The 288358-nt window shown below is 38.0% G+C and overlaps 11 protein-coding genes across 16 annotated transcripts; 6 read left to right on the top strand and 5 right to left on the bottom strand.

Moving 5' to 3' along the window:
- Nucleotides 1-985: 985 nt before the first annotated feature.
- Nucleotides 986-6763, top strand: nsun5 (NOP2/Sun RNA methyltransferase 5). Its single transcript, XM_053317570.1, has 4 exons — nucleotides 986-2131; nucleotides 5179-5389; nucleotides 5752-5916; nucleotides 6371-6763. Exons 1-4 carry the CDS (start codon nucleotides 1207-1209, stop codon nucleotides 6588-6590), a joined length of 1521 nt encoding a protein of 506 aa, XP_053173545.1. The 5' UTR covers nucleotides 986-1206; the 3' UTR covers nucleotides 6591-6763.
- Nucleotides 6764-7607: 844 nt separating this feature from the next.
- On the top strand, nucleotides 7608-12704 carry LOC128357548 (uncharacterized oxidoreductase YccK-like). The gene is made up of 7 exons (XM_053317914.1): nucleotides 7608-7719; nucleotides 8424-8524; nucleotides 10079-10165; nucleotides 10649-10796; nucleotides 11495-11574; nucleotides 11687-11780; nucleotides 12295-12704. Exons 1-7 carry the CDS (start codon nucleotides 7608-7610, stop codon nucleotides 12702-12704), a joined length of 1032 nt encoding a protein of 343 aa, XP_053173889.1.
- Nucleotides 12705-17552: 4848 nt separating this feature from the next.
- On the bottom strand, nucleotides 17553-32687 carry LOC128357333 (transketolase-like). Its single transcript, XM_053317661.1, has 14 exons — nucleotides 32433-32687; nucleotides 30364-30481; nucleotides 29610-29723; nucleotides 28567-28664; nucleotides 25569-25760; nucleotides 24709-24827; nucleotides 23584-23780; nucleotides 23280-23444; nucleotides 22006-22162; nucleotides 20971-21101; nucleotides 20774-20857; nucleotides 20558-20651; nucleotides 20278-20400; nucleotides 17553-18034 (listed from the first exon to the last, which is right to left on the bottom strand). The coding sequence occupies exons 1-14, from the start codon at nucleotides 32537-32539 to the stop codon at nucleotides 17847-17849; spliced, it is 1887 nt and encodes a 628-aa protein (XP_053173636.1). The 5' UTR covers nucleotides 32540-32687; the 3' UTR covers nucleotides 17553-17846.
- Nucleotides 32688-36116: 3429 nt separating this feature from the next.
- On the bottom strand, nucleotides 36117-44527 carry dcp1a (decapping mRNA 1A). Its single transcript, XM_053317511.1, has 9 exons — nucleotides 44396-44527; nucleotides 44012-44052; nucleotides 42744-42871; nucleotides 40102-40168; nucleotides 39738-39876; nucleotides 39252-39338; nucleotides 38412-39023; nucleotides 38079-38294; nucleotides 36117-37985 (listed from the first exon to the last, which is right to left on the bottom strand). The coding sequence occupies exons 1-9, from the start codon at nucleotides 44525-44527 to the stop codon at nucleotides 37905-37907; spliced, it is 1503 nt and encodes a 500-aa protein (XP_053173486.1). The 3' UTR covers nucleotides 36117-37904.
- A 3263-nt stretch (nucleotides 44528-47790) lies between these two features.
- Nucleotides 47791-127078, top strand: cacna1db (calcium channel, voltage-dependent, L type, alpha 1D subunit, b). Of its 5 annotated transcripts, none has more exons than XM_053318319.1 (48): nucleotides 47791-48016; nucleotides 49843-50314; nucleotides 50940-51045; nucleotides 79739-79878; nucleotides 81158-81300; nucleotides 83139-83291; nucleotides 84914-85110; nucleotides 86952-87055; nucleotides 87209-87378; nucleotides 94623-94710; nucleotides 94914-94940; nucleotides 95480-95640; nucleotides 95848-96073; nucleotides 96796-97003; nucleotides 97538-97658; nucleotides 97795-97909; nucleotides 98063-98123; nucleotides 98712-98772; nucleotides 99654-99792; nucleotides 100023-100152; nucleotides 101141-101200; nucleotides 104320-104426; nucleotides 105320-105407; nucleotides 105561-105668; nucleotides 105838-105890; nucleotides 106001-106147; nucleotides 106430-106631; nucleotides 106900-107058; nucleotides 107511-107621; nucleotides 108051-108128; nucleotides 111680-111808; nucleotides 112453-112518; nucleotides 112686-112777; nucleotides 112877-113036; nucleotides 113157-113284; nucleotides 113409-113505; nucleotides 113643-113745; nucleotides 114980-115081; nucleotides 118790-118926; nucleotides 120127-120243; nucleotides 121219-121673; nucleotides 123270-123296; nucleotides 123540-123680; nucleotides 123831-123988; nucleotides 124286-124398; nucleotides 124554-124688; nucleotides 125206-125391; nucleotides 126042-127078. In XM_053318319.1, the coding sequence occupies exons 1-48, from the start codon at nucleotides 47989-47991 to the stop codon at nucleotides 126345-126347; spliced, it is 6615 nt and encodes a 2204-aa protein (XP_053174294.1). In that variant the 5' UTR covers nucleotides 47791-47988; the 3' UTR covers nucleotides 126348-127078. The 5 variants fall into 5 exon arrangements, with proteins under 5 accessions (XP_053174294.1, XP_053174293.1, XP_053174295.1 ...); XM_053318318.1 differs by lacking the exon at nucleotides 101141-101200 and adding an exon at nucleotides 100993-101052; XM_053318320.1 differs by lacking the exons at nucleotides 94914-94940; nucleotides 101141-101200 and adding an exon at nucleotides 100993-101052.
- Nucleotides 127079-129842: 2764 nt separating this feature from the next.
- chdh (choline dehydrogenase) lies at nucleotides 129843-145213 on the bottom strand. 2 transcript variants are annotated; one of them, XM_053317379.1, is made up of 11 exons: nucleotides 145161-145202; nucleotides 143788-143888; nucleotides 143437-143691; nucleotides 143070-143300; nucleotides 141285-141451; nucleotides 138853-139004; nucleotides 138614-138743; nucleotides 138234-138368; nucleotides 136937-137079; nucleotides 134701-134803; nucleotides 129843-134365 (listed from the first exon to the last, which is right to left on the bottom strand). In XM_053317379.1, the coding sequence occupies exons 2-11, from the start codon at nucleotides 143877-143879 to the stop codon at nucleotides 133947-133949; spliced, it is 1827 nt and encodes a 608-aa protein (XP_053173354.1). In that variant the 5' UTR covers nucleotides 143880-143888; nucleotides 145161-145202; the 3' UTR covers nucleotides 129843-133946. The 2 variants fall into 2 exon arrangements, with proteins under 2 accessions (XP_053173354.1, XP_053173353.1); XM_053317378.1 differs by having other exon boundaries at nucleotides 143437-143888; nucleotides 145161-145213.
- A 744-nt stretch (nucleotides 145214-145957) lies between these two features.
- On the top strand, nucleotides 145958-151423 carry LOC128357541 (uncharacterized). Its single transcript, XM_053317905.1, has 12 exons — nucleotides 145958-145987; nucleotides 146074-146153; nucleotides 146249-146273; nucleotides 146908-147015; nucleotides 147885-147985; nucleotides 148210-148342; nucleotides 148626-148658; nucleotides 148809-148844; nucleotides 148925-148954; nucleotides 150130-150216; nucleotides 150622-150914; nucleotides 151003-151423. The coding sequence occupies exons 1-12, from the start codon at nucleotides 145969-145971 to the stop codon at nucleotides 151420-151422; spliced, it is 1365 nt and encodes a 454-aa protein (XP_053173880.1). The 5' UTR covers nucleotides 145958-145968; the 3' UTR covers nucleotide 151423.
- Nucleotides 151424-153129: 1706 nt separating this feature from the next.
- On the top strand, nucleotides 153130-157833 carry actr8 (actin related protein 8). The gene is made up of 13 exons (XM_053317532.1): nucleotides 153130-153396; nucleotides 154170-154340; nucleotides 154456-154566; nucleotides 154902-155006; nucleotides 155109-155282; nucleotides 155364-155457; nucleotides 155569-155701; nucleotides 155861-156014; nucleotides 156181-156276; nucleotides 156413-156553; nucleotides 156656-156962; nucleotides 157189-157352; nucleotides 157655-157833. The coding sequence occupies exons 1-13, from the start codon at nucleotides 153262-153264 to the stop codon at nucleotides 157796-157798; spliced, it is 1929 nt and encodes a 642-aa protein (XP_053173507.1). The 5' UTR covers nucleotides 153130-153261; the 3' UTR covers nucleotides 157799-157833.
- Nucleotides 157834-158513: 680 nt separating this feature from the next.
- Nucleotides 158514-161509, bottom strand: selenok (selenoprotein K). Its single transcript, XM_053317687.1, has 5 exons — nucleotides 161440-161509; nucleotides 160709-160799; nucleotides 160211-160285; nucleotides 159079-159174; nucleotides 158514-158866 (listed from the first exon to the last, which is right to left on the bottom strand). Exons 1-4 carry the CDS (start codon nucleotides 161456-161458, stop codon nucleotides 159084-159086), a joined length of 276 nt encoding a protein of 91 aa, XP_053173662.1. The 5' UTR covers nucleotides 161459-161509; the 3' UTR covers nucleotides 158514-158866; nucleotides 159079-159083.
- Nucleotides 161510-163457: 1948 nt separating this feature from the next.
- On the bottom strand, nucleotides 163458-165027 carry LOC128357545 (uncharacterized). Its single transcript, XM_053317909.1, has 2 exons — nucleotides 164968-165027; nucleotides 163458-164672 (listed from the first exon to the last, which is right to left on the bottom strand). The coding sequence occupies exon 2, from the start codon at nucleotides 164456-164458 to the stop codon at nucleotides 163772-163774; it is 687 nt and encodes a 228-aa protein (XP_053173884.1). The 5' UTR covers nucleotides 164459-164672; nucleotides 164968-165027; the 3' UTR covers nucleotides 163458-163771.
- Nucleotides 165028-195029: 30002 nt separating this feature from the next.
- On the top strand, nucleotides 195030-235365 carry LOC128357562 (NACHT, LRR and PYD domains-containing protein 3-like). The gene is made up of 8 exons (XM_053317926.1): nucleotides 195030-195594; nucleotides 199001-200777; nucleotides 201825-202001; nucleotides 202743-202919; nucleotides 232620-232796; nucleotides 233536-233712; nucleotides 234467-234513; nucleotides 234839-235365. Exons 1-8 carry the CDS (start codon nucleotides 195030-195032, stop codon nucleotides 235363-235365), a joined length of 3624 nt encoding a protein of 1207 aa, XP_053173901.1.
- Nucleotides 235366-288358: the final 52993 nt, after the last annotated feature.

The raw sequence follows: 288358 nt of genomic DNA, 5'->3' as shown, positions 1-288358 counted from the left end.
TTGCGTTTTCAAACAGATCTATGATAGAATATAACTAATATTTGAATCTAATGGGAACTGAGTGTAAAAAGTGGCAGGATGGCCAACCTAGCTGTTAAAAGTTATATATCCCAACATGCTTAAGATGCACTCGATTGTCCCTGCACCCAGGTTAGTAAGTGCTGCTAGAATGACTGAAATGTGTCAATGCGCTTTGTCATTGATTCTACAATGTCTGAACTCTACTGGAGGATGAACACAATTCCAAAAGATGTTTCCTCATCTGGTGTTTTGATGATGGTGGTGGAGAGCGCTGTCTGACACATCAGTCCAAAATCTTACCGTTGGGTTGAGATCTGATGCTATAGAATATGATTCACATCATTTTCATACTCATCAAACCATTCAGTGACCCCTCAAGCCCTATGGATGGGGGCATTGTCATCCTGGAAGAGACCAAACCATGCCGGCAAAATGCCTCCCACAGCATTAACAATCACTGGGTCCCCTCACTGTAGGGGTCAAGCATTCAGGCCTGTACTGTCCCCATAGTGTACACCACACACAAATCAGTATGCACAGGGCCTGCTCAGTATTTTTTATATATACCACAGAGCGTGACTGGATTGATCGATGAACGATGATCGTTAATAAGTGTAGTGCAGATACACCATGTAGTGTATCTGTGTGGAAGCGCCTGCTTTGATTACATTTCTGCACTCATTTATTCAGGTTTTGCTTTAATTGTAAGTTGATCAGTACTAATTTAATAATTTTTAAGTAATATTTAAAAATTATAAGATGTTTTGTGGAATATTTTACATCCACTAATGTAAATGTTCAATCTGCAAATGAAAAGTGAAATACCAATGAATTGGATGCACTATTATTATTATTATTATTATTATGTTAATTATCATCTTTCAGTCGTCGTCAGTGATTGGCTGGACAAACCTCCTACGTCACACGAAAACTGCGTCAGCTTGTACTTCCGGTGTCACGACCCTCTCCTCCGACTCCGCCATGTGTGTGTTAGAAAAGTGATGTTTCTGCTTGTTAAGAAGCCAAAAGAGTAACATTAACCCGCTTCTTGTTCCCCTGCTCAGCGCTTAAAATAGAGGAAGAAGTTTCCACAGCAGGACGGAGGATATGTCAGGCTCGTTGACATAAGTAGAGTAGAATAATAAAGCATACTAGGAGGCGGTGTGGTGAAAATAAAGTGTCGCCATGGCTCTGTACATGAAGGCAGCTGAGATCCTGGAGAAAGCGGAGAAGAAGCAGGGCGCTCTGAAGACTCTGGTGTACGACAGTAAGTTTGGGAACATAAAGCAGCTGTTTGCTTTAGTTTGTGAGACGCAGAAGTTTTCCGCCGTGCTGCAGGAGATCATCGAGTCCACCAAGCTGCTCAAAAACACCAAGCTGAAGATGCCCCTGGCCAAGGTGCTGGCCTACGACCTGCTGATGGGTCAGGGTCTGAAGTGCGGCGGCTCCTGGAAGGCAGTCATGATGAAGCACCGCTCCAGGATGCAGGCTGCACTTGCTCGCATGAAAGTGAAGCAGAAGGTCAGCAGGAACGATGGTCTGCTCCAGGCCGACGTCCTGCAGTCCCCTGGGGACCAGCTGCCCAGGTATGTGCGTGTCAACACCGTGAAGACCACCGTGGAGGATGCTGTGGACTACCTGAAGAGGGATGGCTTCTCCTACCTGGGACAGGCCTGCAGAATGGATGACTTGACCCTGCAGAGGAAACACTTTGTGATGGACCTACACCTGCCCGAGGTGCTGGTCTTCTCTCCTAAAACAGACTTCCATGACCACTTCCTGTACAAAGCCGGTCACATCATTCTGCAGGACAAAGCCAGCTGCCTCCCCGCCTATCTCCTCAACCCCCCACCCGGCTGCCATGTCATCGACGCCTGTGCTGCCCCCGGCAACAAAACCAGCCACCTTGCAGCCAAAATGAAGAACAAAGGCAAGCTGTTTGCCTTTGATTTGGATGCCAAGCGACTGAGCACCATGTCAACCCTCCTGCTCAGAGCAGGAGTCACCTGTCAGCAGCTGGCCAACCAGGACTTCCTGAAGGTGGATCCTGACAGCCCGCAGTATAAAGATGTTGAGTACATCTTGCTGGATCCCTCCTGCAGTGGATCAGGTAAAGAAACCAGTGTCCCTGTAAACATGAGTTTAAACTTATCCAGATTGTCTTTACAGGTGGATCAGACAATCTATGAAACATGTGACTTTATTTTCATAGTCACATGTTCCATATGTTTTCCAGGACAGTAAAAATCTGTAAACATACAAACTTCACCTCCATGTCTCAGTCTAAGTCGTATTGTGTATAACATGTAGTTGTTTTTAGAGGGAGATTTGGAGAGATCTCATGGTTTCTGCACAGCTGATCTGAGGCATCAGAGGAGCAGAGTAATAATGCCAAACATGATTACATCTTATTGCTGCAATAAATGGTTTCCATCACAGTGTAAAATTAAGGCTTTCAAAAGGCTGAGAGAGAATCAACATATAGAAAGCAGGAGGCACCAAAATGTGATCAAAAAACCTAGAATTGTCTAGGTTCTGATTTACAGAGACAAACTGAAGTAGCTTACATATGTAGATTGGTTTAAGCAACAGGTTTTGTACTCTGTGATCTTCCTTCTTTAGCAGGAAGCTAAATGTCACCTGAAATGATCAGATGTTGTGAATATATCAGTTTTGCTTTAATGCCACTATTTCTATTGGCCAAACCACTGATGTGCATGTCCTGACTGAATTAATACTGATGGAGTTATATTATCAGTTCTGTGCAGCTCATTTTAACACTGTAGTATTTGACTTCTCCATCATTTCACCAATACTGGGAGACTTTGGACAGGAAATACCTAATAGTAGTCATGTCAAGTCAAGTCAAGTTTATTTATAAAGCACATTTAAAAACAACCTCAGTTGAACCAAAGTGCTGTACAGATATTAAAATACAATATAATCACACACAATATAATAATAAATAAAAACAATAAATGAATAGTAAGAGCTCAGTTTTAAAAAACTAAAATTAGAATAAAACAAATAAAAACAAATAAAAAGTAAAATAAATAAAATAAAATAAAATAAATAAAAAGTAGGAAGCCAAGGATTCTCGCCTAGCTGGGATTGAACGCCAAGGAAAACAGATATGTTTTTAGTAGTGTTTTAAAATGCTCTACAGACTGTGCAGCTCTAACGTGGAAGGGTAGGCTGTTCCACAGCTTGGGGGCCGCCACTGAGAAGGCTCTGTCCCCCCGAGTAGAGAGTCTGGACCGAGGTACAGCCAAGAGCAGCTGGTTTGTTGACCTCAGTGCTCTAGATGTACTGTGAGGCTGTATAAGCTCTGATAAATAAGATGGTGCCAGACCATTAAAACACTTAAAAACAATTAATAAAACCTTGAACTGGATCCTAAAGTGAACAGGCAGCCAGTGCAAGGATGCAAGGACAGGACTGATGTGGTCGCGCCGTTTCTTTCCAGTCAGCAGGCGGGCGGCTGCATTCTGGACTACCTGTAAACGGCGCAGAGCTGACTGGTCGAGACCAACAAACAAAGAATTGCTGTAGTCTAACCGTGAGGTAACAAAGGTGTGAATGACTTTCTCCAGATCATTTCTGGGGAGATAAGCCTTTGCTTTTGCTAATAATCTTAGCTGGAAGAAGCTTGTTTTTACGATTGAGCTTATCTGTTTATCAAACTTGAAGTCACTGTCCAAAATAACACCAAGGTTCTTTGCAGATGGGTGACAGTGAGGCTTCAGGGTGCCAATGGCGCTGTCATAGCCATCTAGGAGATTTTGTTTCCCGAATAAAATAATCTCCGTTTTATTTTTATTCATGGAGAGAAAGTTCACTTCCATCCAAGATTGAATGTCCTTGAGGCAGTCTAATAAGACCTGGACAGAGGCTTGGTCATTTGCTTTTAAGGGCAGATAGATTTGCACGTCATCTGCAAAGCAATGAAATGAGACATCGTGTTTTCTAAATATGGATCCCAATGGCAACATATATATCGAAAAGAGGAGGGGGCCCAAAATAGAACCCTGAGGCACCCCACAGCTCAGGGGGGAAGTAGCCGAAGTATACTGGCCCATCTGGACAGAGAAGCTTCTGTCAGAGAGATATGACTGAAACCACTTAAGAACATTACCCTTAATGCCCACACAGGTGTTTAAGCGAGACAGGAGGATGTTGTGATCCACTGTGTCAAAGGCAGCTGTCAGATCCAGAAGGACCAGAACAGCAGAGTTCCCAGAGTCAACAGATAAAAAGAGGTCATTTAAAATCCTTAAAAGTGCCGTTTCAGTGCTATGGCGTGACTTAAAACCAGACTGGAACTTCTCAGAAATGCCATTTAGGTCAATAAAAGACTGCAGCTGTTTGCTAACCACCTTCTCCAACACCTTAGAAAGAAAGGGAAGCTTGGAGATAGGCCTAAAGTTAGATAAGACTGTGGGGTCAAGATTGTGTTTTTTGATGAGGGGCTGGACCACAGCATGTTTAAAGGCAGCTGGGACACATCCAGACATCAAACATGAATTTATCAGATCCATAACACAGGGCCCAATAATATGGAAAACATCCTTAAAAAGACGGGGTGGGATGCTGTCAAGAGGACAGTGAGAAGGTCTGAGGTGCTGGACAATATCAGTTAAAGCTGAAAGAGACACTTGCTCAAATGTGTCAAAAACAGCAGGGCAAACAGGAGAGACGGCAGGATCCAATGCAGACAGCGAAAGAGAGGACCTAATATCGGAGATCTTGCCAATAAAAAACCTTAGAAAATCTTCACATAATTTAAGTGAAGGAACAACACCATTGTGGTCACAAGGGTTTAAAAGAGTATTTAAAGTATTGAACAGGAACTGAGGTTTATGACTATTAGCTGACACAAGATTGGAGAAAAACTGACTCTTGGCAGCTTTAACAGCTTTCTGGTACTGCAATAGGCTGTTATTTAAGTCATATCGTCTAACTAGAAATAATGAAGCAGGTGCATTTCTGAACATCCAGTATATTCTCTCTATCTATTTGTACTGTGTAATCCTGTTTACATGCATAAACAAGTAAACAGCATTCCTTAAAAGTCAGGTCATAACCAGCAACTATGCACTTAAATTAACACGAAAATCAGGATTGAGATGTAATGTCTGTAATGTGTGTGGGTTTCAGGTATGGTGTGTCTGCGGGACAACACCTCCTCTGCAGACCAGCAGGCCAATCAGGCTCGTTTGGTCTCCTTAGCTGCCTTCCAGCTGCGTTGCCTGAATCACGCCCTCAAGTTCCCCAGCCTGAAGCGCCTGGTCTACTCCACCTGCTCCATCCACAGCCAGGAGAACGAGGATGTTGTCAGTGCTTGTCTTCAGCAGAACCCGGGCTTCAGGTAGCAATGGTCGTCTCTCACTAGATGAAGATAAAACTGCTCATATTTTTATACCTGCAAATGTTGGAGGTATAAAAGCTCTCTTTGCATCCTTCTCTCGATGACTCGGTCTGTTTTTAAGAGAGAATTTCAGTCTCTTTTTTAATGTAAGAGTTGTGGATTTTCATGCATGTAGTAATGTTAGAATGAAATTTCCACTCTTCCATTAAAATAATTGAGTTTTAACTACTACTGCTACTCTGATTTGAAGTAGTGGTGTCAGCTATCAGTTCCCAATGTGTATATATTTCTGTTAGACATCAAAAATGATTCTTTGTGGCTTTATTACTTTAATGTTTTTGTGGGGGGGTTTTCTCCTTCAGACTGGTTTCTCTGCTGCCTCAGTGGCCTGAGCGAGGTCTGGAGCCGCTCACTCAGTGTCTGCGTGCCAGCACCGCCAAGACCCGCACACATGGCTTCTTTGTGGCTCTGCTGGAGAAACACACTGACACTGGGAACCTGAAGCAGGAACCGGCCATCCAGATAAGGTAAATACAGGGGGTGTCACTTAAAGTTAATCTTAATAATGAAATTCCTGTTTGGTCAGGACACATATTTTCAAAGAATATAGAAACACTTATTTAATTCACATTTAGATATTTCACATCTCTATATATATTTAATTCATATAATGAATTCATTCACACTCAGTTTGATTCATTTAGCTATTATTAGGGTGTTTGTTTTTGTTGAATGGTTTCTAATTCTATTGTATATTGTGCTTCTGTCATTATCTGCCTTAATAAGTAGAGGCACTACAATCAGTATATAAGGTATAACTTCAGCAAACTGTGTAGAAAGAAATGATGCAGCACAGCAATGATAGTTTGTGTGTATTTCATTGATTTCCATCATAACACAGCTTGCAATAAAGGAAAAATAATCGTTTGAATTTTGAAATTGGATGAGCAGGTTGACTCTTTCTGTTTGTTTCTGTCATAGTGAGTCACAGGTGACACCACGCAGTCCACTCGCCTGTGAGAAGAGACCTGCAGCTTCTTCAGAAGAGTCTGAAGCTTCAGAGACGGAGGACAAACCCACGCCTGATGCAGGACAGACTGACAGTACACCAGAGAAGAAGAGGAAGAGGACGAGAAAGAGGAAGAAGAAGAAGAAGGCGGCAGCAGCAACAACAACAACAACAACAACAACAACAGAGTGATAAATGATGTAAAATGAGACTGCTGCAGCATGTTGTCTGGAGGGATTGCTCTACTACAGGTGGCTTTTTACAGCAGACATTTTGACTGATGGTCATAGGTGTTATTAATCATGTAAACGATGGCTCTGTTCTATGTCTGTGTGAAATAACCTTATGGAGATATGTGGGGAATGTAACTGAAAAGTAAAGATTGTTTTATATGAGGTTTCTGTGTCTTGTTATATTCTATGAAGTGATTCCACTGCTCCTGGTTTTCCTTTATTTACATTTATTTTAGACGTAGTAACAGCTTTCAGGGTGCACGTAACCAACAGCCAACCTTTTTTTTTTTTTTTTAATTGAAAAGGATTAATCTGCAAACTTCACAGTCACAGACACCATAACAATAAACACCTCATACAATACAAGACACATTAGATAAGAAATATACTTTAAATTATGTAAATAATAAACATTTTTATAATAGGTCTGCACTCTTCCAAAGTTGCTCATCAAATATTTTAATTTCTTCATAAACTCAGAGGAAAGACTTTGCATGTGTTTTCTTTAGTCTCAGCACTGAGATTTTTTAATCAAGGCCGTTTTAGACTCAGAAAAAGTTTATTTAATTTTCCTCTGCCAAGATGCTGAGTCTCAGGTTGTGAGAGGAGCCACCAGCCAACCAACTGAAGAAGCAGCAACTCATTTCCGGTCAAACAGGCTCAGCTATTGGTTGAAACCCTCGTGGCTCCTGTGACGCACTTACGCAAAAGCTTTTGTAACTTGTTTTCGTAATGCTGCTACAGGGTTTATAATCTTTTGGCGGCGTCTCACCGAGCAACACTTATAGGAAAAGCAAAGTAAGTAACTTTAATTGATGTAGGCGTTTTTAATGTTTATGACAGCTGTCTAAAACAATGCGACAAGGAAAAATAATGTGAACACTAGCTTGTCCTTTAACTATGTACATATATTTACAGCCTAAGTAACTGTTACTCTTGATAGCTCTGCAGCAGCTTCCCCGGCCCTCACAGCAGGATGTCCACGGTGCCCAAGGTGAAACTGTCCGGAGGTCTGGAGATCTGCCGGGTCCTGAACGGGATGTGGCAGGTGTCCGGGGCGCACGGTCCGGTGGATAAAGCCGCAGCAGGTAAACCTCAACCGGCCACGAAAACTATTTAATTTTCCTAGAATGGCGAAGTCATTGGTTGGTCAGGTTTAGGTATGAGGAGTGAATGGTTAGGACTTCGCCATCCTAGGAAAGAATAGGATCATGGAAATGTAAAAACAATTAGGCGTTGTTATTTTTGTGTTTATTACAGATATCTTCATATCACTTGTTTTTAAATCAATTTAGTTGTTGGTAGATATAAGTGTTTATTAATATATTGTCAGCAACTATAACTTCTCCAGCCCATGTGTGGAGGCTAGTGTATAAACATAATGAATGACAATTTATTAAAACACAGATGTAATGATACAGAACATGCCTTTTTAAAGAGGCGAAGGAAGGAAGGAGTCCTGTTCCATGAGTCAATCAATAGCTTTTCTTTGTATATAAAGGAGACCAACCTAATACCATTAATATACTGTATGTACAAGATCTCCTTTAAACTCACTTTGCAAGGGCTGTGCAGTAAAGCTGTGTCCAAATGAAAATGTTTGAACAATAAGTAGGCTATTTAGAGTTATATTAAATCTGACACTACACGTGATGTGCAGGTTAGTAATGTAACATTGTGTCTGTGCAAAAAGATTTCAACAGATCATTTTTGATATGCACCGTTTATACTTACTCTTTCCAGCTATGTGTTACTTAGCTGAACTGTGCTGTTTCTGCTCCTCTCTCTCCAGTCGATGCAATGCAGACCTATGTAGATGCCGGTCTGACCACATTTGACATGGCAGACATTTATGGGCCTGCTGAGGAAATATTTGGACAGTTCAACAGCCAGGTACACACACGCACACACACACATTGTAAAGTATTGGCAGCAACTGTGATTAAATAAGCACTTAATTTGATCACAAACGCACACAGTCTGACCTGCTGTTTGAGTTTTTTATCTTTTGTGTGTGAGGAAATTAAAACTAATCTAGCTATATACATCCAGTATTAAACTTATTACAATTATAGTATTACACCCTTTTATAAAATACATTTCTGTGATGTTAAGAATCTTAATAAAATATAATAGATGAACAGAAAAATGCACATGCAATGTTATTAAGACAGATATTTCTCTTTGTCTACTCAGTTTACTAGCTAGTGTTGTCAAGTAACATTCTTGATAAAAAAAAATGCAACATTATTCTCAGTAATCAATATTATTACAGGACACTCGAAATGCTTTAGCAGATTGTAAAGTTTAATCAAGAAGAATTAAATGAGAGAACCCAGTAATGCTGTTATATAGCCACATCCTGCCTGATGTTGCTGACTGATTTGGACCACTAAAACACAAGAGGGAGCTGATGTACTTCAGTAGAAAGAAGTTGGTGCTCAAAGGGGGTGTGTGCGCGCGCGTGTGTGTGTGTGTGTGATTACAAAAAAGAGACAAAGGGAGAAACAGAGATAGTGAAAAAAAGAAAGAGGCTACTGAATGAGTTTCTTATTCTGTTTCCTGACAAATACAATACATCTGTATTATGTGACATAAATACAAAAATAAAATTCTCCCAACTTATTAAATTAAACTTAACATTTTTTTATTTGGTTTGTAGTTGCCTGTGACAGGACTCCCAGGATTACTTTGGGGAATAATGTTGATGTGAAAAGAGCCAATAAGCTGCATATACCTGTTCTAAATTCAATTATTTAGACATTTTCTTTAATAATACCTTTGTACCTCAAAGTAAAGTAAGCTGACCATATTTAGAACATGCAATCTTACTTAATACAGTTTTATTGAGGTAACTGTGATATAGTTGTATATAGTTGTCATTCACACTGTATATTACTGTGAGCAAAGTCCTGCCTGGATATTGATTTTCTATCCAGTTGTTAGTGTCCGTTTTCTCCACAGAGCTGCAGATACTCAACACACACATTAAGAAATGCTCACACAGTACACTATCACGCATACACACACATACACACACACACGGGGGTCCTAGTGGGGCTCAGATCAGAGTCTTTGTGGCTGATGTGTTGTGACAGTCTAATGGTATCGACTGTGGTCTCGGCCGTTCACCTGGAATAATGTGCTGAGAATCAGAGAGCTCTTCTCTCACCAAACCATCTTTTCACTTTTCCCTCTATTTATTTCATTACATGTGCTTTCTTGACTCTTTGTCACCGTTACAGTAAAATAATCAACACCTCTTAACTCCTGCATCCTTGTAAATAATTAGCATCATAGTATTTTTAGCTGCAGTACAAAACAAATTGTGGTGCAATATTTTTTTTTAATTATTTGCAAGATATTGAATGTGGTAATAATGGATAGTACTGTAAGTGCTTAATTCAAGTGCTTTGTAGTGTTTACGACTGTTTGTCTGATCTGTAGCTGAAATCCAAGTCATCTCAGAGAGCCATGCCAGCTTTGCAGGGTCTGACTAAATATGTGCCAAGACCAGGACCAATGGACCGCAAGGTGAGCAGCTGACAAACGGGAGTGACACTCACACTCAGTCTGCCATGTTTTTAACAGTGAGGATGGTGTTATCCACTAGAGAGCAGTGCATCTCTTTATAAAGAAACACTGGTCTACAATGAAATGCTACATTTCATCTCTGGAGATTTGAGCTCTTTGTTTGAGATCTTAAACCTTCACACTACACTACAGTATGAATATTCTGAAGTATCAATATGTTGTAATTGCTCACAGTTCATAATATTTGTGTTTAATCCAGTAGTAAATTACATTGATCATTTATTAGTGCAAACAGACTCAAGCAACTTCTTTTTTTTTATTAAATAATTTGGTTTGTCAGAATCACAGTTCAACACACTGTCAGGCAGGTTGTTTTTGAGCTGATGTGTGCAGTTAGAGACCTTTTCTTTTTTGTTTTTAAAGATTCACAGTTAGTTTTATTGTTGAAAGATGAGACAGGGTCTGAGGTGTGTGTCTGTGCAGGTAGTGGAGAAGGCACTGCAGTACTCCATGGCCCGTATGCAGGTGGACAGTCTGGACTGTGTTCAGTTCCACTGGTGGGACTACAGAGACAAGAGATACCTGGACGCACTGGGACACCTGTCTGACCTGCAGCAGGAGGGTCTCATACGTACGTACATTGTGATACACATGTATAGATAAACATCATAAGACTGATGAATAAACAGCTCAGCTCACTGACACAGATACATTAGCAGTGTGTTGACTTATTACAGACATATCAGTAGTATCAGGCTATTCAGATATATGAAAAAAGAAATTGAAATACAAGAAGTTCATTAATCAGTAAGTTAAATCATCACTGTTTATTTTCTGCTTAAGTTTTTGGTTCATCTATAACATTTTAAATTATAATCAGAGATTCTTGCCTAAATGGCTGTGTGAAAAACTTTAGTTGCGTGCTCCCTTGTAGCCTACTGGTCAAAACACATAACACAACCACAATGTCAGTAGTTTGATTCTGGTAGAATCTTTATTACATGTCATTCCCTTATTCTCAACCATTATTTCCTGTCATCTCTCTCAATTCTCTCTGTTCAATAAAGGCATGAAATGTATTTGAAAAGTATATTGACCAGTATATCATTATTGGATTATTTTTCATCCTGATTATCATACTCTAGAAGAATTCAGTCCACATATATAATGACGCATGTTTATAGTTGTATGTGATCATTTTCTGAATGGTGTACAGTTTGTCTGAAGTGTCAAAGTAGGACATGATGCTCTCCTGTGATCCAGTACCTTTATTTTCATTCTGAGAAGACATCAGGGCACCAACTGATGAGTCTTGTTTTCTGTTTTCAGGGGAACTCTCCCTCACTAACTTTGATACGCAGAGACTGGAGGAGATCACCAACAAAGGCATCCGCATCTCCAGCAACCAGGTAACACTTCCCTCTACATTCCTGCTCACACTGCTCCATCACACTCATGATTTCTCTCTTCATCTCTCTTTGTGTGTGTGTTAACAACATATTTAATGTGTCCATCTGGCAGGTTCAGTACTCTCTGATTGATCAGCGTCCGGTAGCAAAGATGGAGCAGTTCTGTCTGGATAACAACATTCAGCTGCTCACTTACGGCACTCTGGGTGAGACACAACACTTCACATGAATTACAGTCATTACTTATACATGAATGTTACTCCACTTACACAAAGGAAAGCTTCATTTTTTTATGAAGTAAGTAGTACATTTACCATCGTGATGTAAAGATGTAAAATGGTGGGCTTCTAAGATGGAGTCAGCCGACATGACGACACATCCTCTCCTCTCTCATCTGCCCTCCCCCTCTCATCTTTTCGCCATCATCTCCTTTTATATCAACCTTCTCCTCCCTCCATCTCATCGTCCTGCTAACCTCAACGGTCTCCCTCTCTGCCCTCTTTTTTCTCCTCACCACTTCTCTCCCTTTACTTGTTTTCTCTTTACCTTCACTTACATCACTTTTTTTCGTCCTCTCTGTCCTCCATTTTAACTGTTCTCTTTCTCCATCCTTTTATCCCTGCCGCCTCCGCCTCCTCCTCCTCCTCCATCCCATATTTCCCCTCTTGCCCTCTTTCCATCTGCCCCGTCTCATTTAACTCTCTCCTCCATCTCTCGCAGCTGGAGGTCTGCTCACAGAGCGTTATCTGGGGAAGGCTGAGCCTAACACCAGGGCGGAGCTTTACACCGCCTCCCTCTCTAAGTACAAGAACATTATCGACACTTGGGGTGGCTGGAGACTTTTCCAGTACCTCCTTGTCACCTTGGACACAATTGCCAAGAGACACGATTGCTCGGTGGCCAGTGTGGCAACGCGTTTCGTGCTGGACCGCCCTGCAGTGGGCGGGGTCATCGTGGGCTGTCGGCTAGGTGTCGCAGGGGCGGGTCAGCACATCAGCGACAGTCTACGTAGCTGCAGCCCTGACCTGAAGCTCACAGCGGAAGATCTCGCCGCCATCGAAGCAGTGACACACCGCTCTAGGGAACTCATAGCAGTCATTGGGGACTGCGGGGATGAGTACAGGAGATAAAGGGGGGGATGGGGGGATGCACTCACTGACTGACTGGATATGACAGGTGGAGGGAGGAGCAAAGTATCTCACGCAGCACAGCCCAATAGTGGAAAATGATATATAAATGGAGCTTCTGATGAAGATCATTCTCCAATCTCAGTTTCTGCACTAAAAGACTGCAGCTGCACTTCTGACATAGATTATAAAGAGCATTCAGCCTAAAATGATGTATTCTCTTTGCTTTTATAAATGTTTTTAAGGTTATATGCCTGATATAAGGTGTAGTTATATTTTCTACCTGAATATCTGATGCAGCTGAACAGGTTGATTAAATCTCTACAGCGCCTGCTTACAATGCTTGAAGTGCTTTTTCTTATGAGTGAGAGAAGTTTTTCATTCATGCTTGAATACATTTTTACAGAGAGGCTGGAACACACTTTAATCAGCATTTACATTTAAGTAACCAGCATGCCTTTAAGTCAAAATTCCTCAGTCGTCTTCAGTTGTTATAGCTGTCATTTGAAGTTGAAAGAAGAATTTATATATCGTATCAGAACTTTTTTTGAACTTGAATTTAATGTTTAAGTGGAATCCCTTTATACTTTAAAATGAAAATGAGAAAACCGCTTTAAACAAGCAACAGAAGAAAAATAAAACCTTTTAAAATCATTTTTGCTGCTTCCCTAGCTTTCATTTATTATAGGATTATTTCACCTAAATGACAAAGAAAATGTATCTAGCTATGCCGAGTGTTCAGGGAGGTCTTTGTATCATCCTAGACAATGAGACATTATTCCTGCATGTTACTGATGATGTTGATGCTGAGATGTATATCATAGTGTATTTAGTGTGAATGTACTGCATATAAATATTTTTGTGATTTGGGTGAACTGACCCTTTAAAAGTATATCATGAAACAATGCTCATCTATATTCCTTTGTGTCTGAGGAAATGGCCATGAGGTGGACTTGTTTGCATGTACATTATGTACAGTATTGAGGGGGAAGGGGCTCAATGAAGTGGAAGTAAGTGTAGAACCCTGTAGCACTGTCTGGCCCTACACATGACGAGAAAGCGACAAAATGCACGCACGCACACACACACACATACACACACAAATGTTAAGCTCCCATCACTCTATAAAATTTGCCATTATAATGAAGCATGTGCTGGCTTGTGTAACTGTTGAGGGATTATGACAGCCTGGATACTGTGTTTTAACCTATACATGGCTGAGTGCATAATTATCATGTGATCGTTATGTACAGGCTGTGTGTAATTTGCATGTGCAGTATGTCTGATGAAGTAGCAGCAATGTAGTTTGACAGGAGGTGTGTGAGCCACTCCACATGTGCTCATATGCACTATAATGTTTGTGTCTATGTATTAGCAGAGAAGAATCCATATAACAGATTGACAGATAAGCAGACAGATGCTTAGACGGTGGACGGATAGAAACGCCCAGCCTGCCTATGCTCCCAGCACCTTAGAGCGTGTGAACGGTGGACATACACACAGGCGTGCACACAATCTGTCAGTCTGTTTTACTTTTCTCCCTCACACACACAGCTGACACACTCTGTCCACCTCAAAGAGTAGACAGACTGCTGCTGTGCTATAGGAGTGGGGTCAAAGGTCATTCCGGATATCACATCCAATCTTCTGTGGCTCTTCTCACCAGCTGGAGTTCAGTTAGTGCAGTGCACAAAGGACTGTGAGGTACAGTAAGAACAAAGAGGACCTCATTGTGATTCTGCACAAACTTGTTTTACACATTTAGAAACAAGTAACAACAACTGCTTACCTTTGACTGCAGTGTGTGTTCAGTGAAAGGGGAGTTACTGTTCACATTTAAAAAGTCACACAATCTTTATGAGTGTCTTTTGAAATTAATCATCAGCAATAAAAGCTGATTGTGATGTCAATCCTATTGCCTACAAGAGTATCATCAGTTAAATACTAAAACTATATATATATATATATTTACAGAACCAAACATTTTCAAGTTTCCTTATTTATTTCACATCTAGCATGTGTTTTAGTTTTCTTTTTTTATTGGTCATGTTTGGCAACAGAAAAATGCATCAGTTAGGATGCCTTTCAATTAAACATGAATATAGTGCCAGATCATTGCTTACTGCTCAACCCTCCATGAGGAACTCGTTATTTTGCTAAGGTGCAAAATCCAGTAAGACTAAATCTGAGTTAAAGTTACAGTTGAAGTGCCATATGGTAAATATCAGACACATTAGTTTCATGACGTCACCTCTCCACACACTCGTACACATGCTGCAGTCTGACTAAATCTTTGAATAAGCCTTTCAATTATTGACACACATAAAATATGCACAGCACATGGTGGCTGTGCGCTTGTATGATCCTACATATTTCAACCAGTGATCAGGGCACTTTAACCTAAACCTAACCAACCAATGTACAGAACTGTACATGCTTGCATAAAAGGACATACAGTTGAATGACCTGCAAGTCGTTTTCTGCTGACTGTCCCTAAAGATTGGATAAGGAAAGGTTTTAAAAAGTCTTCAGGATAGTAGCTCCTGAATGGAAATCTTTAGGAGATAAATTATACTGAATCAAGTCATTTTCCTTTATAAGTTATTTATCCTGCAGGAAAAAATACATTTTGATTGATGCTGATTCTGTTTTCATTGTTAATTGTTGAACAAGCTGCCAATGAAATGAATTTGTATATTTGTATCAAAACCTGGTTTCTTATGTGTTCCTTTGACTCAATAATGAGGGAGTCAGAGCACTGTACCTCAGTAGTTACTGTTTGCGTAGTTGGTAGGTAAGGACTGAAGTGGAGTTGTGGGATATTTTGGTTGGAAGATATGTTATTATGTTTTATTAATAATAGTATAATCATTATATTTTGGAGTTGACCAGAAAGTGTTGGAGGATCTGTATCTGACTTGTTGACCATGGAGAAGTGTTACCATCACACTATTGCCTAAATGCTGTCAACCCCCATTATTTAATTGACTTATAAGTTGGTAATAATGTATTCTGATGGTGTCTATGATTTAGTCCACGCTGGATGTTCAGGCAGGGCATGACAAAGAGAGGGGCTATTTAAAATGACGATCCCTCTTACAAAATGTGGAACTCATCAAAAATGAAAAGGCACCTTTGCTTAATCCAATACTCTTAGGGGTTTCCCAGCTACAACCTTAAGTGGGCTGGTATACCTAATGTTACAAATTAAGCTATAGCTACATAGCAGATTGTACTGAGTAATTTTGATGAATATATGCCTTTTCTCTACTTATGCCATTGTTAAATACGGTTTTAGTACTTACCATCATCCTGTTGGGTTAACTTATGGCCACATTGACCACTGTTAGGCAACAATTATATATTCAAGCTTTTAAGTGTGCAAAATGATTTAAAATGATTTGCAAATAACCTTAAATAGAGGCCTTGTTCACACACAGCAGAAGCACAGGTGTTACTAAAAACAATGGTGTCTCTGTTGTATTTAATAGGCCATGACAGGGTGACAGTGAGCCAGCATGCACAATTGCCAGTTGACTGAAACTGAAGCAGCTAGGTGGCATGCAGCCATTAGCAACTTCATTATTTACACCTGTGCTTTTCTTGAATAAATGGCCTATTCTTAAATAAATAAATTCAAGGCATCTTTGGAAATGTTTTCCACAGCTCAAACAGACAGACATGTGCTGCATACTAACAAAAATGAAGTTTGATGTTTCTGTCATATGTGTGACGCACTTCTTTGTCATGTTAACTGGCATGTAGCCATGCCAGTTGACGTGACAAAGACTTGTGTTGAATCCGTAAGCTGAATCAAGCTAATATTAGCATGTTACCATCCTAAGCATGTAACCTTTTGCATGTTATTACGCTAACATGCTAATTTGTCACATCAGTTAGTTTGAAATACTGCAATTAGCGGCAACAAGTTAGCAGTAATGCAGTTAGCATAATAGCTTGCTAACAGTGGACCTGTGAGCAAACTAACATGAAATTAATGTTAACTTTATAACAAATAGTGTTAGCATAGTGATGAAATGTTGGTCTTTAATATTTAATTTTAAGGTATCCACATGAACTTGAATTTTGAAACTAGTAGAAATTTAGACCTCTTTGTGCGTGCTGGATGAAATATGAAAATAATGATTAAACACAAAATTAGTGAAGATTATTACAAGAGATAATTGTCGTGGACTTCCAAAATTAACTTTGTTGTCATTGCTAGAGCTATAGCTTGACTAAAAATAGGAGTTTTTTTCAAAAGTTGCTACATATGGGCTACAGAAGTGATTGTACTTTACGAGATGTCCTGACAAAGGCAGCTAGGTGGATAATAATCTTTCTTTGTTAAATTTTTATGCACTCATACATACTATAACAGACAATAACATATTCAAATTCCTTTGTTTCCCAAAACAAATTCCTTGCTTTCCAGGATGTGAGAAAAAGAGATTTTTATGTAAAAATGTACTTTGACTCTTCATGCAACCACAACCCCCAAGAAAGACCTCAGACACGTGTTGTGAAGAAACCATCCCTTTATTGGTGTGAAGCTGTCCCATCCAAGTCAGGGTCAAAAGGATTAAAAACAGTCAGTGCTCAAAAACAGACCAAACCAGAGTTTCTCCACACCCTGCTCTAGTGGGGTGGGATTTACAAAGTCGTGGGTGTAGATGTCACAACGCTGCGCCAAAGAAGTGAGAGGGGTTCCACAGAAATTATAAAAAAGAATTCACTTTACTCCAAACCACGTTCACTGCTTATACTGAAACACTACAGCAGTACCAGAACTTTCTTTGAGAGGTAGGAAAGGGTTTAGGGGGTGGAAGTGTGTGAAGGAGGGGTGGGGGATGGGGGTGGGGTGGGGTTACTGAACTCACAAACTGAAGGGGTAAAACTCTCGGGTGAGTGGGTGGGGGGGGGGGGGGATCAAAACCACATGGATGACAGTTAAAAGAGGGGAACAAAGTTATCTTTTAATTTTTTTTTTATTAATACTAATAGATTGTTTTATGAGGAGGAGGGTGTGCATGGGCCAGAAGTACCTCCCCTCCTGTGTTGGTTTATTTGTTTGTTGTCTCCATGGAGATCAACCACGGAGTCCTTTACCATGTCGTTATGGCTGCTGTCACTGCTGCAACATCCTTACTTGGCGTTGGCGGAGCTGCTGAGCACCTTGCGGACTGCCTGAGAGATGGCGTCACGGTCGATGCCAAAGATTCGGAGCAGCTCTTGGGGCTTGCCGCTGCGGGGCACCTGGGAAACGGCCAGGCGGTGGACGGTGAAACCGGTCTCGTTCACTACTGCTGAGCACACCGCCTCACCTAGACCACCTGTGGAATCACAGACACAGAGCAGTCAAAAAAAAATAGTTGAGAGAAATGTTCTTCTGAAATTCAGATTTAGATGTTTTAGTTAATCTGAGATCTTCCACCTTCCTTCTTTTGATCTCCACCCCTCTGTCATTTTAAATCCCTTACACCTCCATGGGCAATTGAGCTCTGCCGTGATGTGATGTGGACTGACAGGACCGCTGCAGCCCTTCCTCAACTTTCTCACTCATCTCCTCTCTCACTTTCACCACCCACGCTTTTTTTTAACATCTCACTACAAACTGTCATTCAAACATTTCTTATTGACTGAACATGAATGTTTAGGAATGAGAAGAATTAGGAAGTCATTAATTTGTCCATATTACTGATATTTTCCCACCCTTTGGTTGATGTATTAACTGGTATGTTGATGTGTGAATGTAAGAGAGAAAAAGGCATGTTAATGCTTGACAGAAATGTATAAAGAAATACATTTGCACATTTGAAACTGTTAATCTTTATGCTTCTGTTTCTCAGTTTTGTGTGTGTGTGTTGCTGAAGGACACAGCGATCCCACAATCCAACACACTATGAGAATGAAGCAGCTACTCACTGCTAATAAACATTGTAACTATGGAGAGTAAAGAGAGAAAAAACATATTTTGTAACTGTCTTTTTTTGTAAGGTTACACTAACATCTTGAGTCACTTACTGTATACTTTGATGTTTTACCATATTCAGAGCTGCAATAAAATGTAGGATGGGCACAGCACACAGTATATTAACAGCAGTGTAGACATTAGTGCACAGCAGTTTATACTTTATACAGAGTTCAAGTTGCATACACACATATCAGGATTAGTTTCTATTAGCTTCTGTTAATAAAAGTTATTTCTGATAGAGACCTTCTGTAGTCCAGTAAAAACTTGAACACTATCATTTTAACAAAAAAAGAAAAAAAAGAAAAGAAAATCGTAAATCATTAGAAACTAATTTTTGTGTTGCACTATACTCTCCATTTACAAATCTGTTCATCACATCCTTCATGCCATCCCAAAAATATTGTGTTGTTGGAACACTTTCCTTTATTTAGTTTGAATGTCAACGCACACATGCACATATATATATGTGTGTGTGTGTGTGTGTGTGTGTGTGTGTGTGTGTGTGTCTGTGAAGCTAAAGGTGCTAAGGCACTGACCAAACAACAGTGCTGCCCTCTTTTTTTGATTATGGTAAACAGACACAATCTAAAGATGGAGAAAGGAATAATATAAACACACCAATACAACGGGAATGAGGGAGAGAGGAAGCAAATTTCGGGCGCTTGTTTTTTTTGTCATGCTGGTACTGTATGTAGGTCAGTGAGAGCCCAAAGGCCAGAGCTGAAATTAAGACACCCTGACAGGCTCTCCCAGCTCCTCCTCCTCTACCCTCTCTCTTCCCTTCCCCATCCACACTCTCTTTATCATTTCACCTTTTCTATATCTTCCATCTCCTCACACCAACAACCTTCACCCTAATTCTCTGCCACAGACAGTATCCTCATACTTCATTCCCTTCCATCCTCATGCTCTTCTTCTCTCTGTGCCCTTGCTCTGACTCCAGCCTCCTCGGAGCATCTCTATCTGCAAACAGACCTTTGTCCTTAGCTGCTCTGGGCCTTTTTATTCATGAGCTGCTACATAAGCAGCACAAACATGCGAACAGCTGTGTAATAATCTCTGCTAGTTAAAGCTCTTGCTAATACCATGGACTCCCCACAGATGTGACTGTCCTGATTTTGACTGGACATGATTTTAACATTGTGTAGATTTAAGAGGAAGAATAGCATTTAATACTCCTCAATGTGTCCAAATATTACAGAGAAATATAATGTATCTTTTTTGGGAACTGAGATGAACCTTGTAAATGCATGCATTTCTGGCTTTTTAAGATATTAGTAAATCTATCAATATTACCAAATATACAAATGTAAAATCATCATTTTAGGGACATACCACAGGAAATAAATTGGTTTTAGGATGATCTTTCAAAAACAAATCGGGTTTTAAGTATTAATTTTTAAGCGTATTACTGTATTAGAGAGTCTGTAGGGTGGATTAGAGACAAAAGATAAGGACACGTGACAAATGGTACTGCTCAACTGAAAAGATGTATGTTAAAATGCACCTTCTTTGTCCAGATTTCTGACATTAAAAGAAAATATTTTTGTTGTGGTTGTGGAAGATATTTTGTAATTTTTGCAGCATCGTCCGCCTCCTCACCTTCATAGTAGTGGTCCTCCACTGTGATGATGCGTCCTCTGGTTGCTTTGGCATTGTCGATGATGGTCTTAGAGTCCAGAGGTTTGATGGTGAACGGGTCGATCACACGGATGTTGATTCTCTCTGATGGAGGAGAGAGGAAGGTGGATGCTCAGTGAACAATCAAAACCGCTTCATATGAAAGACTGCACTTTGTCGTAGCCATAAAGCAGAGTGTATTGTTCAGTCTCTTCTGCCGACATGACTTGGTTTCTTGCTGTCTGTCTCTGTTTCTCTGTACCTTTCTTTAGCTGTTCAGCTGCAGCCAGAGCCTCGTGGAGAGTCACTCCTGCTCCAATCACAGTCACGTGGTCATCATTGGTTTTGTACACAACCTGAGAGGTAAGGGAAGATACGTTTCTATGTGGACTCCATAAAGAAAATATTCACCTTGTCTATTCAGTCTATTCAGATAAATAAATTGTGATAATGATTATGATAATAGAGGAAAACAAACCTTAGCCTGTCCGACATGGAAGTCCTCATTACAGTTGTAGATGATGTTGTTCTCTGGGCGGCTTGTTCGGATGAAACACACACCCTGGAAGAGGCCAGAAATAATCTACATGTATCTGTATTTATAATTAGAGGAATAGGAGGAAATTGGATATCTCTCTCTCCAGTTCAGTTCTTATAACAGGTGATTATAGGTACCTTTGTGTTGGCAGCAAGCTCCACAGCCTTTTCAGTGGAGACACCGTCACTCGGGTAGAAGACGGTTGCCATGGGAATGGCTCTAAACATGGCCAGATCCTCCAGACCCATCTGAGAGGGCCCGTCCTCTCCTGAATACACACACACAGCAGCATCAAGAGACAAAAGTTAGACACAGTAACACTCACATGTTTGCTGTAGGCTGTAAAATGTATTCTAGTAGACTGGCATGCATTCAGACTGGAAACGTGGGCATGCAATGTACCTGAGGAGGTGGAGGAGAAGGTGAAAGGGAAGGAGGAGGAGGAGGAGGTGAAAGAATCAGGCCGCTCTGACATCACCTCCGTGACACAGAGAGAGGGAGAGAAAGGGAGGGAGGAGTGCTGATACCAGGAGAGGGAGATGGACAACACAATAACAGAGAAGGTGAAAAGATGGGGGAAAAAAGTTTAGGATACAGGGAAAGTAAAATCAAGAAACACTGAGGAAAGGTTCGACCCACTGCAGTGATATTAACAAAGCAAAAACGTGACAAGGCAATGTACAACATAATTTTGGGTTATTTGACCAGTTTACTCATTTTAAAAATATTATATGAGTTTGACTTGTTTTTTTTGTTTTTTTTAATCCATCAGTGGGCTAACTAAATCCAAAAGCAGACCTGTGCCAAACTGAAGTTAAGAAAAGTGAAAGGAACGTTGGGTGACAGTAAATGTCATAATGAATGTAGCAACTTCAGTCTAGTAGTCAAAGGTCACTGAGGCTGTGATTGGTTTAAAATGGAAGAATAGTACATTGACAGTGGTGTGTGATTTGTTATAACAGCGGTTAGTAGTTAATAGTCACTTGCGTACAAGGTCACTACACTAACCCTAACCCTATCACAGTCACTGTATATGCTAACAAAAATGTTCACCACCCTAATCTGTACCAATGAAATCATGTTTATCTTCCCTCTCTAATCTGAATGTCACTGAAAGGTCAAAGGTCAAATCATTCTGGCTATAATGGGTGGAAGGAGAGATGGATGCTGACCGATGGAGACACCGCAGTGGGAGCCACAGAGGTTGATGTTGCTCTCAGAGATGGCCGCCATGCGCAGCTGGTCGTAGGCCCGGGAGAAGAACGTTGCGAAGGTGCTGGCAAACACCACATTACGGTCCCGTACGGCACAACCTATCGCCACGCTCACCTGTAGAAAGAGGAGAGAGAGAGTCTGAGCTCCATACTGCAGATTTGGACCAAATCAATTTGGACATACAGACTACCATGAAATTTGGTTCCCAGACAATGACTTTGATGATCTCTTAACTTTGATCTAACATTAGCAACAGGTAAAAATCCAAATTTGTCCAATACTTTTATGATAAAATACCTACAAAATTAATATCTGCCTGAGATGTACTTTGTGTTCAATGGTAATTAGCAAATATTTGCATGCTAACATGCTAAACTATTATGTTAACATGGTTAAAATATATGCTATACATCAACAAACTAACATTATCACTGTGAGCATATTAACATACTGACATCCTCACAGAGCCACTATAATAACTTTAGCCTTGGTTTTACCTGCAGCACTCAATACATTCAACATTTACGGAAATTATTTAGTGATTCAGGGGGTTAAAACAACCTAATTCTTAAAAATATGTTGAGAATGCAAGTATCAAAATGAATACCATTCATAATTTGAAACACTAAACTATCCTCATAGTACCACATGCACCTGGGTTTAATCTGTAATTAATGTAATGACTGCACAGTAAGCCCTTGTTGTTGAGGTCACTGTTATTAAAAGGCTCAGAAAAGCCCACAGAGTATAAGGACATAATTACACTTTACTTCATGTTCATTCATGATGCTGCAGTTTTTTAATTAATCCCTATAATGATATTATATTATATTGATATTACCAAAACTAGAACATGAGCACTGGAGGGTAGTTAGGTTACACTACTCAGGGTATTATGTGACAACAGAAACACTTTTGACTGCAGTAACACCAAGAAACAACAGAGGATTACAGATTGGTGGATAAACGTGTATACAAATTCTTAAAATTGATGCCAAAATGTTCTTTATTGTATGGGAGTTTTAATAGCTTCTGTTATGTATTGATTGATGACAGCATCTGTTATTACACTAGACTTGACTGTCAGGATTTTTGAAGATGTGTATGTAAAGAGATCAATGTTTTTTGAGCACACCTGATGTTTTTATATGACCTTTCATCTTCATATATTATTTGCTGGTCCAAAAACCTTTTTAGCTCTCTAACTGGAGAACTAACATCTCTTTCGTACCATGTTCTGCTCAGCAATGTAGCACTCCACATAGCGGTTGGGGTGTTCGTTCTTGAAGAGCTCAGAGAAGGTGGAGTTCTTGGTATCTCCATCCAGAGCCACCACGTGATCGTTGTAACGGCCCAGCTTGGCCAGAGCCATACCGTACGCCTTCCTTGTAGCAATCTGGTTACGGAGAGACAAAAAGACAAAAGCTATTATTCTTTTCTGTCCAAAAAAGTTGAGCTATCCCAAATATTTAATAGAATTTAAAACCCATGTGGTTGAGTTTTAAAGATTATTCAAGACATCTCAGCTTGTCTACCTTGTCTCCAGGTTTGTAGCTGGGTGCGCTCGGCATGCGGATGTTGCGCAGACTGACAGGTGACGCATCCTCGTTGGGCGGAGCAGGGTAGAGGCGCTTGTTGCAACTGACGATACGACTCTGGAGCTCCTTGATCACACCCTCGGCCATGTCTTTGGGCAGGGGTTTACCATGCCAGCCCATCTTATCCTCAGCCGCTGAAACACACACATTGTATGTTATGACACGGGACTAAAATTACAGATAGTGAATCTGATGGGGCCATCAAAGTTTACATGTATGCACTTGTAGTATTAATCAAGTTTAGATGAACATTTTGACCCAGAATATATAAAAGTACATATACTCTATAAACCAACCCCCTCCTGATGTTCATAGTACTTACATACATTATGCATGTGCACATTATGCATGTGCACATGCATAATGTGCAATATGCTGTCACATACAACAATCTTCCACTTCAGTGAGTCACTTCATAGGTCAAAGGTTAGAGTCAAGAGGCTGTAGGCTTATACCAACACTCACCATTTCTGAAACAATCGTATGTAAACAAAGACATACTCCTCTACCTAGCTGTTATAACAACTGTCTCTTTACCTTTCTTTGCGTCTCTCCCTCTTTCTCCCCCTCACACACGCTCACACACACTCCCCCTCACTGTTATCACAACATGAGCACAATGGGATGTTGCTGGAAGTGTATCCTACACATTCTGAGGGATTACGGAGCTGCAGCAGCTAAAGCACTAAAGCGCTGTCAGGATTACAGCAAGTAAGGGCCCCTCTGAGTGACGGTGGGTCCCTGGGGCCGTTAAAAAAATTTCTGACAGAACTATTATTCCCAGTCAGTTGCCACCGTTTTACAAAGCCATCACTTACAAACAGGGTTTTGGAGCAGGTTAACAATAAATGCTTAACATCATGGTTATAACACTGCTCTGAGAGTTTTAGTACAACATTTTGGTACAGAATTTAAGATTGTGGGGCACATTTTAGCAGTTAGCATCCTCTATACACTATTTGGGGATTCCTGAAGAACAAAATAACTCTTCTAAAACTTTATATATTACAGGATAGCACTAATATTTAAACCTCACACACTGTATGTGACTGATTATTGTACCTGGGATGCCCTTGCCCTTAATGGTCTTGGCAATGATGGCGAGTGGCTGGTGACGGGGCTGACTCAGCACCTTGCACAGCTCCTCCACACTGTGTCCATCCACAATGATGGCATGCCAGCTGTGAAAACAGAGAAAATCCAACTTTAAAGGTAGTCCTACAGGAGCGCTGCTAGGAGCTATGGGCCTCCTGAATGAATAACCTCTCTCCCCCCTTTTTATGAAATAATCCCACTGGAATTTTAGCAGGTCATCACCATTGACCCTACATGTGATGGCACTGAAATCCTTTGTACTGTTATAATAAGCATCTCAGCTCATAAACTTCAAGTGTTGGGTGAAAGGTGACATAAAAAAATATTATTATTGTATTTTTGTACTGTTGACAACACTTTTTGGTTTTCAGAAACATGTCATCTCAACTTTTATTTAGACACTGTCCTGAGGCTTTAGTGAGGTTTTCAATGTGTGTGCACAAAGTTGCATTTAAACAGTCACATGGTGAGAAAATCAAACAACACAAAGGTTGCAATGGGATGATTATTCTTAATATCTAATCTAAAAATAATAATTTTTTGATAAACTGACTAATATTTAAGTCTATATAATGTCAGACAATGCAGAGCCCATCAAATTTCTCATCTGGTTTGATATTCACAAAAATAAAATACAGACAGCAGATCCTCACATATGCCTAACCCTAACCCTAAACCACCAAATGTTTCCCAATATGATTTATTTATCATTATTTCTCGAGTTTAATTCACTTTTTTAACACTTTAGATTTTCTTTCACTCCTACTGCCAACTCTCTGAAAAACCTCCTGTGCTCTCTCCTGTACCCTCTGACTTCCCCTGCTCACCCAAAGGCCTCGCAGCGTCTCTGGTACTTCTCTACGTGGTGCTGGAGGGGCGCCGGGTCGCTCTGACCCAGGCGGTTGATGTCCAAGATGGCCACCAGGTTGTCCAGCTGGTAGTAGGAGGCGAAGGCCATAGCCTCCCACACCGAGCCCTCGGACATCTCTCCATCACCCAGCAGGCAGAACACCCGATAGCTTCAAACAGAGAGGGAGATTTCACGTTTTCAATTAATTCAGAATTTAGACAGATGAATAGATTCTTAAAAAGAGATGAATAAACAGTGGAGAGAGGTAATTTTTCATATCAGCTCTGTTTTCCCCTCAGCACATCCTCCCATCTTTCTATAGGGTTCAGTGTGACAGCTGACCCTCACACCTACACTCACACACACGCACACATTTCACCCTCCCCACTGCGCTCTGATCATCCTCACTAGTTGCTCCCGTGGCGTAACGACTCCTGACAGCTTTCCAGTCAAATAGACACATTCTCATTAAAGCTGGAAGATAGGCCGAGACATGCCGCATTATACCACGCATGCCAACCCCGAGCGCAAAGAAAAAACACACACAGCACCAAAAGAAAATAGAGAAAGAAGAGAAGGAAGAGAAAAAAGGGAATGAATTCCACAGAGGGAGAGATGAGAGAGAGGGAGAGGAAGATGGAGGGAGAGAGAGAGAGAGAGAGAGAGAGAGAGAGAGAGAGAGAGAGAGAGAGAGAGAGAGAGAGAGAGAAAAGAGGTAAAGATTTGAGACTGAAGGGAAAAAGTGGGAGAGGAGGACAGTGACAATAGTTACACTGATCTCTAAACCCGAAAGGTGTCCTCTCCCGTTCATAATGATGATATCTGATGCACTGAGCAAAATCTGAAACAAATGCCTTTTCTTGGTCTGAAAGGTACTTTAGTCAGATTTGTACTAGCAAGTGTAAAATAAGATGTTATAAGAGCGGCAGTTGCATTTTTTAAAAAGGTGGATAACTCATTTTATAGATTTCTGTAAAATAAACTATGAAGCGATCTTTTTTATTCTTCTTCTTCAGGGTGTGATCAACTATAAGATATATTGCCAAAGCTGATACCGATAAACAACAAGATCAAGACTAACAAGACTAACTAACAAGATTAGACTGTGTATGTGTGCATTCCTTTCTCTTTCATCCTGTCTTTGCAAAATGAGAAAAACAGATCAAGACGAGACGATACCGCTCCTTTAATACATCCCTAATCCGTCCAACTGGCACACACATACACACACACCTTCATCTCTTTGTGTCACCCACACCATTACACCCTGCCAACTCAAAACCAACGAGGAAGAAACTTGCAATCAATACCCTGGTTGAATTATCTTTCAGGTTTGCTACAGAGCGTGAACAAGCACGAGGAGAAACTGTGTGTGTGTTTCATTCAGTAATTTCATATCCTTTATATTTACTACTGCAGAATATTGAACCGGACCCACTCGAGCATGAAGTAATGAACAGTGTGAGGTATTCAGCCTCATCTCAGTGCTGCTGATAAACATATTTGACAGGTTCATGCGTGTATCTTTTTTTTTTTTTTTTAAATAAACAACAACCTGGTTTGGATGTTTGTTTCCTGCTACAGTCTGACCAGAAATAAAAATGTAACATACTCAAAGATTAAAGTTTTTTTATTTAGCATTTCTTCATTATCCTACTGAACAGCACTTCATCAAGGTCATGCATTTTCATGCTTGCTGCACTCCAGAAGAAACTGTAGAGTGGAGCGTGTCTGTTAATGTGTGCGTCTAGGATGCTGTGATATAGTTGCCATTTAACCCCACATTGTGTTATGAAACCAGCGATGCAGCCTTCTAAGTGAGTGTTTAGCCATTGTGCTGCATCAAATTAGCTTGACAAGCTGCTCTGAGCATCGCAAGGAAAACCTACATGCCCTTGTGCACGCACAGTATAGCGATCACATGCATGGCACACTACAGTATAATCACTCGTGTGTACGGAGATGCAACAGACACCAGGGATTTTGGCATCTTTTGGAAAGGAGATGAAGGGATAGAGCGAGGAGGAAGGAGAGATGAGGGAGGAATTGTGCTCTCGCATGTGTGATTATTAGAGCAGAAACAATCGACTGCACACAGAATGCAGAGAGACAGACAGAGAGAGAAAGAGAGAGGGAGAGAGACAGATAGACAGAGACACAGAGAGAGAGCGATATCAAGGGCAGCCAACTCAGACTGCAAGTATGGCATTCCCTGAGCGCCTGTTTCACTACATCTGCTGTGTGCAAAAAACAAAACTGCATCGGACATGGTCTCCCTATTTTTTGTTAACAGCAAAAATATGTCAAACTATGTTGCTCAAATTGCTTCGGTATCATATCTGTAAAAGAAATGTGGGTGATGTGTCCTATTACAGGCCACGCAACTCTCTCGTGCTCTCTATTGTCGCACTGAAAGCCACATGGCTCTTTCTAGATCACGCTAGAACAAAGGAGACACATGTGGACTGATCTGTTAGAGCGATGCAACTCCACTAACATTCAGCTGAGGTGTGCATCAGTCTATTGTGATGTAAATATGTTGGAGCTGCTCTGTTTTTTTGTTTTTTTTTAAATGGCATTGATGCAATATTAATCTCTACATTTGAATTCCACCTTTGACAAAATAACCCCCGTTACTGATTTTTTTCTCTCTTTCTGGAGTTATTTCTGATCACAGATTCCTGGTCGTTCATTCATCCTGATCTAAAAGGTAAAACTGATCGGAGGTCATCGCTCCTGCTCTCAGGGTGGCTACCTAAATGTCAACTTAGACAACACCTGTCAGGGAGGGTTTGATCCAAAGCTCCAGGCTGAAATGTCACATGTCAGCACAACTCGCTGTAGCGTACAGTCTGCCATGCATAATTTCATACTCTCTATAGATGCCAGCTGAGCCATGGTGCTACTACATGTATGTTTTCTGCATGTTGTAATGCTCTTTGTCCCCTCAAAGGATAGTTTGTGTGGATAGTTACCTGGCCTTGTCAAAATACTTTCCAGTGTAGGCCATTCCACAAGCAGCTCCCAGCCCCTGACCCAGAGATCCAGTGGCCACATCCACAAACTGCTGCTTCTGTTAGCACACATACACAAACACACACAACATACCTTTTGTTGAGAAGACTGCACGATAGATCAAGTATTATTATTTAAGCATAACCATACAGCGGATTCATTCTTTTTAATTTCATAATGTCCAAGTAAATACAGTCAAACTGTTTGGACTGTAACAGTACAGTCTGTGTCCAACACTGTGTCAGCGTCTGGCTTATTGTGAACATGGGGTCATTAATGTCTGGAGCAGAGGAGAAAGGAGCTAAGGACGGACCATCTCTGTCACACAAGAACATCTTTGTCACTACGTCTTTGCCTCTGTACAGTGTGTCTGTTATCTGTGTGCGTGCTATTTCTACATGTACATAATGTGTAGTGTGTGAACATGTTCTTAAGTAATCATTTGCTACCTTTTTGGGGTGGTAAGAGAAAATAATCTCTCATTACAGGAACTAACATATTTAGGCACATACATTTACAGTGCAGTGTGAGTTATATTCAAACCGTTTCTAGCAGAGATGATCAGACTATCCTAAACAGCTTTAAGGTTTTGAAGGGCAACACATTTGAAGGTTTCAGTATGGCTACATCCAGTGACGTACACAGTGATGTCATATTAATATTTTAAGATTCTTAGATGCTGTCACCAAGCTGTAAGCAAGAGTCTGACAGACAGTCACATGCAGGAAGAGGCGATGGGCAAAGTCAGCCTTAACCAGAAGCTTCAAATGTTTGCAATATGATGTTTGAGTTGGTGGGAAATATCAAGAGAAAGCTCAGGGATCTGTTCTCAACATGTATCAGAAAAGATATTTAAGTTGTGACTCTGAGCACTGCTTTACTCTTGATTTGCTTTTCACAGAATAGTACTTTTTTGATGCTTTCTTAATGCATATAGGTTGGTATATTTGGATGCATGAGTTATCAGACTCACAACTTACTGCAAGTCTGAATGCAACCTTACCGGCACAGGATGTCCCTCCAGGATGGAGTCAACCTTGCGGAGGTTGAGGAGCTCATTCTCCTTCAGGTAGCCCGTCTCCGCCCACACAGCATACAGCACTGGGGCTGCGTGACCCTGAGGAGACAAAAGTGAAAGACATTTGAAAAAACCGGCATTTCCTGCACAAACGGAACGAAGAGCTCCCTTGTTAAATGAGATGTGTGAGAAAGAAAAGGAACGTTCTTATTCTCAGGTGTATACGCCTCAAATCAGGCATGAAATTTGGCAGAGTGAAGTGTGGAATTTGCCACTGGCACCTTTAAGACATCAAATTATGAAGAAGCTAATCATGGGTGAAAAATAGCCTGCAAAAGTCAATTAAGCTGAACAAGTACAGTGTAGGTGGAGAGGCACAACAGGGAATTTTCTGTTTAACCAGAAAGGTTAACAAAGGCACACACATACACATACACACACACACACACAGGAAAAACACACCTACATATTCAGGAATTCCACGATCAATCAGAGCACTGTTAATAACTTAACAGTCTGCTTAAAGGCATTTGGCAACTTAAATTAATATTTCATCCAAGTTTGAAACTTATTTCAGAGCTCATTTCTCAGATAATCCAGTAGCATATAGTCTATCAACTACAGGACTTAAATCTGAATTTTTTGTCAAACTAATAAATACGGAGCAGCTTTCTATAGATAATTACTTGCACAAATGCACCTACTGCAAACATGGATGACATTTAGATGTGCGTGCTACCTTGGAGAGGATGAAGCGATCATTGTTGGAGTTACGGGGGTCTTCGGGTCGATACTTCATGGAATGAAAGAACAGCACAGACATGATTTCTGCCACGCTGCAACATGATGACGGATGACTGCAAGGAAATGATGGTGAGAGAGAAATTAGTCATGCAACATTTAAATAAATAAATACAATCTTCCTCCTTTCTCCTCTATTTCAAATGTATAATCGTGTCCAGAGCAAACTGTACACACAGATCCAAAACCAGAAAAAAAACGAGACAATAGTGGCAATCAGAATTGTTTGACAGTCTGATCTGCAGTGTAGTAGTAGTGGGTTAATTCATGCCGCACCATCTGTAGTCAGAGAGTTAGGCAGACGGTGCTCTAGTCTGATTGGCTTTGTCAGGGTCAAACACACAGTAAGTACATTTATAGTTTCTCTCAAAACACACACGCACACACACACCAAAATGTGAAAATGCATTTGGAAGATGTTTCTCCCTTTCATTCATTCATGCACACATATAGTTGTATACAAAGACATCATTCAGTGTGCGGGTTATAATGAAAATCTATCTCTTGCATGTTATTCTTCTGTTTATTTTCCAACCACATGCCAGTAATACCTCACTCATGCCTCCTGCATGAAGGCCGATTCCCTTAATATCCTGAAATGGGAAATGTGATCAAATAATGATAAAAAAAATGAGCAAAAGTAAAAACAGCAAATGATGATGAATAATTACAAACTTCTGAGGGATGAAGGATGTCATATAAAAGGGTGAAAAGGTGACCTATGTCATATTTATGGATGCTACCGTTGAAATGCCAGCTGTGATAAAATAATGACCTTTAATAAAATGAAGTGAACAGTCACAGTCTCAGTTTATTCTGTCCATGTTGCAGTAAACACCAGCTGTCCACATCTAAAATACCTGGTCATAAATGCTCCTGCTGACTCATTTTATTGATAAAAAAAAGATAAAACAGAGTATTTCAGAGTTATCTTGAAACTGTAAAATGGTAAAATTATACTCTCCTCCTCTCTGCCATCCCTCATACTTCACGGGAAGAGATGAGCCTCGGATATAAATTTTAAGTAAGAATGTTCTACAAAGTTTAGATCTATTCAAGGTTTTTATGTTTGAAAGCTCAAACTAAAATTTCTTTTGTTATTTTTTTGACTGAATAGGAATCAGCTTCTCTTTGACCGGGCTCATTCATACAGCTCCTCTCTAGGAGCATGTCTTAAATGTCTAAAGAACAAAAGTCTATCTACAGATCTCAGAAACCGCCGTTACAATCTATTTCCATCGTAATGTGACATTTTCTATCTCTTCAAATACGTTACAGAACGTTTGTCATTATGGATTTTATTCCGAAATGTCTCACCGGATGTATTTTTCTATGTAAATCTATTTGTTTGACACTGCAGTGACAAGCTGCACATGCGTCCGCCGGTTCCATTCCGGTGCGTCCTCACAACACGTCGCCCCGTGAACCGCACCACTGCATGGGTCTGCATGCACCGATCCGGTCTGTGCTCCTCCTCCGTTACATAACCGATCACATAACGTTAAATGTTAGAGAGGGAGCAGAGCACTGGCGCACCTGCAGCAGTCTGTGACCCAGCCTCCAAATCGTAGAAATATATTTAGTGTTTTATTATTTGAGGACGCGGTCGGGCAAAGCAAACACGTTTGGTGATTAAATGCAGAAAGTCGTAAAAAGCTCATAAAGTGAAATCAAGATGTCAAAATGACAAGACACTGAACTCTGACCCTTTAATCTAACGACTGGAGAAGTGCGTAAATTGCGCACAAAGTATTTTGGCACTGAACTGTTTTTTTAAAAGTCATTCATTTTACGCACATCACACAGGACGCAAATATTTGTATATTCTGCATCCATCTGCTATCTTACCATAGTCTTAAAAATTTTATGTTTATTTATTTTTTTTAATAATGCGTCCTTCAAAAAGACAAGCGTATACATCATACAGTAATCATACCAGGACAGTAACTGTTTTTTGGGTGTCATACTCTGCAGCTCGGTTTAATCTCTCTCTCCTCCGCCTCTTACCCGCTGCCCGCTGCAGTTGTCGCCTTGATGGAGTTGATCCGGAGCCGGGTGGCGATGTTCCTGAGCGCCTGCACGGTCTGCTGGTCCGGTTTATGGTAGTCCTCCATCTGGCCGATGCACCGAAGTAGAGCACACACACGCACACACACGCCTGTTAAAAGGAGTTAAGAGTTAAAAGTCCCCGGTCTGCTGCCCAGAGAATGCAGGCGATGAGTGCGCAGCGGTCGATCGCAGGGGTTAAAAAGAGACAGTGCCGTTGAACCTGATAGAGGGAGACGGCGGGAGGGGGCGTGTTTGCAAGCAAAGCCTATGAATATGGCTAATCTAGGGCTAAAAGGAGCCTACAGTTACTCCAAACTGTCACGCATGAGCACAGCCAATAGTAGGAAGGTTTTGGGCCAAGGCCACACGCACGCTCACACGCAGTTTTGTCGGGGAGGCACAGGTTCAATCTCAATAGTGCAGCAACGCGTCCTATTGTATCTGATGACATGTTTCAAACAAACAGTGAGGCTCCTGTATAAAGCAAATGTGACGACTTAAGGCTAAATGAATAATAAACTGTCAGATTTGTATAAAAATGACACAACCAAACTATGTGGTTGCACATATGAAACAGCAGCAAACTACACTTCATTATTTCTGCCTATATTTGTAGCCCATCTTCACACTGAATGAAAGAGATTATATTCATATTTCCATCCCCACATGCAACTATGCAGGCTGTAAATGCATGCACACACACACACACACATGCATGTATATACAGTAACCTATAAATAGGTCTCTAGATGCTTTCACTTTAATGGATTTTTCTTGTAGCTGCAGCATGTGGCAGTATGGATGGGAAATGGCAAGGTGGAACCTCATCTACAGTGAATACACTCGGCGTTTGAGCAAAATGTATAAAAAGAGGCGGTTGGGCATTTAGGCAAACAACACGCCTCAACACACAATATGCATCTCTCTCAATGAAGTACAGCAGGACTAAAATGACTTTCAGTGGGCTTCTTAAGGACAAAACCTCACCAGAGGAGGGTCTGTGGTCTATGTGTTTGTATTCCGGAGAGATAGACCTGAAAAAGTGCAAAGCATAAATTAACATATCTATTTCAACAGTGAAGTGGACGTGTCTTGTGAAGCTGCCGCATTTAGTTGAGTATGGAGTTTATTCCCTATCTTAATTCAAGAGCATATTAAATGGATTTGAGAGCAGTATTTATTGATTTCATGCTCAGATTTTGTGATATTTTCTCTCAAAACTCTGCTCTCGCACTCAAATTTGCTCTGCGCATGCTCGCACTGTGTCCTCGCACTCGGTTACACACTCGAGTTCTTCCTCTCGCGCTCAGGGAATTTGTGCTCGGCTCGCGGATCTCTGCTCTGCTCTCGGATTTTTTGTGGATCAAAGCTGTCAACCAATAGAAGGCCAGCTAGTATTGACCAATCAGACTGTCCCTGTTTGTTTAAGGGTGCGTTCGCTGTTCTTCGAGGAGCGTCGCATACGGGCGGGCACACTTTCAACCGGGTTTATCCACTCCTGACCTCCGGTGCTGTAATAAATGTGGTTTCTTTCATTTTTTTGACCACTGTTGGTCAGTGTTTTGGTTTATGGTTTTGGTTCACTGTCAGTGCTCAGCTGTTTTAAGAGAGAAAGCTCTAAAAATCCACTCTACAAAACTTAAAAATTATGTTTGAGGAGAATTTAGCAGCTAAAGAGCTGAATATTTCCCTCAGGAGTTGTTAGAGAGCAAAAACAAAGAGAAAAGAGAGTGAATATTGGACGTACAGTCACCGGTGTCATGACTCCAAATGAATGATAATGTTGATCATTTACTGCTGATGTGAAAATAAACAACTGTTTTATATGACACAGATGATTGTTTTGTGTTTGAACAGGTTAGAAAGGTCCAAGAACAGCGAACGCACCCGTAAAAAACAGGGACAGTCTGATTGGTCAATACTAGCTGGCCCTCCACAAAAAGAGATCTGTGAGCACAAGTTCCCTGAGGAAGAACTTGAGTGTGAGCGCAGAAAATCTGCGCGAGCAGCGTTGTAACCGAGTGCGAAGACACAGTGCGAGCATGCGCAGAGCAAATTTGAGTGCGAGAGCAGAGTTTTGAGAGAAAATATCACAAAATCTGAGCATGAAATCAATAAATACTGCTCTCAAATCCATTTAATATGCTCTTGAATTAAGATAGGGAATAAACTCCATAGTTGAGCAGAGAGGAAGGGTAAAGTGAGGGTAAAGTGAGGTGGAAAGGAAGGATCACAAATGACAGTAATCTACCTTAAGGGCATTTCCTTCTGAGGCCAACATGATTAGCTGCAGGCTGCTACACCTGCAGCATGCACGTACATGCCAGTCAGGTGCTGACTGACAGTAGAATGATATATTGCAGTATCACACAGTTATATAATTCATGTGAGACTTTTCTCTTGTGATCAAAAGAAATCTAAAGAAAGAGACAATTTTTACAGGCTGAGATTAAATTCCACATTTGGCCATTAGGGGACTCGTAGAGGTTGATTCAAAAACAAAATATTTTCCAAGTGAATCAGTTAGTATTTTGTGATTTAAAAATATAACTAATCCACATCAAGCTCCTTGAGGAGATAGGCTCCCCAGGCCTGAAACCAACTGAATTTAATGTTGTCAGTGTTAGAAGCAGATTGTAGTTAAACAGACCAACTGTGAGGACTTACTGACATCTGGTGGCCACACAAACAAACTGCACCCTCCTGTACTAGTATGTATTAGAAAGGCGGTCACTTATTCAAGGAAACTATTTGTCAAATGGTGAAAATACTCAATATGATTTGGATTTTGTCCCAGTTAATTCATGCAGGATCTGGAGTAGGAAGGAGTACATTTTGGGACACAATAAAAATACAGAAACATGGTTGCTCCTCCCAGCAGCACATAAAAAAACCACACATCTCTATTTTCAAATTTTTAATATCACAAAATAGTCCTAATAAACCAAATTCCACATAATGACAACAATCTTAGAAAATGAATTTTACTTTACCCAAATAGTTGATCCAAAAAAAAAAAAAAAAAAAAAAAAAAAAAAAAAAGAGTATACCTCTGGCCAATAAGATAAATTATACCACAGCGAAAAATAACCTAAAAATCTTAAATACGTGACTGGGATTAAAAACAATCTCTGTATTTCAATAATTCTTCCTGTGTGCATTTATTCAGCCAACACATGCCAGAAGTTTTGGTAAAATGATTTAGGACCGGGCAATGAAGTGTACAAATGACTTGATTTACTGCGGATACTTCCCGTGTCTCATATATAAATTCTACCAATTAAAAAAAACAAACATAAAAAAACAAAATTAACAACTGGTTCTGAAGGCGAGTGTATCTTAGCTCAACTTAAATATGCAAGACTGGCACATAGATATTGCGAGTAAACATCAAATACATTCAAATAGCAGGATTAGACACAGGTGTGCTGTCAGAGTGGAGACTTGTGCTGAAATTCATATCAGTCACCATTGTTCGCAATGTTAAACATTTCAGATTACATGATTTTTTTAACATGTTCTATAAGTGACATAAAAAATTTGAAAACAACCTTAATCTCTGAAATGTTTGCAAAACCTTGATATAAAAAAAACCCAATTAACATCCATGACTAAGGTTTCCATCTGCACTGACTTGCTTTATTGATTCTTTAGAGAACTACCGACATCTGAGCGCTAACTAATGTTGCCTGATCATCCACGAGTCGACTTCTGACATCATATATCACTTTACCATCTGTTACAAAAACTTTACAACCTAAAATTAAATCCTTTTAAGTGATTTTTCAGCTGTTTTCGTGGTTTTACATGTGCTGTGTTGCTGCTGACAAGGTAAATGACACTTATTAGTAACCTTCTGTGTGGTTAGAAAATGCACAAAAGTCAGTTTTTTTCTTGTGTTCTAAATCTTTTTCTTTCAAGTAAAAGCATCACTATCCACTCAGCATTGCATGTGATGAGACAGATGTGCTGCCTCCTGCGGTTCTGTGCTGCAGTAGCCTTTTACTGCAAAAAAAAAGCCAAATTATTAAAATGATTTTTATCTGTAAGTCTTTGACTGAAGACTGAACTGCAGCTTGGCAAAATAAACTGAGAAACAGAAATGGGGGTAATTTGTATTTTTCATCCTTTAGTTTGAATTACTGATATAAATGGAAATAACTGGTTTGAAATGAACTGAAAATATCAAACATAGATCTGTTCCTGTTGGGGTTCCAATCAATTTAATATCAATGGATAAACATATTGTTTTTGCTTACTTTACCAAAGTTATATATCAGCTGCAGAAGCCACAGGTTCGGATAAACTAAGCTCCATTATATTATATTAAAATCCCATACCTAAATCCTGGTATCCATCCCTAAAGGCTTTGCAGCTGTAGTGTATCGTATGTTCTGTGAGCTCAGCTGGTGGAGGGGTGAAAGACAGATGATGAAAAAGGAGAAAGGAAAGGCAGCAAAGGAACTTCGTCAGCAGTACCTCTATGGACACATGGCAGTCTGCAAAAGTAACATTTTTCAAAAAGCAACTGAGAAGAGTTGATCCTTAGTTTTGAGCTCTTAGCTGCAAGTGCTTCTTCCAAACAACTTTCGTCTTCCTTGGACAGGAGTTAAAAAACTTCCTCCTTGTTGACAGACACTGACAAACACAAAATGCCACAAAAGCTGCAACCTTAACAAAAACTGTGTTCAGCGTGTCTGTGTCTTTACCAAAAATATACAAGCGTCAGCATCACTTGGAGGGAGAGGGTTCAATAGGTGGTTAGGAGAACTGTGTCCTTTCTAATGCCACACAGTGGGACAGTTTGTGAGCAAAGACCCGTTAAACACCTCTGAGGTCCGCAGCACAGAGGTCTTTGTCTTAATGAGGAGCTGGAGTGTGAAGTTTGTTATCTCTTGCACTGCGAGAACCACAAAGATGAGAGATGAGTAAGAGAAGGAGAGTGTGATCGAAAAATCATCTGTGATATGAAGTCACTGAAGCTCCACTGTGGTCCTGTCCTCCACAGAATTACACCAGCGACAGATAATCTTTACCAGTGCCAAACTGTCAGTTTTTACAGTATTTATAAAGTAAAAAAAAAACAACAACTCAAGGCCGCACTGGCACATTTTATCTCCTTCTGCTCTCCCTTAGTAGTTCTGGTTTGATATGTAGACAAAAAGTTTTAACGTCATTAGATTGGACAGCATCAGAGTTTGAGTGAGGAGTCAAAAAACAAGTTCTGAGACAGGATCAGAGGGTTAAATGGAGCGATGCATGCTATAATATCCCTCAGAACTGACTCGTTTTGAAGAGTTGTGGTGTACAGTGCGTCAAAAACCTGTTTGATGCACTTCTTTTATCTCATTGGCTGTTGGTCTCTTCACAGGTTTTAAAAAGGGGTTGGTTGTAGCTCTTAACGTTACACCGGTGACGTCCAAAGTAGAACTATAGCTTCATGTTGCTGAAGTCCTTTGACAGACTCTGCAGGTAAGCATCATGAATGGTACCGAGGAAGTCTGGGTCGTTCTGAACAGGGAGGAAGTAAAAAAGAGAATGAACAAACTGCACAAAACTCTTGACTTTTTCCACATTATTATATCTTTTATGGCCTTGGTGTACCTTGATGAGGTGTATCAGAGTCTCCTGTAGCTGCGCTTTGCTGCAGGGGGCTTGTGGAGGCTCCACTGCTCCTACAGAGGGGGAGGAGAGCTCAGAGGGGGCAGGAGGGACCACTGATGCTGCTGCTTTACTGACTGATTGCTGGAATGCGCTGGGGGACAGAAGCACAGAAGTGTCTGACCCTGGAACAGCGAGACCTGGACTCATGGGAACAGCCTAAGAATAGAAAAGGAAAGAGAGAGACAACAAACAACATGCTGCATTATCATTTAACCTGCTGTGATATAAAAATGAATGTGAGAGACTTCTTTAAAAAAAAAAAAAAACACTCACAGAGATTGGTTTGATCAGACCTGGAGCCTGAGAGAAAACATCCATCTCCTTGCCGTGCTGGAGATGAGGTTTTCCCATTGGCTCCTGGAAGCTGTGGGGTGGGACCAGTGTGCTCGGCAGGAAGTTGGGTGCAAGGATGGGTTTGTGGATGTCCGAGTTCACAGACTGCACTGGCGGTTTGAGGGTGCTGAGTATCTCCTGTCCCATATAGGCGGTTGGAGCTGCTGATGGTGTTGGAGGACCAGGGGGGGCTGCACGAGTCTCTGAGGCAGCTTGAGGCATCATGAGAGGGGAGACTGAGCACAGAGGTTGGGGGTCTGGCCTGGGGCCCACTGACTGGAAAATAGGGCTTGGGTGAAGTCCGTAAGGAGCTGGGAGCAGGCCGTGGGCTTGGTGCCGCTGATTTGACTCCGGGTCCTGGGCTACGAGATGGGGAGCGAGGAGAGGGTTTTGGTGGGCTGGAGTGGGATATGACTGGTTCTGCATAAAGACAGTGGGGGGCTCACTGGGAGCAGTGGTGTTTTGTGCTGGCATGGAGGGTAGAGAGGCGTCCTTAGGGATGGATGAACCGAAGAGCTCCTCAACTGTGATCTGCTTCACTGTATGAGTGCTCTAATGTAAAAAAGAAAAAAAATCAGTGCAAACACGAACAGAAAATAAATAAATAGCAGTGTTAATTATCAGGCGCTGTTATTCCAGTTGCTTACATTGGAATAATGCTGGGTTTTGGAAAGCAATATGAAAACTTAAAACTATTGGTGTTACTGTTGTAAATGATTATTCATTAATGATTAAAAAAAAACTATTATTAATTGCAATGAATAAATACCATGTGTGTACCTTTTGAGGCTGCAGTGTGCTATGGGGATGATCTGTAGCTGCTTTGACATTTGGCTCTGTAGACACATCTGAATCACCTGTCTGAGCCTGTGTCACACACACATATAGAAATCAAAAATCATTTTCAAACTTTCAGACAGAGCCAGAGGATAAATATATAGACTTCCAGCAGGGGTTAAAGAACCAGAATAAGTAAACATACTTCAACCTAAATGCTTAAAATGATGCCCCCCCCCCCCACTGAAATAATCCCAAATTAAGTACCGCTATAACCTAGCATGTCTGAGTCATGAGTCTGTATCTCTTGAGTGGAACCTGTGAAAAGGATTTCAGTCAGTGTTAAAGAGGCATCGAGGGAATAGAAAAAAACAAACACACCCAGAATTTATTCTCCAGACTCTGTGTTCACCTGTACTTTGATAAACTCAACACATTTACTCATCTACAGATATAAAGAACATGTTCATTTTTAATCTGCGTCCTCACTCTCTGGTATTCCTCCTTGGCTTTGCTGAGCAGTTCCAGGATGTCCATGGGTCGTGGTTCTGCAGCACCGTTGGTCCTCCTCGGTTCTGCTCTCTCTGGTGATTCTCTCTGGGCATGGTCTGCTTCTAGTTTCACAATCCTGGGGGAGAGGTGAGGCGTGATATAAATATACACACAGGGAGCTGTGGGGCGACTCCCACTCATTTGACTTGCATGCATTTTATAACTTTTATTTTTTATCTAACTGTCCCATTAAATATGTGCTGAAATAATCTCTTTGATGGAAAACAGCCCTTTGTGAAGCTAACAGTTAGGCTTTTTTCACCATCTCTTCCATACACAGTTAATATGTCCGGCTACTTACTTGACCATCAGTTGAGCAATGCGTTGACAGTCCCTCTTGTCATAGAACCAAATACTGTAGATACCCACTGCAACAAAAACACAAACACTGTACATTACAACTTGTTTACTTTAGCCATGTTATAGTCCAAACATCAGGCAGAACAGTCGACATGGTTCAGTTTAGACTTCATTGGGTGTCTGCATATATGGTGATGATCAAGGTTGTCAGCATGTACAGTCATACGTTTTGGGTGTTTTGCATTGACCCTATGTGGACCTGGAGAGGGGATGAAATCTAAGTTACACAGATGTGGAAAGTATAAAAAGGGCTTCAGTTCAGGCTTTTCACAGCATGTGTAGATAGCTGTATTGAATACAATAGAAGTGCATTTTTCAGTTACTGAAATGTGCCCTGCCTTTTCTTATTGTGTCATTCACGTGCATGAGTCCACAGAGTTCCTTTAAGTGTTATATTAGACAAAACACTTCACACATAAAACACTACAAAACAAAACCGTAAATAGTGACTAGTTGAGGTTTTATAATTGGATAGGAATCATTGCCTTAGAGTGCAGAGCTTTGTAAAACTTTATCATCTCAATACAATTCCACACAAAGTCAATATATTGAGTTTGTGACTTCAGCATTTGTCACTATTATTAGTTTCAATGCATCATATAAAGTGGGCCTGCACAGTTACTGACTTAAATAAACAAGAGGCAAAAAGTATAGTATAAAAAACAATGAATCCCTGCAACTACAATGCAAAGAACCTGTGCTCATTTGAATCACAGTGTATCCGCTCTGAGAGAAAGTGGACAGAAAGTTTTAGATCAGTCCACAAAGATTTTTAAAAGTTAATTGTAAAATGTCATCAGCTACATTAAACACACACACACACACACACACACACACACACACACACACACACACACACATTATGTGAGTTACACTGCCTGTGTTTCATTTGTGTGTACGTGATGAAATACTGGCCTATTCAAGGTCCCTCAAGAGGCTGGGGTAACCTAGCAACCCAAGTGTTTGTCTCCCTGCTGCATCTACTGGGACTGAGGGGAATACGGATGGGTGTAAACAGGTGTGTGTGTATCCAAGTACACAGGTCTCTCTCCAACTTTGAGCACACTCATCACCCTCAGGCAGTGCCTTCACCGGTGCTTAAAGAGTGGCAAGACAGAAATAAACACGGCACGTTAATTATCAACATCTCTGAAGAATTCATCATCCCTGTGTTACACTCCTTGCTCTTCAGTCATCTAACTTGTATCTCGCTCATGTTCACAGTGGACTCTTCGAACCATCTCAAAGTTAATTCTCTCACTCAAGAACAGAAACCTGGACTCTACAAAACAACAACCACACCTTCGCAGAGAGAAAAATCATAAAAAACTGACGACTATTCACATCTGAGAAGAAGAAAAGTTGGACTGAAGAAAACCTGAGAGAGAGCTACACAAGCAGTAAAAACCAACAGATGGGATAACAACCAGGAGAGAACCATCAGAGAGTATTTACTCCAATCACTTTTCCTGTGGGGACAGCTGGCAGTGTTAAGAAGCACCTCATCACAACCGAGTCTGAGGAATGAAAAATGACAGGAATAGCTTTTGAACTGATGTGACGCTACCGGAGAAGCTGCTTTGGCTTGAATACCAACAAGAAATAACATCATGTCTTCCATACCGGCCAGGCTGATAGGCAAACCAAGTCCAAAAGGGGAGCAGTCTACTTTGACGCTGACTCTTGCCATGTTATTTTTTCTGATAAGCAAACAAATGGGAAAGCAATCAAATTCTTTATTCATTGCTGTGATGAAATTGCTGTTCAGACTTCTGATAGATTACCTCGGTGGCAGCGCAGTCAGTTACTTTCTGAAGATCTGAGGAACTTCATCACTTCTTTTATTTCACCTTACTTCCTGTTGAACTCTTTTCCTAACGAGGAGCTTGAGTGTAGCACTGACACATCTCTGGATAAAGCCATTATCAAAAGCACAACTTCTATATTTAAAAGAAGTCAGATTCATAATAAAAAAGGTCTTTTTTACTTGCGGCTCCAATGCAGAATGGTATCCGAACCAAGCTGAAACTGTTACTGTCTAATAGGCCTGTGTGAGGTCATGAGTGGAAAAGTCGAATCACAAGAAGTTTTCTTGCTTAATGTGACTCCAAGACGCCAAGATGACTTCAAGCAAAAGGGAAAAGAAATGTTTCAGAGAACACTGGGGAAGTGCTGGTCCGGCATTTTCAGAGGTACCACTATGTTCTGTTATATTGTGTGTGTGTGTGTGTGTGTGTGTGTGTGTGTATGTGTGTGTATGTGTGTGTGTGTGTTTAGTGAACGTCACTAATATCAAGATGTGCATAGTGAGTGTATTTTTCTGTGACAGAGCAGTGTTTCATGGGAGTGGAGCAGAAACTTGAAAGAATCATCTGTTGCCAAAAAACAATTAACATTATTCTGGACCCATGGCCACTGATGTTTTGCTACCTTTCACTTCTAAAGAAACAGTGAAATACTTAAAATATTGGATCATTACACATTAAATAATAATCTAGGGGTATTTCTGATTTCAGTCCACACTGATACAGAAATGTGTGTCCATCTGTTGTCCATCTGCTGTTCATTTTACACAATACTCACAGTTGCCGTTCCTGTAGAGCAGGAAAGGATCCTGCAGCTGGAACTCCAAGTCTTTGTTGATCGGCTCCACCAGGTTCTCTGTGCTCAGTCGGTTCATAATGGTGAAGCCATGGTGAGGGGAGGCAGACCTTAGACCAACAAAGATTACAAACACTGAAATTCTATTCATTCTGTAGATGCTTTAAAATCTTACTGTCACTTAACTGAATGACTTTTTCCTCCCGCCTTGCATTACTTTAAAGTGTAATTAACTCCATTAATATAGTGAAAAATAAAGTATTTATATCACTTTGCCAGAATGACCATATATTTTTTTGTAACTGAGGAAACACTATTTTGGTGGTGGACTTTTGGAGCCCTCTGTAAACAGTGATGAACAACTTTGTCAATTAATCAATGGATTAACTCTTCCACTGACTGATTCTTAAAATTGAAAAGAAAGGCCATGTTGACAAAGGACCAAAATGGGAGAACATATGACACCCTTTATAAAGTCTTAACATTAATTGTCTGTTAGTTTTTACACTGACTTTAAATTAACACTTGATGGTCAGTCATTTATCTGAGAGGAACTGAAGTGTTAATATCTGTAAACGTAAATATTATGCTGACCTCTTTAGCCTGACTTTTGGTTAATGTTATATGGAATGATTATGGCTATATATATATATATATATATATATATATGCACACACACACACACACACACACACACACACACACATACACACATATATAATAAACAACAACATAAATATTAGAACATATGTTCTAATTGTATTCATTTATCTATATTTATGTTCTACTATCACTTTACTTTGCATTAGTGCATTACCTTCCAGTTGTTTCACATGTAATATTTATACGGTCCCATTATAACTAATTAATTGTCTGTAAAGCACTTTGAATTGCAATAATTTGAATGAAAGGTGATTCATTGTTTATTTTAATTTGAAAAAGAGCCAAAGAAACCCCAAAATAATAATAAAAAAGAGAAAAACAAACAAATCCTGATAGACGAGATGCTAAGTATGTATTACAATTTAATATTCAGTATGACAAAATATTGACGTAAAATGGCTTGTTTTAGAATGATTCCTTGCAAAGTCCAACTTATGGCCTATCACACGGTGTCTACTGAAGAACTCCTTTGTGTTTTGTTTGTTTGTTTACTTGTGGCCTACACACATGCGCAAAGAAACGTAAACAAGTGAACAACCTTCACGGTCATCGTGTTAAATGATTAAAAAAACACTTTAAATGGTTACCTTGTGTAAACAAACAGGGTACCTTCAATTTCGGTCTTCTCCTACAATGAAAAGTGATTTAATTGGTCAACATCCACATAAACAAACAACAACAACACTCCCTGACGCAAAACGTGCTTAACATTAGCAGACAGAGCTAGCTGACTGATGCTAGCTCACATAAAATAACACTAACTTCATGTCGAAACTAAAACATTAAACAGAGAAGAGGGCGCTAGTATCTAAATAATATGTCCGTGGATATATCTGGAATAATTACAGTTTGATAAATACTGAAGTGTTTCTGTTATGTTGTTTTTATCGAGGAGCTAACATTAGCATGCTAACATGACACCTTTTCCAATTGGTCACAAGAAATAGTTTGGCCACGCCGGATAAACATACCCATTCATTGGCTTTGGAGTTGAAGTTATAGAGAGCCACCTGGCCGGTAACATCGAGCAGCTTGTTAATGTACGGGTCTTGTCTCTTTAGAGCTGCTAAACTCATCATATGTCCTGCGTTTGCGGTCTCCATCTTGGATGTGATTGTTGCTCCCGCACGGACAGATTTCTGTGGACACTTATAACTTCCGGCTTTCCAAAAGTTTTCAACAAATTTATTTATTATTTATTTATTTATTTATTTGTTCCCCTGACTGTTTTATAAAAAAAAACGTTTATTTATGGAGTTTATTCCCTATCTTAATTCAAGAGCATATTAAATGGATTTGAGAGCAGTATTTATTGATTTCATGCTCAGATTTTGTGATATTTTCTCTCAAAACTCTGCTCTCGCACTCAAATTTGCTCTGCGCATGCTCGCACTGTGTCCTCGCACTCGGTTACACACTCGAGTTCTTCCTCTCGCGCTCAGGGAATTTGTGCTCGGCTCGCGGATCTCTGCTCTGCTCTCGGATTTTTTGTGGATCAAAGCTGTCAACCAATAGAAGGCCAGCTAGTATTGACCAATCAGACTGTCCCTGTTTGTTTAAGGGTGCGTTCGCTGTTCTTCGAGGAGCGTCGCATACGGGCGGGCACACTTTCAACCGGGTTTATCCACTCCTGACCTCCGGTGCTGTAATAAATGTGGTTTCTTTCATTTTTTTGACCACTGTTGGTCAGTGTTTTGGTTTATGGTTTTGGTTCACTGTCAGTGCTCAGCTGTTTTAAGAGAGAAAGCTCTAAAAATCCACTCTACAAAACTTAAAAATTATGTTTGAGGAGAATTTAGCAGCTAAAGAGCTGAATATTTCCCTCAGGAGTTGTTAGAGAGCAAAAACAAAGAGAAAAGAGAGTGAATATTGGACGTACAGTCACCGGTGTCATGACTCCAAATGAATGATAATGTTGATCATTTACTGCTGATGTGAAAATAAACAACTGTTTTATATGACACAGATGATTGTTTTGTGTTTGAACAGGTTAGAAAGGTCCAAGAACAGCGAACGCACCCGTAAAAAACAGGGACAGTCTGATTGGTCAATACTAGCTGGCCCTCCACAAAAAGAGATCTGTGAGCACAAGTTCCCTGAGGAAGAACTTGAGTGTGAGCGCAGAAAATCTGCGCGAGCAGCGTTGTAACCGAGTGCGAAGACACAGTGCGAGCATGCGCAGAGCAAATTTGAGTGCGAGAGCAGAGTTTTGAGAGAAAATATCACAAAATCTGAGCATGAAATCAATAAATACTGCTCTCAAATCCATTTAATATGCTCTTGAATTAAGATAGGGAATAAACTCCATATTTATTCCGCTGAGATTAATCTCAAACGTCATTTAGGTCAATCCCAATTTGTTAGAGTGCTCTGGCTGCTTAAAAACGAAATGTTTGTAGGAATGGCCAGCCTCACGAGCTTAGCATTAGACAAAAATCAATCAGGCTGTAAATAAATAAGTAAATGATTAACGAAATTCCTCATCTGATGACAATATATATTTTGTCTGAAGGCCCAAACCTAGAAACAATTAACAAACATGGTCATTTGGTCAAATAATTGTCTTAAATTTAAAATAGGCTAAAATAAATTAACCAATAACTAGAAGCGACAAAAGAGAAAATGTGGTAATGTAGAAACTGGAGCTGGTTGTATAGACTAAATATTAGATTTATTTGACTATCACAACATTTTTCTAATAATTGGATGTATCTGTCTGCTGAGAGAAATAGCTACTGACAAGACGTATTCCGTGAATACCACTGGGTTGCGCTGCAGCATTTCTTTTTGAGTCTAATAGTGGTCTTTAATCTGAGAGCCTGTCTGCACTACAGACCACAAATGAAGAACTGTTTTATGGGGTTCAACCGTCCACTCATTGTGAGTCTGTTGTGTGTAGTTATAAAGTGAATTCACATGAAGTCCTGACATTTTTTTTTAGTTTTAAACAGTAACCAAAACGACATAGGCCTACTGATACATAATAAATACATAAATAGCCCAATAAATAGGCATTAAAAATGAGAGTGCAATTCCAACTCTGAAGTTTTTTTTTATTGGGTTAGTTTGGTCAGGAAATCTTTTAGTCAATAAATACAAAACACAAAGTTTCTAGTCTGTTATTATTTGCTCCATGTTGAGCTGCAGCTGTCTAACTCACCTGCTCTGTTGCGGGAACATTGGAGCAGGATTATAATGGAAGGATTACGCACTGCCGGTTATCCTCCATACAGGCACCGGTAATCCAATCACTGGTAACTTTCCAGCACAGCTTCGGCGACTCATTTCCTCTCGAATCGCGGTGGAGTGAGGGCAGAAAACGGCGCAATGAGGCCCCAGAAGAGAGCCAGGTGACAGAATGCCGTTCATAATAAGGGGAAGACCCCTGAGGGGTAAGTACCTGGAATACATTCAGGGGTTTAACTGGAGGAATAGGATGAGAGCTATCCAGAAATTATAGTGGCAAGGGAAAGTCAGTCACAGAAGCTCCCACAATGTGTTTAATAGTTTTCCATGAATGTGTATGGTTTCCTGTGAATACATAAACTGACACTGAACTGAAACATTAACAGAAATACTGAAAAGGCAGTTTCATGTTGTGGGCCTATTATCTGTTTTAATGCTACTTTTAAATATTGTTTTATTAACTAACTTACATAGGACTTACTTTAAGACTTTCATAGACAGGTTTTAGGCTTGATATGTCCGCCTCTCCTTGGGTGTATGACACTGTGCCACACGCTGCTTTATGCATTTTACTCATTATACAAACAATGTGTGTACAATGCATGCAGCTACACTGTTGACTTCACTGCCGTTTCTTTGCTATAAATGTTGTATTTAGTGCAGTCATTCTTAAAGTGGGGTCCCCCTGGGGTGATTGCAGTGGATCCGGGGGGTCCCCAGCAAAGAGGGAATCATTTTTACTATAACACAATGTATGACTATTATGATCATACTTTCCGTTATAAAACCATCGAAAAACAACAGGTGGGAGACCAAATATGGGTCCGCAGTCTAATGTGCGTCACTTTAGGAGTCATTGGCGTGAAAAAGTTTAATAACCACTGACTTAGAAGGCACATATACCTACAATTTGTTATTTTAGTGTCTATAATTAGCTTTATCTGTCTGAAAATATTCGACAATGGTGCCAGACTTCTTCTTTTTTTTTTTTTTTTTTTTTATAGCTGAGATGTTTAATAACTTATTTTGAAGTTTAAGCAACAGGTGTATGGGTTTTTGTTGTTTTGTTTGTGACCACTATGTGATTTCATATCCAGTGCAGTGATTGCTCCAACTTGTGGCTGCATCCAGGCACAATAATTGACAGCAGTGGATTGACTGCTGCTGTCAGCGCGTCCACTCGGATCCGCCGTGAATCTGCAGCCAGGCACCCGGATGTGGCGAAAATGTTTGGCGCTCATCTCAGGGTTTGCGCTCGGAAAACATTTTATGATTCAGGTTAACGTCTCGGCTCAGGCTCGCACGTCGACAGCTTTGGATATGTTTTTTCCAACGATGAGTTGGATTTAAAACGGATCTTTTCAATGTGGATTCAAGGATGCAAGAAGCAGATGAACAGTCAGAAGGTAAAAAAAAAAAAAAAAAAAAAAAAAACCCGAGCGTGGAGCGCAGGAGGAGAGTTGGAGAGGAGAGGGAGTGAGAGAGAGTGTGAGGGAGAGATGGGTATCTGATTATTCTGTGTTATCATATTTTGAGGGGTGTAACCCTGCTTCTCTTATTCCAATTTATTTGAGTCATTTGAGAATTAATCTAGTAGATTGTATGGCTACTTCTCCGAAAAATGGTTGGCTCTACATTTGGTGTGACATTAAATTGGTCGCTTTAGAAGCCCGAGACAAGACGCGTTGGATCTGTGGACCATTTGAATGAACTGAGCGAGGCGTGGTTAACTTTTCAACTAGCTAAATAAATTGGTTTAAACTGGTTCAAACACTGTACTGTTTAGAAAAGCCACTCCGGGTCAAAGTCGGCAGAGTCAACAGTTGTTATCCAGCAGCGTGTGACAGATGTGCGGAGTCTAGCAGCAGAAGTGTTAGGATAATTCCTGTTAGAATTAGAGATTTCACACAGGCTGTGATCATCATTAAATAATAGGCTGCATTTGTCATTTTGCACATGTGGACGAATAATGTCCCCTTTAGTAGGATTAAGAATGACCTTTCTCACACATGTCTCACCGTGTGTGATCAGACTGATCCCAGGTCAACTCAAATGGATCTGCATGCTCAGAAATGTTCAGCATTGATCCCACTGATAATGTTTTGCACATCTCACGTTACTCATTAGACTAATTATCTTTCAAATACGTGTTTCACATAAATAACTTTCATAAGACAAATCCTTAATAAAACATATATCCAGTGAATACATCGGGGATGAAAGATCTGACAATGAATTTGGTGCCTGCTATTCTGTACTGAAGTTTTTTTTTTTTTTAAATCTCTGCTTTCCTTCTTACATGGGCTGAAAAGTTATGATGCTTTAAAGACACACACTTTGATCCTACAGGCACACACCGTCCCCCAGAGGATCTTTGTTTTTGTCTTGGTCATCTCAATGTGAGAGCTGTTTATGTTGGCTGACATGAATTGTTAGTTAACTGTGACAGTTTAGGCTCTGCTGTGTGCTGCACAGACAGTTGCAGTGAGCCAAAGAGAGACTGTGTCAAGGGCACTGTCTTTTTAACTCGTGGTTTGCATTGATTTTAATGACTCTCTCTCTCATTCATGCAGCCTGTCTGCTCTTTCTGCTCCCCTACACGCCGCTTCAAACTGGTCTTCCTCCTGTTGGTTGTTTTGTTCATTTCTGCATCTTTCACATTCTTTTCAACTTCTTTTGGCATATAAGCATTTCTGTCTGATCATGTTAACCTATATGTTACTAGTCATGCAGAGTGATTTCTGGATTTTAAATTCCAATTTTTCAATTCTTGGGATGTGCAAGTGTCCAAAGTTCCTCAGTGTAGTTTTGAAAGAAGATAACTGTATAATATATGATACACAGTACAGTTCATAACATCAAATCTCAGATAAATTACAAACCTAGCAATTTGCATAACAAAGGCCAAAACATACCTTGTTTAAAAGAGTTTGTGTTGATAATGTGCTGTCCACCAATTTTCTTTAGATGATATTCTCCCATGAAGCTGTCATACAGTTGTATGTTAAATTATAAACTTATTTTAATTCAACTGAAATGTAAAGTTTCTCCTACAGTTCAACTGATGGTCTGTGTTGATCTATGTTTATGATCGAATGTTTTCAGGAGCTTTTGGTCCCTGGACATTATGTAGATGCTAGTATACAGTCTCAAAAAGTGTTGACCATATTATAAACATACATGTCCCATATTGTAAAGATGCTTTTTTCTGTTCCCTGTTCTCTCCATCCAGGGGCACAGTATGCCAGCAACAAACAAACCACTCCCTCTGTTGACGCCTCAGCGCTCTGGTCAGAAAGCCACACCCGTCTGCACCAGCTCCATCCACCTGATCCCCTGCAGGCACCGGCCAGCACCGGCAAGCCCGTCGGCTCAGCCTGTGGCCTCCACGGAGCCAACAGTGGCATTCAGGGTCCTGGTGGCACTGGTACCAGTGTCAGCCCAGTCCTGGCTTGGCATGCCGCCATTAGCGCAGCTCGCCAAGCACAGGGTGACGACATTGCTAAACCTGACATGAGTTCACGGCCCTCGGTTTGCACCACTGGAACAGCTCCTGTGGGCTCACTGGCACAGAGGAAGAGGCAGCAGTACGCCAAAAGCAAAAAGCAGGGTGGATCCATCAACAGCAGGCCGCCCAGAGCTCTGTTCTGCCTCACCCTCAACAACCCGATCCGCAGGGCCTGCATCAGTCTGGTGGAGTGGAAGTATCCTTCAAACCAGAGAGAGAAGAACTGGTTGAGTGTTTTGGTGTCTGAGTGGATTATGTTTCTATGTATGGACAAAATGTTTGATAGATGCAGGGGCGTCCAAACTATTCCACAAAGGGCCATGTGGCTGCAGGTTTTCATTCCAACCAAGCAGGAGCACACCAGACTTGATTCATTTAATCAGCTGATCTCAGTCTTCAGACAGCTGATTGGTCAAATGGTGTGCTCTTGATTGGTTGGAACTAAAACCTGCAGCTACATGGCCCCTTGTGGAATAGTTTGGACATGCCTGGATTAGAGTATGGATGTGTGTGAGAGTCAATGAATGAACTTTAACAATCAGTGATTTAATCATAACTTTACTGTTTGAATGGAAGTAGCCTGTAGGCTGTAAGTGTTGGAACACATAGCTGAATTTTGATAATTATCCAATAAATACGTTTTCTCTCTAACTGTTTTTATCATAGTGAGAGAAAACTTGGAGTTCACACAATTCAAATTAGCACTTATATCATCAAAGCCCTGCTATGTCTAAGAATGAAACTCCACAAACCCTCTTATCTCTTTTTTAAATGTCTTTCTTTAGGACAATTACTTTCCTTAACTGTTTCTCTTCTTCCAGACCATTTGATATCTTTATACTGCTGTCTATTTTTGCCAACTGTGTGGCCTTAGCCATCTACATCCCCTTCCCCGGAGATGACTCCAATTCTACCAACCAAGAACTGGTGAGTGGGGTTGAAAAATAAAGAGGGAGGGATCACCAATGTAAATGCTTAATTGGTGTCTACCATGTCTCACTGTCTTGTACCCCTGCTGTTTTAAAATGCTTAGATCAGTATGTTGTCAGGATATTGAAGGTTTGGTTCATAAGGGTCATAAATGACATACTGGTCAAAATGCTTTTTTTTTTTTTACTGGAAATTGTCTTGAGTGGTAACAGATTGTCAGAAGGACACATCGTGGTAATTTTGGGGAATGGACCTAAGTGTACGTCATGTCTTTTGATAATTTGATTCACTATAAGAATATAAAAAGCTACTATCTGGTGGTTTGAATTAAAAAGATAGGAATATGAAGACCAGCATTGGTGTTGCATGTTCTTGATGCTACAGCAAGTACCTTCATTAATATGAATATGTTTCAGAATTAGTTTAAGTCAGGAAACTGTCACTTTCTACTTTAAACCCTCAATATATTGGCTTGACCGGTCTGACACTGTCGGCTCATAACACCGCATTTTCTCACTTAACTCTGGTTAAGCCATGCAGCTAGTTTTGCTGTTACTGCAACAGCAGCTTGTGTTTTATAAAAGGATGGATAATCCACAGAGCTCACCATCAGCAGGTTTTACTGGAACTATTTTCCACCAAGACGACAAAGAATTAGTGAAAATTACAATTCACTATTTTAGTGTGATTCTGGGGAACTGATCCTTAAAAAATACCTTGTATCCTTTACTTTAAATGGACTTGGCATTGTGGTGGCTTTTATGTTTTTTTCCTGGCTTTGTGTATTTCTCTGTGCTGTGTGTGATTCTGCGGATGTCGCTTGCTGGACGTGCAGAAAAGGTTAAAGCACTTTTTTTCACACATGCTTGGTACTTCTAGCTGCTCGTACTACTATTTGTCATCAGGCAGATTTTACACAAAGGCTAGATAAAACACCTTTGCATGAGTGTGATTGGCTGAAAGTATTAACTGCGTCAGAGGGCTTTCCCGGCAATATTTGGATGGATGTGTCGGGTTTCATTGTTTTGTTGACACACACAAACACTGGTTCGTGTACACACACATACACACACACACACACACACCTACACACACCTAGAAGGTCATCCCTCTGTGTGGCACAGCGGCGCTCCATGTCGTGAGAGCAGTGCTGAGGTTAGGAGACAAAAAAGCAGTGAGATGAATACCAGTTTGCTTTGGAGGAGGCTCCATAAGTACAGTGTAATTTGGCAGCATCAAATGATTAACACAATAATAACTAAGCATAAAATACAATACAGTGATTGAATCCAAGGCAGATCTGATTATGTAATAAAATTGAATGATCTCCTTAAAATTCACAGTAATGGAAACAGAATTTTCAGTATTGGTATTTTTTATTCACACTATTATTAATTAAATAGTGACAATGAGAAAACTATTATGAGTGCTGCTGAGCTACTCCTAGATTATTTTTGCACATTTTAGGGTACATGTTTTACAGAAAAACAATAACCTTATTTGCAGTATTTGGCATGGTGCTATAGGAAAAGCACAGATGTTACTAATAACATAACCTTTATTCAAGTGTTCCAGTAAGCCATAACAGTAAGCCAGCAAGCACAATACCAGAACCCTGAAACTGAAGCCGTTAAATGATATTCAGCCATTATTAATTTCATTGTCTACACGTGTACATATCAAAATGTGAGCTGTGGGAAAATAAGGGTTATTTGGTTAAGGTTTTAGGTGAAGTCAGAATAAATTCCATGAGAAATTGAGAATGGCTTGTATTAAGAAGACAAATGATGATGCTTCACAGTAAGAGCTTTCCAGTATTTGAAAAAAGCCAAGCAGAATACGATAAAGTGAAGACAACATTAGTTTGGACTGATGCTGATACTTTAGTTAACAGCCTTTTATTTACAGCCCTGTGCCAGAGCTGATGTTAGAGAGAGATCTGATTGAATCCAGTAGACTGGATGACAAATAATGTTCTGGTTTATTGGAGTTTCTTAAAGCCCTGCAGGTGCTTTCACTTATCTTGACGGATTGGACCCACTCTCAGGGCTTTATAGATGTGTACAGATTATGCTTGATTGACATAAACATACTCCCCTGTTAGTTTTGTCGCAGCTGTTATAATGTTTATTAGTTCATGACAGTTGGTGACCTCGCTTATTTGACCATTCATTAAACCACCTCCTCCTCTGGAATGAATGAAGGGCCTTCAATCTTTGGGTTTCCTCACATGCGGAAGTGGGGTTCATGGGGCTCCAGCAGTGATACTAGCATTTTATGTTGCTATCAGTTAGCAGTAGAGTTGTCTTACCAAAATACAAAACACAAGCATTATGGTGATTTCCAGCTGTACTCAGAAGTCTGAATTTCCGAGTTCCCAGTTGGAAATTTCCCCTGAAGTCAGAACTCAGAAAGCTGGACCTACCCCACCAGCCCTGACCCCAAAATCAAACATGGTAGCCCAGGGCATCAATAGTGTGAAAGTTGTAGTAATATCCTGTTTGTTAGTAGTTTTGTCTTATTTGTGTCTCATTAAATCAGTTGCAGCAGCACAGCACTGTCCAACTTCTATCTGTGGACATGGTGCTACATGTGTTTGTATGTGCAGAATACACCAAAATGCATTTTTATCAACTGATATTGCTATCAATGGCTAACCTAGCTAGAACTGGTTTTCTGACTTCTAAACTAGAAAAATACAAACTTCGTTGTGACGTTGTTCCGAGCTCCGACTTCCAATTTACGAGGTAAATGGAACGCAGCATAATACCTACAGCAGTAACCTATTTATTTCCAAGCAGGGATTATCTTTAACTAGGACGATTATATTGTGTTGCATTTTGCCACTGTGTGGAAGCTTGTCCTGCATGCTAGTTATGCTATTAAAGTTTAGGGTTATGTTAGCAGGTCTGCCTTGCTTTTTAACAGTCCTTAGACTTTTCCTTATAATACGTATCATGATTATACTAAGTAGCTCTACACAGCAAAACAAAAGCAATGCTGCTTTTGTATTTCCGCTTCTAATGGATCATCAACTGCATGATGAGGCTGACTTTGAGCCTGACACGTGCAGCCTTGGCTTCAGTCTATTAGCATTATATTATGTATGTAGCAGTCAAGTTTATATTTAAAGGTGTTATACAGTATGTAAGAATTGAACACCTGTCAAATTCATACCCCATACTCCTAACCAACTGGGGGCAGGGCAGAATATCACCACAAAGATAGGGTGTCCTTGCATGTTATGCTACATTAGCGCAAAATTAATAGTGCATTGTCAGTTCTCTGTTAGCTAGCAAACTATAAGTAACTAGGATTAAGTATGATAGCAACATCAATTAGGTGCTAATGTTGAATTAATGTTATTATTCATAATATCATTTTTGTAAATTTTTGAGTGTTTTAAACTACATTTCTTACATAGAGCCCCTTTAAGACCCGCATCACATGATTCTCATGTTAGTCAGCTCAGCCCGATATGGTGTTTTCAGCCAGTTCATGGAGATAATATCAGCTTGATGTATTTAATGCTTCATCAGCTAGTTACAGTAGATAAAATGTTCCGGCGCCAGTTGATGTATTAGATGGCAAAATGGACTGTTGCAGGCTAGAAATAAGAAGCCTACATTTTTCTACCTTTGTCTTAACTCAAGGCAAGAATTTCAAGTTGTGAATCCGCCTATTATTGTAAATTGTATGTGGTGTGTCTTGATGGAAAGGTTGACAAGCAACAGTAACTGAGGTACAAGGGGGACACGTACCATTGTCAGCCACAAATTATGGTCAAGGTTAAAGAGCACTCATAAACAGGTCCATCAAGCTCAGTTGTAGTAATGGTGAAAATTTAACCACCCACTCCCAACCAGCACCTTTTCCCAAACTGTCAGTGTGATGTTTAATCCATGTGGAATAGCAGACAGCCGGGCTTGTCACAGTGGCTTTTCTCACTCTGTCTCACCCGCTCTGATGTGATAATCCTCTGGCATCTGGTTCTCCAAACAAGAGGGACTCGGAGGACTTTTTCATGCAGTGCAAACATTAGCTTTTTTCTCTCAGGCTGACGTCTTGGCTTCATCTAGAATTACGTTTGTATACATAGGTGTGTGTGGAGCGAGTGATTTAGAGACGGACACAGAAACATAGTATGTTCCCTCAACAGATGGGGATTGTTCACGCTGTCCAAGTCCACGCTCTTCACTCGTGGCACAATGTTTCGTATGTGAGTGTGTGTGTGACAGAGAAAGTGAATGTTTGTGCAGCTTTCTGCATCTTTGTTACATCAGAAAGGAAGTAAATGTCACACATCACACTGCGGTATACGATCATGTCAAAGTGTGCAATCTGTGGTCTTACTGAGAATTGATTGGCTCCCAGTTATGATGTCATAAATGATGTTTGCATGTCTCAGATTTAAGGTGAGCACAGAGAAAATTTCCCTCTTCAGCAGATGAATGTGAAACCAACCTTCTAGTGTCAAACTGCACATAAATAATTGTGCACTGTGAAGCTCAAACATCCAACTGAACAAACAACAAACAAAGACTTTACATTTGGGCATGAGGCTTAACTTGGTAATACAATTATTTTTATTGGTAATATAATAATAATATTACATTTATTTGACTTCAAAATGTTATGGTAGACAGTGCTTAAATTCTACTTTCTTAAAAGCCTAGCCTTTTAACACACACGTTAAAGATTACTGGCTGAAAATAGACTGAAAAGCAAACAGTAATTTTGACAAATCCATTTAAATAACATTGATAATATATATTTTGTATGAGAGCCATAATAATACATATTCCAAAGCAGACACTGTGACACAATAAAAACTTTTTTTTTGGTATCCATTCATGTTCTGGGGAATGCAGGTTGTCTCTCTCACCTCAGTAGTATTTCTACAACTAGCTACTGCACTACTACATCCTTTTTTAGAAAGCATGTAGGTGTTGTTTCAGCTCCTTCTGGAACAAAGAATGGGATATCGACAGCTGGGGCACGCAGCTAGTGCAGCTAAAAGAAATCTCCACATGTGCACCTCAAATAATTATAATATCTTTGCACTTCAGAAAATCTCCACATTAATAATTAGATGAATTAGTTGCAGATTCTCGTGTTGGATGCTGAGCTCATTCGATTTCATGCTGCAGCCTTTAAATCACCACACTGTGTGTTTATGCATGTTTGAGCCTCTTAACCACAAATTGAGTTTTTATTCTTTACTCACCTCCCAACTGCATTACCCATAAAAAGAAAAAGTAACTTTGACAAAAGGCATAAAAATAACAAAATGTTTATTGTGTTTCAATATTATTATGATGCTGATGTGGGTTGATTTGCAAAAAAACCCCAAGAATCATCATCTCATTCATATAATAATACAAAAACACACACTGTGAGTTACTGTTGATCAGTTTTTTTAGAGGTGCTTGTGAACTGTGAACTCGTAAGTCATTCCAATGAAGAAATGCCACTGTTCGTTGTTAGTTTGTGTATTTGATTTGATTGCATTTGTGAGCAAGAGGACGTGTGCCAGAATAAGGGGCCAAGTGTGCAAGAGGAGAGAGAAAGTGTGCGTGCGTGCGTGTGTGTGTGTGTGTGTGTGTGAGTGAGAGAGAGCAGGTTGAGGGATTAAGCTGGGCAGTGGATTAGTTGTCCATAAATGAGTGGAGGTTGCAGAGAGAGAAAAAAGAGAGAGATAGATGGATGGATAGATGGGAGGATTGGTGGATGGGTGGGGAGATGTAGGGCGGGAGCTTACAAGTGGGAGGTTCTGCTTACAGAAAAGAGATTTTAATAAACACTGACATGTGACCGACTCGATTTCTTCCCGTTTATCTGTCTATTTATAAAATATTATAATTGGTTTTCCCATGAATCTACATTTTTTTTCCTGCTGCCAGCAGACACTGATAAACTGCACTTTACTGGGAACAAAGCTCAGAGGATGATTCTTTATAAAAAAATAAATAAATGGGGAGAAACCACAACAGTTGCTCATCTTGCTGCAAAAAACAAACATAAATAGAAAAATAATTCACATTTGTTAAAGTAGAAAGTTACACAATGGCCTATAATCTTGCTTTATTCTCTGTTGTAACTCTGGTTCCAGTATCTCAGCTGAGCCAGTATTAACATGAGGTGGAGAGACTGCTCATACTCACAAGCACAGACTGCAACTGAAATGAAAGTTCATACTAGAATCTGATATGTTTTGTTACTCTACACGTGTTTGTGACATTGCTCATGTTGATATTGCTCACTGATATGAAAAGTCCTTCCAAAATACAGCCAGCAAGCAGCAATCTGACACTAATCATGAAGACCTGGAGAATGACTGTATACATCTTTTCTTGTTTGTTGCTCACACTGTTGTGTCCCGCTCTCTCTTCATATCTTCATTACTGTCCCATCGCTAAAATTGTCGTCCTGTCTTCTTAACTGCTTCACTCTCCTCCCACACTTCCCATTCTTTTTTTTTCTTCTGTCTGCTGTTTCTTTATTTTGAACCACCTCCCTTTCTCTCTCCATCTCCCTTCCACCTCCTTTTGTTGAGTGAAGAATGATTAATATCCTATTAAGCCGGTTATTGTTTTAGCAGACTTATGGCCCCTTTGACCGCTAGCTGACTAACATACACATGTGATCATCTGGTAATCCCATAAGAGTCCTATATGAATGTGCTGTGTGAGTATATGAAGTAATAGGCAGTGTGTATGTGGGCATATGTGCGTGTGTGTGTGTGTGTGTGTGTCTGGGAATGGCTTAGAAGCATAATGAATGTAAGTGGATACACTCAGTCAGAGAGAAACTACCATCAACATAAAACATTTAAATGTGATTGTGGGTATAGTTAGGTTTTTGGTTTTAAGAATTATAGTTGTAATATTTATTTACTACTAGTACTACTAATGTGCAACTTTTGCCAAAAAATGTGCAGGGCATCTTATAAAACTTGAAAGATATGTGGTCAAAACAATGTGGTATGTAAGCTTGACTTCAACCCTTATCATCCTGCTCTGTGATCCCACAATAGCAGCAAACATCATTTTTGATAGAAATAACATAGTAATATCAACAAATGTCTCACCACTACTCCGTTAAAATAATTTCATATGTTTGACTCTTTTTTTTTTTCTTTTTCAAATTTTTCTGCTCTGTCTGAAAACTTAAAGTTGCTCTCTGTGTAGGTGTATTGGCTGGTTGCTAGGAGGGGAACTCCATTTAAACAAACAAATGTTTCAGATTGATATTGAATTATGCATTTTAACTGATTACAATGCAAGATATTGTATAAACTTATAATCACGCAGTTTCCTTTTATTTCTTTTTAGGTAGCTTTAATGCTGTGAAAACCATTTTATTCCACACTGTCTGACTGCATCAGCTATTTACACATCTTTACTGAACCAATATGGTGTTGAAAACCAAGACTGGCAGTACCATACTATGTAAATTAGAATCATTTATGCATTTCCCAGCATTCAGCCTGATATATTATGTGTCTTTGGAAACTTTAAACTTAAAGTCTGGCTGAATATGAGTTTGTAATGTCTGACCCATCTGCAGGCCACTGCTTGTTATGTCACAGCATTAACAGCTGCATCACTTGCAAGTGCAACTTATAAATTAGACTGAAGATTAGTAAATCAACTGAATCATATATAAAGGTCAATAAGTGTGCAGGATGTTTGTTAGTGTTTTAGGGACAGTCTATGCAGATAATGTATTTGATGTCTCATCATATAAACACAAAACATTTTTGATGCAACTGAAAAACTAACATACCATGACATACCTGCTGTGGGCTATCTCCCTCATCCCTCTGGCATTTAAGCTAGGATTGTGAAAACATGTCAAAATAGTGAAAGGGATGTATTGTTCCAGATTCTGTGTATAAATCAAAGTATGCTTGGAGCCTTTTGTCCAAAGTGACTTCTGGTTTGAATTATATCAGTGTTTAGGATTTAATGTGTCTATGCATTCTGCTGTCCAATTAAAGTGGGTGGAAATAGAATATATGAAATGATGATTCAACAGTAAAATCAAATGTATATTAATTAAATTGAATCAAATAGTTTCTCCACTGTTTTACTAGAGCACAATTCTATAATAAAAGCTATTTCAGATGCACACTGCGATAGATTTTTCTTTGAATCACAGCCAGTAATATGAACATTTTTCTGTCATAGACATACCAGTCAAAAGTTTGGATGTACTTTCTCATTCAAGGGAATGAGGAAGTGTGTCCAAACTGTACATATGGAATATATTTAATCATTGTGTTTCTCTGTCTCAGAGGCTGCTATAGAAACCTGCATAAAGTGAATAGTGCTAGTGCTTGTGAGGATATTTCAAACTGATGTGGATAATGACCAACAATGACAAAAGTGGACAGAAACATATCATGAACTGACTGTTAGTTGTATTTAGCACACAGTGTTTCTCTCCAGTTAACCTGACTGGTTGTGTGTGCGTTATGCTCTCATTAGTGGAGGCCATTTCACTGTATGTGGGTGAGTCTTCACATGAACAGCATGAGTCAGAGATCAAAGGGTAAATAATCTTTTGGCTAATGCAGGGTTGGATATGGAGTTAAAACCATGGTAACAAGCCACATAATTTTCTGATTGAAACCATAGGCAGACTCTGCAGCAGGGATGGTTCACTCTGCCAGAGCTCAGTCATGACACACAAGTCAAAGCACACAGCAGAAAACATCCTGATTTCACCTGATTTCCCTTCACTTCCAATGTGAAATGAAACTGATTTTCACGCACCTGCCTCCAAAAATTATTTCTCCATGGTATGGTTTCTCCAGTTTTAGCCTCAATTTTATGATTTTGAGTATATCACAGTACCCTGTGTGTTTAAGGTCTCAGTGAATCTGCAGACGAGTCATAGATGAAATGTTTGTCAGAGTTAGACAAAGGTCCTGTTTGGGGTTTTGTATTGATGAGAATAACTTTTAGAGCTGCAATGATTAGTCGATAAATCAATCAACCGATGCACAGAAAACTATATATAACTATTCTGACAATCCAGTAATCCATTTGAAACATAAACATCTTGTGGACTGTTGGTTGGGATAAAACAACATCAGAGGATGTCACATCTGGCTTTAGGAAATTGTGATGGACATTTTTCACCTTTTACTGACATTTTTATTGACTGTATGACTGATCAATTAATCAAGGAATGAATTCCCAGATCTACTTATAATGAAAATAATTGTTAGCTCTAATAATTTTACCATATAGGTTAAGAAACCTTTGATCACTGTAATTCTCCAATGTAGTGCATTATTTATGAAGGAAAGTATTTTAAACCCGTTCTTAGTCACAGTATTTACAACACAATTACTGAGTTTCATAATTGCAATTCACTCCATTAACAAAGAAATTAGGGCTCCTGTCTTTGGTTAAAGGTTGTGTTTATGTTACACATTTCTCCTCACTGAGATTCAGAAAGATGGTTTGGGAAGATGTTTGAATGTTGAGACATGAATGTTACAAATTGGGCCAGTTAATCTAAAGTAGTAGTGACTTCATTCAGGTGTGTTCATACATGCGTTGTATGTTGTACAGTGTGCATGTGTTTGACTTCCATCAACTCATTGCCCAAAGGGTGGTATATCTATGCAAATCAGGCTGTGTGTGTGTGTGTGTGTTTTCAGGTACGTATTTGTGCTTGTGCATTGTTTGTATGTGCACACCTATAACTTACACACATATTGATGCAATAGTCTATATGTCTATGTGCATGTGTTGCAATCATGTCTGAGGTGTGATTTTTGTTTGCAACTATTTTTAAGTGTGTGTGTGTGTGTGTTTGTGGTGTGTGTACGTGTGTGTGCATGTGTGTGTGTTTGTGTGATACTCAGAACAGAATGTCAGGTTGCGTCATTTTTCTCTCAGTCAGGGATTAAAGGTTTAGAGAGGAGGGGGAAATGAGAGTCACACTAAGCAGTACCCTGCATCAGCAAGCACATGAATGTGTGGGCGTGTCCTTTTCTTTGTGTGTGTGTGTGTGTGTGTGTGTGTGTGTGTGTGTGTGTGTTTTGTAATGAAAGACATACAGAATGAAGATGACTTTTTTTCTCATTTATTGATAAAGACTGGTCACAAATTCAGTATTATTGCTTTTCAGTGGACTTGCATTATGATGATTACAGATCAGATATCTATATCAGTATACAAGTCTGAGCACGATTACTGATATGTTTTTGTTTTATGTGTATCTAAATTCAATACATGATGGTAGAAGACAAGTCATTTATTATTTTATCTTAATTCATATCTTGATTATGTATTTAGCACTTACTATGATACTGATTTCAGCCATGCTATATACTGTTCTGGGTATCAGCTGTCATTTTAAAGCATCTGAAATGAGAGAGAGGGAGTGAGAGAGGTCAGTTGATTGTATTGGCAATCAGACTGGGGCAGCGTGGGAATGGTTGTTGACCTAGCAAGTTGTCCGCCTCTAGGGCAGTGTGGTGTGTTTGATATGTAGTCAAACACACACTATGCACATCCTCACACACATTTTACATTTCCAACAGTTTGTCATTTTGCAATAATTTGTGTCTTCAGCTATGGTCTTCAGTCTGTTTGTATCCATTTTTATGTGTGTGCATGTATCTGCTGTGCGTGTGAGGTGGGTGTAAGAAAGGATGTAGGAGTCTTTATGTGAGTGTACAGTATGGGAGGTGAAGCCCTCTCATTAGCAGCCAGGCGCAGAAAAACATCTCTCTCTCTCTCTCTCTCTCTCTCTCTCTCTGTCTCTCTGTCTCTCTCTCTCTCTCTCTCTCTCTCTCTCTCTCTCTCTCTCTCTCTCTCTCTCTCTCTCTCTGTATGTGTGAGCTGAGAAGGACTGGCATCAGTACATGTTTGGATACTGAGATGGATTTTATTAGAAGATTGTTCTAGGTAACGGTGAAGAGAGCCATGGCTCACAATTCATACACAACTGACCACATCACTGGCTATTAATAAGTATAAAGGTACATCCCCAGCACATGCTTTAATTCATCGGTTTTCATGAATTATTGAAAATTATTTTATTCTTGCCAAATGTCACTACTTAAAGGACGAGTGTGTAGGATTTTGTGGCATCTAGCGCTGAGGTTGCAGATTGCAACCGAATGAATACCTCTCCACCACTCTCCCCAACTTACGGTGGCCACAAAAAATACTAAAGGTTGTCTCTAGAGCCAACTTTGTCCCCTCTGGGCTACTATAGAAACATAGCAGTGCAACATTGTGGCCTCCATGGAAGATGAGCTGCTCCTGATGTAGGTATAAAGTATTCATTCTAAGGTAATGAAAACCAACTATTCCTATTGTAGAATAATTATAAACTAATTAAAACCTATTTCTGAATATTTCATTCCAGTTCTGCCCGTTCCACTAGATGGCACTAAATTCTACACACTGCACCTTTAAATGGCCAAGAAACATAATGCAAATGCAAAGCTGGCATAGAGACTTTCTATTTAAACTTCTTCATCCCATAAAATTTCCTGGAATCACAACAAAAAAAACTAAAACTCAAATTAAAACATGAAAATGAACTAGAATGCAGTTGCAGGAGGAATTTTTTTTGTTAAAGATATCCTGTTTTTATGCTGCACCTGCACATAATTATGCATTCAGAGAAGCCAGATCATAATGTCATTGTGTTTCACCCAGTTTAATTTCAGGGTGCCGCAGCGGGTTGACAGACCTGGTTGATGTGCAGCAGTTCCCATTTGCTTATTTTATCTGCAGACAGTTTCACAGTTGAATTTGTGGTCTAAAGCTACAAAGCCAGTGATAGAAGAGTTCATAGCTTTCACAGAGCAGAGTCAGAGTGAGGGAACATAATGGTTCATACGCCTTTTAATCAAGTCCTCACATCGTTTTTCATCCAGATGTCCACCAAATGGCACTTTGTGTTCTTGTACCCATAAAGTGAAAAGAGTGGAGCAACAGACTGTGTTTTTCTACTCTGTGATCAGATAACAAGCAATCACACTGCCCACACACTGGCCTTCAACAGAAATAGAACCAATCCCATAATTAGTTTATATGGTTAAAAAAGGTAAAAATAATAATAATAATAAAAAAAAAGGTCAAACAGATGATATGCACAGATCATAAAAAGCAGACTTAATATGCAGACAGACACCATGACACTACAATGCGCCCTCATCGCTGTTATTTGATTACATGTTAGGGAACTGCAGCATTAAAGGACTGATGGGGGTATGGAAGTAGAGGGGGTGGGATATTGTGAAGAAGACCATAGTTAATGTTCTTAAAGCTTCATTTAACCTGTTGGTTTACACTCTGTTAAAGCTCATCCACTGTCCACGTGTCAGGTCTATGTGTGTGTGAGTGTCTAATGAAATATCAACAGCAGTTTCATGCTTCAGGTTAAGTGTGTGTGTGTGTGTGTGTGTGTGTGTGTGTGTGTGTGTGTGTGTGTGTGTGTGTGTATATATATATTCATCCTTGGTGGATAGCCATGCGTATAAAAGGTGTTTTTTTTTTTACAAGGCTACCACACCATGAGCAGGAAAGACATCCATGTGTGAAGTTTGTGTAAACATTGTGTTTCATTAACAAAGGACCAGCACTGTATCCAAGGTTATAATACTTTCACGTGTGTACATGTGTGTGTGTGAGTTGTAATCCTGAAACGAAAAAAATGAATTGAGTATCTACTTTGATGATTTAAGTATTATCATATGTAAGTACCATAAGCACTGTACCATATTTACTTCTTAATTGGGTTGAGAAAGGCATTGCAATTAGTGTGTGTGTCCTGTACGTGGAGGCATCGAGTGGAAGGCATCAAGTTAAGCTATTTCTATTTTATCCATCAACAGTTTTTAACATTTTTGTTCCAGAAAAATTTGATAACAATATGTATTTATGTTGTTATAAAATTAAATGTATTTACATGATTTAATCCATGTATCCATATCGCACAACCCTATTTATAAGCTGTGTCTCTCAGCAGCTACAGCAAAAAGATGTAGTGAGTCTTTAATGTCTGTGTTCGCCTTTTTTAAATTAAAGATATCTGACCTGAAAGTATTTTTATGAGCCCCCATATCTGTGTGTCTGTGTGTGTGTGTGTGTGTGTGTGTGTGTGTGTGTTTCAGCGTGTGTGCACACTCCCTATTAAAATTGCCTCAGGACATCTGTGATCATACAGCTTTATTAGAGTGCAGTCCCATCGTTGTGAGTCATTTCCTTCCTTGTCTGAGCTGTCACTCCTCTTCATCATTATCATGTGTTAAATATAGACTCTGTGTAACTGCAGCAAACATGCTTGCAAATATACTGTCTGTTAAAATCCAAACAGTATAAACTGTTACAGAATATTACGTTAAACATTAGTTTCAATGTGTGACATCAACAAAAATGGATGCTTCTCTGATGTTACTGACGGGAAAGTCCAGCTGGAAGGCAAAGTGATATATTTTCTCTCAATTTTTGACATAAAACATTTCTTTTAAATGTTAACATTCCATCTGATATCAATATTGCAATATTGTGGCCAATTATATTGAATATAGAACATCTTGTCTTCATTCTTTATACAGGTACACACATTCACATGAACTCCTCAGTCATATCGACAGCGCATGTCTTACTGTTATGCAAGTGTTTGTGGAGCCCAGGGGCTTTACAGGTTTTTAGGCCGTTGGGTGACAGATGTCAGGAGGCCTGTAGGACTGACTGCTTAGCACCCAAAGGCCCAGGGACCACAGACGCTGCAGGGAATGTGGGGCACAAACACAAACACTCTGTTTCTTACTCTCTCTCTGTCACACAAACACATACACACTCTGTATTTTTAAAGCTTTTTCCAAAACTACATTGAGTTCAGACATTAGCCACAGAGTAGAGCACAGTTACTGAATGCAGCATTAAGCCTTGTAAACCCGACCACACAACTAAAACACAGTGTTTCTCTGAATTTGACCCAAATGCTGTCTGTTTATTTTTAAGCTTAACAAACTGAATTTCAATGAAAAGACGAGAGGCAAAATAATATCAAATAGTTCAATTTCACACATGTTTAAGCATAAATTAAGCAAAGGTTAGTACATAGATAGATAGATAGGTAGATAGGTAGATAGGTAGATAAGTAGATATACTTTATTGATCCCAAGCTGGGAAATTACAGTGCAGCAACAGCATTACACACAGTAACAATAACAACATATAGTATATGAATATAACCTTTTTTTATGTTACTATTTCTATACAAGAAAATAAGAATATCCAAATGAGTAACTAAACTAACTAAAAATGAGTAACTAAAATATGGACGATCCACTTTATCAGTGTTTTATCATTTCTTGATTCATTTCAGTCATTTATCGTCCTTGAAGTGAGTCATTGTGATTCAGGTGCTCCTTGTTGCAAATGAAAGATAAATAGTTTTCAAACGAAGCTGTTCAAAATGAATATTGAACGTGGCAGTAGATTGAATGACCAGGAAATGTGATGAGGAGATTATCTGTTATAGCTAAGCAGGTTTATGGCCTGTGGGATAAATGACAACTTAAATCTCTTTGTAACGTTCAACAGTTTTCTCCTTAACAGCAGGGAGCCTCGCAGTGAAAGTGACGGACCAGCCCTTTAAACCTGCAGCTTGTCTGTTTGGCTGAAAGCTTCCACTGGACACTGTTGCTGTTACACAACTTAGACACATTTTACTATTGTATCAAATGTTGGAAATTCAAATTCATGGAGTTGATCTCTGAGTAAATTGGAGTGAGATAGTTTGCTATACAGTATCTTACTGACATGTAGCGGCTTAGTGGTAATCTGAACTGGATTTGTATGAGTTTGTAACAGTGAAACCATGAGATGTGGCTGCAACCGTCACTTCCTGTTTGTTGTTATCCCACTGCTCACCTGCTCTCCAAACTGTCTGTTTTGACTGCCTGATCTTGTGGGAGACTCGGGTCATGTGCAAGGAGTATATGGGCAGAGAGTGCGCTGGTAGGCAGGTAGGCAGACAGGCCATCCATTCATTTCACATGGGCTGAACTTTTCACAAACCAGTGACAGCCACAGATAATGGATTTTCTTTTCTTTTTCTTTTTATTTATTCTTTTTTCTTTTTATTGTCAGAGCATTTGATTAATTGATTGCTGTTGGGATGTAAAGAGAATTCCAACAATGAAAATGCTTCTACAATAAATCAACTACCCTTGCTTTAAATGTGTTTTTGTGTGCTTTTTTGTAAGCACGTGGATACGGATGTTCCCAGCTTTAAGTGTCCATGCATACGCTGTTTTACTATATACATATTTTAACTAGCTGGGTGTTCATATTCATTGTGCTGCTCCCTCACCTCATTTTACATATACAGCACAGCCTGCTGCCGTGACAACTGTGGCCATGGAGACTTGTGGAGTACACGAGGAGAAGGCTCTCAACAAGAGACAGAAAGGATGAGAGAGAAGAGAAAAGAGGCAGACTCAGAGGAAGAAGAGAGGAACAGGAAATTGAGAATAGAGCTGAGAGTAGGAGAACATGGTCAAGAGAGGGCAGAGTATGGACAAAAGAGGGGAGAGGGGAGAGGGGAGTGAGGAGGACAAGGAGGTGATAATGAGGTCAGGAGAAAAGGGAATGAAGGAAGGAGGGAAGAGAGGAGAGGTTAAGATTGTAGGTGACAAAGATGAGAAGAAAAGGGGTTACGTAGGTGAAATTAGAGCAGGAGGAAGGAGAGAAGAGTATGAGAGAGGAATAAAGGGATGAATAAATTACTTTCTTGTCTTTGTTTCTGTCCTCTGTTTTGAATTAGACCTGCTGTTTATCTGTTATTAACATGTTTAAAACTCAATCCCCTGCCAATTGAATTAATGCTGGACTGACTTGAGTGTTATGTGTATTTGTATCCTCACTTTGTTACGCAGGCAGACTGATGACACACGCATAACTTTTAGCATTTTAGAGCAAGGCAGATCTTTGCTGTGGCTGCAGTCGTTGATCTTAATACCAACTCTGGATTAGTGAGTAGCTTTTGGTGGTCAGCCAGTATCAACGCTGGCTGTTTGGACTGTGTCGTGGCCATGCTCTCTGTTTTGACATCGGGATTAAAAATAGACACAAGCTAGATTCCATTGGGTTTAAATTGAAAACAAATGAAGAGAACAGGGAGGCACAGAGGCCGAAACTCAGCTGCTGAAACATCGATAAATGCTTTCTGGAAGGCTGCTACCACAGAGTTAGAAGAGATAGAAATAATCAGTGATGAGAAAATGCTCAACACAATTTATTTGGGCCTCAGGAAGAAGTTCATTATAACATCGTAGCGTTTGTTGAAGTGAAGCTCTTAAGGTGATTAAAGCCACTTTAAAATATTGATTTGATTTGTTCAAATACAAATAGTTTTCTGATTGTGGTCTTTATTTTGTTATTCACATTCAAATTTCACAATTCAAAAAAACCCAATATATATAATATTTTAAGTCATCGTTAATTTATCTGAATCTGCACATCCTGTGGTACCATAGCAACATGTCTGATACTTAATGCCAGATAAAAAGTTGCATTAAACTAAGAAGGGGGACATGCTTTGTGGGATTTTCTTTTATTTATATACTGTTATAATGTGTATATATCAGTGCCAAAACTTGAGGTGTGTGTATGTAAAAATAATCCCTTAAGAACACTCTGTTTCCAAGATTACGTTCACCTCCTCATTGAACTGACTGAAGTTTATATTTTGGGTAAAGAACATCTTTGCATTGCCTTTGGAGCCACCGGAAAGAAAAGGCTGCTCAGTTTCTTTTTAAACTAACTTTGGCCAGTTATATATTTGGGATTTTTTTGTGGGTTTCACTTTAAGCTTTCTTTAACAACATCTACTGTACAGGTTTAACACTTGACACTTGCTTGCCTAGATTTAGCTGGTCAGTTTGCTGGAATTCACTCAGCTGTAGGAGTTTGTGTTCTTCAGGCTTATTTGTTCCTTTTTGGTTTTAGCAGGTTTTTAGCAAAGTGAAAAGTTTGACTCCATGAGATGTAAATACATTTCTTTATCGAAGTATATTCACTGTACAACATATACGGTACAGTGCACCGTTTCTATAATGCACTCATGCACATTAAATCACTCTGAGGAAAGACTTCTCAGTTTAATAATTAGTAAGTAGCCCTTACATGGATTTCATCTCTATCTAACATGATATCATGGGACTGACCTCTATTTCTGGAGATGAGAGAGGGAAAGGGTCGGAAAAACATTTACAGGCGAAGAGGAAGAGAAAGAAAGAGAGAGAGAGAGGGAGAGAGAGAGAGAGAGAGAGAGAGATAGAGAGGCTGACAGAGAAATAGGGAAGCCAAAAGAGAGACAAGAGGGAAGCGGACATGCTGTAGAGAAAAGGCGGGAAGCTGACAATAGAGATAATATCTTTATGATTCTCTACTCCTGTCCCATGTTCCTACTGTATGCTCCAGGACAAAGTGGGAAGACTATCAATGATCCCACTTTGTCCTGGAGCACAGACAAAGTGAGATCATTGATAGTCTTCCTTTTCTTATTTCTTCCCTACTTGCAAGTATTTAATAGATGCTATTGACTATTATCAGAAAGCAACAGATGATTGATAAATGATAAATGATTTTGTGCCATTTCATTTTTCTGTCCTTCTTTGTTTCCGTGCTTTCTGTCCTAAAAGTCACAAGCTTTCAGATTAAACTAGGCTTTAAACTGATAAAAAAAATATCAGGATGTTTTCCCTCCCCATTTCATGTGACCTCGCATCACTTCATGTGATCCTCGATCATGAGGATTTTGTCTTTTCTGTCTTGCAACATTTTACCAAATTGTTTGGAAATGATTTAAAGTCTTCAAACTTTTGTAAAATGCTCAGTGAATAGAGTGGAGAGGTAAAAATAATTCATGGCCCATTGAAACATCTAATATAACCACTTCAGTTTTTCTCATGAATGTAACATGGAGAGAGACGGACAGTCGAGCAATGGAGACCTAATTCCTCTGTTAACAGGGTGTACTGTGCATGCGTGTGTGTGATGATGATAATCCTACCTTACTTTTTGAAATTGAGCATTTCCAGAGGAGCTTAAAATGTAAAATACAGTTAGATGGGTGGAATCAAGTGATAAAAAGGATCAACCATCACTTACTCGCACGAAAGCTTTGCAGAAGACAGATGCTGCGGCTTTAAAGAAAACACTTCATTAGTCTTCTTGTAAAAATAAGAAGAGCTCTACTGGTGATGGTGATATTGGTGGTCGTGTTCCTGAAGCAATGAGCAGCACATCCTCAGCCTTTCTGGCCTTTATTAATCTTATTAGGACCAATGGGACACAAGCTAATAGGAGGTGATTAGCCCGCTTCTGGTTGCCTGGCTGATTCACCTACATGTACACGCACATGCACTTGTCCACACACACACACACACACACACACACACGCGCACACACACACACACACAATCACTATAGCACTCTAACACAATCACAATGACACACACATATATTTCTGACTAATTGAATTCATATAGTGTAATGCAGACTTGAGGTCCCGTACTCATATATCCATCAGTCAGATATCATTAATATCAACATGTAGGCATTGACGTTAAATATTAAACTTCAGACTCCAACTCATTGCTTGACCCTCAGAGCTGTTTCTTTCTTCATGTGTTGTGAGTTATTACTCCAGCTGATTATGACATAGTGAGCTATTTACCTCCAATATTTGCCGACTGAAAAACAACACACTTTTTTCTCAGCATTGCTCTTAAGCCTTACTGACAAAGGAAATTATTTTACCGTTAGCAGTCCTTTCAAATGGAACTAATATTTCCTGGCTATGAGTGTCCTTTTCTGTTCACAAAGAGGAACTTTTACAAACTGACTCTTTTTCAGAACTAATTTTTCAGCTTGTTTTTTTTGGTATTACCCAACACAATTTAGTTGCTAGTCTAAAAGTATGTATAAATACAAATAAAGTTCAGTTTTAAAGAAGTTCCAATGACTTCCTGTTTACATCATGTGACTCAGACTGACATCATCACAGCTCTTGGTCATTTAGAGAGCGTTATGGGAAGTTTCAGTACCTGTTGGGTGGGGCGGGGGATGACCCAACACACATACACACCACATACGCACTGGCCTGAACCACATGGCATCGAGTGTTATGTCAGCTTGAATTATCTTTACTGTGGGTACTGACATCGAGTGAACCTACGTCTGCTCTCTCTCTGTGTGTGTGTGTGTGTGTGTGTGTGTGTGTGGTGTGTGTGGTGTGTGTGTGGTGTGTGGTGTGTGTGTGTGTGTGTGTGATGCACCCAGCTGATCTATTTTGCAGGTCAGGAATGATGGTGATGCTGGGCCAGCCCTCCTATCTGATCAATTAAAGAGCTCACACACACACACACACACACACACACACACACACACACACACACACACACACACACACACACACACACACACACACACACACACACACACACACACACACACACACACCCCACACACACATATATATAGAGAGAGAACAAAAGACGTACACAGTCACCTGAAAAATAGAAAGCAAATCTCTTATATACTGAAAATAAAATGTACAACAGCCATCTGCAGAATGTGGCTGTGTTATTGTATAACTATTATACAATGAACACCTTTTGTCCCTGTCACCTTCTGTCACTCACTCTCACACTCTCTCTGTCTAGATCGCTTTATCCTGCTGGATTATTTGCAGCCTCAGGTCACTGGGTTTCAGGATTTGAGTCGCTTACTATGCAATTTACAGTGGTTCACATACCTAAACTTGGCTCTGGCTGGATTATTTTCTTTGCAAAATAAAAATAAAAATTAATCTTGTTTGATTATTGTTACTTTTTCTTCGAACGAGGCAGAAAGTTAGTAAGTTAAGATTCAATTTGAAAAATAAATAGAAAAACCAAGCAAACACAAATTCCTGTTTTGGTACCTCGGCTACACTCATATACATATGCTCTTATTATTCAATTCATTTAGGTTTGTTCAGCCATTTTAATAAAAGAAACAAACTTCTTATAATTTAATGAAAATTAGATCTTGTAGAATGTGTGCAGAGATTTATTGTCACTTGTCACAAAATGAACAAAAGTTGAAATTAAAGGGGTTTAATCTTGTGTATCCATTTTAATGATGAACATTATATATACATTATTTACTTTCATACCGATGTTCATTTTTCACTGCTGCTGCTCGACTGCAAAATACAGTCAACAGAGGGCAGGGAGAAGAACTCTATAGTGAAAACCTCTGTATGCATCTGTCCTGCAATTTACAATGTAATGTTTTTCATGTTTTTGTAATCATCTGTGTGTGTATCTGTAACTAATTCTAAAATTACTGCTAAAATCAAGTCAAAGAGCCCTTTTAAAATAAGTGAAAACCAGACAAAATATTTCCAAATAGAGTATATTTATAATTCCAGTCCATTGTCAATGTCTAAAACTTAAATTAATCTTACAAACTCACACTTCTCAAGAATTTCAGAATTCATATAAAATACAGAAACCATCAAAAAAGTCCTATTTGAACAGTCTTTTGTCTTGTGTGTTAATCAACAACAGATTCGTGTCAAAGCAGTTCTTCAACATAAACAAAGACTGAGGGGATGGAAGCATGGAGGAGTAGTGAAGGTGGCAGGGAGGTTTTTCTTTTCCTTCAGGCTCATAGTGAAGCAGCTGAAAACAAAGTGAGGAAGATAAAAGTATGCACAATCCTACTTCTACACATTCAGTAGTGATTAATGGATGAAATGATGATATAATCTAACATCCGTGAAGAAAAGCTTTTTCACAACTCAGTCAAAGTGACGCCACTTTTTATTGAAGTAGATTTCCTGCTGATTTATTAAGACCAAAATGGATTCTGGTGAAATTATGATAAGATCTGGTACTTTATGTCCATTTGCAATGTGTGATCAGAAACAAATTGATATAAATGTGAAATATTGATTGAAGTAGATGTATTAATCTTATTACCAGTATGTGGTTATGACAAGACCAAAAGTGATTCTGGTGAAATTATGATAAGATCCGGTACTTTATGTCCATTTGCAATGTGTGGTCAGAAACATCTGATATAAATGTGAAACACTGGGAATCATGCTGCATAATTCATTTGGACTGTTCAGAACTAGTTTTGTGTCTTAGCAACACTCATCAACTGCTCGCTATCAACACAGGAACAACATGGTTGAGAGACAGATACATATGAACACTTTGGTGTTGTTCTGTAAGAGGCTGTAGAAACTGAAGCTGTTTTTGTTGCTTAAAAATATCATCATAATTTTTAAGATGACCTATGAGGCTATTGAGAAGAACTGTTCCTATGGTGACAAGTCAAAATGTCTGTTGCAAAAAAGACTAGGACTTAAATTTCAAGTCTGCGATGTCCTAACATACAAGAGTTTTTGAGATTATAATTTATCCTAATTTAGATAAAATCAAATTGGGGAAGTAGAAAAAAATTAACTTGTTAATGCAACTGCAAAGATTCACACAACATAATGTGGCACTTACAGAGTACAGCCAACTCACTACGGCTGCTACCAGTTTGTCTAACTGAACTGATGAACTCGCAAATTCATTTTTTTGCATTTCTCAGTCTGTTGACGGAAATGACAATCACAAACGACTGCAGTACAATGCAATCTGATTCACTAACCCTGCAGTAAATACAGTAAATACTACCTTTGTGAAGCCATTTGATAAGGCTGAAAAAGGTAAATACATAAATAAATCCCTAAAGATTTCTCTATATTTAAAGCTACTTTCTGCAGGTATATCCAGGTAGAGCCATACTCTATTACAGCCTCTCCGTCTGCTCTTAACCCAAACCATTACATTGATTGCATTTCTTTCTTTCCCTCTATCCCCTTTGGACTCCCATATCCTACTTTCCTTTCACTCTTTCCCTGCTGTGGTCACCATTATAATCTTTTATCTCAACCACTGTTTGATTGTACTTTTCCAAGCCAAGGTCTTGAAAAACTGGGTATGTTGAGTTTATAGTGTATCTCTGTGTCCTGTGCAAATTTAGCCAGTCTACATTTTTTCCCCTGGCAAGATGCAGCAACTGATAATAGAGTAACATATTTGCGACAATGATGTAATAATGTAAAACAATTATTTTTTGTATAGATACTGTAAAAAATGAATGATGATGGCAAAGTTTGTATAGCTAGAAATTCAGATATAAGTAAGCAACGTGTTTAAACCATGAATGCAATGTGTTGCTCGGTGGCACATTACATTCCTCTGGCCGAGACTGCTGACTTCCTGTTTAGCCCTCCAGCTAACTTGAAATAAAATGATTCAACTGTGTTCAAGTTCAAGTTCAAGATATCTTTATTGTCCCCGAGGGGCAATTTGTGGTGCAGCCAGCAGCAAAACAATATGACAATAGCAATTACAGTTACAATCCACAAAGGTACAATAGAGAATAACAATAAATAGTAAAAACAAAAAAGTTAAAGTGACCACAGTGCGTGCAATCCACCTTAAAATGGCTCTTCTAGATTTTTAAATTGTGACCCAAACGGATCAAATTCCATCATTTCATGGTGATTGTGATGCTTCAAAAAAATGTATCCATTTACAGTTGTCTTTTTCATAATGTAAATCTATGGGGAAAAGTATTTTTGGGCTCAATAGCAGCACATGATGTTGTAATTACACAGTTTGGCTGCTATTTCAAATTGGTTCTTCCTGTATCCAGTTCTCTTTATACATCCTTGGTTCAAACACAGCTCCTGCATGCCATATTTCTCACTCTAAATAAAAAACAACAAACTGTTTAGTTTGATGGTCTGGGAGAACTTTGTCAGTGTTACCAGGTTAGGTTTCATGTCTTTCAGCTGGAAAAGGGTTGAAAAAGTAAAGTAAGAGTAATAGCAGCCCAGCAAGTTGTGCATTTCTTCAGCAAAATGGTGATGGTAGTTCTTCAATGATAGCATGGTAACAGAACAACAGAGTAGCTTTCATATAGCACACGTCTAAATACTCTTGATTTGTTTTTTTAGCCCAAACGGTGCAGACAGTAATGGACTCCTCCTGACTGAAAAAATGTTTCCATACTGTAGTTTCTCTGTATCCACAAACATCATCAAGGACATTTTGTTCATTCTCTGTACAGACACTGTGCGCTCTCTTGGCTTCAGCTCAAGCAACCAAAATTTCTTGTCTGGCTCCCAAAATAGGGGATTTGAGGGCTTACAGGACAAACTTTTCCTCCTTAAATCAATTAAGCTGCTTCGCTTTCACTCTGCTTTGAATGCCTGGGCTTGTGTTATGCTGCAGTTAGTGGAAAGTAAATACATGTTAAAGCCACGGAAGATAACATTTCGGGGAAAGCAGGACAAATACACTTAGTCATCTTCGCTGTGCTACAAATTGTAGCCAGTGGCAGTTAATTGCTGCATGGACATAGAGTTAAATACATTACATCTGTAGATAAGTTCCCTGAAGGGACATCACTGAGGTCTTTACTTTGAGATTACTACTCACTGACATGTTGTTAGCTGTTGAAGCCAGTTAATCAAATTTTAGGAAATATGGATAGAACCTGGGTGGAGCTGCGGTTTGATGAGCATTCTGTGTAAACTGTGAGAGAAGTGAAGATCTTGTCAATCAAGGTCCCCCTAAGTTTACGTTTGTCTTCAAAGCACGAAGAAGGATGGAAATGACCTTTTGAAACTCTCAGCCTTTGTCATCAAGCAGTTGACAGGTCATTTAAGTATCCCTGCTTCAGTGTTTACATGAATTGGTACGATGGTGCAACAGTGAAAACTCCGATTCACCTAACCCGATGTGTTGTACCAGAGGCAGTTGTCTGGGTATCCCAATTTCAAGATTCATTCTCCACCCACACATGAAACAAGCCTGATTTCCATAGCAACGTTATCCCTATCGCATCCGTACTACATGCACAGAGGAAGATTACCATGATGCACTAGTGTACCATTTTTCAGGTCTCTTACACAGGAGACAAGAAGTGTCAGACCCAATAACTTGAACAATTTCATTTATCCTTTTGGTGAACAGTGTACACGTAGCAAAACAAAAGCATACTCAACAGCTTTCTAGCTCTTCAGTAAACCTGCATGAGTGCTACATTTCCCAGCCTCCTCCCCAGTTCTATTAGAACATCCAGAGAGGAGGGCTAAAAAGGGTTCGGGCGCCACTTGTTGTGTCTCTCTCCACCTCCTGGTCAGCACTCAACCCCACTCTAATGCTATCACACAGAAGCAGCTTCAGGCCTGCGCCACGTGTTACTCTCACACTCCACTTACTATCTAGGAACCCCCTGGGGATGTGAAAAAAAGGATTTGATATTTATTATGTAACATGATGCATGATGTATCATGGCTTCTCATGGGGTACATAATAGGTCAGAGGTCAAAGACTGTTACTTTTCTATCTATACTTATTAACTCTGGAAGGGAGGGGAAGTTACCCAAACACATAATACATCCTCATATTCTTTAGTTTCATAAGATATGGACTTCAATGCAAAATTTACATTTGAAATGCTGAATTAGACAAATAACATCAGTCTGTATCAGATAACCCTAAGCATCAATGAAATATCACGTGATCTTTTTCTCTGTTCTTCTCCATCCAAAGTGACACATTTTAAACCATAGTTGAAACTTCAGTATTTCAGGCTCAGCTTCACCCTAAGTAATTAGCCCTAAGATTTTCTCTGGCAAAGACACCTTTATTCAAAAGTAGAGAGACAGGAAATTATGGGAGAGAGAGAGGGGGGTTGACATGCAGAAAGGTCCTGGCTGGGACTTGAACCGGGGTCCGCTGCGTACATGGCATGTGCTCTTAACCACTCGACCACCTGCGCGCCCAATTAATACTCCTTCTGTAGCTGCTTCACAGTGAAAGCCATAATCCAAAAAGATTTAAAGGTGAAGCAGCTGCAGGAAGTGTTTAGTTTTCATTATCAGTGTTGCAGGCATAGACCTGTCCTCTGAAAATGCTGTCTGTGGCTCTTGTTCTTGCATTGTTTTGTGATTTATTTAGGTTTTCTTTTTCTGTTTGGTTTAGGTGGTTGAAAAACTGTTTGTCAGGCAAGAAAAAAGAATGAGAAACAAAAGACTCGGACAAGAAGACTTAGGAAAGGCTCTTGTGATTGTTAATGTGTCTAAAATATGATAAAGATTCTATATAGTCCTTCATTCAGGCAAGAAATGCTGTTGGATCTAACTATTTAACAATCACTTAATGAAATGATAAAACATAGACAAGTAAATGATATACTGGAAAATACACTGAGAGTGTATTGTAAATTAATTGGATTTTCTCGTTGATTTTAGATCCCCAACTTTTGTCAGGTGTTCATAAAATGACTTACTCTTCTATGGGCATTGCTTCTAAAGTGTGTGTGTGTGTGTGTGTGTGTGTATACTGAATGTTTATTAGTTGGGTGTAAGATCATGTGACCGCTCCATTTGTTGTCTCTATTGTCCTGCAGTGATCTCTATTCTTCCTGCTGATTATCAGCCCTAGTCTAGGGTCACACACAGTCAGATACACACACACACACACACACACACACACACACACACAATCAGCTGTTCACTAAGCAGAAGAGCGGACATTTCAGGCCTACGTAAACAACAGGAGGATAGAGAAAGAATGTAAAATCAGATGGGGGCAGGTGTGTGCTTTGAAGGCTCTTATCAGTGAGAAACAGCTCTGAGTCATGGCGTTTGTTGACCATAGCAAGTCATCCCCCAGCTTCTGTAATGGCACAGCACTCAGTTTACACCAGTTAACAATTATGAGCTGGACAAAGACACCGTCATTGTAGAAGAACCAATATTTACATGGCAGCTGAGTTTGATCATCTGAAGCATCTGGGCAATTCTGCAGGACCGTAGTAGTGATTTTTATTTTTTTTTATCTTAAACTCATCAACTACAACTGAAGAATATTTCACATCACTGCTAAGTATTTTGCAAACCATGCTGTGATGTTTCAGATTCTTGAGTGTATTTTTTTCTCCTTTCAAGAAAAGTCTGTGTGATGTCAAAGTCAAAAAGTAGCCTCCTGCTTGAGTTGTGTAATCCAATATCACAGTAAATGTCATTTCTGCGTTCATTTTTGTCAAAGTTTTATTGCTGTTTTGACGTAACACAGAGCGTTAATGGAACTTTGATAGAAAACATGTATGCAGACGTTGATGTGCGTTGTGTTTCTAAAGTCTAAATTAAACTGTGTGCAATGATTAATACTCAGCAGTAAAGTGAAATGCACACATGCAGTTAATAAACACTTAGAAAACCCACAGGTGGTACGGCTGTGGTGTTATTACAATGTCTTCTCTCCAAGCACACGTGTTCATTGTGGCTGAGTCGCCTTTGCCAGGATCATCTATAATCCCTACGTAAAACTGCCTGTCTGGTTGGCTTGATGCCTCTCTGAAGTGCAGTTTGAGTGTGTGTGTGTGTACTACTGCAGGTCTCTCCGCCCGCATGTGTGGGTGTTACTGTAGTCGTCAATGTCTTTCATCGCTTATGAATGTGTCTGTTTCTTTTGTGCACGCTGTCCAACTAACTGTGCTTTGTATGTGTTTGTGTCTTTTAAATCAACAGGAGTAGTGCTTAGCTTAATGGGCCTCAAAACCTGCCGACTCACTAACCTTCTGCATTGAGGGGAGACACACAGAAAGAAAGAGATAGAGAGAATTTATGTGTGGGAGAGACAGAAAGCGGGAGGGAGATAGAAGTGAGATGTGTAGGAGAGTGAAAGGTGTTTCTGTATAACAGAGAAAGAGAGAGTGGAAGTGAGAAAGTGTAATAATGTGTAAGTACAATAAATAGATATTGTGTGGAAATGTAAATTCAGGGACCTATTTCCAATACCAGATACACTGTTACCATGGAAACGTGCTGATGATGCAGCAGGACATGCAGTACGACTTAAGAGTGCAAGTGCAACATCAATCAAAAGTTTGGACACATCTTACTGTTCACTTGAATGAGGAAGTGTATCCAAACCTTTGCCCGGTGCTGTACTTCTGTAACTCGTTGTATTTTGTGTTGTTGGAGTTTGAGATGGAAATGTAAAATCCGTCACTTCCTCCACTGTGCTTATAAGGATCACCTGAATGCATCATAATGTGTCCAAGACAGAAGGGCTGTCATTTCATACAGATCTTCTCCACCCACATCCCTGCATAAAAGGCCAGTGTTATACAGATCACAATGCTGCTGCTGCTGCTGCTGCATGGAAACCTTGAGCTCTCAAATGTTTTAGCTTTGCTTTCAAAATGGCAGTCAAGATTGTCTGAAGTTCTTGTATGGGGTTTAAATTGTTTTTTTTCTGCAGTGCCCCAGTATGACCGTTGAACATAAAAAAACCTGTGCACACTTTTAAACCAAGAAAAAACATTTAAAGAAAAAGTATACAAAAAACTAGAAGACATGTCAATGTACTGTTAACTGTGGCTCTCAATACTGAAGTTCTTATTTCTTTAATGTTTGCATATACTGTAGGTCTTGTTGTTGGATCTCAGGTCTCAGAAACCTGGACCGACCTAACAGCATATTCAAGATCTGACCATCCAGAAAATTGGACATGACACAAATATACAACACATGCAGTCAGACTTTTATTGCACCGACGTTATGGGATTCAGGTCTGTCCTTGCACACAGATTTCAGATCTGATGAATGTATCATTTATCTCTGATGCCTTTGCTCCCTCTAATGTCTGTGTCATCATTTAAAGTGGGTTAATTAATTCAGTCCTGCATGGCTGCAGCTATTGATGCTTTTCTTGCTACAGCACTAAGCTTTATTACACACATGAATGGTGTAACAACATATGCACTGATTAACTAAATCTACCTAAATCTACCAAATCATATAAAGTAACTGGGTTTCCGCAGCAGGAATTAGAACACAATTCAATAAAAGACAATTTTTTTTTCTGATAAAATGTCACTGAACTGTACAGTATGGTCAATCAATCAGTTGTTGTGATGTGATTTTAAAACAATATCTGTAGAATACACCTTTTTTGTTGTTTTTTTGTTAGAAAAACAAATCTGTGTTTAGATCTTGACATCATTTTTCTCTCAGCTGAAGAGAGCTGGGAATCTGTGAAAGACATGGTGAAATATTGCTCAACACTATTCATTTCCACGTGCCATTCTTTATATTTTCATCATGTCCTCTGGAGGTGAGGAGTAAATCAAATCTTAGCTTCAAGGGGCAAATTTTGTGAAGTTCAAAATTGTGCTAGATTTTATGTTAAATTAAGGCTTTTGCTCTGGCAAAGTTAAGTGTGGATACCGGATCTATCTGTAAGTCAGCAGGAGTCATGAGGCTGTTGATCAAAGTCAAGTCAAACATACTTTTCTGCTGGTTTTGACCAAAAAGGAGTCAGTTGCCATGCCAACTGTTGTGGTAACCAGGGAAAATGTTATCTTATTTGTTGGGCCTCATACATGTCTGCATCATTGCTTCTGTATAATATGCACTATATATTATATCTATCATATCCATTCACATTATTTGGACCATAATGATTTGTTTTGTAGGAATCACTGCTGAACTAAGATGAATATAATCATATGTTCTCCCTTCCTTCTGTCCTTTCTTCTTTCCTTTCATTCCCTGTGTGCAGGAAACAGTAGAATATGCCTTCCTGATCATTTTCACTATAGAGACATTTCTGAAGATTATTGCCTACGGACTGGTCATGCACCAAAACTCCTACGTCAGAAACGGCTGGAACATGCTGGACTTTGTCATCGTCATAGTGGGGTGAGTTTACAGGTAGAGCATGTATGTGTAAATGCACAAAGTCAAAGACACAAATACACACACAAACGCACAGTGAAGTTATTTCTCACACAGATAATCTTAAACCACACACACTATTGCTCATACAGTCCCTTGTGTACAGTGATTGTCACACACATATACACATATATGCCTTACCCAACCACTATTCAGAACCCAATAATGCTCCAAAAACACACAGAAAATATATTGTAATGCTGGATTTCTACTCTAAAGGCGCTCATCAATCATTAGCCATAACAAATTAATTAAAATACTTTATGTGTTATTTTTTCTGTTCATTCCAATGGGCTGAGAATCTGAACATGAAAAACCACCTGTAGTAAAAATGATAAAGTGATGCTTTAAGACACATTGCATATATATTTTGTATTATTTTAACAAACATTCAGAGCCCCCGACAATTCCAATGGATGCATTTTTAGGAAAAAAATCCTGAGCAAAAGCGATCAATAATTCATGACATTTTGACATGTATAAGTAATCATAGAATCTCATGTTTACTATAAACACAAATGATGTGCTTTAACAATAAAAAAAGGGGGATTGGCTTTATTGCAGTCCACTTTAGATGATGTGTAACACTATAATTGGCTTAGAGACATCCAATCAAATAAGTTAGTGCATTTGGGTAGAGTCAGATGATCGTAATCATAGGACATCCCATTAAAAGTTATGTCCATTGGAATGATTGGGGGATCTGAATGGGTTAACTCATCATTTATCTGTCCATGGATGATAAGTGATAAGTGAAATGGATGATACAAGTGCATGATTGCAGTCAAAGACAAACATACTACATACACTGTTGTGAGATGACTGATTAAAAAATGGCTTCATATGTATGGAGCCACATAATTAAATGAACACACACACACACACACACACACACACACACAGAGGTGCATGTACACACAACCATGGCATTGTTCATAGTGATGGTTTATCAGTGGGCCACCTGGACTTTGAGACTTGTGAGAAAACTAAAGGTAAACACAGACATAAAGAACACACACATAAAGAATACATAAGCACAAACCTGTACACACAGGTGCATGTACACAGAAACAAGTGGAAAGAGAGTGTATGTCTTTGTTCCTTGTTTTCTGTCTATTTAGCTTTAATCTTTTTGCTGTTTTGATATCTCTGTCATTGTTCTTTCACCTTCTCTCTCTCAAACCTCTGCATTGCTCTCCCATTACTCTTCCTCTCTCATCCATTATCGCTCTCTCCTCTCCAGGCTGTTCAGTGTGGTTCTGGAGATGATAACCAAAGACGCTGACTCTGGCAGCCAGTCTGGAGGCAAACCTGGGGGGTTTGACGTCAAGGCCCTCCGAGCCTTTCGCGTGTTACGACCCCTTCGCCTTGTTTCTGGAGTTCCCAGTGAGTTTGCACAGAGATTTTGTAAAAGTCTTTAGTAGTTTATAAGCTTCTCGAGTCAAGTTCCAAGTCACATGTCCTCTTTTGACTTATGACTTGTGTCCTTGTCCCAAGTCCACACATCTGAATTAACATATTATCACTTGTAATTTAGTACAAATCAAAGTTGCACTAAGACACCATTAATGTAATGTTGACATCTAATTCCTAATTGAAGAAAAGTGTAATAACCAATAACAGAATTTCATCTGAAAAATGGGTTATTCTTCTCCGATGCTATCCTGCTTTGTGGTTTAAGCTGAGAATTCATACTGTTTTTCAACAAAGTCTGTCTACGAACATGATTTTCAATGTCACAACTATGGAGGCAATTGTGGTCCAGTATGCACTTGTGTGATGTGGGCCTTGAAGCGTTTAGTGCACATACACTTAAAAACATAAACCACAACTGGAGTGTTTGATGAGAAAAAACAGTTACAGAATAAACTTATTCATCATTGCTGCCAGTCGAAAACTGTACAGCCTGGTTAGTCTGCATTGTAGTAGTATATAATATGTAAATGTAGTATAGAATAGCCAGCTACACAACCAATCAGTATCCAAAACAGAGCCATCATTACTGTCATTCATTACACTACTGCCTACTGTATACTGGTTGTATTTAAGTTATTTCTGCCTTCTTAATAAAAAGTGATAATTAATATTAAATAATCAGTCTGCACTGTTTTTTATATAGATATTATATCATCTATATTTATAAATGTTAATCTCAGTATTTAAAAACAAGATTCCCATCCTGCAAAGAAAACATCTGCGTAGTCCTCACAGTTCTGCCTAATTCATTTATCACGCAGTTGCCTTCATGTGTCTGCATCCTTTTGAGTTTCCATAGCAACACATCATACACCGGTCTAAGGGAGAAAAGGATGTCTGTGGAAAGATAAAGTTGAGCTGAAATTACATTTTTAGTTCTGTTCTGGTTTAACATTTGTCTTGTTGGATGACATACTGCATACAGTTTAATTAAGCTTTGATATTTTGTCTTGCTTGCCACAGGAGTGTGTTAGCTTTCATGTTTATTCAATGGTATCACAGGGATTTTAGATGAAGACTGATTGGATAATACAGGTCGGATAGGTTGGATAAAGTGCATCTTTTTATGAATGTGTATTTGTAGTTTGCTTTTCTGTGTGTCCCATTGACTGTCTGTGTGTATACATTTCTACTATGCAGTACACACACATGGAGGCCCAGGTGCCAGCTAAATAACCATCTGTTCACCTCCTGCTGAATTTCTACTTTAGTTAGAGCTGGTCAATTAAAAAAATTAACCCATCAAAAAGAAAAATGATCTGCAACAATTTTGATAATATCAATTAATGTTAAGCAACTTTTCAAGCAAAGATACAAAACAAACATTGCATACAGTAGTTCCAGTTTCTCAGTTGTGAAGATTTACTGCATTTCTTTGTCTTGTGTGATCACGTCTGTAGTAACAAAAATTAGCAACTTAGTGACATCACTCTGAGCTTTAGGAAGCTGTGATGGGCATTTTGCACTTCCTGGCATTTTATAGACTGTATATAGATGTGATCAATCAATAAACTTGTATTCTTCTCTTGTTTTAATGTACACAACATACTGCATATATATAGTAGGATTATTTTGTAAAGTTGCATTCAGCACTTGGCATAAATATCTTGTTATTTAGATATAAACACATAAACACAATTGTGTTTGCTTCTTTTCTCATATGAGTTTGGGAAACCACAGGTACATGTGTACTTCACTGTGTGTAGGTAGGAGTTATGTCTGACTTTGGCTTCTGTGTGTGTCTGCAGGTTTACAGGTGGTTTTAAACTCAATTATTAAAGCCATGGTTCCCCTGCTTCACATTGCTCTGCTGGTCCTCTTTGTCATCATCATCTACGCCATCATCGGCCTGGAGCTCTTCATTGGCAAAATGCATTCAACATGCTACGTGATACAAACAGGTAAGGGGAAGTGTGAAGAGTTTTATTCTGTTTTTGATTTTCTTTTGGTTTAATTTGATCAGTTTTATTATCTGCATGATTCTGCCATCTTCTTTCGACCACTGCAGTTATCTGGTGAACTGTCTAAGGACATGGGAATTTGATGGGTTTTTTTAAACAGTGATTTTTACCCTTGAAACCCTTTTTAAATTAACTCCTAAGCCAACATACAGTATGAACAGGCATATCATACGTCTGAGTTTAGGATAAATACAGCCTCTAATCCCTGAGAGTGAATGAACATGGATACCATGTATGTGAATGGTGGCAAGCTGCTGAAAACAGGACAGAACAACAGCTGGTGGATTAAATCCAGTGATTAAATGACTAATATCTGGCTATTATGTAAACACGCCTGACCTTTACTCTAGCATTGCATCCAATGTGGCAGAATCATTCAAGAAACAAGGATAAACTAATGGACAGTTGTCAGCCATAAATGTCAAGTGTGCTTATGTATACACAGTCATATTCTAAAATGGCTGACTGACAGGAGCGGCTTAAGTCACAAGGATGATGGGCTGCACAGGCATACGACAGCAGTTTTCATCTGAGTGTCATTCTCCCTTCCTCTCTCTCTCTCGTGCACACCTTTCACCTAATCTCTTCCTCGTTCCCTCTTTCTTTCTTGCTTTGAGCTGTTTACTTGTGGACGTCAGGAGAAGCATTGTAGACTTAAATTGAGAGGTCATGACAGAGTGACATACAAGCTCCCTTTAATCCCCTCTCACTTGTGTCTGCTGCAGAAAGCCACTTAGCCTACGTTTTTGTGCGTGTGTCTGCTGCTGGTGGAGGTGTTTAGAGTGCATATGTGGATTTGTGCTTACATTGCAAATATTTTAAGAAGGAGTTTGAAGGTGGGAGCTAAAGTTTAACATGTTGTGGGTTAATTTACTATTCATATACATGTGTAGAGATGTATTTATATGTCCATGTACCAATCATTTTCTGGTATATTATTTATGAAGTGATATTGATGACCTCCATACTGTATGTTCTGTGATATAGATTACATTACTGTGTTTATCTTCATATAGAGTTATTATACTAATGAGCTTAAGTTCAGAAGCATTAGACAAGGCGTGGGTTAACCAGTGAAAGGAGATGATAAAATAGTCTCATTAATTCCAGTGTAGTCATGAACATGTATTGTAATATTAAGAAAGATATTCAATAAAAATGTGACTTTAGATGAGATTGAAGAAAGGAGAAAGGTGTCATCTGAAATGGAAGGCTATCACAAACAGTGAAGCACCAGCACAGCAGAAGCACAGTCAGCCTCAGACAGCCACAAGACCTGAGCTGTCGTGTCTCTGAAGGCAGTGGGGAGCTCAGATGTTCACTCACAGTAAATAGACAACCATTACCAAGATGCATAGACATGTAGGAGACATTTCTATGAATATCTGTCCAAAGAAGAACTCTCATCTCTGTCCCCTACACATTCAAATTGTGTCATATGACATTATTTACATCAAACATGGTGGACTTTTTAAACGAGTGTCTTAAAACAACAATTATTGTTTCCTTTTATATGAACCAGTAGAAGAGTAGATTCATCCATCTATCTGTGTTCCTCTCAGGTGCCATTGCAGAAGAAGAGCCCACACCATGTGCGGTAACAGGGCATGGTCGTCATTGCACGATAAACAGTACGGTTTGCAGAGAAGGCTGGCAAGGCCCCAACAACGGCATCACCAACTTTGACAATTTTTTGTTCGCCATGCTCACTGTGTTCCAGTGCATCACCATGGAGGGCTGGACCGACGTTCTCTACTGGGTAATCTGCCACTCTGCACCAAAATGACTCTGATCAAGGGGACACCAAATGGTTTAACTTACTGCCAGGATTTTTGAAATGATGCTAAGTCACCAAAATATCACCTTAAAAATGTTTGATAGTGGTAGTATTCCAATTTATTTAAATCAAGACATTACCATTGCATTATTTCATTCACATTACACGCACATTCACATTTAATCACTGTAACTGACATGATGACAATAATGATGTCTACATAAAATAAATTACAATTATTATTAAAATGATTCTACTGAAAGTCTGAGGGCTGCAAGAAAAAGAACAAGAACCCATTGAAATGATTAAATCACACCTTCACATACTTCCACTCCAACATATTGAAGATATATCATTTGATTTTATTACAAAGGAGTCTGTGTTTTGAACTGTAGCTCCAGTCTGAACCATCACCCTGTGTTGAGTTGATAACTAGTATTTAAAACTAGAAAAAAAACTTTAAAAAAACCAACCCAGCAACTCATTAGCCAAAATCACCAACAGCTTTTAATTAGCCAAAACACTTAGTTTCAAGTTCAATACAGAATTAGTTTTCATCACAATCCACCCACATCCTTTTATTGATGGAGACCCTCATCTATGAAATAATGAACCTCTCTTGGTCCCTCTCTCTCCTTCTCTTTCTTCATCTCTGTGTTTCACTCCCTCACGCACCCTTTACCTCTCTTATGCATGTATGTGTTACCATGGCAACTCCAAGCCAATACTGCTGTAAAAGTGGTGAAGGAAGGAGACTTGGTAAACCTAAGAGATGGATAGATAGATGGACAGATAGACGGATAGATAGATTCAATCTGACCTTTGACTTTTCTTGCAGAAATCAGCATGAATGAAGTGTAGGAGGAGGCAGTTGGCACTTCGTCTTGTTTCTTTCAGAGCAAACATGAGTTTTTAGTAGAAATGCATATATGTATTGTACACAGTGTGAAGAAAAGTTGTGTTAAATGTACAGAGATTATTTGGACCATGTGAAAACTCAGTTGTGTGGAAATAAATAGACCAACTCTAAAACTATCAGCTGCTAGTTTGTGTTTTCCATACAGTTCTATTACAACTTGAGTTCCGTAATGAGCTCATTTGCCACAAACACATGACTAATAGATATCTCATCTCCAAATACCTCTTCTTGCTCATTAGGAAGCCAGTTGCCTCTCTCACAGTGCCCTCTAGTGGTCACAGTTCCTGTCAAAAGTTGTAGTTGCAGCTCAGAGTTGAAGATCTCTTTACCTCTGAAGGACATTGTGGACTTTGAACTGCCTCCAATTCATTACATTTTATTTAAAGTCCACAAACACACTAAACCCACACAGTTACACATTTCCTGTTTTCAACATGTATGTGTGGTAAATGATCACATATACACATTAACCAGAAATTATGATAGAAAAGCTTTCAGTTCATGGGTAATACTATGTGTTAAATGTGTGTATAAAGGTGCAGGTGATGATATATGGTTCTCATTAGCAGAAGCTGTGAGAAGTGGCAGACACACACCTTCGTCCCCACCCATCAGCCATCCATTAATACTATACTAATAGTTTAGTTTGCACAGAGGTTCCTTTTCTATTAGTAACCCTAACCCTAACCCAACAGGAAACACATCAAGCCGAGGTTTACATAAAGTAATTAAAAGAGTTCTACACAATTAAGTAGATCTGTATAAATGACCTGTGTAGCTTTTGGCACTTTTTTCTTTTTTTGTACTTTTTTCATCAGCTATGAGTGTCCTCAGGTTTAAAATAATAATAAATGAGCAACCCTAACCATATCTAATATGTCATTCTGTTTGTGTCTCCATGTAGATGAACGATGCAATGGGCTTTGAATTGCCATGGATCTACTTTGTCAGTCTGGTCATCTTTGGATCCTTCTTTGTTCTTAACTTGGTTTTGGGTGTGTTGAGTGGGTAGGTGTTCAGTAGACTTGCGTTTGTCTTACATGTTGTCCCTTTATGAAAAGAAAAATTCAATTCAATTCAAAATGTGATGATGTTAGAGATGAAAGTAACCTGTTATGGTCCTGTACAGTATAGTCTGACATTATGCTCTACCCTGTCCAGAGAGTTTTCCAAAGAGCGAGAGAAGGCCAAGGCTCGAGGTGATTTCCAAAAGCTACGTGAGAAGCAGCAGTTAGAGGAAGATCTAAAGGGCTATCTGGACTGGATCACCCAGGCCGAGGACATCGACCCCGAGAACGAGGAAGAGGGAGACGAGGAGGGCAAGCGCAATCGTGAGTTACCTGTATTAAATTCATGTTGTCCCTTTTTCTCTGTCTGAAGCAGGGAAATGTAGAACGCAGACAGATTTTTGAGTAACTTAGCTTTAACTTCCTCTGCCTTGAAAATAATGCAGCCAACCTTTATGCTCCATCAGTAATGAAAGGAGGGAGGTGAGGAGGTCAAACCATTACTCACCTTACTATTATTGCTCCATTCAGTGTTCAAGTTCACTGATGGTTTGCCTTTAATGTATCACAAAGGAAATATTTTATGTATGTGAAACCAATGCCCTTTGCTCCAGATGGAACATTAATGTTTATATATTCGACTCCTTACTCCAGATAGACCGAGTAAACAACCTCTTTCAACCATGAAAATAGAACCGCTAAATGAATATTACAGTTAGAAATGACAAGCTGACACACAACGACAATCACATTTCTTATTTTGTACAAGAAGAAAGTCTCATATGCTGCTGATTGTAGACTACTGTCAATTTAGATATATGTAATGTCAGATAAAGTATATTTAGGAAGATTTACTGTCATCCAGGACACAGTTATCCAAGGAGGGTTGAATCAAAAGCAACTGGACTTGGTTGAAGATACATGAAGGCATTTTACATCTCTTCCAAGGGGCTTCTTGTTTAGATACATGTTATATTTCTATACAGTGTACAGTTTGGTACAACAGAAAATTAGAAAACAGGTATATTCATTTTCTGAAGAATGTGAATTCTGAGAAAATGATTGAGTAAGGCACATAATAATATATATTACATTTTCTGATATAATATTTTTAGTCTTTTGCTATTTTATATTGTCCTTGCATTGCATCACTTGTTCTGTATGCAAAACTACTACTACTGTACTGCACTATGTACACAGTGTAATTCTAAATATTGTGTCCCTTGACATGCATACAAATAACACCAATGTATTCCACATGTAGATACTCGTTATTATTATCATTGAGAAAACTTTGATTGACATTGAACATTAGTGTAGAAATAAACTCTTTGCAGGTTAGACCAACTGTGATCCAGTTTCTGATATCATCACCAACCAACAACTTACTTTGGTATGTGTGCTATTCAGACTTTAGTTCAGTGAAATGTTTACAATGCTATGAAGTACCGTAAGCATGTGAAAATGGCTACTGCTACCGTGGGAGCAACATCAGAAGCTGCAGTAAGAAGTGGGCGACAGTCATTTGTGGTCTTTTCTATGGTGTGGCCTTGTGTGTGCTTTTCACCATGACAACACACCAGTAAGTGTGTGTGTGTGTGTGTGTGTGTGTGTGTGTGTGTGTGTGTGTGTGTGTGTGAGAGAGATAGAGAGAGAGTTTGCTTGGTCATTACTTGTATCCCAACAGGCAGGAACACAGGCTGCAGTTTGAAGTGACAACATACTTTTGTGCTATGTAATGTGCAGTAGGCTCCTACTGTGCCCACACACAGATCTGAACCAAAGTCATGTCACCAACCAATGAGAAAAACAAAAACTTGACATCACTTCTATAACCATTATGCATGGAATGAATTTCCTGTCAACACCATAATATTTACTAGGCAATAGACAGGTGTGAATTTAACATGAGTTTGTGTGTGTGAGTGGAAAGAGGATTACGTTAGGACATAAACAGTAGTAAAAATTCTCATTTCTGATATCAAACTGCTCAAATGAATAGCCTGCTTTGCAACTGTAATCATCCCACTGTCTATTATCATGTGAGGCAACACAATGTTCTTCACTTCTGTAGTTTTATTAGCCATCCAGTTAATGTTATTAGTCTCTTCGTCTTCATAGAAACTTTTATCATCCAGTGACCTACAGGTGCTCACATCAACATATAACTCTATACAATCTATCCAGGCTTGCTGAACAATAACAATAGTATAACCTCAATAAATCATTGTTGAGCTTTTGTCAAAATTTATGTTTAAATCTACTCTTCTTCTATCATTTGGATGGTTGTAAAAATGTAATTGTTTTTGATAATATGATAGAGACAAAATAATAGAGAAAAGTTGAGAAATTGCATCTGTGTTGAGAGGCAATTTGGTTATATGCATCATGTGATTGAAGATACTCACAGAGCTGCCAGGTCTGTGTATTTCTCTCTCTGCAGTACCTCAGTGCTTCAGTCAAGTTCTTAAAAACAGGAAACATTTGAGAACAGAACACACAGCCCTGCAGTGACAGACTTTAATTTAGATTTTGTTTAGATATTGGAACATTTCACAGTTGTCAGGCATGTCAATGGGCCTTGTGCAAGAGCGTTTTTCTCCTTAATCTCTTTTACTTTTTTGTGTTTTAAGTCAGATTCACTAGACTCTTACTGCAAAACTTGTCATGAATTATTCATTTCAGCCTGATGAATGCCACCTGTCCATGAGGAGGTGTGCATTTGTGAGATTTGATGTCTCTAAACTTGCCAATTGTATTTGAGGACCTCAAACAATGTTAGGAGGAAATATGACAAATGTATGAAGTTTTGTAAATCTTGAGTAACTTAAGTGTGCCACTAAAAAGCAAATCTGTACATGAGGCCCATTGTCTCTGCAGGAAAAGCACACATATGGATAAAAATACTACTGTCCACTATAAAATATTATATAAAATATTTCTGTGCAATTTGTTGACACTATAAGTTTAGCAGGACCCTTAAACAACCTGATTCCACTTGTCTGGTGGACCCATGATGAGTAGAGAAGAATTATTGTTGCTATTATAATATTTACTTCTAGGCAGTATAGATACATTTAGCTACTGCACCAACGTGCCTAACATGTTATCAGGTTATACAAAATCAGCTTACACTACCTCAGTATCATATGATTGATCAACAGTTATTTTAACCTAAACCTATTTATTGTTACGTGAATTCATATTGAATAATAGAAAAGTTTCCATGAAACTGTTTAGAGGGCTCAAGAATGCCCCTTTTTGATTAATATTTCAATAAATGCATGCTTACATACTTAAATAAATGCATGTTCAAGTTCAAGATAGTGAACAACAGAAAGTGCAACACAATTAAAATATCCACTTTTGGTAACATTCATAATTCATAATAATAATGTTACTGTGTTATTGAGTATATCAAGTTCCTCATCACTGAATGTAAATCCACATGTCGATGCTTTGGCCTACAGTGTGTTGCTGGCAGCCTTTAGTCTCTTCTTAATACTGCTACAGTGCCTTAAAGCCACTCACAGTGCACTCAGTGCAGATGCATCTGTCAGTTTCCTCTGTCTTCCACAGATGTCCCATTTTCTTTTTTAAGACTTGTTACTAAATTGCTCTCCTTAATTCCTGTAATGTCATTTTACAAAAATCTTGTGCGCAGTATTAGGAATCACTTCATTTTGTTCTGTTTTGCAGCAGAAATATGTTAATAACCTTTCTCTTTTCTTTTATCTGCAAATCTAGAGATAGCACAGCACATTTCATGTCCACTGTCTCATTTATGTTCATTTTGAAAGACCTGAAACATTGAATGAATTAGAAATCTATTATCTGACACTGTAGGATATGTCATGTTATTGAATAGTCAGAAAATACACAGTGGTTTTGTTGACGGTCTCCCTTCCTGTTTAATGAGATGAATTAAGTAAGTGTTTGCTGCTTCGCTTTGCTCGCACAGCCGTCTCCAGTCAAACGTTTGTTGTTGTCGGCTTTGTTTAATCTTTTCAAATGTGTTAAATACTGACAGATGGGAACCCATGAGGAGTTTGGAGTGACAACATTATTTTGTGTGTATTTTATTTATCATTCAGATCATTTTTGTATATTAATTTTTTTCAAAATACCTATTTCACAAAACTAGCCCATGTCCATTGCTTTAACAGTGCCTTCACGAGGGAAGAACAAACATGTTATATTTAATGAATAGCTAATGATCAACAGTGCCACGTTTCTGTAGCTCACACCTCTGCAAGAAACAGTGTCCTGGAAACACTAACAGGGATTTAAAACTAAAAACAGTAACTGTATAAAATGTATAAAATATGCACTGGATTTGTCAAAGTCACACTGCCTCATATGAGATTATGATCATTACTTACACTTAACATTGGGACAAGAACTCCTCACTGGTTTTAACGGGAGGAACTATTACAGCAACCAAAAACTGTTGCAACGGGCATGTATGGGCACTGTTTTAAGACAGACATGACTTTAACATAGAAATTACTGAACCCAAAATATCACAGGGATGAGACTTTTCATTTAGTGTCCATCACAGTCTCAACAAAGACGTTCCTTGTCATATCTGCAGCGTCCTAACTTTCTTGCATCTATGTTTCCTTCCTCCTCTCGTCTTTCTCTCCTCTCTCTTTAGCATATGCCCCCAACAGGCTCTTATTAGACAGCTGACTGAGACTAGTGCATATGTACCTCTTAGTGTTTATGTCCTCTAGTAACTGTCCTGTGCTTTTACCTCTGCTGCCATTGATGTAGACACCTAAGACAACACACTAACTTTCTCTCCTTGAATCCTGCAGTGTCTGTGTGCCTTGTAAAAAAATCTGTCTGTAGATGCTGCTAACATTTGTTTTTCCCCCTCTTTCTCCTATTTGGTTTCATCCTATTTTCTGCTCTTGTTGCCAACCGTTCTTTTGTCTGTCTTCTATCTTTAGTTTTTATTAACAAGTCTTGTTTATTACTAATCTTTTTCAGTCTAATATTGGATTATACTGTAAAGTTACTCTGTCCAGAAAATATAGATTTTAAATAATGAGATATGGACCAGCTGATATTCTTTTTTTTGGGGGGGTTTACATACAAAAACAATGCAAAGTGAAGTTTGGCCCGTACTCACCATATCACATCCAACTATTTTACCTCAGTTAGAAAATATGTTGTGCAACATGTGAACTATATATGATTGGATTTTAAGGACGGTGTGTCAATCATCCTCTTTTTCTGAATGATTAACTGATTTTAAATGTACAGATTATTGTCAATACTTAGTTCCTATATTGTTCCTATAATGTGCTGTATTGTAAGGCTTTCTTTAACTTTTGTCTTTAGTGTCAATCTCCTTCATGCTAGGAGTAAATATAACAGATCCATTTGAATGTTCTATGATAAGATAGTCTGTGCTTTGGTTCTGTAGTCACTTTGTAATGTAAAGAGGATATTTCTGTACATTTGTTTTTGTAGCTTTTCTGGACATGGTAGCGGTGTCTGCACTGTAGATTGTAATGCAGCTGTCTCTTGCTGTACCTTCCTCTCTCTCTTGTTGTGCTGTGTTCTGACTCACTGCTTCCTCTGCTGTCTGGCTGTATGAACTGCATGTTGGTAACATCAAGGGGTCACGCTAGCTGACCTCACTCAGAAGAAGAAAGGAAAGTTTGGCTGGTTCACTCAGTCCACAGAGACACAGGGTAAATGTGTTTGTGTGTGCGTGAGTGTCCGGGACTGTGTGTTCTCGTGCGCATGTTCATAAGGACAGTTCATCTTTGTCCTGGAGGGTGCCTCCGCTTGCTTGCATGTGCTTTGCTTTTGTTTGTGCTTTTGTGTTTGCACGCCCCTTTTGTTCGGAATCATTAATCATTATCTGATCCTTACCATCATCATCGTGACCATTTCATCCAACACACACACACACACACACACACACCAAAGTTGTGAGTGAAATGAAACAACAGTTTGTACCATAGAAGAGATGAAAGATGGAAGGGGGGGAATCATCCAACCACATGTCTCCATAGAGGGGCAGCAAACAGTAGCCAAGTTTATTGGAAATGTGATATTTTTTTCATAGTGACCACACAGAAGCACATGTAGCTCCTTCAAAGTGTTTGAATATTCAACTTACAAAACTCATGTTTTGTTTAAATATAAAAACATCAAAAGTCACGAAAATTCTTACAATGGAAATATTAATTTATGGTTCATATAAGTTTGAATGTACAATATTGTTTCTATACATCAGTGGTAGGACGAGTACCAAAAGTTCTAACTTTAAGTGAATAATACATAGGCTACAGAGGACTGTTGTATGAGTTTTACTCCAATTAAAAAAAAAAATTGTATTTAGTTCATATTTATTTGAATACCTGTTGAAATATTACATAAAATATTCTATTCTGACAATTTGTAATGAATAAAAACTGTTTTTTTTCTGTTAATCTTACAACTATATTTTGGGTTGAAGTAAACAGACTTGTTCATACACCACCAGACACCTCATCCAGTCATCATCATTTTGAATTCCTCTCATTTGTCACATATAAAGACAAGATTTTATGCATGTACAGTATACATTTTCAATAAACTGTATGTTGTAACCTTGTGACAAGGTAAACAATACAGCATACAGACTTGGACCAAATAGTTTCAGCAAATATTTCAACTGGACAATGCTATGCTAACTGAAAAAGATTAAACCATCACCTGAAACTTGTTATAAATAAACTATTTTGTCTCACTGTCAGTATCTGTATTCATTAATCAAATCATTTCAAAAAATGATGAATACCAATTTGACTCAGATCTTACAGCATATAGTCACTGTGACTTGATCTATTTAGAAACCTTCAAATTCTCATTTTGTGGGCTTCACAAAGCAGGCCAGTAGGTTTAACATGATGCAACTGATGATAGCACCAGTAAGGAACACCAGCTGAGTTTCATATTAATTTAATGTCAAAATTTGAGAAGAAGTCACCCCAGCATTTTCTATTTGACACCTGTTTTTTTTACACCATCAGTTTTATGGTTTGGCTTGGTCTGTACATCATGTAAAACACGCATTAAAGATTTCAGCTGACACAACTATAAGCATAGAAGGAAAATAACTCAGTGCCTCCAGTCAACAGCTAAGATCTTAAAATATAAAGTTTTTGAAGGCTTACAAGTCTGAATTAGTTCATTATGCAGTTCTATTTTCAAGCTCCAAGTTTATTTTATTGATATAGTACATTAAAAAGCCTAATGACATGTATGTGCATAATAGTTTTAGTCCAATGTATGATTGTCAGTAGTTTAAATAACTGTTTCTGGCAGTCTGTTCAATATGTTTTTCTGTCTGTGTTTCAAAAAATATCATTGGACTTCAAAAACATGTTTCATCAATCTGGAACCAAGCCAAACCAAACATGCACAGATGTCAAAAGGAAAATGTATTACAATGATAATTTAGAAAAAATTATATCCCAAACTTTTCTGTTAACGTGACATAATGTTGTCTCATGTTACCTTTTTTTTTGCTGTGCGTGTGTGTGTTTGTGTTTGTGATATGACAGCGAGCATGCCCACAAGTGAGACAGAGTCGGCGAACACAGAGCGTCACAATGAAGAGGAGGGCAAATCACCCTGCTGTGGACCGCTGTGGTGAGTGTCACATATTACCGTAGACACTAACGGTCATCTTATGTTAGTTACAGTTAATTAGAAGAGATTCATTGAATTGGTCAAGGACACTTTGACCAGACAGCTGATAGACACAATGACTGTTGTTTCAAACATGTGACTCAAACACAGACCACATGCTTTTGCCTTTTATTAAAAGTTACTTCATCTTTTATTTCCCTCAGTCAAAAAATTACTAAGTCAAAGTGCAGGTTAGTACCTTTTGCATGACACTGCATGGTAGGTGCATTCATCAATCACTAAGTGGATTCAACTCATCTTGTGTGGCTGATTTCTGCCTCACATTTGAACCACTCAGATCCTTAATGTTTTCACCTGTGTTTCTGTCCCTTTGCTGTTGGTTCATTGTCTAATCTGATTTATCGTGACTAACCAACTATTATCCTCATTTCACCACAGTGTCATCTTTGTGTTTTGTCTGATTTGCTCACTCTAAACTCATCCACAGTCTTTTTACAATCCATTTCTGTCTGTAATGTGGTGCTTTCATTTGATTTCACCAGCTGTGTAATTTGAAAATCTGAGAAAGAAAACATTTAAATAAAATTCAAACAGTATAACTGAAGTGCAAAGACGAATGAATCTATTATAAAATATGTTAAATTTGAATAAAACATTCCACTATCTGTGAAAGAAATGTTATTATTTGTTATTTAGGAACTAACCTCTCCTGAATATGGATGTATGTATGCTGACAGTTAATCCTAAAGTGAAAATATTTGTTTGTCAGTCGTCAGTGGCGACGGTGGAACCGTTTCTGTCGCAGGAAGTGTCGTGCTGCTGTGAAATCTGTGTCGTTTTACTGGCTGGTCATCGTCTTGGTGTTCCTCAATACTCTCACCATTGCCTCTGAGCACTATGACCAACCAAACTGGCTGACCCAAGTACAGGGTATCTATTTTTCTTTACTCTGTTCTCTTTGGTTGTGAAACATGTATTCAGCTCTACACATAACTGTATCCTGTGCATTTTAATGTGTTATTTCTCCTCTCCTCTCCTCTCCTCTCCTCTCCTCTCCTCTCCTCTCCTCTCCTCTCCTCTCCTCTCCTCTCCTCTCCTTTCCTCTCCTTTCCTCTCCTCTCCTCTCCTCTCCTCCAGACGCAGCCAACAAAGTTCTTCTGGCGATGTTCACCTTAGAGATGCTGGTGAAGATGTACAGTTTGGGGCTGCAGGCCTACTTTGTGTCCCTGTTTAACCGCTTTGACTGTTTCGTGGTGTGTGGAGGCATCGTAGAGACCATCCTGGTGGAGCTGGCAATTATGTCCCCACTGGGCATCTCTGTTTTCCGTTGTGTACGCCTCCTTAGGATCTTCAAGGTCACACGGTGAGCAACAGAGAGTCATAGTTTTTGGGTAGAGTAAAGATGACTTTTCATGTCATTGTTTGGCATTCCTGTAATTCTGCTAGTGATCACTTTCATAGAAGCTCAAAGGTCACTCTGTATTGAAGGTTTAGGAGGTTGGTTGTAGAGTAGACCTGTCACTCTATTTTTAAAGATTGGGAACCCACCGCTGGCAGTGACATGTCTTTTTGAGGGTGTTTGACATTGGTGACATTTAAGTACTGTCTGACTAGTACAATAAAGCATTGGCAAAACATTGAAAAAGGGTATTTCTCTGGTATCACTGGGGATAATCCTCTAAGGAGAACTAACCTAAGCTAAACTAATGTAAGCTTTTTTGATTATATAACAGTCATTTTTGTAACAAGATTGTGCTTTGGCTTTGCAGGGACCAGTTAATTTCTTACATTGGCAGCTTACATAATGCAGTGTTTGGTTGCCATTGTGATCTGCTGTTGTCTCATGAAATGAACACAAAGAATTTTCAGAAAGTAAGCAACTAATTATTAGGTGAGACAGACATGTAGGTCCAGTCTCACACTAAAACCACGGAGGTTGTTAGAAATGTATGTCAGAGCTGATCTGAATAACTTGTCTTACTCTTTTTTTTATCATTTCCATTTTTGTGTCTCATTACCTTCACAGATGTGTGTAGTTCTTTGTCTGTCTGTCTCTTAACTTGTTTTATATTGTTTCCTCTCCAGTCATTGGGCATCACTTAGTAACCTGGTGGCATCTCTGCTCAACTCCATGAAGTCCATCGCCTCCCTGTTGCTGTTACTGTTCCTCTTCATCATCATCTTCTCCCTGCTTGGCATGCAGCTCTTTGGGGGCAAGTTCAACTTTGATGAGACTGTGACCAAAAGGAGCACATTTGACAACTTCCCCCAGGCTCTGCTCACTGTGTTCCAGGTGAGAGTTTGGTTTTATTCAGTTTATTCAGATTTTATATTACAGTGTCTGCAACAACAGGACAGAGAATGCCTGAGCCTCAGTATATGCTGTATTCATTTTTTTATTTTAAAAATAATAAAAAATGACTGAATTTTCAAATCATCTGATATAATTGTAAACACTGTATCATAAACGTGTTTTACCACAAACCAAGTCAAATTGTCTTGAAGAGACATTAATAGCAATGACAGCAACATGTTTACAGGCTGGGACTGTTTGAAGCCTGACATCTTGTCATCTGACAAGGAAATCATTGATCTTGCACACTGGTGATGATTTAAAAAAATCCTCTGCACGTGATTTTACATTTCTATAGAACAGAAAAAGCAATTAATGCACCTTGAAGCATGTAAAAATTAGTAGCATCAGCTGGCCATTCTTTCAAAATCTGAAGGATGTATTCATGAAAAGATTCAATGAAGTTGGAGATATTTTCATCTGATTACTCACTGAAGAAGTGATTAAAATAGCCTGGTATGCTGTGTTTACTAGATCTTGACAGGAGAAGACTGGAATACAGTGATGTATGATGGTATCATGGCGTACGGCGGCCCAGCCTCCTCTGGAATGGTGGTCTGTATTTACTTCATAATCCTCTTCATCTGTGGAAACTGTATCCTTCTGGCCATAGACACACACACACATATAAACACTAACATTGAGTCAGTTCCAAACTGTCAAAGCCCAAGTTTTTCATGATTAGATTTCATTGTGTCAGTCAGTGTTTTGTCCTTAAGTCACATGACTAGACATCCTGCTGAATGTCTTCTTGGCCATCGCTGTTGACAACCTGGCAGATGCAGAGAGTCTAAACACAGCACAGAAGGAGGAAGAAGAGGCCAAGAAGAGGAAGAATAGTACCAAGTAAAGCTATGGACACCTCAATAATTCACATTTTGTTTACATTTTTCTTTTCTGAGACATTCATCACATTGGTCACAAGCTTTTTCCATTGGCACTGAAAACTTGCCTTCTGCCTCGCTGGTTACTCCCTTTTGTTTTATCTGTGCCAAACAGGGAAACAAGCACAGACAAGAAGAGGGTTGAAATAATAGATGCCAGGGATGGAGAGACCAAGGTAAAAGACTCTTCATAAATCACGCTCATTGTATTATTAATATTGCATAACATTGCAAGTGTGCAGGTGTGATTTGCCAAAAGTGGGCTGTAACAAATTGTGACCACCTATCTCAAAGCACAGTATCAAAGATTAATCTCAGTAATTGTGCATTTTTTGGGGAGCGTGTTTGTGTTCCCTCAGCACTATGTTCCCTCAGCCTCATGTTCCCACAGCCCTATGTTCCTTCAGCACTATGTTCCCACACCCTTATGTTCCCTCAGCGCTATGTTCCCACAGCCCTATGTTACCACAGCCTTACGTTCCCTCAGCGCTATGTTCCCTCAGTGTTATGTTCCCTCAGCTTAATAAAATAAAGAATTTCACCATTAGGGAATGGCCATACCTGTGCTGTCGGAATGCAGGCCTGAGGAGACATAGGATCTATTTTGGTGGAAAATTCTTGACAGAACATAAGGCTGGGGAAACATAGGGCTGTGAGAACACAGAGCCTAATTTTGATGGAAGGAAAATATTTCTTACAAATGGAGGAACATAGGGATGACCCCATTTTGGGATTTCTAAACCTGAATACTGTGTGTACTGTAGGTCCCAGCTGAGGGTCTACTGGAGGAAGACAAAGACTTGTATCCTTCCATCAACTCTACGGGTAAAACTTTTTTACATTTTTCAGTTGTAATAATTATCAGCTCTATAATTACAACCCCAATCCCCAAAAAGTTGGGACACTCTGTAAAATGTGAATAAAAACACAATGCAATGATTTGCAAATCTCATAAACCCATATTTTATTCACAATAGAACGTAAACAACATAATTAATGATGAAAGTGAAAAATAGCACATTTTGAATTTGATGGCAGCAACACGTCTCAAAAAAGTTGAAAGGCTGGAAAAGTAAGTGGTACTAAAAAGAAACAGCTGGAGGAACATTTTGCAATGAATTAGGTTAATTGGCAGCAGGTCAGTAACATGATTGGGTATAAAAAGAGCATCATAGAGAGGCAGAGTCTCTCAGACGTAAAGATGGGCAGAGGTTCATCAATCTGCAAAGAAAATTTGCCTACAAATCGTGGAACAATTTCAGAATGAAAAATACAACAAAGAAGACCCAGGACTGTTGAGCAGGTAGAATCCTATATCAGACAAGATTCCTCTCTCAAAACTCCAGCAACTGGTCTGCTCAGTTTCCAGACACCTACAGACTGTTGTTACAAGAACAAGGAATGCTACACAGTGGTAAACATGGCCCTGTCCCAACTTCTATGAGACATGTTGCTGCCATCAAATTTTAAAATGAGCTGTTATTTTGCATGAAATAGTAACATGTCTTGCTTTCAACATTTGATGTTGTCTACATTCTATTGTGAATAAAATATGGGTTTATGAGATTTGCAAATAATTGCATTCTGTTTTTATTTACATTTTACACAGCATCCAAACTTTTTTGGAATTGGGGTTGTACATATAGAACAAGCACATTGTTTTCATGTTCAAAAGGATTAACATATTTTTTTACTCTGTTCCTTAGGGTGTAACAATGATAACGACGACCTCCCAGAAGTTCCTCCGGGGCCTCGACCTCAGAGACTTTCTGAACTCACCATGAAAGAAAAAAGGCCACCCATCCCGGAGGGCAGCGCCTTCTTCATCTTCAGTAGCACTAATCCGTGAGTCTCATACATGTTGTTTGGTGATATTGATAGCAGGGACAAATCACATACCAGTCAATCTATTCAATTTAACAAAAAAATTGAGAAAAAAGCAGAAAAGCACAGGAAAAAAAACGTTCAGCTCTGTCATAAAACCAGACTTGTTGTTACACTTTTTCTTCCTGATGCTCTTTTTCTTTCTCTTTCTGTCTCCATGTCTCCCTCTTTTTTTATTTCTATCTCTGTAGGATTCGTGTATTCTGCCATAAGCTGATCAACCATCAGATCTTCACAAACCTAATCCTGGTCTTCATCATGCTCAGCTCTGTCTCTTTGGCTGCTGAGGACCCCATACGCAACTTCTCTGCTCGTAACATTGTACGTAAACAAGCATGGGGGCTGTAGTCTTAAAATCAGGGAGTCTGCAGGTTTTGTAATAATTAAAAAAATATTAAATTCAGTTACCTATAAAAGACCCTGAAGGTATAAATAAGTCTTGCATTTAATTTACAACCTGTCTCCTTGCCTGCGCTGTTCAGTTCTTTTATGCAGCGTTTCCGTGACCACCGTCAGACAGAAGCAAGCACAGTCACTGCTTTTATCTACTGTATCTACTGTATGAAGCTCATTGTCTTATAATGGGTAAATGTCTGTTGTAGCAAAAACTCAAAGAGAAGTACATTAATGTATCTCTTTTTTATTGGTTAATCCATCCATCCATTTTATGCTGCTTATTCAGGTACATGTTTTGTTACTTAGTTACTTGTTAGTTATTTATATGATTTGGAATTATTGTTATATACTGATGGGAAGTACTTTAAAAAGATATAAAAAAAGGTAAAAGATAAGATGAGAACACCATCTATTCATTTTCCATCATACTTCCATAATTTGACCTGTATGATCATGAAGCAGATATTAAATTGCTTAAATGTGGCATTGAAGAGGTTTTGATTTGATTAGAGCAGACCTGCCACTGTCTTTACTCATTTGATTTGGGCTACAAAAGTCAATCTCTGGTGTCTCAATTTGTGGATGTGACACTCCTTAATCTTTTAACATTAAAGTATGACCTATTGCAGCTTTAATTTACTATTAGTTACTATTTCATCTGTGTTGACCCTGACTGTATACAGCTTGAAGTATTTGATAGATCATTCACTGTGCTGTTATCCTGGAATGACTTGATGACTTGAACTTGTGCATTGCCTCTTGCAGATACTTGGTTATTTTGACTATGCTTTCACGGCAATCTTTACTGTTGAGATCCTGTTGAAGGTAAATGTCCTTTGTGTGCTGTGTCGTGCTGTGCTGGGTAGAGCTTCAGTAACCCTGCGTGCTTATGTCACTCTGATTGCCTCCTCAGATCCTAGGCTATGCAGACTATGTCTTCACTAGTATGTTTACATTTGAGATCCTTATTAAGGTAAACAATAAAAACTGTTGTCTGTGAAGATTCTCAGTCATCCAGGTCATGGTTATCCATGGAGGGTTGAATTGAGATCAATTGGACTTGGCTGTAGAGACCTCTCATCCAAAGGGCTTCTTCAGTTCAAACTGACTGGCAGGGAGCCTCAGATGGATGAGAGGTGAAACATCTTTAAATATCTACCACCAAATCCAGTTGCCCTCAATTCAAGCCTTCTTGGATAACAAAAACTGTTGAGCTGCCTCAGCAACAACCCACCACTTCCAAGCTTGCTGCACATGCCCTCCCTCCCCTCATTTTTGTATTTATACTTTTTGTTAAAATGGCCACCTGCTTGTCTTGTTGTCATAGCGCCAATCCGTCAACATGGAGATCATATGTTTTCGTCAGCTATTTTTTTGTCTGTCAGTCACTTTTCCATCATGGCCCACTCCCCGCCTTCATGCTCGACCAGTTTATGGACCAGTGGCTCTCCAGAGTACAACTTCTTGTTTGGCTGTTCCCGAATATTAATTATTTTTTTCAACTTTCTGAAGATTAAGCAATTAATGTTTGATTGGCACGATGACTGGTGGCCTTTTGAAATCTTTCACCAGCTTTTTTTTTTTTTTTTTTAATTTTGAATCTTTGTCAACATCCTTGACAATAAATGCCCACAACAACTAACTTTTTTGGATTTTTAATATGAAGGATGTTTGTTAAATTTGAAACACTGTGGACTGTGGAGAGATGAACTTGAACTTGAACTAACATCAAGCCTAGTATTTCACTGCCCGGCTGTGTATTGCACACACAGATATCCCCCTCTCTTTATTTTGGTCATTCGAATGTACTTGAAGAAATCCAAAAAAATCAGGAAATACTATTTTTACTGTTCAAATTCAGTTATCTGCCTTACCCTTTGCTCGCTGCATGCCTGCATCAGGTAAATCCCTTGTTTTTCAGTTTAAGCCTAAAATTTGATCAAGAGAGGATTATAAACCCTGTTTCATGGAAAGAGTTTATGGTAGGGTCCCTGGCTTAATCTGCACTGGAAATGAATGTAGTGGCTTTGGAATAATGTGACCCATGTCTTGTGAACATTTTGCATTTTTTATTATCTGTTTGTGTGTATGTGTGTATCTGTGTGCAGTACTGCATATGTATGTCTATGATCACATTATTTGTATGTTCTTTTAAGTTCCTATTGTAAGAATGAACCTTTTTTTAGAATTTAAAAAATTTAAAGATTCACTGTCAACACTATCGTTGATTACACAATATTACAATCTGTTAACAAGTTTGTTTCTGAGATACTGCATTTCAACCGTGTCAAAAAATCAACATTACTTGTGACCCGTTGGAGTGAATTCTCCGGTTACCTTATATGGTAACCATAGCCTTCAGACAAGAGCAGACATCATCAGATGGTACCCAACCTTCACTTGAGTGTTTCGACCCTTAACCACAACACTCTCCAGGTGGTGGGTCAGCAGTGGTGGCCAAATCACTGCCCATCTGCTCCTCTCCTATCTTACGAGCTGTTTGTTTCTTGCTCCTTTTGTCCAGGCCCAGAGCTGACATCAACCCCCATGTTGACTGGGCTAGGAAATCTCTGTAACTGACGATGGCAAACAGCCATGCCTGTCATATTTTGTCTTTGCACTCCTGAACTAAGGACTAGTACTTCATGGCCTTTCTCTCGTAGATCACCTCACATCCCTTCTTCCATGGCACTGTCATGGTCTTTGGCCAACACTAATACATTGTGCAGATGCAATGCCTTCGGGAACTGCAGCCTCCTTCCCACGTTGACCCTCATCTCCCAGGACATGGCGGTTTGCAGTAGATTGGGCTTCGGTCATTTGGTTGAGAAAGGCCTGGCTTCCTACTTGATGAAAGTGATGGCCATATTCAAATCCGTTCCAGGTGGCCTCTTCTTGCATGTTTACCGTTCTAGTGCGCCAGTAAAAGACAGGAGCACCTTATCATGGTGCCACCTATACCATTCTTGAGATAGATATGTTTTACACCTGGACAGTTGTCAGTGTCCCCTTTTGACCACAGAGCTTTTACTGTGGCTCCTTTCTCAGCCCCATGTGTGCAGATTAGCTGGCAAGAGGAAGGACATACAGAAGAGCTCTTGAGCAGGTCCCATTTCGTCCATACACCCTGGCGACCCTTGTTCCTTTGCCTTTGATTTCCGCTTGCCTTTGATCTCCTCTTCACAGGCCTGGACCATATTTCTCTAGTTCCTTGCACTTGCATTTCCCCACTGCTTGAAGTGTGCTGAGCCAAGCCTTGCTGCCCAGTGCAGAGGTTGCCGATAATGTCTAACAGCTTCAGAGAACTCATTGCCTGCTCTATGGCTGCGATGGCTGCACACTTGTGACAGATCTGGTTGTTAACTCATGAATGATGAGCCAAAGAAGCCTGAGCAAAAAGCTATGCTGATACAGCCAGGTCTTAAATCGGGGAGTCTAGATTCACTATTCATCGGTCATAGTATTGGTGACATTGGCTTCATCTGTCATTAATGCATTTTTTAGTAGGTTGTCCTCAACGGATAGTTTGACCTCACCCTGAACTTAGAAGCTGAACTTGCTGGTAACTCGGCCCTTCTTGATCACCATACTTTCTGGTCGCAAAGGACATCCTTGAACAAGTACCTACTTTGTCCAGGGTTTCAACTACCCATCTTGCTTGGACACAGCTGTCATATGATGTTGGTCATGAACCCTCATAATGCTGCCTTGATGATGCCCAACTCTGCTCTGCTGATAGTATAATATACCCATAATAAACAGGATGTGGGAGATGGCTGTATTTCAAAAACCAACAGGGAAGCCGCAAATCAAATTATGTTGTGCATTGTTGTTGCGAACACTCATGAAATGCAATCTACTCTGAAATGCATGACCCTAAGTGGAAAATGCAAAATTTAACAAAAATCTTTGGGTTACACACAAAATATTATTTTGAAAATTGATACTGTTAATAGTATTATGTATCATTCTATTAGACAGTAATGTAAATCCCATTTCAGCTTGACTTGAAGCTGTTCTTCTGTACTGTAAGTGCTTATGTTTATGATGGCATCTTCTTCAGTCCTGACTGTTTTTCTCTTGTCTGTCCAGATGACAGCGTTTGGAGCATTCCTTCATAAAGGAGCTTTCTGCAGAAACTACTTCAACCTATTAGACCTGCTGGTTGTCGGTGTGTCTCTGGTCTCCTTCGGCATTCAGTATGTATCATTCATTCAATGTTTTTTGATGTATCTGCTGAGCAATTGTGTTATATTTGTGGTGGAGGGGCTGGATGGATGCTTAAGTTGGTCATTCTGTTGGTTGGACCATCTGACCTACACATTGAAAACCACATAACTTGACATGTATTGTTCAGGTTTACATCAATTTGGCATGGATATTCACTGGGTTTGATTTTAATTAATTTGATCACCTCCTGATATGTGCAGAGTGCAGTGAAATCTACTGGCCACATCCATCCTCCCTAGCAGATAAGCTTGAGCTTCCCTCTAGCACCACAATCATCAAGTTTGCACTCAAAGATATCTCATAATCCTTTTTTGTGGCAGGTGGTACCATATTGATGCTCTGAGAGATGAACTGTGCAGCATTTTTATTTTATGTGATGCAGTCAGTATTGCAGGCTCCAGGGACCACTGGATTAGATTTGTAGGCATGTTTCATCCACTATCTTAGATTTTCCCCAGTGCTCATAAAGTTTTAATCTTTTGCTCTGATGAACTGTTATCTCCAGCGTTGAGGACCATCTCTGAGCTGAATTTTAGTATATGAAACAAGTGTCGATACAGAGCGCCTCCAGTATGTCATTAAAGGCTTGAAGAAAACAAAGGTCAAGATAAACAGCTAAATAAAAAGAATTGTCACACTACAAAAAAGCTTCAAAATTGGAAATAGTCCTTCAAACACCATTATTTAGTTTGCCTTAAACCATAATTTGTAATGAATGACAAGAAGTGAGCTGCCATTAGATGAACATTAGGTATCCTTAGTCGTTGAACATCACAAAGATGTTTAATGGTAATGCCTTTGTCACATACATTGCAGTTAAAAATTGACTGACTGAATCTGCTTATATTTCTATCTTCCATAGATCTTCTGCTATCTCAGTGGTGAAGATTCTCCGTGTTCTGAGAGTCCTCCGTCCGCTCAGAGCCATTAACAGAGCCAAGGGACTAAAGGTCAGAATACAGTACAACATAGAGCAGTGTATATCTACTGTATGCATATGTGGTTCTCCATGTGAATGTGTCCTGAAGAATACGTATGCATGCATGCTTCTGATACAGAACATTTGTACTCCTACTAACTGTGTATAACTGTGTCCTTTGCAGCATGTGGTCCAGTGCGTGTTTGTGGCCATCAGGACCATCGGCAACATCATGATTGTCACCACACTGCTGCAGTTCATGTTTGCTTGTATCGGAGTGCAGCTCTTTAAGGTACATTGAAGAGATAGTGAGACGGCAAGAACGTGTGTGTAGTGTGGTCACAAAATCTAGTCAGCTCGCCTTTCCTTCGGCTCTGGTGTAAAATAATTAGTGGTTGCACAGACGTAGAGGGACTCAAACTAAATGCACCTCTGACTTTTTCTGTTGTTTTCTTACACAGGGGAAATTTTATCGATGCACAGATGAGGCAAAGTCTAGCCCAGATGAGTGCAAGTAAGTTCTTTTCTGTCTTTACAGTTTCTAGCTACGGACCTTCATGAGTATCTCTGTATGTATGTATGTTTATGCACATATGTGGTTAAAATTTCACCTGTAAATCACAGAGGTACCTACATTCTCTACAACAATGGGGACACTGCATTGCCCATGGTGAAGGAGAGGATCTGGTACAACAGTGACTTCAACTTTGACAATGTCCTCATGGCCATGATGGCTCTCTTTACTGTCTCCACCTTTGAAGGATGGCCCACGTGAGTACTGCTTTGAGTTTGGAAGGAGTCTAGATTTACTTAAAGTTTTTTATTCATCTTTTCGTCATCTAAATGAAAAAGGCTTTGTCGTCACCGTCTTCAGTAAGCAAAAGTAAAGTGATATCACCTATGTTGTCCATATTTCAACCATTATGTGTGTATGACTTTGTGCATGCATTTGGATTCATAAGTTCAGCATGTACCACATTTTTGAGACAGAGTTGATATTAATAATTGCCTGTTCAGTATCTTGACTTTATCTTTGTTTTGTTTTGCTTACAGTCTGTTGTACAAAGCCATTGACTCCAACAGAGAGAACATGGGTCCCATCTACAACTACCGCGTTGAAATCTCCATCTTTTTCATTATCTACATCATCATCATCGCTTTCTTCATGATGAACATCTTTGTTGGTTTTGTTATTGTCACCTTCCAGGAGCAGGGTGAGAAAGAGTACAAGAACTGTGAGCTGGACAAGAACCAGGTAGGAGCAGCCTGTTGTGTTTGTGTATAACAATAACAATAACAATAGTAATAGCTAAATAACTGCAGCATGTCGTCAATTAAATGTTTCTGCTTTAAAAATGAATAAAGACTGACCTGATACGAATGGATTTGTGCTAGAACAGGATAAAGATACAGGATGCTTGCATCTTTTACATAAGACAACATTTTGCACTTGTTAATCTGTTTGTGTCTCTGTCTGTTTCTCTAACTGCTGTGACCATGACGTGACCTCACCACCACTGCAGCGCCAGTGTGTGGAGTATGCTCTTAAAGCTCGCCCACTGCGGCGCTACATCCCCAAAAACCCGTACCAGTACAAGTTTTGGTATGTGGTCAACTCCACTGGCTTTGAGTATGTCATGTTTGTCCTAATCATCCTCAACACCTTGTGTCTGGCCATACAGGTAAGTGCTCTTCATTCAGTCTAAAATTGATGTAAACTAGCTGGTGAATTTATTTTCATGAATTTAATGGATCAGTGGATCATGAGTCCTCTAAAACTCAGCTTTACCCATTTAGCTTTTAAAAAGGTTGCAACCCAGCTGGCATAAATCTTTAGAAGAAAGTTCATGATACTCATTACTATATTATGACCCATACAACACATGGCGATTAGATATTTAAAAATATAATAAAACCTTTATTATTTTATCATATCATTATATGCTTGATGAGGATTTCATAACCACTATTTTTTAAGATAATGTTTGTCCTTATTGTAGTCAATAGTACAGTATAATTGCATAATTTCAACACCTATTATAGTGTGTCCTACTGAATACACTTAAAATACATGTATCAATACTAAATGTTTGTTTTATATCTCTACTTAGTCCATCTGCCTGTCTCTTTCCAGCACCATGGTCAGTCTCATCTGTTTAATTATGCCATGGACATCCTAAACATGGTCTTCACAGGAGTTTTCACTGTGGAGATGATCCTCAAGCTCATCGCTTTCAAACCCAGAGTAAGTCTCTTTGTTTGTAGAAAATAGCAGATATTGCAGTACTTGCTATATTTAAGCCAAAGATATGAAAATATATAAGCACATCTACCACTATGGTTCCTTAAATCCACTTGCTCAGATTTTTACTTTTAGACCCCGCCTTATATTTTATCCCAGCAGTGGTTCTTGTCTGATAGAATTCCCCTTTTCCTTTTAACCCAGCCCTCATACACTCTTGCTGTCCCTCTTACCTCCCCCTGGCTCCCCTTGTTGCCTCTCACTTTGGGGCTCTTTACCCCACTGACTGTGACACCTGTTCCATTTTCTCCTCATCCTCACCCTCCTTTACTCCTGTCACCATAACCTCTCTACCTCTTATACTTTCCTGCATCCCCCTCCACTCCCACCTTCCTCCCTTCTCCTGCTGGCTGTACATGCTGCCACATTCAGGACTATGTCGGAGACGCCTGGAACGTCTTCGATGCTCTTGTGGTGATTGGCAGTGTAATCGACATCATACTCAGCCAGGTAGAAAGACGTCAGTATGTACAACTCTGTCATTCCCTCTTCCGGCTCTTCCACTGCTGCTGCCACTCTCCTTTTTTCCCCTTCCTTCACACCTCTCCTCCTTCCCTTCTTTCCTGTCTTAATTTTATATTATCTCCTAAGGTTGGCTTGATCCAATTTCTGCTCATGAAGCATTTGAATCTGGTGTGGACTTAATGGTTGATGGGCACCATAGACCAAATGCATTGAGTCACGACTTAATACTGATTGTTTAGTCTTAAGACTATGGTGGCCATTTCTTTCAGTCTGCTGCTGCTGCTGTATCAGTGAGAGTAAAAATTACTTTCAAAATTCAACATTAAAGACAGACAATGAACTAATTATATACCAGTTTTATTTTCTAAAAACTAGTTTATTAGTAAAAAGTTATACTCTCACAAGCTCAGCGGCAGGAAGGATTTGACTTTCAGCCTTACTCTGGTATATCAAATCACAACCTTTTAAATGTTCTCTTCTATCTATCTTTCATAATTCTTCTCTTTTTTTTACCTCCTCTTTTTCTTCCTTTCTTGCTCTGTTGTCTCTCTCTTTCTTCTTTTCTGTGTGTCTTTGTCGCTTGTGCTTGCAGAACTATTTTGCTGATGCATGGAACACGTTTGATGCCTTAATTGTTGTGGGTAGCGTGGTTGACATTGCCATCACTGAGATCAATGTAAGTAGTCATTTATCACACATACACACCTGTCTTCCTGTGAAGCTCTTAGCAGGGGGACCTTGCTTTAGCATCAGAGTTGTGTTCAAGATCACAGTATTTTTTTCAATACTTGAATAAATGCTCCCAACTCCAGCAACTGGCATAAAACCGAAAAAAAAGAAAAATAGAAAATAGTTTAAAGAGACGTTCTCATATTATTTATTTAGTGGTGGGATAATGAAATTTCGAGATTTAATCAGCATTCCTTGCAATTCTATCCACATTCTATTCATCCCTCAAAATGCATTATCCTCCCAGGATTTAAAACCAAAAATCAATTGATAAAAAGTACATTGTTTTTGAATGCAGCTCAAAACAATCTTGTAGAAATGTGTCAAATTCCTCTGCTTATAAACTCTTTGAATCTACTGTACTGCTACTGCAAGGCTGCCCTGTGTGCTGGTCTGCAGGTGCTGTTAACACTGACTTCATTTTAGCTGCAGGGTGGTCTTTGTGAACATGTGTGTTTGTCCTGTCTGCTTGTTTTGAATGGATGTTTGAATGAAAGCACACACTGTAAACCTCCACTGATCAAACTCTAGGAGAAATATTACACACAGAGAGCCTGGATGTTATGAGTTAGAGGAAATAAGTAAATATAACAGTGAGATGTCATCATTTCATGTATAGTAGCTGCTGTATTGAACCAGTGTTTTTATCATTTGCATTTTATGATGATGGCATCATGTGGGTTTCTTCTTTTTCTTTAGATTCTTGTTACATATTTACTTCATTACTCTCTTCATTTTTTTTAATGCACAACAAAAACAACTTTACACTGTCTTGAAACTAACTAGATAAACCATATTATAATCATTTAAGTCAGTAATAAATTAAGTCAGTAATTGTGAAACAAAAGCATGACATGATTAATGTCTCCATCAGCAATCTCAAAAAAGAATGGGTTGCCTTGCAAACTTTCTTAAGGGAGAAAAAAAGTATTTAATCTAGGGGGTTAGTGTTAGCAAGGACACCAGTTAATTTCAAATCTGGTTTGAAAAATCATATAATTAAAAAACAGTGGAGTATTTCAAATATTTAATTACATCCAGTATGAATCAAAAATGCAAAATATATATGGGGTCATTTGATGAAGATGATAACAATGATAGAACAAAACATTATCAGCATTTTCTTTGAAGGAAGTGTATCAGTGCTTTGTCCTTGTTGTGAATGTGAACAGATGAACACTTTATCTGCTGAAGTTCGTTTTCCACCAGCGTTGTTTGCATGCATCTCATACCTGCTGTTACAGTACTGCTGAGAATATTAGGTAAAGCTTTTGCATGCACCTTGTCTGTAGTATAAATTGTAATACTGTAGGTTTCTTTTTTTAACCCTCCTGTTGTCCTCGAGTCAAGGAAGAAAGGGAGGAAGAACGAAGGAAAGGAGGGAGGAAGGAAGGGAGGGAGGAAGAAGGAAAGAAAGGAGGGAGGAAGGAAAGGAAGGATGGCGGAAAGAAGGATGGAAAGGAAGGAGGAAGGAAGGGAGAGAGGGAGGAAGAAGGAAAGAAAGAAGGGAGGAAGGAAGGAAAGGAAAGGAGGGAGAGAGGGAGGAAGAAGGAAAGAAAAGAGGGAGGAAGGAAGGAAGGAAAAGAGGGAGGAAGGAAAGGAAAGAAGGAAGGGAGGGAGGACAGAGGAAAGAAGGAAGGGAGAAAGGAAGGAAGGGAAGAAGGAAGGAACAGTCAAAACAGACGGGGTCAATTTGACCCGGGAGGACGACACGAAGGTTAAAGTGATGGTTCTTCTGAGCTATTTAAAAAATGTGTGGTGAAATGAAAGGTAATAATGATATGTGATGACGTTTGCAACAGCACTGACTCGTGAATGGTTTGGTGCTGTGCAGCCGGTTTATGTAACTCGGATTAACCTTAGGCTTTTGGTTTCAAGTCGGCAGCCATTCCTGTCGTCAAGGTGATAGTGGAACCAGGGGTAAGAAGAAGCCCCTCCTCCTCCGTCTGTGCCTGCCTTACTCGTTTTGTGATCATTTCAAAGTCAAAGCATCGAGATTGTCTTGTTGTCGCTCTCTGTCGCTCACTTACTGATGAAAACATTGCGATGCTTTCTGTCAGAACTTCTGGTCTCACTTATTCAGTAAAGTGTGAGGGTTTGTGATTAAACTCTCAGTGTTTGTCAAAGTCTTGTTATGAATCCGCCTGGTCTGTTGCATTTTGGTCCCCAGTTTCATGGTTGAGCTGGCATTGTGTTTTGTTGGGGTCTTGTCCTGTTTTAGTGCATGGCATGAGACAGAGGAACGGATAACACACTTGTATGGCCTTTTGTCTCATTTCTTCATTTCAGCATAGCTTGACCAAATGTTTGCAATCAGATGACCGACGTTGCACTGCTTTGAATTTACATTTCCTGTCAAAGGTCTTGTGTGATTGTCCTGTAACAAGTCAGTCAAAGATCCATCTCGGTGTTTGACTCAATTGTAAAAAGTCATTCACAGTTTGTCTTTTGGTTTGTTTGTCTTTGGACTGCAGATTGTGTCTGTTGCCTGTTTTTTATCAGTCAGAGTTAAACATAGTCTATGTGTAAGTCCCCCAAGGTCTGTTCATGGCATGGTGTTTAGATGCTGTTACTCTGCATGCACGTTGATTGTTGTTGTTGCAAAGACTCGGAAAGATTTCTTCATAACGATTCTCATCTTCTTTTATGTCGTTTGTAAGAACACATGACTCAAAAACATGATGGTTGAAAGAATGCATGTATGAATGACTGCATGAATGAATGAATGAGTGAGTGGTTACCCTCTTTGTTTGGATATTACATCATTAGTTTCTTCATTGCGTAATCACACTCTGTCATCTACACAGAACACGGAGGACAGTGCTCGCATCTCCATCACCTTCTTCCGCCTGTTCAGAGTGATGCGATTGGTCAAACTCCTGAGCAGGGGGGAGGGCATCAGAACTCTACTGTGGACCTTCATCAAGTCCTTTCAGGTGAGACTGTGTGATAAACAGCTGATATACTTCTTTCTTGAATCTGCAGTATTATAAAACAGCCAGATAAGAAACACTTGGAGCGTTTGGTTTAAAGTGGAACGTCTAACTTCTATGAATAGCTGGATGGTACTTGGCTGTATAGTATTTAATAATAATGATAATAATAATGATGTGTAATATTTAAAATATGTGTCTTTGGTGCTGTGTTGGTGAGAGGATGAAATGCACACAGTCCTGTTTGAAAGTCACAAGTCTACAGCTGTTTCTAATACTGAGGCAACATTTTATAACTGGAAGCTGACAGTGATAATCATTCATATGACAAGCTTCTCTCCCTGAAAAGTGCACATGTGTATTTGATAGACCAACATAATGCATTGTTGGTTGACAGTGCACTGTGGCAAAAACTAATCCATATTCATTTTCTATGTCAGAGTCAGCAGTCAAGCTCTACTAGTAAACTAAAGTTACACTATTTTGAATTGCCGAAGTTTGTGTTGTCATTTTGCAACTTCTGGTTGGTTGGTTGGTTGGTTGGTAACCAGTGGATCTGGTGATGTTGACAATATGTGTCACTAAAATTAGAGACTGCAGATTGCAAGGTTTTATAAAAGTGTCTTATTCTCCTTTTTTCCACCCAGGCTCTTCCCTATGTTGCACTTCTTATAGCCATGCTGTTCTTCATCTATGCTGTAATTGGAATGCAGGTAAAGTGTAAACATGTTTTAATAATCTAATGTGACCAGTGTATAACTGAGACCTGAAAGACACCCTGCAAGATATATGCCTCCAGTGACTGATATCATCGTGTAGTTTTTTAGGCAGTATCTGAGAACAGGTTGGTTCTTTGTATGACACTTTGATCCATCTTTAGGTGTTTGGAAAAATAGCCATGGTGGATGGAACACAAATCAACCGCAACAACAACTTCCAAACCTTTCCTCAAGCTGTCCTAATGCTCTTCAGGTCTGTGTGTTTGAGTAACTAAAAGTCATTCATGACAGTGCCAAAAACACTCTCATTCTGCTGCTGTATTAATGTTTCTTGGTTGTTGTTAAATGTTAGGTGTGCCACAGGTGAGGCCTGGCAGGACATCATGCTGGCCTGTTTGCCAGGAAAGCTGTGTGATTCAGAGTCAGACTACAACCCCGGAGAGGAAAGAACCTGCGGGAGTGGCTTTGCCATCATCTACTTCATCAGCTTCTACATGCTCTGTGCTTTTCTGGTAACCTTTATACATGCCACTGAATTCAGCAGCAGTAATGTTTGGACACAGACTGCAGCATGTATATTATTGTATACAATGAAAAAGGCTAAAAAAAAGTGCTGCATGTCCTGGTTTCAGATCATCAACCTGTTTGTAGCTGTTATCATGGATAACTTTGACTACCTGACCCGTGATTGGTCCATTCTTGGGCCACATCACCTGGATGAGTTTAAAAGGATCTGGTCTGAATATGACCCTGAAGCCAAGTGAGTACTCAGGATTCATTTTAGAAACAGTGGCTGTTTTTCTTTCATTATCAGTGTAACTGTGGAAGTAGTAGTGCTCAGTGGTATAATGTCTTTTAATTTGAATGTGTGTTGTTGATGTCAGGGGCAGGATTAAGCACCTTGATGTGGTGACTCTGCTGAGGAGGATCCAGCCTCCACTGGGCTTCGGCAAGCTTTGCCCTCACAGAGTGGCCTGCAAAGTAGGTTTCCACAATGCAACGAGACATACTCATACCTACAAAGAGAGAAATGCAGAGAAATGCATGGATTGAAGTTGAGTTGTGGTAAATTTTGAAGATAACAAAAATACATCTTTTTTTTCTGCATGTCATTGCAGCGTCTAGTGGCGATGAACATGCCCCTGAACAGTGATGGGACCGTCATGTTTAATGCCACTTTGTTTGCTCTGGTCCGCACTGCTCTGAAGATTAAGACAGAAGGTGAGTCTTCACCTTCTATCCATTATATTTATATGGACTGCTGCTGTTTGGTCTATGCATGCCCACTCCATACAGTACAGAAATGGATTAGCAGTATAAAGTAGTAGTTTAAAGTACTTTGGCCACATGGTAAGAAGAGGGAGCACAAGTAAATACAGTAGGAAGGCCAGACTGTTCTGTCATGTGTACTGCAGCTTCCTGGTATTAAAGCTACTTGAGATATCAGCCCAGATATCTGGACCATTCTCAAATTTCATCTGTGCCAAAGAAGAAATTGTAAGAGGGAGAAATGCCACAAATGATCTTAAATTACTCGTACATTCAACTTAAGTCTAAGATCTAATCTGTTTGTATGAGTTAGATATTTTTGTATGTTATTCATCTTTAATCAGTTATTATCCCTATATTCATGAACAGAGCTGATTTAATACTAAGGCTACTAAGCTCTACTATTTGCCTAAGGACACAAAAAGTAGACACTAAATCAATATTCAGTATATAAATTGTGCCTTTTACAAATAATTAAATAAAAGTTTATGGAAACAAACAGAACAAATAATACCAAACATACCAAGACATCAATTACTTACAACCAGAAACCTGCTAGCAAACATACTGCTGAATTATGTGCTCTGGAAAGAACTCATATATTTAAATGTATCTCACATCAAGCTACATTGACTTTAATATAATAGTTTATTTCTAAGCTGTGTCAGTGTCTTGAAGTCTTTGTAGTCAGGAAGCCAATAAACTCATTCAGCATTTTGCCACAAGGGGGAACTATAGATGTACAATAAGTCTGTTTCTCTTCATCATTCACTGCTCTGCCAAATCAAATCAAAGCCAGAACATAACTTTTATTCATAACATGACTCAAAGTAATCAGTTCAATCCTTCTCAGACTGTCACAACAACTTGATGTATTTATATCATTTCATTTTAAACACAATATCATGTTGACTGCTAAATCGTATTTTATTCACTTACCATCAACAGTTCTATGGATTCATTACTTTCTCTCTTTTGTCATGTATTCTACTTAATGCAGTCACTATTTGTGTTTCTGTTGATTTTGGTTAGGCATATATCACAGAGTATTGATAACTGTGTATGTGTGATAGAATAAATACTTTTAGCTATTGCACCCTTTAATTTAACAACATACTCAGCAGCTATTTGGCAATTTTCTCCAAAAAACACCTTTACACTTTTAACATTTTATGCTGTTTCAAAGGTAACCTGGAGCAAGCCAATGAGGAGCTTAGAGCTGTGATCAAGAAGATCTGGAAGAGGACAAGTATGAAGCTGCTGGACCAAGTGGTCCCCCCTGCAGGCGGTCAGTGGTCATTACAAAAACGAGCACACATGATCATTTGCTTCTCGCGTTTATTCACAGTTGAAACAAGAACGTCACTGTGTGTCTCTCTCTCCCTGCACACCATTCTCTCACCTGATTTGAATACACACCGTCTCTCATTTTGTTTTTTCCAAGAACTAACATGTGACCCACAGTTTCCTGTAGATAACCTTCATGATGCCTTTTTCCAGATAACATACAAATGAGTTAAAATCCAGGTCAAAGTAACTAAAGTGCTGCAACACAAACACTTCCATGTTCCACCTGACACAAAGTGCCACATGCATTATTTGTACTGACAGAAAAGAAAGTCACACTACAAACAACTGTGCGTGTGTACTTATAATATGTGTATTAATAAAAGGAGGAAGGATGTCAAACAATGGATGTATTATTTGCAAAGCAACTTTTATTACTCCCTTAATTTGAATTGAAAAGACAGTTGTTTACATTTGCACACGTTTGCTTTGCTGATTATTTTCATTCTTTAAATACATTTTTTGTGATAATAAAAACATTGTTGTTGCAGAGAGGAGTGAGAGAGTTCAAGTGATACTCAAATTTGACATCCCAATTTTGTCTTTTGAGTATCAAACACACCCTAAGCTTTAAAGAGGGCCTTTAATTGTTCATTATGTTCTTCCTTCCAGAGAATGAGGTACATGTCATCTTAAATTCATGTCAGAAAATGGGCCACCATAAGAATACATTGAATCCAACCTGACTACAGATGCTCACTGTGGAGGAGATAATTACACATTTTTCATAGCTACATTTCAAATCTACAGGGACGGAATTTAGTTTTTTCACAAAATCTTTATTTTTGCAAGAGTCTGTAAGGTTGCTTAGAGTTAACAAGCCTTCAGCATCCTGTTTTTGCACCAACTAAAACTAAAACCCACTTACTAACCACAGCCATCAAACCAAGATGGAAGACCAGACTCTTTCACATCAGCTCACAGAAAGTCCCCTTATCGCTGTCTATCAGTGTCTGTTTGCTGCTGTTTCTGTCACAATTATCTGTTTATCATTAATCTTGCCGCCGGTTGGACATCTCTCCTCCTCTGGCTCACACTCGATGCGTCATATTGACTAAATCTTATTCAGATAAGAGAACTCTGAAAAACAGTGTAAAAGGTTACATGAAATGCTGATGTTTTTGTATGTTTTGCTTCTGATACAGGCCAAGTGCATGTACTTGTGCAGTTTTCTGTCTGTCCTGATTAGTGGTAAGAAAATACAGCGATATAAATAACAAGAGCTAATTTTTCCACACAGATGGTAAACTTTGGTGTAAGTGGATTTTCCAACTACTTTTGTACACATTTGGATATGCACATACCTAAATAACAATTCCAGGATGAACTTTGCATTTTCTAAATGAACAGCTGTATTTACATGGATCCATTACCATTTGCCAAGATAAACAAGTTTCAAAATGAATGACAGGTCATGAAGGAGATATACAAATAATTGTGCTTCAGCCAAGCGTGTGGGTGCTGTCCATACCATTTAAAACCAATTCAGAGTGTGGTTTACCCTCTGTTCATTAATAAAACACTTTCTAGATATCGTTATCACATGTCAACATCCACTTCCTTCCCTTCCTTTTATATCAACAACTGGTAGGTTGTTGACTCATTTGGGGTTGCTGCTTTTCTCACCTTACACAATATGAAAGTCTCATTTATAGAAGAAGTAGTTGTAAGTAGTAGTGTATGATTGATATTGTTCCATAATAGCCCACTGTAAACTGGCTTAATGCTCTAAACTGACTTATTGTGAATGTTCCCTCAGTGTGGAGTTTCCTCTATATGTGTCCATGTAGTCTTTGTCCAATCTTGCTCACTACACTTCAGCGCTGCTATGTGTTAGAAAGTATTGTGTTAAATCATATTCAATTGCATGTCTTTGTGTGTTAGTCTGTGTCATTAGTCTGCTAACCGCCTGCCCTTCTCTCTCTCTCTTTCCTTTTCTGCCAAGCCTCTCTCTTCCACAGCTTACTCAGCTATCCATAGAGTTTTCAGTCAGTCGCTGGCCTTCTTCTTTTCTCTTTCTGCCGCCCTGAGCTCTCTGGGGCAGTTCTGTTTTAGTATGGTGGCATGAAAGTACTGTACCTCTCTTTCAAAAACTCTACCAGGCTCTGCCCAGAAAGATACCCTGCGTAAAATATACACTTATCTGATACAGATTAACCATGGCAAGTTGATGACTACATTTTTTTTTTAATCAACTGAGCCCTTAGATGTTAACTCATACATTTTCTTGTGAAGAAAAACCTACATAATTAAAACCTACAAATAGTTAGTTTTGAACATACAGTATGCTTTATCCAGTATGATATGGACACAAACTTTGTAAGACACCTGTCCAGTCAAACATTCTTTTCTTGTAATGTCGCTAATAATTAATCATGTGATGTAGTGTAAGTTGTTATTTAGACAAATAGTATCATTTCAGACCTTGAATATGGCTTTGGTCATATTCAAGGACAGAAAAGTAAATTCACAGGCTTTCTTTCTGAACAGAACCATGTGTAGTTTCTCTTTGGCTGTGTCAGATGTTGTAGGGAAATGTGGCTCATGACCCTTTTTGAATGATGCTTACATCTTAAAGCACTTTTTACATTCACCACCTTTAGTGGATTCATCGCAAGCTAAAATGAGTCCAGTAAAGTTGCCGATTAAAGTAAAAACCCACATTTTCTTACACTCTGTGAAGCCTCTTTTTCTTCTTTAGTTCTCTCCCCAATCTGCTTTAGCAGTTCACTTATCTGAGTGAGTTAGACCGATGCTTGAGAAGCCTCCCTGCATGGCAAACAGTATGTGTAGTAACAGCTTCCTTTCCGGCTACATGTAGTTTCTGTGTTCTCTGCCAACAGAGGATGTGTACAGTAGCTCTAACCCTCGCTGCTTCTCTGAACTCTGCTGCCTCCCTGCATGTGCCTCTCGCCACAGATCATGATGTTTTCTGGTAGCACAGTTATAAAGCACCTCAGCTGAAGTAATTGAAAAATAATTATATGTGTCTGCTCTTTCTGCTTCTGCTTTCTGTCAATGCAGTCGTGCATTTCTTAAGTTGAAAGTCAGGGTTAGGTGTGTGCATGCGTGTGTTATCTTTGTGGATGGGAGACAGGCTTCATTACCACATACATGTATTTTCAGAGATGAAGCAAGATAGGAGCTGCAGGTCAGGATGTTATCTACTCTCAGGTTAAATTGTGATGTGCATAGTTGCTTGTTTGTGTGTAAATGTCATTTGCTGTCATAGCAACTGAACTAAATAAAAAAGGGGCCAAAACTACATTTCAGCAAAAGCTTTGTTTGACTAATTAAAGTTCAAATTCAAAGGCAATTTTCTGTTTTTCCCCCAAGTCAATAGAGATATATTCATAAGAAATTCAGTTTACTTTATGATGCAGTGATGCATATAGTGGTCTGTTGTGATGATCTTAAAATAAATAGCTTTTCCTAGACATTCTAAAGGCTGGATATCAATGTGGGATGTGCGATGTGCTGATGTGGGAAGGTTTTGTTCTGTCCTTTTTAGATGGAGAGATAGTATTGGCTATTGTTTTTTTAATAGTGTGTATGGGTATATGCAGGATTTCTGTGTTGAGGCATTTTGGTGTTTAGGTACTTTGGTGTTGATTTGGGAGGCTTTGGTGTGTCTGGTCTGTTCACTCAGATGACGAGGTAACAGTGGGGAAGTTCTATGCCACCTTCCTGATACAGGACTACTTCAGGAAGTTCAAGAGGCGCAAAGAGCAAGGTCTTGTGGGCAGGCGCTCGTGGGAGAGGCTGAACACCACCATGGCTCTGCAGGTGAGTTAAGTGCATTATATAATGCTTGTGTCCATGGTATTTCAGTGTCATAGATTTTTACTCCACTAGTGTATTGAACAAATCAGTGACTGGACGTTACTTATTTCATCAATATACAGAAATTTCGAAAATAGCTGAAACTTTGTTCTGATATCAACTCCATCTCTAAAAAACGAAAATTAAGTTTGAAATATTGTTTTATTCATGAAATTGCATATATATTACCACATCAGGAACAAAGTCAGCCTATTTTCACCATGATATAGTGAATAGAACATAGTGAATATTTGATTTTGTCATTTACATCCACTAGTATCAAGCCATGCAGATAGTTTCAGTTTTATTTCTCAAGATTTTGAGACACTCACTGTCTCTTAAGATGTGTGCATCATGGTACAATGAAGGTGAATCCCTTGTGGTGCGCACACAATTGTAAAACCACATTCAAAAGGCAACAGCTCTTACAGATATATCACTGTTATTCTGGATAATCTATGGTGGGTCAGCTGTGTTACTTATTTTGAGTAGTGGGCAGGTGTTTACTACTGACTGAGAGCACACTAACTGCATCAGGAGATGAATTAGGTAATACACAAGGTAAAGGAGTGCATTCCAAGAATTTGTTTTTACAACTACTTTCCACAGTCTGCTAAAATAGGATGGTTTAGTGCAGGGACTGTAGGGAGTTTTTATGTGAATGTGTATTATGTTTTTACAAATTGCAACTTATATTTTGCAAATGTTTGTGACGGAAATTAACACTGTAGTGATTAGTAAAGTAATAACTAAATGAATTCAGAGAACACACAGTCAGCAGATTTCAATAAATTACTTTCTACCAAAGAAGAAGAGTAACCTGGGCAAATAAAACCCACATTTTCTGCAAGTGAGAAATACTTTTTCTAATTTATGTGAAATGATTCTATAAATATTTCTGCTTGTCTATAAATATCTCAGTGGGTTTATACCAAAATTAATCTCAGACTCTTTTTCACCATTTGAACTTTCTTGACCTCTCAGGTCTTTTAGTCCAGTCTAAAAACAAAGACTCAGGTGTTGGTTTCATTTTATGCTCCACTGAGTGCAAAACCTCCACAGGATATAAACTTTGCATTTATCTCTGTAATCACAGCCGTGTCAGTGGATGTATAACAGAGACATGTTGGCATAGCTTTGGTATTTTTGCTGCTCTGTTTGCAGGCTGGCCTGCGCACGCTGCATGACATTGGACCAGAGATCCGTCGAGCCATATCATGTGACCTGCAGGACGAGGGGCTAGTGGATGCTCATGGAGAGGAAGAAGAGGAAATCTACAGGGTAAACATCCTTTTAAATCACCTTCAGACGTGTTTTAAGACCTATATACTTTAAATACTCCACTGTGAATAATAATGTGTCTGGTATTGTTTTTAAAATCGTTGTTTTTTTTGGCATTGGGGGGCGGGGTTAGTGACAACAGAGAAAGGGTGGTGACATGCACAAAGGTCTGCCGCCGGATTTCAGCGTCTGGTATGCGTAATGTGGCATGTGTCTTGACCAGTAGCCTACCAGGACATGCCCTCCTCCTTCTTCTTTGAGAAATACAGAATAAATGAATATGCAGAACTTTGTTGAACTGCTGGACACAGGATATCTTCTACTTCACTGTAAAATCCATTCTCAGTGCTTATGCCCTGGAGGCTTCCAAGCTTCCAAATCACACCTGTGTAAGTTGCATACTGGACTCTGATTGGCTCCCAAATAGTTTTGATGTCCCAAATCCTGCTTGTTAGTAGATGCCTTAAACTCAGATTTAAGGTGAGCACAGACAAACTGTCCAACTTCAACAGATGAACATGAAATCAGCCTTCTACCACCAAACTTTGCACATACAACATTCTGCACAGTGAAGCTCAAACACTGAGGTGAAAAAACAATGAAGCATATTGTATGATGTTATGGTTCCTTATTTCCTGGTACAGATTTCTTTTAAAAATCCAGTTTAGTATAATCAATAGAGTTAAATATCAGTTTAAAATCTGTTTAGAGGAACACAAGTGCTGATGACACAGTTTTTGAGGTCATTTCATAGGAAAATTGGATTATGTAAGATGAAAAAGGGTTGTGAACTACTCCTTTAAATGAATCAACGCATATTAATTATTAGAGAATAGTTAAAAATGCTGTGTATTGGTTAAAATGGTCAGGTTTTTAGTTTTGACCAGAATCTTTGTGAGTTACTTTCACCAACTTGCTGTGTTTATTGTGAGGTTTTGGTCCCAGTCCTCATTGTTTTCTGGTGTCTCTTTGCAGCGTAACGGCAGTCTCTTTGGGAACCATGTTAACCATGTCAGTGTGGATCAGCAAGGCTCCTCGCACCCGACTACCGTCACTCAGAGGCCGCTACAGATCCTGCCCTTTTCCTGCAGTGCCTCGATTGAACCCACCCAAACCGTCGGGAGAGTCAGCGACAATGACAGGGGAGGGGAGACAGAAATGAACTCTTCACCCATCCAGTATAATCATCATTATCACACCCCTCACCCGTATAATATCCCTCACTGTAATTCCACTTGCCACCAATCGCCAGTACCCTCCAATGCCAACCTCAACAACGCCAACGTGCCCTCACTTCTCTCCATGACCAAAGGGAGGCAGCAGAAGTGTTTGTTAAGGCGAGACCGCCCGTCCTCCGCCAAAATTGGATCACCAGTGTCCGCTAACAGGAAAGGCATGCATGACAAGCCTTGGAAGTCACTCTCCACACGGTCAGTTGATTGAGACATGTTGTCCTGTTATGACAGTTAGCTATTAAACTTGTAACCAGCATTGGACTGGTGTTGGGGGGGGGGGGCATCTTGTTTGCAGAAGAGCCAAGTCTTTATACTGCAGGACTGGGTGATGATTCAGTATAATTGTTTATTTATTGACGTTTCATGGATTGTATTGTATTAGCTGCAATTAACAAATATTTATCCATCACAGAGTTCTGGAACACAATGTAATGCAAAAATGCAGAACCCAAACATATTGAATTTTCTCTCATAGAAGAGAGAAACCATTGATTTCTGGTCATTTTTGCTTAAAAAAAATATTTAAGCAGTTAATCAATTATCAAAATGCCAATCACCAATTAATTTTTTTGTTGGTCAATGGATGAGGGGGGTTTGGGATGGGAGGTGGGTTAATCTTAGGCACACCTAATTTTGCATCCTCCTGAGCCTCTCAGTGCTGGCCTGCTACAGTAACTGTCAACCAATTGATTGGCAGACTGTTGTCTGGCAGATTCAATGGAGAGAGAGCTGTGGGAAAAAAATGCACATTTATTTGAAAACCATCTTGAAACTACTTCTGTTCTGCATGATCAGATCAGATGTACCATGTCCTGCTGTGTTCATCCTGTTGAAGTACAGATCTTTGTTTTCTCAAATGAGCTAATCTCTGCTCACAAAGTGGATTGCAAAAGAGCACAGTCATGGGTTTCGTTTCCTCTGCCAAAGATCATGTCCATAAATGAGATTGCAGACAATCAGGCTTTTGTAATTCTGTAAAATATGTCCACATCTTCCTACAGTGAGAGTTACTGTACAGGACATGCAGCATCATCACTTTAACAGTCATTTCATTATACATACTGGATGAACCCAAATGTTAGCAAAGTTTCAGCTCATCCATAATTTTCAGATTCTAAGAAAGTTTTGCTTTGTCTTCATATAAGTAAACATGGCTTAACAGAAAAACACCTATTAATAAATGGCTTTATTATTATGCTTTGGCACATTAAACCTGGAAACTAACAATATAAATTATGTGGTTTTCAAATCCCTTGGCAGCTGCCTTTACACAAAATGTCATAGCGACAGTATTTTAAAGGGTCACTAAAAGACATATCCAAACATAAACCTATTTTCTTACCTGCCTAGAGGATTGTCTGCCTGTGTAGTTTCTGTTTTAATGTGCTGAGATTTTACATATCAGCCTTTAAAATTTCAGTTGCTGCCCCATTACAATGCATGTTAATGGTAATTAAGTACATGTTTCTAACAGCACAGAGAAAAAAAAAACCTTAATTAACTGACTTTCCTTTCCAGAAACCATGTCTCCGTTACTCTGGATCATTTTAAAACCTTGCTAGTTTAATTGGAACAACTTTAGACCCAGCAGCATTTATAATGAAACCTGTTAATAATCATGTGCTATTCAGTAATACTGCCTTCCCCACCTTGCAAAAAACAGTGTTGAATATGTGCACTCTTGTCTTTTTCCATTGCATGCAACCTCTCTCCTCGTCTTCCCTTCCTGCCCTCCTGTTCTAAAACATCCTGACTGTCTGATTGACCCCCTCCTCTCCTCTCCTGGAGCAGGACACGCTACTATGAGGCCTACATTAGGTATGTGCATGATGTTATGACAATATAGTGTCTTATTTGCAAATGAAAAATAGACAAATAGTGTCAGTTTCGTTACATGTGATGACAGTGTACAAGGGAAATGCAAATCTGTGATATTATGATTTTACACTAAAATCTGTTTATATTACTGCACTGAAGTTCAATAAAAAACACGTTCAACAAACAGCAACTTCATCAAATGACAGTTTCATATATCATCCTATCTTTGATATTTGGATGCAGGTCAGAAAGTGGCGGTGGACTCTACCCCACCATTCGTCGAGAGGAGCCAAGGGGCGAGGACAGCGAGGAGGAGCGAGGCTCAGCAGAGTACTACAGCGGGGAGGAGTTTCATGAAGATGACATCATGTTCACGAGGGACAGGTACTGTGGTCGCAACATGTGAATCAGTTATTTAACCTCAAATCTATGTGTTTATTATATACGAGTGAGTTACATGTTGAGAAAGTAATTCCTCGGTTCAGTCCACTTTAATAAAAATGTTCTTGATTTTTCATACTTTTATTTTGACAGGTTGTCCAACAAGGAGCAACATAATGCAGAGGGAGATTTTGACCTTGAGGTTTCCAAGAGCAGCCAACAGCTTGATGGTTGCTATGACGATGACCAACAGCCGATCTACCAAGATGGCAGGCGGTCACCAAGGAGGTGGTTTTTACCCTCACCTCAAGGTAATAAAATTGTGTCAGTGTTATTCAGATTCTGTTTGTTGTAATAGTAAAGTACTTTATCAACATTTTACTGAATAAATAATTTGTGTTATTACTGTATATTATGTATGTATAACAAGGTATACTGTGAATACCTTGTTTCATCCCAATCCAGCTAAAGCCTCAGAATCATATCTAGCAAACAGCATTTATGATCAATGTTAATCATAGATAACCTTTGATAAAGTATTACACTATATATTACAGTCCAGTATATATTATTCAGTTAGTAATAATACTTCTTGTGTATCCTCTCAGCCTCCAACAGACCAACATTCAGTTTTGAGTGTCTTCGCAGAAGAAGTAGTCAGGATGAAGCTCCTCCCTCTCCATCCTGCACAGCTCTTCCACTACACCTGGTGCAGCAACAGGTACACACACACACACACACACACACACACACACACATGCACAAACTTTGAACATATTGTAAAGATTACAGCCATGGCACCAGTTTTGTCTCTCCTCCCTTGTCTGCCTTTATTGATTCCTTTTTAACATCGTGACCTTTTAACGCCAACCTCAGGTAATGGCTGTGGCCGGTCTGGATGCCAGCAGAATTCACCGCCTGTCTCCTACACGGTCGCTGCGATCCTGGGCCACACCTCCAGCCTCTCCCATCCCTCATGACTGCTCACCCTGCTACACACCACTCATACAGGTTGGACTCCCAGTGAACTTAACCAAGTCTGAAGGATGTTCACAGCAACGTTGGTTAAATTTGAACAAACATTCTGTGTACTGCTATACTACTACTACTACTAGTTTTAAATGATCTCAGCAGGCTTAAAAAGTCATTGTTACAGATGAAAGATTCTTTTTAAATGAGCCTAAACTTTAGCGACCAGATATTTTTTAATGAATTTTTAAAAATTTACTGTGACCTTAATGCAGTGATCTGCAAAAATGTGTTAATATTTATTAATGGCATGACACATTTAGAAAGATAGAATTAAAAAAAGAATGAAGACAGAAGAAATATGAAAAATACAACTGGTTGTCATTTTTCTTAATTATGTTCTTTCTAAGAAAAAGTAAGTGAAAATTAAAGGATTTGATTATTGATGCTCCAATCAATCTTTTTATAATAATAGATGATTTCTTATCATTAAAATCAACAAATACGTCTCAGTTAGTTCTAACGTGCAGTTTGAAAATGTATGTGTGTGTGCACTTAGGTGGACTGGCGCAGCCCTGGCAGCGTCAGCAGCATCCCTGGAGCAGTGAAGAGGAGTTTGTGGTATACAGACAGCCAAGATGGAGACCCCAGCCGCAGCCACTCTCCATCACGTCTGCAGTTACCTGCAGAGAGCTGCACACACTTCCTACAGAAGAGAGGCAGCGCCAACAGTCTGGTGGAGGCTGTAAGTAGGACACAGTGGCTCTGTTGAGTTCTTAATCACATGGACCCTCAAAGTGAAGGACTGTAGACACACAAGTGAGAAACATTTCACTGATGTGTGTGGAGATTGAACAGTGTTAATTCAGACATAAAATCACAAATCACAGTTCTTTTGTACTGTAATATCAATTTTCTTCACGTCAAAGACCCCTAAACGGACACTTGATCAGCACTATGGCTCCACATTTACTGGATATGTTAATATGCAACAGTTTGTAAACAAGTTTGCCACATGGGCCTTAAAAGTTTTAATATGTTGCCCAAAACATTATATTATATAGAATTATTATATTAAAATAATGTTATTGCAGATTTTAATTGAAGGTCAAGCTAGTCTTAGCATAAATTGTCAGAAGCTGAAGCTGAAATTAGCAAATGTTGGTATTTTTAGTTGGTGATTGACAAAACAATTACTGGACTAGCAACATTACAACCCATCAGTTTTCTTTAAATGAATCAACAAACCTACCAACTGTTACAACTCAACATAAATTATACATGTACACACAGATCTGACAGTAATTGACAGTGAATTCAGATATGAATGAATTGATCTTTTTCTTTTTCTACAGAGGTTTTTAGATGTGGTTATTATTTTTTTGTTGTTCTCAGGTGTTGATCTCTGAGGGCCTGGGAAAGTACGCCAAGGACCCAAAGTTTGTGTCAGCAACCAAACATGAGATTGCAGATGCCTGCGAGATGACCATTGACGAGATGGAGAGCGCTGCCAGTAATCTGCTGAACGGGAGTATGGGTAACAGCAACACTGGGGCCACAGAGACCGTCACCTCAGACCCACTTGTCACAGCGCATACTAGAGACCGCAGTATCCGTGACTACAGTGACGAGGAGCCGTATGTGGCTGTGAAATCTGAGGAGGACCTAACAGACGAAATGATATGCATCACGTCGCTATAGCAGCGGCTCACACTGGATTATTTAGTTTTTTTCAATTGAATTTCTACTACTGTTCCACATCGTGGGGATGTCTGTGCTCCAGTGTATCCTGCAATAGACAGAAAATGTAAAACATGGAGGGATAAGAGAACAAAGTGCCTTGTTTTCTCTTTCTGTGGAGTGGAGAATGGAAATGTAGGAGACATGGATGATAGATTCATGGAAGGATTGAGCTACGCTTAGCAAATATTGAAAACAGAGGAGGTCAATCTACCTGCCAGCCCGCCTGTCATTCTGTGGGACACTCATTAGAATTGTTTTATTTTCTTTATTATTAATGATGATTTAATACCTGGGTAACCTGGTAGGTTTGCAAAGCCAGCCCGAAGCCTGTGAATTGAGTTTTTTCAACAACATCCTCTGAGAATCAGAGTCCAGCAGCTGAGAGCCGGGCAGTTTGGTAAAACACATGGAGTTGAGTATAGTGATGAGATAAATAAGGTGTGTAGTCTGTAAGTATTTGATTTTTCATATATTTATTTATTTTTGTTTGTTTTGGCTTCATACATCTCTAGCAATGCAGCATCCAGAATTTGAAATTCTTTAATTGATGTGATTGGTTGATGTTATAATGTGCGGTGCCTTCATTGTTCTGCAGCAATGTTTTAAAACTGTGTTACACTGCATAAAAAATAGTCCCACACTGTTACCTTGATTTAGATATTAACATCCCTAATGGACTGCAAAGCCCAGGAAATGTTTCACCTCTTAAATGCTCGCACTCACCACTTCAAATGTATTCATGAAAGGGATTTCAATGGAAGAAGTCTGAGATGCATTACTTGTAGCAGCCTGTTCAACCAATTTGAATATCTGACGTCAAGACAAACTAATGAGTTTTGGACAGGTTTGTGTTGATGTCTTAGTGAAGATGAAAACTGTCTGTAATCCTAACCCTAACCCTAACCCTTCCATCCAATTTGAAGCAATTACATTTTGAGCCTTGCCAGAAGAATTCATCAAAATGTTTGGACTGGCTTTGCAAAGCTACCGTTGTCCTGCCAACATGTGCTTGGCCTGCTCTCATGTGTTTGATCTTCCGCTCATTATTCAGATGACATTTTGTCCTCCGTGACTCAAAGTGACACAAAACTTGATAAAAATGTATATATAATATTATCTGTTGGTTTATTTCAGGTAATCTCAGTGCAGAGTGATGATCGGGGCCCATCCAAAGCCATCACAGCTGATATGTTTTAATCTGGGAGCTGCTCTGGCTTCACAGTTCAGGGTTTCAGGGTTCAATGTTACTCGTTTCAGTGCATGTGACTTGAAAAAAAAAATTCACATATCAATGAAAACAGTCTTTGTTCTCAGGCATATCCTTCTGTTTCAGGAACATACTGATATGACACAAAGGGAAACATACTGTAGGTCCTCCCTCCTTTACAATGGCAGCAGTGACGTCCCCCCTCTGTTTAATTTTACTGATTTGATTACTTTAAATACGTTGAAAATAAAGGATGAAATGGAGGATTATTGTCACAGATGATTCGTAACTTGTATTGAGGCCTCTTAAAACTGTGACGTGAGACCATTTCATTGTTATACGCCCTTTCAGAATATGCAATGATTCACCGCACTCACACCTGCTTCTTGACTATTTCAATGTGAAGTTATGAACGTAAATCTTCACACTGAGCTGTATTCCAGTGTGCATGCCACTTTAACTAGTAACAAGTTTCAGTCACGCAGTTATAGAATAGAATTTCTCAATTGCTAAATATTTCCAGAGAATCTTGTGTCATAAATGCACAAAGTCATAACCACAGTATAATCTGTTTGACATGCGAGTGATACAGGATTACTGTTAGCCCGCTTCAGTTCCCAAGAATCTCATTTTACATTTAATGGGTTTCATCAGCTTCAGTAAGCAGCAAAGAATTAACCCTCTGAAATCCAAGCATTGATTTTATTGATGTAGATTTTTCTTCTCCTTTCTAAACTGCTTTAGCTAGCCTCTGATCAAGAAATTATGTTTTTTTTTTTTTTGTTTTTTATCATTTTTAGATTTTTGGAGGATTTTGTGAAAATGTTGCAAAATTGCAACAGTGGGTCTTAGTTCCTACAAATATCACCACAACAAAAACCATAAGTTATTAATCATAGATGATTCAGTAATATCAAAATATGCATCTTAAAAATGATTTTTATCGAAATGAACCTGTTTGATACAGCACAATAAACAGCACATTAATTTGACTAGTTAGAAGTGTAATTATAATGTAGAACATGTATTCAGGGATCTGCAGGGTTCTACAGTCATGCTTAAAATGCAGCCAAGCATTGACCGCTCCATGGTTGATGATGTGCCAAAAAAAAGGGACAAGTGAAAATACCTAGTTGTTTTGGCCTGCACGAATTGTTGACAAGCTTCACTGCTCAAGCTATCTCTTGATAATCCAAGCTATGACATAGCACGTTTACCAATGTACACTATTGAGACACTTCAAAGTTGAAGAGTATGCCTGACATTCCTGTTCTTGCCCAAACATAGCCCTAGGAATATATTGTTTGATTCCAATGAACTTCCCCTTAAAAGGAATCATCATTACATCCAAAGAGTTATGTTCCACTGGCACGAACTGCAAACATCTGAATGCATCCAAATATGGTCTAATCTAAAAGAGTATCCTTGTTCTGTTCATCTCAAGCAGTGAGAAGTACTGGAAACTGTTTCAAGGTATGACAACAGTTACAGGGCTATAGCTTCTGTCAGCTACCCAATATATGTATAATCGGGACTCTGCAATTTGTGGAGTAAGTGTTGTGTTTTTGCAACATTAAAACAAATCCCTCCAAATCATATATATTTTGTTATTTCAGTTTTCTATCACTAAACATCTTAACCAAAATACTAATGGTGGGAGACAGCCACGTTTGAGCTTGGACTGTGGTATGTCTTAAAGTATTAATATTTTCTCACCAAAAATTTCACAACTGGGCCTCTAGTATACTATATATATTATATGCTATAGTATAGTATAGTATAGTATAGTATAGTATAGGGAGGGGAATTTCACTCCTGCATCTGATTGCTTTACAGATGAATTAGTGTGTCAAGATAGTTTGAGCTATGAGATCCTGAACACCAACGTCTGACAGATATTTTGGGTTTTCTTATTTATAAATTCAAATATATTGCTGGGTGTACATACAGTAGTACTTGGGATGACATTATTGATGTTAGCTGTTGCCTTTTATTTGTAGGGTTTCTTTTTGTTCAAACATCAGTTTTAGTGCACAAGATGTCCAAAACAGCTGCTGCCTGTGAAAAGAGAACACATCCTGCTTGTGGGTAAAAACACTGAACAGAAGCAATATGTGCTCTGCACATCTGCTCTACCACTGCCAACTGTAATAATGTTTTCAGGTCAACTTTTAACAAAACACTGGGTTGTGACAGGGCATTTTTTTAATTCTTCAATCTGTGTGCTGTTGTCTGTACAATGTATGTACAAAATGTATGACCTGTGCATTCAAAGGGCTCCTTCAAATATATAACCAAAACATTCACACACATAATATACAAATATTATTCCTGATATTTACTTATTCGTTTGACATTTATAAATTAAAGGTTAAAGATATGTGATCTGAGCATGACTGATGCAGATAACCCCTCCACAGATCTACAGTTGAATTTCACCCACGCCACAGCAGGGTATGAGCTGGCACCTGATGCACTCATTTCTCTTCCTAAATATACACACACAGATTTTAGTGGGCAACACAACTGATCAAATATAACTTATGCATTTTTCTAACTGCATGTGAATTGTAACTTGTAACAGATTCTGTTGTTATTACCTCTGTAACTATCCAGGTGTGTTGATTAACATGTCAGGGGAACTGTGTAATGAAGGCTGCCAAAATGGAAAAATAAGATACTTAAAGTGGTAATAATGTGAAACATGCTCACATACCTTAAGTTTGTTTCTGTAGTTATTCTTGGTTTATGGCAATCAGTGGTTGGTTGACCGATGAGCTTAGCAGCAAAATGAAGAGTACCGCAAAAGCCATATTACATACACACACTACGCACCAACAGTCTAAAGACCTCCAAAGAATGCAGCGTCTCACACAGTTGTGATTTAATCTCTGGTTGTTGTTGGGATCAATCCGTGATCCTTTCTCAGAACATCTGGGAAATGATCAAGAGTCGGCCATGTTTTTTCCTCAGCGTCTACAAAAGCTTTAGTCTGATGTGATGTTGTTACAGAACACATTAACACAGAAACAGGGATTGCAGTGAAATGAGAAACATACAGATTATTACTGCTGCTCAATAAATAAAGTCCAGATCAAAAACACTTTTAAATGAAAAACAAATGAGTGTCATCACTGATTAGTTTTACACACATCACAGTCCACTCTATATATTGATTAAACCAAACCTTGTGGATCACATCATGCCATAAAAAAGCATCTGCCGTTTATTCACAGGACAATGATCCAAATATGTTAGAATCTAGAGTTTATCAAAAACAAATGTAGTGACAAGAAATAATAACATGAAGCTTTGTTGTATGTGCAACTGACAGCTTTATTTTTTTGTATTGTTCCACTGCTTTACAAATGTTTATGAAATGAAAACAATGTATAAAATCTGTATAGTATTTGTAAAAAATAAGTGATGAACTTGAACATTTCTGCTTTCTACCTACTGGTTGTATGAACATTTAAAAAATATATATAGCTGTATTTACTTTGTAGCACAAGTACTAGTACCTTTTAGATTTTGTACCAACGGAAAGCAAAAACCCTGTTTTGTACATTTCAATTCTCTTAAATATCTGCCTGAAATTACAATGAAACTGCTGAAGAATTTTGTAAGAATCACTGAATAAAGTAACGAGGACAAGGTCAGGATGGCTTCTAGTGTTTGTTTACAATCATCATCAGAAAAACTAAAACATGCAAACATAAAAGCTGTAAGAATTTTCAGAATGATTTTCCCTTTATGATCCATATAATACTCCTTCATTAGGACATAATGATTTCAACATTCAAGTAACATTGTACAACACTGCATATAATGTAAACAATTATTGTCACAGTAACGAGGCTGAGCTAAGATACTTCATAGTGTAGTGCAAAGCTTTATATTAGTATCATTATTGTAATTCACTGTATGTAATTCATTTCATTTCAATCAATACTTCATGTGTTCATGTATGAAGCTGATTCTAACATCTACCTAACATTAATGTGTATCAATCCAGGCTGGATCAAACTAAAACACACTTCAGTCACATATACTGTATATGCAGTAATTCACATTGAGATCTTTTAGGCACCAATGTATCAATGTATGAATCTACACTGATCAGTTATACATAATCATCTTCAAATACTTCATTGTAAACATCCACAATACATATAAAACATATTTATACATTTACACAAATGACTGATTTGTGTGTATTTGATCTTCTGAGCTATACTTTGCTTTTTACTGCTATTAAAACTAGGTCTGAACCAAGAGTAAACTAAAAGCTGTGAGTTTTAATACCTGAGCCCTCAACATCAAAGATAAAGACATATGGCAGATCAGCCAAACCAATTTACATGACAAAACTGGCAGAGAGGATCCGTTCTGCAAAATCATAAATTCTTCTAAACATGCAATGATGCCATTTGACATTTAAGAAGAGTGTTCCTTTAACTGTTTGTACCTCTTAAGGTGTGTCCACTGTTAAAATCAAGAACAAATGTGTATGGTAGGGTAACATATCAAAGTTGGAATATGATTGCATTATGAAATCATATTTAAAGGGCAATGCAAAACATTTTTAAGGGGAAGATTTTTTTTAAACTTTGTCGAGGTTGAATCAGAGTTTTTAGAGCTCTTCCTTGAAGCCCTGTTTACTTCTGTTCTGTTACATGGTCTGTTTGTTTAGTTTTATTGTCAACAATGTGTGATTGCTTACGACCGTTGCCAGGAAACAAGGATGCCCGGTTGGCTGCATGATGCGTGCAGGAAAATCGAGGGAAAGGTGGATGCCATTTAAGTGTGGCTGGGGGGGAAAAAAGGATGGCAAGTATGAACTTGAAAGTTTTAGGGTTAGGGTTATTGCCATTAATGCCCTTGAGTTATCCTGACATGAGTATATGAATTATCCTCCTGTGGGATTGAGGATTGTATTCTGACTGCAATGAGGACTATTTCTCTGTCTGTACCCAGGCTTCAATCGGGCTCATGCAAGATCATTTTTATATTTTCATACTAAAACTTGCTTCATTATTTTCGGCAAGGATTGCTCATACGACTGTTGCACGAAAAACTCACAAACTGCCTGAACTTGTTGCAAATTGATCGTTTCAGCCTGTTCAGGACGTGTTATCATCATCATCATAATCTACAGCCCACAAACGGCCATGTAAGGCTCTATGTTCTGCTCCGTTTCATTCACAAGTGTTAAAACACTGCACAGCTTCAAATCCTCCTATCAGTAGACAAAACAAATAGTGCAGGCTGCGGGCACCACACATCAATTTATCTGGAAGCCCTACAAGGGATTATCTCAAAGGTTATCAAAGAAATATCTGTTTTAACTGGAAGGAAGGAGACTGAATGCATTGTTTGGGTTGGGTTGATGTTATGTCAGGGCGCAATTTACATTTTTATAAGACTTTAATTCACCATGGTCATGTGCAGCTGTAAAGGGTTGTAACGTCAGAGCGTACCCAAACAAGTCACAGCTGATGAATTCTTCATATTTAAAAAGGTCATGTTAGGCAAATAAGATCAAATTTTCAGAGGAACAATTTTCCATTACATCCACAGTGACTGTGCAAACAATCACGAAGCACCAGCACACAGCTGACTGTAGAATGTCTAAGTTTAGAACAATGAGGCAAGAGAAAGTTTGTAGTTGGAGACTCACTAGAGTTACAAGTAAAATCAAGCAACATAGATGTGTTTATCTTTAGTATTGGCTGTGTTGGTCCCACAGTTTAAAGTTCAATCTAACTTTGTACACCTGAGTAAACATCTGGTTTTAGTTATGAAATGCTCAATAATGACACAGGGAAAGAAACAGTTATCAGGATGTCTGCACGTTTCATCACATTAGATTTAATATCACTAAAGATGTGTAATTTAGAATGGAAAATAAAACCAATCATTATTGAATAATATAAGGAAGGGACAGAATGACTGCTGTCTGATTAAAACAGTCACTGCACCAAAAGATGTAAACAGGAAAAACTCACTGTATTCAAGACCAATTTAGAAGACACATAGAACTTCATTATTATTATTACTACTAACCACATCTAACTTTGATATGTTACCATGTGTACAATAAGACAAGAGGCTAATATTATTAAGTTACTCATACAATAAGAGAATATGTTTACTGTTGCTTAATATCTGATTGTGGACCACTAGTAATGCTCCCCCAGGATGCGTTATGTCATTTGTTTAGTTATCATGGAGACATGGATGCAAATACTTGCAAACAGAGAGAGAGGGATATGGTCTAATTTAATCTCTCTTCATAACTCATCCCCTTACTTGCATGCTGAACAGGTCAGGCTGTTCTCCTCCTTTTTTCATCTCTGCGTGTCAAGTGTTGGTGGTTGGTACACTGGAACTCCTAGATCAACAAGAGCAGGGCGGCATCTGATGATGTCAGCAGCCTTTTCTGCCATCATGATGGTTGGAGCATTCAGGTTGCCGCTAACTATGCTGGGCATGATGGAGGCGTCGACCACACGGAGCCCCTCTACACCCAGAACTCGTGTGTTCGAGTCCACAACTGCCATTGGGTCAGACGGTGCTCCCATCTTGCAGGTGCAGGAAGGATGGTAGGCGCTGTCGGCCTTTCGGCGAACAAAAGCGTCAATGTCAGCGTCAGATTCTACCTGATGACCAGGTTGGACTTCGGGACCACGGAATGGGTCAAAGGCCTTCTGGGCAAAAATCTCTCTGGAGAGTTTAACACTCTCTCTGAACTCCCACACGTCAATATCTGAGATGAGAAGACAGAAGAATGAAAATCAGAAACTGAATTTTTTTATGTCAGTCAGCCCAACTCCAGGCTCTTCCTGAACATATCTCCCCATATTGCCAAGATACACTTGAGATTAATGTGAATATTTATTCAGAGTTGCAACAATGACAGCAATGTGTACACATTTTTCAAAATACTATCCTCCTTTCAAGTGACAGATGTTCTCTGGGTGGATCTCATACTGTATGTAAAAGCAGGTGATGTTTATGTAGTGGATTTTCTTGGGAAATAGGGGGAAGCTCTCAAAACCTTTGATGGAATTGTTTCTTGAAAGTTCAGTGACTGGATCTTACCAGTGGATAGGTAGTTTGGCTGGAGAATCGGGTGATCCAGCGGGTTGGAGCTCTTCAGCTTCATCCAACCGATACTGGTGCTTCTCATTGGTCCCACATGAACCTACAACATCACATTACATTAATTTGCACACTTTAGTACAAAGCAGCTTACAAGAAATGCTTCCAAACTCAAAAGGAACAAAAGCCAGACAAGCATTTCTGGTACACTGATAACCTGATGAACATTATGTCTCAGCAGTGGGGGTGGGGATGGGGCAGGAATTTACAGGAAGTGTTATCTTGATGAAATCTGGTATGAACAGACAAAACAAGTGCTCTTGAAAATGATGATGGGTTCATTGTGACCTTACATTCAGAAAATAAGCCAATGATAGAAAGACAATAATTCCCCTATTTTAGCTGTTTCGATGTTGTAATGGAAGTCACATGTATTCATTGTGTAACAGGAGACTAATTTAAAACATTTCATGCACTGTGCAATTTTGCTGCCCAATTTTAGTATACTCTTCATTACATTGGCTCATTATTTGCTGTACATTTAAACTGTCATAGCCCTCTCCTTCAGTCCCAGTTTACATGCTATTCAAATCAGTTAGTTACTTTGGCTTAGCATTTAGCGATAGCTTCTCTCTCTCTCTTGTTGTTTAATTATATCAAACATTTATGAAACATTTGTAATACTTCTATTGAGGGCAATTGCATTGAGATAATTGCCCAGCTCTAGAGGAAGGATAATTACAGTGACCAATATTTTTTTTTCAGCTTGAAAAAATACATATATTAAAACCTTTTTTTGTGCTGTGAAAACCCCACCCTTGTGTTAGGAGTAGCTACAGAAATAATAGAAATATGTATGATGTGCACATTAACTTGTAAAACTCAAACCCGCCCAATCTTTAAAACACAAATAATCCAATGACAATTTAGCTGATGTGTTACACTTGTATGTGACTATTTTGCCCATGTACATGTAACATTGTGATAAGGTTTGTAGCACTTCAGTAGAAGCCTGCTTTCAGGAGTGTGTAATATCTTTAGTATTTCCTGGCTTTTAGATTAGATTACTCCATGCTGTTACACTTCTCTGGAAAAGAGCACTGCCTCTCTGGAAATTCTACAAAGCTGCTGTTGGTTCATTACATCTATCACAAGGTGGTTTTTCCTGTAATGACATCAGTGACTCTGTAAACGCCCTTTGTCTGCTGTGTATTATGTGGGGATCTTATTAGACTTTCCTTACGCAGATCTTACACCATACAATTTTCACAGTGGCAGACTTAATTTCCAAAGTCAGACAGAAATCATGGGAGTTTTACTGAAGGTGCGGTGCGCTCCTGTCATCTCAATCGTTAAGTGTAAGGTGGTAATCTGAGTTGTTTTAGGTCAGTGCCAATCTTTTCCTAGTCTTGGCCTAATGACAATATTCAATGTGTTTGATATTATCAATATTTATTATATCAATTATCATAGTCTTTCAGTCTTGGTGGTGACGTGACACAGTCAACAACCAATAGATGAGCTCTAACCACACTGGAAGCTCTATTTCACAGCTGGCTCACAACTCACTGACAGCCCCGCACAGACCTCCATGAAAAATGAAAAATTTGCAAAAAGAATATAGTTGTAGTCTTTTAAGTAGTGACCCTACAAGATTCACAGTCTTTATAAAATCATAGTCTGAGACTAGCCTGTGACTAAAAACTCTACCTCTTGTCTTACTCCATAACATACTGCTTTGCAAAAGACACAATGCCCCTGTACTCGGTTAGCAGAGAGGGCCTTCAGAAAATGATCCTCGGGCTTGAAAGAGGAATTGGCTACATGTGTGAGGAGCATCATGTTGCTATTACAACAGATAACTGCACTGTCATTATGAAAGCTGTGGAGCTTAATCAATGGACATAAACTTTAGGTTCTCAAAATCATCAGTAATGATCCATTTATGATACCGTTTTGTATCATATCACAATTGTAATCGCAATATTTTCCACAATAATCGCAATATGTTAAATCACTGAAGTCAAGTTCAAGACTTAAATTGCCACAACAGTACATATATCAGTTTAATCAGGAAATCTTGGGTGACAGACTGTTGAACAAACAGACAGAGCACCAAAATAAAACTACAGTTGGGGAGGCTGCATATTAATGGAACTTTCTGATTAAACCTTTATCGTGTTTTCCACCTGCACAAAAAGCAGATAGGTTTCCTAAATACAAGTCACACACACACCTGATACGCCTCTATCTTGGAGGCAACTCGTCCGTGGTCGATAACCTGTGAGGGCAGGAAGTGAAACTGGATGTCAGGGTGTGAGACATGCGGCCGACTGCGGATGAATCCTCCACTCTCCAGGTGGGCTGTTGCTCCATAGCCTAGGGGACAATCGTCATGGTATGAGAAACAGCATAACACTGGCGTCAAAAAGATAAGATCATGTATACTTGGTTTTTATGAAGCTTTGTACTGGCAGACTGTGAATTGTCAAATTTCAATCTGTTGTTTTGAATGTTTCTGATGAGTTGCAAATGTTGTAATGTTATTAGTTTGTGTTTGTATTCATTAAATTGTGCCCAGACTGTTGATTGTCAGTCTGCCCCCATCTGTAACTTATGTTCTGTTCCTCTGACTCAAAGCGTGCTGCCAGAGGAAGATCAGGTCAGTCTTGTCTTAAAACATACTTTTATCTGAGAGCCTTTCCCGATGTTCTGGGAGATTTTATGTCCTTTAAACAGTCTGTTCTTTCACTTCTTTCCTGTTCTTTAATGTTTCCTACACTAAATTGTTTTTATGTTTTGTCTGTTTTATTTTGCTGCCTTTGTGAACACTTTGTTACACAGATTTCACAAATAGCTCTACAAATAAAAAATATTATCTTTTTATTTTGTGTTTCTCCAGTTTTTTTTTGTCATTTAAAAACTTTTTTTTTTGTGGCCGTCCTGAAAATGGGAGAGGAAAACAGCTGAGTTAAATTTAACATGTGTTTCATCTAACGTCTGATTTGACTGTGGAGAAGCGTGCTGTGAATATTTACATGTTAATGAGGAAAGGCAATTTTGTTCAAACTCTTTTAACTCCATGATACACACAGTTCTTATTAACCCACACCTCTCCATGACTGATATCGTTAGCTTGTGACTAAAAACTCTACCTCTTGTTTTAAGATGTGAGCAGGTGTGAAACGGTAATCTTTCAAAGTCTTCTAATGTATGGGTAGTATTAGACAGTCAGAAAATCATTGTATGAATATGTATAAATGTTTGCGTGAACTTTAAAGGTTAACATGCTTAGTGATAATTATATTAACCCACGCCTCTCCATGACTGACATCTCCTGAATTAACAACACAAATACATTTAACTAGATTTACTTGAAGGGAGGAAACATGCTCTCTTGATTTAAAATCATGTTCATGTATTTTCAAGAATAATGTCTATTCAGTGATATCAACTCAGAAATTCACTACTGGTGCAGAGCAAGTGGGACAACGTGTTTGCTGTCATATACAAGTGTGGGTGCCATTGGTTACCGGTGAACATGGTGAGCCACTCTAGACCTATCTTGACCATGTGGAAGGGTTTCTGGGACTTGTAAAGGGAGATGGGCTGAGTACACTGCTGCTGGACATACAGCTCCAAATGATCCTGCAGGTTACTGCCAACACCTGAGAAACGACAGAGAGAAAAGAGGGAGACAATGAAATGAGTGTTTGCTGTGTTTAATGTGGCCATGTGCTTATCATGAATATAATTACTTAACAATCAGCCAAAACTGCATTAACCAGAACCTTATTCCTTCTTTAATAATAAAGTCAAATTTGTTTTTTGTAGATGAAACTTTTGAAAGACTTTTGAATTACTTAGATGCTCATAAAAGAGAGATCTGTATATGCAAGTACACACAATGCACCTGGTAAGTGTTGCACCACAGGGATGCCAAGTTGTTTCAGGTCGTCAGCATTTCCCACTCCAGACAGCATGAGAAGGTGAGGGGAGTTAATGGCACCTCCGCTCAATATCACCTCTTTATCTGCAAACACCTGACAAGAGAACAGAAAACATGATTTGTGAGTTTGTGAATAACAGAAACACCCAAACATAACAAATACACCTAAAAACTGGATGACTAATTTTCTCTTTTATACCTACCCTCTTCTTCTGTCCATCCTGTGTGTATTCCACACCCACAGCACGGTTGCCATCAAACAAGATCTTGGTTGTCAGGCAGTGCACCTCCGTCTTTAGGTTGGGTCGACCCAGGACAGGTCTCAAGTATGCGCTGGCTGTGCTCCACCTCTTCCCTGCACACATTTGGACAGCGAAATGTAGACAATACTAAAGGGTTGGATTACAAAAATATAAACTTTGCTTTTTACTTACTGTGTCATGCACAAGTGGCCAGCCCACATTGCATTTAATTTTCATTAAATCATTTCGGAACATGTGAATGCACAGATATAGAGATAACAAAGCCACCACAGTTTCATAGTGAGCTGAACATGCCTGTATGCACGCCTCCAAAACGTTCAGCAAAGCATCTCGCCCTGCACCAGAGCTACTCTAGTGACGTTTTGATGGTTTGTTTGGAACATTTATGAAATGGTAAAATTTCTTTCCCATGCTTTGTAGGTGTGACCTTTTTGCTGTGTCATCACCATTCATAATCTATACAACCAGTAGTTAAATTACTAAAGCACTAAATTCTTTAGAGAACAATTTTTAATGTGTTTTATAGGCATAACTCTCAGAATGTAACAGAATGATGCATATGACTTAAAATGTGTCCCAAGAACCTCCTAATTGGTCGGGCTGAGGTCCAACCACCATAGTCTCTCAAAATTCTGTGGAAACGCTGATCAGAATATGCAATAATGTCAATTCCAATTACCTATGATTCATTGTTTACAAGTACAATGAGAAATAAACCAAAAGCCATTGTGGGATTTGTTCAGATATTATCAAACAGTAACTAGAATATGACAAAATAAGTGAAGTACAGACGAGTGAATATTACATCATAATAAAATATTCTTGGATTATTTTATTTTTTTACATATGCTATAGGAGATTTCCATGTCAGTTTGTGATCCATTATTAGACCCAAAAGTAAATTCAAATACTCTTTCAATATCAAGTCTATAGATTCCATTTACAGACAGTGAAACCTTTTCATCCTTTTTTGATTATCAAAAAACATTCATTTAGTTTTGGTATAATTAATTGCTAACTTTTTTTTTTTTTTAACTCAGACCATTGTCATTTAAAATGCTAAAGCTTTTAATTTATCTCCCAGACTAAAGAAATGTAGTCATCTGCAAACATACACTCAGATGTATTACAGCAAACTGTACTTATTATTGTCTGTTATCTAGATAGATCCTTAACCAGTTTGGACAACATGGACTATAAAGACACCAAAATACATTTGAAGTTGTGAAAAATATGTTGAAGTAAGAACAAGACATTACTTACATTACATTGCAAACAAAGAACTTTGTCTTCTACAAATAAAATCAGCCACATAAAAAGTTCTCTTCTTGAAACAAAGCTCAAGTTCCTTCTAATCTCATAATCATTCATCCAGGAAAAAAATCATCACAGATTAAGGTCATTTTACTGTTGCCCTTAAATCATATTATATAACCATAATAAAACATCAAATGGACTTCGTCTTCAGTCTCACCTAAATCACACAGCAAACAAAGTATGTTCTCTCAGTAAACCTGCCTGTCTCTATAGAAAATGTTGTGATGATACATGACTATTCACACAAGATATCTTTGACTTTCAGATGAATTCTGTTTCACACATGGCTCTACACTGTTGTTTTTCATAAGACAATATTTTCTTAATTTCTATAATTTAATTAAAAAGGAGGAGTTCTCAACGGTTATTTGTTAATCATTCACATATCCTGCAGTTTATGACCTGATCTACCACAGGCAACCTGGGGTTACTAATCCTTGTTGCAGTTTTAGTAGTTCCTAGGGCTGGGCAATATGACCAAAATCAAATGTTCGCAATATATGGTAATCCCAGTAACGATACCTATCATGATATAGCACATCTTAATTCGATAAATGTTTTAATGATCTAATTCACCGTCTTTCTTACTGCCAGCACTCGCTCTCATCATTCACTCTGTAGCTCGCTTGACCACAGCTGTTAACACAACAGTGTCAGCTCCGTGTCCCACCGTTCTGTTGACAATCTGGCTCTGTGACTACTTCTCTAGCCAGTTTATTGGCAGAGCAACGCTGTCCCCCATTACATGTCCGGACCTTTTAAGCAGAACAGTGAGGTGCAATAAAGATGCAGCATTCCTACCTTGGACACGCTCTCTTGAGAGCAGAGGAGCTGAAACTAAACAAGTGCACATACATTTAATAAATAACAAAGACAGTCTGAACTGTCAAGCAATTTAATCAGCACAAAAGATGGACAGACTCCAAATGATGAATAATACTGCTGTGGAAGAGGGTGATTTGTGTCCCAACAATATAAACGATAGATGTGTTTCTCTCGTCACATGATATATATCATCTTATCTCACAGCTGTAGTAGTTCCTTGTCCCTCTTACCTTTATAAATGGTCATGTCCATCCAACCCAGCCCTTCCTGTTGGTGTCCATTCATGTCATCAGTGAAGGGGTATCCTGCCTGCTGACCAGCCTCAATAAAGGCCTTGTGAAGGGGATGGTTGGTCTTCCCTCTAGACACATGAAGAGGTCCACTGCCTCCCCGGTACCTACAGTGCACACATTAAACATTTCACAAGCATGTAAGCAGTTCCATTTTAAAATTCAGCATGGGGATGATAATAATGTATTGGTGTACAAGACCAATATTATAAAGATATGAATCATTTTAAGCAGTGCTACCTGTCTAAAGAAAACTGTTCAACTAGTTATTCCGATAACTTCCATGGAAGCGAAAATCCAGTCAAAGCATGTGAGTAAAAAACAATATCAAAGTCCTCACAGAGACAAACTCAAAAACGATCCAAATTGTCCTCAGCTGCTCTTTGCATGTGTTTTTAAAGCAACAGTCATCTTTTTGATCTCTAAAATGTTTCTAAAAAGTTTTCAAAGTTGCTTAATATGAACGTCGTCTAACATAAGAATGCAAAATAAAAATGTAATATTACAATGTAAAAATGTCCTTATCATGATGACAATGTTAATATTAAAATGTTATGTCTATGTCTTTCACAATAACGTGTCTCACCACAATGTTTCACTTCTGCCTTTGATCTCAATTTCCAAGACCACAAAAGGTTAAATCATCCATTATTTAACAAGGACCATCTGTTCCATCTTCCCCTTTTTTTTATACTGACATTAAATTGGTGAATTACTAACCCTAACCCTAACCTCCAACACTGTGACTAAGTTTTGCATAAGGACTTCGTCACCGGACATTTACTGGCAACATTTTCCGATGACCAATGAAATGATCTGATGTCTTATGAGTCACTGGGACCACGTATGAGCACTGCCTGTTATGCCTCCTTTTAAACTTGGTGCAAATGCATATAACAATAAGTCGCACCGGTGTATAACTCACAGTCTATTTTGTGGGGGTGTCATGTGGGGGGAAACGCTTGTTTATTTAAGAACACATTAACTTAACATATTTGATACAGTGTGTATCTGTGTGCTGGCTGAGTCCCAAAAAACTCTTCATCAGAGCTGTCACTGTGCGCAAATATTCTGCTCACCAAGTGCACTGTCCCAGTATTTACAAATACTGAAACAATATTATAAAAGATATGAATCTGAAGTGCTACCTGTCTAAAGAAAACTGTTCAACTAGTTATTCCGATAACTTTCATGGAAGCAAAAATCCAGTCAAAGCATGTGAGTAAAAAACAATATCAAAGTCCTCACAGAGACAAACTCAAAAACGACCCAAATTGTCCTCAGCTGCTCTTTGCATGTGTTTTTAAAGCAACAGTCATCTTTTTGATCTCTAAAATGTTTCAGATACAAAAAGTTTTCAAAGCTGCTTAATATGAACGTTGTCTAACATAAGAATGCAAAACAAAAATGTAATATTATAATGTAAAATGTAAAAATGTCCTTATCATGATTGCAATGTTAATACCAAAATGGTATGTCTATGTCTTTCACAATAACACATTCTTTGATGCATTGGATGGATGGCCCTTTACATACCTATAATCATATCCAGATCCAACCTCTCTCTGTATTTTACTGGTGTTTAGGACACACCGGTGTATAAGACTCACCCCACTTCTCAATGCGTTTAAGGTGAGTCTTATACATTGCTTTTTTACGGTAAGTCAAAGATACACCAAGAGCCTTCAAATAAAAAAATAATCTCCAGACATTTTTGTGAGGTACCTGTCTTCTCCCAGCTCATGGCACTGAGCTTTTCTGAAATAAGGCAGACAGTGTTCATAATCCCAGCCCTCGGCCCCTTCTCTTTGCCAGCGGTTGTAGTCTTCGGCATGCCCACGGATGTATACCATGGCATTGAGGGAAGAGGACCCACCCCACACACGTCCCCTCGGCCAGTACATCACCCGGTTGTCCATGTGGGCCTGAGGTAAAGTGTGGTAATACCAGTTATACCTGATCGGGAATGAAAATAAATACAGCATGTAACAGACATCTGTCAGAGTATCAGTTAAATTTTCTGTTTTTATGCATTTGCACCATAACAGTTCAAGACCAGTGAAAGACAACTGAAATATTTGAATTACTGTACTTGTCATCACAGAGGTTGTAGGTCAGTGCAGCTGGCATGTGGATTTTCCATGAGAGTCGTAAACTACCAAGCAACATGTCTTTAGGCCCTGCCTCTAGCAGCAGCACAGACTCATGGGCATCCTCTGTGAGGCGGTTGGCTAGGACGCAGCCTGCTGACCCCGCTCCAACAATGATATAACTGTATGATGGTGTTTTCTGATTGGCTGCAGGTGAGGCTGAAGAGTTCCAGTGAGCAGCTGTGGCACTGAAGCATCTGTAATGCTTGGAGGAGGACGAGCAAGAAAAGGAAGGGCTCAGGTGTCTGGTCCTTTGGACAAACTGACATTCTGGCAAACAGGTAAACAGACACCTGCTGTCCCTCATAAATCTCCCCCGAGTCCTGCTCACAAGTTGTCGGGCGCCGGTTTGGCCAAACATGGCCAAAGACAACATGGTGGTCATGAGATGGTTCTGAGATGAACGAGAACAACACATATTAAAGGACACACTGAAAAGAGCAAACAGGAAGTGGCACTTTTATATCTGATGTTTCTGAATAAAATTTCCATGTCCAAAAGTCACATTCATTTGTGTACCTACTGTTCCTCTAATTATGCAAATTGTGGTTCCATAGACTTTAAAGAGAGCTTTCTGGCTGATATTTTGGATCCCTTGCATCATAGTCATTACTTGTGCTTCATCTTGTCCTTCTCAAAGTCACTTTTAAAATTACTAGCAGTTAAATGAACAACTAAACCAAATGTCTTGCCTGGAGCCTTTGTTTGTTATGGTTCATTCACTGCAGTGAAGGAGAAATCAAATGCTTACTGTACATTTCATTTTGGCAAAAAGGGATAGCATGTCTGATAAAGTAAAGATGTAAAACTATTTTCTGTTGCATCATCACTTTGTGATTCAGCCTGATTAGACTCTAAGGTCACACCTATGCATCTTAAAAGGAAATGTAGTAATTTTGCTCAGAGTAAGGACAAAAGCATGCATCTCTGCGGGCGTGTGTGTGGGAGAGTTTGAGAGTTTTAATGTATCTTCCATGTAAAAGGCTACATTGAACTGTCTCAACAATGTTTTATTAGAGGGCTATTTACTATATTGCGTTTACTACAGAGGAAATGTGTACAATGTTCTCATTCAGCCTGGCAGACATATCTAGGTCAGGACTATCATGGCAATGTGCCAGCTATCCACAACACTTTTACTATCCAACTGAGCTCTGCAAACTTACAAATGCTACCTCATTATAAACGAAGACACCACAAAAGTCACTGCAAGTGTCAAGCAGCAAGGTGTCTTCATGTTTTAATAAGCATGAACGTTCAAATTAATCTTTTAAAGCTGGTTTAAACTGATGTAATGTCGCAGCCGCTAGCTTAACGCTACCAGTAACTTTATAGTCTGAGCCTGCTTCACTGCCTAACCTAGTAATCTACATTTAACATAGATTGACGCTTGATTCAAACATATTTTAACCGCTACAAACAGTTTAAAAGATGTTTCAAACTATATTAAACCATTGTAGCTGGATGTTAAGATTTCTTTCAGGACTTGTTTATCCGCTGTGTTTGTTTAGTTTTACTATTTATTTCCGAAGCTCGCAGCATAACATGGAAATCCCTGAGTACTAACCAACTTTACAAACTCACACTGTGGTGGCCAGAAATGTGTAATGTCAACACAGAGACACACGATGAGTTGGTATAAGAAACTGAAATAAGTGGATCTTACCGTTTTTAGCAGAGCTGGACAAGTTTAACCTTTTACCCCAGCTGAGGAAGCGGTCAACTACTGTGGGCGGGACTTAACCCCCATAGACTGTATAAAGACATATCCTGCTATTTCAAAAGGATTTCTCACTTATAGGCTATTCAATGTGGAAATGATTCAATGAAAAAGACAAACAATCAAAAGTCATCTCTTTATTTGCAATGGAAATCAGGTCCAAACTGTTGTGACATCTCACATCTAGATTTGTATTGATATTTGTAGTTTTCTCCTAAAAAAAGAACTAGAAACAATATTGAAGAGATGTGATATTAAACATTGACCGCAGTACCAGAATTGTTATATGTTCATTTTCTACTTTATGTGAGCAGGGTTAGGGTTAGGTTAATTCATACCTGGCAGAATTGTGGGAAATGGATAGATAATCTGTATATTTTCTCTTTTAAATCTAAAATAACCCTAACTTTCATCAATTATCTGAATCTTGGTTGCCAAGGATTCAACTCAATTTCTGACAGATTTCCATCAGGTAGAACTCAAGGGTCTCTATTTCTGTATAACACATGAATTCACTTCACTTTAGTGTGATTTAAGTCTTTCAAATGCCATTGATTCTACTAAATAAGTCTACTAAATGTAATTAATCTGAAGACTTTATGAAAATCACACATTAACATAGAAAGAATACCGGATATATGAGGTCTTTTTCAATGGGAGGGGTACAGATATGTGGGTGGGGTTTAAATTGGAAATAAATGAACAGAATACGACCGGAGTTTTACAGCAGCGGAAAGGTACTCACGGGTGCGTAATGGGTAAGGGGCTACACGGTGCGTCAGTGCTGAGGATGGATGGTTAATTGGATTATTAAAGTGTACGTATCCTTCACTTTTCTATTTGTGCCCTGTGTTTTTAGGCAGTCCGGTCTTCATGATGTGGGGGATCACACTGATACTCGTCTCCTCTGTTGCGGCTCAGGTGACAGCGAATGAACCTGTACGTTTCCATCTTTTAGCAAACGAGCCATTAATGATTTCAGTTCAAAATAACAGTGACTTAAATTACCTTCTTTCTTTTTTTTTAATTTGCAGGAGGTGCATTGTGGTGAATCTCATGGTATGTTGTTTCATTCATAGTATGGAGGAGATCTATCACCTTTAATGTCAAAATGTTTTTAAAATCTGAAGGCACTATTGAAGCAACAATATGGTTTGACCCAAATAGGTAGGCCTATTTGTGGCCAATATTTAGTTTGAATTATACTTATTATCCAAAATATTAGGCTTTCTTTCTTGCATGAAAAGTCTTTATGTGGAATTTTTGATCATGATTGGACACTAAAACATCCCATGAGGTTGTTATAGAGCTAGAATGACACATGAAGTCAATGGCTTACATACAAGCCACCAAATAGACACAAAAAATAACTTAGAATTAAATAAGAATGGTATTACCAGTTTGAACAACGGCCACAAAACAGATATTTATTTAAAATGTGACTGAAATTGAATAAAGTCAGTTTTCAGCACATTTTTCAACTTGATTATAACTAAATATAAATTAACATACATGTTTGGACAGTACACTCATTTGATATGCTCTTCTCTCTCTCTCTCTCTCTCTCTCTCTCTCTCTCTCTCTCTCTCTCTCTCTCTCTCACTCTCTCTCTCCCTCTCTCTCTCTCTCTCTAAATACAAATATCAACATGAACACATTATGCATTAAGCAACAATATTATTTCTCATTCCAGATTTTCCTCCGGTCAGTGACACTTCTCCATCTTTCCTGGCGGACATGAAAGCTGAGCAAGTGGCAGGAACACATATGATTAATATAAGCTGGGCAATCAACATTGATGGTAGGAGATAGCACTTATAATGTTATATTTTTTTTTTCATATGGAAACTTATAAAAAAAACATTTGATGTTGGCTTTAAGACTCTTTAACATACATCTGAAGAAAAGTGTTCTCTGCTTCTTTTGAATTTATTATGAAATACAGTACAACTTTTAAACACAAGCCAGTAGTTTATTATTGATTATTACTGATAATCTGCCGCAAAGCTTATCCAGTGACTGTCATGGAAATACATGGGTATCCTTCTCAAGTGATGTATACGCACTGAGGTTATTTGTCTCTGTGGTCAAGTTGGTAACCTCAGTGCGTGACTGGGAAATAGTGTTTCTCACTTCTTTTTCCACAGTATACGTATGAAGTCAAGACGAGAGCTGCAATGATTAGTTGATTAACCAATTAGCTTCCAACTATTAAATTATACTTTTAACTGTTTTGATAATCAATTAATTAATTGTTTTGATTCCATTTTTTAAAGAAAAAAATATCCAAATTATCTGATTCCAGCATCTCAAATGTAAATAATTTCTGGTTTATTTAGTCTTCTATGACAGTAAAGTGAAGATGGACTCTTACAGACAAACCAAAACATCTGAAAATATCACTTTGGACTTTTCAAAACAATGCTAAACATTGCTCACCATGTTTCTGACATCTTAAGCAACAACTACTTGATAAATCTAGACAATAATAGACAGACTAATCAGCTGTGAAAATACTAAGACTGTCCAACTTGGTCAACTTTTCAAGTGATTTCAGATTCCCTTCAATGTACTTCAAGGTGGTTTATCGCAAAAAATGTACCCTAACCCTAACCCCCCCCCCCCCCCAACACCAGCATTAAAATCGTGTCATTTTCTGTCTCTCTGCAGGTAGCATCCAATATTTGACAGGCACTCGTATCGTAATGGATTTCTCAATTTACCTCTGTACATACAACCCACCTTTGAATGAGACAACCTCCACTTCACAGGTATGGTACAGTTATGTGATTACATTCATAATCCATACATATTAATTACATACATATTAATATAATTTTAATACATTTTATTAATATGGGATGTTGACTAAGGATAAAAACACGCCTTTGTCTGTTTAAGCTGTGATTGTTACAAAGCATGCATTTTAAATATTGGACTTACCAAAGGGTGAAAGAATCAAATGTACTAATTATTTTCATCTTTTCAAATTTAGAAATGGTTTCATTATTTAGTAAAAGCAAGCCCTGGCTACTACTCTATTCAAGTTGCCAATCTGCCTTTACCACCGACTAACAGCGGCCTGTCTTACATATACAAGGAAGTTACAATACATAGTACAACAAACCGTAAGTTATTTTTTAAATTTAATTTATTTGATATTGATGCTCAGCCAAGAAGCATCAAAAAGTAAAGACAGCAAAAACAAACACACAAATAAAAAAGCGAAAATGTTTCGATGGGTACAAAATATGTGAGAGAGATAAATGTGTTTTGTAATATCTCAGTCATGGTTGCTGTGTTGTTTCCATACAGGCAGCATGTTCTATCTTTAACTATACTTTTTGAATATTTCACTTTAGTTGAGAAGGTCTCAAATGTTTCAGCCTCAGTCTTTTTTTTTCTTAACAGGTAGAACCTCACCAAAGCCTCCTGAAGTTAAAGGTGAGCAATCCCATGTCTTGTACATGTGTGTATATAAATTATTCATAGCAAAGATGTTGTTTGTTCTATCTTTAACTATACTTTTTGAATATTTCACTTTAGTTGAGAAGGTCTCAAATGTTTCAGCTTCTGTCTCTGTTTTCTTAACAGGTAGAACCTCACCAAAGCTGACTGAAGTTCCTAGAAGTGAGCAAAGATTCATAGCATTCATAGCAAAGATGTTGTTTGTTCTATCTTAACTATACCTTTTAACTTTTTCACCCCAGTTATGATGATTGCTGAGACCCCTACTCCAGGTAAGACTCCACAATTACTGAAAGTGCAGTTGAAATATATATATTTTTTTCTCTCTCTCTGCTACAGTACATTGTTTTTATTTTATTTTTTATTTTGTATTATTATTAGTGTGTGTGTGTGTGTGTGTGTGTGTGTGTGTGTGTGTTGGGGGGGGGGGGGGGGGGGGGGGTTAATTGTATGTTTTAATGTTTGGGTTTTATTTTTATTTCTCAAATTGCATGTTTTTATGTTTTTACTTTCCAATTCTTACTGTTAAATGTTTGTTTTATGTAAAGCACATTGAGTTGCCATTGTGTATGAAATGCGCTATATAAATAAAACTGCCTTGCCTTGCCTTACAGTAAAAATATCTGGTCTGCAAATCATATACAGTATACCATGTTCTACTTTGAGAACAAATCAGAAACTTTTATTATTTTTTTTACATATATTTTTAATTCCATGCTGGTTTGCATACTTGTTTCCATACAGTCAATAAAATCGCTTCATTCACATCATCGGTCTTTCATATGCTAATGGTCACACTGAGCCAGACAGCAGCCTGCAACAGAAGAGCCACAGACTCTGACCATAACACACATTAGCTTTCCTGCTAAAATCTCCTTCTTATAAAACTTACAAACATGAACACACTTCTTGTCCTGGACCTTAGCTTGTTGAACGACCAACAAAAAAAACATTCACTGTGGAAAAGTTAATAACTGTTTGCAGGCTAGATAGTTTATTAGCTGCTCAGTTGCAAACATTAAACACCTTGTAAAAGTACCTGCAGATGTCATGCTAGTATGTTCTGATGCTGCAGTGGTCCTTACTCTTCATGTGAACAACACACTGTCTGCCTCTGGCTTGGAAATGTCTTTACTGCCGGACCTCAGCGTGTCAGCTCCTATCATTCAAGACACAGACACCAGACACCTCTACAGTGGCTGAGAGCAAAGGCGGAACTTCCAATATTTCCCTAAAATGATTTTCCCTTCCTTAACCCTAACTATTGGCAGTAAGAATTAAAAAACACATTTACATTATCTTTGCGAAAAAAGGAATGGATGACTAAATGTGATTCAAGTTGGACTTAAATGCACTGTCAGTACATACAGTGAATCAGTTACATCTCAATACAATTACATGATGTAAAATAAGGATTGTATTTTTGTATATATGTTTATCCTTGCAGAACCGAAAGCACCATCCAGCCGCACAGTGGCGGCCATTTTTGGAGGACTGGCCTGTTTGATGATCCTGACTTCTTGCATAATTTTCTGTAAATAGAACACTTTTAAAACCTATATTATCTCTTATTATATCATGATCATTTATTTTATCTGTGCACAACATGGTTTATGTCAGTGTAAATTAGCTAACACATTCCTTTGTGACAGATGCACAGGCTCCTCTACCAATCGTGTACACATGCTTTGCATATGTCATCAATTACTTACAAACACTTTTAGAGCAGACTGCAAAACACCCTAGCTTTATCTACTCTACTGGCTAAAGGTCTTACCATTATCTTAAAATGGAAACATGCTTCACATCCAAAATGTGAAGGTATGATGAAAGACTAAAATGCATCAATCTTTTGTACAATTTAGAAATCTCGTCTAGATTTAAAAAAATGTTTGACACAGCTACTCTAAGCTGAAAATAACTAACCACTCCTTTCCAGTGTGTTGCAACTTATCACAGAGAAGCTATGGAACGAACCTCACTACAGCATTGCGTTTCAAGAGGTTGCCTACATCTCCCACGGTTCCTGTCTCTGTCCTCATGGTCTACCCTGCTGAGAATTTAGCCTTCCAGCGGGCCGTGCTAGCCTTGGCAGAGTTCCTGCAGTGGCATGGTGGCTGCAGTGTGGCTATCGACATGTGGCAGCAGGGGAAGATCGCCGAGCTGGGGCCGATGCGCTGGCTGGCAGAACAGGCCAAGGCTGCAGAGCAAGTTCTCATCATCGCCCCACAGGTAGTGACTGTAAAGTTGTATGTCAAAAATGGAGTACGGAAAGATGGAGTACATGCCACTGAATACTTTTCTTCTCTTCTTCTCTCAGCCCTGCGACTCTCCTCCCAACAGTAGCTCCCCAGGACCCTCCATCCCAGCTGCAGCTCATGACCTTTACCCCCTGATTCTCAACATGGTGGCGAGTCACGCAAAGAGTGCCACAGAGCTGGCTCAGTTCTGGGTAGTGCAGATGGGTGAGCAGCAGGACAAGAGGCTCGCTAACCTGCCGCTGGAATTGGGGGCCTGCAAGAGTTTTTGTTTGATGAAGGACTTGAACAAGCTCTGCCAGAGTCTTTATACTCAGAGGCAGGATGACAAGAAGAACACATTAGATCTGTTCTTTAGACCAGGGATTGCCTACAGTGAGAAGGATACAGTGAAGTTAAGAGAAACTGTTGAAAAGCTAAGCGGACATCAGCCAAGCATTTCCAGTGAGCCTCAACCATTAAAATCTGTTATCTCTGTTTGAATGTGTGCAATTGAAATGTTTAGATTGATGTAGGTTCAAATTTCAGTTAATTAGTTAGTAAAAGTGATTTCATTTTTAAAAATCATATATTACTAAAGTTGTTTTTGTTGAGGAGGAAGGTGTGAAAACCTGCAGCTAACATGCTCAGACCATGTATAAATTATAAATTGCTTAAAGGTGGATGAACACCAATGCAACAAAGACATCATTTGTTAATTAATGGATGGAAGAAGTAATTTATTTGCTGTATTTTTTTAATGATGGTTTAATCTGTAAAACTTAATTAAAGAAGCCAGAATACATTTTCTAATTTGCTACCAACTATAACTACAGGCTTTATGATATATTTATTACATTATATGATCAGATCCCTCAGGATTATTATTGTTTTAGTTTATTGTATAATTAAGGAAAAATTGATGGAATTTACCAATTTAACTTGCTTACTGTTTAAATTCAGACACAATTTATGAAGGTGAATGATGGCTTGTTGGCACTGTTGCATCAAAGCAAGAAAAATCTGAGCTCATATCCAGCCTGGCTGGTTGTGGCTTTTCTATATGGAGTAGTTTGCATGGTCTCTGGTTTCCACCAACAGTTGGAAGCTGTAAGTTGCTCGTAAATGTAAATGTTTTGTTCTGTCCATGCTAACTTTCTGATATACAGATTTCCAGGGTATAATTTGCTTCTGACTGCTGCATGCTACGGTTCCTGCACCTTGCAATCTTAGAAAAGACTGGTTATAAAAAAACTGATGGTTCATGTTGTCCTTTAAATTGAGCCATACAGTAGTCATTAAACACCATGAGAAACATTAATTGATATATAAACTATGTGATTTAAGAAGAATATGAAAAACACGTGTCTATTGCAAAGGTCAGCTGATGGCAAGTGTTGACCCAGTGGGCCCTCTGCCAAAGCCTTTAACACTAGTAGCAGCACCATATGCACCACTATATAGTTACACTATAAATACAGTTCAACTGATGAGAGGGGTATATATAAAAATTGCTATGTATGTTGGATCTGATTTTTCAGATGCTAAAATGCATTTGTCTAGGTGTGAATTGATCAACTATTCAACTGTGCATAGGCAGAGAGGTAACTATGTCAAATGTGGAAGCCTGTTTACATCAGTAAAAGAAAAAAGTAGAAGAGTTAGTTGTCATTTTAACAATCATGACATAATTACTTATTCAAAATTATAAGACAAAAAATATTTTTTTAACCTAAATCATGAGATCAAAACATTGTGATATTAAGAAGTCACAATTTGAATGTACTTAATTCAAATTATATATGTAATATATAGCAAGAAGTCCAATTTATGAGATAAAAAGTCAAAATAAAATGATACGAAAAAAACATAATTAGATGATAGAAGATAGTTATAAGATGACATACTAAGTGACCCATACTAAGTTTCTTCTTTTTTTCTTTTACTGGCAGAAATGGACCTCCATAAGTATCTGAGCTGAGTAAGGTTATTGTATCCCACAAAATACAGTCATACAGTGCATACTTAGGTTTCAGTATGCCTACATTGTAACTAGAAAAGCAGGACATATGTCTTAATCCTCCCATTTATTTGCGTTTTTTGTCATATAGCAACAAAATAAATCAGAAACAGTACCAAGAAAAAAAAACTATTTTCGACCAATAGAAATCCATGTTTTGTAACACGTGACCAAACACGGAAGTTGTATCTGACCGCTGCAGTAACTTGTTAAGCGGTAGTGAGGTCCTTCCTTGTGGCCTCTTATTGAAGCTCTTCACAGTTATTAGAAGGTAACAACATACTCATTCTGACTGTTTAGTCTATGAAATTGAACCGTGAGCATGACTCAGGCTGAGAAGGAGCAGGAGAACGGGAGGGAGAAAGAAAAGGAGCGCGATAAGGAGAAAGAGAAGGAGCAACAACGCGGCGTGAAAAGACCCATCGCTCCGCCGGCTATCCCTGAACCTCTTCAGGAGGTGAGATGGAGAGTTTCAGCTGTTGTCTAATACCCAGAGTTCTGTTAAGGAACCAATATCAATGTCTGAAAACCATTTCGTCCCACACAGATAGTCACTTTTCTGGACTGTCAGGCGCTCAATATCCGTTACATGAGCTCATCTGTTACTGGGCAGTGATCACATTTAGTTTAGTGGATCATTTCCATTAATGTTGAAATTCTAGTGAATATTTCGGCTGATACATTGCTTCAGATAACACCAGATAAAGCCCAGCACAAATTAGAAGAGCCCAAACTGAAAACCTAAGATGTTCAATATGCATAAAAAATGCAAGGAAGGAAGGAAGGCAACACCTGATGAGGTTTAAGGTTTCCTCAAAGTTTCAAGTCATAATCCAGGCAAACCCTGTGTTTCCATGTGCACACCCCTGTCCATGGACCGTTGTGTATTTATGGTCTCCATAATGCTGAGCTCATTGAAATTATTTTCCTGTGTTTGATGTAGAAGTACTTAACTGGCGTGTAAAGAGCCCTGAACTCAAACACCTTTGGGATGAGTTGGAATGAAGACTGCCAGGTCTTATTATCCAACATCCAACCCAACCTCATTAATACAAATGATAATCATAGTATTCATACTCTTCAGCAAATCTCTTCAGCCAGTTTTCAAATTCTCTTCAGAGGTTTCCATATATTTTTTGGCCATTTTAAAGGATTCTTTATTCACCTAATGTTCCTAATATTGTGATTCTCGTTTTCCTTATTTCAAAAGCATTTCCTCCTCTTTTACAGCAAATACAGAGCAATTTTATAGTAGTCATCCACCCCGGGTCCAGGACGCTCCGCATTGGCCGAGCAACAGACACTCTTCCGGTGACCATCCCGCATGTAATAGCCCGCAGACACAAGCAAAGTGGACAGCCCAGATATGAGGACGCCTGGCTGTTGAGAGAAGGTCTAAATGTAATGTCGCCCATGACCACAAAAAGCCACAGTACAGTCTTTAAGTCTCAAATTACTTTTAGTATTCATGTCACATTTTTATTTACCGTAATTGCTTCCTCATCCCGTTCAACAGAAACCAGAGAGTAATGAGCAGAGGCAGAACGGGCTTAAAATGGTGGACCAGGCCATTTGGTCCAAGAAGATGTCCAATGGAGTGCGGAGGACGCCCGTGTCGGCTGAACAGGTGTGCTTTATGAAAGAGAGAAAACTTTTGCTTATGGGAAAGTGAGAAATGGGTTAGAAATAAAACAAGGGGAGATGATGACTCTGTAGTCATTGCAAATAAAAACAATTAAGAGGGGTTTACTGGCACATAAAAATGACTTCTTATTTGCTTTAAAATGTTTTGGCTTAAGTCATATTTCTGTTGTTTGACCAAAGGGTAGCGTTAAACCATAATGACTCTTGTGTGAACATCAGCGCATATTGTGGTATCTATCACTTTTGTGTGCAAATATCTATAAGAGAATCTATTTTTACATCTGTTTTTTTTGTGTGTGTGTGTGTGTGTGTGTTTAGGCCAGAGCGTACAACTGTCAGATCCGTCCGGCAGTGCTAGACAGCAGCTCCAGGGTTAAGTGGACCAACACAGCTCACCATCCTCCTCATCTTGTAGGAGAGGAGGTCAGTGCAATGTTTTTCTAACTTGTGAAATAAGACTAAAACTAAAACTTGGCTTCTCTGTTTCACCAAGTTTTCATCCTCTTCCATCGTGCAATAATGCAGGCTCTGTATGTGAATCCATCCGACTGTTACAATGTCCACTGGCCTATAGTCAGAGGTCAGCTCAATGTGCACGCCGGTCCCGGAGGCTCGCTGACCGCCGTTCTGGCCGACCTCGAGACAATTTGGAGTCACATCATTCAAAAGCATCTGGAGATCCCCCTCAAGGACTTAAAGGTGGGAGAGAGCTCTGCAGCTTTTATGTCACTTTCTTCAGTGCTCCTTTCTTCTCACATTAATGCTTCATTCTTGTGACAGTATTACAGATGCATCCTGTTGGTTCCTGACATCTACAACAGGCAGCATATCAAGGAAGTTGTCAACTTGCTGCTGCTTAATATGGGCTTCTCAGGTATAACACACATATACAAAATCATATATTTACACTGTTATCCCAGCCTTAGCTTGTTGAATGTTTCCAATCATCTCATGTGCTGTTCTCTGTGTGATTGTGTGTGTACAGCAATCATTGTGCACCAGGAGTCAGTGTGCGCTACATTTGGCAGTGGGTTGAGCAGCGCTTGTGTTGTGGATGTAGGAGACCAGAAGACCAGTCTCTGTTGTGTAGAGGATGGAGTGTCCCACCGGAACTCGAGGTGGGGCTGAGAACAACTTTTTATATTTGATTTATGTCTTAGAAATGTATATATATATATATCACAAACATTCTACCAGAGTGACAAGTTTCATGTTGACATCTGGCATTTTTGCAGCATCTGTATCTTATGTTTTTATCCATCTGTTGGGCTTGGCAGGTTGTCTTTGGCGTATGGTGGCTCAGATGTGACCCGCACTTTCCTCTGGCTCCTGCAGAGGGCAGGATTTCCCTACAGAGACTGCCAGCTGTCCAGCAGATTGGATTGCCAGCTACTACAACATATAAAGGAGACTTTCTGCCATCTAAACCAAGTGTGTTGGTTAGGGGTTGAGATCTGTGTCTTTGTGTTATTGGTTTAGAGGTATTTGGAAATACTGGCATGTACTTTGATTGCTGGTGTGTTTGTTTCTGGCTAACTAACCACCAGGAAATATGCAAATCAATTCTAAATGTTTATATCTCCCTGGTTCTCATCAGGACATTTCAGGGCTACAAGATCATGAATTCCAAACACGCTTCCCAGAAGCTCCAGCCCTTCTCTACCAGGTTCGACTAGGAGATGAGAAATTACAGGTACTTTTGTCGTAATGTAAAACTAAGCTTTATTCTTTATTCTTTACTTTAGTCTGTCTCCAGCCTGTGTGTGTGGTTCTCTTTGTGTCTGCCCCCCTCATGTTTACTGGTTAATGTGTGTGTATACATGTTTTAGGCACCCATGGGACTTTTCTACCCCACCACATTTGGCATTGTAGGTCAGAAGATGACATCACTGCAGTACCGTTCCCAAGGCGACTCGGAGGATCCTCATGATGAACACTACCTTCTGTCCACGCAGAACAAACAGGACCAGGTGAACTACTTGTGACCATTTCACACATTTAATTAAATGTCTTCAGATAGACGTTCCCTGGTTTTCTTCCTTTTTTGCTTATTCTCCCATTTTCTCCAACAGTCCTCCAAATCTGCTTCAGACCGGAAGGCTTTCTCCAGACCAGGTGGAGCTTTGGATGGAGATGTGAGCGGTCAGGGTGGGATTGGAGAGCTCTCAGACCTGCCCAGGGGCTGCGGAAGTGGCAGCGGTGGAGGGATGCAGGGGGAGATGGAGCTTGGGCCAGCCCAGGGGGAGTGCCTGATGGGGGTAGGAGAGGTGGAAGAGCCAATGTCTGCTCACCTCTCCAGGAAGACTGCCATCATGAGCCAGTTTGAAAGCAAAGCACTGGGCCTGGATAAGGCCATCCTGCATAGCATCGACTGTTGTGGTAAGGAAAGACAGCATGAAGGGAGTTATTATAATCAGGGAGATATGCAAAGTTAACAGTGCTTTAAAAGAAACTGAAAATCTAGCACTTAAAGGAGTACTCTGGGGCTGAATCACACAATGAAAATAGAAAAGGGAATATTGTTTATAGTCATTTACAAGGAAGTAAAAGCTTCACAATGCTCAGGACATTTTGTTTTAGCTCACCGTCGTTTTTTCATTGACAGCATCGGACGAGACCAAACGAAAGATGTACAGTTCCATACTGGTGGTGGGAGGAGGGCTCATGTTTCATGGTGCCCAGGAGTTTCTGCTGCACCGCATCATCAACAAGATGCCGCCCTCCTTCAGAAGGCTTGTAGACAACGTGGAAGTTATCACAAGGCCAAAGGTAACTTGGGAAATGTTGCACAGACTTAGGTGGAGATTTGTAAAGTAGTATGATATTCAGCTGCGCTCATTCAATATTTCTATATGCTTTTGCTTGACAGTTTAATAAGTGCATCTAGATTACTATTAAAAAAAAAGAAATATAAACTGAACATTAAAGCCTCCATGACGGTAGGATTTAGTTTTATCTGGGTGTATTTCAATGTTGTTAAAGGTTATGAGTGACTACGATGAGTGCTCTGCCCTACATACTGTATATTATACAGCTTGTCTAATGTACTTCATATTTCATATGTACTCTAGGACATGGACCCTCGCTTGATATCGTGGAAGGGGGGAGCAGTGCTGGCGTGTCTGGACACCACTCAGGAAATGTGGATCCACCAGGGCGAGTGGCAGCGCTTCGGTGTGCGAATGCTCCGCGAGAGAGCTGCCTTCGTCTGGTAAAACCAAACAGATTTGACTTGAAGCTAAGAGACAACTCGTAGCAAAAAAAACAAACACTTTGAGAAACACATGGTGTGAAGTAGGCTGTTTCTTGTCAGACAAATGATCTGGACTTAATCGTCAACATGAAGTTAAAGGAAGATTTTAAAATTAAAACATCCAGAAAGACTTGGCAGCTTAAAATGACCCTCTTGATCAAATTCAAAGAGGATCAAGCAGTGTTGTGGAATGAACACCTCAAATGTTTCTATGAGAAAAATTTAAATCAGTTCACTGTCTACATTGTGGGGAAATACATTGACAGTATCACCTTAACAATTATAGAGCTGCTAACACATTGTTAAATTGTCACCAATGTTTATAATGTTGTTTTGTTGGCTGTTGAATCAAAAACCCTGATGAGGTCATTGTTGAACTGTTTAGGTAAGGACTTTACTAGTTTAATATTCTGTAAATATTACTTTGCTTCTCCTATGCTCATGAATGAGTGGATCGATGTAAATAAACCCTTTGCAATTTTATGCATAATGGTTGTGTTTTAATTGGAACAAACAAAATACACTTTCCTTGGAATTGTGAATATATTGAATTTAAACACAAGGTTGTAAGAAAAAACTCTTCAAAACTTCATTATGGAATCAATATGAAATCTCAGCTCAGCATAGGTGGACGTCATTACCAAATGTGACAGTTATGATACAAGACAAACTCAGTATTGGGTTTAAACAGCGTAAATCTTTATTCAAACAGAATAATACAAAACAAAGATTAAAGTAACCTAAAGATTCCCAGGGGGATGATCGTAATAGTGACACACAGCTCTGGTGTCACAGGAAAATGAAACTGCAGAAGCAGGAAAAAGGGAGAAAATGATGAGGATAGCTGCTTTATCAGCCGATCTGGCCCCTACGTGTAGGAATTCCCAGAAAGGTGTCATGAAACTGCTCGTGGCAGCAGCAGCCAATGAGGAGGGGCTTCAGCACAGTGACATCACCATCTTTCTTCATGTTCTCAACAGACAGACACTGGGCCGGGCCCCACGCCTACACTGGATGTGTAGGCGTTTACCTAGAAAATAGAGATTACACATGTGGGAAATAATGTTGTATTCACATTATGTAATATCTGATACAATTAAACATCATGTTGGAAACCTCAGCATTCTTAACAACGTACAGTTATTAGACCAAGAACCTTATCTCACTTTGTGACACAGGCTGCAGAGTTAACAGGTTTATTTGTTGGGTGACGTAGTTCAGAAATAAAATGGTATTCTTTACCTTCCTCATCCTCCTCCACCCATTGGTGGGGCGTTGGGACCTGCACCATGGTTTACTCTTCCCATCCTTCTTCTGCTACCAGGGGGACCTGGAGGACTGCAGAATCAAGCAAAAGAAAAGAATGAGGAAAGGGAAAGATGATGTAAAATTAGAATAAAGAAAGGACTTGTTTTTGTCATTTTCTAGCTCATGTCAGATATTTGAAGGTAGAGAGCAAGCAGGGGATGACACTGAGGTTTTACTAGCTGATATTTCTCACTATTCATGATTGTTTTAATGTTTCTGTGGGGGTGTATGTCGACTTGGTGTGAACGACCTGTCTCATGATGTTATGTGTCTTAAAGTTCCGTAACAATAGGCTGGTCATTTTCTGTATTGTCAACAAATCTCATGTGAGTAGCGGCATATTGTGTGTATATACAGTGATATAGTGATATAGTGTTGATGTCTGTTTATTAACACTGTTGCACTGGGTGATGTATTCTCTCATCCTGGAAAAGTGTGATGATGGTAGTTTGTTAAGAAATGGCAGTAATACAATTCTGAAGAGTGAATGTTCTCGTACAGCAGATGCTATTTTGAATGGTTCTTGGGCAACAACAGAGGTCTACAGCACAGAGTATGGGCAGAAATGTGTCACTAGAAACAGAATTTAAATAATTTATATTAGAATTACTAAACTTGAATGATTGCGTTAAAACACTGAATTACCTAATATGAATGTGTATTGTTTAAGATGAATAACTGTGCTTAAAGCTGAATCTGAATACCATAATTATAAATGGAATTTATTATATACAAAAATCTTGAAATTGAAAGTAATATTATGAAACTAAAGTAATTTGCTATGAAAATATATTTGGTTCTAACTAAAAATGTAACTACATACTTCCATTTTCAGTTCTCACTATTCAAATTCAGTTCAGTGAGATACACCTGCTTGCCGATGAGCAACTGAGTGCAGATTAACAGAACTTCGCACTTACTTTAACAACTATTTTCTCTCAACGATATCAACGACAATGACAGCAAGATATTTTGAAAGTCTAAAGTATTTTCTCTATGCAGGAAATGTAGGCTATGTCCCTAGTGTGTGTGACAGTAGAGAAATGACTTTACTCCAGGGACTTACCCTCTGCCATCACTGTAGCTTGACGTACCGCCGTATCCATCCTTCGTCATGTCAGGGTGAATTATTGTCTTGAAACTGGTAGAGGACAATGAGGTTCAGAGTACTGACACAAAAACATTATTTCTTTTTCTTTTTTAACCTAAGTTGTTATATTTCTTATCACAACTTCCAATACATATTTGGGTTAAACTTCAATTATTTGAAACCAATTTCCCTATTCAGCTTGGAAGAAATAGTAGTTGGATGTTTTTAGACTGGATTCATAATGACAGCAATAAGATTTTGTGACTCTTCTGATTGCTTGAGGGAGACAGCTGATTTATACCAACTTTTGAAATCACCAAAAAAAACAAAAAAAAACAACTGACAAAACAAAAGTTAGTGGAATTACAAATCTTTACAAATTCTCAGACCTTCAAAAGTAGTTCACAAGTAGATGACTTTGTTCAAATGGTCAAACATGCATTACTTGATTAAATACTTTTGTGAATGACTTACAACAGTCCGAAAAACTCCACCACTCCCCAGAAGAGATCAACCAGGAGAGACAGCCGCCATGGCGACTGCATCCTGTTGTCCAGGACCTGACCTGGTACCCACAGACAGAAGGAAAGAGAGACAAATGAGGAAAGTGGTTCATATGTCATTGTGAACACTAAAGCTTGTGACCCATCAGTGTGGATAATGCAACTAGATTTCCCGTCTCTCTCTCTCACACAAAAATATTTAAGAACACTGATTTCAGAGGAGAAAAAATAGTGATTAAATTTATCTAGGGATACGATAAAATAAAATAAAAAAGACGAGAGGAAACATACTGTTTCTGATTCTGATACTCAATTTTGGGATAATTTAAGGCTCTTAAGACTAAACCTAGCCACTGCCACTACGAGCAATCACGATGCATCATGTTAAACTCTCGAGTTAACACAGTCACTTGTTAACCTAAACATGGCCTAACGTTCAACATAGCACACTGAATTAACTGATGCAATACACTGAAATAACAGTGGAAACACTTGTAAAAAGTTTCTGATAAAAAACTAATTGCGGTTCTTCCTATTGCGGAGAACCAGCAAGATAGCTAACAAGCTAATTGGCTGAATGTTTCCTAATGCTCTTAACACATCCTTGTTGAAGAAGTGACTTTTAACTGGAAATGTTCGACAGATATCATACATTTTACAAGACAGTGACAAATTCGCTCTGAAGATGAACAAAACGCTTACCATTAGACACGTACACCATCTTTAAAAGAAGATAGCAGCAATGTTTACAGCTGCACTTCCGGGTCCGGGTTGCGTCATTCACGCATGCGCATGTGTAGCTATTGTGAAAACATAAAATAAATGACGTCACTTACAGAAAACCCCAACCATGGACTGTAACCCTATGTCAAAGAAAATGACAAATGATATAAATATATCCTTAACATTTATGTATTAAATTTAAAAAATATAACATACTATAAAAATACAGCGAGTCAAACTTTACACTCGTCAATTATACGGAATGGTCTTTTAAGAGGCCACAGATTGTGGTGCCTTTTAATTGCGTTACAATGAAAACAGTTCGTAATCTGTAATTTTGATGGATTCATGCATGATGTCAATTTAAAGGATGGCATGTCAATCATGTTAACTAGTTGTTGAGTTACATAGGTGTGCAGCTTGAAATCCAACACTTACAGGGTAAATTAAACGTTGCTGGCATGGAATCTGCTGCAGGACAGAAAGGAATGGGAATATTGTTGAATTATTTCTTAAATGCTCACACAAATACAGCTCAGAATGTCTGAGCTCTCAAATAAGTTTCGGTAGATCTAAATGAAATCACTTTAAACCACTGTTTAGAATTCACAGACCTTTAAAGAGATATGTTCCTTGTAAAGATCTTACAGCTATCTGAGTACATTAAAAAAACAGCAAGCACATAGTATGTTAAGCAAAAATGACCATTCCTTTGTTATAATTTGTTTTGTTTATGCGTATTTCAGAATTGTGTACCATCATAAAACAAACATAAAATTATCATTGGACTCCCTACCTGCCAGAGTACAGAGACTTGTGTCAGTTTCAGTGTAATGCTTTAACATTACATAATGTTGTCTGATGCTCTGTGTCCTAGTCCCATTTTTTCCACAGCTGTACACATGCATGCAGATGTTACAAAGATATGAAACTGAGTATACAAAAGCAAACATAGCTTGTTATGGGATGTGATGATTCATGGTTGAATTCAAAACATTATTGAGAGGTCACCATTCAATACATTTCCAACATGGAGAAGATGGTGCAGGTGAATGAGCCCAACATTTTAGTTTATTACACTTTACCTGAGCAAACAGTCACCACCACAGCTGAGCATGATAACCCGAGAAACCAATATGATGAAGACTTAATGGAAAAATACTTTAAAAACACCACCAAGACCCATGTTAGAAAACACACACTATGAAGATTTTTGACAGACGACCTGACATCGTATGACAAAATAAACTTACTTTATATTTCAAGATGGGTTATTTTACATTGACTTCAGCATAGTATGATTTTTTGAGTTAGTAAAATTATATCTTAAGGCTCTTCTGCAGTTGTAGTTGCTGTTAGTTTTCACCCCATCTTTAAGAGGTTTTGTTTGAAAGAAGGAAAGGGTAGAAAGGAAATGAAGAAATTAATAAAGAGTGGCTGCAGCACTGGAATCAGGAGATAAGAAGACAGCTACATGCTATACAAAACAGAGTGGGAAAGAGGAGGTGATAATGACCAGACTAAAAATAGGATGCAGTAAACTGAATGGGGCTCTCTATATTATATGGATGCATCCAAATGGATTTTGTTAACACTGTCAGGTACCAGAAACAGTAGAGCATGCACTTGTTAACTTTAGGAAATATACCTCAGAAAGGGAGGACATGATGGAGAGAATGAGGAGATCAGGGTTAACAGGAGCAGGTTTAAAGGGCATACTGGATTGTGGTGAAAGTGAACAAGGCAGGGTGTGACTGGTCAGGATTGATAAGAAATATGACAAACCAGATACTGTAGAAATTAACTAACTCTTGAGGATAGAAGTAATGCAACCTGTCATTAAACCTCAAAGAAGGAGGTTTTTTCTGGAGGAGGCCATGCTTCACAATACAACACAAATAATCAGATGCAAAATATCCAACATCGTGTCAGCTCATCAGCTCACCATGGCACTGTTACAAACCTCAACAAAATTGTTTTATTCACCATGTGTTCTGAATTGGGTGTTTTGTATTGAACAATATCATAATATTCTAAGATCTACATTATGAATAATTCCATTCATGTTAGGCAAATATCATCAATCTGGATTAATGTTATATTTGCTTGTAAACCAAGAAATAGTCAAAAGTTTGAACATTGCACCCATGCAAAAATAAATAATCAAACCTAATAACTTCAATGCCATTATAGATCCAATTGCATATTAAACAGCTGGCGACATTATGGGGTGAAGGCATCCCGTGGTTTTCTTTTAACATAACCAATCTGAGTGTATCAGAAAGGCTGAAATACAACACATTAGTCCAGGTTATGTCCTGTCATTGCACTGAGGTACAGGACCCCTGTTCTTGTCATCAAGTTTTTGTGAGTTCTGGATCTCTTCATTGGTCTGTGGTTTAGATCCCGTGCTGGTTTCAGCAGGCTTATATGTGCTATATTCTCCACCCTTAGCCCGTGGTTCAGATTTTGTTTTCTCTCCTGCAAGCTTCTGTCTGCCACAGTCTTTGTCCTTTGTTTGTATTCCAGACCTGGAGCTCTCTTCTTCAGTTTTTTGCGTGTCACACTCTTTGTCACTAGACCCAGATTCTGGTTTGGTGCAGTCTCTGTCATGCTTTTCTGTGTCCGTCTCTGCCTCTGTTACCCGATTGGCTGTTCCTCTAAAAATACCAGCTTTGTGAAGCTCACGCCGTATAGTTTTCACAGAGACGGCGTGAGAGAGGTGTCTGTTCAACTCTGTGGTTATTTTTGAGGCTGTATACTCAGGGTGTTCATTGACTATCCTGAGGAGTGTCTGTCTATCCTTTTCTGTGAGCTTTGACTTGCGCCCGCTGTTCTTCTTTGCAGATGCTGTTCGTCCATGTTTGATGTACACGGTCATGACTCTGGAGACTGTTCCCCTTGCCACATTGAACAGCTGAGCGGTTTTGGTGACGGATGCACCTGATAGTCTCGCAGCAACTATCTGGCATCTTTCAAACTCTGTTAAGTCACTCATATTGCTTTGAACACTCCTACTAAGAGTGTTGACTTTCTCTTTTAGAGTTGACAACCAATCCCAGGTAATAGACAGGCAGCAGGCTCAGTAATAGCTACTCAGGTGCTCCAAAGTTCTCTTTCATATGGTGTTTCCATTATTTTGTCCACTGATGCAGAGGGATCCAGAGTAGGGAAAGATCCAATGCTGGCAGGCTGGTGGTGTCCTTATTCGTCTGTAAATGAAGAGAGGAACATTTACAGAGACTAATCAAAATGTAAAGTTGAGAACAAAATTAAATAAGATAAATAAAGCACTAATAAAGTTCACTGACCGACGGGTTTAGTTCACTATCAAATGTGCAGTAAAGACTCGATGGTCATTTTCGATGCTAGCCAGGTAAAGTAGCGATAGCTAGATTAGCTTCCATCAACAAAATACGTATTCAGAGTACATAATATTGTCATTATAGTGACATTTAAAGACACACTAAGCACGTTAGCTGGTGCATTACTGTGTGTTGTACTTACAGCCTGAATGGGTGGAGACAGTCGGTCTGTCCACTGCTATGAAACCGAGCTGTGTTTATGTTTCAGCAGGCAGTGTCCTGTCGAGATGGTAAACCCGGATTTGATCTCTCGCGAGATTTGTACGCGTTGCTCCTTCATTGGACGCGTATTGTCAGAATAGTAATTATATTTTACGATGTAACAAGGCTACGATTAAAGCCATGATTGGGTTTAGGAACAGAACAAGACAATTCATTAGTGTTAGTAAATGATCATGAATTGGACTTTAATAGTCAGTCTCGCGAGAGCTTGCGCAAATCTACGGTTACCATGTAGGCTGTGCTCAGGACTAAACAAGACCAGAGTTGACAGTCTCGGTCACAGAGCAAATGCACCATGGCATTACATGTTTGACTAAAAACGTATTTTGCGTTAAACAAACATAAAGTTATAGAACTGAACTTTACATTACTGTCTTTGACACTGACTGTAATAAGCATTTTCTAAACCTTACCTTTGCTTTTGAGCAGATAAATAAAGGTAATAGTGTAAATTTTATAATAATAATTTCACCAACTGAATTAGGTCTGCAACTAATGAATGGTTTCATTATCCGTTATACTCTTCTATTGGAGACTAATGGATTACAAAGACACGGCTCTACCATTTTTTAAAGCAGTTATCACTATACTTATCAGGGGGCCACGGTGCACAGCTGGTGGCCAGAAGAGTGATCCAGCATATGGAAGAAAGGAAGGACAATTTTACAGTTTTTCAAGGCTGTCTTAAAACAAAACATTGAATCAGGTATTTGTTGCCCTAATCAGTCCTCACATTCATACTGACCTTTATTAGATCACTTCATAATGTATTTACAATGGCAGTGATGGGGGCAAAAATCTTGTGCAAAAATGTATTTAGGTTTATTTGAAGCTGATATGAAGCTTCAAATAAATCAAATCAAGTAGACATCTTTCAACATTAGTCTTTTTAGTGCCAAAGTCCCTCATACTGTTACTAAAGCTCCACCACAGGTCAGCAGGGAAACACTGTCCGCGGAAACACAAAGAGGGAATTTAATGCTGAAAAAACTGTAAATATGGCAGATATCCACTTCCTATGACCAACTGCAACCGCTGAGGTCTCATATAAGCTTAAGATAAACCTTTAAATGCATGTTTGCACAAAATGACACACTGTGGCATCACTTAAAGCATATTTGAAGGGCATATTCTAACAGCCAATGTTAATGGAAGATGATTATAGTGAGGACAACCTATTTCAGTGTTCATTTGGGCACCTGACTGCTGTTTTAAGACAGACTTAAAAAATGGTGTATCCTTTAATAAAATCATATTGCATGGATTAGATGCACAAAAAACACAGCACATTTTAGTGAGTTTAAATGAACAACATTAGGCCCACTTCAACATTCAACATCGTTACTCTAAATTATACTGACATCATTTATAAACCCATAAAAATTTTTCTGGGCAATGTGAAAATGCTGAAATACATTATCACAGTTGTGATGATCATGTTTTTTATTTCAGTCAGTTGATATACTAGTTGTATATTACATTCTCATTATTCAGCCATTCTGAAAAATAATTCAACCAAAACCCAGAAATGGCAGTTTCGATTCATGACAGTGTTCATCAATGGGCAACATAGTGTTTTAAATGAAGGTGTCCTGTGCCTTAATGCAAACAATCACTTTAGATGTGAGAAAAAGTCTGGAAAACTGTACATTAGACCACATGTTCTTTGGTCTGGAACTTAGGACTTTTGCTCTCTTCATCAGGCTCTAGTTTGTCGACCTCAGAGTCAGATACAGGTTTCCCAAAGGCGGCTCCTCCTCCTCCTCCTCCTCCACGAGCTTCAGTCTGTCTCACCCCTTTCGTCTGCGGCTTGTTCAAACTGTTCCTTTTTGCTGATGAAGCATGTCCATATTTGTTATACACACTCATGACCTTAATGACAGTTCGACTTGACACGCCACATAACTGGGCGGTGTCTCTGACCGACAGACCAGAGACTTGGGCACCAACTATCTGACCTTTGACAAAGTCTGTTAACTCACTCATATTAGAGATAGACTGTCTCTTCTGAAACTGGAAAACAATCACTGTGAGTCAAGCTAATAACTGAGATGTCTCTATAATTGTAATTAACTTAGTTACTTCAAAGTTGTTTTTCACATAGTGTTTCTCTTATGTTGTCCACTGTAGTGTAGGATGAGTGAGGATGGATCCAGATTCATTGTTGGTCTCTAGATGGAGGAAACAAAATGAGTATTATGTTAATGTAAGTTTCCAAACACAACAAAGCCAGTAAAACAAGATGTTGAGAGTGAAACGCTGCAGGCTGGTAGATGCAGGTAGATATATGGCTTGACTAACGTAAGATAACATTAACATAACCTGGAGAAAACCTCAGCAAGGTGTTTTTGGCACAGAAATATTAACCAAACAGGCGATAAACTCGTATATTCAATTCATATCAACATATTATACTAAATTGTATTAATACTTCAAACGTTTTGTAGATATTTATTGTTTCAACCGACATGATTTACTCACATTTATGACCGTTTTTCTTCATTTTCTTCTGCTTCTTGTCTTTCTTCTTCTTCTTCTGATCACATATGCGACACACTAGACGCATCCAAGCTGTGTTGCTGCCCTCCACAGGTCATTTGTAGAACTCCATTAGATGAGTTAAATCCTTAATTAGAGTCCAGTGCGATGGGGAAAAAACGAATTACAGTTTTTGTTGTTGTACAATGTAACATCAAGGGTATTGATTTCAACTCCATTATCTGTGTTAATAATAGCTGTATTTGTATGAGGCTTCTGTATGAAAGTTGGTATAGCATCAAAGCATGATATTTCTGAGTCACCATTGATGGAGATCTATTTTCCACCAGGGTGCTGACCAACAAGTGGCAACACATGTCTAGCACCGCCTAGTTCTTACCACCACATTGCTGCCCATTCTTCTATTTGATGTTTGCTTCAGTGTGGGCTATATTGAAAAGTAAAACCTGCCTTAGTTTTCCTTTTCCAAGATTGCCACTAGCTGGGTAATGAAGACAAACACATGATTTTAAATCTGCTTTGCTGTGTGTGTAATGGAGGAAGGCTTATTCCTATTGTACCTTTTCCATTGTTTAGATTCTTGGAGCCCTCATTGTAAATCTGTATGCTATCTGACCATTTTTATTTAAGATGATGAGTTAAGAGATGATGACTAGTTAAAGTCACAGGATCACGTGCATCCTTCTTCATAATTTGGTTTAATTAGGAAAAGTTGGGCTCTGGCAAAAGCCATAGTAGAACAGGTGGCCAGCACACTGCCAAGCCCAATGGCAAATCTTTTATTCCCATTTCCCATGCTCTGTCACCTATTGAATTTAGTAGACTACCCCCTTATCTTTTCCCTGCTCCCTCAACTAACACTTAGCAGGTATTAAGAACCTAACCCTAACCTACTCTGTAGTTGGACCAGAGACAAGACCATTAAAAAAGGTTGTTCTAAAAGCTCTGCCATGTATTTTAAGTGCGTCAGTCTGCACCACATCAAGCCTCTTTTGAATAGCTGTCCTATATGCCACACACCCATAATCAATTGCAGATCTTATGATTGACCTATATATCATCATTAACGTTCCTCTATCTGCACCCCAGTCAGATCCTGCCAGACATCGTATGACATTAATGACTTTCTCACACAGCTGTCTTCTCTGCTTGCACTCTATGTCAGTCTCTCCTCAAAACACACTGATGCCAAGAAATTTCAATGTTTGAAGTCTTTCAATAGGCTCATTGTATAGCCTGAGATCATGCTGTGATGCTTTCTTTTTAAAATCAAAGACTACATACTTACTTTGACACTGAAATCTTTATAACGCCATCGCTGTGTCCATGTCACTACTTCATCTAATGCCCGCTGCGGGTTGTTTATAAAGATGGTCTAAATTTCAACCTCTTTTCTTTTTTTGTTTAAAAGATATTAACTGAAGTTTACACACCAAAAATTTACAAAAAACACAGTAACTTACATAAGCAATAAAGTGCAATCAGTGCCAAAGTCTTCCCACACTTATCAGCCACCAGACATCCCTAATCCTCTGATAGATTCATATTTTTTTGATTCTTTATCACCTCTGCACTTCCATTATAAGTATGGTGTTATGATTAATAAGCCCACTCTATTTATTTTATCATAAATCATTTAGCTCTCTAAACCATCCCAGACTATTTGTAGGTGTTGGAAGAAACATTTTCTTCACAGGATATAGCCCCACCTACTCTTACTTGAATCTCTAAAAGTTTTACATCCTGCCTAGTTTTATCACTAAACCCACCCTCCGCAACATATAATATGCCTTCAAATGCCAAAAAACACATCCTCTACTGTTTCCTTACTAGTCAAAACCTTTGCGTCCAAATCTAGCACTAGTGCAGAGTCCATATGGACTGTTCAACTTTAAAGCCACTCTGACAGGGAACAAAATATTCCTGTTTCTCAAGCATATACTAGTCTGTCTGTAACCATACATCAAGATTATTTTACATAATACAGCTGTGAGTGCAACTGGGTGATAACAGCCAGGTTTATTTGCTTTTTTATCAGGTTTTTGGCAAAAGTCCATGTTCCCATGTTGTATTGATTATTGCTAATATCTCCTGTAGTAAAGAAATCATCCCTCTCTGTCTGTTCTGCTAGCAGTGACATTAAACACACCAACTACATAAATCTTTTGCAATAAAAGCACACAAAGGCTCTTAAAACCTAATATAATAATATTATTTTACAGCTTTAGTTACTTTTTGCATACAGATTTGACACAGTGGATAGTCTAACAAGCTTTTAAAATACAACATATTGTTAAATATGAAACCAGTGGTTTCCAACCTTTTTGTCTTTTGACAAAAAGCAGTGTGTAGTTGCAGTCACATTTCCGATGTTTATGAGTTGTCAACAACTCTACGAAATAGTGATTTTTCCATCTTACATGGTTTAATTAAAAAAAAAAAAAGTTCAAATGTTCCAATATTTTAGCATAAATCAATGATTAGAGAAACTTAGTTTTTTCTTCTTTCCTCTCCCATTAATCATCTCACGACCCCTCCGATTTATGTGGTGACCCTCTGGAGGGGCCCGACCCCTAGGTTGAGAACCACTGGACTAAACTAGCTAACTGTATATATAATTGTTAAAAATAGCTCAACTTCCAGCAACTACAACAGTAACATGTTGCTTACACACTGATGCCTCAGTATTAATAATCTCATGATGTCATATAATAACATGCTGTATCAGTCAGACCAGAGGGATCAAACCACTACTTTTACTGCAATGCTGACTGATTGATTGATTTTATATGAAAATTATATTAAAAAATAGCTCTGAAAGGGAATTTGTGCTTACATAAAAGGAAATGTCAGGATAACATAATAATGCCCTAAGGCACATTGTGGTCCCTTTGGGGATGGAGGATATGCTGCTCAAAGTACGTATCTTTACTTCAACTTACTTTAACTTAAATCATCTGTGTACTTTTTCCATCACTGTTACAACTCACAACACAATCTTATTATCTGGGCAATGTGAAAATGTTGAACATTTTCACAGTTGGTGATGATCATGTTTTTTTACTTCAGGGCCACCAGAGGGCAGCAGAGACAGCAGAATGAGCAAAAGATGTTCAAATCAGACATGTTTACAGAGTGTCTGGCTGCTGCTGCTCTACCTTCTCATTAACAAACTAACAGTGATAATATACTAATCCTTATTATCATAGGGACCTTTCTGACCCTGTGAGAGTTCCCAGACCTCCCTTTGGGAAAGACTAATGAATTAAAAAGAAACAGTTCTGTAACATGGAAGGTTGTGTGTCTTTGATGCAGCTTGTAACCCCACTGATGTGCCTTTGCAGCTGCTCCTGATGGCCATGACCCCAGACTAAAGGTCAAAGGTGACAAGTTCAGACAAAACACGGCTGTAGTTCTGAGATCTGACCCAAGCAGAGGGGTCAAAGTTCATACACAACAAGTGATCAGCACAGTGACCACACATGAGAACAGAATCAGCAAGAGAGAGTATGTTTCCATATTAAAATGTGTATTTATTTGCATATTATATAATTTATCTGACATTAAAGCTAAATTAAACTGTGGCATGACAGCTGTAAGACTTAAATAACATTATCTTTTCTTTTCTCCGAGGTTAGCTTAGAGTCCTTTTACTGGTTTCCTCTCTGAATACATACCACCCCGTTCCCTTAACCCTAATGATCAAGAATTGAGATTCCTCTGACACACCCATAAACAGATACATGAACTCTTAATGGATTGCAGCCAGCGTGCAGTTGTCAGCTTAATGTCGACTAATGTAGGTAAAGCTCCACAGGGAAACACTCAGCGCTTGTTGACTGCTGGAATGTGCTGTGTGGATTTTTCTTTCTGTTTCCATCTTTATCTTTTGACTGGGGTCAAATGTCATTCACAGATATTACTGCTTTCTATGAAGGACATGTTCACAATTTTTCTAGCTTGCCTTAAAACAACAGTCAGGTGCCCATAAAAACATTGAAGCAGGTTTTCCTCTCTGTAATCATTCCTCCTGTTAATACCAACCATTTAAATCTGCTTTCAGTGTTAGTGATGAAGGCCAAAATCCACAGTGTGTCCACAGAGTCATTTGGTGCAAAACTGCATTTAAAAGTTCATCTGAAGCTTATATGAGTCTTCAGCAGTCTGAGTTAGTCATATCAAGTGGATATCTGACACATTTACAGTCTTTTTAGTATCAAATCCCCTCTTGTTTCCCTGTTGAGCTGCGGTGGAAGAACAGTACAGTAACAAAAAGAGGGACTTTGGCATGAAACTTCATATTAGCGTCAGATAAACTTTTAAACACATTTTTGTACAGAAGGACAGCCTGTGTGAAAAGCCTGTTTCAGTGTTCATTTTAGCACTGGACTGTTGTTTTAAGAAAGATTTGAAACATTTTGAACACGTCCTTTGTATGGCGTGCAAATGCAAGGAGTTGTTTTACTTAAAAAAGTTAAATGAAATGTTGTTGAAATGAATGGGGTTTTTTGGGGTTTTTTAACAAAGTTTTTAAAAATCCACGGAATCATGATTTGTACCCTTAACATGAACACACTGACAGGGTTTCATGCTGGAGTTTGAACCACTGATTAAATGAATAAAGCATCCTTCTCATTAACATTGTGGTTTTCTCACAGAAAAGATGTTGTGACCATGTTGCAACATTGTTTTGCTTTTTCCTGTGTGTTTTGGCTGCAAGATACAGCATGTTTGATTTTTAGGATGAGGTTATCTATTGACTTGATCCAAGGAATATAGCCACATTTAACTGGAAGTATGAGGACATTGACCTCTCTTTCTCTTATAATCCTAGATGGATCAATAACCTACTTTGGTCTGATTAAAGCTGGCTGCCACACAGTTTTGTTGTCATCATAAGAATGAAGCACAGGGAGTCTGAATGATGAGAATCGCTGCTTCCTTCACATTGTTACAAGGAAATACATTTTTATTACAATCTGTCTTGTTTTTGTTGTTTTTGCTGTGTTATATTAACATCATTGGATGAGGAGAGAGAAAACAAGATGAGAAAAATAAAAATAAAGAAGTATAAGATGAGGTGAAATGACAAAAACTAATACATGGGGCCAAAAACTAAATTTCTCAGTGCCAGTTTATGTTGATGTATTCTTGTGACACATACAAACATACACTGACAAAAACGTTCTCACAAACACACAAATATACTCATGACCTCGGTTATCGGCTCATATATACTATGTTAGTCACGCACAGAACTTTCTGGAAATTATTACAGAAGACTGGTCATGCGTGAGGATTTAAAGAACAGAGGGGACAAAATGCAATTGGAGGCTGGTTTGTTCTTCATGCTGCAGCACTCATCTCAGATATCTGTATTGTGTGAAGGTTTGTGGCTGGAAGTTTACAGAGATGTTGGCAATCAGCTCATGTTTTTTTTGCATATGTGTGTGTCTTTGTGTTTAAGCTTTAAAGTTGTGGAGAGTCTAAGCAGAAATGCTGAGTCAGTGTTTTATAGAGGTCACAGAGTAATCGATGTAAGGGAGTGGGGGGATCATTATGCTGGAAATCCCAAATGTTCTTGTTTTTGTTCTCTTTCAAACATCTTACTAACAGGATAACCTTTAGATCAACAAACTACTTCTTATTTATAATATTTGATGTCTTTGTAATAAAATAAAAACTATGAATAATATTTCCTTTACTGAAAAATACTGAACAAAATATAAAATAAGTCTAAACTAATACAAGCTTTTACTGAAATGAGGCATGGTGAAGAAACAAGTGCTGTCATTTGTCTATGTTTACAGTATAGAAGCCACTGTTGTAAGTTTTTCATATTGATACCTGCAGGTCAAACACTACCTAACAATAGTAGCAGTTGACCCACTGTTTCTAAAAATCTTATGTGTACTTATTCTTCATTACTCATTTTGTTCATTTGCCAAAATTACTTTGAACAATCTGCAGATAACAGTGGTAACGTTTTGTTTTACATCATGTGTGTTAGAACAAAGCTTTTCTTTCTGTTCAGTGTAAATCATTATAGTTTCATTTTCTTTAACATTTACAGGTGTTCTCTTTATTAACAGGGGAAATAATTAAATACTTGTGCATACACACACACACACACACACACACACACACACACACACACACACACAGAGAGAGACCCCTGTTGCTAATGTTCTCCCACTTAGACTGTGTTTTCACAAGACCGTAATTGATGAGTCCATTAGTGTTAAGTAGCGGGGTCGGCTATTTTTCACACCCTCACTTGGCTGAGTGGGCCGGCCCTCTCCCAATAAGAGGAGCTTTCAACAGGATCATCACTTTACATGATGAACTGTATGATAAATACATGTGGCAGTTCACACATTCTGCTGAGCACACAGTTTCTGTTTTCCACCCCTCTCATTCTCCCATTCTTCTAGGTATACAATACAGCATGTGCTCTGCTATGCACTATATAATCTAAGTAACAGGCAATTGAAAGTCACATTCAAGTGTATGAGATGAAAAATTCATTACAAGAGTCTGCATCTAAGCAGGGTTCAGCTGTTAATGATTATTGGAGATTGGAAATGATACAGTGCTTGGCTGGAGATCAATGTATCTAGACTTAATATTTGGCTCCAATTGATAAGGAAAATAAAAGAAATTGCCAGGAGGGATTGATCTGTGTGTGTTTGTAAGGGTTACAGTAGACAAAGTACTTCATTACAAATCAGGGAAAGATTAGGAATCAGTTAGAAACAGATTGACAAGCAGAGAAGAAGAAACAGAAGAAGATGGGAGAACCACAGAGGAGAAAAGAAGAGACTTGTCTATTTGTTGTCTTTTTTGTGTGTTCACATGAGAAGCAGAGGTTTGACGCAGGTTATTGAGTGTGGAAAGCTATTTATGGAAACACTGACCAGTACCATGTCAGTTATTTAAAGTGGCAGTTAGTCAATGTTGATACAGTAACATTACCAATGATGCCAAACTGTTTTCATGGTTATGATTACAGTTGGTAAATACTGTGGTTTTCTTTTAATATTGCACAGTGCCACAATTAAAACATATTTGGAGAACATTTGTAGTAAATAAATTTAGTCAAAGTCCTTGAAAATAACAATAAGACTTTTTGTACAATTTCCAAGTTTGAAGGTCTGAGATTACTTGGGAGATGGCAGTGGTGGAACATTAACTTCAGTAAAAGTTTGTAAAAAATTAAAAAATTAAAGTTCCACCTTTAAAATAGTATTTAAGTAAAAGTATCTAAGTTTTAACAGCAAAATATACCTCAAGTATCAAAAGTACTCATGCAGAACGGTCACAGATGTCCACTCATGCTTTGTTTTTTGTTGTGTGTCAGGTCATCAATCAAGTCAGTCAGCATACTAAAACACACGGATGCAGGAAATTACAGGTTAACTTTTGGAAATGAGTAGCTGTGAATTTCTGGATGACAAACAGAAAAACATTCCAGGAGCTCATAAATCATATTAACTTTCAGTTTGGTATGCATCCTCTCTGAGTAGGTTCAGTGGCTGACAAGAAAACGTCATGATGAAATTTAGAGAAGGCAAAGAGTAAAGGTGAGTAGAAGGTGAAGAGCGACAGATGGGAAAACACCTGAGCTGAAAGAAGAAGAGGACGATCAGGCAACTGTATGGATGCAACCTGCTTATCGCCACTGGAGGAGAGGAGGGTTTGGCCTTTAGGGAAATGATCACACACTATGTCTACATGAATCATCATGGCAACCTAAAACTAAATATAGTATTCCCATACATGCTTATTAGAGTGTTTGCATGTGACTGTATGTGAGTATGAGTGTGTGTCCAGTTTCTAACTGATGAATGAAAGGCACTTTCCCTTGTAGTTCAGTTCAGAGGTTAAATTCTTCCACTGGAAACATTTAGACAATCAGACCCCTTTAAAGCACCTGGGAATACCCCCTACACACACACACACACACACACACACACACACACACACACACACACACACACACACACACACACACACACACACACACACACACACACACACACATACAAAAGGCAAAAGTCAAGCAGACAAGACTGTTAGCACACCGCCCAGCTCAATATACCCTGGCCATGAGTAAATCCAGACTGGCCTCAACAAGTGTCCATTCAGAGCCTGCTCCACTCTTCAGTGTGGGACTCCATTAGCTGCAGACCAACAAAGCATTGTGCAGGTTACCAGACTAACCACCAGGAGACACTAGCTGAAACTATGCTGCATAATAAAGAAGTGGGACGTTCTGTTAGAACAGCAGGAAATCTGAAACTGTGGTTAACATGCATTGTTATGGTGAGATGATAGATATTACTCAACTTTGGACCCAAGGTTTTATGCTAACAATATAATAGTCTTAAAATACATAATTTAGCAAGTGCATTTTCACTTAGTTTTCCATTCTACATCTACTGCTATACTGCAGTTTTATGTGGAAAGTGGGGATTTCCTGTCAGGGAGGTGACCAAGAACCCCATGGTCACTCTGGCAGAGCTACAGTGTTCCTCTGTGGAGAAGAGAGAACCGTCCAGAGGGACAACCATCTCTGCAGCACTCCACCAATCAGGCCTTTATGGTACAGTGGTAAGACGGCAGCCTCTCATACCATGAGAAACAAGATTCTCTGGTCTGATGAAACCAAGATTGAACTCTTTGGCCTGAATGCCAAGTGTCACGTCTGGAGGAAACCAGGCACCTCTCATCACGTACACCTAGCATTCCTACGGAGAAGCATGGTGGTGGCAGCATCATGCTGTGGGGATCTTTTTCAGAAGCAGGAACAGGGAGACTAGTCAGGATCGAGGGAAAGATGAACGGAGCAAAGTACAGAGAGATCCTTGATGAAAACCTGCTCGAGAGCGCTCAGGACCTCAGACTGGGGTGAAGGTTTACCTTCCAACAGGACTACCACCCTAAGCACATAGACAAGACAACGAAGGAGTGGCTTCGGGACAAGTCTGTGAATGTCCTTGAGTGGCTCAGCCAGAGCCCAGACATGAACCCGTTTGAACATCTCTAGAAAGACCTGAAAATAACTGTGCAGCAACGCTCCCCATCTAACCTGACAGAGCTTGAGAGGATCTGCAGAGATGAATGGGAGAAATACCCCAAATACAGGTGTGCCAAGCTTGTAGCTTCATACCCAAGAAGAGTTGAGGCTGTAATCACTGCCAGGGGTGCCTCAACAAAGTAATGAGAGTACTAAAAGGTGTGAATACTTTATGTACATATGATATTCCAGTTTTTTATTTTTAAGAAATGTGCAAACATTTCTAAAACGTTTTTGCTTTGTCATTATGAGGTATTGCGTGTAAATTGATGAGAAAAAAAATTAATTTAATCCACTTTGTGGGGAAAGTGAAGGGGTCTGCAAAACTTTCTGGATGCACGGTATTTCCATTAAAGAATTGCTAGGTTGATGTACAAATGATATAAAAATGGTGAATTAGAGACACAGATACAAATTTACAGATAAAAAACAGTCTGCATTTATCTGTGCATTGTGTTCCATGTAATGTAACTTGACATTTGTTTGTAAATAGTTATGAAACTGTTTTAATTCCATAGAAAACTAGCAGTCCACTGTGAGGATCTGCAAAAAAGTTAAGAATACTTAAATAATTAGAATTTTAAGAAAGGCCTCCAGGTTAGTCATTGAAATATGTTACTGCTATAGATTATCCTTTAAGTAAAACTACAGCGTGAACATTTTTGTGAATGTGTACAAATGCATCTTGGAGTTGCGGCTCCGGTATCAAAACTTTACTGTGTGTTTAGGACATGGTCATTTGGACTGTGAAATAATTTTTCAGATAAATAACATGCAGCTAGTTGCAGGAGGACCTTTGATGCAGAGCTGTAGCCCTGCGGTGCTGATGTAGGTCAGAGTGTCTCCTCTGTGATGTTTCCATGCAAAGTCCATGAGTCTTTGAAGAATGTCAGGCTGATGTGCCGTCCATCCCACAGTGAAGGCTTTCATTGTTCCTGAATATGAATATCATATCCATCAGTCCACCAGCACACACACACACACACACACACACACACACACACACATACACACACACACACACACACACACACACACACACACACACACACACACACACACACACACAACATTCCATCATTCCAGTAGTCACCCAGGAGAGGATAATAATAGCAGCTCTATCCTCTCTTCCAGGTCATCTTTCATTGCTGGAGATGGGAGGAGAGAGTGAGGGGAGGAAGTTTTTTAACAAGTGATGAAAGAGAGACAAGAAATGGATTATTAACAAGCATGAGAAAAAAAACAAAGACAAATGGTGAGATGAATGGCATGACATAGAGGGCACTGAAAGAAACAGAGATGGAGAGAGTGGGTGACAGTGAAACAAATTTTGTTTGTTTTCTTTTCAAGCTGACAAAGATGAAATCTTTAATATAAAAACAACATAAAAAAATAGGTTCTGATTGAACAGCGGTTTCCTGGATAATAAACCTCTTTATATAATTGATTAAAACATCACATATAATATGGCATAAAACTCATATATCATGTTTTATGACAGCTATGTCGACAATTCTGTTTAAAGTTGAATCTTTCTTAATCTTTCAAACCGTCTCTCACCTCTGAGTCGGATCATGAGCAGTAAAATATCACACAACAATCTCACTCAGCATCTTGGTTGTGAAGCTGTTCAGTTAGTTTGTTCTCTGGATGACTAAGCAACTAATGTGTGCTAACTTCAGTTCAAAATTGAAAGTAAAGTATGTGTAGCCCTCTGCTTCAAAGCGGATATGAATACTACTCGATCGGATTTCCTGTTAGTTTTGAGAGATCTGCATGGAGCGAGAGACTGTCTTAAAACCTACCATGTGCTATGGAGAAGGTGATGGGCAGCCATTGTGATGAAGGGAAGCCAAAAACACAAAGAACGACAAGAAGACTACACCTTTGGAGAAAAGACAAAGAGCTGCAAATAATGTGATTCTTATAGGAAGGAGCAAAGTACAACCATTGTTGTATTCAGCCTCACTGCCTGTAAAGCCAGAATGTCTGAGGAACAAGGCAGTAACACATCTGCTGACAAGTGAGTGTAACTTTTAAATCTGCTCAGTCTTACGTGGTATGAATACATGATAGCCTACATGGTGAATAATACAGTATTTACTATTATGTAAGGGACACAATCAAGGTTAATAATAAAGGCTCTACAATGCCGTTAAACCAGGTCTCTCAAGTTTCATGAAAAGTGTGGGGTGAGATTAACCCCCCCCCCCCCCCCCCCCCCTTCAGTGCGCAGTCACTCTCTAGCGTGCACCCTTGATCGTTCACTCCAGATTCCGGTAGATTGGATCTCATTTGCGTCAGGGAGCCGCTATCAATATGCGGGAGAGTTGGGATGTCTGGATTACCTTCTGTATATAGACTAATATATTAATTTCTGTGCCCTGGGATCTATCATTTCTCAGCGTGACAAATGACAGGTGTGTGGTATAGCGCGGATATAAATGTGCAAGTGTGTGTGTGTGTGTGTGTGTGTGTGTGTTTGGGGGGGGGGGGGGTGTGATTACACTGAAATGAACTGTTATGATTTTGCTCTGACATTTTACTTCAAGCTGTTGTGACTGAGCCTCTAAAACTTTTATTTTTGAAATCTGTGTTTAAGATGGCTTGAGAGAGAAAGACCAGTCTCTCCTGCAGCCAGTTATGTTTCCATGAGAAGTGACAAATCCAACGATAGACCTCTCAACTTCAGTAAAGAATTACCAGGGTAAGATAACTGCTAATGTTGGATGTTTGACACATAGAGGTTAAGAAATGAAATGAAAATGAACTGAATAGAATAACTTTGTTGTACAAAGAGAAATAAATCTGATGTGAAGCTCAAAACTAATATTAAACATTTCAAAATAGTTAAAGTTTGGCATTGTAACATTTTTGGAAATTTGATTTTGATACAGAGAGACAGACAAAACAAACTGAAGATAATAACATTGATGCATAAAGAGAAATAATTCTAATGTGAATTTGATTTAAAGCCCACATGAGAAAGGAAGACCAGTCTCTCCTGCAGCCAGTGATGTTTCCATGAGAAGTGACAAATCCAACGATAGACCTCTCAACTTCAGTGAAGTATTACCAGGGTAAGTTAACTTCTAATGTTGGATGTTAGATTCAGAGAAATTTGGAGACAGAGAAAATGAACTAAAGAAAATAATTTTGACATATCAAGAGAAATAATTTCAACTGTGAAGCTCAAAAATAAAGATTTCAAAATGGTTAAAGTTCAGTATTGTAAAAACAGTTTTAAAATTTGATTTAAAGCTTGCATGAGAAAGAAACAGCAGTCTCTGCTGCATCCAGCAATGTTTCCATGAAAAGTGATGGATCCAAGGATGACACTTCAAATTTGGCAGGGAAAGATAATTTAGTTGCTGGGGCTTTGATACAGACAGACAGAGACAAAACAAACTGAAGAGAATATATTTGACATATTAAGTGGAATAATTTCAACTGTGAATGTCAAAAATAATGTTCAAGATTTCAATACTGTTAAAGTTTGGTATTGTAACAAAAAAAAATTGATTTAAAGCTCACATGAGAAAGGAAGACCAGTCTCTTCTGCAGCCAGTGATGTTTCCATGAGAAGTGACAGATCCAACGATAGACCTCTCAACTTCAGTAAAGAATTACCAGGGTAAGTTAACTGCTAATGTTGGATGTTTGATACATAGAGGTAAAGAAATGAAATGAAAATGAACTGAATAGAATAACTTTGTTGTACAAAGAGAAATAAATCTGATGTGAAGCTCAAAACTGATATTAAACATTTCAAAATAGTTAAAGTTTGGCATTGTAACATTTTTGGAAATTTGATTTTGATACAGAGAGACGGACAAATCAAACTGAAGATAATAACATTGATGTATAAAGAGAAATAATTCTAATGTGAATTTGATTTAAAGCCCACATGAGAAAGGAAGACCAGTCTCTCCTGCAGCCAGTGATGTTTCCATGAGAAGTGACAAATCCAACGATAGACCTCTCAACTTCAGTAAAGGATTACCAGGGTAAGTTAACTGCTAATGTTGGATGTTAGATACATAGAAATTTTTAGACAGAGAAAATGAACTAAAGAAAATAATTTTGACATATCAAGAGAAATAATTTCAACTGTGAAGCTCAAAAATAAAGATTTCAAAATTGTTAAAGTTCAGTATTGTAAAAACAGTTGATTTAAAGCTTGCATGAGGAAGAAACAGCAGTCTCTGCTGCATCCAGCAATGTTTCCATGAAAAGTGATGGATCCAAGGATGACACTTCAAATTTGGCAGGGTAAGATAATTTAGTTGTTGGGGCTTTGATACAGACAGACAGAGACAAAACAAACTGAAGAGAATATATTTGACATATTAAGTGGAATAATTTCAACTGTGAATGTCAAAAATAATGTTCAAGATTTCAATACTGTTAAAGTTTGGTATTGTAACAAAAAAAAAATTGATTTAAAGCTCACATGAGAAAGGAAGACCAGTCTCTCCTGCAGCCAGTGATGTTTCCATGAGAAGTGACAGATCCAACGATAGACCTCTCAACTTCAGTAAAGAATTACCAGGGTAAGAAACTGCTAATGTTGGATGTTAGATACATAGAGGTAAAGAAATGAAATGAAAATGAACTGAATAGAATAACTTTGTTGTACAAAGAGAAATAGATCTGATGTGAAGCTCAAAACTAATATTAAACATTTCAAAATTGTTAAAGTTTGGCATTGTAACATTTTTGGAAATTTGATTTTGATACAGAGAGACAGACAAAGCAAACTGAAGATAATAACATTGAAAGATAAATAATTCTAATGTGAATTTGATTTAAAGCTCACATGAGAAAGGAAGACCAGTCTCTCCTGCAGCCAGTGATGTTTCCATGAGAAGTGACAAATCCAACGATAGACCTCTCAACTTCAGTAAAGGATTACCAGGGTAAGTTAACTGCTAATGTTGGATGTTAGATACATAGAAATTTGGAGACAGAGAAAATGAACTAAAGAAAATAATTATGACATATCAAGAGAAATAATTTCAACTGTGAAGCTCAAAAATAAAGATTTCAAAATTGTTAAAGTTCAGTATTGTAAAAACAGTTTTAAATTTTGATTTAAAGCTCACATAAGAAAGAAAGACCAGTCTCTCCTGCAGCCAGTGATGTTTCCATGAGAAGTGACAAATCCAACGATAGACCTCTCAACTTCAGTAAAGGATTACCAGGGTAAGTTAACTGCTAATGTTGGATGTTAGATACATAGAGGTTAAGAAATGAAGTGAAAATGAACTGAATAGAATCACTTTGTTGTACAAAGAGAAATAAATCTGATGTGAAGCTCAAAACTGATATTAAACATTTTAAAATAGTTAAAGTTTGGCATTGTAACATTTTTGGAAATTTGATTTTGATACAGAGAGACAGACAAAACAAACTGAAGATAATAACATTGATGCATAAAGAGAAATAATTCTAATGTGAATTTGATTTAAAGCTCACATGAGAAAGGAAGACCAGTCTCTTCTGCAGCCAGTGATGTTTCCACAAGAAGTGACAAATCCAACGATAGACCTCTCAACTTCAGTAAAGGATTACCAGGGTAAGTTAACTGCTAATGTTGGATGTTTGATACATAGACATTTGGAGACAGAGAAAATGAACTAAAGAAAATAACTATGACATATCAAGAGAAATAATTTCAACTGTGAAGCTCAAAAATAAAGATTTCAAAATTGTTAAAGTTCAGTATTGTAAAAACTGTTGATTTAAAGCTTGCATGAGAAAGAAACAGCAGTCTCTGCTGCATCCAGTGATGTTTCCATGAAAAGTGATGGATCCAAGGATGACACTTCAAATTTGGCAGGGAAAGATCATTTAGTTGTTGGGGCTTTGATACAGACAGACAGAGACAAAACAAACTGAAGAGAATATATTTGACATATTAAGTGGAATAATTTCAATCTCAAAAATAATGTTCAAGATTTCAATATTGTTAAAGTTTGGTATTGTAACAAAAAAAATTGATTTAAAGCTCACATAAGAAAGGAAGACCAGTCTCTCCTGCAGCCAGTGATGTTTCCACAAGAAGTGACAAATCCAACGATAGACCTCTCAACTTCAGTGAAGTATTACCAGGGTAAGTTAACTAATGTTGGATGTTTGATACATAGAGATTAAGAAATGAAGCAAAAATGAACTGAATAGAATAACTTTGTTGTACAAAGAGAAATAAATCTGATGTGAAGCTCAAAACTGATATTAAACATTTCAAAATAGTTAAAGTTTGGCATTGTAACATTTTTAGAAATTTGATTTTGATACAGAGAGACAGACAAATCAAACTGAAGATAATAACATTGAAAGATAAATCATTCTAATGTGAATCTGATTTAAAGCCCACATGAGAGAGGAAGACCAGTCTCTCCTGCAGCCAGTGATGTTTCCATGAGAAGTGACAAATCCAACGATAGACCTCTCAACTTCAGTGAAGTATTACCAGGGTAAGTTAACTGCTAATGTTGGATGTAAGATTCAGAGAAATTTGGAGACAGAGAAAATGAACTAAAGAAAATAATTATGACATATCAAGAGAAATAATTTCAACTGTGAAGCTCAAAAATAAAGATTTCAAAATAGTTCAAGTTCAGTATTGTAAAAACAGTTTTAAAATTTGATTTAAAGCTTGCATGAAGAAGAAACAGCAGTCTCTGCTGCATCCAGTGATGTTTCCATGAAAAGTGATGGATCCAAGGATGACACTTCAAATTTGACAGGGTAAGATAATTTAGTTGTTGGAGCTTTGATACAGACAGACAGAGACAAAACAAACTGGAGAGAATATATTTGACATATTAAGTGGAATAATTTCAACTGTGAATCTCAAAAATAATGTTCAAGATTTCAATATTGTTAAAGTACAGTATTGTTTAAATTTGATTTTAAAGCTTGCATGAGGAAGAAACAGCAGAGGATGCGGCTTCAAATTTGAGGTTAGTTGATACAGATATTAATAATGTTTAAATGTTAAAACAACAGTGTTTATACCCAAAAAAGCACATGTGATACCAGGCTACTCCGTTTTTGTATTGATTAAACAAAGACAATATAACAGTTTAGTTAGTGAGCTTTAGAGGAGGTGGTAGGCTGATTTTGTTTATTTTGAGTCTTTGTGCTCAGCTAACCAGTTGCTGGTTATAGCTTTACATAAAGCATACCTTACCAGCCATGACAGTAATATAATACTTACTTCTCAGCCTTGTTCAGAGTTACCAAATATGAGAGGAAATTGAAATTCTTACAATCAAGTAATTTCTTGAAATCAAGCAATTCCAACTATATCTGGGCAATGGGCCATGACAAATAGGAAGAAAAATAGAAAATAATGCAATACAATTATGGTGAATTTGTCCTGTATGAACATTAAAGGCCAGTTTCTACTGTACCTGTCATCATCTCCATGAATAGTGACCGCCCCCCAGACGACCCTCTCAGTTTCGGACTTGACCCAAGGTAGGTAGAAATTTTTTGTTGAAAAGTGTGTGTGTGTGTGGGGTGGGGAGGGGAGGGCGTACTCACACTAGGCCCTGTGGCCTTGTACTGTGCTCGAGGACCATTGTCCCCCCTCCCCAGTAAAATCAGTAAGGTCAATTCATGAAGAATGTTAAAAATGCTGACTGACACACATTCTGAGTGAAAACCCAAACCTGCTGGTGTCAGCATAAAGAACGTGAAAATAACTTAAGAAACCTGTCCAATGACTGAAATCCTTGATCAGGGTAAAACATAGACAGTTAATAATATCTAAATCTGAACTAAGATTGTAAAATATTGTTTAAAACTGCTTAAGAGTAAGTTTGGTTCAGGTATTCACACATGCATAAAGAGGATGCACACACACTGCTGATGTATCCTGTATCTCCCTTAGTAATAGTATGTAGAATGAGTTCATTGGTTTGGCTCTCCACATGAGATTTGTTGACAATAAGATAAGTATAGAAAATCACCAACCAAATCGTTTAGCACAAGTATCTGTATAGACACAAATTACAAAAAAAGTTTTTTTTCTATGTTGAAGCCCGCCTGTGTCACCGGGACAAGTCAGCAGCTCTTCCATGAAAACTCACCAGTCTGAGGTTCATCTACTCGACTTCAAACAAGATTCAGGTATTCCAACAAGGAACAACACACAGATTCTACCAGCGAATAAGAAAGAAATATTGTATACCACTGTACTTAATATGAATTATGACTTAATTGAATGGTCTTAATAATTTTTTTGTTGTATTTTTTCATTTTAGAGAAAGATACCAAACAAGAACTCACAGGTGACCTGAAGAAGAAAATCAGTCAATATGAAGGAGAGCTTAGTGAACATGAGACTGACTCAGAACTGTATAAGAAAGATGCCAAAGGCAAGAAATATGAACAGATCAAATATAATGAAGTAATCAATCTTTTAAAGAAAAACAAACAGCGAACAGTGCTAACAGTAGGAGAGGCTGGCATTGGAAAAACATTTCAAACAAGGCTGTTCATGGTTGACTGGGCAAACGGGAAATCCAACAAAAACATAGACCTGGTAGTCCCACTCTGTTTCAGTGAGCTGAATTCAAAAAGAGACGAAGATCAAAGCATGGAGGATTTACTCCGTTTATTCATTAGCATGGAACAAACAGTAGTTTCCTCCTATGATGAATGTGAAATAGTCTTTGTCCTTGACGGCTTGGAAGGATGTGAACTTCCTCTTGACTTTGAAAACAACAAGGTCCTGTCTGATATTAAAGAACCAGCCTCGATGGATGTGCTGCTGACAAACCTCATCAAAGGGAATTTACTTCCCTCTGCTCATCTCTGGATCATCTCTCAACCTTCAGGAAATCACAAGATTCCTACAGAATATATCCACAAAGTGACAGAATGTAAAGGTATGAAATTATGACAGTAACATTTTTTTTTATTGCTCATAATCATTCACATTTTATGAGCTGTAGGCTTATTTTGGTCAGACTGGGAAATATGATTTTATTTAAATACAACAGAAGTTGGTATACGTGACAAAGTGTACTATTATTTATAAACTTTACTCAGATATAATTAGAAACCCAGAGTGATTTTGATTATTGATTGGTCATTTGTGTGTTATTTGGTATGTAAAATTTCAGAGAGTTATGGAAAAAATATTTATTCCTTTTTCAAAGTCTCAGGTGCAACTTGAAATATTTTATTTTGTTTTGTCCCAACCAACTGTTCGAAACCCAAACATATTCAATTAATGGCCATAGAGTAATAAAGCTACAAAATATTCACATTAAATATGTGAATTTTAATATGTTCTTAAAAATGACTTAGCGATAATCGATTAATTTCATATTCAATTAATCAATTAGTCCTATTAGTGATCATTGATTCATGCTGAATGCACCCTTCATCAGCAATAATTTGCTTAACTTTGTTTTGTTTATTCAGAGAATGTGAAGCGGCGGGAGCAGCTGGTATCAAACCTGAAGAAAACATTTCTTCAAGAAAACACTCAAGATGAAAACCTAAATCATCCAAACAAGGAAAACACAGAACATATTCTGAAAGAAGACAAAAGTGGTAAGATCAATAATAAAAAGAACAAAGAACAGACTGTGAAAGAAACAGAAAAACCAGTGAAGTCAATATCTGAAATCTTCAAATGTGAAAAAAATCAAAGAGTTAGAACCGTGCTGACCACTGGAGAAGCTGATGTTGGAAAATCCTTCCATGTACAGAAATTCACACATGAGTGGGCTAAAAATGACAAGACTTTTTTCACTAGGGTTACAGAGTTTTTTGGCAAAGCCAAAGACGATCTAGAGGTTATATTTCCTCTTAAACTGTCAGAGGTAAATTCGATAAAAGATCAAAAAGTCAGTTTGTTGGGACTTCTAAATAGATTCTTCCCGGAAACCAAAGACTCTGTAATCTCCAACTATGAACATTTCAAAGTTGTCTTTTTTTTGGATGGTTTGGACGCCTGTGAACTTCCTCTTGACTTTGACAACAATGAGACGGTGACAGATATCAGAAAGCCAGCCTCAGTGGATGTGCTACTGACCAGCCTCATCAGAGGGAAGCTGCTTCCTTCTGCTCGGCTCTGGATCACCTCCAGACCTTCATCTGATGAAAAGCTGCCTGATGAATTTGTGGACAGGAAGACACAAATACGAGGTAAGCTGATAAAGGTGTATCAAGGCTGTGAAAGCTTCATGAATAAGTGCAATCACAGTCAAAGCAGACATGGGCCAATACTACTTTGCATAATACTACTACTAAAAGTCAAACTTGATTTGTGACACTTCTAATAATACAAACTCTATAAATTAAGTTTACATCTCAACCAGCTTTACTTATTTACGATTCATTGCACAGGAAAAGTATACATCAATCAACATTTTAGTTCACACCACAATGTAAATGTGTCAGAGTTAGCCAAGAGGCTAGTTTTCATCTGTAGTCCCTAGACAGGTCTACAAAGCCATTCCTTACATTTTGCCCAACCCCTTTAACATATATGAAATATCCATATCATGATGCATGATACATGATACAAGACCCAAGTAACATATAAAGTGTTGACTTTAACTTTTCAAATCCTAAAAATATTATTATGCAATATGCAGCATATGGCTAGAAAGTCCCTGGCAGGTTGGGATGTCTGCAATACCACCTCAAGATTCGATGCTTTCAAATACTTTTCTATTATATTTGAATGAGCTGCAGGACAACAGCAACTCACAATAAATGAATCATTATGCAAAGATTAGTTAATTAATTTCAATGAGGGGACTGTCGTATCAAAAGATAGCAGCTCAATACGTTGTTATTTTAAAAGTTAAAGTTTCATAAGGTCCAAATAGAAAAATCACCAAGAGTCGTCCAGCTGAATCCAGTCAAAGTTTTATTCGTCGACGAAGAAAGCCTTGGGAACCAAAATACCCTTGCAAAAAGATTCAACCCCCACCCCCCCCCCCCCCCCCCCATTGCGTGTACTTTCAACCAATCAGCTTTCTTTCAGAACACATGATCACATTCCCCTGGCACCAGTTCCTAAGATGCCCCCAAACATGCCCTATTCACTCCATGGTTTGCAGGTGCATCAGATCCTGAGGAGCCTTTTGGCTCTCGTCATTCTCGGCCTTGAGTTTTTGTTTTTTTTCTAGCCTGTGTAACCCAACACTTCTCCACAGCTGCTGTCAGCTAACTCAGCAGATCTACCACAGGTTACATCAAGTTCAATATTGTCCAGTTACTTTTCTTGCTGCATTCTTTTTCAATAATAATAATAATAATAATAATAATAATAATAATAATAATAATAATAATAAAAGTACAGATTATATTTAATCACATATATTGTGGTTTTCTGTACTTATTCAATCATAAAGTACTTATTCACTCAGTAGTTGCAGAATCACATATAATGCTCCGTTTAACATAATGCCTTCTGATTTGATCATCTTTAGCATACAATGGTCAACAATCAAGTACCCTTTTAACAGATACAACATTGTTCTTTATTAGTAATTATCACCAAAATTTGACACTACAGGACATACTAACAACTTTGTTAATGATCGGTTCCTAATTACCTGAGTTGCTAAATGGCACAAAGCAAATAATTACTTAAACATTAGTTGCTCTTCTTGTGCCTGTTTACCCTTCATTTCTGTCATTCTGTGTGACCCAAAAACATTGCTGACATATCTGATGTTCTCTATGATCTCTTGATCATGATGTCAGCCACGTGCCCGACATAAACAGCATGTTTCATCAGTTGAGTGTGAGGTGGGTTGAACTTGAAGCAGAACAATTATCCAAATATTGACCCACATGCAGATATAACATCTCAGTTTAAACTCAGCAGTTACACTGAGCAGACTGGAGATCTCTGTCCATACAGCTTTTGTTTCTGCATCTCTTAACTGTACATGTTGTTGTACAGTAGTCTATGTGATGTGCAGAAACAGTCACAATAGATTTATCTTTGTGCCCTGCGTCTCGCTCAGTGTCAGCTGAGATTGAATCCAATCCAATCCAATCACAAAGACTATGCTGGTAGATTGCCAGTCTGTCAAACCCAGAATGAATGAATGAGAGAGAGAGAGAGAGAGAGAGAGAGAGAGAGAGAGAGAGAGAGAGAGAGAGAGAGAGGGAGAGAGAGAGAGAGAGAGAGAGAGAGAGAGAGAGAATAGCACATACCTGCTGGAACTAAAAACTATTTTATTTGTAGAAAAATAATGAAGCTGTGATTCTGCACTGTAACTAATCTGTCTGTTTACATTTAGTTAGTTTATAAGTAATATATTAAGTATTAGCATTTATTAACCATTACAACACCCATGCCTCTCCAAAAAGATCTTTTTATGTGTTTTTTTGTAACCATCATTACTTCTTCTTCAGGTCTTTGAATAATTTCTTCTGTTTTCTCCCTACAGAGAAAGATCCTAAAGCCAAAGTCAGAGCTCACATGAAGAAGAAAATCCTCAATCAGTATGAAAAGGAACATCATAAGACCGACACAGAACTCTATGAGATAAAATCTGCTAAAAACAGGGAAGATAAAGATAAACCTGTACAGATTAAATATGATAAAATAGTCAATCTTGTTAAAGAAAACAAACAGCGAACAGTGCTAACAGTAGGAGAGGCTGGCATTGGAAAAACATTTCAAACAAGACTGTTCATGGTTGACTGGGCAAACGGGAAATCCAACCAGAACATAGACCTGGTAGTCCCACTCTGTTTCAGTGAGCTGAATTCAAAAAGAGACGAAGATCAAAGCATGGAGGATTTACTCCATTTATTCATTAGCATGGAACAAACAGTAGTTTTCTCCTATGATGAATGTGAAATAGTCTTTGTCCTTGATGGATTGGAAGAATGTGAACTTCCTCTTGACTTTGAAAACAACGAGGACCTGTCTGATATTAAAGAACCAGCCTCGATGGATGTGCTGCTGACAAACCTCATCAAAGGGAATTTGCTTCCCTCTGCTCATCTCTGGATCATCTCTCAACCTTCAGGAGTTGACAAGATTCCTACAGAATATATCCACAAAGTGACAGAATGTAAAGGTATGAAATTATGACAAGGGCTGGGTGATATGACCAAAATCTTGATAATGATGACATATCCCAATATAGCATATTTTAATTCAATGAATAAATAATTGGTCTGTGTCAAATTAATTACTAAAGAAAGCACAAATTATTCGCATGAAACAAGATAATTCTAATATTTCTTAAAAATGGCTTGAAGATTCATGTCGATTGGCTGATTGATATATTGACTTATCATTGTTGAAGATAACTGATTTATGCAGCATTTATTGTTGATTATTAATAATGAATTATTAATTTGCTTAACTTTATTTTGTGTATTCAGAGACATTAAAGCGGCGGCAGCAGCTGGTTTCAAACCTGAAGAAAAGATTTCAAGAAAGTGCTCATGTTGAAAATCATCCTAACCAGAAAAACACAGAACACATCATGAAAGATAACACAAGTATTGACCTCAATGATGAAACGAAAAATGGACAGACTGTGGTGAAATCAGTGACACGGTTGAATTCAATATCTGCAATCTTAAAATGTGAAAAAGATCAAACGGTTAGAACCGTGCTGACCACTGGAGAAGCTGGTATTGGAAAATCCTTCCATGTACAGAAGTTCACACAGGAGTGGGCTAAAGATTTTGTTCCAGAGGTTATATTTCCTCTCAAACTGTCAGAGCTAAATTCGAAAAAAAATCGAAAGGTCAGTTTGTTGGGACTTCTAAATAGATTCTTCCCCGAAACCAAAGAGTCTGTAATCTCCAACTATGAACTTTTAAAAGTTGTCTTTGTTTTGGATGGTTTGGACGCCTGTGAACCTCCTCTTGACTTTGACAACAATGAGACGGTGACAGATATCAGAGAGCCAGCCTCAGTGGATGTGTTACTGACCAGCCTCATCAGAGGAAACCTGCTTCCTTCTGCTCAGCTCTGGATCACCTCCAGACCTCCAGCTGCTGAAAAGCTGCCTGATGAATGTGTGGACAGGAAGACACAAATACGAAGTAAGTGTATAAAAGTAGATGAAGGCTGTGAAAGCTTCATGAATACATTTTCTATCAAAGTCAAAGCAAACATTGGCCAACAATTATCCAAAAATACTGTGTTATTAAATGAGAACTGAAACTTGATTTGTGAAGTTTCTAATAATACTAATACGTGTTGGTTTTGCTCAACTCCTATAACATACATCATGTGAAATATCATGATATAAGCCCCAAATCACATGGGACAATGTTGACCTTGACTTTCAAATACTAAAAATGTTTTTATGCACTTCTAATCAGATGTGATTCAAGGCAATATGGCTTATTTGTATTAGCACAATTGAGCAAGAATACATACATTTATTGACTGTCAGTACCAGGTGTTTTAATGATGTAGTAGAGCATATCCAGTTTAATAATCAGTTTCAACACAGACAAAGAAGGTAATGACGCAGAAAATGCTGGACCCAAAAACACATGCCAGATGAGAAGCGAGTATCCAAAACCAAACGTTTTTTAACACACAAACAAAAAACAGTTTTCAAATGTAAAACCTAAACCAAAGAAGACGGTCCAAAAAAACCTCTAGCAAGTTCAGGTTAGTCTCAGATAGAACCGAATGAGCAGAGGCCTGTATGAAGCTGGATTTTTTTCTTATCGAGATAACTTCAGGGTTAACCCTGGGTTTTCCATCCTACGACGCTGGTTCACTTCTTACCGGGGTAAATCACCATGGTAACTTATGCTGAACGGCTAACCTGCTCCGGAGCAGGTTATGTTCTGGATAAGAGATCAACAAGTATCAAAGCACCACCTCCTGACCAATCAGTTCTCTTAGAAAATGACCTGCCCATTCTTAGATTCTTAGATCTTGTTGACATTGGTGCGCAGATCGTGAGAGGAGCGCTTAGGAGAGAATGAGTTTTTAGGGATAGATGCAATCCTTTTGATGTCCCCGATGACATCCTATACGAAAGGTACAGATTTTCAAGCGACATTAAGTTAGTTTAATATTCAACATTCATTTGATATTCAAAGTATAAACCTATTATGCGCTTCAACCATTTCAGTGAATGATGTCAAACCAACTGTATAACATACAGAATAATATCCCTCATGTGCATCAAGGATTATTTTTCTAATATATATTTTCGTCAATTTTTCTTTACAATTACAATAAATAAATAACCTTATACCACCACTCCAGTTTCAGAACATGTCTCAATAAGAACACCTTGAGAGTAATTGCTGCAAAAGTGCAGAAGAATTTTATTTTTTAATTGACCAAAACATAATTTAAAAAATAATCCTTGAGGCACATGAGGGATATTAGTTTGTATGTTATACAGTTGGTTTGACATCATTGACTCAAATGGTTGAAGCGCATTATAGATTTGTATTTTGTATGTCAAATGAATGTTGAATATTGAACTAACTTAATGTCTCTATGAAAGGAAGGGCACTGAGGAAGTGCTCTGCCCCAAACGTCTGTGCCGTAATAAAGTGACATTGAATGATCAGAGTGCTGTCCGTTTATATTGTCCGATAAATGAATATTGTATAATCTCACGAATTTACACATTAACAGAGTCCGCTATTTTCTGCCAGCATTCCTTCCTGGCTTTTCCTGCGGCAACAGTGTTGCTTTTGGCCTGGATGATGTGTTTGAATTCTTCATATTGTTGAAGAATAATTGTCTGCTCCTCCATGGTAAAGTAGGCTGCTCTGCAGGGTTTCTCCATGTTTGCGATTGGTCAGACGCTGCAGGCTCCTCCCCTTTATGTGAGCGCGCAGAGATCCAGATTGGAAAACCCTGGGTTCAATTACCGAGTTGATAACCAGGTTCGTAGTACCGCTTATCATGATTGTGAATGTCTGGGTAAATCAACCCAGGTAACGGAGAGATATCCCATGTTAATCCAGCTTCGTAGTACAGGCCTCGGGACAAGAGAAGGGCATGAAGACAGACGATCTGACAACTGAAGAAGGGCAATGTATAAAAGGGCGACTGAGTGGAAGAACTAATGATAATTAGGGCCAGCTATGGAAGAGAACGGGGAAACTCAGGTGAGGCCAACAAGGTGATAGCATTAAGGGGAGTGGCAAGATCTGTAATGACAAAAGGGTGCAGGTACCACAGGTCTGATCTGCCTCGCACAGCAGAACTTGGATGGGATGCCCTGTATCTGTTAATTGCTTGAATGTGAAAAATATTCGGAGAGGGGTTAAAGAAGGGGGATGGTGGCAAGGTGGGTAATGGAGGGGGGGGGGGGGGAGTACTCAGATGACACACCAGAGGGGCGTGTGATTTGAGTAGTCAGTCAGGTGAGGCAGAGAGCTCAGCACTGGACTGAGTGTGATGATTTCATGGGTGGCAGGTGTATCAGGAAGCATGGGAATAAAGAAGGCTGTATTCCAGGTTGAACCAAAGAGGTTGAGATTATCTGTATAACAGCTTGGACTGCTGTTTTCGGACGTAATTTGCCCCAACATGAACAACAATCCAGTCCACCTTGCGATAGGAATTTAAGAGGACTGGGTTTTTATCAGCAATGTCCAATTTTATGACTGTAATCAACTATTAATAACTATGTGTGCATCAACCTGACAAGTTCTTATTGATAGGAAAAACCAATCCAATTTGGGTTAAATCAGAGTCTGAGGCTGTGTAAATGTACAAAGAGCAAACAGTCTAAGTTTTCCATTGCACTTTTGTTTAGTTGCCATCTGGCAACAAAGGAAAACACCTGTACTTTAATGACAAAAACATAAAGTGTACCATGAATTGTAAGTAAACAACTGTGAAAATAGGATCTGGTGGAGGAGGAAGAAATCATACTCAGGTTAAGCCTCAAAACCAATAAGTCGTAAGTGAAAATGTGCAATGAAAATAGTTTTTTCAATAACAAGTAGCATAAGGAAGTACAATTTGATATTCTGTATAATCTCAAGTGATGCTGCATTACTTCCATAATTGGGTGGTCAATATTTTTGCTGTCTTTCCAGTAGTTAGATGGAGGGTTGATGTCAGTTTTGGGTCTGTTTGTTCAGTGATTGAACTGATTGTTGTGGGGGCTTAAGCTGTGAGGAGATGGTTAACTGCCACCAAAAGAGATGATACACAACTCCAGGAACTCCAAAATTGTCTTATGTGCATGTTTTTTATGTAACCTTACTCAAGAATGCAAGGTTACAGTCATTACTTCTTCTTCAGGTCTTTGCATACATTTTTCTATGTTTTCTCCCTACAGAGAAAGATGCCAAAGACAAAGTCAAAGATCACCTGAAGAAGAAAATCCTCGATCAGGATGAAAAGGAACATCATAAGACTGACACAGAACTCTATGAGATAAAATCTGCTAGAAACAGGGAAGATAAAGATCAACCTGTACAGATTAAATATGATGCAAAGAAAAACAAACAGCGAACAATGCTAACAGTAGGAGAGGATGATATTGGCAAAACATTTCAAACAAGGCTGTTCATGGTTGACTGGGCAAAAGGGAAATCCAACAAAAACATAGACCTGGTAGTCCCACTCTGTTTCAGTGAGCTGAATTCAAAAAGAGACAAAGTTCAAAGCATGGAGGATTTACTCCATTTATTCATTAGCATGAAACAACCAGCACTTTGCTACTATGATGAATGTGAAATAGTCGTTGTCCTTGATGGATTGGAAGAATGTGAACTTCTTCTTGACTTTGAAAACAACGAGGACCTGTCTGATATTAAAGAACCAGCCTCGATGGATGTGCTGCTGACAAACCTCATCAAAGGGAATTTGCTTCCCTCTGCTCATCTCTGGATCATCTCCCAACCTTCAGGAGTTGACAAGATTCCTACTCAATATATCCACAAAGTGACAGAATGTAAAGGTATGAAATTATGATATTAACATTTTTCATGGCTCTTTTTAGTCACTCACATTTCAATAGAAAATAGGGAAAAGGTTTATTTGTTTGGTCTGAAACAATTAATCGATTATTAGAATTGTTGTCTAATCAATTAATCGACTAATCATTGTTAAAGATCATTTATTCAGTCAGCATGTATTGTTAACAATTATCACTTGAAGGAGATTTAGACCTGCTCTATGTGTAAAGTGCCTTGAGATTACTTTTATTGTGATTTGGCACTATATAAATAAAGATTGATTGAATAATTAATAATTTGCTTAACTTTGCTTTGTTTATACAGAGACTGTGCAGCGGCGGCAGCAGCTGGTATCAAACCTGAAGAAAAGATCTCTGGAGAACCCTCACAAAGAAGATATAAATCATCCAAACCAGACAAACACAGAACACATCAAGAAAGAAGACAGAAGTGGTGAGATCAATGCTGAAGAGAAAAATGGACAGGCTATGAAGTACGCAAAAATACCAGTGAATTCAATATCTGAAATCTTCAAATGTGAAAATGATCAAACAGTTAGAATCGTGCTGACCACTGGAGAAGCTGGTGTTGGAAAATCCTTCCATGTACAGAAATTCACACATGAGTGGGCTCAAAATGCCAACAAGTCTTCAGTTTTCACTTGGTTTAAAAAGAAATGGTCTGGCAAAGACGATCTAGAGGTTGTATTTCCTCTCAGACTGTCAGAGCTAAATTTGACAAAAGATCAAAAAGTCAGTTTGTTGGGACTTCTAAATAGATTCTTCAAGGAAACCAAAGAATCTGTAATCTCCAACTATGAACTTTTAAAAGTTCTCTTTGTTTTGGATGGTTTGGACGCCTTTGAACTTCTTCTTGACTTTGACACCAACGAGACCGTGACAGATATCAGAAAGCCAGCCTCAGTGGATGTGCTACTGACCAGCCTCATCAGAGGAAACCTGCTTCCTGCTGCTAAGCTCTGGATCACCTCCAGACCTTCAGCTGCTGAAAAGCTGCCTGATGAATGTGTGAACAGGAAGACACAAATACGAGGTAAGTGTATACAAGTAGATGTAGGCTGTCAAAGCTTCATAAATAAGTGCAATCACATTCAAAGCAAACACTGGCCAATAAATAGCCAAAAATACTCAAAACTGTCATTAAATGAGAAATTAAATTTTATTGATGAGGATTATTGTAATGCATACAAACTACCAGTGGCGGATTTAGATATGGGTGACAATTCCAGTAATCATTAGTGTTATGAATAAGAGTTTGGCTCAAGAACAGGACACAAGCTTGTGTCCCAATTCAGGGGCTGCATCCTTCGAAGGACGCATTTGACGGCTGATTATGTCACAACTTTGCGTGGAGGCTGTCCCAATTCGAAGGCTCCTTCGAATGCTGCCTTCCTTTCCTCTTTTTGGAGGATACACCGCTACTATCCTTCGTGGCCTCCCATATCACAAGATCCTTTGTGCACCGCTGCTCAATCCTGAAAAACAATTCATTCAAAAATCATTTTTTAAACTTTCTTTCTACTCTTTCACATCCTTTTGTTCTTTCTCTCTTACTTTCACGGTCCTGGGCTTCATAAATCGTGCCGTAACGGTAAGGGCGGGAACATCTGGTGACGCAATCCAGATATCCTCCAAAGGCTAGACCGTCTCATTCATAGACATATATACATAGACGCCGCGTTGACTGCTGCTGCCGATATGAGCGATGTGCCTACACGGCGGCCATCTTGGTACAGGGTCACTCGCTCCTGCAGTGCATTACGTCTATAGAGGAATGATTATTATTATGACTATTATTATAATTAATAATACTATCATCATTATCATTTTATTATTATTATCATTATTACTATTATTATTTTTATTATCACTCTCATTATTGTCATTATCATTGTAAGTTTAAGTAGCAGAACTTTGAAATATTTAAAGTAAGTGCAAGACCATAAAATCCCCTTAGAAAAATATTTACAAGAATATTTACAAGACCTGCCTTTCATTAATCAGGCCTATGGGAGCAAAAAGTAAGTTTGAATGGTGGTTGTCAGTGCCAAATTGTATTTCTTCGATATGTTCCCTGAGTAATAATAATAATAATAATAATAATAATAATACTAATAATAATAATAATAATAATAATAATAATAATAATAATAATGATAATAATAATAATAATAATGCATTTTATTTAAAGGCGCCTTTCAAAGCACTCATGGTCACCTTACAAAGCACATATAACACAACATTAATACATCAAACAATATAAATCAGGTGACATTTAGTGCAAAGATAAAGAATAAATATTAATGTGACTACAAAGTGCATTAGTAGAATAAATAAACAAGAGTGAAAATTTGCATAGTTAGTGAGAGACAGAGTAGGCCACTCTGAATAGGTGTGTTTTCAGGCAGGATTTAAAAGTGGAGACAGAGTCTGAAGTGTGAATGTCTGGTGGGAGAGAGCTCCAGAGGCGGGGGGCAGATCGGCTGAAAGCTCTTGACCCCATGGTGGTTAAGTTGGCAGATGGAGCGAAGAGCTGGTTGGCAGAGGAGGATCGGAGAGTTTGAGAAGGTGTGTAGATGAACACAGTAAGAACACATCCTCTGTGTGTATTTGGGTAGTAAAACCGGCATTTTATCTAAGCATCTTGTGTCATAGCTACATGTGTGATGTTTTTAACAAATCAAACCGTTTGGAAATCGGTTGAGATTTCAGTGAATAATTCTATTTTGAGATTGTGGAGTACCTCTTACCTCCATACATGTACATGCACTACCGTCTCTGCTAGCCCTGTACCAAGATGGCGGCACTTTAGGCACGCCTCTCCACAGTCAATGCGGCGTCTATGTATGTCTATGATCCCATTTAACGGTTGATGCGGCATTCAGAGGGACCTCAGAAGGGAATCGCCTTTGAAGGCTGGGTCCTTCGAAGGATGCAGCCCCTGAATTGGGACACAGCTACAGAGTAGGATAATGAGTAAAGAAGTGTTTATTGCTATGTTTAATTCTGATGGAGGCTGAGGTCAGAGGGGAATTGAGCTCAGAGCTGCTGGTAGAATGGTGGGGCGAAAGAGTGGTACTGGTGTGGGCAGGATGAAGTGGGAATAGCTGGCGGGCTGACTAAGTATAAGGTGAAGGTGATCCTGAGGCACAAGGATAAATAAGGCTAGTAAACAACTAAAATAGAACGAATCGTAGATATGAATGAGAATAGGAGGGAATTTGTTCATATATGGCTTCTTCTGGAGGCCCAGAAGCTGCCATGGATTTTCTATGAAATAATCAAAACAAACATTCCACATTACATTTACGAATTAAAAAGCCAACATGTCAGTTTAAGACAGCAAAAACAAATTAGGATTCATTGATTGGCTCTATTCAGACTAATGATCTCTGTCACTGTACAGGGGCAATGGAATACAAAAATAAATAAATCCTTAACCTTTGAATCCATTATTGTGTTCGATTGAACATGGAGGTGAAGGTCTCTGTCGCCCAGTGATGAGCCTCTAAACTTGGTGGGGGGAAAATTTCACGTGTGCTGTTTGCCTCCTTAACCCTCTATGGCATGAATTATAGTTTTTTGAAGAAAAAAATATTTCACCCCAGTTTTGGGGAGTCCCTGTTGATATATAAATCCTAAAATCTGCCCCCCACCCCAAAAATTGGCTTGTTACCTCAGGGTGACAACATGCTACAGTATAAGGGTACTAAAATGTCATCGTTTTCTGGTGGAATTAGGAGAAAGCAAGCAATTTATGTAAAATATTTATCTTAACAAATATAAAGTTAATTTTCATGCAAGAATTTAATACAAAAAACAAATGTGTGTGTGTTTTGTCTTATATGCATATTGTGTCTTCTTATGTGTTTTCTTCTCTGCATACATTAGCCATTCATAAGGTCAGTACAGGAATTAGCTTCTTTAGGTCAGTTGGAGCTAGGTGTTGATGGTCAATAAATACCTCCAAACTGTGAGCTGGCTGGCTTATTTCTGTTTCTACATGTGTCAAACACAAAATATGTAACGTGGGTGTGTAGGCTTTGAAGTAGTTTAGGTAGTAGTAGTAGCAGCAGCAGCAGTAGTAGTAAAACCTTTGATGAGGCTGCTGTTGAGTGATTAGTAACAAGATAATTACTTTTAGAATTACTTTCTCAGCTGATTCTTGAATGTTTAAACACCAGAAAAAGTACAAAACAACATGAAGGATGCATGAGTCCATTTGCTCAGATCACTACCTTGGCAGTCTCAAACCAGGCATGGCAACTTCACTACTTAATTTAACTACTACATTTAAATCATGTTTTAAATGTTGTATACTGAACAAAACAAATGCAACAACAACCATTTAATCCTGTATAAAGATTGTGTCCTAAACATTAAATCACAACTGTTGGATAATTTATGTTTACAATAACTGTAAAATGTTTTCCTTACAGAGAAGCCTGACATCACAAGTAAACGGAAACTCAAATCTCAGCTCGAGGAGCTATTTAAACTTGTGTCTGAGTGGATTGATAAGCAGGAAACGTCTGCCCTACTGAGTAAGATCTTCACAGATCTCTTCATCATAGAAGGTGAGAGGGGAGACGTCAATCGTCAGAGTGAAACCAGACAGGTTCAAGATGCAAATCTTAAACAAGTGAAAGAAGAAACACCCATTAAATATTGTGACATCTTCAAACCTGCATCTGGAGAAAATACACTCATCAGAACTGTGCTTACAATTGGAGTGGCAGGCATTGGAAAAACATTTGCCTCAATGAAGTACATGCTGGACTGGGCAGAGGGTACAGCCAACACAGACACATTCTTTACATTTCCACTTCCGTTCCGGGAGCTGAATTTGAGAAAAGACAAGGAACATAGCTTTGAGGAACTCATTCATCAGTTCTTCCCCGATATGCAGACATCAGAAATAAGTGACTATGATAAGTACAAAATCCTGATTGTCCTGGATGGCCTTGATGAATGTCGCCTTGATCTTGACTTCAGCGGAGGTGATTATTGTACAGATGTGAGAAAGCCAACATCAGTGAATGTTCTGCTGACGAGCCTCATCCAGGGAAACCTTCTTCCAAATGCTCAAATCTGGATCACCTCCCGACCTGCAGCATCCAACCAAATCCCTGCTGATAAAGTTGACCGAGTTACAGAAGTACGAGGATTCAATGATGAGCAGAAGGAGGAGTACTTCAGGAAGAGATTCAATGATAAGGAAAAGGCTGAAAGAATCATCTCACATGTGAAGAAATCAAGGAGCATCTATATCATGTGTCACATCCCAGTCTTCTGTTGGATCACTGCAAAAGTTCTGGAAGACTTTGTGAACCGAAACAAAGAAGATGGGATGCCCAAGACTCTGACTGACATGTACATACACTTTCTTCGGTTGCAGTGCAGACAGGCCAATGTGAAGTATGGTGGAAAAGAGGCAGATCCATGCTGGAATACAACGAACAAGGAAACAATCCTATCCTTGGGTAAACTAGCTTTAGAAGAGCTAGAAAAAGGAAACCTTCTCTTCACTGAAAAACACCTGAAAGAGTGTGAGATTAACCCAGAAACTGCAGTCTCCTCAGGATTGTTGGTCCAGATCAAACGAGAAGGCTGTGGGCTGTACCAACAGAAAATGTACTGCTTTGTACACTTAAGCATTCAAGAGTTCCTGGCAGCTTTTTATGTCTTTCACACATTCAATAACACAGGTGAAAACCTGCTTGTCGAATCTGCTGTTGCAGACCCACCTGCTTCAGACATTTACAAGACAGCAGTGGACAAGGCTTTGGAAAACGAAAATGGAGACTGGGATCTGTTTCTCCGCTTCCTTCTTGGACTTTCTCTTGAGTCTAATCAGACTCTACTGCAAGAGCTGCTGACCAAGAAAGAAAATAACACCAAGACCAACAAGGAAACAATTGGGTACATCAAAGAGAAGATCAGGGAAGACAACAGTGATGCAGACAAAAACCTCAATCTTTTTCACTGTCTGAATGAACTGAATGACCACTCACTTGTTGAAGAAGTCAAAAAGAAGTATCTAAACTCAGAAACACAGGCATTTGATCATTTCTCTGCCTCCCAGTGGTCAGCTCTGACTTTTGTGCTTCTGACATCAGATGAGACATCAAATGTGTTTGATCTGAAAAAGTATCTGAAATCAGAGAAAGTTCTTCTGGGGATGTTGCCAGTGGTCAAAGTCTCTGAAACTGCTTTGTAAGTACTTTTTAAAAATGATTTATTTTGCAAATATGATTATTTATATTGTTATATGCAGCATTGACCATAAATCTTTACCACCAAACTGATAATTGATGATTCGGGCCCAAAATTGGCTAAGAATGGGCTTGCATTCATAATAAGTTAGATTTGGGAGCTGGTAAAAATCTGCTTTATTTCGGCCTCTTATACGTCTGCACATGTGAGCTGGGTGGGCTGCAGGTAGACTTCAGCTTTTATCAATACAAATTGTAAACTGTATCACAGTTTTGTGTACCTACAATAGGTTTTAAGCTGTGGTGTCACTAATCTGTTGAGTCCTCTGACAAGAGCCCTCTGACTTTGACCTAATGTATCGTTAAATACCCTAACCTTAACCCTACCCTTGTCCACAGAGTAGATACTCAGCTGCTTAACCAGAACTTAAATCTACATTGTATGTGTTCAGGCTAACCTACACTGACTGGGCCCAGTGGCTTGAAAGGCAGTTTCCTCTGAATGCTATTAACTGCTCAGTAGTCTTACAATTGGAACGTTTTTCACATCATTCTTTGACCTTGGGTATCTTTACTGTCAGCTAATCATCTGCTTATCTGCTGATGGCAGGGGGTGTTTTCCAAAAAGGGTCAGGGTGGTGTCCTCACAATAACTCATATAGTATAGTCCATGGCACTAGAACCACCTCCATCTTTACCTGTTCCCATACAATAAAGACTATCCTTAAAGTAAGTGAACACTGTTTGGCCAGCATCATTTTCTGAGTCACATGCAAGTAACCAGCATGTTATCATTACTGGCAGCATGCAACCTAACCCATCAAATAAAACAATTAAGGGCAATTGTTTTATTAGTTTAAGATTCTGAAAGACTGCCATATAAAAAAGGCCAAATTATTAAACACAGTTGGTCAGTAAAACAGCAACTTGCTATCTTGGATGTTCCTAAATCAACAGTGTTGGGAATAAATGAGGGATCACAAATCTGTAGCTTCACTAGTTGCACATTATGTCTGATGGTGGTTCTGATGACAAATGTGTTTCACAGGCTGAGTTGGTGTAAGCTCTCTGAGGAATCCTGCAAAGGTCTGTCATCCAAAGTCCTCAACTCTACCTCCGCTAACCTCACAAAACTGGACCTGAGTAATAATGATCTACTGGATTCAGGTGTGAAGGAACTTGCTGATGGTCTAAAGAGTCACTGTTGTAAACTGGTGACTCTCAAGTAAGTGTAACATTTGCGATACATTTTATTGTTTTATGGAGTGACAGAAAACCCACACAATATCAGCATTGGAGATAGGAGAATCCTATGTTTAGATTGAAGTTATACCAAAGTGCAAAAAAGTCAGATGAGCAATGCAGTAAATGTTTTGACAAAATTAAATATGCATGTCTGTAGCACAGCATAAACACTCACAAAGTCAGTGCTTCTTTGAGACTTGACTTGGCACGTATTTTTGAATTAGATTGTCTTACTTGCAAATACCAGTTTCTCTTCATAAAAAACACTGTTATATGTCTTGTTAAATAATGCAAACCTTACTGGTAACAGGTAACAAAATAAAATCATGCTTTGTAGAAATCAGATATCCATATAGGTGGAATTAACATAGTTCATCAAAAGATAACAATTCCTCATCAAACATTTAATTTAGATATTTAAGGCTGCTGAAAATAAAAGTCTGACGAACATCCAATTAGAGGACTCTTTAGCCCTTATATTTTCATGAATCAGGATACACACCCGGGCACTTACTGCACATTAGGGTCTCTCTGTCCGTCTGTAGATATTTCTGCCAAATGCAATGCCTGAATTCAAAGCAACGTGTTACTCAAAATGTATAAGCTAAATTTGTCAAGAATGGCATTGTGTATATGATATTTGATAATCGTCTCCTAAATTAAGGCAAACACATGTTTGTGTTTGTGTGTGTGTGTGTGTGTGTGTGTGTGTGGTCTGCAGGCTGTCGGGTTGTCAGGTGACAGAGAAAGGTTGCTCTTTGCTGGCCTCCGCTCTCAGGTCCAACACAGCCTCCCAACTGGAACACTTGGATCTGAGTTACAATCACCCTGGAGAAAATGGGGTGGAGATGCTCTCTGCTATAGCTGAGGATCCAAATAAGAAGCTGAACACACTCTGGTATGTTAACATGCCAGGATCTCTGTTTGTAAATCTATATAGAGTGCGGCTATTTCTCCTAGAGCAGGTTATGATTATTCTACTGTACATCTACACAAAATCTTGTGACTCATCAAGTTCTGTCCAATTCATACATGACTATGTAGTTTTTAATAAACTAAGTGCTTGCATCATTGTTCATACAGACGTGATACTCAGCACTGATTGTGACTGTTCACTTCAGTAATACTTTCCGTCTGTTGCTAGTCCAAGCTGTGATGTTAATTTCGGTACAAAGTTAGCCTATACAAGCACTGCACATAAGGTGTATGTGTTTATCAGCCTTATTGTGTATTACAGCAAAGTTAAAAATGATGACCTTGGTTGAGCTCCACTTCTAGAAGCTACTGATTCCTTCAGTGACAATGGTGGTTCATTGAAGTCATTTAATTTTGAGGTGCAGCCTACAACCACAGGATCCAGCTATTTTTTGAGAAAAAATCCCCCAACTCTGATATGCAGGCTAATTGTTCTTCAAACCACAGTTTCTGTGGCTTCTGTGTTTTTGTCTAAAACAATATTTTAGACAAAATAGGAGCGCTCCAGCTAGTTAATCAAACACTAAGTTTTGTTAAAACATAGTTTTTTTTTATATTAGTATTGAACATTTTTAATGGTACCAACACTTTGTCTTTGACATTGAGCTACTCACAAAAAAACACATCTCTCCCAAACACTTTAGCTGCCCTGCTCCCTCTCACTGAACATGCTAACAGTTTGCCAGGGTGCTAAAGATAGCATCGACTTTGAAGCCTATGTAACAAATGTTGCTCTGAAGTATAGGAACAGTAGGTAATTATATATTTGTATATGAGGTCTTATGGTTACCTCCCAAAGGCAGTTGTAAAGTTGACCCATGATTGAACCATCTCCTCTCCTCACCCCTTCAGGTACTACAAATAACAGCAAATATTAAGGCTTTTCTAACTTCTTTTTCTAACTATTGTACTCAAGTTAGACATTTCTGTTTGTTTCTTCATTTTGTACAGTTTGGACCATGGTGGAGAACATCGGTTAAAGCCAGGGATGAAGAAGTGTGAGTCTTTTTATGGTTTACAATGTTTTGTCACTTGAGTATAGACACTAAGCTGATTATGATGTGCATTTGTCACCAAACTGCATTTGGTGGATTTAATAATGTATACATTGTAATTATTTAGTTGAAAGAGTGACATGATAGTTTTACCATGTGACGTCTGTTTTTAAGAAAAAATTGTTGGTCATTTTATTTTTTCACATCCAAATCAAATTCATGTCTACTTCTCTTGACACATATGAAACATCTTGTTTTTTGTTGTTGTTGTCTGGCTCATTAAAATTATTTTCAGTGTTTCACAATCTTTTAACTGTAGCAATACATGAAACATGCTGAATTATATATTCTTTGTTTCTCTATCAGATTGTGAAGATCTGAGGCTTGATGAAAACACAGCAAGCAGAAGGCTTCTTCTGTCTGAAGGGAACAGAAGAGTGAAAACTGTGGAGAGCGTGAAGGAGAAGAAGTTACCACCTGAAAATGAAGGCAGGTTTAAGAGGAGTCAGGTGTTGTGTGAGGAGGGCCTGGAAGACTTCTGCTACTGGGAGGTGGAGTGGAGAGGGACGGTCGGCATCGCAGTGGCGTATAAAGATGTGGATAGAAGAACATGGGACAGCAATGGTGGCCTAGGATGCAATGAGATGTCCTGGAGTCTGCTGTGCTCGCGCACTGGATATAAGGCCATGCATGGGAAGGTTTCCAAAGATATTAAAAGGCCTACTACAGAGCCTATTAAAGAGCCTACTAAAGAGCCTACTAAAGAGCCTACTAAAGAGCCGACTAAAGAGCCTACTAAAAAGCCTATTAAAAAGCCGACTAAAGAGCCTACTAAAGAGCCTGTTAAAGAGCCGACTAAAGAGCCTATTAAAGAGCCGACTAAAGAGCCTATTAAAAAGCCTATTAAAGGGCCTACTAAAGAGCCTACTAAAGAGCCTACTACAGAGCCTATTAAAGGGCCTCCCTATGGAAAAATAGCAGTGTTTCTGGATTGGAAAGGTGGCACTCTGACTTATTACAGTGTCACATCCGAAGAGCTGAGCCTCATACACACCTTCAAAGCCAAATTCACAAAACCCCTCTACCCAGGTTTCTGGTTTAAGAAGGGCTCTGCGACATTGTGTGAGATCAAATGAACTTCTCTGTGATGGGAAAAAGTGTAATGTTGTGATCACTTGAAGTTTCACTTGACACTTTGATAGATTAGTAAAAGCATACATGCATCAGTCATGCTCTACTACTGTACCTGTTCATACTGTACATTAATATATTAATGTAGTTGACCTTTTTTCATTTTGAAACTAATTCTTAGTTTTTCTTTATCTATCTAGTTTCTTTACGTTCAAAATGTTTACACCTTTTTTTATTACAAATGGGTTTTTTCATGTATATTGTGTTCACTGTATTAAAACCTTCATGATACTCCAGGGGAGAACTATTTTACAGACTTTTTTCAGATGTTTTGTTGTGAGCTGATAAAACTGCTGTTATTTTTACTTCATATATTTTACTAAATCGATGAAAAGAAGGTAAACATGCTGCTGAGATATCAGCTTACAGATGGGAGCAAAGGTAGTTCAGCTTTACTCCTGTCACTTGGAGTAGTTTTATTTTTAAGTTTCAAATCAGTTCAATCAGTTTTTTTCTACAATGTCTATAATGTTAGAATGCTTAAACATGTGTCAGACTGTAATAAAACTGTAAACTGTAATAGAAAAACTAAACATAAAAGATTGTATGCTAACTGTATGTGATTGCCATAATATGTTGCCACAGTTGTTTTAATCTAATGGATGATGAGGGATTTATTTTTGGAATATTTATGTGCCTTGTAAGACTGTAAAATAACTGAAGATAGAAATAGTTAATAATAACTAATATGATTATGATATGTGTAAAGATCGGAGTGGTTGTTGAAAAATGCTGTGATGGAAAAATTATTGATCTTAACTGACCTGTATGTGTGTCTATATGTGTGATAGTGATATTAATAGTTTTTTTTATTATACTATCTTGAACATTTTTTCTTTTTTTGTATTCTACTTAAATTCCATTGTTGTTTTTTTGTTTACGAAAAAAAAAGTGCTACGAGTAGCATGAAGATGGCTACCGATACATTGAACAAACCTATATTGTATAATGATAATAAAGCTGATCTTAACTGACTGTATGTGTGTGTATATATGTAACTTTTTATGGCAATTTCCATTGTAAATATAGTATTTTTCTTCATTTTTCAGTGCTATTAATAGTTTTTTTCATTATACTGTCTTGAACATTTTTTCTTTTTTTTGTATTCTACTTTGTTTTCTTTTTTTTGTTTACAAAAAAAAATAGCATGCAGGTTGCAACCGATTGTACCTGATCAACATAAGGTAGTTATGCTTCTTTGTAAGATGTGTCTCACCATATTGGAGGACAGAATTGTTTGTCACTGGTTAGAAAGGCCATACTTGAAGTTGGAGTGAAAAGTCTACTGTTTCTCCAAATGAAGCAGATGTGAATGTCACTTTGTCTGTTTTGGAACGTTACAGAAATGATCACAAGCAGTCTCCCCAATTCTGATGTCAGAAAGTTGTGGGCAGACGAGATTTCACACATTCAACTATCCGTACACATTTACATTAAGATTTGTGATGTGAAACAGCACATCTAGACTGACATACAGACTTTTGGACCCTGCAGTATGTGGTCAAGAATGTATTAACGGGAATAAATTATTCCCATTAATGTTATTCATGTTTTAGAGATAAAAGAAGAGGTAAACAGAAATAAGAGAAGGTAGTCATGTCTTATCTTCTGGAGTTATATTTTACATTTTCATGATGATATTCTGTATTGCCCCTTCTGTCCATCTATTTATTATGTTTGTTTATGATGTTTTTCATGAATTTCGTAGCTTCTTAATCTTCAAATAAGCTTCCTATGGTCAATTTTATCTAGTCCTTTTTCATTTGTGGGACAGCTATGGTTACCCAACATTTTTGATTTTGACACTGGTTTCCATATAAAATATAAAAAAATAAAATAATTTGAGTCTCCAAACCAAACACTGACAAACCAAATGTCAAATATGCTTTTAATCATTTTCGCTCCAATCAGAAACTGTGGTTCTTGTATTGTGGCCGATTCCAATATTACACTACACATACAGGAAGGTGTACTTACTGTAAAATAAACACATGGATCAATGCATATTTTCAAATAATCACTTGCAAAAGCGTAATCATATAAGGTATCAATCTGTAACACTGCTTTTCCCAATAACAAACAATCTCATGCATACCTGTACATTTATAACTGTTAATAAAACACTTAAAGTAAATGGCACAGCTAAACCACTCAGGCCTCTCTTTCACAGCAATTTTTTGCAATTTTAATTGTTAGAATGCTTAAACATGGGTTGAACTGTTATAAAACTGTAACGTTTGAACTGTGAAAAGAAGATTGTATGCTAACTGTCTGCCATAATCTGTTGCCACATTTTAAATCTAATGGATGCTGGAGGGATTTATTTTTGGAATATGTATGTGCCTGTAAGACTGTAAAATATACTTAAGACTGAACAAGTTGGACTGAAATAGTTTTTAATAACTAATATGATTCTGATGTTTTAGGACTGGAACTGTTGGTAAGGTTGTTGGTTTCTGTCATTGATGTTGTTATGCCTGAAAAATGTGATGGAAAAAAGTTTTCTCATGGATCTTAACTGAGCTGTATGTGTGTATACATGTCTAACTGTATACAGCATTTTAATATTGTAAATATATACAGTATATATATATTTTCCTCTTTTGACAGTACTTATTACAGTTTTTATTATTATTCTTGTTTTACTTTGCGATCTTTTAACATTTTTATTGTGTTCTACTTAAATCTCTGTCTTTTTAAAAATGTGTTGCATTTAGGAGGAATACACTGAACTGTATTGTATAATGACAATAAAGCTGAACTTTGAATGTGACGGACATAAGTTGGAGTTATGCTTGTTTGTATGATGAATTGTCTCACCGTGTTGGATGACGTAATTGTTTGTAGCTGTTCAGAAACACTTGAAGTTGGAGTGAAAAGGAAAAAAAAAGCTGTTTCTCCAAATGGAGTGGATGTGAATGTTACGTTGTTGGGTTCAGAAAGTTACAAATATGATCACAAGCAGTTTCCCCAATACTGGTGTCAGAAAGTTGTGGGCAGACGAGGTTTCACACATTTAACCATCCGTACACTTTTACAGCAAAATTGGAGATCTTGAAACATCACATTTAGACTGATATACACACACATACACATACACATACAGTATATGGTCAAGACTGAGGGGAGAAGTTATTCCCATTACCCCTCTGAATCCCAAATCCCACTGGTGGGATCAAAATGCCACTTATTTTTAAATGACTGGCATTTACAAACCCTTCGTCCAATCCAAAATCTGACAAAACTGGCGTAATCGTCAGATTCTCAAGTTTCTGAGGATACATGAATGAACAGTGAGTAAAAATGTGACAAAAGCAAAAAACGACCAGAACCTGCTACACATTCATGTACAGTATGTAGTTTGTTTAAAATAATGCATCAACAGGCAAAGAAATACTATTCTGGATAACAAACATGCATCTCATGTTTTAGAGAAAATATATACATTTACATTATTAAAATAAATATGCTTTGATTAAAACAGCAGACACATGCCACCTCAAATAGCTAAGATTGGAGGCTTTAGAGAAAAAATATTAATTTTATTGTGGTGTTGTTAATCCAATACCATTCTCCATAAACACTCAGCTGTACTTTTCCTCCCATGCCAGCGTAAGTGTACAAGTGTGTGTCTTTGGGTACTTGAAATGACCAATCAAGAACAGATGCACAAAAAGTAGACTTGCATTTGGGGAAAACTGCATAGAGACTGTGTTTGAACCAGTGCAGTTACACCTGCAGGGAATTATGACTTGAATTTCCTTATTTAAGAAACTTTAGCAACAGTGGTTTTAACTATAACAAAAGTAATGAACATTAATGTTAGCTTGTAGCTCTTTGTTATTATTAGTTCTCTTCCAAAACACATTTTCATCACAGAAATGTGTCCTTCAAAACAAGAGATAAACATGACAACATGAAAACATTTTTATGATGAGTCACAAGCTAAATAGTAAAACAGTAAAAACAGTAACTACATGTTTGTGACCTTTCTTGACTTTATGATCCAGTTTTCATGAACTTTATTGCTGCTATCAATGTGACAATTAAGTTATATGACACTATAGTGACAATCAAATGCAGTCATGTGAAAGTGGCTCATCTGACCAGCTCAACAGCACAACACAACAAAATGTTACATCCAAGCTTGAAAGTATATATATATAATAACTTTATTGTGGGCATACACCCACACACACTGACTTATACGTTTCCAATGTTGTCTGTATTACGTCCTGCTTTTCTTTATGACCCTGCACAGCCAGCTAATGTCTCCTCATCACATCTAAAGTATAGTCTCTGTATGGAGTTAGATTTGTTTCATAATGTTGTGTGTGTGCAGATCAACAATCTGTGTGTGAATGTGGAATCTGTAAATATAAACACCTTCCACAAATACAAAAAAAAGATTTGTATACTCACAAAAATATTTTGCAAATATAAAACGGATCTGCAAATACACAAACAAATTCCACAAATATAAAAAATACATTAAATTAATTTATAAATAAATGAAAAGCATTTGTGAATATCTTCCTAACATTTACAACTTTCAAACAGGCATCTGTGAACTCAGTTTTTATTTGAGAATCGAAAAAACATTTGTGGATCTCAGTTCTACGCTTGTGGATTTGCTTTTTACACACACAGAGTTTTGAAACAAACTTTCCGCCGGTCCGAACGAAAACCCACTCGTATCACTCGGCCATTTTCGGATAGCAAGTGATCGCCTACTGGTGACGTCAATTCCGCATATCAAAGTAAGAGCACGCAGTCTTTCTATGAGCTTTTTAACATTTTTATCAGCGATAAGTGACGTGCATTCATGGTTTCATGTTAATGTCATACAGTGATTATTAGTGTGTGTTCATTTGTTCTATGTATATTATCTAGCACACCAGTTTCCTGTCAGCGTATATGCCATGTACTTTCAAATAAAATATGCCCCCAAAAAACTCCTTAAAAAAGAATGGAAAAATGTGTTTAAGTTTGGAATTGTAAAAGCATTTTTTGAATATTTATGTTAAAGCTCACATGAGAAAGGAAGATTGTTCCTGGAGGAAGTTTTTTAACAAGTGATGAAAGAGAGACAAGAAATGGATTATTAACAAGCATGAGAAAAAAAACAAAGACAAATGGTGAGATGAATGCATGACATAGAGGGCACTGAAAGAAACAGAGATGGAGAGAGTGAGTGATGGGAGCAGATATATAATTACACTTCAGGAGATAATGAACTAATTTTGTCCGTCTTGGGTTTTCTTTTCAAGCTGACAAAGATTAAATCTTTAATATAAACACAACATAAAAAAATAGGTTCTGATTGAACAGCGGTTTCCTGGATAATAAACCTCTTTATATAATTGATTAAAAAATGACATATAATATGGCATAAAACTCATATATCATGTTTTATGGTCGCTATGTTGATAATTCTACATACTACTACACACATAGTACATCAATGAATTATATACATTTAAAACAGTTACAATGGAAATATATACATAGCATAACATCTTGAGACCTTTTCCTCACAAAAGTTAAGATATTTCAGAGGTGACTGAAAGTTTTGTTGTTTATTGGAGCTCTAAAACCAGAGCGTCCAAAGGTTATAGTATTGTAGCAGTTACAGGAAGAGCAAAACATTTATAGCTTTGGAAAAGGAAATTCAGCTTTTATTGTTTGAAATTTAAGTATCATGTGCTGTGATTTATTTTTTTTTCTTTAAGAAAAAGAAAATTGAATTAGACTAATTTGATTGTACAAACCCTGAAGTCTGCATGACGTTTGGTTTTTATAGACAATGCATATCCTCAGGGGGAAGTGGGACTTAATTCTTAATCAAATAGTTAACTTGTATCAAGCTACATATCAAGGTCAAGGTCCATATTTTACAATATAAATGTTATTAATCATTAATCACTGACTTTACCCTCCTACTATAACCTTCAAAGAAGTCACAAGATACTAACTACACTTTGATCAGATTTTTCTTGAAGGAATCAGAGGAGCTGAGTATTTTAAAGGAGCTTATTTATTTTTTAGGGAACTTCTACTGTGGCTTGTTGGTTGAATTTAAAGGTTTGAAGTGAGAGTCTTTTTTGTCCAGTGTTGGTTTTGAGTGATCCAGTAATGAGCGGATTTGGGGACAGAGATCTTTGACCAAGTCTGTATGGAGCGAGAGACTGTCTTAAAACCTACTATGTCCTATGGAGAAGGTGATGGGCAGCCATTGTGATGAAGGGGAGCCAAAATCACAAAGAACGACAAGAAGACTACATCTTTGGAGAAAAGACAAGGAGCTCCAAATAATGTGATACTTTTAGAAAGGAGCAACATATAAACATTGTTGTATTCTGCCTCACTGCCTGTAAAGCCAGAATGTCTGAGGAACAAGGAAGTCACACATCTGCTGACAAGTGAGTGTAACTTTTAAATCTGCTCAGTCTCACCTCACTAGGATGTGGAGGTCAAGTGGTATGAATACATGATGCATGGTGAATGATACAGTATTATGTAAGTGCAACTGGATCAGTTAATTACAGTGATTACACTGCAATGAACTGTAATGATTTTGCTCTGATATTTTACTCTTTAAAAGCTGCTGTGACTGAGCCTCTAAAGCATTTTGAAATCTGTGTTTAAGATGGTTTAAGAAAGAAAGACCAGTCTCTCCTGCAGCCAGTTATGTTTCTGTGCAAAGTGACGAATCGGAGGATGAGTCTTCAAATATGACAGGGTAAGATAATTTACTTGTTGGGGCTTTGATACAGACAGACAGAGACAAAACAAACTGAAGAGAAAGAATTTGACATATTCAGAGAAATAATTTCAACTGTGAAGCTCAAAAATAATGTTGAAGATTTTAATATGGTTAAAGTTTGGTATTGTAAAAAGAATTCTGATTTAAAGCTCACATGAGAAAGGAAGACCAGTCTCTTCTGCAGCCAGTGATGTTTCCATGAAAAGTGACAGATCCGAGGATGAACCTCAGAACTTCAGTAAAGAATTACCAGGGTAAGATAACTGCTAATGTTGGATGTTTGATACATAGAGATTAAGAAATGAAGTGAAAATGAACTGAATAGAATAACTTTGTTGTACAAAGAGAAATAGATCTGATGTGAAGCTCAAAACTGATATTAAACATTTCAAAATTGTTAATTTGGCATTGTAGCATTTTTGGAAATTTGATTTTGATACAGAGAGACAGACAAAACAAACTGAAGATAATAACATTGATGCATGAAGAGAAATAATTCTAATGTGAATTTGATTTAAAGCCCACATGAGAAAGAAAGACCAGTCTCTCCTGCAGCCAGTGATGTTTCCATGAGAAGTGACAGATCCAACGATAGACCTCTCAACTTCAGTAAAGGATTACCAGGGTAAGTTAATTAATGTTGGATGTTTGATACATAGAGGTTAAGAAATGAAGTGAAAATGAACTGAATAGAATCACTTTGTTGTACAAAGAGAAATAAATCTGATGTGAAGCTCAAAACTGATATTAAACATTTCAAAATTGTTAAAGTTTGGCATTGTAACATTTTTGGAATTTGATTTTGATACAGAGAGACGGACAAAACAAACTGAAGATAATAACATTGATGTATAAAGAGAAATAATTCTAATGTGAATTTGATTTAAAGCCCACATGAGAAAGGAAGACCAGTCTCTCCTGCAGCCAGTGATGTTTCCATGAGAAGTGACAGATCCAAGGATGAACCTCTCAGCTTCAGTAAAGTATTACCAGGGTAAGATAACTGCTAATGTTGGATGTTTGATACAGAGACATTTGGAGACAGAGAAAATGAACTGAAGAGAATGATATTGACATATCAAGGAAAATAATTTCAATGCTGAATCTCCAAAATAAAAAAATCAAAATAGTTAAAGTTCAGTATTGTAAAAACAGTTTTAAAATTTGATTTAAAGCTTGCATGAGGAAGAAACAGCAGTCTCTGCTGCATCCAGTGATGTTTCTGTGCAAAGTGACGAATCGGAGGATGACTCTTCAAATTTGACAGGGTAAGATAATTTAGTTGTTGGGGCTTTGATACAGACAGACAGAGACAAAACAAACTGAAGAGAAAGAATTTGACATATCAAGAGAAATAATTTCAGCTGTGAAGCTCAAAAATAATGTTCAAGATTTTAATATTGTTAAAGTTTGGTAATGTAAAAAAAAAAATTGATTTAAAGCCCACATGAGAAAGGAAGACCAGTCTCTCCTGCACCCAGTTATGTTTCCATGAGAAGTGACAGATCCAAGGATGAACCTCTCAGCTTCAGTAAAGAATTACCAGGGTAAGATAACTGCTAATGTTGGATGTTTGATACATAGAGATTAAGAAATGAAGTGAAAATGAACTGAATAGAATAACTTTGTTGTACAAAGAGAAATAAATCTGATGTGAAGCTCAAAACTGATGTAAACATTTCAAAATTGCAGAGGTGGAAAGTAACGAATTACATTTACTCACGTTACTGTAATTGAGTAGCTTTTTTGTGTACTTGTACTTTTTAAAGTAGTTTTAAAAATCTGTACTTTTACTTTTACTTAAGTATGTTTTGTGTGAAGTATTGTACTTCGCTACATTTTAAATCACATCCGTTACTGAGTAAAAAATGTTGGCTGAATGTTTTTTTTAAAGCAAAGGGGATCGAACAGCATCATTAACCAGCATGATACAATAACTTAACATTCATACAGCCTGTTACACCTGGCAGCTAGCTCTCATAGCGACATATAAACTCTAACACAACACAACAAACTCTAAAAGAAATGTCCATTAGACGTTGTGCTGTCATCTGTCTCACTCTTAGTGTACTCTTAGTGTAGGAGGCATTGCGCATGATGCGTTCACGTGAAAAAGACAGCGTCGGAAATGAGATTTGAGCGAATGCTGCACAGGGGCACAGCCTTTTAAACATGGGTACTTAAAAGTTTGGTCTTCTTTGGGTAATGTAAAGAAAAGTTATTGCTCTTGTGACTTTGACCCGTAGTGATTCATAGATTTGCAGTATGACTGTTGGTTTACAACAGGGTGATTGTAGGACTAGGATCAGAGCTTTAGAGGAGCTCAGCTCCTAATGAGAATTTGACATTCAATGCCCTGCAAGTGTTTTGAAAACCCCCAATAATCATTCAGTGTTACCCACACAATATTTAGAGACTATGGAGGGTTTATTATTTATTTTTAGGGGTGCTGAGATCAAATTTAGAAAATATGTTCCCTAAAAAAAGTCTAAAATCGCTCCGGGTTTACAGAATCCACAATTATGCCACCTTCAATCTAATGGTTGTGTTATTTGAAAATGTTTTATGGGATGGTCTTCACTAAAATGACACATATCTCCATAAATGTTTTAAATGTTGTGTGTCGACATATTTTGTCATTGAAGCTGAATTTGTAAATGTATACCTTTTATCTTTAATTAAAACAACTAGTTAGAGATTTATGAGCCAACACTTTGTCCTACAGCCGCCCCCCCCCCCACCCCCCACCCCCGTTAAAAAAGTAACTAAGTAACTTTTACTCAAAGTATTTTTTTAACAAGCTACTTTTTACTTTTACTTGAGTATGTTTTTAGACCAGTACTTTTACTTGTACTCAAGTAAACTTTCATCAAAGTAGTGGTACTTTTACTTGAGTCAAATATTTCAGTACTCTTTCCACCTCTGCAAAATTGTTAAAGTTTGGCATTGTAACATTTTTTGGAATTTGATTTTGATACAGAGAGACGGACAAAACAAACTGATCCTAATAACACTGATGTATAAAGAGAAATAATTCTAATGTGAATTTGATTTAAAGCCCACATGAGAAAGAAAGACCAGTCTCTTCTGCAGCCAGTGATGTTTCCATGAGAAGTGACAGATCCAAGGATGAACCTCTCAGCTTCAGTAAAGGATTACCAGGGTAAGATAACTGCTAATGTTGGATGTTTGATACAGAGACATTTGGAGACAGAGAAAATGAACTGAAGAGAATGATATTGACATATCAAGGAAAATAATTTCAATGCTGAATCTCCAAAATAAAAAATTCAAAATAGTTAAAGTTCAGTATTGTAAAAACAGTTTTAAAATTTGATTTAAAGCTTGCATGAGGAAGAAACAGCAGTCTCTGCTGCATCCAGCAATGTTTCCATGAAAAGTGATGGATCCAAGGATGACACTTCAAATTTGACAGGGTAAGATCATTTAGTTGTTGGGGCTTTGATACAGACAGACAGAGACAAAACAAACTGAAGAGAATATATTTGACATATTAAGTGGAATAATTTCAATCTCAAAAATAATGTTCAAGATTTCAAATAAAGTTCAGTATTGTAAAAACATTTTTAAAATTTGATTTAAAGCTTGCATGAGGAAGAAACGGAAGGATCTGCTGCATCCAGTGATGTTTCTGTGCAAAGTGACAAATTGGAGGATGAGTCTTCATGTTCAGCAGGGTAAGATAATTTAGTTGTTGGAGCTTTGATACAGACAGACAGAGACAAAACAAACTGAAGAGAAAGAATTTGACATATCAAGAGAAATAATTTCAACTGTGAAGCTCAAAAATAATGTTCAAGATTTTAATATTGTTAAAGTTTGGTAATGTAAAAAAAAAATTGATTTAAAGCTCACATGAGAAAGGAAGACCAGTCTCTCCTGCACCCAGTGATGTTTCCATGAGAAGTGACAGATCCAAGGATGAACCTCTCAGCTTCAGTAAAGGATTACCAGGGTAAGATAACTGCTAATGTTGGATGTTTGATACAGAGACATATGGAGACAGAGAAAATGAACTGAAGAAAATTATTTTGACATGTTAAGAGAAATAATTTCAACTGTGAAGCTCAAAAATAATGTTCAAGATTTTATTATTGTTAAAGTTTGGTATTGTAAAAAAACAACAACAATTGATTTAAAGCTCACATGAGAAAGGAAGACCAGTCTCTCCTGCAGCCAGTGATGTTTCAGTGAGAAGTGACAGATCCAAGGATGAACCTCTCAGCTTCAGTAAAGAATTACCAGGGTAAGATAACTGCTAATGTTGGATGTTTGATACATAGACATTAAGAAATGAAGTGAAAATGAACTGAATAGAATAACTTTGTTGTACAAAGAGAAATAAATCTGATGTGAAGCTCAAAACTGATGTAAACATTTCAAAATTGCAGAGGTGGAAAGTAACGAATTACATTTACTCACGTTACTGTAATTGAGTAGCTTTTTTGTGTACTTGTACTTTTTAAAGTAGTTTTAAAAATCTGTACTTTTACTTTTTAAAGTAGTTTTAAAAATCTGTACTTTTACTTTTACTTAAGTATGTTTTGTGTGAAGTATTGTACTTCGCTACATTTTAAATCACATCCGTTACTGAGTAAAAAATGTTGGCTGAATGTTTTTTTTAAAGCAAAGGGGATCGAACAGCATCATTAACCAGCATGATACAATAACTTAACATTCATACAGCCTGTTACACCTGGCAGCTAGCTCTCATAGCGACATATAAACTCTAACACAACACAACAAACTCTAAAAGAAATGTCCATTAGACGTTGTGCTGTCATCTGTCTCACTCTTAGTGTACTCTTAGTGTAGGAGGCATTGCGCATGATGCGTTCACGTGAAAAAGACAGCGTCGGAAATGAGATTTGAGCGAATGCTGCACAGGGGCACAGCCTTTTAAACATGGGTACTTAAAAGTTTGGTCTTCTTTGGGTAATGTAAAGAAAAGTTATTGCTCTTGTGACTTTGACCCGTAGTGATTCATAGATTTGCAGTATGACTGTTGGTTTACAACAGGGTGATTGTAGGACTAGGATCAGAGCTTTAGAGGAGATCAGCTCCTAATGAGAATTTGACATTCAATGCCCTGCAAGTGTTTTGAAAACCCCCAATAATCATTCAGTGTTACCCACACAATATTTAGAGACTATGGAGGGTTTATTATTTATTTTTAGGGGTGCTGAGATCAAATTTAGAAAATATGTTCCCTAAAAAAAGTCTAAAATCGCTCCGGGTTTACAGAATCCACAATTATGCCACCTTCAATCTAATGGTTGTGTTATTTGAAAATGTTTTATGGGATGGTCTTCACTAAAATGACACATATCTCCATAAATGTTTTAAATGTTGTGTGTCGACATATTTTGTCATTGAAGCTGAATTTGTAAATGTATACCTTTATCTTTAATTAAAACAACTAGTTAGAGATTTATGAGCCAACACTTTGTCCTACAGCCGCCCCCCCCCCCCCCACCCCCCACCCCCGTTAAAAAAGTAACTAAGTAACTTTTACTCAAAGTATTTTTTTAACAAGCTACTTTTTACTTTTACTTGAGTATGTTTTTAGACCAGTACTTTTACTTGTACTCAAGTAAACTTTCATCAAAGTAGTGGTACTTTTACTTGAGTCAAATATTTCAGTACTCTTTCCACCTCTGCAAAATTGTTAAAGTTTGGCATTGTAACATTTTTTGGAATTTGATTTTGATACAGAGAGACGGACAAAACAAACTGATCCTAATAACACTGATGTATAAAGAGAAATAATTCTAATGTGAATTTGATTTAAAGCTCACATGAGAAAGAAAGACCAGTCTCTTCTGCAGCCAGTGATGTTTCCATGAGAAGTGACAGATCCAAGGATGAACCTCTCAGCTTCAGTAAAGGATTACCAGGGTAAGATAACTGCTAATGTTGGATGTTTGATACAGAGACATTTGGAGACAGAGAAAATGAACTGAAGAGAATGATATTGACATATCAAGGAAAATAATTTCAATGCTGAATCTCAAAAATAAAAGATTCAAAATAGTTAAAGTTCAGTATTGTAAAAACAGTTTTAAAATTTGATTTAAAGCTTGCATGAGGAAGAAACAGCAGTCTCTGCTGCATCCAGTGATGTTTCCATGAAAAGTGATGGATCCAAGGATGACACTTCAAATTTGGCAGGGTAAGATAATTTAGTTGTTGGGGCTTTGATACAGACAGACAGAGACAAAACAAACTGAAGAGAATATATTTGACATAATAAGTGGAATAATTTTAATCTCAAAAATAGTGTTCAAGATTTCAAAATAGTTAAAGTTCAGTATTGTAAAAACATTTTTAAAATTTGATTTAAAGCTTGCATGAGGAAGAAACGGAAGGATCTGCTGCATCCAGTGATGTTTCTGTGCAAAGTGACGAATCGGAAGATGACACTTCAAATTTGACAGGGTAAGATAATTTAGTTGTTGGGGCTTTGATACAGACAGACAGAGACAAAACAAACTGAAGAGATAGAATTTGACATATCAAGAGAAATAATTTCAACTGTGAAGCTCAAAAATAATGTTCAAGATTTTAATATTGTTAAAGTTTGGTAATGTAAAAAAAAAAAATTGATTTAAAGCCCACATGAGAAAGGAAGACCAGTCTCTCCTGCAGCCAGTGATGTTTCCATGAGAAGTGACAGATCCAAGGATGAACCTCTCAGCTTCAGTAAAGGATTACCAGGGTAAGATAACTGCTAATGTTGGATGTTTGATACATAGACATATGGAGACAGAGAAAATGAACTGAAGAGAATGATATTGACATATCAAGGAAAATAATTTCAATGTTGAATCTCAAAAATAAAGATTTCAAAATTGTTAAAGTTCAGTATTGTAAAAACAGTTTTAATATTTGATTTAAAGCTTGCATGAGGAAGAAACAGCAGTCTCTGCTGCTTCCAGCAATGTTTCCATGAAAAGTGATGGATCCAAGGATGACACTTCAAATTTGACAGGGTAAGATAATTTAGTTGTTGGGGCTTTGATACAGACAGACAGAGACAAAACAAACTGAAGAGAATATATTTGACATATTAAGTGGAATAATTTCAACTGTGAAAATTTGATTTAAAGCTCACACGAGGTAGAAACAGCAGAGGATGCGACTTAAAATTTGAGGTTAGTTGCTGGGGCTTTGATACAGACAATATTAATGTTAAAATGTTAAAACAACAGTGTTTATACCCAAATAAGCACATGTGATACCAGGGAATTATCTGCACATTCACACCAGGCTACTCAGTTTTTGTATTGATTAAACAAAGAAGATATAATGGTTTAGTTAGTGAGCTTTAGAGGAGGTGGTAGGCTGATTTTGTTTATTTTGAGTCTTTATGCTCAGCTAACTAGTCGCTGGTTGTAGCTTTTCATACAGCGTACCTTACCAGCCATGACAGTAATATAATACTTACTTCTCAGTCCTGTTCAGAGCTACCAAATATGAGAGGAAATTGAAATTCTTACAATCAAGAAATTTCTTGAAATCAAGCAATTCCAGCTATATCTGGGGAATGGGCCATGACAAATAGGAAGAAAAATAGAAAATAATGCAATACAATTATGGTGATTTGTCCTGTATGTACATTAAAGGCCAGTTTCCACTGTACCCAACATCATCTCCATGAATAGTGACCGCCCCCCAGACGACCTTCTCAGCTTCGGACTTGACCCAAGGTAGGTGGAATTTTTTTGTTGAAAAGTGTGGGGGTGTGTGTGTCTGGGGGGGGGGGGGGGGGCACACTAGGCCCTGTGGCCTTGTACTGTGCTCGAGGACCATTGTCCCCCCTCCCCATACCACGCTACCTGAGCTCATATTATGTTAACGTTTTGGGCATAGCACAGTGGAGTTCATAATTACTTACTTCATGGATTATTTGTATTCCTTTTGGGTGTGGTGCCTCATGGCCCTCACACATGCCTTATAGATTTAGCAATTATGCCGCACAGTGATATAATGGGACAGTTGCATCATTGATGTCATGGTTAGTGATCACATTAGATGCATACTGACCACCAGAACCGTGCCCAATCCCACCTTTTCAAGTCAAATGAACTGGACTTTAGGGGTCAAACATGCTCGGGCATGGTATGGATTGCCTAGAATGAGTATGCCCTTAATTTGTGGGGCACTTAAGTGAATTTAGAATGCATGTTGTGTACAAGTTCGACAAAGCATTTTGAATTCATCACTGCTCTGATTCACACCTCTGACTGGCTTCTCCTCCATAGCAATGGTGGCTGAGGCTCATGGGTACTGCAGTATTCTCAGCCAGTCCACTATGCCATAGTCACAGACAAAACATGATTTCTCAGAGAGAAAGTTGGAATAATTGAAACTGGTGGTTATAGTATTAACCTATAGGATTGTTACATTATTTGGGAAAGTTAAGTAAAATTAAGGATATGACTGAAAGAAAAAGTTCAGAATACAGATGGAGAAAGATGGACATTGGAAAGAGAAAGTAGAACAGCAAACTCTGAGAGATGCATTTCACCTCATTTGTAATGGTATTAAAGGATTTGCCTGGTAATTTCTGTATCTTAACCCTTTCATGTATAGTGGTCACTGCAGTGGACAGCTATTCAAAAGCTGTTTTCTTATGTATAAAAGGATTTTGATGTCAAAGTTACACTTCGACCACCACAGTGGACACTAGCACGTCATCCCATACATCACCACTAAACCTGTAGTAGTTTGGTTGTCGGTCAGTTGATTTATGTTATTATAATGTAATAGTATATCATTTGGTGAAAGAAAAAATGAAGTTTAAATATTTTCTTTCATGCCTAAAGAGAAAGGAAAAAAATAGGAAAGAAATCCTGACTGAGGTTATAAACGGAGGAGACAGTAAAATCAGTAAGATCAGTTCATTAAGAATGTTAAAAATGCTGACTGACACACATTCTGAGTGAAAACCCAAACCTGCTGGTGTCAGCATAAAGAACGTGAAAATAACTTAAGATACCTGTCCAATGACTAAAATCCTTGATCAGGGTAAAACATAGACAGTTAATAATATCTAAATCTGAACTAAGATTGTAAAATATTGTTTAAAACTGCTTAAAAGTAAGTTTGAGACAGAGCCTCTGGCAGGTATTCACACACGCATAAAGAGGATGCACACACACTGCTGACGTATCCTGTATCTCCCTTAGTAATAGTATGTAGAATGAGCTCATTGTTGGTTTGGCTCTCCACATGAGATTTGTTGACAATAAGATAAGTATAGAAAATCACTAACCAAATCATTTAGCACAAATATCTGTATAGACACAAATTACAAAATTGTTTTTTTTCTATGTTGAAGCCCGCCTGTGTCACCGGGACAAGTCAGCAGCTCTTCCATGAAAACTCACCAGTCTGAGTTTCATCCACTCGACTTCAAACAAGATTCAGGTATTCAAACAAGGAACAACACAAAGATTCTACCAGCGAATAAGAAAGAAAGATTGTATACTACTGTACTTAATATGAATTATGACTTAATTGAATGGTCTTAATCATTTTTGTTGTATTTTTTCATTTTAGAGAAAGATACCAAACACGAACTCACAGGTGACCTGAAGAAGAAAATCAGTCAATATGAAGCAGGACTTAGTGAACATGAGACTGGCTCAGAACTGTATAAGAAAGGCAAGAAATATGAACAGATCAAATATAATGAAGTAATCAATCTTTTAAAGAAAAACAAACAGCGAACAATGCTAACAGTAGGAGAGGCTGGCATTGGAAAAACATTTCAAACAAGGCTGTTCATGGTAGACTGGGCAAACAGGAAATCCAACCAGAACATAGACATGGTAGTCCCACTCTGTTTCAGTGAGCTGAATTCAAAAAGAGATGAAGTTCAAAGCATGCAGGATTTACTTGGTCATTTCTTCACAAGCATCAAACAACCAGTACTTGATGAATGTGAAATAGTCTTTGTCCTTGATGGATTGGAAGAATGTGAACTTCCTCTTAACTTTGAAAACAACAAAGACCTGTCTGATATTAAAGAACCAGCCTCGATGGATGTGCTGCTGACAAACCTCATCAAAGGGAATTTGCTTCCCTCTGCTCATCTCTGGATCATCTCTCAACCTTCAGGAGTTGACAAGATTCCTACTCAATATATCCACAAAGTGACAGAATGTAAAGGTATGAAATTATGACAAGGGCTGGGTGAATTTTCTGTTTGTTCAGTGATTGAACTGATTGTTGTGGGGGCTTAAGCTGTGAGGAGATGGTTAACTGCCACCAAAAGAGATGATACACAATTCCAGGAACTCCAAAGTTGTCTTATTTGCATGTTTTTTTATGTAACCTTACTCAAGAATGCAAGGTTACAGTCATTACTTACTTCTTCAGGTCTTTGCATACATTTTTCTATGTTTTCTCCCTACAGAGAAAGATGCCAAAGACAAAGTCAGAGCTCACCTGAAGAAGAAAATCCTCGATCAGGATGAAAAGGAACATCATAAGACTGACACAGAACTCTATGAGATAAAATCTGCTAAAAACAGGGAAGATGAAGATAAACCTGTACAGATTAAATATGATGCAGTAGTCAATCTTTTAAAGAACAACAAACAGCGAACAATGCTAACAGTAGGAGAGGCTGGTATTGGCAAAACATTTCAAACAAGACTGTTCATGGTTGACTGGGCAAAGGAAAAATCCAACAAAAACATAGACCTGGTAGTCCCACTCCATTTGAGCGAGCTAAATCCAAAAAAAGATGAAGTTCAAAGCATGGAGGATTTACTCCATTTATTCATTAACACGGAACAAACAGTACTTTGCTACTATGATGAATGTGAAATAGTCTTTGTCCTTGATGGATTGGAAGAATGTGAACTTCCTCTTGACTTTGAAAACAACAAGGTCCTGTCTGATATTAAAGAACCAGCCTCGATGGATGTGCTGCTGACAAACCTCATCAAAGGGAAATTACTTCCCTCTGCTCATCTCTGGATCATCTCTCAACCTTCAGGAGTTGACAAGATTCCTACTCAATATATCCACAAAGTGACAGAATGTAAAGGTATGGAACTTTAACAGTGAGTAAGGCTTGATGATATGACTAAACTATCATGTCCCAATATTAATACATATAGGCCTACAGATATAGCACATTTTAATTAAATTAATAGATAATTGGTCTGTGTGCCCATCATCCACCACATTGTCTGTCCATCCTTTGTGCAGATTCAATTATATTAATAAAGAAACCACAAAATATTCACATGAATCTAGAGTATTCTAATATTTCTTAAAAAATACTTGAAACCATTGAATGATTATTTGAATAGTTGGTGATTCATGTTGGTGAATAGCCAATTAATCGACTAATTATTGTTAAAGATAACTGATTCATGCAGTATTTATTGTTAATCAATAACTAATTATTAATTTGCTTAACTTTGTTTTGTTTATTCAGAGACCTTGAAGCGACGGCAGCAGCTGGTATCAAACCTGAAGAAAGGATATCAAGGAAACACTAAAGATGAAGACCTAAATCATCCAAACCAGAAAAACACAGAACACATCTTGAAAGAAGACAGAAGTGGTGAGGTCAATGCTGAAGAGAAAAATGGACAGAATGTGGTGAAATCAGTGACACAAGTGAAGTCAATATCTGAAATCTTCAAATGCGAAAAAGATAAAAAAATCAGAACCGTGTTGACCACTGGAGAAGCTGATATTGGAAAATCCTTCCATGTAGAGAAGGTCACACAAGAGTGGGCTGAAAATAAAAAGTCTCCAGTTTTCACTTGGCTTAAAAAGAAATGGTCTGGCAAAGATGATCTAGAGGTTATATTTCCTCTCAGACTGTCAGACCTAAATTCGATAAAAAATCAACAAGTCAGTATGTTGGGACTTCTAAATAGATTCTTCAAGGAAACCAAAGACTCTGTAATCTCCAACTATGAACTTTTAAAAGTTCTCTTTGTTTTGGATGGTTTGGACACCTGCGAATTTGACTTTGACAACAATGAGACGGTGACAGATATCAGAGAGCCAGCCTCAGTGGATGTGCTACTGACCAGCCTCATCAGAGGAAACCTGCTTCCTTCTGCTCAGCTCTGGATCACCTCCAGACCTTCAGCTGCTGAAAAGCTGCCTGATGAATTTGTTCACAGAAAGACACAAATACGAGGTTAGCTAACAAAAGTGGATCGAGGCTGTCAAAGCTTCATGAATAAGTGCAATCACAGTCAAAGCAAACATTGGCCAGCAAATACACAAAAATACTAAAACTGTTACCAAATGAGAACTAAAACTTGATTTGTGAAGTTTCTAATAATACTAATAAGTGTTGGTTTAAATTTCAACCAGCTGTAGCCATTTCTTACAGTTTGCCTTGACCTTGACTTTGAAATTCTAAAAATGTCATTATGCATTTCTTACTAGATGTGATTCAAGGCAATATGGACAAACAGTCTTTAAGCCTGGGGTTGTGCTTATTTTTATTAACACAATTGAGCAAGAATAATAATAGGCTTGCACCACCTACAAAGGTATCATCATTACATACAAAACACAGTGGATTCCATACAGTTATTGACTGTACCAGATGTTTTAATGATGTATAGCATATCCAGTTTAATTATAGGTTTCAGGAGAGACATAGCAGAACATTTCATTCATTAGCTGATCTGCTGTTGTTTGTGTTTCTTTGATATCTACAATCTGTTGTCAGCTAGCAAGTTGTCATGTCGAGTTTAATCTGTGGATTTTTTTCCCCCTCATGTGGCCCTAATACTCGTCGTATATCTGTGAGGGGACAAACTGACGTTCTTGCTTAACTCTAGGTTATTTTCTGAGTGGCACAAAACAAATAATTACATAAACATTAGTTGCTCTTCTTGGGTGTTACTAGGTAATCCCCAATACTTCATGATTATCATACCATTATTTACCTTTCTTTGTTTCCCCCATAAGGTGAAACATCCTAGAGTACAAACAATTTAATATGTTTTTCTTTAATCACAAACGGGAATCAGAAACTACTTTTTAGTGATTCATCAGTTATCAGGTTTTTGATTTGTTGCGTATGTTGGTGCCTGAAATGTTACAGTATTAATTTAAAATTACTCATATCGTCTTCCCCAGCCCCATACACCTGATGTCAAATTAACCCAAATCATTTTGTTGGACATAATTTGAAACAGTCTTTGATGTAGCTTGGTTTTGAACTCACTGAACCGATTTCCTAAAGCGAGATTAGTGTCCCTCCAGTACTGAATGAAGCCTTAAACCTTTCAAGATGCAGATTTCAAATTAATAATATTTATTATACATACATTTAATTATAATACATTTAGTTTGTATAGCACATTTCACACAAATAAAACAAGAATAACATTTTGAAAAGTTTGAGCCACTACTTAAAAGGCACAATCCCTTTTCTATTCAGACAGCCCTGGTCAGCAGACCTCAATAACCTACTGGGTATATATGGATGGAGAGGGTCACATACTGTATGTACTCAGGTGAATAAAATAACTTTAAAATGAATTCTTCAGACAGAACCCTGAGGCACACCATATGAGATGGCAGATGTTTCTGATATGTAAGGACTGAGCGACACAGAAAAAACTCCTGTCTGAGGGCTAGTCCCAAACCTCTTCCTACCCACTATCACTTCACTGCAAAGTGTCACTCCAAATCAAGTTGCACTCTCAGCTGTGGAGGGTACTTCTAATGAATGGGGAGGTTGTAAATGGATAGCCAAATTATGGGACGCCCTTGCCTCTACTGGAACAAGGAAGCATATGTTACCATGGTGATGGATAGATGCCGTGCATGGATGTTATGCTATTTCTTTATGCACTTTATGCAACTGTATGAGCTGCCTCTCTATTCACTCTGAACACATAACATCTAAAACAATGAGAATGCGATATGAGGTAACTTTGACTTGTTTTAATTTATTCTTAGGTAGGCTCTCATCGGTAGGCTCGAGATCGATTGATCTCGTTATTTTAGTATTATCTTCTCCCACCATGTATTCTCTGTTGCCTGAGACTGTGAAGTAAGCATGAGGAAAACAAAGGTGTGTTTGATCTTAAATACTTGACAAAGCAGAAAAACAGAACTCTTACATCTGTGTATTGTTTCCTCCATTCCCCTGTTGTGCACGCACTTCCTGTAAGGACGATTGTAAGCCTGCACTGATGCAGACTCTCTATTTTAGCGTTTAATAGGGTTTCATTAAGTACGGTGGTGCAGTGGTTAGCCCTGCCATCTCACAGCGAAAGGGCTCTGAGTTTGAACACACCGGCCAACTGGGGTGGGAGAGAGAGATGCAAGCAGCAAACACTGCACACCTGCTGGAACTACAACCTATTATAACAATGTATTCTCACTATCTGTTCGTATGATGTCCAAAAAGTTGTGTACTACTTTTCGTATGATATCATACGAATTTAATTTAAATAATGCAATAACATGAGCGATCAGTGCGCCTGCGCAACCAAGTCGTACTGGCATAATAATACATTTTATCTATTGATTCATGTCCAGTAATTCACGAATATTAAACAGAACTTTCAAAATATAAATGCTATGAAGGGTCAGAATATGAACTGTTTCGTGACTATCTCACCTGCTATGCGACTGGGTTGGTGTAAACTTTGTAATCCAGGTTTACAAGAATGAAGATGTAGTTTTCAATGTAGACACTTGTGGGATTGCTAGTGTGTCTGGCTCGTGGAGCGATGAAGGAGACAAAGTGATACTTCCTGTTCCAGATTTTCTTCTCAGTGAAATGTAAAAAAAAAAAAAAGGTGGGGGGTGGGTTCCCTTCTAGGAGCGCATGACGTCACTGGGACAACCCACTGATGTACATACTTGTTTCATAGCCTTATTGTTAGCTGCATAGTGTGTATCTGAGCCGCAGAGGCTGTAGACAACTATGAGCAGAAGATTTTTTCTTTTTTTATTAATGGTTTATAAGTAATATATTAAGTATTAGCACTTATCAATAATTAACCATTACACCCCCCATGCCTCCTCAAAAAAGAAAGTTATTTTAACTTTTTTGTTTTTTCTGTAACCTTACTCAATAATGCAAGGTTACAGTCATTACTTACTTCTTCAGGTCTTTGCATAATTTCTTCTGTTTTCTCACTCCAGCGAAAGATGCCAAAGACGAAATCAGAGCTCTCCTGAAGAAGAAAATCCTCGATCAGTATGAAGAGGAACAGCGTCAACATGAGACTGACACAGAACTCTATGAGATAAAATCTGCTAAAAACAAAGAAGATGAAGATAAACTTGCAAAGATTAAATATGATGCAATAGTCGAACTTTTAAGAAACAACAAACAGCGAACAATGCTAACAGTAGGAGAGGCTGGCATTGGAAAAACATTTCAAACAAGACTGTTCATGGTTGACTGGGCAACAGAAAAATCCAACAAAAACATAGACCTGGTAGTCCCACTCTGTTTCAGTGAGCTGAATTCAAAAAGAGACAAAGTTCAAAGCATGGAAGATTTACTCCATTTATTCATTGGCATGAAACAACCAGTACTTTGCTACTATGATGAATGTGAAATAGTCTTTGTCCTTGATGGATTGGAAGAATGTGAACTTCCTCTTAACTTTGAAAACAACAAAGACCTGTCTGATATTAAAGAACCAGCCTCGATGGATGTGCTGCTGACAAACCTCATCAAAGGGAATTTGCTTCCCTCTGCTCATCTCTGGATCATCTCTCAACCTTCAGGAGTTGACAAGATTCCTACACAATATATCCACAAAGTGACAGAATGTAAAGGTATGAAACTTTAACAGTGAGTAAGGCTGGATGATATAACTACCACATTATCTGTCCATCCTTTGTGCAGATTCAATTGAATTACTCTGTGAGAGCATTTTAAGAGCATATTTTACTATTTTTGTATGGAAAATCATCAGTAGTTTTAATGAGAGCATGTCAGTTGTGTATGTAATGGCATTTCACTTGTATGTGTGTGTGGTTTTCAGTATAGTATGTGAATGAGGTTGGTTTGATAGGTGTATGACAGAGGACAAATATATGTATGTGCATGGTAATTCTGAATGATGTCTCTAGGGGCCCCTTCATAGTGGAGAGTTGACAACTAAACTTGTTACATTACTGTAAGTGCAATAAAATCTTTGCCAGACTATCAATGTAATCAGCCCAAAAGATGGACAGACTCCAAATGATTTGTCCCGACCAACCCCTTCCAAATCCAAAGCATTGAGTTTACTGTCAGAACAGATTATTAGAATAGTTGATGATTCATGTTGGTGAATAGCCAATTAATCGACTAATCATTGTTAAAGATAACTGGTTCATACAGTATTTATTGTTAATCATTAACTAATTATTAATTTGCTTAACTTTGTTTTGTTTATTCAGAGACCTTGAAGCGACGGCAGCAGCTGGTATCAAACCTGAAGAAAGGATATCAAGGAAACACTAAAGATGAAGACCTAAATCATCCAAACCAGAAAAACACAGAACACATCTTGAAAGAAGACAGAAGTGGTGAGGTCAATGCTGAAGAGAAAAATGGACAGAATGTGGTGAAATCAGTGACACGAGTGAATTCAGTATCTGAAATCTTTAAATGTGAAAAAGATCAAACAGTTAGAACCGTGCTGACCACTGGAAAACGTGGTATTGGAAAATCCTTCCATGTAGAGAAGTTCATACGAGAGTGGGCTGAAAGTGACAACAACTCTTCATTTTTCACTTGGTGGATAAATGAAGTTGACAAGCTAGAGGTTATATTTCCTCTCAGAGCTGCAGGACTAAATTTGATGAAAGATCAAAAAGTCAGTTTGTTGGGACTTCTAAATAGATTTTTCGAGGAAACCAAAGACTCTGTAATCTCCAACTATGAACATTTAAAAGTTGTCTTTGTTTTGGATGGTTTGGACGCCTGTGAACTTCCTCTTGACTTTGACAACAATGAGACGGTGACAGATATCAGAAAGCCAGCCTCAGTGGATGTGCTACTGACCAGCCTCATCAGAGGAAACCTGCTTCCTTCTGCTCAGCTCTGGATCACCTCCAGACCTTCAGCTGATGAAAAGCTGCCTGATGAATGTGTGAACAGGAAGACACAAATACGAGGTAAGTGTATAAAAGTAGATGAAGGTTGTCAAAGCTTCAAAAATAAGTGTGCAATTGTAAGCAAGTCTTCATCAAAACTACCAGGGCATGACTATAAATAATAAAAAAGACCACAACTCAATCTCAGTAGTAATACCATGGTTCTGGATAATAGATACCTTAGGCATAAGCCATTTTTCTTTTACTAATTATCTTTATAAGTTGTAGACAATTATTGAAACCTATGTCACTGGATCCATAGAGAATAAACCGAAATTAGTTCTCTTAAACATTGTTTGAAATTGGTCTAATAAGCAGCAACACAGAGCTATCAAGACACTTTGCTCTCACACGCGCTGCATTGATAGTCACACAAACACACACACGCTCGCAGTCTCTCTGTACAGCACACTTTTGCTTGCTCGCTCCTGCTTCCGGGTGATTGTCTTATTTGTGGGCATCAGGGAGCCGCTATCAATATGCGGGAGACTCCTTGAACATCTGGGAGAGTCGGGATGTCTGGAGATGTAACATGTGGATGTGGGGGCTTTTAAGTTGTTTAAAAGACAATTTTAACAGTCATGCTCAGTAATGTAACACATAATATAACTAATATATTTTCTCTTGAGTAATTTGTAAACAAACAAACAAAAAAGAGCCAAACCTTTAACCTGGCCAAACATTTAATCACAACTGTTGGATAATTTCTGTCCACAGTAACTTTAATTTGTTTTCTTACAGAGAAGCCTCATATCAGAAGTAAAAGGAAACTCAGATCTCAGCTCCAGGAGCAATTTGATTGTGTGTCTCAGGGGACTGATAAGCAGAATAAATCTGCCAGACTGAAGGAGTTCTACACAGATCTTGACATCATAGAGGGTGAGAGGGGAGACATCAGTTGTCAGAGTGAAAACAGTCAGGATCAAGATGCAAAGTTTAAAGAAGAAAAAAACATTCAATGTAATGAAATCCTCAAACCTGCATCTGGAGAAAACACACCCAGAACTGTGCTAACAATTGGAGTGGCAGGGATTGGAAAATCCATTGCCTCAATGAAGTACATGCTGGACTGGGCTGAGGGTACAGACAATCCTAACCCTAACCCTGAAGAAGACATATTCTATATATTTCCACTTCCGTTCCGGGAGCTGAATTTGAGAAAAGACAACAAACATAGCTTAGAGGAACTCATTCATCAGTTCTTCCCCGATATGAAGACATCAGAAATAAGCGACTATGATAAGTACAAAATCCTGATTGTCCTGGATGGCCTTGATGAATGCCGCCTTCATCTTGTCTTCAGCAAAAACGACCAAGACCATGTAAAGTGGACGGATGTGAGAAAGCCAACATCAGTGAATGTTCTGCTGACGAACCTCATCCAGGGAAACCTTCTTCCAGAAGCTCAAATCTGGATCACCTCCCGACCTGTAGCATCTGACCAAATACCTGCTGATAAAGTTGACCGGGTTACAGAAGTACGAGGATTCAATGATGAGCAGAAGGAGGGGTACTTCAGGAAGAGATTCAGTGATGAGAATCTGGCTGAAAGAATAATCTTACATGTGAAGAAATCAAGGATCATCTATATCATGTGTCACATCCCAGTCTTCTGTTGGATCACTGCAAACGTTATGGAGGACTTTGTGAACCGAAACCAAGAAGGTGGGATGCCCAAGACTCTGACTGACCTGTACATACACTTCCTTCTGTTGCAATGCCGACAGGCTAATGTGAAGTATCGTCAAGATGAAACAGATTCATGCTGGAATAAAAAGAACATGGAAACAATCCTATCTTTGGGAAAACTGGCTTTCGAAGGGCTAAAGGAAGGAAACCTTCTCTTCACTGAAGATCACCTGAAACAGTGTGGGATCAACCCAGAAATTGAAGATAATCTGAAAGAGTGTGAGAATGAGATGAACCCAGAAACTGAAGATCATCTGAAAGAGTGTGAGAATGAGATGAACCCAGAAACTGAAGATCATCTGAAAGAGTGTGAGAATGAGATGAACCCAGAAATTGCAGTATTCTCAGGATTATTCACTCAGATCAAACGAAAAGGCTGTGGGCTGTACCCACAGAAAATGTACTGCTTTGTACACTTAAGCATTCAAGAGTTCCTGGCAGCTTTTTATGTCTTTCATACATTCAATAACACAGGTACAAGTCTGCTTACCAACCCTACTTCAAAAGTTGCAGACTCTCATGCATCAAACTTTTACAGAACAGCAGTAAACAAGGCTTTAAAAAGTGAAAATGGAGACTGGGATCTGTTTCTCCGCTTCCTTCTTGGACTTTCTCTTGAGACTAATCAGAGTCTACTGCAAGAGCTGCTGACCAAGAAAGAAAATAACACGAAGATCAACACCGAAACAATTGAGTATATCAAAAAGAAGATTGGGGAAGAGAAAGGTGATGCGAACAAAACCCCCAATCTGTTTTACTGTCTGAATGAACTGAATGACCACTCTCTTGTGGAAGAAGTCAAAAAGAAGTATCTAAACTCAGAAACACAGGCATTTGAAAATTTGTCTGCCTCTCAGTGGTCAGCTCTGACTTTTGTGCTGCTGACATCAGATGAGAACCTTGATGTGTTTGATCTGAAAAAGTACAAGAAATCAGAGAGCGTTCTTCTAGGAATGTTGCCGGTGGTCAAGGTCTCTAAAACTACTTTGTAAGTACTTAAAAAAATATCTCTCTTGCAAATATGATTTTATGTTGCTACATACAGCATTAAATATAAATCTTTACATGGCAACAAGTAGGCTTCATGTTTTATGAATACAAATGGTAAAATGTACCACACTTTGTGTACCTTTTTTAGGTCCTACAGGTTTTAAGTTGTGCTGTCACAAATCTATTGAGCCCTCTGACATTAACATTATGACTTTGACCTAATGTTGTTAAATGCCTGTGAGTTGTACACTTGCCAAAAGTAAACAATAGATACCCATTGCTTAACCAGAACTTATATCTACATCGTATCTGCTCAGGCTAACTTATATTCACTGGACCCACTGGCTTGATAAACAGTTTCCTCTGAATTGGAATTGGAACGTTTTCCACACCATTCTCCAACCTTATGTATAATTACTGCCTTAGAGCCTTATTATTAATTAATTCAAGAGCAGATAGTTATCGTCAATAACTCATATTCCATTGCATGTGGTCCACGACACAGGGCACAGGGGCTTCAAGAGTCCCAGAACCACCTCCTTTTTACTTGCTCCCACACAATTAAAAAGCAAGCTAACACTGTTTAGCTAGTTTCTAAGTCACATGCAACTAAACAGCATGTTATCAGTACTGTACTGAACCCAAGAGGAACAAAAAGGACCATTAGCGACTAACTTCAGTAGTTAATGATTCTGCAAGCCAAATGATTAAACACACTTGGTCAGCACAACAGAATTTTCTTATCTGGGGTGTTCCTGAATCAGCAGTGTTGGAAATTAATGGGGTATTACAAATTTGTAGCTCCACTAGTTGCACAGTATGACTTTGTTGGTGGTCTGATTAGAAATATGTTTCACAGGCTGAGTTGGTGTGAGCTCTCTGAGGAGTCCTGCAAAGGTCTGTCATCCTCAGTCCTCAGGTCCGCCTCCTCTAATCTCACAGAACTGGACCTGAGTCATAATGATCTGCTGGATTCAGGTGTGCAGGAACTGGCTAAAGGCCTGGAGAGCCGACATTGTAAACTGGAGATTCTCAAGTAAGTGTAAATTATATTTGCTGCACATTTTATAGTTGTATAGAGTGACAGAAGAAGCACTCAATACTGTATGCATTTTGAATTAAGTTTTCTTACCGCTGGATTCCAGTTTTGCTTTGGCTCTCAGAACATGTTACTTGATTGTAATGAAAACCTTACTGGTAATAAGTACCAACATTTAAAACACTGATGGCATCTTATGAATTGATTTATTATGTGAATGAACAAGTAATGTATGTTGTACAAATCAAATATTCATATAGCCAGGACAAGGCCCATAGATACAATGTTTAGGGTCTGTCAATATGCATACATTGCTGCTACAAAAGGTAAAGTTAACACACTTCATCAAAATAAAACATTAAAATTTTATTTCAGACTTTTATGGCTGCTGAAAATAAATGCCTGACAAATGTCCAATTAGAGGAAACTTAGTGGACTCATTCTCCTACATTGTGGAGTAGTTGGTATCATTCATTATTTTAATTTATCAGGACACGGATTTGGGCTCTTACTCTACATTAGGGTCTGGTTACATATTTGACCCCAGCTGTCTAGATATTTCTGACAAATGAGAAACATGTTGCTTTCATTCAGTCTTAGACTGAATGAAAGCAACATGTTTCTCAGACTTTATAAACTAAATTTGTCATCACTAAAAATGTGTTGTGATAACCAGAAAGAGAAATGTAATGATTCAGTCATACAATACGATGTGTGTGTGTGTGTGTGTCTGCAGGCTGTCAGGTTGTCAGGTGACAGAGAATGGTTGCTCTTTCCTGGCCTCTTCTCTCAGGTCCAACACAGCCTCCCACCTGGAACACTTGGATCTGAGTTACAATCACCCTGGAGAAAATGGGGTGGAGATGCTCTCTGCTATAGCTGAGAATCCAAATACGAAGCTGAAGACACTCTGGTATGTTAACATGTCAGGATATCAGTGTATCAGTCTTCAAACAGCTACTTCTCCCAGAGCCGGATATATTATTCATACTAGATATACACACAAGGCAAAATCTTGTGACTCATCAAGTTCAATCCAATTCAAAGTTTCACAGTTAATGACTATGTAGTTTGCACTAAGCTAAGCTAAGTGGTTGCATCATTATTCATAGATGTGATGTTCAACACTGATTCTGACTGTATTCACTTCACCTTCCATGTGTTGTAGCATGGCACATAAGGTTTTTAGCCTTAATCTTTTTATGTGTTGTACTTAATGGCTGAGCTGATGATGGTGTGTTCAGTGAAGCAGCAATTTATGTGACAAGTGTGCTTCTGCTTACCAATTGAACATGTAGTTTGTTAAAATATTGTCTTTTTGATACATATTAGTGGTGAAAATCTTAAATGGTACTAACACTTTGTCTTTGACATCGAGCCACTCTCACAAACACATGGACACACATCTCACCCAAACACTCACCATGCTAACTTTTAGTATGTCAAAGATGGCAGCAGCTCAAAACCTTTGCGGTGTTGCTCTGAAGGATAATGGTATGTAAACACATATTTATATATGAGGTCTCGTGGTTACCCACAAAGGCACAAAAAATTGCAAGGTAGCACTTGAAACACCTCCTCTTCCTAACCCACCAGGTACTACAAATAACAGCAATTATCAAACCTTTTGTATTGAAGTTGGACATTTTCCCCCTCATTTTATACAGTTTGGACCATGGTGGAGAACATCGATTAAAACCAGGGCTGAAGAAGTGTAAGTCTTTTTCTGATTTCCAACATTTGGACACCAAGTATAGACACCAGGCTAATGTCTGATCATTTTGAAATGAGGGTCAGATGAATTCACTGGTAGTGTGTAATGTATACACTCTAAAAGTTTGGATGACAGTGACATGATTGTTTACATTTTACCATAAGACATCTGATTTTAAATTGATTTTACTTTTCTTTAGACATATGACATATCTTGATTTTTTTGTTGTCTGGTTCATTTAAATTGCTTTCAATGTTATACAGTCTTTTAACTGCAACAAAACATGAAACATGCTGAATTATGTGTTCTTTGTTTTGTCTATCAGATTGTGAAGATCTGAGGCTTGATGAAAACACAGCAAACAGAAGACTCATTCTGTCTGAAGGGAACAGAGGAGTGAAAACTATGGAGAGTGTGAAGGAGAAGAAGTTTCAACATGAAAACAAGTGCAGGTTTAAGTGGAATCAGGTGTTGTGTAAGCAGGGCCTGGAAGACTTCTGCTACTGGGAGGTGGAGTGGAGTGGGACGGTCGGCATTGCAGTAGCATATAAAGATGTGAGTAGAGCCTTGGACAGTATTGGTGGCTTCGGCTTCAATGACATGTCCTGGAATCTGGTGTGCTTGAGCACTGGATATAGGGCCATGCATGGGAAGGATTCCATAGATATTGAAGGGCCACCCAGCCAAAAAATAGCAGTGTTTCTAGATTGGAAAGGTGGCACTCTGACTTATTACAGTGTCACATCTGGAGGGCTGAGCCACATACACACCTTCAAAGCCAAATTCACAAAACCCCTCTACCCAGGTTTCTGGTTTAAGAAGGGCTCTGTGACTTTGTGTAAAATGAAATGAACTTCTCCGTGATGGGAAAAGGTGTAATGTAGTGATCACTTGAAGTTTCACTTGACACTTTGATAGATTAGCAAAAGCATACATGCATCAGTTCTACAGGTAAAGTAGAACAGTATATCAACATTGTTGATCATATTTTTTTGTTTTAAAACAAATTCTTTTTCATCATATTATACATACATTAAATTGTTGCACTTCAGTGATATTTTGCCAGTTCCTCAGACATCTTACAGCACATTGTATACGTTGTACATTCAAAACTTTAATACCTTTTTTATTAATATTTGTTTTTCATGTATATTGTGTTCACAGTATTAAAACCTTCATGACACTTCATAGAACTATTTAAACAGACTTCTGTGTGGCTGTAGTTTTTTGTAAGCTAATAAAACTGCCATACTATTCTTACTTTATACATTTTCCTTAATTGATGAAAGTAAAGCAGATGTTAAACAAGCTGCAGAAATATCAGCTTGTAGAATGAGCAGCTTTACTCCTGTTGATTGGAGTAGTTTTATTCTACAAGTTTCAAATCAGGCTTTTTTTCCTATAATGTATTTAATGTTAAAATGCTTAAATGTGAATCAGATTGTAATAAAATAAAAAGGGGCATACATGGGAAAAAATATTGTATGCTAACTGTAAGTGACTACCATAATATGTTGCCAAAGTTGTTTAAATCTAATGGATGCTGGTGGGAGTTCATTTTGGAATATTAATGTACCCTGTAAGATTGTAAAATGTCTAAAAACTGAAATAGTATATGATTCTGATGTATAAAGATGGGAAATGTTGGAAAGGTTGTCAGTCATCGATATTGTTATACCTGAAAAATGTGATAGAAAAAATATATCTTAACTGAGCTGTATATGTGTATATGTCTAACTGTATACAGCATTTACTAATAGCATCCCTACGGAGAAGCATGGTGTTGGCAGCATCATGCTGTGGGGATGTTTTTCAGCAGCAGGAACTGGGAGACTAGACAGGATCGAGGGAAAGATGAACTGAGCAAAGTACAGAGAGATTCTTGATGAAAACCTGCTCAAAAGCACTCAGGACCTCAGAGTTACTCAAATTTCAAATCTTTTTTTTTTTTTTTTTTTTTTACAATGTATTCATTGTTAGAATGCTTAAACATGGGTTGAACTGTAATAAAACTGTAACGTTTGAACTGTGAAAAAAAGATTGTATGCTAACTGTCTGCCATAATCTGTTGCCACATTTTAAATCTAATGGATGCTGGAGGGATTTATTTTTGGAATACGTATGTGCCTGTAGGACTGTAAAATATACTAAAGACTGAAATAGTATTTAATAACTAATATGATTCTGATGTTTTAAGACTGGAAATATTGGTAAGATTGTTGGTTTCTGTCATTGATGTTATTATGCCTGAAAAATGTGATGGAAAAAAGTTTTCTCATGGATCTTAACTGAGCTGTATGTGTGTATACATGTCTAACTGTATACAGCATTTTAATATTGTAAATATATGTATATTTTTTGACAGTACTTATTACAGTTTTTATTATTATTCTTGTTTTATTTTGCGACCTTTTAACATTTTTATTGTGTTCTACTTAAATTTCTGTCTTTTTAAAAATGTGTTGCATTTAGGAGGAATACACTGAACTGTATTGTATAATGACAATAAAGCTGAACTTTGAATGTGACGGACATAAGTTGGAGTTATGCTTGTTTGTATGATGAATTGTCTCACCGTGTTGGATGACGTAATTGTTTGTAGCTGTTCAGAAACACTTGAAGTTGGAGTGAAAAGCAAAAAAAAAGCTGTTTCTCCAAATGGAGTGGATGTGAATGTTACGTTGTTGGTTTTGGAAAGTTACAGATATGATCACAAGCAGTTTCCCCAATACTGGTGTCAGAAAGTTGTGTGCAGACAAGGTTTCACACATTTAACCATCCGTATACTTTTACAGCAAAATTGGAGATCTTGAAACAGCACATTTAGACTGACATACACACACATACACATACGCATACAGTATATGGTCAAGACTGAGGGGAGAAGTTATTCCCATTACCCCTCTGAATCCCAAATCCCACTGGTGGGATCAAAATGCCAATTATTTTTAAATGACTGGCATTTACAAACCCTTTGTCCAATCCAAACACTGACAAAGCTGACGTAATTGTCAGATTCTCAAGTTTCCGAGGATACATGAATGAACAGTGAGTAAAAATGTGACAGAAGCAAAAAACGACCAGAAACTGCTACACATTCATGTACAGTATGTAGTTTGTTTAAAATAATGCATTAACAGGCAAAGAAATACTATTCTGGATAACAAACATGCATCTCATGTTTTAGAGAGAAAATATACATTTACATTATTAAAATAAATATGCCTCGATTAAAACAGCAGATACATGCCACCTCAAATAGCTAAGATTGGAGGCTTTAGAGAAAAATTATTAATTTTATTGTGGTGTTGTTAATCCAACACCATTCTCCATAAACACTCAGCTGTACCTTTCCTCCCATGCCAGCGTAAGTGTACAAGTGTGTGTCTTTGGGTACTTGAAATGACCAATCAAGAACAGATGCACAAAAAGTAGACTTGCATTTGGGGAAAACTGCATAGAGACTGTGTTTGAACCAGTGCAGTTACACCTGCAGGGAATTATGGCTTGAATTTCCCTATTTAAGTGACTTTAGCAACAGTGGTTTTAACTATAACAAAAGTAATGAACATTAATGTTAGCTTGTAGCTCTTTGTTATTATTAGTTCTCTTCCAAAACACATTTTCATCACAGAAATGTGTCCTTCAAAACAAGAGATAAACATGACAACATGAAAACATTTTTATGATGAGTCACAAGCTAAATAGTAAAACAGTAAAAACAGTAACTACATGTTTGTGACCTTTCTTGACTTTATGATCCAGTTTTCATGAACTTTATTGCTGCTATCAATGTGACAATTAAGTTATATGACACTATAGTGACAATCAAATGCAGTCATGTGAAAGTGGCGTCATATATACATCCCAGTCTGATATAACTCAAATTCAGTCCTCCCTTCAGTCCGATTTTATTTCTGTCCAGGAATGGTTGTCTCGTAACAAACTCCTTCTTAATAAATCAAAATCCTATATTATGATTTTTGGTACCAGGCAAAATCTTAAATCCATCCCTGGTTCTTGTGTTATAAACTGTAATGACGGCTCTCCACTACATAAAGTTGACACCTTCAAATATCTTGGCGTTTGGCTAGACTCTGAACTTACTTTTAAACCTCACATTAATCATCTTTTACGCAAAGTCAATTTTGGGATTAATATGTTGTATCGTTCTCGTACTTGTTTTTCATTTAATGTACGTAAAAAACTGGCCACTCAATTTATACTCCCAATTATAGATTATTGTGATGTTATATATCAAAGTGCTCATAAGTCAGACCTTGCTTCACCCAACGTAGCCTACAATAGACTCTGTAGATTTATCGTTGGATGCCCTTTTTTTACCCATCACTGCACAATGTACACTAGACTCAACTGGCCAACATTAAATATGAGAAGACACATGCACTGGTTACAGCTGATATACAAATGCATTTACTTTAATTACCCATCCTATCTACAGCAGTATCTTACACCATATACAACAAGTTATCATATTAGACATTCATCGCAGCCCTTTTTTTCTGTTCCCAATGTCATTAAATCATTTGGTAGAAGAGCTTTTATGTTTAAAGCACCAGCAGATTGGAACAACCTCCCTGCTAATATCAGATCCAGTTCCTCTCTTGGTATTTTCAAGCATGCTCTGTCTTCTCATCTCATGTTGACCTGTTCCTGTTTTCACTGAAGATGCATTTCTGATTTGTTGAACCGGTACTAATCATTATATACTGTCATTTTATTCTCAGTGTTGACCATGGTTGCCTTATTATGGTTGTTTTGTTTTGTCCCAGGGTAGTTACAATAACTGTGGTTTGTCCTTGTTTGCATTATCATTTCTGTCTTTTTTTTTGTTTGTTTGTCTGTTTGTTTTTCTATATTGTTGAGATCATGTTTGTCTGTTGAATCTATGTCTGTCTATACGTTTGGACCCCCTCGAAAACGAGATGGTACATCTCAAGGGGTTTTATCCAAATAAACAAATTTTCAACAACAAGAGATAAACATGACAACATGAAAACATTTTTATGATGAGTCACAAGCTAAATAGTAAAATACTAAAAACAGTAACTACATGTTTGTGACCTTTCTTGACTTTATGATCCAGTTTTCATGAACTTTATTGCTGCTATCAATGTGACAATTAAGTTATATGACACTATAGTGACAATCAAATGCAGTCATGTGAAAGTGGCTCATCTGACCAGCTCAACAGCACAACACAACACAATGTTACATCCAAGCTTGAAAGTATATATATAATAACTTTATTGTGGCAGGGCATACACCCACACACACTGACTTATACGTTTCCAATGTTGTCTGTATTACGTCCTGCTTTTCTTTATGACCCTGCACAGCCAGCTAATGTCTCCTCATGACATCTAAAGTATAGTCTCTGTGTTACACACGTCTCTTTTCTATGGTTTTAATATGACAAAGGTCTATCATCTATATTTTTGTATGTAGGCTACATGTATTCATGCAGCACACGTTTCTGCGTCTGGACTCAAGTACAGTATTAGATCATCAAAAGTCTGAACACAGAAGTGAACTCCTTATTTTTCTCCAAATCTTGTGCAAACCCATATCACATCTGAAATCCTGCAGTCCTGTAGATGCTCATTGTCAATGAGTGACAATGTTCCATTGATAAAAAAGATGAAGATAATTAACAGAGACATATAAAATTAAAAAATGGAGCAATTCAAACATAATAAAATGTATGGAGTTAGATTTGTTTCATAATGTAGTGTGTGTGCAGATCGACAATCTGTGTGTGAATGTGGAATCTGTAAATATAAACACCTTCCACAAATACAAAAAAAAGATTTGTATACTCACAAAAATATTTTGCAAATATAAAACGGATCTTCAAATACACAAACAAATTCCACAGATATAAAAAATACATTCAATTAATTTACAAATAAATGAAAAGCATTTGTGAATATCTTCCTAACATTTACAACTTTCAAACAGGCATTTGTGAACTCAGTTTTTATTTGAGAATCGAAAAAACATTTGTGGATCTCAGTTCTACGCTTGTGGATTTGCTTTTTACACACACAGAGTTTTGAAACAAACTTTCCGCCGGTCCGAACGAAAATCCACTCGGCCATTTTCGGATAGCAAGTGATCGCCTACTGGTGACGTCATTTCCGCATATCAAAGTAAGAGCACGCAGTCTTTCTATGAGCTTTTTAACATTTCAATCAGCGATAAGTGACGTGCATTCATGGTTTCATGTTAATGTCATACAGTGATTATTAGTGTGTGTTCATTTGTTCTATGTATATTATCTAGCACACCAGTTTCCTGTCAGCGTATATGCCATGTACTTTCAAATAAAATATGCCCCCAAAAAACTCCTTAAAAAATAATGGAAACATTTGTTTAAGTTTGGAATTGTAAAATCATTTTTTGAATATTTATGTTAAAGCTCACATGAGAAAGGAAGATTATTCCTGAATATAAATATCATATCCGTCAGTCCACCAGCACACACCCACACACCCACACACACACACACACACACACACACACACACACACACACACAGCATTCCATCATTCCAGTAGTCACCCAGGAGAGGATAATAATAGCAGCTCTATCCTCTCTTCCAGGTCATCTTTCATTGCTGGAGATGGGAGGAGAGAGTGAGGGGAGGAAGTTTTTTAACAAGTGATGAAAGAGAGACAAGAAATGGATTATTAACAAGCATCAGAAAAAAACAAAGACAAATGGTGAGATGAATGGCATGACATAGAGGGCACTGAAAGAAACAGAGATGGAGAGAGTGAGTGATGGGAGCAGATATATATAATTACACTTCAGGAGATAATAAACTAATTTAATAAACTAGAAAACTAATTTTATCCATCTTGGGTTTTCTTTTCAAGCTGAATCTTGAATCTTTCTTAATCCTTTCAAACCGTCTCTCACCTCTGAGTCGGATCATGAGCAGTAAAATATCACACAACAATCTCACTCAGCATCTTGGTTGTGAAACTGTTCAGTTAGTTTGTTCTCTGGATGGCTAAGCAGCTAATGTGTGCTAACTTCAGTTAAGATGCTGTTTTTTCCAACTAACATGTGAAACATCATTTAGTACGTGATCAATAATATTTTAAAAAGTAAACAGAATGTAAACAGATGGCAGTTCCAGCCAAATCTGGGATATCATTGGATACCTCCCAAAGTACTGTGTGTCTGTGTGCAAGTGTGTGTCCCTGTATGTGCAGTCCATAAGTTACTACCCTAATATTGGTCAGGCCATTTTAGATTAATAATGCAAAGATGAGGTATCAGAACACTTTCATGGTTATCAAGTCATAGGTCCAAATCTTTGTTTCAGGAGGTATTGGTCACTGTGTCACTCATAAGGAAACATGGACCATAGTGCTCATAGAGGCTGCATGATGACCCAACTACATGGATATAAACATTTTTTAAAAAGGTACGCGTTCAAATTTAGTGACCTGACAGGGAATGTGTCAGTTTTGGACTGTTTAGTGCTTGTTGATACTTGACAGAAATCAATTTTACCATCCTTTCAGAATCAGAATCTCTTTATTTTCCAAGTACATTTTCATACACTCTGTATGATATCCGTATGTTGTTATCCTATATTACAATCCTAACTATTTAGGAGCAGTGGGCAACCATAAAAATGCACAGTTCCTTACCAGAATACAGCTCCAGTAAAGCTTTGTGAATTACATATGATTGAAGGAACTTCCTCTACACTGGTAAGATTGATGCTTTCTGTGTCTGTAATCATGTACTTTAATGTGTGTCTACTTTAGTAGGTTAGTGGTTATCATATTAGTTAGCATGTTTCTTTAGATAAGACAAGCCTTACTGCATACACATTGCACATCTCTATACATACTACTACACACATAGTACATCAATGAATTATATACATGTAAAACAGTTACAATGGAAATATATACATAGCATAACATCTTGAGACCTTTTCCTCACAAAAGTTATGATATTTCAGAGGTGACTGAAAGTTTTGTTGTTTATTGGAGCTCTAAAACCAGAGGGTCCAAAGGTTATAGTATTGTAGCAGTTACAGGAAGAGCAAAACATTTATAGCTTTGGAAAAGGAAATTCAGCTTTTATTGTTAGAAATTTAAGTATCATGTGACTTTACCCTCCCACTATAACCTTCAAAGAAGTCACAAGATACTAACTACACTTTGATCAGATTTTTCTTGAAGGAATCAGAGGAGCTGAGTATTTTAAAGGAGCTTATTTATTTTTTAGGGAACTTCTACTGTGACTTGTTGGTTGAATTTAAAGGTTTGAAGTGAGTCTTTTTTTTCCAGTGTTGGTTTTGAATGATCCAGTAATGAGCGGATCTGGGGACAGAGAGATCTTTGACCAAGTCTGTATGGAGCGAGAGACTTAAAATCTTAAAACCTACTATATGCTATGGAGAAGGCGATGGGCAGCCATTGTGATGGAGGGAAGCCAAAATCACAAAGAACGACAAGAAGACTAGAACTTTGAAGAAAAGACAAGGAGCTGCAAATAATGTGATACTTTTAGAAAGGAGCAACATATAACCATTGTTTTCACATGTATTCAGCCTCACTGCCTGTAAAGCCAGAATGTCTGAGGAACAAGGAAGTCACACATCTGCTGACAAGTGAGTGAAACTTTTAAATCTGCTCAGTCTCACCTCATTAGGATGTGGAGGTCAAGTGGTATGAATACATGATGCATGGTGAATGATACAGTATTATGTAAGTGCAACTGGATCAGGTAATTACAGTGATTACACTGCAATGAACTGTAATGATTTTGCTCTGATATTTTACTCTTTAAAAGCTGCTGTGACTGAGCCTCTAAAGCATTTTGAAATCTGTGTTTAAGATGGTTTAAGAAAAGAGCAGTCTCTCCTGCATCCTGTTGGATACAGATACATTTGGAGTCAGAAAGAAAATGAACTGAAGAGAATGACATTGACATATCAAGGAAAATAATTTCAATGTTGAATCTCAAAAATAATGTTCAAGATTTCAAAATAGTTAATGTTCAGTATTGTAAAAACAGTTTTAAAATTTGATTTAAAGCTTGCATGAGGAAGAAACGGAAGGATCTGCTGCATCCAGTGATATTTCTGTGAGAAGTGACAAATTGGAGGATGACTCTTCATGTTCAGCAGGGTAAGATAATTTAGTTGTTGGGGCTTTGATACAGACAGAGACAAAACAAACTGAAGAGATAGAATTTGACATATCAAGAGAAATAATTTCAACTGTGAAGCTCAAAAATAATGTTCAAGATTTTAATATTGTTAAATTTTGGTATTGTAAAAAAAAAATTGATTTGAAGCTCACATGAGAAAGGAAGACCAGTCTCTCCTGCAGCCAGTGATGTTTCAGTGAGAAGTGACAAATCCAAGGATGAACCTCAGAACTTCAGTAAAGAATTACCAGGGTAAGTTAACGGAGAACTTTGGAGACAGAGAAAATGAACTGAAGAGAATGACATTGACATATCAAGAGAAATAATTTCATTATTAGTGCCACGGGTGCTCTGCTCCGAGGCAACTATTAATCTTCTCCATACTTATTATTTTACTTCTTCCGCCGTTTTTCGGCGCCTAACTCCTCCCACAGCTTTGAGAAAACCACAACAATATATATATCAAAACGTGCGTCTCGATCGGGGGAGGGGTGCTATGACTTTTGGTGTTGAAATTCCAATTCTTCACAACGTTATTCCCAAAAAAACAGGAGATTTCTCCATTGAAAATGAATGGGAATTTTTTTTTAAAAACACAAAATTTCACCTTTTTTCAGAGTCACCTAGCTCTCTCATACGTGCACATAGAAACGCCATTCAAATTTTAAAACGGAGGAAAACTTGTGTTCTCTCCAAAACACCAAACTGTTTTAACATAACATGTAAACTTTCCAAACTATGAGCAGTCAAACGAGGAGTGGAAATCACTTTTTCTTCAAAGTTAGAGTGGAAGCGGCAGTTAGTTAGAGTGTGAGAAGCAGTAAAAAATAACCTTAATTTTTGTTTTTAACTCGAGCTCACGGCCAAACCGTAAAAAGGAGACAAATAATTTTTGGTCAAAATGTAGACATAGGTGTTGGGATTCATAAAATGTGAAGTTGACAGGCAGTGTCTGCACAAAATTTAAACAGGGGGGCCGAGACCGGCAGCAATACCTGTCTCACTCCCCACTGACTCTAATGTAATTGTCTTCTTTTTTCAAAATAATCTCTCTCTGTCTTCACACTGATCTTACTCGCTCATTTTAAGGAATATTTGAATAAAATAAACACTTTCAGAATCTGCCGGCTTCTGTGTCTCTCACGGTGTTTTCGGTTTTTGGACTGGAGTTACGGTTTTCTCACAGTTTGCAATTGTTCGGGACCTTGTCAGAAGCCAAATTCTTCAGAATTTTCTGAAGTTTTTTCAAGCAGATCTTCAAATCACCTTAGTAACCGCAGGGCCTTAGCTGACCTTTTGAACCTGTTGCTGGGCAGAAACGGAGCTACCTTTTTGTGTTTGGCTAATACTTCCTGTCTGTCTGTTTTGCCAGTTGACTGAGCTAATTCATTTGAATGGAGTGATTAATTCATGTTTACTGTGGACAAAATAAATAGTTTTATTGTTTTGTATTTTAGTTATATGATTTGTGGTATATAAAAAGATTCAACATTTATCAATAGAAGATGAACAAAATGTACATAATACAATTTCATAATTTAAAATAAAAAGTATAATAAAATCTACTCTCTAAATGATTTGAAGATTTGCTTAATAATTTCATAACAGTGATGTTCCTGTCTGTGGAAAAAAATGAAGTAGACTCTAATTAATACGTTTAAATAAATATTATTTATGCTTAAATATGATTAACATTCACTTCATATTTTTTGTGATTGGCTAAACTGACCTACCTTTTGTGATTGGCTAATTCTACCTGTCTGTCTGTTTTGCCAGTTAACTGAGCTAATTCATTTGTATGGAGTGATTAATTCATGTTTACTGTGGACACAATAAATAGTTTTATTGTTTTGTATTGTAGTTATATGATTTGTGGTATATAAAAAGATTCAACATTTAACAATAGAAGATCAACAAAATGTACATAATATAATTTCATACAACTAAGTAATTTAAAATAAAAAGTATTAAGTCATAAAATCTACTCTCTAAATGATTTGAAGATTTACTTAATAATTTCATAACAGTGATGTTCCTGTCTGTGGAAAAAATGAAGTAGACTTTAATTAATAAGTTTAAATAAATATTATTTATGCTTAAATATGATTCACATTCACTTAATATCTTCAGGAATGTTAAGTTGAGAATAAAGTACATTCATAAAGAAAAAATAAATCGTGTACTCGTCCCGGCAGCAGCCCCGTGGCACTCAAGATTTCCCTGGAATTTTCTAGTTTATTATTATTATTGTAAAAACAGTTTTAAAATTTGATTCAAAGCTTGCATGACGAAGAAACGGAAGGATCTGCTGCATCCAGTGATGTTTCTGTGCAAAGTGACAAATTGGAGGATGTCTCTTCATGTTCAGCAGGGTAAGATAATTTAGTTGTTGGGGCTTTGATACAGACAGACAGAGACAAAACAAACTGAAGAGATAGAATTTGATATATCAAGAGAAATAATTTCAACTGTGAAGCTCAAAAATAAAGATTTCAAAATAGTTAAAGTTCAGTATTGTAAAAACAGTTTTAAAATTTGATTTAAAGGTTGCCTGAGAAAGAAACAACAGTCTCTGCTGCATCCAGTAATATTTCAAGTGATGGATCCAAGGATGACACTTCAAATTTGACAGGGTAAGATCATTTAGTTGTTGGGGCTTTGATACAGACAGACAGAGACAAAACAAACTGAAGAGAATATATTTGACATATTAAGTGGAATAATTTCAATCTCAAAAATAATGTTCAAGATTTCAAAATAGTAAGTAAGTATTGTAAAAACAGTTTTAAAATTTGATTTAAAGCTTGCATGAGGAAGAAACGGAAGGATCTGCTGCATCCAGTGACACATTGGAGGATGTCTCTTCATATTCAGCAGGGTAAGATAATTTAGTTGTTGGGGCTTTGATACAGACAGACAGAGACAAAACAAACTGAAGAGATAGAATTTGACATATCAAGAGAAATAATTTCAACTGTGAAGCTCAAAAATAATGTTCAAGATTTTAATATTGTTAAATTTTGGTATTGTAAAAAAAAAATTGATTTGAAGCTCACATGAGAAAGGAAGACCAGTCTCTCCTGAAGCCAGTTATGTTTCCATGAGAAGTGACAGATCAAAAGATGAACCTCACAACTTCAGTGAAGAATTACCAGGGTAAGAAACTGCTAATGTTGGATGTTCGATACATAGACATTAAGAAATGAAGTGAAAATGAACTGAATAGAATAACTTTGATGTAGAAAGAGAAATACATCTGATGTGAAACATTTCAAAATTGTTAAAGTTTGGCATTGTAGCATTTTTGGAAATTCGATTTGATACAAAGAGACAGACAAAACAAACTGAAGATAATAACACTGATATATAAAGGTAAATAATTCTAATGTGAATTTGATTTAAAGCCCACATGAGAAAGAAAGACCAGTCTCTTCTGCAGCCAGTGATGTTTCCATGAGAAGTGACAGATCCAAGGATGACCCTCAGAACTTCAGTAAAGGATTACCAGGGTAAGATAACTGCTAATGTTGGATGTTAGATACAGAGACATTTGGTGACAGAGAAAATGAACTGAAAAAAATTATATTGACATATCAAGAGAAATAATTTCAACTGTGAAGCTCAAAAATAATGTTCAAGATTTTAATATTGTTAAAGTTTGGTATTGTAAAAAAAAAAAAAATATTTAAAGCTCACACGAGAAAGGAAGACCAGTCTCTCCTGCAGACAGTGATGTTTCATTGAGAAGTGACAAATCCAAGGATGAACCTCAGAACTTCAGTAAAGAATTACCAAGGTAAGTTAACGGAGAACTTTGGAGACAGAGAAAATGAACTGAAGAGAATGACATTGACATATCAAGAGAAATAATTTCATTATTTATTATTATTATTGTAAAAACAGTTTTAAAATTTGATTTAAAGCGTGCATGAGGAAGAAACGGAAGGATCTGCTGCATCCAGTGATATTTCTGTGCAAAGTGACAAATTGGAGGATGACTCTTCATGTTCGGCAGGGTAAGATAATTTAGTTGTTGGGGCTTTGATACAGACAGAGACAAAACAAACTGAAGAGATAGAATTTGACATATCAAGAGAAATAATTTCAACTGTGAAGCTCAAAAATAATGTTCAAGATTTTAATATTGTTAAATTTTGGTATTGTAAAAAAAAATTGATTTATAGCTCACATGAGAAAGGAAGATCAGTCTCTCCTGCAGCCAGTTATGTTTCCATGAGAAGTGACATATCAAAAGATGAACGTCAGAACTTCAGTGAAGAATTACCAGGGTAAGAAACTGCTAATGTTGGATGTTCGATACATAGAGATTAAGAAATGAAGTGAAAATGAACTGAATAGAATAACTTTGATGTAGAAAGAGAAATACATCTGATGTAAAACATTTCAAAATTGTTAAAGTTTGGCATTGTAGCATTTTTGGAAATTCGATTTGATACAAAGAGACAGACAAAACAAACTGAAGATAATAACACTGATGTATAAAGGTAAATAATTCTAATGTGAATTTGATTTAAAGCTCACATGAGAAAGGAAGACCAGTCTCTCCTGCAGCCAGTTATGTTTCCATGAGAAGTGACAAATCCAACGATAGACCTCACAACTTCAGTAAAGGATTACCAGGGTAAGATAACTGCTAATGTTGGATGTTAGATACAGAGACATTTGGAGACAGAGAAAATGAACTGAAAAAAATTATATTGACATATCAAGAGAAATAATTTCAACTGTGAAGCTCAAAAATAATGTTCAAGATTATAATATTGTTAAAGTTTGGTATTGTAAAAAAAAAAAATTTATTTAAAGCTCACACGAGAAAGGAAGACCAGTCTCTCCTGCAGACAGTGATGTTTCAGTGAGAAGTGACAAATCCAAGGATGAACCTCAGAACTTCAGTAAAGAATTACCAGGGTAAGAACTTTGGAGACAGAGAAAATGAACTGAAGAGAATGACATTGACATATCAAGAGAAATAATTTCATTATTTATTATTATTATTGTAAAAACAGTTTTAAAATTTGATTTAAAGCTTGCATGAGGAAGAAACGGAAGGATCTGCTGCATCCAGTGATGTTTCTGTGCAAAGTGACAAATTGGAGGATGACTCTTCATGTTCAGCAGGGTAAGATAATTTAGTTGTTGGGGCTTTGATACAGACAGACAGAGACAAAACAAACTGAAGAGATAGAATTTGATATATCAAGAGAAATAATTTCAACTGTGAAGCTCAAAAATAAAGATTTCAAAATGGTTAAAGGTCAGTATTTTAAAAACAGTTTTAAATTTTGATTTAAAGCTTGCATGAGAAAGAAACAACAGTCTCTGCTGCATCCAGTGATATTTCAAGTGATGGATCCAAGGATGACACTTCAAATGTGACAGGGTAAGATCATTTAGTTGTTGGGGCTTTGATACAGACAGACAGAGACAAAACAAACTGAAGAGAATATATTTGACATATTAAGTGGAATAATTTCAATCTCAAAAATAATGTTCAAGATTTCAAAATAGTAAGTAAGTATTGTAAAAACAGTTTTAAAATTTGATTTAAAGCTTGCATGAGGAAGAAACGGAAGGATCTGCTGCATCCAGTGATGTTTCTGTGAGAAGTGACACATTGGAGGATGACTCTTCATGTTCAGCAGGGTAAGATAATTTAGTTGTTGGAGCTTTGATACTGACAGACAGAGACAAAAGTTGTTAAAGTTCCATATTGTAAAAACAGTTTTAAAATTAAAATTTAAAGCTTGTATTAGAAAGAACCCCTCATACAGTTGTTAAGACTGTCTGCAGCGGCACTCTCCAAGGTGCTGATGACCCCCCCCCCCCCCCCCCATACAAACATACACAGTAGAAGGAGGAAGAATTCATTAATTTTGATAAATATTAAGACTAGTCATTATGATATGTATTTTTTAATGTGTTTATGTGATCCTTTTATTTCTATTTTTTTGCATATTGGTGTGCCGCTACAGGCAGAGTGTACGCGCATTGTGCCCCCGCATATTAAAATCTTGATAATGCGCCCTTAAAATAACAGTGAAATAATATTTAAATAATATGTGCCATTGACTTCAGACCAGGTGTTTGATGGTCAATAGCCCAATCGCTTTCCACTGACTCAAAAAAGCAATGTGCCAAAAAAAACATGAGGTGTGTGCTTGACCACTACCCATGGGCACACAGATGAGTGCAAGTGTCTTAAACTAGAAAAGACATATACATTGCATGTGGCACAGCTGTGTGCTGGGTGTAAGATATGGCCCAAAGGATCCAACAAAGATTGAACAGAAAACCAAGATTTAACTCTCCTATTGTCTTCCTGTCAACCGTGCAACTTTTGTCCTCCCAGTTTAGTTGAAAGGACACTGGAGACAGAGCAGGGCTGATGAGACTGATACATGACAGGTGTAGAGGCTGAGGGAAGGGCACCCCTACAATTCTTGCAGCTTGAGATAATTGTTACTGATTTCTCACTTCATCATATGTTACATTTTACCTTTGAATTTGCTGCTGCATTTTATCTTTCCGGTATCCACACTGCTGGCAGTTGTTTGTTGCAGAGAGGACTTCACTGTGTTTTTCATTGAGTTCACTCATTTGGCAAATGTGTACAGCTTTAACTAGTGTGGGGTGAGTCTCTTTGAGCAAGGCACATCTACCTGTGTCAATGCTGATTCCACAAACCAGTCTGTCTTGTAATGCAAAGCTGCAGGTTTTAGAGACCACAGTGCAGAACTATGATGCTGGAAATGTATGGGTTTATGTATTGCCTGAGTGAGGTTAAAAGATTCAGACATGTCCATAAAATCAGGCATGGATATGTGAGAGGGGTAGCAGACATAGATCACCTAATCACCTTAAATGAAAATGTTGTCATACTTTGACATGAAATGAGATAGGTCAAATTTGAGAACAACAACCATTGTCTGGCTTGGGTGGTCTGTAAATGATTAAAATCATTACAGGATCTTTAGATTGTACGATAAAACCAATGTTTTCAAAAGAAGATTGCTATGTAAAAGGGGACTGCATTTAAAATGATGTATGTAAATGACAGCAACCCATCCTCCCCTACATGACAGGCAGGGTTGATGTAAGTGTGTACAATTATGTGGGGTTTCTTCAGTAAGAGGACTGCTTAAGAGGTTAAACAGGTAATTAAAATCATTTTTAGTTTGCTCAGACTGGTGATGAGCTGTGTCATTAGACCCCACATGGACAAACACCTAGTTTGTAGAAAATGGGAGTGAATGCAGCAGTCCATAGAGCTTATCCAGGATAAACGGCACCGTGGGAAATACAGAGTGGCAGGAGAGTGCCCGGTCCACATTGTGTGTCTGGATGGTCAAGTGCTGTGCCGAAGCAATGGCATCACACCTGGGAGAAGGATTCCCTGCCAGCTCAGGGTGAGGGAGACTGCCAGAGTGACAGAGCACAGCCTCATTAAGGATCCTCTTAATGGAGGGCTGTTTGTGTGCTTCCTGTTGGAGTTGCCAGCCACTTGAGAGCTGTCAGTGACCAATGGAGTGCAAGCTGTGGGTTCTCGTCCAGATCTGGGAGAGATAAAGCTGCAAGGGCATTACATGGATGGACCAGATTGTCATCAGACACAGCTGTGTAGTGTTTGGACAGGCTCAGGTGAGGGGGAAGAGACAGTCTGAGTGATCATAGACCACCATGTCAGCTCCAGATGACTGGTAATTTGCTGTTGAGCAGGAGCAAGACTCCCAAACAGCTGTGTCCTGAAAAAATGCCTTGAACTATGCCATCTTTTTGGACTGCTTTTTGGTCTGATTCACAGCAGGTAAAAACAGTATAAAGAGTACAAATAAACAGTAGACAAATAAACAGAGGAGACAGTAAAATCAATAAGATCAATTCATTAAGAATGTTGCAGATTGAGCTCCCACACTCATTCTGAGTCCAGTGACTAAAATTTGTTGATTTGGCTCTCCACATGGGATTTGTTGATTTGATCAATAATAAAAAAAAATAAAAAGTGTATTGACACAAATTCCAAAATTGTTTTTTTGTGTGTTGAAGCCTGCCTGTGTCACAGAGTGAAGTCAGCAGTGCTTCCATGAACAGTAACCAGTCTGAGGATGACCCACCCAACAATGATTCAGGTATTCAAACAAGGAATTCGATTCCCCGCTCCTCCAGTCTGCGTCGATGTGTCCTTAAGACACTTAACCCCAACTTGCTCCCGTTGCTGCACCAACGGTGTATGAATGAGAATGAATGATTAACTTCCTCCTGATGAGCAGGTTGGCATCCTGCATGGTAGCCCCTGCCATCAGTGTATGAATGTGTGTGAATGGGTGAATGAGATGTAATGTAAAAGTGCTTTGAGTGGTCGCAAAGACTATAAGTCCAGTCCATTTTCCATTCACACAGATTCTAGCCATGAAGTCAGTATGTTTGACAGAGGAATTAAAATTAAAAAAAGAAAGATTGTATACTACTGTAATTAATAGCTTCCATCATATTGTTGAGTGTGAATTTATTGGATTTACTACATACTGACTTCTTTGAATGGTCTTAATAATTTTTGTTGTGTTTTCCACTTTAGGGAAAGATCCCAAACAAGAACTCACAGCTCACCTGAAGAAGAAAATCATCAGTCTGTATGAAGGGGAACTGAGTGAACATGAGACTGGCTCAGAACTGTATGAGAAAGATTTCGAAGGCAAGGAAGATAAACAGATCAAATATGATGCAATAGTCAGTCTTTTAAAGAAAAACAAACAGCGAACAATGCTAACAGTAGGAGAGGCTGGCATTGGCAAAACATTTCAAACAAGGTTGTTCATGGTTGACTGGGCAAAAGGGAAATCCAACAAAAACATAGACCTGGTAGTCCCACTCAGTGAGCTGAATTCAAAAATAGATGAAGTTCAAAGCATGGAGGATTTACTCCATTTATTCATTAGCATGAAACAACCAGTAGTTTCCTCCTATGATGAATGTGAAATAGTCTTTGTCCTTGACGGCTTGGAAGAATGTGAACTTCCTCTTGACTTTGAAAACAACAAGGACCTGTCTGATATTAAAGAACCAGCCTCGATGGATGTGCTGCTGACAAACCTCATCAAAGGGAATTTACTTCCCTCTGCTCATCTCTGGATCATCTCTCAACCTTCAGGAGTTGTCAAGATTCCTGCACAATATATCCACAAAGTGACAGAATGTAAAGGTATGAAATTATGACTAACATTTTTTCATGGCTCATAATTGTTCACATTTGATGCTCTGTATCAAGTAATTATTTTTGTAACACTGGGAAATATAAATGTATTTAAATACTTTGTAAGCTGGTATACATGACAAAGTGTACTATTATTTCAAACATTTTACAAACTTTACTGAGATTTATTCAATTAGAATCCCAGAGTGATTAAAAAAAAATGTATTGGCTGTTTTAAAAAATATTTTGTTTGTTGACTGTGTTGCACTGTAAAGATCAGACTTTGTTCAAAACAATCCCTTTTATTTAGACCTGCAAATGATTATTTTATGATTATTATTGATTGCTCATTTGGTATGTTAAATTTCAGAAAATTGTGAAAAAATATTCATTCCTTTTTCAAAGCCTCAGGTGCAACTTTAAATATTTAGTTTTGTCCCGGCCAACTGTTCCAAACCCAGACACATTCAGTTAATGGTCATAGAGTAATAAAGAAACTACGAAATATTCACATTAAATATGTAAATCCTAAAATGTAAAAATGACTTGAAACGATTAGCGATTAATCTGCCATTCAATTTAATCGACCAATCCTTATTAAAGATAATTGATTCATGCTGCATTTACTCTTCATCAACAATAATTTGCTTAACTTTGTTTTGTTTATTCAGAGAAGCAGCTGGTCTCAAACCTGAAGAACACAGAACACATCCTAATAGAAGACAAAAGTGGTAAGATCAATAATGAAAATAAAAAAGGACAGACTGTGAAGGAATCAGCAAAACAAGTGAATTCAATATCTGAAATCTTCAAATGTGAAAATGATCAGAAAGTTAGAACCGTGTTGACCACTGGAAAAGCTGGTGTTGGAAAATCCTTCCATGTAGAGAAATGTACACGACAGTGGGCTGAAAATAAAAAGTCTTCAGTTATCGCTTGGTTCAAGAAGACATTTTCTGGCAAGGCCAAAGATGATCTAGAGGCTATATTTTCTCTCAGACCGTCAGACTTAAATTTGATAAAAGAGCAAGAAATGAGTTTGTTGGGACTTCTAAATCGTTTCTTCAAGGAAACCAAAGACTATGAACATTTAAAAGTTCTCTTTGTTTTGGATGGTTTGGACGCCTGTGAACTTCCTCTTGACTTCAACAACAAAAAGATGGTGACAGATATCAAGGAGCCAGCCTCAGTGGATGTGCTACTGACAAACCTCATCAGAGGAAACCTGCTTCCTTCTGCTCAGCTCTGGATCACCTCCAGACCTTCAGCTGCTGAAAAGCTGAATGAATTTGTGGACAGGGAGACACAAATACGAGGTAAGCTAACAAAAGTGGACCGAGGCTGTCAAAGCTTCACGAATAAGTGCAATCACAGTCAAAGCAAACATTGGCCAGCAAATATACAAAAATAGTCAAAACAGTGAACACCGGCAGCTACTGAGAGCGCTCACCATCTGCAAGTTGTTTATAGCAAAGCACTGCCAAACTACACAAAAACACAAATGATAGGATACACAAACATGTGTAGACCCTTTTCTGAAAATGAAAATATTTGTTTTAAAACGAAAATATCTCTACAAAATAAATATCTATAGCCTTTATTATTAGCAAAGCGGTTGACCTGTCACGAATAAATTATCCCATTTTATGTTGACGCGTGACCTTGACCTTCTTCTTCTTCTTCTTCTTCTTCTTCTTCTTCTTCTTCTTCTTCTTCTTCTTCTTCTTCTTCTTCTCATTATTATTATTATTATTGTTATTCCATTTGCCATAGGTGGATTTCAGCACCAATACAAAAGTTTCTTCCGGTGGTTTTGTTTGGTATTTTATCCTGCAATGTGCTTATTGCAATAGGCTATGTAATAGCCTGAGCTAAGTTACAAGTTTTACATTAGAGTGGGCTTGTTGTATTTTAGCTTTGTGGGGCAAATTGGTCCATTTGGACGGTAGACGTTCAGTAGCTGTAAATAAATCAATACGCATATTTTAAAAAAACACCTGACGTAAAAAACAAAGTAGCACGGGACACAGGACATTTCTAGTAACTTGAACAAATGAATGTATTATGCATGCATGCATTTTGGTCTTCATGTGACCGATATTTCTATTGTCTTTATTATTACATATTTGATATTGAGGTAATCCAAAAGTAACAAAGTATTACAATTACATTACTTGGATATTGTGTGGCGATTTTAGACCCTTTTTTTTAATAATTATTTTTATTTGCTTTTAAATCGATTTCAGAGATCACATGCTCATATCAGTACATTTTTCACATTCAATGAAAACAAAACAAAAAAAGGAAATAGCATGTCTACCCCCAAATTCATTGTCTCTCCACCTCCTCAAAGTGCACACATACCTTCCATACATTCCCTCTACTCATTTTCACCACACATAACACTAACACAAATACAAACACATAAGCGTAACACATACATATCAAAACATTCACACAACGCGTTCTCCCCAATGTATGACACTTAACATGAATTGCACACCACAACATTCCCTTTCAACCAGTTTTATAACTCCACATCCACTCTTTCGATTTTAGACCCTCGTAAGGGTGCTCAAGCAGCCCCTAAATTTGATCTCAGCATCCCTAAAAATAAATAAACAATTATTGTATTATACAACTTTAATTATTTTGCGAGCCTGTCTGTTAGAGATGGGAAAAACATTTATGCAACAGGTTCAAATGGTTTTATTTTAACAGGTTGGAATAAGTTTATATATTAGGATAAACCCCTTGAGATGAACCATCTCGTGTTTGAGGGGGTCCGAGCATACAATACAAACACTTAGGGTTTGAACACTTGCAGGGCATTGTATGTCAAATTCTCATTAGGAGCTGAGCCCCCCTAAAAGTCTGATCCTAGAATCACCCCTGATATTTATGATATTTAGTGTGACCATGCTTTGCCTTTAAAGCAGCTCCAATTCACCTTGATACAGGCAGGTTGCTTTGAACATCTTTGAGAAGTTGCTGTAGTTGTTCTGTGGATTTAGACGTGTCAATTGCTGCACTCTGTTCATGTAATCCCCAGACTGACTCCATGATGTTGAGATCAGAGCTACTATAGCTATAGATACTATATGTTAGCCCTGTGATGGACTGGCGACCTGTCCAGGGTGCGCCCCGCGTCTTGCTCAGTGTCAGCTGAGATTGACTCCATCCCTCCTGCGACCCTCTAGAACAGGGGTGCCTGATATGTTGCTCCTGGTCAACCAGTTGAGCACAAAGACTATGCTGGGAGATTGCCAGTCTGTCAAACCCAGAATGCATAACGAGGAAGTTGAACATAAGCAATCTAATGAGCAAAGGGAATTGTAGGGATGGTCAAAGAGAGAGAGGGAGAGAAGGGGAGAGCTGCGAGCAGCAAATACTACACACCTGCTGAACAAATTATGTCTATAAACATAATAAAGTTGTGATTTGCCCTGGTAGCTAAGCTGTCTGTAAACATTTAGTCAAATTGAAAAAACAAAACAAAACAGAATTTAACAGAAAAATGACTATACGCATCTATTAACAATTACAACCCCCACACCTCCCCAAAAATAAAGCTCTTTTAACGTTTTTTGTTTTTTCTGTAACCTTACTCAAGAGTGCAATGTTACAGTCATTACCTCTTCTTCAGGTCTTTGCATAATTTGTTCTGTTTTCTCACTCCAGAAAAAGATGCCAAAGACAAAGTCAGAGCTCACCTGAAGAAGAAAATCCTCGATCAGGATGAAAAGGAACATCATCAACATAAGACTGACACAGAACTCTATGAGATAAAATCTGCTAAAAACAAGAACGATGAAGATAAACCCAGACAGATTAAATATGATGCAGTAGTCGAACTTTTAAGAAACAACAAAGAGCGAACAGTGCTAACAGTAGGAGAGGCTGAGATTGGCAAAACATTTCAAACAAGGTTGTTCATGGTTGACTGGGCAAAAGGGAAATCCAACAAAAACATAGACCTGGTAGTCCCACTCTGTTTCAGTGAGCTGAATTCAAAAAGAGAAGAAGTTCAAAGCATGGAGGATTTACTCCATTTATTCATTAACATGGAACAAACAGTACTTTGCTACTATGATGAATGTGAAATAGTCTTTGTCATTGACCGATTGGAAGAATGTGAACTTCCTCTTGACTTTGAAAACAACACGGACCTGTCTGATATTAAAGAACCAGCCTCGATGGATGTGCTGCTGACAAACCTCATCAAAGGGAATTTGCTTCCCTCTGCTCATCTCTGGATCATCTCTCAACCTTCAGGAGTTGTCAAGATTCCTACTCAATATATCCACAAAGTGACAGAATGTAAAGGTATGAAACTTTAACAGTGAGTAAGGCTGGATGATATGACTAAACTCTATCATGTCCCAATATTAATACATATACAGATATAGCACATTTTAATTAAATTAATAAATGATTGGTCTGTGTGCCCATCATCCACCACATTGTCTGTCCATCCTTTGTGCAGATTCAATTAAATTACTAAAGAAACCACAAAATATTCACATGAATCTAGAGTATTCTAATATTTCTTAAAAATTACTTGAAACCATTGAATGATTATTAGAATAGTTTGTGATTCATGTTGGTGAATAACCAATTAATCGACTAATCATTGTTAAAGATGATTCATGCAGTATTTATTGTTAATCATTAACTAATTATTAATTTGCTTAACTTTGTTTTGTTTATTCAGAGACTTCGAAGCGGCGGGAGCAGCTGGTATCAAACCTGAAGAAAGGATATCAAGAAAACACTAAAGATGAAGACCTAAATCATCCAAACCAGAAAAACACAGAACACATCTTGAAAGAAGACAGAAGTGGTGAGGTCAATGCTGAAGAGAAAAATGGACAGAATGTGGTGAAATCAGTGACACGAGTGAATTCAATATCTGAAATCTTCAAATGTGAAAAAGATCAAACAATCAGAACTGTGCTGACCACTGGAGAAGCTGGTACTGGAAAATCCTTCCATGTAGAGAAGTTCACACGAGAGTGGGCTAAAAGTGACAAGACTTCAGTTTTCACTTGGTTAAAAGATGCATTATCCGGCAAAGCCAAAGATGATCTAGAGGTTATATTTCCTCTCAGACTGTCAGAGCTAGATTCGATAAAAAATCAAAAAGTCAGTATGTTGGAACTTCTAAATAGATTCTTCAAGGAAACCAAAGAATATGTAATCTCCAACTATGAAGATTTAAAAGTTGTCTTTGTTTTGGATGGTTTGGACGCCAGTGAACTTGACTTTAAGAACAATGAGACGGTGACAGATATCAGAGAGCCAGCCTCAGTGGATGTGTTACTGACCAGCCTCATCAGAGGAAACCTGCTTCCTTCTGCTCGGCTCTGGATCACCTCCAGACCTCCAGCTGATGAAAAGCTGCCTGATGAATTTGTTCACAGAAAGACACAAATACGAGGTAAGCTGATAAAAGTGGATCGAGGCTGTCAAAGCTTCATGAATACGTACAATCACAGTCAAAGCAAACATTGGCCAAGAAACATCCAAAAATACTAAAACTGTTACCAAATGAGAACTAAAACTTGATTTGTGAAGTTTCTAATAATACTAATAAGTGTTGGTTTAAACTTCAACTAGCTGTAGCCATTCCTTACATTTTGCCCAACTCCTATAACATACATCATGTGAAATATCATGATATAAGCCCCAAATCACATGGGACAATGTTGACCTTGACTTTGAAATTCTAAAAATGTCATTATGCATTTCTTACTAGATGTGATTCAAGGCAATATGGACAAACAGTCTTTAAGCCTGGGGTTGTGCTTATTTTTATTAACACAATTGAGCAAGAATAATAATAGGCTTGCACCACCTACAAAGGTATCATCATTACATACAAAACACAGTGGATCCCATACAGTTATTGACTGTACCAGATGTTTTAATCATGTATAGGATATCCAGTTTAATTATAGGTTTCAGCACAGACATAGCAGAGCATTTCATTCATTAGCTGATCTGCTGTTATTTGTGTTTCTTTGATATCTACAATCTGTTGTCAGCTAGCAAGTTGTCATGTCGAGTTTAATCTGTGGATTTTTTTCCCCCTCATGTGGCCCTAATACTTGTGTGTGTATATATATATGTATATATATATATAGATATACTCGTCGTATATCTGTGAGGGGACAAACTGACGTTCTTGCTTAACTCTGAATTATTTTCTGAGTGGCACAAAACAAATAATTACATAAACATTAGTTGCTCTTCTTGGGTGTCCTCAAGTAAAATAATACATAGCAATGAATAGTTACTAGGTAATCCCCAATACTTCATGATTATCATACCATTATTTAATTACCTTTCTTTGTTTCCCCCATAAGGTGAAACATCCTAGAGTACAAACAATTTAATATGTTTTTCTTTAATCACAAACAGGAATCAGAAACTACTTTTTAGTGATTCATCAGTTATCAGGTTGTTTTTGATTTGTTGCATGTGTTGGTGCCTGAAATGTTACAGCATTAATTTAGAATTACTCAAATTAACCCAAATCATTTTGTTGGACATAATTTGAAACAGTCTTTTGATGTAGCTTGGTTTTGAACTCACTGAACCGATTTCCTAAAGCGAGATTAGTGTCCCTCCAGTACTGAATGAAGCCTTAAACCTTTCAAGATGCAGATTTCAAATTAATAATATTTATTATACATACATTTAATTATAATACATTTAGTTTGTATAGCACATTTCACACAAATAAAACAAGAATAACATTTTGAAAAGTTTGAGCCACTACTTAAAAGGCACAATCCCTTTTCTATTCAGACAGCCCTGGTCAGCAGACCTCAATAACCTACTGGGTATATATGGATGGAGAGGGTCACATACTGTATGTACTCAGGTGAATAAAATAACCTTAAAATGAATTCTTCAGACAGAACCCTGAGGCACACCATATGAGATGGCAGATGTTTCTGATATGTAAGGACTGAGCGACACAGAAAAAACTCCTGTCTGAGGGCTAGTCCCAAACCTCTTCCTACCCACTATCACTTCACTGCCAAGTGTCACTCCAAATCAAGTTGCACTCTCAGCTGTGGAGGGCACTTCTAATGAATGGGGAGGTTGTAAATGGATAGCCAAATTATGGGACGCCCTTGCCTCTACTGGAACAAGGAAGCATATGTTACCATGGTGATGGATAGATGCCATGCACAGATGTTATGCTATTTCTTTATGCACTTTATCCAACTGTGTGGGCTGCCTCTCTATTCCCTCTGAACACATAACATCTGAAACAATGAGAATGTGATATGAGGTAACTTTGACTTGTTTTAATTTATTCTTAGGTAGGCTCTCATCGACAAAGTGATTGATCTCGTTATTTTAGTATTATCTTCTCCCACCATGTATTCTCTGTTGCCTGAGACTGTGAAGTAAGCATGAGGAAAACAAAGGTGTGTTTGATCTTAAATACTTGACAAAGCAGAAAAACAGAACTCTTACATCTGTGTATTGTTTCCTCCATTCCCCTGTTGTGCACGCACTTCCTGTAAGGACGATTGTAAGCCTACACTGATGCAGACTCTCTATTTTAGCGTTTAATAGGGTTTCATTAAGGGACGGCCCTTAATATGGCAAACCTCCACATGAACATGCAAACGAAGCAGTGGGCAGGGCAAGAGGGTAGGGGTGTAATCCCAGACTGACTCCATGATGTTGAGATCAGAGCTCTGTGGGGGCCAAACCATCTGTTCCAGGACTCCTTGTTCTTCTTGTGGTTGAAGATAGTTCTTTATGACTCTAGGGGCCTTAGTTTGCGCGCATTTTGCAGGTGATCTACTAAGAATAACTGTGTAAATGAAGACAGGTGCAACAGGGTGGAGACTGCAGTATTTACATGAGGGTTTTGTGTGTCTTTATGGAGAGTTTGGATGAGCAGAAAGCTGCAAGCGCAAAAATGAAATGTGATCAGGTTCTAGTGGAAGAGGTTAACAAATATATTGAGTTATAACAAAAACAAATATTACCAGAAAAACTGACATATGGGAGAGTATTTGTGACAAAGTCAATGCTGTTAGTAAAACCAAAAATATTCCACTCCAAAAATATTAACATGGTGGAAATCTGTCCTGTACGTATTCTGTCACTGTGCCTCTGTCTCCTCCTCTCCAAAGTGACAGAAGTCAGGCAATACCTGCCCTTCACAGGTATTATTTATAGACACAGTTACCATCAGCAAAATGATCTTCAGGTTTGGTAAATCACAATGCGTGTCCAAAATAACATTTATATTTTCTCCTCCCTGTATTGTGCACACTGGGGTAAAAATGGCCCACATTGCATATTCATTATGTCAAACGTAACCCTAACCCTATGGACAGCACATTATCTTGCACATTTGAAAGACACAAGCCTTAGTAGATCAACTTTCACATTTTTTGCGGGTGATGTCAAGTTTGCAAACGTTTTTTCACACGCAAACTTTTAGTAAATAGCCTATAGATGTATGTTGGGGGGGGGGGGGCACGGTGGTTCAGTGGTTAGCCCTGCCATCTCACAGCAAAAGGGCTCTGGGTTTGAACACAAGGGCCAACTGGGGTGGGAGAGAGAGATGCAAGCAGCAAACACTGCCCACCTGCTGGAACTACAACCTATTATAACAATGTATTCTCAATATCTATTTGTATGATGTCCAAAAAGTTGTGCACTACTTTTTGTATGATATCATACGAATTTAATTTAAATAATGCAATAACATGAGCGATCAGTGCGCCTGCGCAACCAAGTCGTACTGGCATAATAATACATTTTATCTATTGATTCATGTCCAGTAATTCACGAATATTAAACAGAACTTTCAAAATATAAACGCTATGAAGGGTCAGAATATGAACTGTTTCGTGACTATTTCACCTGCTATGAGACTGGGTTGGTGTAAACTTTGTAATCCAGGTTTACAAGAATGAAGATGTAGTTTTCAATGTAGACACTTGTGGGATTGCTAGTGTGTCTGGCTCGTGGAGCGATGAAGGAGACAAAGTGATACTTCCTGTTCCAGATTTTCTCAATGAATCGTAAAAAAAAAAATGGTGGGGGGTGGGTTCCCTTCTAGGAGCGCATGACGTCACTGGGACAACCCACTGATGTACATACTTGTTTCATAGCCTTATTGTTAACTGCATACTGTTTATCTGAGCCGCAGAGGCTGTAGACAACTATGAGCAGAAGATTTTTTCTTTTTTTATTAATGGTTTATAATATATTAAGTATTAGCACTTATCAATAATTAACCATTACACCCCCATGCCTCCTCAAAAAAGAAAGTTATTTTAACTTTTTTGTTTTTTCTGTAACCTTACTCAATAATGCAAGGTTACAGTCATTACTTACTTCTTCAGGTCTTTGCATAATTTCTTCTGTTTTCTCACTCCAGCGAAAGATGCCAAAGACGAAATCAGAGCTCACCTGAAGAAGAAAGTCCTCGATCAGTATGAAGAGGAACAGCGTCAACGTGAGACTGACACAGAACTCTGTGAGATAAAATCTGCTAAAAACAAGAACGATGAAGATAAACCCGTACAGATTAAATATGATGCAATAGTCGAACTTTTAAGAAACAACAAAGAGCGAACAATGCTAACAGTAGGAGAGGATGATATTGGCAAAACATTTCAAACAAGGCTGTTCATGGTTGACTGGGCAACGGAAAAATCCAACAAAAACATAGATCTGGTAGTCCCACTCTGTTTCAGTGAGCTGAATTCAAAAAGAGATGAAGTTCAAAGCATGGAGGATTTACTCCATTTATTCATTAGCATGAAACAACCAGTACTTTGCTACTATGATGAATGTGAAATAGTCTTTGTCCTTGATGGATTGGAAGAATGTGCACTTCCTCTTAACTTTGAAAACAACAAGGACCTGTCTAATATTAAAGAACCAGCCTCGATGGATGTGCTGCTGACAAACCTCATCAAAGGGAATTTGCTTCCCTCTGCTCATCTCTGGATCATCTCTCAACCTTCAGGAGTTGGCAAGATTCCTACACAATATATCCACAAAGTGACAGAATGTAAAGGTATGGAACTTTAACAGTGATTAAGGCTGGATATAATAATGTGGTGGTCATATACCACATTATCTGTCCATCCTTTGTGCAGATTCAATTAAATTACTCTGTGAGAGCATTTTAACTGTGTATATGAGCATATTTTACTATTTTTGTATGGAAAATCATCAGTGGTTTTCATGAGAGCATGTCAGTTGTGTATGTAATGGCATTTCACTTGTATGTGTGTGTGGTTTTCAGTATAGTATGTGAATGAGGTTGGTTTGATAGGTGTTAGGGGCCCCTTTATAGCGGAGAGTTGACAACTAAACTTGTTACATTACTGTAAGTGCAATAAAATCTTTGCCAGACTATCAATGTAATCAGCCCAAAAGATGGACAGACTCCAAATGATTTGTCCCGACCAACCCCTTCCAGATCCAAAGCATTGAGTTTACTGTCAGAACAGATTATTAGAATAGTTGATGATTCATGTTGGTGAATAGCCAATTAATCGACTAATCATTGTTAAAGATAACTGATTCATGCAGTATTTATTGTTAATCATTAACTAATTATTAATTTGCTTAACTTTGTTTTGTTTATTCAGAGACCTTGAAGCGACGGCAGCAGCTGGTATCAAACCTGAAGAAAAGATATCAAGGAAACACTAAAGATGAAGACCTTAATCATCTAAACCAGAAAAACACAGAACACATCATGAAAGAAGACAGAAGTGATGAGGTCAATGCTGAAGAGAAAAATGGACAGAATGTGGTGAAATCAGTGACACGAGTGAATTCAATATCTGAAATCTTCAAATGTGAAAAAGATCAAACTGTTAGAACCGTGCTGACCACTGGAAAACGTGGTATTGGAAAATCCTTCCATGTAGAGAAGTTCATACGAGAGTGGGCTGAAAGTGACAACAACTCTTCATTTTTCACTTGGTGGATAAATGAAGTTGACAAGCTAGAGGTTATATTTCCTCTCAGAGTCGCACGACTAAATTTGATGAAAGATCAAAAAGTCAGTTTGTTGGGACTTCTAAATAGTTTCTTCGAGGAAACCAAAGAATATGTAATCTCCAACTATGAACATTTAAAAGTTCTCTTTGTTTTGGATGGTTTGGCCGCCTGTGAACTTCCTCTTGACTTTGACAACAATGACAGCGTGACAGATATCAGAGAGCCAGCCTCAGTGGATGTGCTACTGACAAACCTCATCAGAGGAAACCTGCTTCCTTCTGCTCAGCTCTGGATCACCTCCAGACCTGCAGCTGCTGAAAAGCTGCCTGATCAATTTATTGACAGGAAGACACAAATACGAGGTAAGTGTATAAAAGTAGATGAAGGTTGTCAAAGCTTCAAAAATAAGTGTGCAATTGTAAGCAAGTCTATCATCAAAACTACCAGGGCATGACTATAAATAATAAAAAACACCACAACAGTTCTGGATAATAGATATCTTAGGCATAACAATTTTTCTTTTACTAATTATCTTTATAGGTTGTAGACAATTATTGAAACCTATGTCACTGGATCCAGAGAGAATAAACCGAAATTAGTTCTCTTAAACATTGTTTGAAATTGGTCTAATAAGCAGCAACACAGAGCTATCAAGACACTTTGCTCTCACACGCGCTGCATTGATAGTCACACAAACACACCCACGCTCGCAGTCTCTCTGTACAGCGCACTATTGCTTGCTCGCTCCAGCTTCCGGGCGATTGTCTTATTTGCGGGCATCAGGGAGCCGCTATCAATATGCGGGAGACTCCTGGAACATCTGGGAGAGTTGGGATGTCTGGAGATGTAACATGTGGATGTGGGGGCTTTTAAGTTGTTTAAAAGACAATTTTAACAATCATGCTCAGTAATGTAACACATAATATAACTAATATAATTTCTCTTGACTAATTTGTAAACAAACAAAAAAAATAGCTACTTTTGAAAGTAATATGTGATTGTATTTTAAGTAACATAGTGAATTCTCAGAAACTTAGTGATTAGGAGCTAACAACAGAGAAAGTACAAACAAAACAAATACAACAACAAGTAATTCTTGATGCTATGGTTAAACAATAGATACCCATTGCTTAACCAGAACTTATATCTACATCGTATCTGCTCAGGCTAACTTATATTCACTGGACCCACTGGCTTCATAAACAGTTTCCTCTGAATTTTATTATTACCTGGTCATCAGTCCAGCCACCATCCCTGTTTATTCAGATCCAATAGTCTTACAATTGGAATACAATTTACAATATAACTAATATAATTTCTCTTGAGTAATTTGTAAACAAACAAAAAAAAGAGCTACTTTTGAAAGTAATATGTGATTGTATTTTAAGTAACATAGTGAATTCTCAGAAACTTAGTGATTAGGAGCTAACAAACAGAGAAAGTACAAACAAAACAAATACAACAACAAGTAATTCTTGATGCTATGGTTAAAATTGAATAAACTGGCCAAACATTTAATCACAACTGCTGGATAATTTCTGTCCACAGTAACTTTAATTATTTTTTTCTTACAGAGAAGCCTCATATCAGAAGTAAAAGGAAACTCAGATCTCAGCTCCAGGAGCAATATGATCGTGTGCCTCAGGGGACTGATAAGCAGAACAAATCCGCCAGACTGAAGGAGTTCTACACAGATCTTGACATCATAGAGGGTGAGAGGGGAGACATCAATCGTCAGAGTGAAAACAGTCAGGATCAAGATGCAAAGTTTAAAGAAGAAAAAAACATTGAATGTAATGAAATCCTCAAACCTGCATCTGGAGAAAACACACCCAGAACTGTGCTAACTATTGGAGTGGCAGGCATTGGAAAATCCATTGCCTCAATGAAGTACATGCTGGACTGGGCTGAGGGTACAGACAATCCTAACCCTAACCCTGAAGAAGACATATTCTTTATATTTCCACTTCCTTTCCGGGAGCTGAATTTGAGAAAAGACAACAAACATAGCTTAGAGGAACTCATTCATCAGTTCTTCCCCGATATGAAGACATCAGAAATAAGCGACTATGATAAGTACAAAATCCTGATTGTCCTGGATGGCCTTGATGAATGTCGCCTTGATCTTGTCTTCAGCACAAACGACCAAGACCATGTAAAGTGGACAGATGTGAGAAAGTCAACATCAGTGAATGTTCTGCTGACGAACCTCATCCAGGGAAACCTCCTTCCAAAAGCTCAAATCTGGATCACCTCCCGACCTGTAGCATCTGACCAAATACCTGCTGATAAAGTTGACCGGGTTACAGAAGTACGAGGATTCAATGATGAGCAGAAGTGGGAGTACTTCAGGAAGAGATTCAGTGATAAAGATCTGACTGAAAGAATAATCTCACATGTGAAGAAATCAAGGAGCATCTATATCATGTGTCACATCCCAGTCTTCTGTTGGATCACTGCAAACGTTATGGAGGACTTTGTGAACCGAAAGCAAGAAGGTGGGATGCCCAAGACTCTGACTGACCTGTACATACACTTCCTTCTGTTGCAATGCAGACAGGCTAATGTGAAGTATGGTGGCGATAAGAAAGATTCATGCTGGAATGAAAGGAACAAGGAAACGATCCTATCTTTGGGAAAACTAGCTTTCGAAGGGCTAAAGGAAGGAAATCTTCTCTTCACTGAAGATCACCTGAAACAGTGTGAGAATGAGAAGAACCCAGAAACTGAAGAGCATCTGAAAGAGCGTGAGAATGAGAAGAACCCAGAAACTGAAGAGCATCTGAAAGAGCGTGAGAATGAGAAGAACCCAGCAACTGAAGAGCATCTGAAAGAGTTTGAGATTAACCCAGAAACTGAAGAGCATCTGAAAGAGCGTGAGAATGAGAAGAACCCAGAAACTGAAGAGCACCTGAAACAGTGTGAGAATGAGAAGAACCCAGGAACTGAAGATCATCTGAAAGAGTGTGAGAATGAGAAGAACCCAGAAACTGAAGAGCATCTGAAAGAGCGTGAGAATGAGAAGAACCTAGAAACTGAAGAGCATCTGAAAGAGCGTGAGAATGAGAAGAACCCAGCAACTGAAGAGCATCTGAAAGAGTTTGAGATTAACCCAGAAACTGAAGAGCATCTGAAAGAGCGTGAGAATGAGAAGAACCCAGAAACTGAAGAGCACCTGAAACAGTGTGAGAATGAGAAGAACCCAGGAACTGAAGATCATCTGAAAGAGTGTGAGAATGAGAAGAACCCAGAAACTGAAGAGCATCTGAAAGAGCGTGAGAATGAGAAGAACCCAAAAACTGAAGATCATCTGAAAGAGTGTGAGAATGAGATTAACCCAGAAATTGCAGTATTCTCAGGATTACTCACTCAGATCAAACGAAAAGGCTGTGGGCTGTACCAACAGAAAATGTACTGCTTTGTACACTTAAGCATTCAAGAGTTCCTGGCAGCTTTTTATGTCTTTCACACATTCAATAACACAGGTACAAATCTGCTTACTGAACCTGCTTCAACTGTTGCAGACTCTCATGCATCAAACTTTTACAAAACAGCAGTGGACAAGGCTTTAGAAAGTGAAAATGGAGACTGGGATCTGTTTCTCCGCTTCCTTCTTGGACTTTCTCTTGAGTCTAATCAGACTCTACTGCAAGAGCTGCTGACCAAGAAAGAAAATAACAAGCAGACCAACAAGGAAACAATTGAGTACATCAAAGAGAAGATTGGGGAAGAGAAGAGTGATGCAAACAAAAACCTCAATCTGTTTTACTGTCTGAATGAGCTGAATGACCATTCTCTTGTGGAAGAAGTCAAAAAGAAGTATCTAAACTCAGAAACACGGGCATTTGAAAATTTCTCTGCCTCTCAGTGTTCAGCTCTGACTTTTGTGCTGCTCACATCAGATGAGAACCTTGATGTGTTTGATCTGAAAAAGTACCTGAAATCAGAGAGCGTTCTTCTAGGAATGTTGCCGGTGGTCAAGGTCTCTAAAACTACTTTGTAAGTACTTAAAAAAAATCTCTCTTGAAATATGATTTGATGTTGCTACATACAGCATTAAATATAAATCTTTACATGGCAACAAGTAGGCTTCATGTTTTATGAATACAAATGGTAAAATGTACCACACTTTGTGTACCTTTTTTAGGTCCTACAGGTTTTAAGTTGTGCTGTCACAAATCTATTGAGCCCTCTGACATTAACCTTATGACTTTGACCTAATGTTGTTAAATGCCTGTGAGTTGTACACTTGTCAAAAGTAAACCATAGATACCCATTGCTTAACCAGAACTTATATCTACATCGTATCTGCTCAGGCTAACTTATATTCACTGGACCCACTGGCTTGATAAACAGTTTCCTCTGAATTTTATTACCTGGTCATCAGTCCAGCCACCATCCCTGTTTATTCAGATCCAATAGTCTTACAATTGGAACGTTTCCACACCATTCTCCAACCTTATGTATAATTACTGCCTTAGAGCCTTATTATTAATTAATTCAAGAGCATATCATCAATAACTCATATTCCATTGCATGTGGTCCACGACACAGGGCACAGGAACCACCTCCCTTTTTACTTGTTCCCACACAATTAAAAAGCAAGCTAACACTGTTTGGCTAGTTTCTAAGTCACATGCAACTAAACAGCATGTTATCAGTACTGTACCGAACCCAAGAGGAACAAATAGGGCCATTAGCGCCTAACTTCAGTAGTTAATGATTCTGCAAGCCAAATGATTAAACACACTTGGTCAGCACAACAGAAGCTTCTTATCTGGGGTGTTCCTGAATCAGCAGTGTTAGAAATGAATGGGGTATTACAAATTTGTAGCTCCACTAGTTGCACAGTATGACTTGTTGGTGGTCTGATTAGAAATATGTTTCACAGGCTGAGTTGGTGTGAGCTCTCTGAGGAGTCCTGCAAAGGTCTGTCATCCTCAGTCCTCAGGTCCGCCTCCTCTAATCTCACAGAACTGGACCTGAGTCATAATGATCTGCTGGATTCAGGTGTGCAGCAACTGGCTAAAGGCATGGATAGCCTACATTGTAAACTGGAGATTCTCAAGTAAGTGTACATTACATTTGCTCCACATTTTATAGTTGTATAGAGTGACAGAAAAAGCACTCAATAGTGCATGCATTTTGAATTAAGTTTTCTATCTCTGCATTCCAGTTTTGCTTTGGCTCTCAGAACATGTTACTTGATTGTAATGAAAACCTTACTGGTAATAAGTACCAACATTTAAAAAACTGATGGCATATTATGAATTGATTTATTATGTGAATGAACAAGTAATTGTTCATATAGCCAGGACAAGGCCCATAGATACAATGTTTAGGGTCTGTCAATATGCATACATTGCTACTACAAAAAGTAACATTAACACACTTCATCAAAATAAAACATCAAACTTTTATTTCAGACTTTCATGGCTGCTGAAAGGTATTATTTTCATTTATCAGGACATGCATTTAGGCACTTACTCTACATTAGGGTCTGGTTACATGTTTGACCCCAGCTGTCTAGATATTTCTGACAAATGCAATGACTGAATGAAAGCAACATGTTTCTCAGACTTTATAAACTAAATTTGTCATCACAAAAAATTAGTTGTGATAACCAGAAAGAGAAATGTTATAATACAGTCATACAATACGATGTGTGTGTGTCTGCAGGCTGTCGGGTTGTCAGGTGACAGAGAAAGGCTGCTCTTTCCTGGCCTCCGCTCTCAACACAGCCTCCCACCTGGAACACTTGGATCTGAGTTACAATCACCCTGGAGAAAATGGGGTGGAGATGCTCTCTGCTATAGCTGAGGATCCAAATATGAAGCTGAAGAAACTCTGGTATGTTAACATGTCAGGATATCAGTGTATCAGTATTCATACAGCTACTTCTGCCAGAGCCGGATATATTATTCATACTAGATATACACACAAGGCAAAATCTTGTGACTCATCAAGTTCAATCCAATTCAAAGTTTCACAGTTAATGACTATGTAGTTTGCACTAAGCTAAACTTCACCTTCCATGTGTTGTATCATGGCACATAAGGTTTTTAGCTCAACCGCCTTAATCTTTTTATGTATTGTGTTTTATGGCTGAGCTGATGATGGTGTGTTCAGTGAAGCAGCAATTTATGTGACAAGTGTGCTTCTGCTTACCAATTGAACATGTAGTTTGTTAAAATATTAACAATTAAATTATATTAAATAATGTAACATATTAGTGGTGAAAATCTTAAATGGTACTAACACTTTGTCTTTGACATCGAGCCACTGTCACAAACACATGGACACACATCTCACCCAAACACTCACCATGCTAACTTTTAGTATGTCAAAGATGGCAGCAGCTCAAAACCTTTGCGGCCTTTGCAAGTGTTGCTCTGAAGGATAACGGTACGTAAACACATATTTATATATGAGGTCTTATGGTTACCCACAAAGGCAAATTGTAAGGTAGCACCTGAAACACCTCCTCTTATCGAACCTTTTGTATTGAAGTTGGACATTTTTCCCCCTCATTGTGTACAGTTTTGACCATGGTGGAGAACATCGATTAAAACCAGGGCTGAAGAAGTGTAAGTCTTTTTCTGATTTTCAACATTTGGGCACCAAGTATAGACACCAAGCTAATGTCTGATCATTTTGAAATGAGGGTTTTACTTTTGATTTTACTTTTCTTTAGACATATGACATATCTTGATTTTTTTGTTGTCTGGTTCATTTAAATTGCTTTCAATGTTATACAGTCTTTTAACTGCAACAAAACATGAAACATGCTGAATTATGTGTTCTTTGTTTTGTCTATCAGATTGTGAAGATCTGAGGCTTGATGAAAACACAGCAAACAGAAGACTCATTCTGTCTGAAGGGAACAGAGGAGTGAAAACTATGGAGAGTGTGAAGGAGAAGAAGTTTCAACATGAAAACAAGTGCAGGTTTAAGTGGAATCAGGTGTTGTGTAAGCAGGGCCTGAAAGACTTCTGCTACTGGGAGGTGGAGTGGAGTGGGACGGTCGGCATTGCAGTAGCATATAAAGATGTGAGTAGAGCCTTGGACAGTATTGGTGGCTTCGGCTTCAATGACATGTCCTGGAATCTGGTGTGCTTGAGCACTGGATATAGGGCCATGCATGGGAAGGATTCCATAGATATTGAAGGGCCACCCAGCCAAAAAATAGCAGTGTTTCTAGATTGGGAAGGTGGCACTCTGACTTACTACAGTGTCACATCTGGAGGGCTGAGCCTCATACACACCTTCAAAGCCAAATTCACAGAACCCCTCTACCCAGGCTTTTGGTTGAAGCAGGGCTCTGTGACTTTGTGTGAAATCAAATGAACTTCTCTGTGATGGGAAAAAGTGTAATGTAGTGATCACTTGACACTTTGATCGATTAGCAAAAGCATACATGCATCAGTTCTACAGGTAAAGTAGAACAGTATATCAACATTGTAGATCATATTTTTTTGTTTTAAAACAAATTATATTTCATCATATTATACAAACATTAAATTGTTGTAAATCAGTGATACTTTGCCAGTTCCTCAGACATCTTACAGCACATTGTATAAGTTGTACATTCAAAACTTTAATACCTTTTCTTTTTTATTACAAATATTTGTTTTTCATGTATATTGTGTTCACAGTATTAAAACCCTCATGACACTTCATAGAACTATTTAAACAGACTTCTGTGTGGCTGTAGTTTTTTGTGAGCTGATAAAACTGCCATATTATTCTTACTTTATACATTTTCCTTGATCGATGAAAGTAGAGCAGATGTTAAACAAGCTGCAGAGATATCAGCTTGTAGAATGAGCAACTTTACTCCTGTTGATTGGAGTAGTTTTATTCTACAAGTTTCAAATCAGGCTTTTTTTCCTATAATGTATTTAATGTTAAAATGCTTAAATATGAATCAGATTGTAATAAAATAAAAAGGGGCATACATGGGAAAAAAATATTGTATGCTAACTGTAAGTGACTACCATAATATGTTGCCAAAGTTGTTTAAATCTAATGGATGCTGGTGGGAGTTCATTTTGGAATATTAATGTACCCTGTAAGATTATAAAATGTCTAAAAACTGAAATAGTATGATTCTGATGCATAAAGATGGGAAATGTTGGAAAGGTTGTCAGTCATCGATATTGTTATACCTGAAAAATGTGATAGAAAAAATATATCTTAACTGAGCTGTATGTGTGTATATGTCTAACTGTATACAGCATTTACTAATAGCATCCCTACGGAGAAGCATGGTGTTGGCAGCATCATGCTGTTGGGATGTTTTTCAGAGGCAGGAACTGGGAGACTAGACAGGATCGAGGGAAAGATGAACTGAGCAAAGTACAGAGAGAATCTTGATGAAAACCTGCTCAAAAGCACTCAGGACCTCAGAGTTACTCAAGTTTCAAATCTTTTTTCTTTTTCTTTTTTTTTTTACAATGTATTCATTGTTAGAATGCTTAAACATGGGTTGAACTGTAATAAAACTGTAACGTTTGAACTGTGAAAAAAAGATTGTATGCTAACTGTCTGCCATAATCTGTTGCCACATTTTAAATCTAATGGATGCTGGAGGGATTTATTTTTGGAATACGTATGTGCCTGTAAGACTGTAAAATATACTAAATCCTGTAAGATTGTAAAATGTCTCAAAAACTGAAATAGTATATGATTGTGATGCATAAAGATGGGAAATGTTGGAAAGGATTTCAGTCATCGATATTGTTATACCTGAAAAATGTGATAGAAAAAATATATCTTAACTGAGCTGTATGTGTATATATGTCTAACTGTATACAGCATTTTCTAATAGCATCCCATCCATTGTTATAATGCTTAAACATGGGTTGAACTGTAATAAAATTGTAACGTTTGAACTGTGAAAAAAAGATTTTATGCTAACTGTCTGCCATAATCTGTTGCCACATTTTAAATCTAATGGATGCTGGAGGGATTTATTTTTGGAATACGTATGTGCCTGTAAGACTGTAAAATATACTAAAGACTGAAATAGTTTTTAATAACTATATGATTCTAACTAATATGATTCTGATGTTTTAAGACTGGAACTGTTGGTAAGGTTGTTGGTTTCTGTCATGATGTTGTTATGCCTGAAAAATGTGATGGAAAAAAGTTTTCTCATGGATCTTAACTGAGTTGTATGTGTGTATACAGCATTTTAATATTGTAAATATATATATATATATATTCCTTTTTTGACAGTACTAATTACAGTTTTTTTATTAAAAAACAAGAATTATTATTCTTGTTTTATTTTGAAACCTTTTAACATTTTTATTGTGTTCTACTTAAATCTCTGTCTTTTTAAAAATGTGTTGCATTTAGGAGGAATACACTGAACTGTATTGTATAATGACAATAAAGCTGAACTTTGAATGTGACGGACACAAATTGGAGTTATGCTTGTTTGTATGATGAATTGTGTCACCATGTTGGATGACGTAATTGTTTGTAGCTGTTCAGAAACACTTGAAGTTGGAGTGAAAAGCAAAAAAAAAAGCTGTTTCTCCAAATGCCGTGGATGTGAATGTATGGTGTTGGTTTAGGAAAGTTATAGATATGATCACAAGCAGTTTCTCCAATACTGGTGTCAGAAAGTTGTGGGCAGACGAGGTTTCACACATTTAACCATCCGCATACTTTTACAGCAAAATTGGAGATCTTGAAACAGCACATTTAGACTGATATACACACACATACACATACACATACAGTATATGGTCAATACTGAGGGGAGAAGTTATTCCCATTACCCCTCTGAATCCTAAATCCCACTGGTGGGATCAAAATGCCACTTATTTTTAAATGACTGGCATTTACAAACCCTTTGTCCAATCCCAAAACTGACAAAACTGGCGTAATCGTCAGATTCTCAATTTTCCGAGGGTACATGAATGAACAGTGAGTAAAAATGTGACAGAAGCAAAAAACGACCAGAAACTGCTACACATTCATGTACAGTATGTAGTTTGTTTAAAATAATGCATCAACAGGCAAAGAAATACTATTCTGGATAACAAACAAACACATTATTGTGGTGTTGTTAATCCAACAATTGGAAGTATGGGGCTTCCAACACCATTCTCCATAAACACTCAGCTGTACCTTTCCTCCCATGCCAGTGTAAGTGTACAAGTTTGTGTCTTTGGGTACTTGAAATGACCAATCAAGAACAGATGCACAAAACGTAGACTGCGTTTGAACCAGTGCAGTTACACCTGCAGGGAATTATGACTTGAATTAATTTGTCATCGAGTGAGAGCTTCAGAATTTCCCTATTTAAGTGACTTTAGCAACAGTGGTTTTAACTATAACAAAAGTAATGAACATAAATGTTAGCTTGTAGCTCTTTGTTATTATTAGTTCTCTTCCAAAACACATTTTCATCACAGAAATGTGTCCTTCAAAACAAGAGATAAACATGACAACATGAAAACATTTTTATGATGAGTCACAAGCTAAATAGTGCCAGTAAAAACAGTAACTACATGTTTGTGACCTTTCTTGACTTTATGATCCAGTTTTGATGAACTTTATTGCTGCTATCAATGTGACAATTAAGTTATATGACACTATAGTGACAATCAAATGCAGTCATGTGAAAGTGGCTCATCTGACCACCTAACCAGCACAACACAACAAAATGTTACATCCAAGTTTGAAAGTATATATATAATAACTTTATTGTGGCAGGGCACCCATACAAACACTGACTTATACGTTTCCAATGTTGTCTGTATTACGTCCTGCTTTTCTTTATGACCCTGCACAGCCAGCTAATGTCTCCTCATGACATCTAAAGTATAGTCTCTGTGTTACACACGTCTCTTTTCTCTGGTTTTAATATGACAAAGGTCTATCATCTATATTTTCGTATCTAGTCTACATGTACTCATGCAGCACACGTTTCTACGTCTGGATTCAAGTACCAGTACTAGTACTAATAATTAGTATTAGACATTCAAAAGTCTGAACACAGAAGTGAACTCCTTATTTTTCTCCAAATCTTATGCAAACCCATATCACATCTGAAATCCTGCAGTCCTGTAGATGCTCATTGACAATGAGTGACAATGTTCCATTGATAAAAAAGATGAAGATAAAAAACAGAGACATATAAAATTAAAAAATGGAGCAATTCAAACATAATAAAATGTCAAACGTAGAAAGTCAACAGAAATGGAAAAGCTGAAAAAAGGGGGTATAAATTAGTCAGATGGTTGAAATAGTGGGATTTTGAAAACAGAGAAACGGGATAGGACTAATGAAGGCTCAGTGAGCTACTCATAATAAAAATGATATTGATTTAGGAACAGGGAAGGACAGAAGATGAATGGAAGGCAGAAAAGAGACAAGAAGGAAAATAATGGTAGAGGAGTAACATGAAACATTAAAAACTTTAAACTTTCCCCTTTGAATTTTTTCAACTTGTGATATTCAAACTGTTCCAGTACTTGTTGGCATTTCATTACAAATTTTTGATACACACAATTTCTCCACTTGAGAGATAGAATACTGCAGTTGTACAGTTGTAAGATGTGATCTGCTTGTTTTGGGAAACACATAAGGAGAAGGAAAGCGAAGAAGGGGTGAATCAAGGTGGAAGGGTAATAAGGGGTCAATGAGCAGCATGGGTAATTAAAAAGATATGACAGAAAGAATTGAACAGATGCTGTATAAGTCACACAGCTTCTCCTATAAAGATATTCTGACAAAACACCACACAAGTCTGCAGGCGAACACACACACACACACATTTTTTATAATTTGGCTCTTCACTGAAAGCAATTTGTACATCCATAAATACAGTATGTTTGTTTGTTTAAACAGCCCAGAGGCAGTTCCTCCCAAAATACTGTGTGTCTGTGTGCAAGTATGTGTCCCTGTATGTGCAGCCCATAAGTTACTACCCTAATGTTGGACAGGCCATTTTAGATTAATAATGCAACGATGAGGTGTCAGAAAACTTTAATGGTTATCAAGTCATGGCTCAAAAATAAACTGTGTCACTGATAAGGAAACATGGACCATAGTGCTCATGAACGCTGCACGATGACCAACTACATGGATTACAAAAATATATATATAAATTTAGTGACCTGACAGGGAATGTGGATTGTGAGACAGTTTTGGACTGTTTAGTGCTTGTTGATACAGAATTCAATTTACCATCCTGTCAGAATCAGAATCTCTTTATTTTCCAAGTACATTTTCATACACTCTGTATGATATCCTTATGTTGTTATCCTATATTACAATCCTAACTATTTAGGAGCAGTGGGCAGCCACAGTCTAGTCTGGCTAATGCCAGACCCCACAAATGAGGTAGGGTCTCGCGAGGAGCCGTTCATTTTCTCGTATTTGAGGCGGGATCAACGAATGTCAATCAAATGCTTCTGTACGTTACTGGACAAACTTACAGCCAATCCTATCAACGATAGACGATGACGTATTCAGAGCCTGTAGGGAGCAGCGTGAACACATCCTTTTTATGAAGGAAAAATCATGTAGCGCAAATCCATTGTGATGGTCAACAGATCCAAAATTACGAAAACTGTGCCACTGTCCAAATATTTATGGACATAACTGCATCATGTGCTGTGATTAAAGAAAAAAACTTTAGATGTCTGGCTGGCATTTATTTTATAGACAATGCATATCCTCAGGGGGATATGCATTTGATTAATCCTTTATCAAATAGTTAACTTGTATCAAGCTACATATCAAGTTCAAGGTCCATATTTTACAATCTCAATGTTATTAATCATTAACCACTGACTTTACCCTCCCACTATAACCTTCAAAGAAGTAACAAGATACTAACTACACTTTGATCAGATTTTTCCTGAAGGAGTGAGAGGAGCTTAGTGTTTTTTAAACAGCCATTGTGATGAAGGGAAGCCAAAAACACAGAACAAAAAGAGGAGTACAGCTTTGTGAAAAAGACAAGGAGCTGTAAATAATGTTATTCTCATTGAAAGGAGCAACATATAACCATTGTTGTATTCACTGCCTGTAAAGCCAGAATGTCTGAGGAACAAGGCAGTAACACATCCGCTGACAAGTGAGTGACACTTTTAAATCTGCTCAGTCTCACCTCACTAGATATGGAAATCAAGTGATGTAAAAATGAACTGTAAAAAATAACTTTGACATATCTAGGGAAATACTGTGAAGCTCAAAATGTATGTTTAAAAGATTATAAAATGGTTAGTTTGGGATTGTAAAAGCATTTCTTATATTCATGTTAAAGCTCACATAAGAAAGGAAGACCAGTCTCTCCTGCAGCCAGTGATGTTTCCATGAGAAGTGACAGATCCAAGGATGAACCTCACCAATTCAGTGAAGTATTACCAGGGTAAGATAACTGCTAATGTTGAATGTTTGATACATAAATATACAGAAATGAAATGAAGGTGAACTGAACAGAATAACTTTGATGTATGAAGTGAAATAATTCCAAAGAGAAGCTAAAAAATGATGGTAGAAATGTAGACATTTGGAACACTTTGGTAGCCAAGTGGTTATCACACATGCCACATAATTGACTCTGGCAAGGGACCTTTGTTGCATGTCATTCCTCTCTCTCTCTCTCTCTCTCTCTCTCTCTCCCAGTTTCCTGTCAGTGTATATACCATTTATTTTCAAATAAAAGTACAAATTTCCCCCAAAAAAACTCTTAAAAACAAAAGTGAAAATTTGTTTAAGTTTGGAATTGTAAAAGCATTTCTTATATTCATGTTAAAGCTCACATGAGAAAGGAAGACCAGTCTCTCCTGCAGCCAGTGATGTTTCCATGAGAAGTGACAGATCCAAGGATGAACCTCACCAATTCAGTGAAGGATTACCAGGGTAAGATAACTGCTAATGTTGAATGTTTGATACATAAATATACAGAAAGGATGTGAAAATGAACTGAACAGAATAACTTTGATGTATGAAGTGAAATAATTCCAAAGAGAAGCTAAAAAAATGATGGTGGAAATGTAGACATTTGGAGCACTTTGGTAGCCAAGTGGTTATCACACATGCCACATAATCGACTCTGGCAAGGGACCTTTGTTGCATGTCATTCCTCTCTCTCTCTCCCAGTTTCCTGTCAGCGTATATACCATGTACTTTCAAATAAAAGTAAAGATTTCCCCCAAAAAACTTACAATTTTTTAATTTTTGAAATTTGTTTAAGTTTGGAATTGTAAAAGCATTTCTTATCTTTATGTTAAAGCTCACATGAGAAAGAAAGACCAGTCTCTCCTGCAGCCAGTGATGTTTCCATGAGAAGTGACAGATCCAAGGATGAACCTCACCAATTCAGTGAAGTATTACCAGGGTAAGATAACTGCTAATGTTGAATGTTTGATACATAAATATACAGAAATGAAATGAAGGTGAACTGAACAGAATAACTTTGATGTATGAAGTGAAATAATTCCAAAGAGAAGCTAAAAAATGATGTTAGAAATGTAGACATTTGGAGCACTTTAGTAACCAAGTGGTTATCACACATGCCACATAATTGACTCTGGCAAGGGACCTTTGTTGCATGTCATTCCTCTCTCTCTCTCCCAGTTTCCTGTCAGCGTATATATACCATGTACTTTCAAATAAAAGTACAGATTTCCCCCCAAAAAACTCTTAAAAACAAAAGTGAAAATTTGTTTAAGTTTGGAATTGTAAAAGCATTTCTTATATTCATGTTAAAGCTCACATAAGAAAGGAAGACCAGTCTCTCCTGCAGCCAGTGATGTTTCCATGAGAAGTGACAGATCCAAGGATGAACCTCACCAATTCAGTGAAGGATTACCAGGGTAAGATAACTGCTAATGTTGAATGTTTGATACATAAATATACAGAAATGAAATGAAGGTGAACTGAACAAAATAACTTTGATGTATGAAGTGAAATAATTCCAAAGAGAAGCTAAAAAAATGATGGTAGGAATGTAGACATTTGGAGCACTTTGGGAGCCGAATGGTTACCACACATGCCACATAATCGACTCTGGCAAGGGACCTTTGTTGCATGTCATTCCCCTCTCTCTCTCCCAGTTTCCTGTCAGCGTATATACCATGTACTTTCAAATAAAAGTAAAAATTTCCCCCAAAAAACCCTTCAAAAACAAAAGTGAAAATGTGTTTAAGTTTGGAATTGTAAAAGCATTTCTTATCTTTATGTTAAAGCTCACATCAGAAAGGAAGACCAGTCTCTCCTGCAGCCAGTGATGTTTCCATGAGAAGTGACAGATCCAAGGATGAACCTCACCAATTCAGTGAAGTATTACCAGGGTAAGATAACTGCTAATGTTGAATGTTTGATACATAAATATACAGAAATGAAATGAAGGTGAACTGAACAGAATAACTTTGATGTATGAAGTGAAATAATTCCAAAGAGAAGCTAAAAAATGATGGTAGAAATGTAGACATTTGGAGCACTTTGGTAGCCAAGTGGTTATCACACATGCCACATAATTGACTCTGGCAAGGGACCTTTGTTGCATGTCATTCCTCTCTCTCTCTCTCTCTCTCTCTCCCAGTTTCCTGTCAGTGTATATACCATTTATTTTCAAATAAAAGTACAAATTTCCCCCCAAAAAACTCTTAAAAACAAAAGTGAAAATTTGTTTAAGTTTGGAATTGTAAAAGCATTTCTTATCTTTATGTTAAAGCTCACATAAGAAAGGAAGACCAGTCTCTCCTGCAGCCAGTGATGTTTCCATGAGAAGTGACAGATCCAAGGATGAACCTCACCAATTCAGTGAAGGATTACCAGGGTAAGATAACTGCTAATGTTGAATGTTTGATACATAAATATACAGAAAGGATGTGAAAATGAACTGAACAGAATAACTTTGATGTATGAAGTGAAATAATTCCAAAGAGAAGCTAAAAAATGATGGTGGAAATGTAGACATTTGGAGCACTTTGGTAGCCAAATGGTTATCACACATGCCACATAATCGACTCTGGCAAGGGACCTTTGTTGCATGTCATTCCTCTCTCTCTCTCCCAGTTTCCTGTCAGCGTATATACCATGTACTTTCAAATAAAAGTAAAGATTTCCCCCAAAAAACTTACAATTTTTTAATTTTTGAAATTTGTTTAAGTTTGGAATTGTAAAAGCATTTCTTATCTTTATGTTAAAGCTCACATAAGAAAGGAAGACCAGTCTCTCCTGCAGCCAGTGATGTTTCCATGAGAAGTGACAGATCCAAGGATGAACCTCACCAATTCAGTGAAGTATTACCAGGGTAAGATAACTGCTAATGTTGAATGTTTGATACATAAATATACAGAAATGAAATGAAGGTGAACTGAACAGAATAACTTTGATGTATGAAGTGAAATAATTCCAAAGAGAAGCTAAAAAATGATGGTAGGAATGTAGACATTTGGAGCACTTTAGTAACCAAGTGGTTATCACACATGCCACATACAGTAATTGACTCTGGCAAGGGACCTTTGTTGCATGTCATTCCTCTCTCTCTCTCGCAGTTTCCTGTCAGCGTATATATACCATGTACTTTCAAATAAAAGTACAGATTTCCCCCCAAAAAACTCTTAAAAACAAAAGTGAAAATTTGTTTAAGTTTGGAATTGTAAAAGCATTTCTTATATTCATGTTAAAGCTCACATAAGAAAGGAAGACCAGTCTCTCCTGCAGCCAGTGATGTTTCCATGAGAAGTGACAGATCCAAGGATGAACCTCACCAATTCAGTGAAGTATTACCAGGGTAAGATAACTGCTAATGTTGAATGTTTGATACATAAATATACAGAAATGAAATGAAGGTGAACTGAACAGAATAACTTTGATGTATGAAGTGAAATAATTCCAAAGAGAAGCTAAAAAAATGATGGTAGGAATGTAGACATTTGGAGCACTTTGGGAGCCGAATGGTTACCACACATGCCACATAATCGACTCTGGCAAGGGACCTTTGTTGCATGTCATTCCCCTCTCTCTCTCCCAGTTTCCTGTCAGCGTATATACCATGTACTTTCAAATAAAAGTAAAAATTTCCCCCAAAAAACCCTTCAAAAACAAAAGTGAAAATGTGTTTAAGTTTGGAATTGTAAAAGCATTTCTTATCTTTATGTTAAAGCTCACATCAGAAAGGAAGACCAGTCTCTCCTGCAGCCAGTGATGTTTCCATGAGAAGTGACAGATCCAAGGATGAACCTCACCAATTCAGTGAAGTATTACCAGGGTAAGTTAACTGCTATGGTGGAAATGTTTGATACATAAATATACAGAAATGAAATGAAGGTGAGCTGAACAAAATTATTTTTTCTTCAAAATCATTCTGTTCAGTAAGACAAGGGTTCTTATAAATATAAAAACCCTTGTCCCTTTTTTCAATTCCATTAAACCTGAAAGTGGCAATGTCATGTTTTTTGTCATTGAAGTGAGCTGCCACAAGGTAGTCCCAGTTGTTTTTCTGAATACTGCTCTTGTACTCACTTACACATTGTTTCAAAGCACTAGATGTTTTTCCCACCTGCCATTCCACAAAGTATGGATTGAATTGCATGTGATCATATCTTTTATAGGATGTTCTTTTGCAGTCAATGGATAAGAAAATAAATTGGTTTTAATGGAGTCATGGCATTGTTCACAATGGCCACAACTATAATTACCATTTGGAATTGGATAAAGCTGTGTTTTGACTCCAATTGCTGTATGTTTTTTCTTCTTCAAATTGGCATGACATGCCTTTAAATATTTTTCACTCTCTGGAGTATCCTTAAATGTCTCTGACAGAGGCGACTCCGGTCAGTGTTTTTTTAACAATGTTTTGCAGCAGGTGTGTAGGTTGGTTAGTCAAAGTTACTGAAAAGGGCTTTCCTTGTTTGTGGCCTAGTCGAAATAGCTCAGACCTTGATTTATATAGCGCAGTATAGTCACGTGCAATGAAATCAGGACACATTCTAACTGCTTTTTCCATGAAAAAATTCACAGTCCTCATTTATGCCAAAATCTCACACAAAACATGATTTCTCAGTGACAAAAGTGAAATTACTTAAACTGGTGGCTATAATATTAACCTATAGGATTGTTATATTATGTGGGAGAGTCCTGTGCTTCTATATTAGGATCAAAGACGAGACATGTAAATTTAGTGTGTAAAAGCCATTAATTTAAAACAAAAAGATAAATATGTATACATATAATATTAAAACACTCAACTCTCTTACTCTTCGTTGACTTGTGCGTCATCAGTGTCATTCAGTATTACAATGGTAAAAAGGCATTTTAAAGCATATCACATCATGTGACAGTGGGTGACATCACGAAAAGGACCCTTTGAAGACCCTCTGCCCATATGGTGAGGTGACTAAATATAGCTAGAAACCATTTGAACAAAAATGTATGTCCCTCAGTATAACACACAAAACATACTTTTAATATTATTTTAAAAAAAAAAGCTGTATTAAATATGATCATTAATGATAATGTTTACAGGTCAAGGTCACAAGTTTATATTGGTTGCTAAGGAACTGCCTAATAAATATGTGTATGTATGAGATCCATCCTTCAGTATAATGCTCATGTCATTCAGCACAACAAATTCTCCAATGTTACAGTCTAAAAACGGCTGCATTAAAATAACCCAATAAGCCCCCAGCACAGCATAAGTATGCTTCCTCTAAATACCTTATCTGTGTAATCATTAGGTGAAAGGCAGTTGTGTTGGTTACCTGTCCTTATTATTTTTTTTTTAGGGTAAGTTAGGCTAAGTGAATATTAAGTTGCTTTTGTGTTGAGCTCTTTAGCAAACCAAATAGCAAAAGCGTTAAATTGTCTTTTGACTAGCTATTTGACAACTTGGGCCAATTTTCAGCCATAGACAAAGTTAGAAAAAATTAATTTGAATGGTATGCAATTCCAATGACACATCTCCTGTGTTTATACAACATTGAAGATGAAGGACAGGATGATACAGACAGGAAAGGCAAAGAGAACAGTCAAAACCAGCAGCATGATACAGACAGGGCAGCTTGATAACCTTAGGTAACGAACATGTAAAGATAAATTCGGGTTAGGACGGGGTGATATGACCAAAATATTTTCCTGATATAGCACATCTTAATACATCTTAATACAATGAATAAATAGTTGGTCCATGTCCCCCAAACACGCCCTGTGTTGTCTGTCCATCCCAAGTGTGGATTTCATTACAGAAGCAGAGAGACACACAGAAGTGAAGAGTCGGCAACAATTAAAGTTGTTAAATAAACTCAGTTTAACTCAACTCAGCCATGCAGCGGGTTAGCCAACTTGCAGCATAGTGAATAAAGGGTATGCAAAAGCCCACAACTGATCAACAACTGATACAAGCCATCAAAGCAACACTTTATGTGGCCTTGGTGGTTTGTAAATCTAAAAATTGAGACATACTCAACAGTTTGCATATTGTTAAAACAACAATTAAGATATCATGTGTAGGCAGTAAATGTGCATTTAACACTATTGATTATAATATGATCGATCTATAATTTTTTCACATATTTGTAGTTACCTGCTGTGAGATTTTATATTTAAGTACATTCAGTCCGAGTTGTGACCAGTGTAGAGCTATTCTCTACAGTGCCATTGCAATGTTTTAAGGCAGACTGCAACTTCTAATTTTGACTAATTTTTCATGGGTGCAGCCCAAATACTCAGCTTTGCTGCTCATCCCACAAATGCATGTTACAAATGTGGCACCATTTAAATGGGAAATAAACAGACTTTCCAACGGTATAAGATATATTGCCAAGAAGCATTGTTACAACAAAGAAATAATCGACTTAACACAAATTTCTTTACTTTTTGTGCTAAGTTTACATATATTTTTGTTCTTTGGAGCTGTTTCTAAACAAGCTAGAGTAACCAAACTCTAGTTAATTCCATATTATAATAGTTTATAGACAACAACAGACATCTATGGCATCAATGGTGTGTCAACAGTCTGATATACTGATATACCAGACTGTTGACACACACACACACACACCCACACACACACACGCACCCACCCACACACACACACACACACACACACACACACACACACACACACACACACACACACACACACACACACACACACACACACAAACAAAACTTAGTAAGAAGGATGAGTTCATTGTTGGTTTGGCTTTGCACATGAGATTTGTTGACAATGAGAAAAATACAGAAAGTTGCCAAATCCTTTAACACAGAAATATTTTTTTCTTTATTGACACAAATTCTACAATTGTTTTTTCTGTGTTGAAGTATGCTAGTGTCACAGAGTCAAGCCATCACCACTTCCATGATAACTGACCAGTCTGAGGACAACAAGAAAGATTCAGGTATTCAAACAAGAAATAACACTCATTCTACCAGCCATGAAGTCTGTATGTTTATAAATAAAAGATTGTACTTTCCTAATTTAAATGAATTGAATTACGAAATATTCACATTAAATATGTGAATTCTAATATGTTCTCAAAAATAACTTGAAATGATTTATCTGCTATTTAATTAATTGACTAATCATTACTAAAGATAATTGTTTCATGCTGCATTTACCCTTCATCAGCAATAATTTGCTTAACTTTGCTTTAATTGTGTAGAGACTGTGAAGCGGCGGCAGCAGCTGGTATCAAAGCTGAAGAAAAGATTTCTTGAAAAAAACACTCAAGATGAAAACCGAAATCATCCTAACAAGAAAAATACAGAACACATCATGAAAGGGAAAAATGAACAGACTATGAAGGACAAAAAAATACAAGTGAAGTCAATATCTGAAATCTTCAAATGTGACAAAGATCAGAAAGTTAGAACCGTGCTGACCACTGGAGAAGCTGATATTGGAAAATCCTTCCATGTAGAGAAGTTCACACGAAAGTGGGCTAAAAGTGACAAGACTTCAGTTTTCAAAGCCAAAGATGATCTAGAGGTTATATTTCCTCTCAGACTGTCAGAGCTAAATTCGATAAAAGATCAAAAAGTCAGTTTGTTGGGACTTCTAAATAGATTCTTCAAGGAAACCAAAGACTCTGTAATCTCCGACTATGAACATTTCAAAGTTCTCTTTGTTTTGGATGGTTTGGACGCCTGTGAACTTCCTCTTGACTTTGACAACAATGAGACGGTGACAGATATCAGAGAGTCAGCCTCAGTGGATGTGCTACTGACCAGCCTCATCAGAGGGAAGCTGCTTCCTTCTGCTCAGCTCTGGATCACCTCCAGACCTTCAGCTGATGAAAAACTGCCTGATGAATTTGTGGACAGGAAGACACAAATACGAGGTAAGTGTATAAAAGTAGATGGACGGCCCATTTGGGATTCAAGTAAGCACACAGGAACACACTATATTAAATATGTAAAGTTACTGTGTTCTTTTAAATGGTTTAATTGAAACTCATAGCCTAACCAGAAACCAGTCAGAGTTAATATACCAGTCCAGTTCAGTTGAGCAAATCATGAATAGACCATTAACCATCAACCCGACACACTTTTTCAGGTGTAATATACCTTTTCCATATATATATATATATATATATATATATACACACATACACACACAAACACACACACACACACACGTATACCATAGTTTATGTATATATATCAATGTCAGGTTAGTCTGATTGAGAAAAACAGAAATTAACAGAAAAATTTGCATATACATTATAATTTTTCTTAACTTTGCCATCAAGATGTTTTAGTTTATAAGTAATATGTTAGTATTAGTATTTATTAACCATTACACACCCTTCCATGCCTCCCCAAAAAAAAAAGTTTTTTTGTTTTTACTGTAACCTTACTCATGAATGCAAGGTTACAGTCATTACTTCTTCTTCAGGTCTTTGCATAAATTCTTCTATGTTTTTTTCTCACTTCAGAGAAAGATCCCAAAGACAAACTCACAGATCACATGAAGAAGAAAATCCGCAAGCAGTATGAAGAGGAACATCATAAGACTGACACAGAACTCTATGAAATAAAACCTGCTAAAAACAATGAAGATGAAGATAAACCCACACAGATTAAATATGATGCAATAGTCGATCTTTTAAAGAAAAACAAACAGCGAACAATGCTAACAGTAGGAGAGGCTGGCATTGGAAAAACATTTCAAACAAGGCTGTTCATGGTTGACTGGGCAAACAGGAAATCCAACCAGAACATAGACCTGGTAGTCCCACTCTGTTTCAGTGAGCTGAATTCAAAAAGAGACAAAGATCAAAGCATGGAGGATTTACTCCATGTCTTCACCAGCATGAAACAACCAGTACTTTGCCCCTATGATAAATGTGAAATAGTCTTTGTCCTTGACGGCTTGGAAGAATGTGAACTTCCTCTTGACTTTGAGAACAACAAGGACCTGTCTGATATTAAAGAACCAGCCTCGATGGATGTGCTGCTGACAAACCTCATCAAAGGGAATTTACTTCCCTCTGCTCATCTCTGGATCATCTCTCAACCTTCAGGAGTTGACAAGATTCCTGCACAATATATCCACAAAGTGACAGAATGTAAAGGTATGGAACTGTAGCAGTGACTAGGACTGGATGATATGACCAAAATCTAATCTCCCAATAATGATAAATATCTGGATATAGCACATTTTAATGAAATTAATACATAATTGGTCTGTGCACCCTCCACCACATTATCTGTCCATCCTTTGTGCAGATTCAATTAAATTACTCTGAGAGAGCATTTTAAGTATGTATATGAGCACATTTGACTATTTTATGTGAGAAAACTTTTCAGTAGTTAATGAAGGCATGTCAGTTGTGTATGTAATGGCATTTCACTTGTATGTGTATGTGGTTTTCAGTATAGTATGTGAATGAGGTTGGTTTAATATGTGTGCGAGAGGGCAAATATACTATGTGCATGGTAATTCTGAATGATGTCTCTAGTGACCCCTTTATAGTGGAGAGTTGACAACAACTAAACTTGTTACAATCCTATAAGTACAATGAAATCTATGACATGCAAGTTTATCAATGTAATCCGCCCAAAAGATGGACAGACTCCAAATAATGAAAAACACTGCTATACAGAGTGTGATAAACTAATCACTTTTATGTAGGATGGCAAATCATTATTTGATTATTCATTAATCATCTGCTTAATATTATTGATTAATTCATGGTTTGCTCTATAAAACTTCAGAAAGTGGTTAAAAAAAAGGTTGATCAATGTTTTCCAAAGCCCAAGGCAGAACGTCAAATGTTTTGTTTAGTAATACTTCTGACACCAGCTAAATGAATTGAATTATCAAATATTCACATTGAATATGTGAATATTTATAATAATTTGCTTTACTTTGCTTTATTTATTCAGAGACTGTGAGGCGGCGGCAGCAGCTGGTATCAAAGCTGAAGAAAAGATTTCTTCGAGAAAACACTCAAGAAGACCAAAATCATCCTAACCATAAAAACACAGAACACATCATGAAAGAAGACAGAAGTGATGAGGTCAATGCTGAAGACAAAAATGAACAGACTATGAAGGACTCCAAAATACGAGTGAATTCAATATCTGAAATCTTCAAATGTGAAAAAGATCAAACAGTTAGAACCGTGCTGACCACTGGAGAAGCTGGTATTGGAAAATCCTTCCATGTAGAGAAGTTCACACGAGAGTGGGCTAAAAGTGACAAGACTTCAGTTTTCACTTGGTTTACAAATGCAATGTCTGGCAAAGCCAAAGATGATCTAGAGGTTATATTTCCTCTCAGACTGTCAGACCTAAATTCGATAAAAAAGCAAAAAGTCAGTTTGTTGGGACTTCTAAATAGATTCTTCAAGGAAACCAAAGAATCTGTAATCTCCGACTATGAAGATTTAAAAGTTCTCTTTGTTTTGGATGGTTTGGACGCCTGTGAACTTCCTCTTGACTTTGACAACAATGAGACGGTGACAGATATCAGAGAGCCAGCCTCAGTGGATGTGCTACTGACGAACCTCATCAGAGGGAAGCTGCTTCCTTCTGCTCAGCTCTGGATCACCTCCAGACCTTCAACTGATGAAAAGCTGCCTGATGAATTTGTTCACAGAAAGACACAAATACGAGGTAAGTGTATACAAGTAGATGAAGGCTGATCTTTATAGGCTGGACAAGAACTAACCTTCAGTGTGTTTACACCTTGTGTATATCTCACCCCAGCTGCCAGTAAAAGACCAATTTCTTTCAAAGAAAATATACACACATCAGCTCGAAATCTGGCCAGACAAAAGAATAATTATCTGCAGCTTTATTCAGTTATTTTAGTATTCTTCTGAACTCAGTTCATGTAAAAATGTTACTTGTAGAAAATAGAGGAGCAATTTAAACTCTGCTCCCGCTTTAGCAGAAAATCCTCTCCACCATTGTGTGCTACATCTACAGTGTCCTGCT

The sequence above is a fragment of the Scomber japonicus genome, chromosome 4 (genome assembly GCF_027409825.1).
Source record: "Scomber japonicus isolate fScoJap1 chromosome 4, fScoJap1.pri, whole genome shotgun sequence".
Lineage (NCBI taxonomy): Eukaryota > Metazoa > Chordata > Actinopteri > Scombriformes > Scombridae > Scomber > Scomber japonicus.
Note: the sequence above shows the minus strand (reverse complement) of the source record. Positions and strands in the feature narration are given on the sequence as shown.

What these genes read in the sequence shown, in the direction of transcription:
- nsun5 (XM_053317570.1), top strand. Translation starts at nt 1,207, where the DNA reads ATGGCTCTGTACATGAAGGCAGCTGAGATCCTGGAGAAAGCGGAGAAG. An exon ending in TCCCTCCTGCAGTGGATCAG is followed by an intron (nt 2,132 to 5,178) that starts GTAAAGAAACCA and finishes TGTGGGTTTCAG; the next exon opens with GTATGGTGTGTCTGCGGGAC. An exon ending in CAGCAGAACCCGGGCTTCAG is followed by an intron (nt 5,390 to 5,751) that starts GTAGCAATGGTC and finishes TTTCTCCTTCAG; the next exon opens with ACTGGTTTCTCTGCTGCCTC.
- LOC128357548 (XM_053317914.1), top strand. Translation starts at nt 7,608, where the DNA reads ATGTCCACGGTGCCCAAGGTGAAACTGTCCGGAGGTCTGGAGATCTGC. An exon ending in GCAGCAGGAGGGTCTCATAC is followed by an intron (nt 10,797 to 11,494) that starts GTACGTACATTG and finishes TTCTGTTTTCAG; the next exon opens with GGGAACTCTCCCTCACTAAC. An exon ending in TCCGCATCTCCAGCAACCAG is followed by an intron (nt 11,575 to 11,686) that starts GTAACACTTCCC and finishes TCCATCTGGCAG; the next exon opens with GTTCAGTACTCTCTGATTGA.
- LOC128357333 (XM_053317661.1), bottom strand. Translation starts at nt 32,539, where the DNA reads ATGGAGGACTACCATAAACCGGACCAGCAGACCGTGCAGGCGCTCAGG. An exon ending in ACAACTGCAGCGGGCAGCGG is followed by an intron (nt 30,482 to 32,432) that starts GTAAGAGGCGGA and finishes ATTTCCTTGCAG; the next exon opens with TCATCCGTCATCATGTTGCA. An exon ending in TAAGGGCAAGGGCATCCCAG is followed by an intron (nt 23,781 to 24,708) that starts GTACAATAATCA and finishes TGTGTGTTTCAG; the next exon opens with CGGCTGAGGATAAGATGGGC.
- dcp1a (XM_053317511.1), bottom strand. Translation starts at nt 44,527, where the DNA reads ATGGAGACCGCAAACGCAGGACATATGATGAGTTTAGCAGCTCTAAAG. An exon ending in ACTCCAAAGCCAATGAATGG is followed by an intron (nt 44,053 to 44,395) that starts GTATGTTTATCC and finishes TTTTCATTGTAG; the next exon opens with GAGAAGACCGAAATTGAAGG. An exon ending in CCAAGGAGGAATACCAGAGA is followed by an intron (nt 39,339 to 39,737) that starts GTGAGGACGCAG and finishes TGTGTGACACAG; the next exon opens with GCTCAGACAGGTGATTCAGA.
- cacna1db (XM_053318319.1), top strand. Translation starts at nt 47,989, where the DNA reads ATGCAAGAAGCAGATGAACAGTCAGAAG. An exon ending in ATTCTACCAACCAAGAACTG is followed by an intron (nt 51,046 to 79,738) that starts GTGAGTGGGGTT and finishes CCCTGTGTGCAG; the next exon opens with GAAACAGTAGAATATGCCTT. An exon ending in AGTGGTCCCCCCTGCAGGCG is followed by an intron (nt 115,082 to 118,789) that starts GTCAGTGGTCAT and finishes CTGTTCACTCAG; the next exon opens with ATGACGAGGTAACAGTGGGG.
- chdh (XM_053317378.1), bottom strand. Translation starts at nt 143,879, where the DNA reads ATGACCACCATGTTGTCTTTGGCCATGTTTGGCCAAACCGGCGCCCGA. An exon ending in TACAACCTCTGTGATGACAA is followed by an intron (nt 143,301 to 143,436) that starts GTACAGTAATTC and finishes ATTCCCGATCAG; the next exon opens with GTATAACTGGTATTACCACA. An exon ending in GGACATGACCATTTATAAAG is followed by an intron (nt 139,005 to 141,284) that starts GTAAGAGGGACA and finishes AAATGTGTGCAG; the next exon opens with GGAAGAGGTGGAGCACAGCC.
- LOC128357541 (XM_053317905.1), top strand. An exon ending in GCTGACTGAAGTTCCTAGAA is followed by an intron (nt 148,845 to 148,924) that starts GTGAGCAAAGAT and finishes TTTTCACCCCAG; the next exon opens with TTATGATGATTGCTGAGACC. An exon ending in TGCTGAGACCCCTACTCCAG is followed by an intron (nt 148,955 to 150,129) that starts GTAAGACTCCAC and finishes TTATCCTTGCAG; the next exon opens with AACCGAAAGCACCATCCAGC.
- actr8 (XM_053317532.1), top strand. Translation starts at nt 153,262, where the DNA reads ATGACTCAGGCTGAGAAGGAGCAGGAGAACGGGAGGGAGAAAGAAAAG. An exon ending in CGCCCGTGTCGGCTGAACAG is followed by an intron (nt 154,567 to 154,901) that starts GTGTGCTTTATG and finishes GTGTGTGTTTAG; the next exon opens with GCCAGAGCGTACAACTGTCA. An exon ending in GCTTAATATGGGCTTCTCAG is followed by an intron (nt 155,458 to 155,568) that starts GTATAACACACA and finishes GTGTGTGTACAG; the next exon opens with CAATCATTGTGCACCAGGAG.
- selenok (XM_053317687.1), bottom strand. An exon ending in GTGGAGTTTTTCGGACTGTT is followed by an intron (nt 160,286 to 160,708) that starts GTAAGTCATTCA and finishes GTCCTCTACCAG; the next exon opens with TTTCAAGACAATAATTCACC. An exon ending in AGCTACAGTGATGGCAGAGG is followed by an intron (nt 159,175 to 160,210) that starts GTAAGTCCCTGG and finishes TTGATTCTGCAG; the next exon opens with TCCTCCAGGTCCCCCTGGTA.
- LOC128357545 (XM_053317909.1), bottom strand. Translation starts at nt 164,458, where the DNA reads ATGAGTGACTTAACAGAGTTTGAAAGATGCCAGATAGTTGCTGCGAGA.
- LOC128357562 (XM_053317926.1), top strand. Translation starts at nt 195,030, where the DNA reads ATGAAGTACGCAAAAATACCAGTGAATTCAATATCTGAAATCTTCAAA. An exon ending in CAGGAAGACACAAATACGAG is followed by an intron (nt 195,595 to 199,000) that starts GTAAGTGTATAC and finishes TTTTCCTTACAG; the next exon opens with AGAAGCCTGACATCACAAGT. An exon ending in AAAGTCTCTGAAACTGCTTT is followed by an intron (nt 200,778 to 201,824) that starts GTAAGTACTTTT and finishes TGTGTTTCACAG; the next exon opens with GCTGAGTTGGTGTAAGCTCT.